At 38.0% G+C, this 288,358-nt stretch overlaps 2 protein-coding genes and 1 long non-coding RNA gene across 4 annotated transcripts; 1 reads left to right on the top strand and 2 right to left on the bottom strand.

Annotated features, from left to right (window-relative positions):
- Window positions 1-160,278: 160,278 nt before the first annotated feature.
- LOC130684959 (uncharacterized) lies at window positions 160,279-162,742 on the bottom strand. The gene is made up of 3 exons (XR_008999389.1): window positions 162,356-162,742; window positions 162,032-162,207; window positions 160,279-160,605 (listed from the first exon to the last, which is right to left on the bottom strand). It is a non-coding gene; the product is annotated as an uncharacterized LOC130684959 (long non-coding RNA).
- KCNK2 (potassium two pore domain channel subfamily K member 2) lies at window positions 161,981-281,575 on the top strand. Of its 2 annotated transcripts, none has more exons than XM_036912540.2 (7): window positions 161,981-162,102; window positions 165,169-165,479; window positions 202,399-202,516; window positions 238,220-238,380; window positions 239,043-239,229; window positions 250,315-250,454; window positions 277,970-281,575. In XM_036912540.2, coding segments are annotated over exons 1-7 (1,236 nt in total). In that variant the 5' UTR covers window positions 161,981-162,101; the 3' UTR covers window positions 278,288-281,575. The 2 variants fall into 2 exon arrangements, with proteins under 2 accessions (XP_036768435.1, XP_036768434.1); XM_036912539.2 differs by having other exon boundaries at window positions 162,082-162,221.
- On the bottom strand, window positions 221,878-222,433 carry LOC118926054 (U6 snRNA-associated Sm-like protein LSm3). Its single transcript, XM_036912541.2, has one exon. It carries the CDS (start codon window positions 222,396-222,398, stop codon window positions 222,090-222,092), a length of 309 nt encoding a protein of 102 aa, XP_036768436.1. The 5' UTR covers window positions 222,399-222,433; the 3' UTR covers window positions 221,878-222,089.
- Window positions 281,576-288,358: the final 6,783 nt, after the last annotated feature.

Genomic DNA, 288,358 nt, shown 5'->3' with positions numbered 1-288,358 from the left:
AACTAAAGGGACAAAACAGCAGCAGACTCACAAACTCCAAGAAGGGACTAGCAGTTACCAAAGGGGAGGGATGGGGGAGTGCAGTTGGGTTAGAAGGTAGGAAGGATTGAGGGTTATTATGATTAGTACACATGGTTTTGGGGGATCATGGGGAAGACAGTGTAGCACAGGAGACAAGTAGTGACTGTGGCATCTTATTACACTGATGGGCAGTGACTGTATTGGGGTATGGAGGGGACTCAATAATATGGGTGATTGTAGTGACCACATTGTTTTTCATGTGAAACCTTCATAAGAGTGTTTATCAATGAGACCTTAATAAAAAAAAAAAGAAAATGGAGATTTGCTGAACAATTATGTAAATTGTGAGGGTTTGCATTACAAAAGTGTGACCTCATTTTGCAAAATTATTGCTTTCTTTGATGCATTTAAGTCTTGGTTTACAAGTCATTAACTGCTTTCCAAAAGGAAGAATGAGGAAAGGCAGAAATCCTGAAAAGCTATACCTTTAGGAGCTGCTGCTAAGCAAAATAATTCAGAAATGGAGCTAAAGTATGGCTAAAACTATAAAGCAATAAAATATGTTTTTAGTAACAAAAAAGATTTCACACAGCATCTTCAGAAACATATCTTTCAATAAATCTTTTTTTAGTCATTCCTATTCTGTTGAATTCTGTTTTAAGGGTCTTTCTCTCTCTTTCTCCCCTCTCGTTTGTGTAGTTACATAACACTACTGAGAAAAACCTCTACTTGGGTCTCTACCTGGGGCTTAAGATCCATTTTCCTTCTCATGAGAAGCCAATTAACAAATGGTTGGTGATTATAGCGTATTTTTCTTTTTTAAAAATATTTTAAGTAATTTTAATGACATGGGGAAATACTCAAGAAATGTTGAATTTTTTTTAAGTATCATTGACTGGCAATCTCATGAAGGTTTCACATGAACAACATTGTGGTTTCAACATTCACCCAAATTATCAAGTCTTCACCCCCCATTGCAGTCTATAGTGTATTTTTCTTAGAAAAGGCATCATAGGAAGGAGACCACATAGTATCTGATAATCTGTTAGGTGTTCTCTTTGGAGACAATTCGTATTTTCTTTTTATATTTTATGAAATATATGAAAAAACTTGCTCATCAATGTCCTAAATAAGGTGATGTTGAACAGGTGAATCATAGAATATGACAAAGGGGAAAGCAACAGTACATCTCTGCCCCATACATTAGTCACCCGGGCTAACTGCTCAGAGCTTTGAGGCATTCCCGTGGTTGGTCGTCTGACCTGGCTATTCAGAGAAACACCCTGCTCTGGGCTCTAAGACTTCTTAAACAGCTGATGCGATCCTCCTCCCAACAGAGGGCAGGAGTGGCGTGGATTTTAATGATCTGGGTACCACTTGTACAGTACTTAGGAAGAAGGAAGTGGAGAATAAAGGCTTCTGGCCCTTTTTGCCTTTTGGTGTTGGGAAATTTTCCTCTGATTGTAATTAAAATACTCAAAGTGCTCTCTTGCCCAGTTTTAGGAGGTACTTTAAATATGGTAGTTCACATTGAGTTCTTATCTAGTAAATAATAATACAAACGTAGTATGTCACAAGCAAATAAAGCAATCTGAAAGTGCAATTGTATTTTATATTTAATGTGCAATGTTTTTTTCCCAATTTCTGTAAATGGTAAAATAACACAAAAATTCTTGGAAAAGATGTTTGAAGGGAGAAACTATCTAACCAGAATCATTGTCAGATTCTGCCTATGAGGCTCTACATCTTATGTACAATGCTGATAGGAAAACAATGAAAGTATTGGATGCACTTTCCCTGCAAGAGACTACTGTTTACATTTTTATTATCATTATTTTACATTATCTAGCTTACAATCTTCCATATTTCAAAATGGTAATTTTTTCCTAGGAACAGCTAATGGATGTCTTTGAGTACTTGTTGGGAGGGAGAAAAAAGAAAAAATAAATATTTACTTTGAAAGGTGCAACTTTGAAAGTTGCTTCATTAGTATGCTTTGTACTCTTAATATATACTCTTTCTTAGGAAGAAATGGTCATTATTTTAAGACTGGAAATACATTGTTAAGTGAAAGCAAAAAAAAAAAAATTTCTCTATGAGAAAAGTAAAATTACCTTGTAGTTTTCTATAAGGCAGAGATAGATGTCTACTCTAATGTACAGGCTTACAAAATAAGTTGGCAATGAAAACACTTGTCATAGCAAAATTTGAAAATATGTATATGTAATTTTCCTAGACATGTAAAATATTCCACTATTTATCATGTTAATAGCTTTTCTGCTTCTTGCATCTTAAAAGACTTCATCTATTAGCTATGTCAGGTCACAGAGACAAATTCTCATCCTGACACCCAGAATCATTATATCTTAGAAAATATATGCAAAATATGTGAAGCAAGACAACCTGATTTGAGAAATCAACTCTTATTTTCCAGACTGAAGGCTGATTGTAGGTTCATCAAGAAAGGTCTTAAGGCATTTTTCCATTCCTGTCCCTCCTAAAAAATCAGCCAAGCATTTGCATTGTAGGGTCTAGGTCAGTATTTCTCCAAGGGTGGTCCTAGAACCACCTGTTTCTGATTTATCCAGGGCCCTTCCTGCAAGTTTGCTGGCTGGTTAAGATGTATGTGGAAAAGGCACTTGAAGTGATCTCATGCCCAGTGTGTTTCGAGAATGATGGATCAAGGGCATGCTCTCTCCCTTTTGGCGTCATTCCCAGGTTTAGCCATGTACCCTTTGTTGGGGGAAGTCAGGCTCAACAAATGATGGAGTGAAGTTGCCTAGAAGAGAGGAGAATGAGAGGAGAGAGGCTGATGCTTGGAAAGAAGGGAGTGGCCTGAGGAGGGATTCACTGAGCCAGGCTGAGTTGATGGGGATGATTCTGTGCATGACAGAAATGAACATAGCCCCTTAGGAGGTAGTCCCTGGCTGATGGGAGTGGCTTTTGGATCCTGGAAGACCAATTCTTGTGGCTGAGCTAGCAGTCTGTGTGGACAAACTCTAGGATGGGCATCCCTCTGTCTATAGAGCTATATCTCTGTGTCTATACTTGCCCTGGGAAGTAGTATGTAATGGATACCTGGGAGTGGCATCAGGTCAATCTTCAATTTCCTGACATTGGACAGGTATTCAGAGTTTTGTATAATCCAAAGGATGAATATGTGGGGTGAGAAAATGGGAGTGAATGTTTAATATTCAAATACACTCTCAAATAAAAATGCTCTAAAGACACAGGAAGACCAACTAACAACTCTCCATAGACAAGATAGATTGACTCTATCTCCATACCCATATCCATATCTATAGCATCTATAGATCTATGACATCTCAAGGTCAAGGACAGACCTTTCTCATAGAATAACTTGCATCAGTTCCCCAAGCCCCGTAAAGACACTTTCACAGAAAGATATGACTTGGAAACCTGCTAAACATTTTGTTATAAAGAACGGCGTGGCAAGAGAATATGTAGTGGAGAGTTGATTATATGTTCAATTTGGATGAGCACAAGAAGCATATTGGCCATAATCCAAATTCTGGAGACAAGAGCAAATATATTTTCAATCATGAGAGAAGGTAGTTTTAATTTTAACATCAATTTAGGAGAGACAGGACTAGAATCTATAAACCTTAGTTGAAGTTCATCATGTGTCACCTAGACTAGTGTAATAGTCTATTTTTTTCCTCCCAACTGCTAATCACTTCTTATAATTTATTCTAGGCATTGCTGTCAGAATGATCTTAGAAAAAACAAAACCCAAACAAAAAAACTCCCCAAGAATCTGATTATTGCTTAAAGGTATTCATTACCTATAGAATACAGCAAAAATGCTTCAATGTGACATTGGTAATTTCAGGCATACTTCAGCCTGTCTCTCCAAATGCATCTCCCAGCCCCCTCGATTATAGAAAATTCAGTCTACTACCAGTGTTCTCACCCCACATGACAGAGTTACTGGGAACTCTGATAATGTATCGGTCCTGGATGCCTCTTGCAGGCTGAACACCATCCAGCACCAGATTTCTGGTCTCCATGTTACCTATGGGCTACTGACTAGTCCACTCAAGAACCCTTTCTATGATCTCCAAAATAGTTTTATTTAGATTACAACTGATGTTAAGTCTAAAACTGTCAAAAGGCTGAAATGTTATGCTATTTGCAAGCTAACAAGTTAACCTGCCATCATTTTATGTTTCTCTCTATCTCCATACTCATATCCACGTTTACATCATCTTTCTCTGTATCTATGACATCTGCATATCTATGATATCTCAGGGTCAGGGAGCACACCTTTCTCACAGAACAGCTTGTGTCAGTTCCCCAAGCCCCAATTCTCCAAGGGGTGGCAGGTGAATGCACTCGCAAGGGTTTGCACCACAGGGGAGGAACGCCTAAATTATGAAACTTGGGGTTTATATAGGAGTTGTTAGGTCATCTGCCCATCCTCCCATCTGGGAACTTGGAGGAAAGACTGAGGGAGGAAATGAGAGAGAGAAAGAGCATGTGTTTGTTTTGGATTGTAAACAAACCCTCTCTGGGGAAAGGAGGGGAAGGTCTCTGCTTCACCACTTTGTAACTTAAACAAATAGTTCCAGGGAGATAAATCTCTATCTCTCCAGATGTCTCTATTTTTAGGATTGCTCTTCAGTTATCCCTTCAAACAGGTGCCAGGGCTCTTGACTCAGAAAGCCTCGACTGCAGAAACATGAAAATATTTACGGAGCCCTGCCTCCCAACAGCTGCCCTTCCTTGTACTCTGTCATCTCATTACTGCCCTGTACCTTCTCTTACTTCCCTTGCTGAAAGATGAGACAAGGCTGTAAAACTGAGTGCGATTTCAATGGAGATTTGGGGCTAATGGAAAGGAAGCATGACACAGAGAGTAACTTGTAATTGGTTCTAGATGTGGTTGCTTTCAGAATCCACAGACCCTGAAACAGGCCCATCCTCTGGGGACGTCTTTCAGAGGATCTGCTGCCTAGTCATAGGAACTGAGTGCCTGAGCCATCTTACCATCAACCACCAACTGCCCTGGAGCAGCTTTCTGGGCCTGGAGCGCCCTGCACACACGCAGGCATAGTCACACAGTGCAGTGGGCACAAGAGAGAGCTATGTCTCCATTTTAACTTCCTTGTACATGAAGAAGGTCACCTTACAGATCGGTGGGGAAGGGATATACGACTTAATAAATGGTTCTGGAACAAATGTTCATATTGAAGGGAATGAAATCTATCTTACTTCCCCCAATAGGGAACATTTAATTTCAGGTAGGATAACTTAAGTGCAAAAGGTCAAACACATTCTACTTTTTTGTAATTGTTTATTAATAAATCTGTCTCAATACTAGACTCTGTTTTTTTTATCACATATTATGTGCTCATTATGTGATGTTTGAAAATATGTTTTGAGATTCAGGGGAGGTGTCTTCATGACCCTAGAGCTCTTTGCCAAAAAAACAAAATAAAAGCAATATTGTTTAATATTTCTCTGCTGCCCACATTTTAAAACTTAAATTGTAAATATAATTCCACAAGAATTTAAGGTGCAAAAATATCAGAGATGTGAAAATACTTGGAAAAGAATATAAATACAGAAAAATTCAGGGAGATAGGAGAATGGTGAAATTTTATTTTTTCTAAAATTGAAACATTTTAATGAGTAACAATGTTTAATAAAATATTTATTTATATAAGGTGTTCTACATTGCCATCCCAGATCTCATGATTCTAAATCATTACGATATACTACGAGACTTGCATTTAATAGGGATTTATTGAATGGATTGAATTAGTGAATTTAAAAGAATTTTGGATACCAGCAAATTTAAATTCCCACTCATCAGGGGATCATACCACTGTATCTCTTGGTTCCAAGGTAGAAAAGGAAAGTGATGGTAGTGAGAATGATTAACATTTGAGTGTACTATGAAACAAGACCATATTTAAAATGATGCTAGAATGTATAATGGGCGTTTGTCATTGCTTTGTCCATTCAAATTCTTCCCCATGCTTGTGGGGAGTGCAGGCATGCTGGCAAAAGACCTTCTCCCTGGAAAGGCTCTGTGCGTGCCCCCCACTGGCTTGCTTAGTCTCTGTTGCAGTTCAAGTACAGGCAGGTCAGCTGGGGTACACCACTCAGCAACCCTCATGTCAAATGCTGTCAGGTTCTAGTGGCATGAGGGGAAGGGCTGGGCAGCAATCTCTCCAGCCCCAGCAGAGGTAACAGAGGCTGACAGGTTGGGCTCCTGAACGTAGACGTGCATGAGCTGTGGAAGTGACTGCAGCCACAGGAAGAGGTTGCCAAATTAGTGCAGGTGGGACTGTCCCCTCCTGAGGGGACCCTCCCCTCACAACCTACCCTGTTACATCTTGTCCTGGAGCCTTCACAGGATAATTACATCCAAACAATGTTCAAAATAAATATATTTTCCAAACTCTGTATTATTCCCTTTTGAACAATACCATATGCCAAGCATTATATTTACAGTTTCTTTCTACAGTTTCTTGTCAGCTCACAGTAAATATCATATTTCTTCAGTTTCTAGAGTCTTTGCTCCCAAAATTCCTCTGAGAAAGTGCTTGCCTGTAAGTACACACGCACACACACACACCCTTCCACAAAAACAAATAATAATACAAAGACATAGGGCAGTTTCTATCCTTACAGAAAACAGAAAAGATCTTTCTCAGCACGTCAACTAAATCTTCAGAGACATAGCTCTACTAGAAGCATCTATATTCAGGATGGATGCTGTGTTGTTGAACAGAGGTGGGTTTTTTTCCCCCAGAAATGAAGCAGAAATTTGCCTCAGAGGTTAATTTGATTCTTCACCTGTCAGGAGACAAAAGTACTTGCAGTATTAAAGTGGCATTTCCCCCCCAGTTTCTAGCCATAAGATTAAAAGAAAAAAAGTCAGGCTAAGTATTCCTTATAAAAAAGGGAAATAGAAAAGTAAGATTAACAGGGCTAGGGTATACTAATAGCACAGCATGATGTTAATACAACGTGTATATGCTTCTTTTGGCCAGGCAGGCAACCCAATCCCCAAGCAGTGTGGTTTTTAAATGAGCTCCTTAGGTGGGCCTTGGTGGGAAGCAGATCCATGCCCTTCACTATGGAAATTGAAAAAACGCAGTTATTCACTCACCCTCTCCTTGGTAGCACATATTTCAGCTCCACCATTAGGCTACTGCTGCCTGGGAACTTGACCCCTGAGAAGGAGCTGTGGAGCTATGCGGTTTTAGCAATGGCTGTGGCGATGTGTGGTCCAGGGATTAGACCCTACTCCTGGCTTCCACAGCCCCCCTCGGCTCTGGCTCACATTTCAAACTTCTCTACTTGGTGAACACCCCTACGATCTCTTTAATCTTACCTGTACATAAGAGCCAGAGTTCCTTTCTACTGCTTGCAACCAAGAATGCAGATGGGAAAAAAGGATAATAACTTTTTTGAGTTATGAGATTGAAAATTCTATAGCAGTAATCACTGGGCTATGAGGGAATCAATAAATGGCATCTCCTATATTCCTTGCCCAAGTTCTTAGCCAATATAGTTCCAAATGACTTATATATGTCTCCCAACCCTAATGTTAGCACCAGAGCTCCATAAACATAGGATTCTTAAAATTCTGTTTTGTTCATGGTTGTTTCCTCAGCATTTTAGAGAGTACCTGACTTGATATAAGTACTCAATTAATTATTTGTTGAATGATGAATGAATGACTGGAAAAGACATATGAAAAACAAAAACACCAACTTTATTACAGATATGAGATTATATCCAAGAATGGAGCAAATGCCTACGCTCAGTTATGGGCATAGAATTATCACATGGCTCAACAATTCTACTCCAGGTCTATATCCCCTCAAAATGAAAACAGATACTCAAGCAAATACTTATACACTCATGTTCATAGCAACACTGTTTCCAATAGGTAAAAGGAAGAAACAGCCCAAATCACCATCAACCTCTGAATAGATACACGAATTATAATACATACATAAATGGAATAGTATTCAGCCATAGAAGTAATGAGGTGCTGATGCATGCTACCTTGTGGCATGTATCAGAAACATTCTGTGAAGCGTAGGAAGCCATGCACAAGATTTCATGTATTGTATACTTCCATTTATATGAAATATCCAAAATAGGTAAAGCCACAGAGGAAGAATACAGGTTGGTGAATGCCACGGCTGGGAGCAAGGGGGAATAGGAGGTGTCTCCTTAATGACTATGGGCTTTTCTTTAGGGGTGTTAAAAATATTTTGGAACTAAACAGAGGTGGTGGACGTATGACATTATAAGTATATCAATGCCACTGAATTGTTCACTTTAGAATGGATGATTTTATATCATATGGTTCTCATCCCAAAATGACAACAGTAACAAAAAAACCCACTATCTTTGATAGGAAACACAAAAGCCCATTGATCTCTTGGGAGCAGTCAGCCACGAAAGGAAGGTAGTACAAGGAACAGAGCACTCAGGTTAGAAAGAGCACTGCCAAAGCCATTCAGGCAACAGATATTTATTGAGCACCTACCATGTGCCAAGCTCTATTTTATGTGCTTGGGGTATATCATTGAAGATGCAAGCAAAGTCCCTCCTCTATGGCAATTTATGCCTTAATGGGGGGAAGAATACATAATAAATAAGAGACAATTCATATAGGATAGCCAAAAGTGCTAAGTGCTATAAAAAAAGGAAAAAACCAAGAGTAGGACAGATGAGATCAGGAGTACCTAGAGGCACTTTTCAATCTTAAATAGGATGATCAGGGTACAGCTCAATGACCACTGGGCAGGTGTGCTTGAGCAAAACTTTGAAAGTGGGGAGGGAGTTAGTTATATGGATGTCTGGGGAAGGAGTGTATCAGAGAGAAAGAATATACTTGGCATCTTCTAAAAATAGCAGGGAAGTTAGAATGGAGTGAAAGGGAGGGATTGCACAGCAGGAAGGGTGGTCGGAAAGGGAACAGGGAGATCAAACTCTGTCGTATCCTATTGACCACTACCTTTTACTACATATTGTGTGAGAAGTTGTAGCGTTTTGAGCATAGGATTGGATAACCTGACTTTACGTTTTATAAAGATTACTTTAGCTGCTGAGTAGAGAACAGACTACAAAGAGGCAAAGATGGAAACGGGCAGGGAAGTTAGGTGTCTCTTGTAGTTGCCCCAGTGAGGGAGGAGGGTGGATGGGACGTTATGGTAGCAGTGTAGGTGGGGAGAAGCAGGCAGAGTCAGGGTATATGATGAAGGTGGTGCTGAACTGCTGGACTGACTATTCCTTGGGAGAGAATGAAAAAAATTCAAGGATAATAACTCTAAAGTGTTCACCTGGAAACAGGAAAGAATGACCATGGATTAATGTGGGAAGACCACGAAGGAGCACTGGACTTGGTTTGGCCCTCCAGGCTTATCCAGAATCAAGGCAAGAGCCAACGCACGGGGTCTGGCTTTCTGCTCACGTGGGCCGCCGTGGGCTGTGGACTGCCCTTGTGAATGGGGCACAAACTCGGGTGAGGGGCTTCCTCTGGCTCAGGGAGAGTCTCTGCTGCTGAGTCAGATAGAATGAGCGGCTCAAGCCTGACAGGGGTTCCTGGCTGGCATGCCACTGCACCCACATCCATTTATTTATGAAATATGTTCTCTTAGGTGGGAGAACACTTCTTGATGTGACCCTTTTTTCCCTAAAGAATAATATCTGTTAACATTAGGCAGCCAGGCAGATTGTGCTGAAGATCTTGTTATAGCTTTCTGAGAATAGTGTATAGAGGAAGAAAATAAGATTAAGAGAAAATCAAATTACCGCTGTCCTAGGGTATATTCTCCTAATAGATATGTTTCTGGACATCTAGTAACCTGTATTTATTCCCTTATACCATTTACTATAATGTCTGACCCCAGTGACCTGAAAGATTTAATGCAGCTACTGAATGTGCCTAATTTGTACTAGGCAATGGCTTATGCTTGATAATGGCTTTGTTACTGTCTGATTGGTTTTCTTGGGATTCTCAGCTTCACCAATTAAAATAGAGGTAATTTATGGCCCCTTGGTCACACCTATGTTTATCATTATACCATAGCTGTGAAAATAAAGTCATATTCCAGAGCATTTGGAATACATTTTCCTGTTGGTGATAAGAATTGGGTAAAAACAATTAAATTATCAGGGTGAAGAAAAAATCAGAACTGCTGTTTAATTCAAATCTGCCAGATCTCACACTGGTTTTCTTCCCTCGACAAAACAGCAGAAAATCCAGTGGAGGACTGTGGTCCCACACTCCAGGGTTTCTGCACAGCACTGACGCTGTGACCAGCCTCTCTCCCTCTGGGGATTTCCTTCCCTAGCTCTCAAGGCATTAGTTCCTCCATGATCATCACATCATCCATTCTGGTAGCTCCTGGCTCTAGGAAGGCTTCCCTTTCTCTCTCTGGGACTTAGATGTAGTGTCTCCTCAGTTTTATTGTCACCTCTTTTCTTCATTCCTGCTACGCTGGCCCAGGGTGATGTGATCTATTGCATGGCCTCAAATCTACTGACATTCTGGTGATGTTTAAGTATCTTTCTCCAGAGTTGCAGACCAGAAAATCCGATGGTTTGCTGGACCACTTTGTTGCGTGTTCCACAGACAACTCAGCTCAACACCTGAAAGGGAGAATACCAACTAAGACTGCCCCTCTAGTGTTCTGTACGTTGCTTCATATCATGATCATGTATGGTAGTCTCAGCTACCCAAGAAAGAAAACAAAATCATTCTTGGTCCCATCTCGCCCCCCCAGAAGACAATATCTGATCCATCTTCAAGTATTGTTGATTCTGTTTCCTTAGTATCTCTTAAAACAATCTTCTTTTTCTCTGCACTGCTGTTGTTTCAGGCTTTTTATCATTTTTCTCAACAACTTCTTCTTTCCTTTGCAACTTTCCGTCTTTCAATTATTCTTAACAATGATGGAAAAGATCTAATTCTCCTAGCAGTTGTTGTAAGAGTTTCTTCTAAGGAAGAAATAGTCATTATGGGAATGTGTCTTGATATATCTACTTGGGGGGCAGCTCAAACACCTCAGGACAGAGATGTCTCCAGGCATCAGACATCAAAGCAGAGGGCACACTGGTCAAACAGAGGGGGGGTCATTCCTAGCTCCTGGGGATACCCTAAACAGTGTGGAAATCACAGTGGTACAATGGGGTAAGGGAGAGAAAGAAATGGGTGCCCAGGGAAACACAGTTAACCTCCAGGGCAGTGGATGGCCAAGGGCATTTTAAGAATAATGCCTCCTATTCCCATCAATTTGTATCATTGACATGCAAAGCTTTCTGTGTCTTGCCTAAGACATCTTTGGTGTAGTGTTCAAAACAAACAAACAAAAATAAACAACAAAAAATCAAAGACTTTGTGTAAATGAAAAAAAACCATTTCATGATTGTGAAACTGAAGAAGAGAACTTGTTTCCTGTTAGGATTGAAAGCAAACAGTGGCCTGGGTGCCTGGGAAGGCCCAGAAAGAAAAACTCCCTGGGAACTAGCAGAGATCTATGGGAGGAACATGGAACTGGGGGGATCCAGGGGCATTTCCTTTGTGTCCCCGGGCAGACTCAATACTGTTGACATCTGGGTTGCACATTGGTCACGCTGTAGTCAGAGCCATTGTGCTTTCTAAAGCATAAATACATCTTTTCCAAAATTCTTCAGTGACTCCTTGTAGCTTCCAGATAGAATCTAAAGTCATCAATATATTACCTGCAACCTTGTTGCTCTGGGAGGAGGGGGTTGCCTGCTCTCGGCAAGTTCAGTATGAATTCAGTGAGACGGAATAATGACAGTGGAACTCTGCAGGTACAAAAGGGCTCATACCAGGCTTTATTCTCACAGCGGTCACCTGGCTATGCACAAGGGGCGAGCCTATTTCCATCTCTGGCCCCAGCAGCTGCAACCCAGGCGCTGCCTCTGCTGGGGACTCCATCCCCTGCTCCCCAGAACTAGGCTCCAAGCCTTCTCTCTCTGCTTCCTAGCACAGGGCTCCATGGCTTCCCTCTGCCAGCCTCTGCTCCCTCCTGCTCCCCAGCAAGGGGCTCTGCTACGTCCTGCTCCCCTCTGCCCTTCCCCCCAACTGATACTTCCATTACTCCGCGTCCTCTCCTCACTGCTCTGTCAGCAGGTAAACAGCCCACTGCCAAAGGGGCGTGGAAGCAGGCTAAGTATGTGTACAGTGCGTGATATTAGAATCAGGGGAGATAAGAATCCTGGCCATAAAATTTCCATTTTCCCTACAAACCCGCATCATCATTTCTTGCCATTTCCTCCTAAATCTCCAAACTCTAGTTAGGTGCACCTAATGACACGTCCTTGACTTGATTCTCTCCTCTGTGCACGGGTGTTCCTCTTTTCTTCTGTGCCTGGCTAAGCTCATAGCTTGATACATTGAAGTGTTTTCCCTACCTTTTCCCTTTTCCTGGACCCTTCCTCCTTTTTCATTCCCTTGACATATGAATCTCCTGCTTCAGAATCTTCATCAAGTTGGGATTTTCACTTCTTTGAATGTCTATGTGCCGTACAGCCGGTCTTTGTCTCTCCCAGAGTGGAGGTAGTTCGTCTTTTACGTTTGGTTCACTCCTGAGTGGATGTGTAACAAAATAGGGGCCACATGAGATGGAGAAAATAACATTCCTTGGAATTCTCTTTGGGGAAAGTGCAGATTTGGAAGAAACTCAGTAGGTTTGCTTCTGTAATTAAGGATAGTACCGAAGTAATCACAAGTGAGTGATGTTAAGTATAAAAAAAAATTACAATGCAATGTGCAGAATGTGCTGGATTACCTAGAAAGGCCACCTGACCCAGTTTCAAGGCTGAGGGAACTCAATTGCTTCTGAACCCTAGGTGCCTGGATCTATACAACAACTGGGAGCTATTTTTAGTATTTGCAAAAAGCCAGTAGAAATGACTCACTGATTATAGCAAAGCTGCCCACACTAATTAAAATGTCAACTTTCTTTACTTTAGCCTGGAATTATAATTAGCACACTATGGAAATATTAGTTATTCTAGGCTGACTAGAAGCTTTGATGGGCAGTTACATCTTTGATGGATAAAACTCAGCAAGTAAATTAATTTACTTAGTAAATGAGGTTCGGTAGATAAAATTTTTCAAAACATGGTGTTTCAGAGCAAATATAAGAAAAAACCTCATTGATGGTGGAGAAACTGGCAAAAATTGTACCCTATTTTGTACCTTAAAAGCCAGAAGAACGGCGTTGGTTGATATAATAGTGATTTGCACACATCAGCTGGCCTTTGCCTCTCCCAGAGTGGACGTGGTTCTTCTTTAACATTTAGCTCACTCCTGAGCAGTCGCATGAAGCTGCACAAGCAAATCCCCCACCCACCACCTAAATGTCAACTATCCTGATCCTAACCCACGGCTTGACCTTGTTTGCACCCTGCTGAGCAGCAGCTCCGGGGGGACCTGTCCTGTTGCCAGGTATTTTGCAGCTGAGCAACTTGACAGAATGGTCAAGCTGTAAGAAAATGCAAAAAGAGACTTATCTGCTGGCTTGGTACAATTGATGTTACTACTATTAAGACACACAGACGTCAACTTTCTCTGGGTCTTGGTGCCTTCTGCACCTGACCCAGGGGCGATGGCTCCATGACACTATCTATGTAAACACTCATTTGGGTGCAGAACAAGACACTTTTGTCCCCGATCCTCTCAATGCTATCAAAACAGAGACGTCAGTGATAAGAGAAATATAGAGGAGGATCTGAGGAATCTGAGTGTTTTTAGGGTAGCATTGAGGAGTCTGCCTCACTTTACTACTTACGTTACTTGAGCCATTCATTTCTCCCAGGCTTTGCTTTCTTTTGCTGGGTTGTTTTAAATCAATGTAGGTAAAGTCCCTTATAGATAGCTGGACTTTTTCTTAACATTATATCATGTTAGTCTGCCTCACTATGCTCATCTGCTAGTTTATCCTTTATAATTTATACCCTTTATAATTTATACCATTTATATCCTTTATAAATGTCCATTCCTTCTTTCTCCTGGCCCCGTTCTATCCTTAGATTTTTTTTCTTGTACACAAATTCTACTCATTCCTCTTAGGACAATGCCTACTTCCTAGACTTCTATTTTAACTGCTCTGATAAAGTATAGTTTCAAACATATTTATCTATTTCCCAGTTCTCTGATTTAAGCAAAGCCTCTTTCATTATCCTCCTGGCAAGTTCTATTTGCCTCTGTATGAATCACAGGTGCATTTGTGACAATGGGAGTTCTTCCTGTGAAATCAATTCAAAGGCACCCCAGCTGAGCAAGAAGAGTCTCTCCAGCAAAAAACAAAAGCAGAGACATTTGCTGTTTAGGATGTTCTGGGCCTTTTGATTCTTCCTTGGAGTCTGATTTGTGTGGCAGTGGCCTTCAGAGGGGACCGAAGTGGAAAATCACCTGGATCCTTCATTCTTAGGACTTTTGGAACTGTTTTATTATGCTTTTCTATATGATACATTTCCAAAGTGTGTGGTCAAATGTTTTAAAGTGGCTTCACATCTACTATCTTATTTGATTCCCCCCAAAGTCCTTTGCAAGAGCCCTTAAATTCTGGAGCTGAGAGGTAGGTCAAGGTCATTTAGGTTAATGTGTTCCTCTTGCACAAGGGAAGCTCACTCTAGAGACATTAAGTGGTGGGGATCTGGGACCAGAGCCGGCCCTGCCAGCTCTGGACCTGTGCTCTTTATCGAACAATATCAGCCTCAGATCCCTCCCTCCCTCCTTCCTACTTCCTGTCACAGAAGAGCATGCTCTAGGTTCTAGGTTAGTTCTAGATTTCTTAAAGGCAAGGAACCTAAAGGCTTTAAATTCCCTCTACTAAAAAGAGGTTTTGATTAAATAGTTCTTGCTCCAGGGCATGTGTTCAGGCTCCTCTGCTCTTTAACCATGTGCCGGTGGTACCTTACCAGACCCAGCAGCACCTTACTTCCCTCATTTGATTCCCAGAGATGAGCAAATCATTTACTGTTAGGCTAGTCTGTTTGCTGTTAGTGGAGTTGGAGAGGGTAGATTTGGTAATCTGCCATGCATTTCAATTCCTGTGGGAGTTTCCAATCAAGACGTTTATATGATAAGGAAAATAACCAAAATGGGAACTAAGGAGCCATTTATAAACATCTGGACAAGTTCCCAGTAACCCACCATCCAGGATGCTGGTAAAAGGGCAGTTGAGAATGTGGCCTGGTCCAGCAAGCATATGACCAACCCCCCCAATTCCTTTTTGTGAATCTGAGTTTCCTGGGCTGGCAGAGCTGACTTTGACTGACTGGACACCCCATCTCATCAAGGAGGGGGTGAAGGGGGAAAGAGTGGCCCAAGGCCAGACACAGGAGACAGACTGTGCCCAGGCTGACTGTAAATAAGAAGTCTCAAGTGAGTCCTGAGTTACCTTTAAGGAGTGTAACCTTTTCTACTGTAAACAAGGCCCTGTGCCTCCAGCTCTGAACTCTGATCAGTAACTCCTCCTGCAAAAGCCGGGGGGTAGTTAGAAGAGTGGGAGGCGGCGGGAAGCAGAGGGCTGGGCAAAGAAGCTCCCTCCCCAACCAAGACTGACCTCCGAGAGCAGTTGTGAAGCTTGAAAGCTTTAATGCAAGCAAACCTCTTAGGACCTAATAAGGGCCCGCCATGGTTTAGCTCTTATTTTTCCTGGGAGCTGCTCATCCTCCAGGGAACTGTGCTAACACTCCAAGATTAATCCCATCCTGCGGGAAGTACAAACAGTTGGACTGCGCGGGGTAAGTGAGCCCATAGATAAGATGAAATCTTTACGTTTTCAACGAGCTGAGGGTCCAGTCTTGGTGGGCACCGAGGAAATGAAGACGCAGGGATCTTTTTAAAATTGCATGAACGTTAGGAGAAATCATCTCTCGACTTGTACGGCTTTAGGAGGTTTTTGTTCGGTTACAGTTTACATGTTTCGCTCCAGAAACCCCTTTAAAGGGCTCTCTCATGTTCTTCTCAATGTGTTTGTACTAAAACATCTATTTTGTATGTGCCTAATGAAATCATGCTAGGCTGATAGAAAACTCTTAATGCCCCTGTAGACTCCCTCCTATTAATGCTTCCCTCTGAGCTATTAATGTCCCTGGCTTTCGGGTTGTCAAGTATTTTATTAAGTTGCCATGGAACAGCGTAGAGGGAAGTCCCTAAGAGCACATACTTAGAGCCAGACAGCTCGGATTCAGTCCAACCTCTTCTACTACTTGTTCTGGAGCCCTGGGCTACTTACTTGGTCTATGTTTGCATTAGTTTCCTTATCTACAAAAAGGTGGTAAGAATAGTACAACCTAGCAAGATTAAAGGAGTCACTACACATAAAGGACTTAGAGGTGTGCCAAATGCTTATAATAAACACCATCACTACTGTTTTGCCATTACTATTATTCTATAACTAGAAACAATATTAAGGTCCTTCTTCATAATTCCTTGCGGGGACCATGTAATTTATGAAATACAGTGTGACCTTACTTCCCTACTCTTTAGCAACATCTATGGTAGGTTTTGGTTACTTCGTTGTTGAAAAGATGCCAAAACACTATGAGGAAATAACAAGCAGTTTTGGAAGTGCACAATACAAAGAATAAGAATGAGAAAAATGACACAGTCACAGAGACAAGGAAGGCCGGAGACGCAGAACTTTATTCATTTCTGTCCTCATGTGGCTTCCCACGTGTGCAGGGTAAGAGAAGCCTGATGTGCCAGGACTGGATGCTGAGACTAGAAATAGCCTTGAGAGCGTGGGCACCATACCCAATGTTGCATACTTAAACCTTGCAGCTCAGAGTCAAATCTATTCCCTTTCCAGAGCCATAATCTATGTATCCCTGTGGCATGTAAGGTTTGACTAACTGCTAGTGGGTTTCCATGAAATGGTTTCTTAAAAGAGTCTTGTTGGTTTAATCCTACTTGTTCCTTGAGCCATCCTCCATGAAAATAGAGTCCTTGGTCAGCACCATCTGGACATCTTTCTGTATATTTGAGTTCTAATTACTTCACTCATTTTTGGCATCTTTTGGCTAAGAATTCTTATTCTAGAACTATCTCAGCTGGAAACTCACACTGTCATTAGCTCTCAAGAGGTTATCAAATTTAGTTTGGATCCCAGTCTGTCTTGAGAAATGGGAAAAATCACATGCTGAAAATACAGTGGTGTGAAATGTATCACTGATTAGGCCATTCAGTAATTGTTGGAGCCAGGCCTGGTGGTAAGTACTTGGTCTTGGGAGTCAGATGGGTGGATTTCAAACCCATCAGCTAAGTGACGCTAAATAAATGACTTTTTGTGGCTTTGTTTTCCATGTCACAGTAGTGATAAGCCCTCCCAACAGGGTGAGAAGGAGACATCTCAGTACACTGTTCCACACAAACGGAGCATTGCTCACTGGCAAGCATGCTACTCCCGAACCAGACCCTGCTCCTCCCCTGATGAACCCACCTTCAAGTGGCTCCCATTGGTCTTGGAATTACACTCAAGCTCCTTACTGTAGCCTGCCAGTCCCCGTGTTATCTGGCCCCTGCCTACCCCTCTACTTTTACCCTATTCCACCGTCTACTCCAATGGATGGCTTTCTGTTGCTCCAACAGTCACATTATTTCCTGCCTTAGAAATTTGCCACTTTCTGTATTTGGCAAGCCTTTATCGCTGCTCTCAAGATAATGGGCGCTTTCTCACCATCAGGTATAAGTTCAGTCATCTTCTTTGGGAAGGTTTCTTTGACTTCGCTAGGTATTTTTTCTCCCCTGTCCTCTCATCACCCCATCACTCATGCTATTACCTGTCACGTCTCCCGGTCTGTTTCCTTGAATGCACACATTATGATCTGTTATTCATATTCATTGTTTATTTTGCTTACTTGATTACTGTTTGTTTCCTGCTTTAAAGGAGGTGATGAAGCTAGAGATCTTGTCTGACTTGTTCATTGCTGCATCTTCAGTAATGAGAAGTACCTGAAATGTAAAAGGGGCTCAATAAATAATCTTAATATTTTTAGAGCCTTCAGTCTTAAGGAAATTACATTATCAATGGCTAAATATTACATTACAACTTCTTAGATTAAAATGTCATCCTTTGTAATAATATTATATGAGTATCTAAATAACAATTGAAAAGTGATAAAATGCCTTTATACTGCTATAACAATTAACAGACTTATTTCCAGGGCTGTTAAGGTAACCCTTGGCCAGGAGTTGAGTTACATTTAAGTAATTGTCATTGCCAAAGCATGTGAGTAAATCTCATCAGATATGGCATGCATAGATAAAACCATTAGCTAAATATTTGATAGGCTGATTTCATGCCTATTTTTAACAAGTATCTTAAACTAAGGAGGCAAGTGAATTTCTATATTGTATTTAAGGTTTAATTATGATGCCTATATATTAGATTATCTTTTAAGGTATGATATAGAGGCAAGAGAAAGACAAGGCCCTAGATTCAAAACAGCAGTAATTTACATCCAGTATTGTCATTCACAAGCTGCATGAACTAACGTAAATCGCTTCATCTCTTGAAGTCTGAGTTTTCTTATCTATAAAAGTAGGATAAATATCATAGAACTATTATATGAATTAAATCAGATGATGGATAGGAATTATCTTGGCACATACAGTTTTCTTCTAATGAGTGGTGTGTTTGACTTTTTATAAGTTTTTGAAATAACTATGCATTTCTTATTGATGATTTTCCTTCTTTTATCATAATATTCTGCATGCTGTTGTTTTCTATTTGATCACAAAGTACTTCTTGAACAAGAAAACACAAAACAAAGCTCAAATACCATATAAACACAAAATGAATTACATCAACAACTATTACCTGTGGAAACTGAATATAGTTCATTTAACTTAAGAACTGATGTACTTCTTACAACAACAAACAAACCTAATGAATATTAATGCTACAGGGATTTTCTACTAAAAGAAAATGGTGTAAGCGCTGTACATGAGTTGGAACATTCTAGAATTCTCCACTGGGCTTTCATTCACCCAGAGAATTCAATGTTGTTTTAAAAGCTAAATGATATGAATGCCCTGGTATTTGCCCATAGAGTTTTCTTTTAATCCAATTGTGCGTTTCTCTATTTTAGTGCATAAAATCGCTGTACAGAATTTCATGTATACTATGCTTTGGGTATATGTAAGGGATTTTTCAAAAGTGGTTTTGATTTTGTTCAATCATGACTTTACCTGCAGAGAGGTAAGGATTAACCTGACTAACACTGATTGCCCACAAGCTGGCCTTTCAGTGATGGAATTGGATTTCCCGGAAGCATCATGCAAACTAGCTTTGGGTCGGTACTTGAGATGATCAATTCCAGTCAACTCCAAGTTTGGACAGCAACTTCCTATTCCCATACCATCATGGCAGGGAGGTGTCAGCATTACCCTCCACAGTGAAAGCTTAAGATGGGAAGATAGGATTGGAGGCAAGGTTCTGTCAGCTAATACTGCTGCTTTGTCTTCTTACCTGATCAACTAGGGGAGGGGCCGTGCTTCCCTAACCATGCAACGTAAGAGCCCTAGAGCTCAAAGGTTGGGGTCCCTCTTTTAGAATCTGCAATATAGGCCTGCTAGATTTCTATACTCCATCCTAGCAGGTCTGATACATGGGGTGATTAAGTATTTGCATTGAATTGTGTGATAGCCAGCAACTTAGGGTCTAACTTTCTTTATAAGATACTACTCTACTGTATTAACTTCTCATCAAGAATCTACTTTCATCCCATTAAAATCATAAGAGATGGAGTAGTAAGTGTAAATGAATTTTATATATTTATAAACATCACTTTTTACATTTTGAAGATGAGAAACTATCCAATTGTTCTCTTTTCTGACAGGGTTAGCAAGTAATTAAGGAAGATTTAAAACTAAAACCCTAAACCTCAGTTTTTCAGCATCAAGCACTCTTCTATGCTAGAAGAAGTTTAGAAAAATATTTTGTCCATTTTATGGCTGTTATATAATTAGATTCTATGGAATCAGAACAGCATTAACAAAAACAGTACTAATAATTTCAACATCATTTTCCAAACACTTGTGATAAGCATTTCAAAATATCGTATTTAGTATTCAGAAGTGCCCTCTGAAAAGCTATTAATATTTGTGTCTTATAAGGGAATAAATTGATGTTCAGAAAGTATAAGGAACTTGAGAGATATATATATATATATAAAGGATATGTAACAAAAAGGTGAAGTGTTCAAATCAAACCCAAATCTGTCTGGCTCCGAATCCCAAGCTCTAAAGCATGATTTTCTGCCACCTCTACACCAGGGAAGTGACAGAGATCCAGATCTGCCATGTCACCCCAATTCTACTTAGGTCTCTGTCCTCAACCTTTTGTGAAGCCTACTTCACATAAAGAAGCTTATGTTTTATTTTTCTTTAAATATTTCAGGCATCACCTATGTAGTTACTGACCAAGTGTTTTTTCTTAGAAATGTTACTTCTTAATATTTAGTCATACAACAAAACCATTTACCAATAATAAATTCATGTAAAAGTTCACTTACAAAGAGACAATTCTTAGATGCATTAATTGAACATACTTAATACCTTTCTAATAGGATGGGTTATCTGATATCTAAGTTCCCTGGATTTCTGAAGCATCAAAGAAGACGGCAGAGGACATTGATGGAGGCTAGCAGTGGAGGGTGACCACTTTTATCTTACTCAAAATATAATTACATTTTAGTTTTTATATTGTCCTGACAAGTGAGGGAAATGACAGAAAAATAACAAAAGCTGATAGGAAAACTTAAATTGGAGCTATGAGTAAATAGTTTTTCTAATCTCAGGAGACCCTAGAGTATAATTATGTGGTAATACATTATAATGGCTGATGTTTAAGTTGATAATTTTGAGCCATTACATTCCACATAAATGCTCTCTTAAAAATGGTATGAACACTTTAAATATATTTTAGAATGCTTTGATTACAAGATGTTTGAGTAATAATTTCATGATGATAAGAGTAAACTCTAAATTAGAAAGTCATCTTTTAGAGACACATTTACCAGGGATCTCCACTTCAAATGCCATTAACAACTGAATCTACCATTTAATTTACTCCGAAAATATTTTGGAGCTGTTTGGTGGATATAATGTCACTCTTCTCTTGCTAGATTGGCTATATGTCTCTCTCGTTTTCTCTAGGTGGGATTTATAGTCAGCCCAGGTGAGAATGAACCCCAGTACTGTGGCCTTGGGCAAGAGAATGTGATAACTACACCTCCCTGTTTAAGAATGTGGTAACTACAGAACTTTTTGCCAAGCACATTTTCCTTTTCCCATTTCATGTGGTCACTAAATTCTTTTTTTCTGTGGGGAACTTCTTCACATGGTTTGTCTGAGTCTGGTCACATGCTTCATCAAAACCGTGGACAAGGCTCAGGCCTGGCCAGAGCATCCTATTCAAGTATGTTCCGAAACAGGGATATGAACCAAGCCAAAACAATCAGAGTTTTCCTCAGACTGTTTTTCCAGAGCTGCCAGGAAAAAGGCACTTTCCTTCCCTGCTGGGATTGTAGCTAGAAGGATGACGTCAGGCCGGGTCTTTGGTGGTCTTCTTTGATTCACATGAAGAAAGCCTATCTGAAAATGTGGCCAGCACACAGGGAACCTTTGCTGAGACATGAAGATGAAGCGCCAGAAATCTGACCATAACCTTTCAACCTGTGAACTCAGCCAGGCCTGAAGGCAATACTGGAGACTTAAGCAGTTATTTATGCCGACTAAATTCTTTTACTTCAAATAGTTTCAAGTGGATTTCTTAATAATTTAATAACTTACTAGCTTGAGTTAAGTTGGCAATTTCACCCATACAATCCTCATCACAGATTCTCTAAGCCTTGGTTTTCTAATTTGTAAAATGGGGATGAGATTCACTACGGCGAAAAGTGGCATCAAAACGAAATGCTGTATGTCAGTGACGCAGCACACATTACATGCTCGATAAATCAGCTCGGAATTCAACAGCAGACAAGCTCTTAGATTTTCTCTGGAACAGGCCCTCTGGCTGGGGCCCCCCTCGGCCTGACTCCCAGCTAATAGCTGTTCTGTCTCCTAGATGGGCCACTTGACCGAAATGGTCAGGCAGCCGCATCCTGGTGGGCAGACGTCCCTGAGGAGGAAGGGCCTCTGTCCTGCTGCACACTGGAACTGGGGAAGAGCTCACCTAGGGAAGACAGCGTCTCCCACCAGAATTCTCAAGAGACCACATGTAAAGCACAGATGGGTGATTTCGGTCCCCATTCAGGAGCATCTGGAGGAGCAGCTGTGGATGACAGGACCGTATTTATCACTTTGGAAAAGAAAGGTAGTGAAAAGGCAGGGAGTGTGGCGAGACAAGATAGAGATGTGTTCTCTCATCCAAACCTGGGATGGAAAATAATAGAATAAAAACACAGCTTGTTTTTAAGTCAAACAGCTTAAAGCATAGTGAGTTGAGAGGGTAGAAAGAGCTAAAGTCTTCATGCCAATAGCCTTTGTGCCTCCCGCTGCCCACTATGTTAGTTGTGAGGATCTAGGAAACGTATCAGATCTCAATACGCTAGGAAGTATCTGTTCTTGAAATTTTCTCCAGTGACAAAATGTAAACTTATTACTGGAAGGTTAACTCTTGTTTTATCTTGGAGGCGGTATTAGTGATGTTCTGAAAAAGTCCCTAAAATTTACTATACTTTCACAAATCAGTATTTTTTTCTTTCTTTCGACAAGATTGAAAAGACTGTACTTTTTCATGAATGAATTCATTTGGTCAGGCTTCAACCTTACAAATTTATGATCATGGCTTTTAAAAGAATTTTGTTTTTTAAAACAGTGTCTACCTCATATTTCCCAAAACTAGGAAAAAGAAAATTAAGCATTTGGTGTACTTGGGGAAAAGGAGGCTAGATGCAATGCTATGGTCTAAACTCTGATGATAAAACCAGGTATTTTTTTCCTTTTCCTCATAAGCAGATGAAGCTTCAAGAAACTGAGGAAGAATTAGAACTTGACAATAAACTGTGGTGGCATGTTAGATTGGTTATTGTTATTTATTTTCTAATTCTCTTTTGTGGGGAGACTTTATAGAAAATCAATTCTAGAATACTCATCAATGGTAACGGAAAGGAGGAATTCAGGCTTACTTTTGAGAGGAAAGAAAAAGCAAAACATATGAGTTGAGCTTTATAGGAAACAGTTTCTAAAAAAACATAGATGAGCTTTTAACAGCAGCAGGGCACCCATTTATGTAAACACTGAACTGTGGGACTCAAAAAAACAAATTCAAAGAAAAACATTATTAATCAGCTTGAGTCCCCCAACCCCCAACATTCTAAAAGAACAAACACACCAACATGAAGGAATGCTTTCAATGAGAACAAGAGAAGCATGGTTTAGTGTTGCCCATGATGAAATTTTTCATAGTTCTTTAGAGACTTTCTTTTAGCTCTTGTTCATTTTGATGCATCGTATATGAGAAAAGAGTCAAAGATCAAAATATTATAATGTCCTATTTCCTTTAAAATACTGCCTTTTCAACTTCTAGCTGACCCAGCGAATATGCTTCATCCCTTTATTAGATGAAAGTAGGAAATATACATACCTGACTTCGAGAATAGCTTACCTACTAATATTCAAAGTGTCCTTTTATGTGGAAAGACATAAATAAAAAGTCTTAGCTGGGGATCTTATATTAACTAAGGATGCAAAGTAAAGTAGACATTTAAAATACTCTTCAGAGTAATCTAGGTCTGAAACATTTTCACTTAAAATAATCAGAAAAGGGATAGGGAATCATTTTTGTTTCTGGATTTATCACTAATTTTCTTCACTGCTAAATGTGGACAAAATCTGTACAAATGTAGCTTTTTGAAGTGTCACGTGACAGACTGTAGGCACCTGTTAGATAAATATTTAGCAACTCACACTTTTTCAAGCGAAAGACAGGGTCATTGGCTCAGTTTCTCTGCAGCCAATCATATTCATACTCTTCTTTAAATAGTTTTGCTTACATGCAAAGTTCATTGCAGTGTTGGAGTGGACGGCAACTTTTAGATATTAAAAACAAACTACATAGTCCTAAATGGCATTATTGAACTCAGTGCCTTTAGATTATTGTGTGGCTGATGTGACTGATATGATGTGACTATCATTTTAGTGTCTATATTAGAGATCTATCAGATAGATCTAATTTTTTAGATTAAAGGCTTATCTAACTTAGTGTTACTAAAGACTGATCATCTTAAATGTGTGTGTGTATGTATTGTAGACCCAACTTTAGATAAAATAAGCATTTTAATTAGCTTAGTTTTATATTATTCATGAGTACTTTTATATTGAAACTTTATAACATTTAATAAGCATTCATTAATCTTTTATAGATTCTTATAATGAGAATTTTCAGCTCTTTGAGAATTTGTTAACTCTTGGGATTTTGTTAACTATTAGAAGAGTAATCTTTTGGTGAATAAGATTAATTATCTATTTGTTGTTTGTGGAACAAAAACAATTCACAACTTTCTTCAGTCAAATAGCTAGTTTTTTAAAAAGTGTTTTAGTAGCTATGGTTATGTGTACAGTTTAAAATATCATGTAAACAACATTACAACAGTGAAAATTAAAAAAGAAATCACTTTATCTTCTCTCTTCAAGAAACCAGGCATTTTTTGTTTTCTCTGAACATTCTTTTTATCCTCATCTACATGACTAAAACATTTTAGATAGTTTTAATTATAGATCACACATTTGTAAGGAATGTGTATTGGCTATAAGTTATATTTAAAGTACTCCTGTTGTTATCTATACCACTGACCATTGTGTTCTAGCTTTGTTTTCTATGAAGTGCTTCAGTCCTGCTATTTGGATATTTACCTTCATAACCATGGAAAGTAAATGTGGGTCTTGGGATATTAACAGGATTTTATTTAAAAAAATTTGAAACCAGATAATCCCTTTTTGTTGCTTAACCTTAAACACTATATTTTCTAATTGTAAAGATGAAATGTAGTATGACAAACAGAAAGTTGAACCAGAGCCAGGACTGTAATTTTTGTTCTTATGAACTTCTAATAGCTATTAAATCTAACTTGAATATGAAATTATGCTGATACTATTTTTCTCTGGCTTCTCTGAACTCTGAAGTATACATCATGTCAGTTGCCTGCTTCTTGAATTTCCATCCTATGGGAAATCAAACAAAGGAGAGAACACTAAACAGAGACATGTTCTGCTCCTAACTTTATTTATCCACGGAACCCAGTCATATGCAATTATTAGCTCTCTCTTTGTTTCTACTAATAACTTTTTTGAATGATTGTTATGTAGTAAGCACCGTACTGAATAGTTTACCTATGTTTTCTCCTTTAATTCTACAAACTAAGTCTCATTTTGCAGATAAAGAAACTATGACTTCCAGAGATTGAGAACTTGCCCAGAGTTGCCTCTTTATGGAGCAAAACAGTAGAGCCAGGGTTGGGGCCTAGGTAAGCCTGACTTTATATCGGCTACCTGTAGTGACTAAAATGCATGGAAAGTTTGAGAAACTCTCACCTGTTGAAAGAAAATCTTATTGCTGTCATTGTTCAGGGATTTAAATGTCAATATCAAGACCATTAGTTTGGTGATAGCATTCCTAAGCCATCTCAGGGCATCTTAGAGGGTCTCCTTTCTCATAATATTGCAGATTTGTGGATTTTATGACAATATACTGTGGGACCACCTTGCATATAGGATCATGACATGATCCCTCGGTATCTGCTCAAGAGATTGAATTTTTCTTCCCTGGAGGGCCCAGATATATTTGGGGGAAAATAGATCCAAATATGATTTACTTTACTCAAGAGAGATGACCTAAAGATTTATGAGACAGAAGAAAAGATAGCATAATGCTGCTCTTTTCAAATTACTGTTCAACCACTACTGTTGCATTAGCCTTTCTTACAGATGGTGGAGCTCAATACAGTGGAGGTCTAAGTGAGTGTTATATGACATATCTAGAACCAAGAGTCCAGAGTGGCAGAGAAGGACACATAGACCATTCCTCCCAGGGTGAGTTGTCAGCACTCAAATCATTACATATAGCTTCTCTAGGGTCTAGAGCCATTTAAAGAAACATTTTCAGCTCAGTCTCTTATGAAGTCAGTGAAGAAGAGAACAACGATTCATTTCCGACCAATGAGAAAGCTAGAGTATGCTAAAACCTATGCCAATGGAGGGACATGACAGTGGAGTGTACTTTCCATGGATAAAGTTCTCTTTAGTTCAACCCTAGAACTGGCAAGATGTAGTAGTATTGCCTGCAAATGGTACATTTTGTTGTCTATATTACGTTCCTTCTATGAGATATTGTTCTGGTAAGTTTGTCTTTGTAGCTGAAAGACAGGTGCCATCCAATTCTGTTGAGGCTGTTGAACTCTCTATAGAGAACAAAATCTATTGGAAAAGCTATCAGAACTATGAGTCAGCTGCCCCTCTCAGAGTGCAAGTCCTTCAAGTAATAACTAGTGAAAGCTAGTTGAAGATGTGTTCACTAGATAAAAGTGAAATAAACTAGAAGTGAAAGCACACATTTCTTAAAAAATCTTCATGATATTTCAAACTTATATATTGTTAATTTCTGCTTTGATTAATTGCTCTGCTTGGCTCTGTTTATATAACTTAAAAATGTATCTAAGTTAAGGGATCATAGTAATTACTCCAGGACCATCTGCCCCTTTGTGTCTCCAGCAGTAGAGAATAGCATGCTTTAGCATTTTAAGTTATTTAATTACTAATGAGAGAATTATAGAATATAGATTTTATAGAACATTTTGTAGTCTAAATTACACTATACTTCATCATGGAACATATTTCTCAATAAGTTTCCAAAAATATGAACACCCTGAGTAAAAGGAAATCACTTTAAGATATTAATTTCTTATGGAGAGACTTTAATAGGAAACTATATAAGACTTTATTACATGATTCACCAAGGATTTATTCAATTTTTGCAATGACTTGTCAATTTGATTAACTATCTAGAGGGAACATGGCCCTGGGGTACATGATGGAATGTTAGGAACCAATGAAAGTTAAGATTATAAGAAATATTGTACTTGCTCTCAAATAGTTATCATTTTAGATCAGTGATTGTAATATTGGCAAAACACAATGATATGTTGTTTTATATAAAGGGCTGATATCACAAACTATTAGTGTGGCACGTGTTCACAATAGTTTTAAATTAACTTGTCAACAATCTCTTCAGTATCTCCAATGACTGGTGTCAGGAATGTGTGAAACCTTATAGAGGGAAGATAATAAGATGTCTCCCTAAAGTCTTCAACTTAGAAGTTTCTTGAACTGAGTTAGGTTGAGGAGGAAGTAATCAAATAGGTAAAGAAGGAGTTAAATTTACTGGATATTCTGACTGAGAAACAAGGGCTATATTCCTCTCTCTCCCTTTCCTTTTCCCCCAATCATTGTCATTGAATCATCCATATTTTGATATAGGGGAAGATAATGTGGCTCTATCTTTATGGATTCAATACAGACATATTCACTGTCAGCAACTTGTTTCTCTATTCTTTCTAATTTAGACCTAAAACTTTGGCTTAGCTGCAGGAAGCTGTGTTTGCCTATAAGAGAAAAAATTTTCCTCTTCCCTCTATGTGTATGTTTGAAAATCAATCTACTGTATAATGTAGTAAAAAAATCAATTAGACTGGGAATTGATGGTATAGATTTTAGTTTTAGGTCTCCTTGTAAGCAGCCAATGACTAGCAGGGTGACTATGCTCAAATTATTTAACCACTCTTGGTCTGAATTTCCTTGTTCGTTGAATTAGGTTGGATGAGGTAACTTCTAAGACTTCAATCACTGCTATGATTCTATGACTCCAAGCATTCATTGAGTTAGCCTTCGGGTAAGCATTGCAGGCAAGACAGAATAGTATTAGACATTACCTTTGTCCTCAAGACCTTTGTGATCTAATCATGATAGGAAGATAAGATTAATATCACTAACTTGCTAGAACCTAATAGATACATCCCTATTCCCCTCTGATTTATCTCCTATGAGTTTTATAAAGAACTACCTCTCTCTCATTTCTGAAGCACTTCTTATGGCTTCCAGAACACCACACTCCTGGTTTTGTTCCTATCTCACTAATGGCTCCTTCTCACTCTTTTTACAGAGAGCTTTTTTCTCATTTAATATTTCTGTTGCCTTGTCTGGGTCCTCTTCTGTCTTTGCATATTTTCTCCATGTATGATCTGATTGATACTCATACCTTTAAATGGTATCAATATTCTGTGGACTCTCACATTTACATGTTTAATGTAGATTTTTCCTTAGACCTTCTGACTTATATTTTTAACTATCTACTTGATTTTCTCATTCAGATGTTTCATAGAAACTTTATTTTAACACACCTTAGACTGAACTCTTGATATCTTTATTGTTCACTCTCAGTCCTCTTAGCAAATAGTTAAGTGCACCTGACTTACTTAGAAATCTTAGATCCATTCTTGATTTCTTCCCTTCTTTCATTCTTTCATAGTCGAGCTAGCCACATCTCTTGTTAATTCTTCCTCTGAGGTTTATTGTGACCCCACTCACTTCTCTTCACCACCCTTCTGCAGTCCTTGTCCAGATATTCACTCTCTCTCATCTGCACCATCAAAATGCTCACTGGTCTCTCATTTTCACTCTTGTCCTCTACAAATCTTTTTCCATATAGCAGCTGGAGTAATCTTAATATGTAAGTCAGATTATGCAAGATGGAACATCAAAGTTTCCCATTAGTCTTGAAAATCAAAGCATGTCACCCTGGCCAGTAAGACCCTGAACAATCAAGACTGTGACCAGCTCCACGGCTTCATTTGGTGGCTCTTATCCCTGGCCCTCTCCTCTGCATTCATGGTTCTACTAGTCTTTTTTAGTTTCATGAATAACCCAAGTTCTTTCCTTCCTGCCTTTCCTAGTGTGTCTTCCTTCTTCCTGAATCACTTTTCCTTCCATTGTTTGCAAGACTAATTCCTTCTCATCCTTCCCATCATATTTTGTTACTTCTTTCAGGGGCCTTTCTGGAGCATTGTACCTAAAATAGTTTCATTCCCTATTAGTCTTTTTTTTAAAATTAATATATCATTGCTATGTACAATCTTATGAAGGTTTCACATGAACATTGTAGTTTCAACATTCACCTATATTATCAAGTCTCCCACCAACCCCATTACAGTCACTGTCTATCAGTGTAGTAAGATATTATAGTCATTACTTGTCTTCTCTGTGCAGTGCTGCCTTCCCAGGACCTACCTATATTGTGATTGCAAATTGTAGTGCCCCTTAATTACCCTCTCCCTCCCTTCCCACTTACCCTCTCCAACCTCTTCCCTTTGGTAACCGCTGGTTCCTTCTTCAAATCTGTTGAGTCTGCTGCTGTTTTGTTCCTTCAGTTTTGCTTTGTTGTTATACTCCACAAATGAGTGAAATAATTTGGTAATTGTCTTTCTCTGCCTGGCTTATTTCGCTGAGCATAAGACCTCTGGCTTGATCCATGTTGTAGCAAATGGTAGGATTTCTTTTCTTTTTATGGCTGAGTAATATTCCATTGTGTATATGTACCACATCTTCTTTATCCTCTCATCTGCTGATGGACACTTAGGTTGCTTCCATATCTTGGCTATTGTAAATAGTGCTGTGATAAACTTGAATCAAGGATCTTATTGTCTTTGGGTAAATTCCTAGCAGTGGAATTCCTGGGTCAAATGGTACTTCTATTTCTAGTTTTTAGAGGAAACTCCATATTGCTTTCCAGATGGTTGAACTAATTTACATTCCCACAAACACTGTAGGAGGGTTCCCCTTTCTCCACATCCTCACCAGCATTTGTTGTTTTTTGTCTTTTGGATGTTGGCAATCCTAACTGGTGTGAGTTGATATCTCATTGTGGTTTTAATTTGTATTTCCTGATAATTAGCAATGTGGAGCATCTTTTCATGTGCCTATTGGCCATTCGAACTTCTTCTTTGGAGAATGTTTGTTTAGATCCTCCACCCATTTTTTAATCAGGTTATTTGTTTTTTGGGTGTTGAGGCATTTGACTTCTTTAAATATTTTGGATGTTAACCCATTATTGGATAAGTCATTTACAAATATACTCTCTCATATTATAGGATGCCTTTTTGTTCTGCTGATGGTGTCCTTTGCTTTACAGAAGCTTTTTAGTTTGAGGTAATTCTATTTGTTCATTTTTGTTTTTGTTTCCCTTGCCTGAGGAGATGCATTCAGGAAAAAGTTGTTTATGTTTATATACAAGAGATTTTTGCCTATATTTTCTTCTAAGAGTTTTATGGTTTCATGACTTACATTCAGGTCTTTGATCCTTTTCAAGTTTACTTTTGTGTATGGGGTTAGACAATGGTCCAGTTTCATTCTCTTACATGTAGCTGTCCAGTTTTGCCAACACAAGCTGTTGAAGAGGCTGTCATTTTCCCATTGTATATCCATGGCTCCTTTATCATATATTAATTGACCACATATGCTTGAGTTTATATCTGGGCTCTCTATTCTGTTCCATTGATCAATGGGTCTGTTCTTGTGACACTACCAAATTGTCTTGATTACTGTGGCTTTGTAGTAGAGCTTAAAATTGGGGAGTGTAATCCCCCCAGCTTTATTCTTCCTTCTCAGGATTGCTTTGGCTATTTGGGGTCTTTTGTAGTTTCATATGAATTTTAGAACTATTTTCTCTAGTTCATTAAAGAATGCTGTTTGTATTTGATAGGGATTGCATTGAATTTGTAGATTGCTTTAGGCAGGATGGTCATTTTGACAATATTAATTCTTCCTAGCCATGAGCATGGGATGTATTTTCATTTATTGGTGTCTTCTTTAATTTCTCTCATGAGTGTCTTGTAGTTTTCAGGGTATAGGTCTTTCACTTCCTTCATTAGGTTTATTTCTATGTATTTTATTCTTTTTGATGCAATTGTAAATGGGGTTGTTTTCCTGATTTCTCTTTCTGCTAGTTCATCATTAGTATATAGGAATACAACATATTTCTTTGTATTAATTTTGTATCCTGAAACTTTGCTGAATCCAGTTATTAGTTCCAGTTGTGTTGGGGTGGACTTTTAAGGGTTTTTAATGTACAATATCATGTCATCTGCAAACGGTGACAGTTTAACTTCTTCCTTGGCAATCTGGATGCTTTTTATTTCTTTGTGTTGTCTGATTGCCATGGCTGGGCCCTCCAGAACTATATTGAATAAAAGTGGTGCAAGTGGGCGTCCTTGTCTTACTTCCAGTCTTAGAGTATGTTAAGTATGATGCTGGCTATGGGTTTGTCATATATGGCCTTTATTATGTTGAGGTACTTGCCCTCTATAACCATTTTGTTGAAATATTTTATCATGAATGGATGTTGAATTTTGTCAAATGCTTTTCCCACATCTGTGGAAATGATCATGTGATTTTTGTCCTTCCTTTTGTTGATGTGGTATGTGATGTTGATGGATTGTGGAATACTGAACCATCCTTACATCCCTGGAATAAATTCCACTTCATCTTGATGGATAATCTTGTTGATGTGTTTTTGAATGCAGTTTTCTAATATTTTGTTGAGTATTTTTGAATCTATGTTCATGAGGGACATAGGTCTGTAATTTTTTCTTCTTTTGTGGTGTCTTTGCCTGGTTTTGGTATTAGAGTGATGTTGGCCTCTTAGAATGAGTTTGGAAGTATTCCCTTCTGTTCTACTTTTTGGAAAACATTAAGAAGGATGGGTATTAAGACCTTACTAAATGTTTTATAAAATTCAGCAGTGAAGCCATCTGGTCCATGGATTTTGTTTTTAGGTAGTTTTTTTGATAACCAATTCAATTTCATTGCTGCTAATTGGTCTGTTCCGATTTTCTGTTTCTCCCTGGATCATTCTTGGGATGTTGTATTTTTCTAGAAAGTTGTCCATTTCTTCTAGGTTATCCAGTTTGTTAGCATGTAATTTTTCATAGTATTCCTTAATATTTCTTAATACTTCTGTGGTGCCCATATTAATTTTTCCTTTCTCATTTCTGATTCTGTTTATGTGTACATGGTCTCTTTTTTTCTCAGTAAGTCTGGTTAAGGGTTTATCTAGTTTGCTTATTTACTCAGAGAAGCAGCTCCTGGTTTCATTGATTCTTTCTGTTGTTTTATTCTTCTCAATTTTATTTATTTATGCTCTGATATTTATTATGTCCCTCCTTCTACAGACTTTGGGCCTCATTTGTTCTTCTTTTTCTAGTTTCATTAGTTGTGAATTTAGACTGCTCATTTGGGATTGTTCTTCTTTCTTGAGGTATGCCTGTACTGCTATATACTTTCCTCTTAGGCCTGCCTTTTCTGTATCCCACAGGTTTTGGGATATTGAGTTACTGTTTTCATTTGTCCACATATATTACTTGATCTCTGTTTTAATTTGGTCATTGTTGCATTGATTACTTAGGAGCATGTTATTAAGCCTCCATGTATTTGTGGGCTTTTTTTTGTTCTCTTTGCATAATTTATTTCTTCTTTCATACCTTTGTAGTCTGAGAGCTGGCTGGCACAATTCCAAGCTTTTCAGATTTACTGAGGCTGTTTTTGTGCCCTAATACATGATCTATTCTGGAAAATATTCAATGTACACTTGAGAAGAATATGTATCCTGCTGCTTTTGGGTGGAGTGTTATGTAAATGTCTCTTAGGTCTATCTGTTCTGATGTGTTTTTCAGGGCCTCTGTCTCCTTACTTATTTTTTGTCTGGTTGGTCTGTCTTTTGGAGTGAGTTGTGTGTTGAAGTCTTAGTAATTAATTGGTCTACTTTCTTTACTCTTGTTTTATTTCCTCTGGTGACAGCTCTTTAGTCTTATGAGCACTTCCATCTAGAGCAGTCCCTTTTAAATACACTGTAGAGATGGTTTATGGGAGGTAAATTCCCTCAACTTTTGCTTATCTGGAAATTGCTTAATCCCTTCTTCAAATTTAAGTGATAATATTGCTGAGTAGAGTATTCTTGGTTGGAGGCTCTTCTGTTTCACTGCATTAAATATATTATGCCACTCCCTTCTAGTCTGTAAAATTTCTACTGAGAAGTCTGTTGATAGCCTGCTGTGCTTTCCTTTGCATGTGATCTTTTTTCTATCTCTGCCTGCTTTCAATACTCTCTCTTTGCCATTTTAAATTTATTTCTTTGTGTTGTCTTTCTAGGGTCCCTTGTGTTGGGATGTCTGTGCACTTCCATATTCTGAGAGACTATTTCCATCCCCAAGTTGGGGAAATTTTCAGCAATTATTTCCTCAAAGACACTTTCTATACCTTTGTCTCTCTCTTCTTCTTCTGGTCCCCTTACAATGCAAATATTGTTCTGATTGGATTGGTCACACAGTTCTCTTAATATTCTTAAATTTCTAGAGATCCTTTTTTCTCTCTTTGCCTCAGTTTATTTGTTTTTCTGTTCTCTAATTTGTATTTAATCTTCCATTTCCTCTACCTCAAGTAATGTACTTTAAATCTCTCCATTGTATGTTTCATTTCAGATACTGGATTTTCCAAAGTTTCTATCTCTTTCTTGAATTCCTCCCTGAGAGAGTAAATATTTTTCTTTATCTCTGTGAGCATGTTTATGATTTTTATTTTGAAATCTTTATCAAGAATATTGGTGATTTCAGTTTCACTTAGCCCTCTTTCCAGCATCTTTTCCTATAGTTTTGTTTGGACAAAATTCTCTGGCTGTTTCATTTTTTTTACTAATTCCTATGGAATAATATCTTTGTATAGGTGGTGATCTGTAGTGCCCTGAAGCTCTCCTCTCTGGAGTTGCCACAGGCACCTGTAGCAATGGTGGGGGTTGCAGGTGAGTGGAACCGGCACTTGCTGGAGGAAAGAGCTCTTACCTGCCTTCCCAGTTGTAACACCTGCCTCCACTTTCAGGTACAGTGGGCCAAGCACATAGGGAGGAGTCTCTGTGCTATGTCCCTATAGCTACCATAGGTGGAACCCCCCTCTAGTTGACCTGGAGTGATGGTGGGGACAGCAGGTGTGTGGGATCAGTGCCTGCCAGGAGGAAGGAGCTGCAGGCTGCCTGTTGCATTTCCACCTGCTGGGCTGAGTGTGTCGGGATGATTTTGTCTACCTACCCTTTCTCCTGAGCAGTGAACTCTGTGTAATCTTTGCCCCTTTAGCACCCCTCTTGATGTTGGGATGACTTTCAAAGTGCCTGCCTTTCTTTTTTCCTGGGAGGCCAGTTGTGTGTACCTGTTCCCACAAGTGTCTGGAATCTCAATCTCTCCTAGTATTCTTCCTACCCCATTAATCTGCAGAGAACCATGTAATGTGAGTTTGTGGTCCTGGAGTAGGCTGGTGTTTAGCAATCCTGGGCTTCTACTCCCTCCCTGCTTCCTTTCTCTTCCTCTCACCTGTGGGCTGGGATCGGGGGAGGGCTTGGGTCCTGCCAGATTGCGGCTTTGCTACTTTACCCTTTTCTGTGAGGTCTTCTCTTTTTCCCAGATGTAGGCAGTCTGTTCTGCAGTTTTTGGGTTGCTCCTTCAGGATTAGTTGTATTTGCTTTATTTTTTGTGATTTATGTGATTTTGGGAGGAGGTTTCAGCCTCACTTCTCACATCACCATCTTTTTCCCTCCCCTATTAGTCTTTATGGAGCATTCATTACCTTTTTATTGCATTCATTACAACTTACAATTATTTTAGTTTTTTTGTAGATAGTCTTCCTGAGATAGACATTGTTAGTTACCTACCTAATCTCCATTTCTACTTCCTTATTAAGAAACCCTTAATATTCTTCAGAGCACCATTATATCCAGATAAATAAAAATACTCACTTCTCAAGTTCTCTTGCCACTAGGAGTGGTGATGTGATACTGGTCTGGTCAACAAGCCATAAGCTTATGGTTTCTGGGGAAGCTCTTGTTTACCTGATACAGATATCCTCCTGTTGCTGGAACTCCTCTGTGATAACTACATGAAATGTAGACATTATATCTGGAGATTCAATAGCAATTTTGAGATCTTGAGTATGAAAGTCATAAATTAAGTTGATGAACTAACAAGAGAGAAGAGTCTGGGTCCTTGATAACAGCAGCCCAAGACATCTTAGCTGTGCCAGGCCTGACTAACTAACTTTGAATCTTTTGTTAAACTTAAATCCCATATACTTAAGCCTTTGATTTCTGGTTTTCTGTTAACTGGCCATCTAATGCACTCTTCCCTGTTATGTTTCCTTCTTGGATGCACCTATATGAGAATGGCAACCGTGTCTATCTTGCAGCCTCAGCATCTTGTAAAATGTCTGACACGTAGTAACCTCTTAATTATTTGTTAACTTAAGCCTAGAATTTGAAGTACACAGACAACTACAAAAAAAATCCACAGTACATGTTGGGGAAGAATATTTTCAGCATATATGACAGAAGTAATACTAATACCTTTAAAATATGAAGTTTTATATAAAGTGATAGAAAAGCCATTAGGATTGTAACAGATAAATGGGCTAAACATACAAAACACATTCATTTGAGGTAATAAGATTGACTAGGTTAAAGAGAAAGTATATTATTAATAATCAAAGGAACAATCATAATTAATGTAATTAATTATATTATTTACATATATTAAAAATTAATAAATACTAAAAATAGTAAATCACCATATTTTAGCAAAATATTTCAAAGAATCCAATGTTGTAGAAGGCAAAGTGAACTGATACTTTTAATTCATACTGTTTGTAGTGTAAAGTGGCTTAACACTTTTGGAAAGAATTTTAGTGTTATGCATCAAGAACTTTAAAAATTACTCTCTTCAATTCAGTAATCTTTTTCCTGAGAAGGAAATTTTTGAAAAAGGACAATGTTTGACACAGGAAAATCATGACTGCATCCTTATTTACCATATGAGAAGAGAGTTAGCAGTTTAAAAGTCTAACCATAGAGGAGGGATTGCTCCTCAGCTTCTATGCACTGTTATGTGGCCGTTACATCTAATTATGAAGCCTTTGTAGAAATATAGAAATGATTAATCCAGGTGGTGGCACAATCACAATGAAAACGCAAGTATTGGAGTCCTGTCTTTTGAGGATCATGGATGACTGTGGTGGGAACTTCTCTTACGGGTACCATAGCGGTTGGTATCTTTCAAGCAATCAAAGGTTTTCAGAATTGTCCAGGTTCAGGAAGCCACAGAATATGGGAAATTTGATATCTATTAAAACCAGGGTACCACAGTTGGGAGGGAGCTTTGAAGTTTGAGAAGGCCTGTTTTCCATGCTTGGTTGCAATGTGGTCAGTATCTTAACAGTTGTCTACTGGCTGCAACATACAGAGCTGGTTGTGGTTGGATCGGCAGTGGTGGATGACACTCTCTAGGTGTTATAGAAGGAGCTGGAATGATACCTACCTCTGCACAGTATTCCAGCTTGTGTTCAACTTGCTGAAGATCATCCCCCTTTGCCTTTAGCCCAGTTATGCTTTCATCGTTGAGATATTTCTGGCAGTCTAATAACCTGAGTCTCCACAGTTGACGATGCATAATTTCAATATAAGATGCTGTCAGGGTCTGGGGGTTGCCGCTGAGGTCTTGGGATGATGCAAAGAGCAAAGAAGGAGGTGGGAGTCATTGTGGAGGGTGCTCGAAAGAAACCACTTTATTCTGCATAAAGCTGTACTTTTTATACTGCTATAGTGCTAATTCATGGTTACATAAATTTTGCTGATGTGCATGCGTGTGACCTTCATGGTGAGGTGTCCCGCCTTCAAGGCTCTTATCTAGCTCCTTACTCGTGGTACAACACACTGTGTTTTCAAGTTTCTCAAGGCCAGACATGTCTGGGGTGAAGCAGCAGAGAGCTGTCCTTACAGAACAGTAGGGAAAGTATGTGTGTGGGGGGGGGCTTCCCTACAGATGTCTTCTAAATAAATAATACAGGTGGATTGGAGATTCCCATCTGTTTTCTCTGTCATAAAGAGTTTTGCAATCAGTTAGGAAGTAGCTATTTCCTGAGTAAGCATCTGAGCAAGTATTTTGGGATTGGCTTAGATAGGTGTTGCAAGCAGGCAAGCAAGATAGCTCAGAATAAAGATCTCACTTCAAAACGCCTGTACTCAAAATCACTTACCTAACATCAGAAAATGTTTCCTATGATGTTGACTGAGTTCAATGTAAACATACTTATGAAGTTGGAAAATACAGGAAGGGAAAGAAGAAAAGAAAATATCTAAGTGGAGAAGCTGGATTGCTGATTTTATATATATGAATGAAACAAATAATTATCCAAATGACTCCCTGTAGGATTCAATTGAGAGTATAATCAGCTCAACTTTCTGTTTCCTTCCTCTGAACAGTTCCTTCCTGTTTTGTGTGAGATCTGGTTCAGCCAAGACTGAGGTTATTTTATTTTATTTTTGTCACAAGCTCCTATTTTTGTATACACAAGTCCAATTAAATGGCCTCAGTGGAACTGATGAATTCTGTCCATGAAAAAATTTAATAAAAACAGCTGCCATTTATTGAATGCCTATTAGGTACCCATCTTCTACTGTGGCTTATGCCAATTAATCGTTACAGTAGTCTGGAAGCTAGATATTATTATTTTATATTATTATTTTGCACCACATAAGTAAAGAGTCAGAGGCTCGAAGAGTTAAGCTATGCCTTCTGATGGGTCTATCTGGTTCCAAAAACCATGTTGTTCACATTACACATGCAGCTTTTAACTCTTTTTTTCTCCTTTTGAGACTTAGCTTTGGCTATGCAGGTGTGATTTTGACTTTTATTAGAGACAAGGATAAAGAAGAGTTATTACACATGTATGGCATTTGCAGATTTTAGTATCTCGGCTTTAGGAAAGACTTGTAATGATGCCACTCAATATTCCACCTACCTCAGGTAAAGGGAAGATTAGAAGGTTGGAAAATTTGACATGACTTTGATGTGTCAAATGCTAAATAGTGCTGCACGGGATGAAAATTCTCTGGAAAAGACCATGAGTATAACTATTTTTGTAGGTGTTTTAAAGCAAAAATCTGTTTACTCAGTGATTCCGCATTTTTGGGAAGGATGTAACTAGGAAAAATTTTGGTGTTTTTTTTTTTTCCCTCCAAGGAAGGCACATGAAAATGCCAGAAATACAGAGGAATTATTTTGATCAAGCATTTATGTTTCTCCTAATTCGAATTTCCGAAGGATGATTTTCTTCCTTTGAAATGATGGCAAAATCAGTTTGTACTTCATAGAATCATTTGTCAGAAAGCTTGGAACTATGGTACGTCAGTAACTGCAGCAAAAGCAATTACATTTGGTTTCTTCATTAAGAAGAAAATGAGTATTACCCATTAATTAACACAATTACTAAGAGCCTCAATTTCAATAGACATTTATTTTCTTGATGAATACAAGGTGATTTGACATTCGTAAAATCTCTTTGCAGTTTGGGCAGGGCAGTCCAGCCTTTCTCAAAGTCAAGGGAAGGTAAATTTAAGCTTTGTTGTTAACTCACTCAATGAAATGCATAGGAGAAAAAAAAGGATTTTCTGGAAGGAAAATGTTGATCTATGATGACACATGAAACTGCTTGGGAGAAGGGATCGACATTAGAAATCTTGGACATAGTTTTGCAATATAGCTTTGTATTTGGCTATAATCCAAATTACAAATCTGTGTTTAACCAGATGACAACTGAGGTCAAGGTCTGAATTGTCCAACAGCTTGATCCAGACCTTTTGTGAGGCTCTGCTAGCTTGGAGACTTCCCTCAAAGCTAGTTGACACAGAAAAGCATTACACCCTGGGACTGCACGGGGGCGTCTGCTCCCCAAATAAGGCTCATTTCTTTTTAAACCATGGATTAATTTCCATTAAGCATGTGAGATTTTTAGAAACTTTTTTTGCGTGGGCTGTACTTCATTTTCATTACTGTGTTTTTTTTTTCCCCACCACTTAGGCCAATTTATTAGAAAATCCACTAAATTAATTTGAAGTAAGCAATTCATCCTTTGAGATGCAACAATTAATATGCAAATTATACTACATTAAGCATCTCAGGATGGATGAATTAAGTTGAAAATATATAGCCCTTAAGAAATTAAAAAAGATACTGTTTTACTGTCACAGATTTCCAAAACCTATATGTTTTTCTTTCCTGTTCATTTTATTATCTCCTTGCTTCAAGTACCAAAATAAATGACCATGACTGTCTAAAATGCATTATATCAGGATACTAATAGAAGGATAGCAAACATGATAGTTATATTGACAAAAGACCTGATGAGGCAAATAACAATATACATAAATATGAATTCAGAACAGACTAATTACATCAGAAAGTAAACAATTATCATTGCCATTTCCTTCTCAGAAACGCTCACAGGGAAATAAAGGACTAAGACTTCATTTTGAGAACATTACCAAACAAGCAACATCTTTACTCATGCACACAAATTCCGTGGTACAATTAGGTTTTAAATGCTTTTTCCTGACGACTGGACAATGTTAGGACAATATGAATATTGTCAATAAAACACCTTTAAAATAGTATTCCATAATCGCTGAGGGCTTTCTGTAATTTACCGATCTCAGGGTTCAGCATGTCGTTTAAACCTCACAAAGCCTCTAGGAAGTAGGAACTGTCTTTACTATTTCATAAGAGAAGAGCCACAGAGCAGAGTAATTGACCCGAGACTGTCCACATAGCAGGGTCCACAGAGTCACAGCCCTAAAGACCACACTGTGCTGTCTCTGAGGAAGGTGGAAACTGAGGGTGATGGGTGGTGGGGGGTAAGTAGTGGGGTGAGGGAGATTTTGTAGAAGCATAAGAAAGCAAAGAGAATTAAATGTGTAATTCAACTGGCATCTAACTTTTTCATATCCAGATATGCAGGGTCAAAATAATGATCAAATTAGAGCCCACTGAAACTATCTTTCAATAATGAAAGCAAAATACAGTGTTACTTAAACAAAAATTGGCAGTTTGTCTCTAGCTGACTCTCAGACTCTCACTAAATCAAGTACTTTGGGAAAAAGAAAAATGTTCCTAAAGATCTGAAATGCAAGAAGGAATGGAGAGCAGAGAAATTGGTAAACTAATGGATAACTCTAAGAGAATATTGACAGTATAAAACAATAGCAATACTGTTTAATTTCTTGGGTTAGAAAGAGATAATCCTGAAGTTGGGGACAGTAAAAAAATAATCCAAGGATTCTTAGGGTCTGTATTTTGTTAAAATAAGCACTGAATCAAATTGTGGGATAATACAAAAGGAATAGATATACAGTGTATGGATTCCAAGATAGAAAGAGAGGAAAAGGAATATAAAAATCTCACTTAATTGCAAAAAAGTAAAGAAAGGAGAGAGAGAAAAACAAATAGTTCAAATGTAAGCACAACATAATATTATAGGAGCAAGGCTACATATGTCAGTCATCATAATAAATATAAATGGACTAACTTTCCATTTAGGAGATAAAAATTGTCAGGATCTATTAAAAAAAAACTCATGTATTTATAAGAGTTACACTAAATTTCAGGACATAGAAAAGTTGAAAGATGATAAAAAGATCCACAAGGCAAATATTGAGACTTTCTCCAAGAAGTATAGTAACTAAAAAGGTTTGGTAATGATTCAGACAAATAGAGTATGTCACCCAGGCTTGGCCTCTCAGTGGCACTCATGCCAGGCTTGAATTCTGTAGCTAGTCATAAGGACAATGTTGGTATGGCAGTGGTTGAAGAAACATGAAGTTCAAGAGTAGAAAATTTACTGCACGGTGGTGGCAGCAGTAATTTCCTCATCCAACCAGGTCTGCAATGTGATTTTGGGTGTTTTTCCTGAAAGATTACCTGGAGCTAGGAATTCTGTGAGCTACCCTCTATCCTTAAGCAAACACCTTCCCACTGTGCTTTTCCACTAGAGTCAGCTTCTATGACTTGCAACTAAGAATCCTGACTGATAAAAAAAAAAACACAGACTTTCCTAAGAGGAAGAAGAGAAAATCTCTTTAAGGTGCTTGGTCCAGGATTGCTAATTGAGACCCTGTCACTTGAATTTTTCCTGCAAAATGGGGGCACGTTTCTGAATTTTCCTACTTTGCAATGATTTCAGCTCCTTCATTTTCCAGCAAAATGTGAAAGAAAAGGACCTACATTTGGGAATCTGTCAAATTTAGAAATAAACTAAGGCAAGAAATGCTTGTTGAATCTAAGGCACACCAGTTTTCAGAAGTTCTTGAAGATGATTTAAAAAAGAACTGCAGCTCAGGAGGGTTGGTAAACGAGATGGATTACTTTTATATTTTAAAAGTGATATTCAATTTGGAGGTTTTTTTCTTTCTTTTCTACCGGGTTTTTTTTTTTCTGAAATTGAGTCCTTTCTAAGGCATGTTAACCCAGTGCTAATTCTCCCACATGATAATTAATGTAACTTTTTGTCTAAAGCCTGTTTCCCTGAGCAACTGTAAGCAGGAATAAGGCAGTGAAGTGCCTTGTTTACTCTGTTATTTCTGCTGCCAAGCATGTAAGTGATTGATAAAATTATTCTAAGTTAAATGAAAAACAATGAATTAATGGGACATGGTAGAACACAAAAAATAAATAATTCTTACCATGCTATTGACAACTTCTGTCCTCAATTTATTCTGTGTTTCATCAAATGGAAAAGTAGAAGAACTAAATCTTTGGAGCACAGAAATTTGTAGTACTAGTTTCTATCAGTGTGAAAAATACTTGCTAAATCAGTTATTAAAGTCAGTATCATAAAAAAACCACTTAAAAATATCCCATATCTGACACGATTGATGAGGAGTGAAGATGCACATATTTTATTTTCATATCTTCATCCCCACAAAATGACTTTTGATTTATAGACAGGTTTAAAATTCTCATTCATAATTCAACTGTTTTCACATTTTTGAAAAACGCAATGGCCTTAAAATGTCTTGAGATTTTTTTTTTTTTATCACAAATAGGACCTCTGCCTGGATTTTCTTTCAGGAAGTCCATTAGATCTTCCATGTTTGAGCAGCAGATTGAGCTCCAGCGTTTTCCTCTATGCATCTATCAGCATCTACTCTAATGAGCTTGCTTTTCCTTAGGAATTTTTTTTTTTTGAAAAGAAATTTCCACTTCTTTCTAGTACCTTCTTAATGAAACCATCCATCTGCTTAAACAGGGCCTATGTCTCTCTCTTCTAGACTAATAGTAACTTGGAATTTTTACTGAAAAATCTCCTTTGATATTTATGAAAAAAATGAACAATATGAAGTCAAATCTGCAGTGGTCTTGCATGACTGACACTGAGCTTTGCTGGCAGTGAAATGAATGTCTGTGATGGTGGAGGGGAGGGGAGGGGCGATGGGCTGAGCTTTGTTGAAGTCCTGTAGAGGGACTGCCTTCCATGTGGCCCCGCTAGATCCGCCCTCCTCATTCTGGGTTCCTTCTCCTGTTCTCTCATCTGCTCCCTCCTACCTTCAGCCTCTGCCTGAATGAATGACCCTCAGCCTGTCCCCTGCAGAGCTAGAGGTACCTGGGGCTTTCTCCATTCTTCTTGATCTATTTTTATGGCATAACCTCTATGTATATAGTTTGCTAGGGCTGCTCTAACAAAGTACCATGGGCTGAGTGTCTTAAACAACACATTTATTGTCTAACAATTTTGGAGGCTGGAAGTCTGAAATCAAGGTATTGGCAGGGTGGATTTCTTCTGAGGCCTCCCTCCTTGGCTTGTAGGTTGCTACCTTCTCTCTGTTTCTTCGCATACCTTTTCCTCTGTGCTTGTCCATGTCCTAGTCTCCTCTTCTTATAAGTCACATAGGATTAAGGTCCCCTCTTGGGACCTTGTTTAGCCTTTATTACCTCTGTAAAGACCCCATCTCCAAATATAGTTACATTCTGAGGTACTGCGGGTTAGGACTTCAACATACAGATTTTGGGGTGAATCAACTCAGCCCTTAACATTCTAACTATATACTGCTTCTTTGGGCTTCAAGGGCCACTTCATGATTCGTGAAAAAAAAAACAACCAAAAACAGAACATTTCTTATTTCTCCTTCTTTGTGTTCATCCTAGAACAATCCTAATTTTCCTTGAGGTAATGATTGGGCAGTAAGATTATGTATAATGAAAAGCAAATGGGTTACTATTATAAGACAGCATTTCGTAGCTCCTACCCTTTGATAGGAACTGTGCTGGGTACGTCCTAAAATGATCTCAGTCACACAGGCACTGATGATGTCAGTTCATGCAAGAGGATGCATAACTGCAGAGGGTTTAGGTCAGTGAGGTTAGTGGCAGGACTGCCAGGAAGGAATGTGTCTCTAAAACCCAAGCTCTCATTGTAACGGTGACATTCTCAAATTTAAATTGGGCAAAAAATGTTTCACGTATTTACATGCTATTAAAGACATACTATTTATAGTTAATGGAAGAACAATATTGAGAGAATAAAATTGTGGCCTGCTCTGAAATTGGCATAGTAATAATTCATGGAGTCCATTGTCGGGTCCTCTTATTGCCATAGGGTACTCCATGAAGAATTAATAAAACTCATGTTTCTGCTCGAAGGTTCTAAGGGGTTTGATAAGGTAGGGTAGACAAGACAGTCCCTCCTCTACATTGACTGCACCAGAGCCCAGGCCACTCAAGTCTCCAAGTTTTAGTCCACTCTGGGGAGAGATGTACTAGGTATTTGCACCTTAATATCCCTTGCCACATTTTCATACTCCTTACAAAACCATAACAAGAAATGACAGAGGCAGTAGGCATATAAACTACTGAGATAGGAAAGAATTCCAATGGGTGTAGAATATTTTTCCACATTTAAGGAATGTTTTTCTCAGCAGAAAGGAAAATACCAATCTAATAATTTTGATGATGATAATCATAATGACAATGAAATGGTGGAAATTATTACCATGTGCTATATTTTGGGTTGTGCATATAATTCTATTAGTGAGTGAAAAAGAGATCTTGTCAGACCCATCAAAATGGAATCAATCACAAAATTAAATCTATTTGCTATTATTCCTGGTAGATTTTATTTTCAGGCTTCATTTGTAACAAAATAAATAAGTTTATTTCCAACAAAGTCAATTATTTATGAGTACTGCAAGTCACATAAATTACATTGTCTTTCTTTAGGAACAATGAAGAAAGTTATTTGTATCCCTTTATTTGTATGCCACTTTATTATTATCATGCTAATAATCAAATTTTAACCAAGAGGTTGGAAAGAACACATTAGTGCCGTGAAAATAAGTCAGCAAATAAGAATCTAGCAAATAAAGCTTGATCAAATGCTACAGGGCGAGGACCTTAAAATGAGAATGAAGAAAATCACGTAGGGCAAAATGGGGAGAATATGGGAATAATTTGAGCCTGAAGATTCTGGACCAAGATCTCAAGGTTCCAAGACTAGTAGGGAGGGGTCGAATGGTTGGGCTTACTTGCATAACAGTAGGAAAGGAGAGGGTTGTATGTAAAGAATAGTATGGAAGAATAAGACATGTTCACTATCTCCAAAATAGATGAATCAGAGATGGGTTAAAATTGCAGTTTTTAATTAGTTTCAAATAATTTTTCCAACTTGAAAGTTGCAATATCCACATAAGGGTTAATAAAAGAAGATCATTTGTTAATTCATTTAAATGCTGAGTGTCTTTAACGCATAAGCCGTACATCGGGCAGGTATCAGTAGATAAGAGAGACAGTCATTGGCCTAATTTTATATTATAGTCTTGCAGAAACTTTATAATCTTCCTGGATATCCTAATATAAGGTAGAGTCTTCAATGAAGTTATTACTCTTGAATCATCACCTTTGAATTAAATCAAGAGAGGAAATTTCACTGTTCTCTGAGCTTTGCTGCGGTTTTAGAGGTATAGAACAGGACAATCATTCTCTCTAATCCTACCAAGGACTGTGGGCAACATTCCCACTCACACCACCTCAAAATACAGGAAGTTTTTAAAAAGAGCTCACTTGGAGTACAGAACATCAGAGTTAGGACAAATTCCTTGCTCTCCGTAGTGGTTGGAGACAGCATACATGTCTCATGTACCTGAGGGTCAGAAAGCTGAAGGAAAGGAGCCGAGGACTGAGCAAGGGAAGAGCTGAGGAAAAGAGGTGCCAAATCAGGAGAGAGGTAGAGGCTCAGGGAGAGAGAGAGGCTCTGTGCTGAGGCCTGGGGGCTGTCGGGGAGCATTTGCAAACTGATGGGTGCATGTTCTCCGTCTGCCTGTGTTTGACCCTCTGAGATGGTGATGCTCATTTTGAGTGACTTTCCAAATTTCTGGTTTTAAGGAGGTGTCTTTTGGCACCTGGTGCACCTGCTGTTCCTCCCACTGTAATGCCTGGGAGGCTGCGGTGCCTGTCTCTGCAGGAACTGTTACAGCCGCTGCCGGGCCTTCTGAATACTGCTCACTTGCAGATGGAGTCCAACCCAGATCCCACAAGCAAGGCTCCTCATAACCTTCTTAGGGAGAACTTGTGTCTTTTTCATTAAATGGGTTCCTTCCTTGCCTCTTGTGACCAAACCCTTACTTGTCCCCGTCCTAGTACTTGGCTAGGGTCTCAGTTCCTTGGAGCCTAATGTGGTGCTGGGACTCTTTCATCCTCTCCATTTAGAACCATAGTTCTCATGTTTGGGTATTATCTCCTCCTACAAGGTCCCCCCAAATGCTCACTCCATCTTGGCTGGGAGTTTATTGCCTGTGGGAGCAGCCCCCTGACCTCCTTCTCAGGGTGATACACAGTACTCTCCATATTTCTGCCCTTGTTTGGTAAAGAGGGACTTGGGAATAATCTTCAACTCATCAGAGCCCTTCCTCTTTCTTTACCACACTAATTCTGGTTCAGTGGGGTTGTGGAAATACCATGATTAGTGATTAACTGTGTGTGTAAACTAGAAAGTGGGAAACTATTTGTATATTATTATTGAATAATATATTCAATAAGTTTACCTTTTAGAACTGTATAACATCATGGAAGGGAAGAATGCTAGTTCAAAATGCTGAGTATAAATTGGGCGTTGACAAAGTATCTTTAATAGTAAGAAGCACCTTCAAGGTGGGTCATCTGAAAAGATGGGTACCCCTGGGCACATGGTCAATGATGGGCATGTGATGCTCACCCTGAACACAGGGTATGACTGCTGGATTCACAGGCTGGTTTGTGTCTCTCAGAAGAATGAATAAATATTTTGAGAAAACCTCTTTGGAAAGGAGCAGCTCCCTGGTCTACTCACTCTGAGAATTCTGTCAAGAGTGAGTCTTTTATTCCTGTCTGCCTGGAGCGCAGAAACTGCATTGCTGGGACCTTTTCTGCTGTCGTTGGCGGTCTCTACTCCAGCCTTTTACAATTCTGAAGTCTGAGCTTTATTTTGTGCTCCGGTAATTAGAGGTGGAAGAAAGAAGGCAATTTGGAAAGAGCTTTTTCTTCTCTGCTTCCCTAAATAGCTCTGGAGCTGAACTCTCCCTTTTGGAAGAAAGCGAAAGGAACTTTAATTAGTTTTGAAATGTAAATCCAACTCCCTTTGCTGCTGCAATATGGCCTTAATACTTGAGTTTTCTGTTCCAACACTGCCATGGCCTCCTGGTGGCAGTGTGCCTGCTTGTATTTTGGATTCTAAATTATCAGATTAATGATTATATTTTATTTATTGAGTCATTCAATTTAAAAGTAAAAACCTTTATTAAACAACTGTGTTATTTGAATAGTTAAATAAATACAGACCCTGATTTTAAGGAAAGAACCCAACCAATCAACCAGTAAATAATGTGATACCCTGGTCATGATAAAAAAAATACATATGGGATAAAAATGGAGGCAAAAGGAAGACAGGTCAGATGCCATAGTTAAAATGACCTTTGGGTGAGTTTTGAAGCCCCCTTAGTCAACACCAATGGGCACAGAGTCCTGGCTCCTGCACTAGGACCAGACCTTGCCACACTTGCTCCCTGTAACAAAGTCCCTTTGCCTCTTGGATTAATTGTTCTTGTTCACAAAATAGCAAAGAAACATCACTCCAAAGCATTTGGTTATCTTCAGCTTGAGGCTTTAATTAATCGGGTTTTTGCTGGTTTATCATACTCTCAAGTGAGTGCCAAAAAAACTTCAGAGTTTAACGGAAAGACAAATTTCTTTGCTCAGAATACATGGAAGATTGAAAGCTATAATGAGGCAGCTTAGAATGGGGCTTTGCTGTGTACTTAAGCTTCATCAGTTGGAGAATGAGGATTCCTCACGGCCATTTAAAAGCAGAAACAAAACCCTCACCTGCTACTTTTATTTTAAGAAACTGGCATTCAATGTGTTTTTGGGAATCGACATATGGCTTTATTTTCAGCATTCAGCATCTGTGCTCTGAGGGTTATCTGGAAATGACAGCAATGGTGGCTTGACTGCAATAGTTGTTCAAGCATTTGACTACCAGTATTACAGGATATGTGATGTTATTGGTTGTGGGAAAGAAAATCAACATCCTCTGAGATTGGGGAGCAGGTTATATTTTCAAATATCCCATGCATTTGGCCTCACTATTTTCCCTGTGTTTGGAAAAGGTTTTGGAAAGACAGAACTAAGATATTGTCACAAATAGACATATAGATTCCAGTGACCCAACCATAAAAAGGTTTAGGTCAAGAGCAAATTCATCTTGAAGATTTTCTCAGTGCTCCTCAACAGTTAAGTTTCCCAAAGAGAGACACTGCTGGGTGATTTTTAAGAGTAGTCTGGTAGAGAAACTCATTACTGTTATTCAAATATTACCATCTCATTTCACCCTCATGTGTTGTATTATCTCTGTTTAGTGAATGATGAATTCAAGAGCAAAGGAAATCAGGTGGCCTGTACAGTCTCTGACAGGTGGCATGGGGCAGAACGGGGTCTTGAACATATAAATCCACATGAGAAATGTGAGGTCCATGGAGAATTGTCTCCCAGGACATAACTCCTCTATATATCAAGGGGGTTCTGCATCCAGTTCCAATATGTGGGGTGGGGGCTCCCCATACAATCCAAGATGCAAGTTCAGACACCAGCTGGGTGTCCTACAATTCAACTCTGACACTAAGTACCTGGATATGGCACTCAGATTCCGAAAGTTAAGGGCTAGTCCCACAAAACTGCTCCTTACCACTTCAGATGCCAATCTGAAGCTCAGGTTGTCACTTGTCCTTCTGCATGAGAGGTTCGTATGACTCCTCCCTGGGTTTGATTAGTGCACTAGAGTGGTTCACAGGACTCAGAAAACTCATTTACTCACCAGATTACCAGTCTATTGCCAAGGGTATTAAAGGATAGGAATCCACAGCCAGATGGAGAGATATAGGGCATGCAAGGAATATGGGAAGAGGGGCTGAGCTTCACGCTCTTTGCAGGTGCACCACTCTCCTAACACCTCCACATGTTCATGAACCTGGAAGCTCTCTGGAAACCCTCCTTTTGGGTTTTTATGGAGACTTTGTTACATAGTCATGATTGATTAAATCACTGGCCATTGACAATTGACTTAACCCCCAGTGCCTTCCCCTCCCTGGAGGTCAAGGGTGGGATTGATATGTCCAACCCTCTAATCACGACTAGTTCTCCTGGGGCAACTAGACCCCACTTTTAGATAAGATCCCAAAGTTGCCTCATGAACATAACCAAAGACACTTTTGTAGGTTTCTTGCTCAGAGCTCTCCAAGGATTTTAGGAGTTCCTTTCCAGAAACTGGTGAAGACCATATGTATGTATTTCTTATCATAAATCACAGTATCATGTATGTTTATCTGATCAGCCTCACCTAGAGGTTGCTTCCCACTTCACTTGCTGTGCTCCAGGCACTGCAGTCCTTTTTCAGCTCCCAAGTCTTGCCATGCTGCTCTCCTTCAGAGTCCTCGACCTCAAAATGACCAATCCCCACTATCAACACCTTGTTTTCAGGTCTCAATTTAAACATTCCTTCTTCAAGGGGACCTCTGACTTCCTACCACTCCCCCCAATGTCTTGAATGGTCTGAGACTCCATCTTATGTGTAATCTACATGATTCCCAGCTACAGTTTCATAGATGCTAGAAGAACACATGAGACTCCTGGGTCAGAGACAAAGGTCTTTATTTCTCGCAGCACAGCAGGCAGCAGGGCTGTGCATTCTTATCAGTTCCCCTTGTCCCTGAAGTCTCCTACGGGTGATGCAGGATGATACACACACGACAGGTTTGCCTCGTGGCTCAGGAACCTTGAGCTGAAGAAACCTCATCTTCTAAAGGGGACTGCAACAAACCTGCCATCTTTTGATCTGGAGGGAGACCTTGTTTGATTGTACTGGTAGGAAGCAAATATGCCCTCTGCTTCAGAGGGAAGAACTTCTGTGGCTGCTTACTATACATACAACTATGAAAAAAGTATAGAACAAAAGCTGAAACAAGATGCACATAAACAAGAGAGACACATAGAGAATGGTTTCTCATCACGTCCTCTACCTCATCTAGATTGTGATAGATTTCTCTTGCCATCAACTCTTATGAAATTGTTTTTTTCTGGATAGCACTTTTTCTAGTTACATTTAATAAAGTGTTAGTGTAATTATTAGTTTAATTTATGTCTTTCTCACTAGGTTCTAAGTTCCATGGGGGTAGAGACTGCGTTTATTTTGTATCCTAAGCCCGTCACTCATAGAAAAGCTTATACGAGGAGTTCCAAAGACATTTATAGAAATGATGAACGAATACGGTTGGGGCTTCCGTAATAGCTTGGAATCACCTATGAGAAGCCTTTCCAGATTCCCTGGAGATTGGTTTGGTGTCCTGTGGGTTTCTGTCATATCTTCTATGTGGTCACTGCAAAACTGAAACAATATCTTTATTTCTCTAACTCATTTACTAGGCTTTGAGCTTCTCCACAGCAGTCATCATGCTTCTGTAGTGCCTAGAACAACGCCTTGCACATGTGTAACAACTTAATGAATCTGTACTTTGATCTAAACAGAGCTTAAGCTTCACATTAAGACAATCTTATATAGAAAACTGCTTTTGTAGGTTATTTCCTCATGTCCTGTAAGAAAAACCATGTGACTTATGAATATAAAATTACACCATTTTGATTCAATGCTTGATCATACTTAACACAAAGAGGAAAAAATTAGGCTGCTTATTTGCACAGCAGCAACTATTTGGTTTGGGATTATCAAACCTTAATCATACATGATTACCAGTTTAAGATGTTTTACTTTTCTTACACATCTGGCATTTTTAGTTGACAATTGTCACTGTGTTGTTTAGGACATTGAATCAGAACTACACTTATTTCACTGAAATAAGGTCACAGAATAGCTTAGTTGAATGTGCACGGGCTTTTGAATCCAAGAAACCAAGGATCCAATTCTGGCTTGGTCACAATGAATTTAGGCAAGTTACTGTACCTCTTTGGTTTTTGTAATTAAAAAATTGGAACTGTTATGTCTATTTTATTATGCTAAGAAATTGACATACATTTGTCATTTATTTTGTAAGCACATTTATGCTTCCTCTCATTTAACATTAAGGAATCTGTTACCTTGTGAGTTTTGTTGGGTAGCAAAGACCGCCTTCCTCTAAAGCTGGGGATGACCTTTATACCAGGGTACAGGCATGTGACAAAGTGTCTGCCAGGCAGATTCACTGCTCCAATTTTTGACTCTGTAGCTATAGAGGTGCTTATTTTCTATCCCTCTTTCTGTCAACATGGACAGTAACCATGATTACGAGGCTGTTTTTGGTATAGAAATGACAATGTAGCGTCCAATGCCTGATAGTGGTGGCAAACTTTTCTTCATCCCATCAGTTCTGGGGCACAATTTTGGGCATTATTCTTGGAAGCTCAGCTTCAAGCCTGCTTCCCTAGCACTCCCAGTAATTCTGGGAACTAGTGATATCTTTAATCTCATTCTCTGCCTACTCAGTCAGAGTCAGCTTCTGTCGCTTGAATCTAAAAAGTTCAAGTGATGCAGTACTCAGCAGCGGTTATGGCCCCAGCCTACGTAAGGTCAGTGGGTTTGGCAAGGAGAGTCAGGCTCAAAAGCTCAAGGCTGGGTTGAGAGGCTTCCAATGAGGCCAGAATCTGGGGCCTTAAATGCCTGATGCCCCATGCATTGCGCACAAGTATTCAGGTTCAGAAAGGTGTAAATGAGGTGATGGTTGATGACTCAAGCAAACACATGTGTTCTTTCCTTTGACTGTTTCAGGTATTTGGTCTGACTTACTGCTCAGAATTGACCCTTTTTCGTTCACACACTTGCCGGGGGAGTGTGGGTCAAGGGTGTTCAGTAGTAAGAAAAGCTGTTTCTCTAAAAAGTAAAGGGCAACCAGTTTGGGAGGCACACCAGCCCCTGGATTGAAATGGAAATTTTACATAAATCCCCAGATTTCCAAAACATTGGCACCAAACTAGGGCATTATTTCATCATCATGCATTTTTTTTTTTTTTTGATGGAAGTGTTTAGGTTCTCTGATCCTAAGTATTCAAACGTTTTGTGTGCAGTTAGTTTTTAATTTTGCTTTAAAGACTTTCTAAATTCTCAACAACTACAATGAATAACAAATGATTGCAAAAAAATCCCATACAACTTAGTTTTAGAGAAAAAGAGGGAAAATGTATCTTTTAGGAGTCCTGGGCTTAGAGTCATGAAGCTCTGATTTCTGTTCCTCCAAATCACCCACTTCCCACCCATATGACAGATAGCTGGGTCCTTATACCCTCCTTTGTGAGAGTGGGTGAGAAGACCTGCTTCACCGGGCCGTTCTGAGGACGGAATGTTCGCGATCGGGTATAGCAGGGCCCCTACCTAGAGACTGACCCGGGAGACTCCCAACGCGGGTGAACTGATTTTGACTCTGAAATTATTCTGATGTAATTAAAGATGAACTATAGGCCAAAAATTTTGTCTGGTGAAAGGGAGAAATGCCAGGTTCTTCTGTATTGCAATTAATGTAGATTTTCAGGAAATTGCTCCTTTTGTTATTGGTATTTTCTCATAATTTTAAAAAGTGAATCAAAAAAAACAATTGTTCCAAATACTTATTTAGGGAGAGGAACCCCCCTTTTTTTTCATTGGAGTAGCCAGATTGGGATTAAAGGGAGAGAAGATTCAGATATTCAGATGGTGATAAATTGGGGCTACACGGGTGTTCGTTTGTTTCTTTGGGGTGGGAGCGAAGGCAGCGTGGGGACTGCAGGGCACCCTGGAAAGAGGAGCAGTGCCTTATTTATGTCTGTGATCCCGGGCCCCCACACTACAAAGGCAACACGTATCAGCAGGCTTGCCAGCTTGCCTCCCACGTGCTGCGCAGGAACAATTTGCTACTGTCCTAGGACTTGCAGGCACTGAGAGGCCAGCCTGCACACACACAGCGAAGGAATATCGTTACAAGTTGAGAGTAGGCATCCAAGAGCTGATAGCTTCTCAAAGAACTCTCTCCTTTGAGTTTGAAGGCTTAAGAGCCGTGTTCCCCAGAATGTCTGGGAGAGGGGATTTCTTTGTGCTTTGGTGCGTGGCCAGAGCCCTAAGTAGAGCTTAGCATTGTGTGATGTTGGCTGGAGGCCTTTCCTGACAAGGGCCAGTCCCAGCTCCTCCTGCCCGCTGCTGCTCTGGGGGGTCGTGAGTCCTGCCTCCCGCGTTGGCACAGCCGCCCGTCAGTGCTCCCGTAAACCGTTCCTGTTGCCTGCCACGTGTTTGTCAGGCTGTTTCAACTTTCCTGACAATCTCTTGTCAGAACAGTTCTGTTGGGAAATGAGTTTTTCCTCCCCTGCCTGGAATCCTAATAAAAGCAAAATTCATTAAAGAACACCCAGGGAAGTATTGATCTACAGAATCTCGTAGCAACCTTCAGGTAAAGAGTTAGTCCCTTAGGTTGAAGGGTTACAAAAGGATGTTTGCCATTCACTGTGCCCCCGTTTGAATAGCTTGTGGACCTGTTTGTGAAGGAGATGGCTTTCTGGGAGTCCTTAGCCAACATCAGTCCCTCTCAGGAGGGCTTCTGGTTTGCGTGTCCCTACTGGTTTGGTTCAGTTACTTCTAACTATGTGGATGTTCAGTTGTGGCCAAGGCAGCTACTTGAAGATCCCATTCAAGGCAGAGAGATACTCCTTTTTATGGCTATCACATTGAACCCACTGTCTCTGCCCCTCCTGCACAGCTTGTATTTAATGAATTCTGTTGAGCCTCAGTTTTCTCATCTCAAAAAATGGGGGTAATATTTTCTCTTCCCAGGATTGTTTTGAGGATTAAAAGAAATCATGACATAATGGTTGGAAATCACTTGACATGTCATGGGCATTGAGTTTCTCTCTCTTCCTGTTCATACCGATTGCCACAGTTTGTCATGTGCAGAGGATCCCACCATGTGTTTACTATACGTGTCATGCCAAAGAAAATGGTGCTGTTATACACAGGACAAGGACAACACAGCAGTGCTGTCCAGTAAAAAGCCAGAGAGAACTGTTGATCGACTAATGTTTTCTCAACCTGGTGCCTTTGCAGAACAAGACAAAAAACAGAAATTAGGACGTGACTGCCTGCCGAAACGGGAAGGGACTCTCACAGCAGGCACTGAGGAGGTAAGTGTAGACTGACCTCAATCACCTGTGCATCACTGTCCTGGGGTCCCCACTGAACGTTTTGTGTATTGACTCTGAATGCGCTTAGACCCTCAATCATCAAAGAAGATTCTGATGGTCAGAAGATTCCAAATTCTTGAACCTCCAGTTCAATAATCAAAATTTTGTTAAATAAATATCCAGTCAGCAGCAGTAACCACTGCTTCACTTAGAACATGGTGATCAGTTGCCAGAGGTGGTTCTTGACTCTTTGATAAGTAGTTTCAAGACCACAATAGAAAACATCCAGAAGCTTCTAATTAGAGAGCATCTACTAATTACACCCAAGATTAGAAATTTTAGCCTCAATTATACCTCCAACTATGTATCTTTCTGATGGAAATAACAATGTTAAATATTTGCTTATAATTTGTAGTCATTTAGGGTTAAAATATAAGGAAGAGAAAGGTAGTTGATGACAAAATTATCTGTATGATCACTGATGCATTGGTACATTATCATTTCTGATTCAGAAGAGAGTGAACTTGTTCACAAACTATCTTCACAAGTTTTGTATTTTTGTAGATGGCAGGATTGGGGTGCATCCATGGTGCTTTCCAGTGGATTGGCAAGTTCATTAATAAGTGATCAAAGTCCTGCTTCAAGATTGAGCATATTTTGTAATAATTAGATTTATATATGGAATCTCAGTGGAAAACATCCATTCCTAATCCACAGGGATTCTTTCATTAGGCTGGTTCTCAGAGATGTTACTTATTTCTCTATCCCACCACTTTTAGCTAGTTCATCTTGGTAAAAGTGATTCACTTACAAATTATTCCTGGTGGTCCAAAGCCAAGCTGTGTAATACTAACTTTAGTAAATAAAATAAATCTACAGGTGACATCGAGCCATGTTTTGGTTAGTTGCCACTTAGCAAGTTCTCTTTATGCTCTTCACTGTGCCTTGTACTAGATCTAGGAACAGGGAGAGGTGGCTTGCACATTTGAAGACCAGGGCTGGTAACAAAGAATACTGATCTGATGGACTCGGAAGCATAGTAGATACTCAATGAAGAGTGTTTCCTGTTCTACTACTCTTCATATTTCACCTCCATCCTCTGACAGAGACAAGAGTGTCTATGTGTCAGGCCAAAGGTAGAAGGAAAGGAAGGAGACAATGACCAGGGTTGTATGTTTATTGAACAATCTGTGTTAAATAGAGGAGGATTAACTAGAGGTATATACATCTGGGTTCCCCAAGCCAAATTTTGCAAGGAGGTTCTATCACCCTTTCACATAAAAATATTTCTGTCACTAACTCTCAAATACTCTAAAAGCCATTTGGTCCTATGGTGTCCCTGAAATGTTTGAGACAGAGACCATGACTGTACACAGATGTTGAATTAGTGCAGCCTGAAAACAATCTTGTGACTTCTTGATAGATTTATATAAAAGCCAGGGACTGAAAGTTCTAGACTCATTGCTCTTGGTATTGAGATGGACTCTAGTGAATTAGTTTAAATATTTCAGATTTCCAGCCCTTTTTGGCTTACATTCTCAGCTAGTCTTATTTTAGTAAAGGTCTCATCCCATGTTAAAGCAAGTATTGAGTAACAGAAACTGATTCTTAGTGAAGAAGCCAAATCTGAAAAGCCACCGTCTTGAAAAGTAGTAAAATAAATCTGAGTTGAGCAGCAGAAAGCAAAAAAATGTTCATGTCAATTTAACTTTACTTTGAGGAGCATAATGTCATGATTTGGAAAGTGAAGTATCCCTTTTTGTAGAATTTGTAACAATGGGAAGTTTCAAGCATCTCAGATAACTTAGAAAGAACTTGGACATGAGTCATAAAAATGATGAAGGAGCAGAAAGAAATGATTTATGGGGGAAGATGAAAAGAATTTAATACGGATAGTCTGGCTAAGTGAAGAACAGGTCCTTTGATTAATGACTGTACATTCTTGAAGTGCATAAGCACTAAGAAAAAATCAGTGAGTTTTGGGGTGTGGAAAACATGAATAATGGAACCAATTAAGTATAGGAAAATAGGCTGAATGTAAAATGTAAAATATCTATTTCGGGGTTTTTCAAATGTGCCTCTCAAGGTACTTTCAATGTTAAATATTTCCTAGTAAAATGGTTAAGTTCTTAATATTTCAATCTCTCTCTTTTTTTTTTTTAAATGAAAGAAGCAAAAAATCTCCCTAGGGTTTTGAAAGGGCACATTTTATTCACAGGTGCATAGTGGTTAGATTCCAGGGGGTCTGTGACCTTCACGACGAAGTCTCTTCATCTAATATAATTGGTCCTAAAGCTGCAGAAGAGACTCTAGTTTTTCTCTGGGGTATTTGTCTCAGGCCTCTGAGGGCGGCAGAGAGAAACAGCTGCCCGGGCTCTGGCACCCACTGGTGCAGGATGACCTGAATGCATGCTGCTACCTTGTATGAAGTGTCTGGTTCCATTCAGTTCAGAAATTGGAAAAGTCTAGAGCTAAAAAAATTAATGAAATATGTCATCACGGTTCTGCTAGGGTTTGGGTGCCAAGAAAGCAGCTACAGATATACTTGAGCTGGGGGAGGAAAGGGTCTGGGCATTCCAGGCAAGCTGGCATAGTGGTGCAGCAGACATGCTTGGGTATCTGTCAACCTAGTACATCTTGAAACCTAGGGTGGCCCCTTACTGTTTCATCTCAGGCAAATGCCTAATCTTTCTAAGTCTCTGTTTCCTCTTCTATGAAAAGGGGCCCATCCAGAGGTGGCCATGAGGATTATCTCAATGGCTGTATTGATAGAGCTCAGCACAGTATCTGATTCATAGTAAATGTTCAGTCAGTCTTGGTAGTCATTCTTGTTACTAGCCCTACCCTTTACCCTGACTATATCCTCCACTACAGAGATCACCCCTCTCCTTCCAAAGGTGAGGGCCGGTGATGGCCTTTTCTAGGGGGACATACATGGTAGAAGGATTGTAATTACTCCATGAGAGTAATTACATCTATATATATGACAGTAAACCCTCCATGGTTTAAACTAAAATCTGGATAGTGGAACGTGTCTAAATTACAATATTCTAACAGGAATTCAATTTTATCCTATTTCATTGTGAATAATAATCACTTTGCATATTTCTTTTCCTTTTCCCAGATTTTAATTTGCTAGTTTTATTTGCATTCTTTCTGTTACTAATTTTTTTTACATTCTAAATTATATTTTACTATGAATTTATGGTTCCCGGTTTCATTATAAACCACCCCAAATCCTTTGTGTAAGAGATAAGGGTATCAACAAACAAATGAAACATGCATAGTTGAAATAATATAGTTTAAGTTAAACAAAATTATAAATACATATAGAAATGACAAAATTTTGTGATATTTATATATGTGTGTGTATGAAGAATATATATATGCTCATGGCATTCAAGAAAAGAGAAATTTGTGCAATGAAAATAGCAAATGAAGAATGCTGATTTCTCTTTGGGAGTTTGCCAGTTTGCATGGAAGGGAGCTTAGGAAAGAGATTTCAGAGAACTTTAGCTGTCCTGGGAATGTGTGGAATGGCTGGAGGGACATCACTGGGGTATAGGCTTCTGTACAATGACATTATTTTCACCCCGAGCAATCCTGGGACTAAGAAAAAGGTGACAGATCCGAAGGTGATGACTGTGTTGCTTATGACTGAGTTCTCTGGGCTTTAGCTTATACCTCCTGAGAGTATGAATGTTCTTCACTGGTATGAACATTTTCTGTCATTATTTTATTTTCTGGGAACTCCTTGTACACACAAGAATTCTATCAACAGCTTTGACATCTCAAGTTTTTAACACCAAATGCTTTACAAGCACCACCTGATCCAATCACTGCTTAAATTTCTTGATTCTCTTCTGCTAAAATCTTTGATGCTACACCCAGAAGCAGAGCAGAATCAGTGAAATTGCAAGCTCACCCCCTCCAGGAAGGCCACTCTGACAGCAATACCAGAGGCGGGGTTTTCAGGCACACGGCACGGCTGTGCCGACCTGCCTGGGTAGATGGTTGTGAGGACATGACTCTGGGTTAGGAAGGCCAGAACCATTGGAAATTAGAGTCTGAAACTGGAAAATAAGGATCTTGGGCGGACAGATCTAGAGCAGGAGAAGAGATCAGGAACACGAGATGGGATTTGCCAGGCCCAGGTGGACACATGGGCAGGGAATTAAGTTTGGCAAATGAATAGACATCAAAACTCTGAGTCTGTCAGATGAGGAAACTGAGGCTTAGAAAGCACATATTACATACAACCCTATAGCTGATAATTGGCAAAACTGGCTTTAAATCTGTCTGACATACCCTTGAGCTCCTGACCTTGACCTCTATGCTACGAACTTACAAATTTCAGTTATTTTCACTCAAGTGAGTTACTTTTACTCAAATGTATAAATTCCTTTACTTGTCCACAGAAACTTAATTTCTAGCTCAAGCCCCCATTGTTTCTGATGCAAACATTTTAATTTAGTCATTCCCAGGGACACTCAGTCATGTTTAGGTGTGCTGTCTGTCACTTGAGGTTTGAGGGTATTCAATGACACCTGTCTTTTCTCTGGAGTTAGTGCTGTACTCAGAAGGCAATGCAGAGGATGGGAGATGTTTATTCCATGACAGGGACTTGTCCTGGTGGCCTGCTGCTGTCCATTCACAGGCTCTCTAGCTTGTTTCTACCATAATGCCTCTCTCAGCTAAAGCCGACAGGACAGGCCACTTTGCAGTCTCTCCATTTGCACCCCTGCTGTCATTTCTCTGCAACCACCCACATTCTGGGCAGCCGCTGCATAGGGCCTGAGGGGCCATGACACCCTTTGACTATGTTTTAATTCCAGGGCTGAAGGAATCTCGGGGTTGTCCCACGCCCTCTCCTTTCGACTCTGTGGTGGCCACACCACACTGGCCCAGTTAACTGCTTTCCAAAGACTTCATCAAAAAGCAGGCCCATGTTCTCCCAGCTTTAAGTCAGATGCTTTAAATGGGGGCTGAAGGTATTCCTGGCTCCCCCTGGAGGCTGAGCCTGAAGAAGTGAGGGGTTAGCTCACAGCCTCCCCACCCGCCTCATTAACGATGAACTCTCATGGTGTTGTGTCTCGTCTGTCTCTGATACCTGTTCCTCCTCACTCCATAGCATTCTCTGTCCAGACTGATGGCGGGGAGGAGGGGTGTGGAGAACTTAGTCAGCTTGACAGCATCTACGTCCTAATCCTTCAGCCTTATTCATGGATATGAATTGTTTGAGCTCACTTCTTCACTTGTTCCTTTTGAAACTCTTGCCTAGAGCAAAACGGCCTCAGGACTTCCAGCCTAAATGGGGTGGCGGTCATTTCTGTGGGTGGCTAAGATGGAACAACACTCCCGTTCTGGCTTGCTCATCTGTTTCCAACTTCAGTGAAATCATTATACCTTGTTAGAGGCACCCATTTTGGGGGAGATTGCAAGGGTTCGTAATATTTTTTGGAGAAGTTGCTGATGTTGAAACCTTGCCTACATACTTAGGACATCCTAAGTTCAGTAGAACTTACTTAATTTGCTCCTCTACTGTTGCTTCAGGAACCTTGACATTTAAGACACATGAAAGGGAATAATTATATAAGTTACAAAATTAACACGAACTCTGGCGGTTTATGAAATACCTGAGCCAAGTCTATCTTAGTGCAGATGTTGGAAATTCAAGGGTAAGAAAGGTTTGGCATTGACAAGAGATGCTGATTATGTGGGCTCGTGCAGCTTACCATCAATCATCTCCTATGCACAAGAGAAAACTCTGTTGCAATAATCTTTAAGGAATTGCCTAGATTCTTTTGTTCTCATAAAAATGGTTTTAACCTGGATTCTTCCTTCCTCTCCATATCTAAGCAGAAAGCAAACTCTGTCTGGCAAATATTTGTCCTGGCATCTGCATCTTCATCATTACTGCCTCAACTCAGATCTGGGTCTTCTTTTTCTTGTCTAGTATAACAGCCTCCAGACTTTTCCCACCTCACCCAGCCCTTACTCTGCTTACACCCAGGTATTCTTTATGAGATACAAACCTGATCTTGACTCCCTTTGGAAACTGTGATGGCTCTCTACTGCTCCCAGAATAAAGTGCCACCCCTTGAGCCAGGTGTACGAGGCACTTCCCCACCTGCATGCAGCCCATGTCAGTGTGCATGCATTCATTCACTCATTGGATATGTATACAATTATAAATGGACACAATTTCTGAGTGGGTGTATGAACGAGGAGTAGGTAGAAAGATGAAAAATAAGGAGAGATACCATTATACAGGCTGTCATGGGAATACGGGAAAGATACACAGGAAGTACCAGCCAAATCCTTCCAGGCAAGTCAGGGAAGGTTCATCCTTCAAGACTGCTTCCTTCTCTTCTCTCACGTACATTCAATGCAGCTGTTCCACAAGCGTGATCTTTCAGTCTGCTAGATTATGAGTTTTTTGATAAGCGAATTCCTCTTTTTTATCTCTGAGTTCCCAGGGTGGCCAAATACAGGATTTGGCACATTGTTTTACCCACAAACCCATGGTTAAATTAGGACATCATACTGAATTTTGCCTGTAATCAACTGAATTTTGAACTTTTTCTATTTTCTATTGAGGGATGTTCATTTTAATGACAATTATTTATGAAAAATAATATATATATTATTTCTCCTTAGTATGCTCTTAAATGTTTGCCTTTGTATCCTTTTTCTTTTTGAACCATGGGTAAAAGAAAGCTGTGTGTATAATTTCCTCATTTACACTCAACACATAGACTTTGTAGCATTTCAAAAGGTGGGATTCTTTTTTTTTTTTGAGAGGGCATCTCTCATATTTATTGATCATATGGTTGTTAACAACAATAAAATTCTGTATAGGGGACTCAATGCACAATCATTAATCAACCCCAACCCTAATTCTCAACAGTCTCCAATCTTCTGTAGCATAACGAACAAGTTCTTACATGGTGAACAAGTTCTTACATAGTGAATAAGTTCTTACATGGTGAACAGTGCAAGGGCAGTCATATCACAGAAACTTTTGGTTTTGATCATGCATCATGAACTATAAACAATCAGGTCTAATATGATTATTCATTTGATTTTTATACTTGATTTATATGTGAATCCCACATTTCTCCCTTATTATTATTATTATTTTTAATAAAATGCTGAAGTGGTAGGTAGATGCAAGATAAAGGTAGAAAACATAGTTTAGTGCTGTAAGAAGGCTAATGTAGATGATCAGGTGTGTGCCTATAGACTAAGTATTAATCCAAGCTAGACAAGGGCAACAAAACATCCACGGATGCAGAAGATTTCTCTCAAAACAGGGGGGGTGAGGTTCTAAGCCTCACCTCTGTTGATCCCTGATTTCTCACCTGATGGCCCCCCTGTGACTGTGCCTGTCTTAGGTTGTTCCTCCCTTGAGGAATCTTACCCGTCTCTGGCTAACCAGTCATCTTCCGGGGCCATACAGGGAAATGTAAAGTTGGTAAGTGAGAGAGAAGCAATATTGTTTGAAAAGGTTAGCTTTTTACTTCTTTGCAGATTTATGCCCTGTGGCTTCTATGCCCAGCATTTGTCTTGAGGTATCTTTACCACTTGGAAGAATTATGATACTCGGTAATTTCAATATGAGGCACGAATTCTACTTAAGGGTTGTGATTAGGAAGGAAGAAGAAAAGCTATAGAAGTAGCAGACGGAAGAAAACATGGGAAGATTGATTATTTCTTTGACATATCTTCTTGTAGTGTAACATAAGCATATATAGGTTTTAAACTACTAATTAAATTGCGTGCACACATTTACATAATAGGAATACAGCTACTTAACCAAAGAAGACCTACAAATACCAGCCATATCCAGTGAAACCAAGAAAACCAGTTATGCACCCTAGGCATTTGTGAAAACTTATCAATGATATGATGGATATTGTCTAACTGAATTTGAATAGTTTGAGAAAAATCAGACATATTAAAACAACACATTCCTGGGAAGTGTTCACATCCCATATGTTCTTTTAATAGTAGATAGTCTATAGTTGCAAGATTTTGGAGCGCTGCAACTTGCACTTCTCCTAATTCTTGGTTGAGTTCCGACAGTATAGATCCAGTCAAATTTGTTGTCTTACTGTATGCACAGGCCAGCTTAGATATCTCCTTCTTCATTCCAATGGCAAGTCCAGGAACCGGTGGGATGAATGCAGCTACAACTGCAACAGTGCCAGGATCTTTGTTGAAGTTTTTTGATGATCATCTTCTGGAATGACTCTTCCAGAGAATGTTGTTGTTGGAAGTTCTTCTTCATATCGTATCTTAATTCGTTTTCTGGGTAGCCAAATTAGGCTTTGATCCTCTGTATAATCACAAACAAACCCTTTGCCCACCCTTTGATATGCCCTTTATACCATTGTGAAGAACTTATTGGAAATCACCACACAGGAACTGCCTTTTTTTTTTTAAGAGAAAGGAATATTATCAGAAGAATGTACTTCCATAGCTGATCATCTGACACCCTTTAAATGATCAAAATTAAGGATATTTAAAGCATGCATTAATTGGTGATTTGCAGTTAGTTTTATCCTATCAGGGAGTAATCCCATTTTCTTTCTTTTTTTTTTTGTTATCATTAATCTACAATTACATGAATAACATTATGTTTACTAGGCTCTCCCCTATACCAGGTCCCCCCAACAAACCCCCTTACAGTCACTGTCCATCAGCATAGCAAAATGTTGTATAATCACTACTTGTCTTCTCTGTGTTGTACAGCCCTTCCCTTTCTCCCACCCCCCCCATTATGCATGCTAATCATACTACCCCCTTTCTTCTTCCCCTACCCTCCCATTCTCCCCAGTCTCTTTCCCTTTGGTAACTCTTAGTCCATTCTTGGGTTCTGTGATTCTGCTGCTGTTTTGTTCCTTCAGTTTTTCCTTTGTTCTTATATTCCACAGATGAGTGAAATCATTTGGTATTTCTCTTTCTCCCCTTGGCTTATTTCACTGAGCATAATATCCTCTAGCTCCATCCATGTTGTTGCAAATGGTAGGATCTGTTTTCTTCTTATGGCTGAGTAATATTCTATTGTGTATATGTACCACATATTCTTTATCCATTCATCTACTGATGGACACTTAGGTTGCTTCCAATTCTTGGCTATTGTAAATAGTGCTGCGATAAACATAGGGGTGCATCTGTCTTTTTCAAACTTGAGTGCTGCATTTCTAGGGTAAATTCCTAGGAGTGGAATTCCTGGGTCAAATGGTAAGTCTATTTTGAGCGTTTTGAGGAACCTCCATGCTGCTTTCCACAATGGATGAACTAAGTTACATTCCCACCAGCAGTGTAGGAGGGTTCCCCTTTCTCCACAACCTCACCAACATTTGTTGTTGTTTGTCTTTTGGATGGCAGCCAACCTTACTGGTGTGAGGTGATACCTCATTGTGGTTTTAATTTGCATTTCTCTGATAACTAGTGATGTGGAGCATCTTTTCATGTGTCTGTTAGCCATCTGTATTTCTTTTTTGGAGAACTGTCTGTTCAGTTCCTCTGCCCATTTTTTAATTGGATTATTTGTTTTTTGTTTGTTGAGGTGGGTGAGCTCTTTATATATTTTGGACGTCAAGCCTTTATCGGATCTGTCATTTACAAATATATTCTCCCATACTGTAGGGATCCTTTTTGTTCTATTGATGGTGTCTTTTGCTGTACAGAAGCTTTTCAGCTTAATATAGTCCCACTTGTTCATTTTTGCTATTGTTTTCCTTGCCCGGGGAGATATGTATGTTCAAGAAGAGGTCACTCATGTTTATGTCTAAGAGGTTTTTGACTATGTATTTTTCTAAGTGTTTTATGGTTTCATGACTTACATTCAGGTCTTTGATCCATTTTGAATTTACTTTTGTATATGGGGTTAGACAATGGTCCAGTTTCATTCTCCTACTTGTAGCTGTCCAGTTTTGACAGCACCATCTGTTGAAGAGACTGTCATTTCGCCATTGTATGTCCATGGCTCCTTTATCAAATATTAATTGACCATATATGTTTGGGTTAATGTCTGGAGTCTCTAATCTGTTCCACTGGTCTGTGGCTCTGTTCTTGTGTCAGTACCAAATTGTCTTGATTACTATGGCTTTGTAGTAGAGCTTGAAGTTTGGGAGTGAGATTCCCCCTACTTTATTCTTCTTTCTCAGGATTGCTTTGGCTATTCGGGGTCTTTGGTGTTTCCATATGAATTTTTGAACTATTTGTTCCAGTTCGTTGAAGAATGTTGCTGGTAGTTTCATAGGGATTGCATCAAATCTGTATATTGCTTTGGGCAGGATGGCCATTTTGACGATATTAATTCTTCCTAGCCATGAGCATGGGATGAGTTTCCATTTGTTAGTGTCCCCTTTAATTTCTCTTAAGAGTGACTTGTAGTTTTCAGGGTATAGGTCTTTCACTTCTTTGGTTAGGTTTATTCCTAGGTATTTTATTCTTTTTGATGCAATTGTGAATGGAGTTGTTTTCCTGATTTCTCTTTCTATTGGTTCATTGTTAGTGTATAGGAAAGCCACAGATTTCTGTGTGTTAATTTTGTATCCTACAACTTTACTGTATTCCAATATCAGTTCTAGTAGTTTTGGAGTGGAGTCTTTAGGATTTTTTATGTACAATATCATGTCATCGGCAAATAGTGACAGTTTAACTTCTTCTTTACCAATCTGGATTCCTTGTATTTCTTTGTTTTGTCTGATTGCCGTGTCTAGGACCTCCAGTACTGTGTTAAATAACAGTGGAGAGAGTGGGCATCCCTGTCTAGTTCCCGATCTCAGCGGAAATTCTTTCAGCTTCTCGCTGTTCAATATAATGTTGGCTGTGGGTTTATCATAGATGGCCTTTATTATGTTGAGGTACTTGCCCTCTATACCCATTTTGCTGAGAGTTTTTATCATGAATGGATGTTGAATTTTGTTGAATGCTTTTTCAGCATCTATGGAGATGATCATGTGGTTTTTGTCTTTCTTTTTGTTTATGTGGTGGATGATGTTGATGGATTTTCGAATGTTGTACCATCCTTGCATCCTTGGGATGAGTCCCACTTGGTCATGGTGTATGAACCTTTTGGTATATTTTTGAATTTGGTTTGCTAATATTTTATTGAGTATTTTTGCATCTACATTCATCAGGGATATTGGTCTGTAATTTTCTTTTTTGGTGGGGTTTTTGCCTGGTTTTGGTATTAGCGTGATGTTGACTTCTTAGAATGAGTTTGGAAGTATTCCCTCCTGTTCTATTTTTTGGAAAACTTTAAGGAGAATGGGTATTATGTCTTCTCTGTGTGTCTGATAAAATTCCGAGGTAAATCCGTCTGGCCCGGGGGTTTTGTTCTTGGGTAGTTTTTTGATTACCGTTTCAATTTCTTTGCTTGTAATTGGTTTGTTTAACTTTTGTGTTTCTTCCTTGGTCAGTCTTGGAAGGTTGTATTTTTCTAGGAAGTTGTCCATTTCTTCTAGGTTTTTCAGCTTGTTGGCATATAGGTTTTCATAGTAGTCTTTAATAATCCTTTGTATTTCTGTGGAGTCTGTTGTGATTTTTCCGTTCTCATTTCTGATTCTGCTGATTTGTGTTGATTCTCTTTTTCTCTTAATAAGTCTGGCTAGAGGCTTATCTATTTTGTTTCTTTTCTCAAAGAACCAGCTCTTGGTTTCATTGATTTTTGCTATTGTTTTATTCTTCTCAATTTTGTTTATTTCTTCTCTGATTTTTATTATGTCCCTCCTTCTGCTGACTTTAGGCCTCATTTGTTCTTCTTTTTCCAGTTTCGATAATTGTGATGTTAGACTATTCATTTGGGATTTTTCTTCCTTCTTCAAGTGTGCCTGGATCGCTATATACTTTCCTCTTAAGACTGCTTTTGCTGTGTCCCACAGAAGTTGGGGCTTTGTGTTGTTGTTGTCATTTGTTTCCATATATTCCTTGATCTCTATTTAAATTTGTTCGTTGATCCATTGATTATTTAGGAGCATGTTGTTAAGCCTCCATGTGTTTGTGAGCCTTTTTGTTTTCTTTGTAGAATTTATTTCTAGTTTTATACCTTTGTGGTCTGAAAAGTTGGTTGGTAGAATTTCAATATTTTGGAATTTACTGAGGCTCTTTTTGTGAGCTAGTATGTGGTCTATTTTGGAGAATGTTCCATGTGCACTTGAGAAGAATGTGTATCCTGTTGCTTTTGGATGTAGAGTTCTGTAGATGTCTATTAGGTCCATCTGTTCTAGTGTGTTGTTCAGTGCCTCCATGTCCTTACTTATTTTCTGTCTGGTGGATCTGTCCTTTGGGGTGAGTGGCATGTTGAAGTCTCCTAAAATGAATGCATTGCAGTCTATTTCCCCCTTCATTCCTGTTAGTATTTGTTTCACATATGCTGGTGCTCCTGTGTTGGGTGCATATATATTTAGAATGGTTATATCCTCTTGTTGGACTGAGCCCTTTATCATTATGTAGTGTCCTTCTTTATCTCTTGTTACTTTCTTTGTTTTGAAGTCTATTTTGTCTGATACTAGTACTGCAACCCCTGCTTTCTTCTCTCTGTTGTTTGCCTGAAATATGTTTTTCCATCCCTTGACTTTTAGTCTGTGCATGTCTTTGTGTTTGAGGTGAGTTTCTTGTAAGCAGCATATAGATGGGTCTTGCTTTTTTATCCATTCTATGACTCTGTGTCTTTTGATTGGTGCATTCAGTCCATTTACATTTAGGATGACTATTGAAAGATATGTACTTATTGCCATTGCAGGCTTTAGATTCGTGGTTACCAAAGGTTCAAGGTTAGCCTCTTTAGTATCTTACTGCCTAACTTAGCTCGCTTATTGAGCTGTTATATACACTGTCTGGAGATTCTTTTCTTCTCTCCCTTCTTATTCCTCCTCCTCCATTCTTTTTATGTTGGTTGTTTAATTCTATGCTCTTTCATGTTTCCTTTACCTGCTTTTAGTGGGTAGTTGATTTTATTTTTTTGCCTTTAGTTAGTATTTGGTTGGTCTGCTTTCTTTGCTGTGATTTTATTTTCTCTGGTGACGTCTGTTTTGTTTTAGGAGTGCTTCCGTCTAGAACAGTCCCTCTTAAATACCCTGTAGAGGTGGTTTTTGGGAGGCAAATTCCCTCAACTTTTGCTTGTCTGGGAATTATTTAATCCCTCCATCATATTTAAATGATAATCGTGCTGGATACAGTATCCTTGGTTCAAGGCCTTTCTGTTTCATTGCATTAAATGTATCATGTCATTCTCTTCTGACCTGTAAGGTTTCTGTTGAGAAGTCTGATGATAGCCTGATGGGTTTTCCTTTATAGGTGACCTTTTTCTCTCTAGCTGCCTTTAAATCTCTTTCCTTGTCCTTGATCTTTGCCATTTTAATTATTATGTGTCTTGGTGTTGTCCTCCTTGGTTCCTTTCTGTTGGGAGTTCTGTGTATTTCCGTGGTCTGTTTGATTATTTCCTCCCCCAGTTTGGGGAAGTTTTCAGCAATTATTTCTTTTAAGATACTTTCCATCTCTTTTCCTCTCTCTTTTTCTTCTGGAACCCCTATAATATGGATATTGTTCCTTTTGGATTGGTCACACAGTTCTCTTAGTATTGTTTCATTCCTGGAGATCCTTTTATCTCTCTGTGTGTCAGCTTCTATGCATTCCTGTTCTCTGGTTTCTATTCCATCAATGGCCTCTTGCATCTTATCCATTCTGCTCATAAATCCTTCCAGAGTTTGTTTCACTTCTGTAATCTCCTTCCTGGCATCTGTGATCTCCCTCCAGACTTCATCCCATATCTCTTGCATATTTCTCTGCATCTCTGTCAGCATGTTTATGGTTCTTATTTTGAATTCTTTGTCAGGAAGACTGGTTAGGTCTGTCTCCTTCTCTGGTGTTGTCTCTGTGATCTTTGTCTGCCTGTAGCTTTGCCTTTTCATGGTGATAGGAATAGTCTGCAGAGCTGGGACGAGTGACGGCTGGAAGAACTTCCCTTCTTGTTGGTTTGTGGCCCTCCTCTCCTGGGAGAACAGCGACCTCTAGTGGCTTGTGCTGGGCAGCTGCGCGCAGACAGGGTTTCTGCTTCCTGCCTGGCTGCTATGGAGTTAATCTCCGCTGTTGCTGTGGGCGTGGCTTGCCTGGGGCCGCTGCTCCTATATGGTGGAGCCGCATTGGAGGGTGAGTGGCCGGGAGGCTATTTATCTCTGTGAGGGGCCTCCCTGCTCCCTGCAGCCCAGGGGTTAGGGTGCCCAGAGATTCCCAGATTCCCTGCTGCTGGACTAAGTGTCCCAGGACCCTTCCATTCAGTTTTGCGGTCCCTGTCCCTTTAAGACTTCCAGAAAGCACTTGCAAAAAAAAAAAAGCCACTCGCTTTTCTTTGTCCCTGGGCGCCAGCCTCAGGGACCTGCTCACAGGTCTTACTGTCCTGCTTCCCTAGTTTCCAGCACCCCATGCATGCACTGTGTCTGCACTCTGGCCCGGATGGCTGGGGTTGGGTGTTCAGCAGTCCTGGGCTCCCTCTTCCTCCCGCTCTGACTCCTCTCCTCCCGCTGGGAGCTGGGGGAAGGGGCGCTTGGGTCCCACGGGGCCGGGGCTTGTATCTTACCCCCTTCATGAGGCGCTGGGTTCTCGCAGGTGTGGATGTGGTCTGGATGTTGTCCTGTGTCCTCTGGTCTTTATTCTAGGAAGAGTTGTCTTTGTTATATTTTCATAGATATATGTGGTTTTGGGAGGAGATTTCTTCTGCTCTACTCACACCGCCATCTTGGCTCCACCCCCAAAAGGTGGGATTCTGATAGTGATAGAAGGAAAATCTTCCTGATTATAAGAACAAACTTGAGATAATAATACAAACTCTGTTACAAAAGCACTGAGTAGCTGAGTCAGGATGTCAGACTGGTCATGGAATCTTCATGGAGAAGTGAGCTTCTAGCCTGATTTTGAAAGAAGGGACAGGTGAAAATGGATAGAAGCAAGGAGAAAGTACATTTCAGAGAAAGCAGTCTATATTACACTATGAACTATGTATAGGGCGTGAGGTATGGATCGGTTAGTTTGTAGGGAGAAGAACCTTTAGCATTAAAATATGTGCTTAATGTGTTTGCCTATTTACTTAATTTTTGCAGATTCTCTTTTGTGCTTATAAGGCATTTAACAATTTCTTGATTGCCTGGATTAATAGCAGAAGGGTTAAAAAAAAGGTAAGAAAATTGAAATCCAAATAGAATCTTCTGGACAGTACATAATATAATTTTAAATTAATTAACATTCCTTATTTGAATCAGAGTTTTGGAATACATTGGTACAGTGACCCATTAGTAAAAGCCGTCCAACTGCCTTCCCCACTTCTGGAATAGTATCTGCCTTCCTTTTGGAAATGTCTCCAGTTTCTGCATGTATCATGTGTTCCTGGTGGAAGTTACTACCTCGTAGTAACCCCCTGTCTGGGCATAAGGGTAGGGACAGAACCCAAGCTCAGCCAGTCCCTTTCAGGCTCTCCTCAAACTGGACTAAGGGAAGAGGGGTGATCCCTTTTGGCAATGAGTGGAGCTGTGACAGATGAAGTGAGAAGTGAACAAGCTTTGACTTTATAAACTAAGGCAGTTTGAAAGAAGGAAGTTGGAACTTAAGACAGAAGCTGACCTGAGAAAATGGAGTGTTCTAGGTAATGTTCTAGGCCCAGCTCCAGTTTTCTCTAAGTCCAGCTGCAGCCTAAAGCTATTTCACAGCTGACGCCTTGGCCAAAAAGTACTCCGCCTGTGCCAAGCAAAGTTAAGTGACTGTTACTTTTCTATCACCTGTGACAGAAGCTGATTTGGTGAGTTTAATGAATTCAGACCCAGAGAAACATAAAAGGGTTTTGATGTTGTTATGAAGAGGCCCTCACTAGGGCTAACAATTTTCACTTTCCACTATCACCAATACTCTGATTCAAAAGAATACCCACTTATTTTTAGGATAGTCTAGATTAGAACACCACTGCCTCAACTTCTAGGAGAGTCACTAAGAGTCACCTTCTGCCATCTGGGTCTGAATATCGTGATTTCAGCTTTTTCAGCGTGGTGAGAAGGCACGAGAGAGTAGAAAAGAGGCTGTGTTTCCAGGCAACTCAGGGTCCAATAGACTCTTGTTGCTTTAGGTGCTTCGAACATTCTACTGAGGGACCAGTGGGCCCCTGCAGTGGCCAGATTGTTTTAATGTTTTGTCTGTTTTCTTCTGGAAAAGGTTGAGCTCTCTGCTCTGTTATATGATGTCTTGGCGCACTGTGCTTATGTGGTTTTTGGCAAGTTTGCTCGACCCTGGATTCCTTAGTGTTGTTCTCTGAGGCAACACAATGTGGGCTGAAGACTCTTGTAAAAATACAAAAGGCTTTTTGCTGGGAGTCTTCCATTGGTTACAATATAATTATTTGCCAGAATGAATTTACTACTACTGGAACATTTTGGAGCGATAATAACTCCAATAATGAGCATAATAAAATAATCAGAAAATCCAGCAATAAGAACAACATGTAAGAAAATGAAGGGATTTTTTTAGTGCTCTCTTTAAGATTCCTATCATCACTATCATCTTTGCACCAAATGTTTATTTAGTAGGATCTAATGGAGAACATCTTGCCAGGACTTGTGTTTACCAAAAAGGGTATGATGTATTTCTCAACTTCTAAGGCATTGCAATCTTGTACAAGAGTCAGGGTACATATTGGTTTGACCAGAGTGTGCCCAGGCTACACAGAAAAAGAAAACTCACAGTAATAGTAACAAACACCAAAGCTAGCAATATTTCTCTGGCTCATCTACCATGTGTAGTTCGGCCCACCATTCCCACCTTAGTTCCTCTCAGCTCACGCAGGAGGCTCTGAGGGAGCCGTTTTCATTTGTGCTCACCAGTGAAGATGTCTTGTCTATCAGGTAGAGTCCAGGAGGGGTTCATCATGCCGCCTGGGGCAGGTCTCTCGGCTGCCCTGAGCAGCTACCGTGTTCTCTGTCCTGCTTCTGGTTTCTCAGGGATGTCTCTTGCCAGCACTGATCTGTAATGTTGTCGTCTCATTTGCTCTCTCTGTCTAGGTTGGTCTGGCTCTTAATCAGGCTTCTGGGGTCTTGTCCCTTCTCACATCTCATGGATCTCTGCCTCTTGGCTGACTGCCTTGCTTAAGAGAGGAAAAAGCTTTTGCTTTCCATGCCCACTGTGGTCTAGTGCCTGGGCTAAGAGGAAGCACTTTGTGTGATCTGAGCCTTACAGAGATCTTCACGAAGTCACATTTTTGTTTGTTTAATTTATAAACTCTAAGTCCCATGGATTTCAGCTAAGTTCTGCTAACATTATTGAGTAGGGTAGTGATTGATGACAACAGGGGCAGCGTACTTTGGGGGGCACTTAAACTATCTTTCCTCTCCCACACTGACCCCCTGGGTTTGGGTTACTCTCTGATGCCAATAAATTACTTTCACGAGATGCTTTTGCTTTTTAGGCATATAGATCGCAGGCTTTCTCTACCTCAATTCTTCTCTATATGTATTTATTTGATGAAAATATACTGAGTACCTACTATGTGTTAATTACTCTGGTAGGGCTTGGGGATAGAGTGGTTGATGAAATAGCCCCAGTTTCTGTCATTGTGCATCTTACAGGAAGGATTATAGCCCCAAACTGTCAGTAGGTAAACAGCTTATGTAGGCTTCTAACCCCTGCTGCAGTACAGATGAACAACAGAAGGGTGCATTTGTTAAATGCCAAGGAAAAAAGCACCATAGGGTTTTAGAGAAGCAATTGGTTACTGGAAAGGCTGGGCTAAGCTCTGTGAATGAGATGGTTAAATTGAGACTCGAGAAACTAGGAGGACTGGATGCATGGGAATGGGCAGGAATAGAATTCCGAGGAATGCATACGGAGGGCCCAAGGAGAGAGGCAGGGCAGATATGTACCCAGGCATGCCAGGGGACTGCTCAGGACAGTATGCAGTCACACTGACCTTGATTCACATCACAGTTTGATCACTTAGTATGCATGTGTGTGACCTTGGGTTAGTTAATTAAATTCTCTGAGCCTCCATTTCTTAATCTGTGAAATGACTATGTCCAGGTCTACTTCATGAGTTTTCCTATGGATTATAAGAGTATAAAGTAAATAAATGTAGATGAAGCTCTAAGAATCACGTCTGACACATAGGAAGTGATCAAACACTGAGGGTTCATGCCAGTTTGTTTGGAGCAGCTGATGCATGTCGGGTGAAGGAAGGACGCATTTTGAGAATTCTTTTTCAGAGTTTACCCTTTGCTGTTGAGTGGGTAAAAATGACTGAAGAATATACTCTCTGCTTTGTTATCCATAAGGGGACAGAAAAAAAATCAAATGGAAAGTAAATGAGGGCAATGGACTGTTCCCTTGAACTTTTCCAACCTCTTATCAAATGTGGTGAGCACCTAAATTACTCAGTCTGATTCTGTACCCAAGACACGTGCACAGTTAGGGGGCAGGGAAGGACACTCCTTTTTGGCCCAGTGTTCTTTCCTCGCTGGACAAAGCCTGGGGAAGCCTCATGTGAAAGACGATCTGACCATATTATTGTTTTGTCACAACATCAATTTGAGTCACTTGAATTTAAAATGCTATTAATAAACAGAATGCATATGTTTCTCCTTCCCTTCATAAAATACCAGCTTACAAACACTTAGCTTCATTTTCTCCTATTTAGACTTGCTCTTTAGTTGTGGCAAAATAAAACTTCGCTGACTGATTCAGCTTGCTCAGCCTACTCTTGGCTTCTAATCTGGTTCCTTTACAATCAATTTAAACTCAAAATCAATTGTGGTTCTGTAGAAACTATGGCTTCAAAGTGAAGATGTCATTTTGCATTGAAATGACAGAAGAGAGCAATATTTGTTCTCTTTAATTTAGATTCCACATACACCAAGGTTATAAACATGTCCTTCTTGAAATCTCACCTGAGTCACTATTGCAGCCTCAATAAGGTAAAATTAGCAGAATCAGAAATAATATGTCTGGCTCTATTTACTTCTCAGTGTCTCTTTGCTGAAAGAATGCAAACTCATCCCAGGAAATTTGAGAGAAAAGCAGAGAATGAACAGTGGGAATGGGACATTTGATAGCTGCAATAAAAACAACTAAAACCAGGAAGAAAGTGAGAGCATTTGGTAAACACAAAGGAATACAACCAAAGAAGTGGGAAAAACAGCTATTCGGGATAGGTTAGCAGTTTGCAAATAAGACAAATCACGAATTGTTGAAAGAAGATTGGGAAACAAATCCTGGGTGGTGAGTTGAACAGTTGCATGGATTGAATGAGACGGAAGCAGTGGGGCCCCAAGGAGGGCTGATTACAGGAGGAAGACTCCAAGGAGAGTGTAATTCCATTCCAATGGGCTTCTTTCATTCTGAAGTACCAGTGAATAGAACAGCTTGCATAATGGTTCAATTGAGCAAGGCATCACTATATTTGCATTCCCTGTCTGTTTTGTTCCTAATATGACTCCTTAGTCTTTCTTCTGGTGTTGAACACCTGAGCACCATTGTATTACAGTTTTGTGATTAAGTGTTTGTCTCCTCGCATCTGGCCATGGAGCATGTTGTGTCTACCTGAGTTTCCCGTGTCAGGCCCACCTGGGCACACCTTTGGTGTTCTGTGAGAGTGGTGACATGAAAGAATAAATGAGTACCCTTTTGGCTTGGCCACACAGCTCTCAGTCCACTTCTTGGTGTATTCTTTAGACAGATTATTTATTCTTTTACTTCCTCTGAAGCTATGAATTACCTCTGACATCCAAGAAACACTTAAAAAAGAAAAAGAAAAAATATGAAGCATGAAACCACAGATCTTTGATTCCCAAAAGGGTTTCTCTGCTAACACAAAGTATTCATGTGTATGATCAAAGAACTGAAATCAGTCTGGCACCATCGTGACAGCAACTGACAGGTTGACAAGCTGTGCTTTGCCTGATAAATCGCAGAGGGCTGGGTGTGTTTTTCATACCCCGCCAGTTCTGAGCGTCTACCTGACATGTATCTGTCAGGCTGAAGCAAGAGTGTGCTGCGTGCACATGCGGCTGGGTGTGAAAATTGGCCCTGCTTTCACAATGACACAATCCCTCTCTGGGCCTGGAACCTGACATAGTTGCATTATCCCAATCCTGGAAATGAGAGGTGTGTTCAGTTAGAGGAACTGGGTTCTCCTAATGTGCTAGTGGCTCAGGAACAGCCAAGTAAAAAGACACCATCAAAAGAATCTGGTTTGAGAATCAGACAGACATTCTTTCAGTTTGTGAAAATGAGAAATTATCAAGGGTCGGTGATTCTTAACCAAGAATTGTGTATGATACTTGTGTCATGGACTTGTTGTGAGAACAGAGGCTATGTGCCTGGAGTTAACGATATGCACCCTGCTAAAGACTGAATGTTTATGTTCCCTTCCGCAAATTCATATGTTGAAACTCAGTCCCCAGGGTGATGGTGTTAGGAGGTGGGGCCTTCGGGAGGTGCTGGGACGGGGAAGGTGCAGCCCTCATAAATGGGATCAATGCCCTCATCAAAGAGACCCCGCAGAGCTCCCTCCCCCTTCCGCCAAGTGAGGCAGCAGCATTGAGATGGGCTGTCTGTGCCCAGGAGGCAGGCCTCTCCAGACACCCAATCTGCTGGGACCTTGATCTGGGGCTTCCCGGCTTCTCAGTCTGTGAGAAATAAATGTTTAAGAAATTAATAATGGTATTTCTTATAGCAGCCTAGAAGGATTAAGACAGAACCTATGGAGCAGTGGTTCTTACCTGGAATAATTACGCATTCCCCTCCCTTGGGGATTTTTTGGCCATGTCTAGAGACATTTTGAGTTGTCACAACTGGGGGCAGGTGCCACTGGCATCTAGTGGGTAGAGGCTGGGCTACCACCAACATCGCATAATGCACAGGGGAGCCCCCACCTCCCTGACCCAAGGAATTATCCTGCTCAAAATGCAGCAGTGCTGAGGTGAGATGCCCTGCAGGACAGTACGAATGCCTTAGCCCTGCACAGATGTAGAGGCTTAGTTCCTAGAAAGTTTTCTGCCTTATTCGAGATGAGGAACCCCCCCATGAAGAGGCCCACCTGCTGACCCCGGCTCCTGACTTGAAAAGCATGTGGGCTTTAACCTGTTAAAATTGGGTTAAGCTAATATGTTCTGTAGCACGTATATTATGGCAACTTAAAGGATCACCATATCCTTCAGATGTGAAGCCGGAACCATCCTCCCTCCGTCTCACAGGGTCCTCTGCCACCTTCCGTCCTTCGGCACCTCCCTGGGGTGATGTGGGGGTGTCTGCTGGTGAACGCCATCTGCTTTCTGGCCCCTGGCTTGCTGCGATTTCGATGTCACGGCGTGCAGTTTGCTCCTCGCTGTCAGTGGACTGGCTGCTGTGGGCTGAACTGTGGTCCACCCCAAACCCCAAACTCCTATGTTGAAGTCCTACCTCTCAGTACTTCAGACTATGGCTACATTTGAAGTTGGGGTCTTTAAGGAGATAATTCAGTTAAAATTCAGTGATTAGAGTGAGCCTTCATCCCATATGACTGGTCTCCATACATGAGGAGATCAGGACCCAGGTAAGTACCTGGAGGACCAGCTGAATCAGCATCCCCTTGCAACTTGTTAGAAATGTAAATTCTCCAGCCTCACCCCAGACCTGCTGGATCAGAGACTCTGGGGTGAGGCACAGCAATCTGTGTTTTTAACAGTGTTTCCAGGGGATTCTGGTGTACCCTCAAGTTTGAGGCTCTAGTCATAGTGTTTTGATTCTCTGAGAATTCTCTTTTCTGTTCTCAGTGCAGTCCCTTCTGCCTACAAGGATCCCCTGGTATCTGACTCTTCAAGTCCCTCCCAGAATGTCATGGACATTTTCATTAAAACATCCTCCAACTGCTTTCCTGTGGGGAAATCAACAGTAGGGTCACAGATTCAGTGATAGAAAAGTCAATTCTCTCATCCTCCTTCCTTCTAAACAAGAACATTGATTATTTCTTCCCCTGGAAATCATTTTTTCCCAGACCAGGGATGTAATATATTTATCCCCAGTTGCAATGTTCTATGTCCTTTTATGTTCTGATCAGGCAGGGAGTTCCAAATTTATATAGTTGGAGAGGACAGGAGGTAGGGAGAGCATCTTCTCAGTAATTTTAGATAAATATTATTATTACTAACATAATTTTGAAACATACTTTTCCATGTCAATCACTTTTTACATCCTGAGATGTTAGTTTGCTCATCTGTAGAATAAGGATAACTTTACGTAGCTAATGGGGTTTTTAAAAGAAGCCCTACTTCCCAGATGGGAAAATGGGATTCAGAGAAGTCACATGACACAAGTAATTAGTCCTATAAAGAGATAAGTGATACCATCATTTAAAAAACTAAGAAAAAACCATTTGCTTCCCTAGTGTAATTTCTAGTATTGCACGGGAATGATCCAGCCGTTCAGGGCTTTCGCTGATTTATGCTTGGGAAACACATTACGCTTCTTTCCTCTGGCTGCGGATCCACGGACTTACTATAAATAACTAAACTGTGCAGTCTGGGAGCCTGGCTCTTAATTCTCTTCAGTAAATTTACAGAGGGGAAAAGATAGAATTCCTGCGCTGGCCACTTAGGGTTATTGCTGATATTAAAAAAAACCCTGAGTTGTGACAAAAGCAAACTGTGAGTGGCAGGGGACTGTCAGCACTGGGAGGCCTTGGAAGGCCTGTGACCTTAGGCTGCAGAATGTCCTGGAGAGGCAGGTGATTCTTCTTGTGACAGGGAGCCTGGGACCATCAGGAAAGACAGGCTCTGTCCCCAAGTTGGACAACTCTTTCTATATTTGAATGTTGAACATTGCCTGATGTGAAACCTCTGGGTGATGCTACAGGTAACTGACACCTAATGATCAAAAAACACCAACACAGATTCATGGAAAAGATTTTGAAAGAAACTGGAAAACTGCTGAAACCTTGATGGAGCAGAGAATGACAAAGGATGTACTTGAGCATGTACGTGTATGTTTATGCACGTGTGTGCATGTGAGTGCATGCACATGTCTGTGTGTGTTTAGTGTTGCTTTTTTGTGCCCTTTAAAATCCCCACACATGTTTGGGGGAGAGGATTTTGAATGATGTGTTAGGCATGTTTGGTTTAGATTGTCTCTGAGAGAATATAAATTTCTGGGAGCCATGGATATTGAGATAGAATTTTCTTAGATTCTTTTCAGGAGAAATGAGTGCCAAGATTTGTGGTGTAACTAGAACTTGTTGAAGTGTATTCTTGGCAACCACCTGTGTAATAGGTGTTTTATGTATTTCTTCCCCCCACTTTCGAGGGGGAGAGTCAGTCGTTTACCGTCTAACATAGCTGTGCTAATTAGCGTGTTAAAATAGTTTTGCTCTGACCCTTGACAACTGCTTCCTGCGCCCAGTTGTTTTTGGTTCTAAATGCATACATTTTTGATACTTTTGCAGTATGATGATATAACAAAAGCTCCAAGTAGATCACCATAATAATAATATAAGAGTTAATGAGTATTGTTTACTATGCACTGGATATTATTCTGAGATTTCATTGGTAATAGCAAATTTAACTCATATGATTTGGAGGCAGACTAAATACCTTGTTCTCCTTTGTTTCTATGAGCTCATTATAATGAAAGCAGAGACATAATATATTTTTAAAAGGTATAAATCAGAAATTTAAAATCAGCAAACCAAGGGGTGGATCTTGCCAGTGAACATATTTTGATTGCCCTCAAAGTATTTAGGAAAATGTTATTTTCCAAAATTTAAACTCTGGTTATTTCTCATAACAGTTCATGGTTCTGGCCACTTTTGAAATATCAAAAATTTGACAACACTTGTGTTTCTGTTTCACAGATCAACAACAATTGGCTGGTATAGGTAATAGTTGCCATTTTAGATGAATTATAAACCTTCCACATTCTGCTACACAAAGTTCTTCTGTTTTCTGGCCCTGGCTGTCATGTGACAGTGTAATTCCTTTTTTGAAAAAATCTGTAACAGCAAAGGGAGCAGGAGAGGGCATCAATGAGTGTGACATTTCAGCACATTTCTAGAAGATTCAAAGTGGAAAGAAGGCTTTGATTCGGCAGACACAGCCTAAAATACTCTCAGACAGAACTAACGGAAGCCTGGGCAGGCTATGAAGGCTGGATCAGTAAGTAAGTAGAATGGAAGGGAGACATGGGGCTGAACACGATGGTTGCCTCTGCTGATCTGGTGTGGGGTGTCCACCTCTCTCCCCAAAGCTATTACATGTGGATGTCTTCATTTAGGTAAAATATTGGCTTTCTCTTTTTTTTTTCTATTTCTTGGGTTATTTTCCCTTTTTTCAGCTTTATTGAGCTATAACTGACAAAACTGTAAAATATTCAAAGACACTGCAGTGATTTGATATACATACATGTTGTGAAAGGATTCCCCCCATCTAGTTAATTGGCACATCCATCATCTCACACATAGGTATTTTATTTTATTTATTTTTTTGGTCAGAACATTTAAGTTGTACTCTCTAATTAATTTCAATTATATAGTACAGTACTACCAACTGTAGTTGCCATGTTTTACATTAGATCCTCAGACTTTATTGATCTTTATCGCTGAAAGTCTACACTCTTTCACCAACCTCTCCTGATTTTCTCCCTCAGCCCCTGGTAACCACTCTTCTACTCTGTTTCTATGATTTTGATTTTTTTTTTTTTTAAGATTCCACATATAAGTGATGACATGTAGTATTTGTCTTTCTCTGTCTGGTTTATATCACTTAGCATAATGCCCTATAGATGTTCTTACAACTAGCAGAATTTCCTTTTTTCTCATGGTTGAATCATATTCCATTGTGTCTTTCTCTATATTTCTATATCTGTATCTCACTACTTTATCCATTCATCCAATGATGGACACTTAGTTTGTTTCCATATGTTGGCTATTGTGAATAATGCTGCCGTGAACATGGGAGAGCAGCTATCTCTTTCATATCCTCTTTTCATCCTTTGGACATATACCCAGAAGTGGGATTGCCGGAGCATCTGGCAGCTCTAACTTATCTTTTGAGGAAACTTTGTACTGTCGCCCATTGTGCCAGCACCAGTTTATATTCCCACCAACAGTGCACAAGGATTCCCTTTTCTCCACATGCTCACCAACACTTATTATCTCTTATCATTTTATGATAGGCATTCTAACAGGTAGGAGACGGTATTTCACTTGCATTTCCCTGATGATTACTAATGTTGAGCACCAATTCATGTACCAATTAGCCATTTGCATGTCTTCTTGGAAAAATGTTTATTTTCCCTTTCTTTGGACTTTTCAAATTGGATTGTTTGGTTTTTGCTATTGATTTGTAGAAGTTCTTTTTTGGATGTTAACCTCTTAGCAGAAATATGGCTTGCAAATATTTACTCCCATTCAGTAGGTTGCCTTAGCATTTTGTAAATGGTTTTCTTTGTCACACCAAAGCTTGTTAGTTTGATTTGGTCTCACTTGTTTATTTTTGCTTTCGTTGCCTCTGCATTTGGTGTGAAATCCAAAAAATCATTGCCAAGACTGATGTCAAGGAGATTGGTCCTTTATGTTTTCTTCTAGGAATTTTATGGTTTCAGGTTTTTTTTTTCCTTAAAAAAAAGAATAAACTATTTTAGAGATAATTTTTTAGTGCTCCAGAGCAAAGCTCTCCTCATTCTGGCATATGGAGCCAGAGTGCTTGGCTTAAGAACCAGCAAGTAGAAAGTTTCACCTAGAAAGTAAAAAGTACAGAGATGTAGAAAATAGAGTAAAAAAAAAAAAGATTCGAAGTATAGAGTATCAGTTTTGAGCTTCAATACCCAATTCTTAGGAATTCCAGAAAAAAGTGAAACAGAGAAAAGTAAAGGTATACAATTATCAAAGAAATAATAGAAGACAATTTCTCAGGACTCGAGGATTCCATGAGTTTTTAAATTGGAAGAGGACCACTGAAGGCTATTGTAGTGACAGAAGATACGTCGACACATCAATAAGGAGAAGAGAAGCAACAAAAACTCTCAGAGAGGAAAACAAAATATACATGAAAACAACAAAAAATCCTTCTCACAAGGTGCAATAGGCCTCTGGGTTCTGGAGAATGGTTTGAAATTTAGGATTTGGTTACCTATGAAAATGAGAAATCAGTTTTGACAAATTCATAACCAGATGTCCTTTTCAAACATGTACGTACTCAGAAAGTTTACCTCTGAGGAAGTTCTCCAGGAAAAGCAAACAGAAACCTAACTAAGAAAACTGAAAAGGTAGGGACATGAATTAGTGGAATTAACCTAGGGATCCAATAAACAAAGTATAATCCCATGATAATAAAGATTGGAGATTGGCTCTCAGACCCCTAAATAAATGCAGGCAGTGTATTTCTTCTCTTCATGTGGGGAACTGGAGAAGTTAGGAAGTGAGTGCCTCTTGGTCTTTAAGGTTTTCTGTTTTGTGTTTTGTCACTTTTGAACCATGTAAATTATCCTACCTTAACTCCTGTTTTGTGAAAGTATATACTAATTAATTCTGATTCTTTTTTAATCTACCATGCAATAATGTGGTCCTGCATGTTTTTTTTTTCTGGACCTTAGTCATTGTGCTATGATGTGTTTTACTGTGCATCCCTGAAAAAGTATATATGCAATATGCCTAGAAAGCAAACAGTCCAAATTAGTACAGACAGCCTGTTATTCCCAATCCTCTCGAGAGCTTTTTATTTTGCTTCGAGAGCACCTTGATCTCCTGATACTCCTCCCATCTCTGGGCCACTCCTGCTTAGTCTCATTTGTTGGTTCCTTCTTATTCCATACCTTACAATGCTGGGGGAATACCCAGGCTCAGTCATTAGAGTGCTGGTTTTCCCTATACTCATTCCCTGGGTGATTTAATCTAATCTCATGGTTTCAGTACCATCTCAAATACCATCTCAATACAGATCAATTGAAAATTAATATTTTCATTCCAGAATACTCTGCTTTTTAGTTAATGGCAGCCCCAGGAAGCAAGCCTATACAATTTACAGTCATCCTTTACTCTTTCTTCACAACCCACATCTATTCCCTCTGCAAATCTTGGTTCTACCTTCAAAAGATCTCCAGGATCTGACCTTTTCTTAACATCTCCACTACTATCCCCCTTCAAGCTGCTATCATCTCCTGCCTTCATTATCACAACGGCCTCCTCCTCAGGGTCACCCTCCTGCTCTTGATCCGGGATCCTTTTTTAAATGCAAGACAAATCATGTCTCTCCATTGCATAAAGTCAGGGAAGACTCTCCATTTCAACAGAGAAGGGCCCAAACTCTCTCAAGGGCCTGCAAGACCTTACATGATCCCTTTGCCAATCTTCCACATTGATTCTCTGATGTCATTTACCCCTCACCATTTCCCTTGTCCACATGACTGCAGTGGACTCCCTGCTTTTCTTTAAATATGCTCAGTACACTCTAGTCTTACAGCCTTTTTATTTCCTGTCTGAAATATTCTTCCCCTGGGTATCTCACTTCCCTACCTCCTTCATGTCCTTGCTGAAATTTCACTTTCTTGGTGAGGTCTTCCCTGACCACCCATCCTATTTTTCATTTTTCATTTTTCATTTTGCATCCCTATTCCCCCTCCCTGCTTTATTTTTGTCCTTTGTACAAGTCATCACCACCTGAGTTACTCTGTGTGTTTGTTTATTTTCTCAGTGTCTCTCTCTCGGTGTTCGGTTCATTGCTATATCCCAAGTGCTACCATGCTACCTCATACTTAGCAGGTGCTGTGTTGAATAAATGAATAGGAAGGCTTCAAATAAAATGTTTTCAAGATGAATGGAATAGATTCAGGAATAGATAAGACAAACAAGGGGCTGAAAAATATTAGAAACATGATTCAGAAGGCATACACTTCTTGTTTCAACCTGAAATAACATATCATTATATCTGCACTACTGGAAATGAACATATGTATAGATAGTGTAAAGGAACATGGAAAAACAGAATTGTGTTTTGTGATGAATTTTTAAACATTGTTTTAAAAATCAGTGAAAATTTGAGCTAATTTTACATGGACCAGGCTTTGTTGGCTTCAAATTTTAAATAGCCTCTTCTGTGAAAAAAATTACTTTCACTTTCTTGCACTAATTGGGTAGAGATTAGGTCTCCCAGGAAGAGCAGTCAGCATTGTCTGGGACCTGTTAGAAATGCAAATTCTCAGACTCCACCCACATCTGCTGAATCAGAACGTCCTGGGGTGAGTGCAGAAATTCATACTTTCACAAGTCCTCCAGGTGACTGAGATGCACGCTCGGGTTCAAGAACCACAGCCCTGACCACATCTGGTTCTCCAGAGGACCCTGCAGGCTGCCCTCCCACCTGGAAGCTGTTTTCCAGTTGCGTTCCTTGGACCACTGGCTTTGGGTATTGTTCTTCTTATTCCTCCTTCCATCTCTGGCCATTTCTGTTCCTTCCGCTCACGACACACAACACACACACACACACACACACACACACACACACACACACACCATCAGACTAGACTTACTACCTATTTGCCAATATCCTTTGTCTTCTGCCTGTGTACAAGCAAGGTAGTATTTTCCCCATTTTAAGTCACAGAACAAACATTTTGAAACTCTCTAACTTCCTTTCCCTTCTAGTCATGGCTTGATTTCTCACTTTACTTTTACAGCAGAACTCAAAATAATTCTCTAAAAATTCTCCCTTGTTTTTCTTTTGAACTCACTAAATCAGGATTTTACTGACACTGTTCTGTTAAAATTTCTCTCATTGAGGTCAGTTCACTTTGCTAAATCCAACGAGCAATATTTAGTCCTTATCTTACTTGACCTATTAGAGGCATCTGCAGTTTCTCATGTCTACCTCCTCAGAATACTTGCTTCACTTGACTTCAAGTCACTACACTCCCTTGATTTTCTCCAACTCAGTCTCCTTTACTAGTCCCTTTTGTATCTTAGTACTAAATACTTCCCCACTCTATCTATGCCCATTCCTGCATAATTTTATCCAATACCGTTATCTTAAATATCATTTACATGCTGATGACTCCCAAATTTTTGTCTCTATATCCAACTGGTATACCCTGAATTCTGGAGTTCAAATCTACTCAACATACATGTTTTGTTGATTATTGCCATCTTAAAATTAACATGGCCAAACTTAGCTCCTATGTATTCTGTCCCAGACACACCTCTTTGTAGTCTTTACTGTTTTAGCTGATAGTAACCCCATTCTTCCATTTTATGAGGTCAAAAACCTTGAGTTACCCTTGACGCCTCTTTTTCTCTCTTATGCTGCATCCACATCAACAGAAAAACCTACTGGCTTTGCTTTCAAAACACATCCTGAATCTGACCGCTCGGCGGCATCCTCTGCTCCTACCTTGGTCCAAGCTGCCATCACATCTCGCCTGGGTTGGGTAGCAGGCTCCTCACTGGCTCTGCTTCTTTTCTTGTTCCCAAGAGCCCTTCCTCAGCATAGCCCTGGACTGATCTTGATAAACCTGTCAGATCTCATCATTCTGTTCAAAGTCTTTCAGGTATTTCCTCTCTAACTCTGAGTGCAAAACAAAGCACTTATAATAATGATTTAAAAGGTCCCCCATGATCAGCCCCCAATACCTTTCTGATCTAAGTGCCTGCTTACTGTCTCCTTACCACACTGGCCTCTTTACTATTTTCTCAAACACTTCAGGCACATTTTCACGCCAGGGTCTCTGCCCTGCACTAGCTGCTGTCTTCGTCTGGACTGTTTCCTCCAGGCACCTGGTCACCCTGTCTCTCTCTCACTTCCCCAGGTCATCTCGGCAAGGTCACAACTCCTGTGGTCCCTACCTTACACTTACATTTTCTCCCCAACAGTTTTTCTCTCCCTTTCATTTATTGTTTCTCTCTTTTTATAATTTAGCATTATATAACAAATGGTCCAGTTTATTTATTTGCATTGTTCATTGACTCTCTTTCACACTATAAAATAAACTATGAAAGTAGAAGTAGAAAGTTGTGTCTCAGTCCTAGAACAGTGCCTGGCATGTGGCAGATGTTTCACACCTATTTATTGAAAAAAGAAGAAATTAAAGTTTGAGCTCAACTTCTAAAAAGAGTTAACTTATCCCAAGATTTAATGAGTAATATAAAACTTGCATTTTTAACGGAAATAATTAACATGTTTTTGTGATAATGTTGGGAAGGTCTATCCCTTGTCTCTCTTAATTATTAACACCATGAGGACTAGAACTGAGTCTGTTTTAATTACAACTGTCCAGGGCCAAGACTCGGTGAGGCAAGTGAGGCATGTGCTTGGGAATAAAATTGGGAGGGCACACAAGGTAATCAATATAAATAATATTTTAATGCACTATTAAAAAAAAGTCAAACCTAATGCAAAAAGCTATGATGAATAACATATCAAAATTTTAACTAAAGATGGGATTTGTGCTACTGACTCTCCTTAGCCTCAGTCTCCAGTGTGGCTCCACTTGGTGCTGAGTTTTATCTTTTGGCACCTGATAACTGTTTGCAGACTGAGAGGATAAATGAAGGCCAGTAAAGGTGTGGTATAGTCAGAGCAACCTATCGGAGAACTCTCTTCGAGAACCTTCTTTGTGTCTTGGCTTTAATAACTAAAGCAACTAACACTATCAGTGCCACACCGATCAAAGTGCTTCATATATATAGTGTAATTAATATAAATAACTCATTCATGGTACATATAACTTATTTAAGGCTTCCCCAAATCCTACAAATTGTTGTTACTGTTGCATCCCCATTTTACAGATGTGAAAATTGAGGTCCAGAGGGATGAAACCAATTGTGTGAATTCATGTGCTTGTAAGTGGCCTTTTGGCTTTACGGTGACTGCGTCAGAGCCTGTGTGGATTAGAAGGCTGATGGGTCTTCAAGGCACCAGGAGACATTCCAGGAAAAGAGAATCTAAGCAAATTCCTTTCACTGTTACAGAGCAAGTTCGCACGGACACCAAAATAAATCATGAAAACATAGGAAAAAACAGATGTCATGATCCAAATGCTAGGCTAGGGAAACTAATGTGGAATTATTTTATCAAGCATGTTAAACATATGGAATAAGTTACGAAGCAGGGCCATTATAGTTTCGTTTTTTTTTTTTTAAGTGTCATGGGCTTCAGGAACTAGGGTGTACTATGAAAGAAAGGAAAATGAAGGAAAGAGGGAAATCATCCTCTCCTCTGCAGGAGCAGAGACAGGTGGCTCTGATACTTTTTTCTTATTATAAACCTTTACAAAGTAATCTTTGCCAATGAGAAATAACTCATGGTCTCCTTATGGGAATGCAGGCAATCCACTCAACTCTAAATGGTTTTGTATATAAAGGCTGGGATCACAGGTAGGGAGCTCTTGCCAGTGACTATATGCAAGCCTATTAATAGCAAAAGCCATTGAGGTGAACCATGCTAATTTGGAATTTATGCTATGAGGGTTCTGTTGAAGTTTATCACTGGAAAGAATAGTTGCCCTTTAAAGTGTCTGCGCATTTTCAGGGAATAACATGAACACATTTAATCAAATATAATCTCTAGACCTTTTACAGAAGCATGACCTTCCCTTGCCTTGTGCAGAGTAGTGAACTTTCATTGCATTTGTGAATGTTGGCAATAACACGTGTCAAAGTCTTTGGGAAGTACATGAAGGGTGAACAAATGTGAGAGGGCTTTCATATTTGAAGTTTTTATTTTAAAGCAGATTGCATGGTTTGCAGATAATGATGTAGGTTTGAATTCCAGGCCCTCAGACAATAACTTCCCATTTCCCTTTCTCCTTCCCAAACTGTACCTGCAGAAGCAGACTCCACGTGGACCCGGGAGCTCCCCTGTGCTCCTAAGCTATCCATCCTGTTAGCTCCATCTACATACTTAGATTAGAAAAATAAGAAAATAAGTGTATCCATCCTCAGGCTCCAAGGGGAACTTTATAACCAAATCTGACTTCTTGGAGATGTGTCAAAATAAAGGTAGGGTATTTTTTACTCCCCTTTTACATTTCCATGAATTTCTGGGGCTCTTTGAGGTCCCAGAGAGACTGACAGCTCTACTTTGTTCCTGTTGTGCCACCTGCCACGTTTTGTTGTGTGTGTTCTTGAGAAATAGAAACCGAACACTTGGTGGTTTGGGGTTGATGCGAGGCATGACCCACCTGTACTAAGTCACGAAAAGTTCCTGTGGAAATACAGAGGTATTTTAAAGTAGTGATTTCAAAGAAGTGTGTGTGTGTGTGTGTGTGTGTGTGTGTGTGTGTGTGTGTGTGTGTGGCAGAGGGGGGACTGTTGGGGGGTGCTCATAGGCTCAAAGTTTGATTTTTAAGGTAAGATATAAATGAATTGGGTGCCTCTCAACAGGAAAATAAGTTAGGAAATGCTGAGATCAGCTTCTTTGCTATTTCTTTAGTCAAGCATGTAAATTTGAGAGAAACACTGGATATATAATGTTGCTTCTCTTAGGCAATATCACAATGTATTAGAGTCTACAGTTAAAAGAGGGCCAAGGGATGAGCAACTTCACTTTTCCAGGTCTTCAGTTTTAGTTTTTCTCTGTAATAGTTTCCTTCCACCTGTGCAAGAGGAAATTATTAAGTTCACTCATGTAATTTCATTCATTCATTCATTCATTGAACAACTATATCTCTCACCTACCTCTGTGCCAGACTCATTATCAGGTGCTGATGATTAGTGCTAAGCAAGACTGGACTTGGTTGCTACATTCTTGGAGTTTATATTCTAGTGGGAAGAGATGTACTCTAATCAAAAATCATAAAAATAAAGGGAAAAATACAAATGTAATGACTTCAAAAGGGGAAAAATGCTTTGAGCTATGCAAGCATTTAAAAGGGGGATTTAAGCCAGTCCACCATGGGTATTATATTTTGTGCAAAGGATAGATGAAGAGAAATAAATTGTTTATAACCGCTTTTTTTTTCTGCCCAAATATAGTATTATTGAGTCACATAGAGGAAACTTTATGTACTTATTTCATGATAGGAAGAAAAAATATTAGTAGCTTAAATGAGAACTCCATGTAGGGTGAAAGCCCATTTTGTTAGAAAATGTGAAGCTCCTAAGAACTAATTATACAGGGATCTCTTCTGTGTGAGACAGAAAATAGGGTTTTAAGCAGGCTTGAAGGTGCAGGATAAGGAAAGGGATTGTGTGGAATAGTTTGGGTGACATGGCAGATTGTGAGGTAACGTGAGGTGTACCCCATGATGATCCCTTAAGTCTTTTTTTGTAAACTCAGGTATAGTTGATATACAATTTTATATTGGCTTCAAGTATACAACAAATTGGTTCAGCAGTTACCCACATTATTAAATCCTCACCCCAACTAATGCGGTTACTATCTGTCAACATAGGAAGATACTATAGGATCATTGGTTATACTCTCCATGCTGTACAACCATCCTCATGACCAACTCATATTATGATTGACAATCTTTGTGTCCCTTTATCCTCCTCCCTTCTTCCACACCCTCCCCCATGGTAACCACCAGTCATTTCTCAGTGTCTATAAGTCCACTGCTATTTTGTTCATTTTGTTTTGTTTTGTTTTTATATTCCACAAATAAGTGAAATCATACAGTATTTGTCTTTCTCCACCTGGTTTATTTCACTGAGCATCATATCCTCTAGGTCCATCCATGTTGTCACAAATGGCAGTCTTTCTTTCTTTTTTATGGCTGAATAATATTATGTATATGTACCACTTCTTCTTTATCCATTCATCTATTGAGGGGCACTTAGGTTTCTTCCGCATCTTGGCTATTATAAATAATGTGGCAGTAAACATAGGGGTGCGTATCTCTTTTCTAATCAGGGATTCTGTTTTCTTTGGTGAAATTCCTAGAAGTGGGGTAACTGGATCTTATATTATTTCTATTTTTAGTTCTTGGAGGAGCTCCATTCTGCTTTCCACAGTGGCCGCACCAATTTGCATTCCTACCAACAGGGTAGGAGGGCTCCCTTTTCTCCACACCCTTGCCAACATTTGTTGTTTCTTGTCTTTTGAATAGTGGCCATTCTGATGGTTGTGAGGTGATATCTTGTGGTGCTTATGATTTATATTTCCCTGATGATTAGCAATGTGGAGCATCTTTTCATGTGCCTGTTGGCCATCTGTATTTCTTCATTGGAAAAATGTCTGTTCAGGTCTTCTGCCGAATTTTTAATTGTGTTATTTGTTTATTTGGTGTTGAGTCATATGAGTTCTTTATATATTTTGGATGTTAACCCCTTATCAGATAAATCATTTATCATCTCCCACACTGTAGGTCAGCTTTTTGTTCTGTTGGTGGTGTTCTTTGCTATACAGAAGCTTTTTAGTTTGATGTAGTCCCACTTGTTCATTTTTTATTTTGTTTCTCTTGTCCAAGGAGATGTGTCCAGGAAAAACTTGCTCATGTTTATGTTTAAGAAATTTTTTTCCTGTTTTCTTCTAAGAGTTTAATGGTTTCAGGACTTACATTTGGGTCTTTAATTGATTTCAAGTTTACTTTTGTGTATGGAGTTAGCCAGTAATCCAATTTCATTCTCTTGCATGTCGCTGTCTAGTTTTCCCAATACCAGTCATTGAAGAGACTTTTTCCCATTGTATATTTATGGCTCCTTTAGCAAATGTTAATTGACCATACATATGTGGGTTTATATCTGGGCTCTGTATTCTGTTCCATTGATGATCCCCCGTAAGTCTTAAGCTACACAACTCCCATAGCGCTTCAGTGGAAATTGATAGAGGGCAGGCTTTGTAATTCTAGGCTGCAGGCCAAGAAACAGAGATGCTTAAGGATGTAAACTGTCAGGATTCTGCAGGAAGCAAGGCTGGGGTTCTTTGGGATCTCACGAAGGTATAGCACCGGATTTAATGTTAAGTTCAGTAAGATTACTGTGGGGCAGATGGGTCCTGTGAATATCAACTTATATTACAATTTAAATCATATGTCATATTAAATAGAAGAGTGCCAAAGAGAAAATTTGCCCTTTAGTTTAGCTACTAAAATGGTATCTGATGTCTTGGATGCCTACACTCAAACCTTCTGAGCTTCACATCCATGCAGGCTTCACCGCTCCTCATGACAACAGCATCTTCTCTTATGTGCACATTTCTGGTGGAAACCTGCTCTTGCCAACTATTTGTGTGTACTTGGAAGTGAGGCTACTAATACTTCTGGGGGTTTCCTTTATGGACTGTGGGGACAGATAGGCAAATTTATCCCCAGTGATCCTCAGGTGAACGGTTCTAAGAGGCATTAAATACACTCTTCACATGTCCTCCTGGAAGCCCCAGTTGCCCATTGAAAAAGACCTAAAAAATTAGCTATTCCTTCTGCCTTAATGTTTTCTCCTCCTTCTCTCCTGCTTCTTGGAATTATGCTCAACTAGACTACCAGCATCCAAGTCCTAGTTTCAGGATCTGCTTTTGGGGGGTAACCCAAAAGATGGTAAATGGTGAAATCTCTGGATATTTAAAAAGAAGCAATGCGGATGCCAGCTATCTATCTTTCCACTCCTGTATTTACTGCTTTGGAATTCACAATGTCATATTATCATTGCATGTCATCTTTGAAATCATCTGAGAGTAAGAATTATTATTATCTTCCCTGTATAGATGGAGAAAGAGAGGCTTAAAGTGAAAAAATAAAATGTAACTTGTTCAATGTCATGGAAGTTGCCCACAAGGCGCTAAAACTGGTTATCCCAGTGAATACAACCATCACAAACGTCTGCTGCGCCTCAGGCCCTGGGCTTAGCCATGGGAACACGCTGTTCTTCCCCTGGGTCATCTCTGCCTCTTGTAGGATCTTTTTTGTACTTGGGCTGCTCGAGGCCTGATCCAGAACAGAGGGGGCGCTCCAGGCCCCCGGAAGGACTGGCAGTTGGATACCAGTTGCTTTTTTTCTTGGAGCTCTTCTTGTCCCAGGAGGTCAGAGGCCCCATCCCTCACCCCACACCTCAGGAGTGGCTTCACCTCAGCCTTCATTCCACTCTTCACCTTAGGGTTCCCTCAGCCGAATGGCCCAGGACCAACATTGTAAAAGTACTCTTTCAAAAAGATTGTTTTGGTGGTTTTGCTTCCCTGATCTCTTTGTGTGGTAAGTGGTAGAAATTTGTGATTGAAATTGGATTACAGGATTCATCTCAAGGCTCTAGAGACCATGGGTCGCACCTCACTGTTTCAAAGGGTATTGACTCTTACGTGGGTTACGGGTAAACATTAAATTCTTCTTCACGCACAGGCAGCAGCTAATTAAGTACAAAGCACTGATTTCTGAAATGGCCCATAAATCTGACATAAAATCTAAGCATATGATACTGATCTGGACCAACAATACTGGACTCTCAGCCCACGAATTAATATGCATGCTTTTATTTAGAGTTGAGCACTAAGAAGGATAGAAACAAAACCAAGTAAAAAATCTGTATTGTTTTATTACCTATTTGAGAATATACTACAAATGCCCTTAGAAGTTCACCCTATCATTTCCCCAATATGACATAAAATAGCACACATATAAGGAACTGTCAAGTGGACATTTATTTTAAAATATGCCTCTGCTATTAGCAGGGCAACTGAAGCACAGCTTTATTTTTGGGTCCCACACCATTTAAGAGAAAAATATTTTAAGCTAAAAAATATTTTTAAGCTATAAGCATTCAAGGTGCTTGTCTCAATTACTTATAATTTTGAGAGTCTGAAAGCCTAGTTTTCTAAAAGACTAGTGTTCTTACTGATCATTTCCCAAAGTTTATGGCCAATATTTTACAGAGTTCATATTTACTGCTTTGTAAAGTTTTTTTTCCACTAGCAAAGAACAAAACAAAACCATAAAAAGAAAGCAAAACTCTGGGGTTTGTAAATTCTCTATATTAATATCTTGTGTCACAATGTCACCATACAGAAGTTGAGGATTTTATCTGGCATCGCATTTTGTATGGAACAGTAAGGGGAAATAAATAATTATGCATATAATATATCATATATATCATATATGTAATTATATATAAGTATATATTTATACATAAAAATTATATTTGTGTAACTGTATACATATGTGTGTGTGCATACATAATTATACCAACACATATACATATACAGATGTATTAACCTATATCCTTTGAAAATTGAGCTTGACACAAGGCTGAAGTACTAATGTTTTATTGGGAAGAGAATCCTAGGGTAACTAGAATGAAGCAAGTGTGGCAGAGAACAGTGGGAAGCAAATGCAAGATAATGTGTACCATGCCGACCACTGCTTCACAAACAGCCACAAGGAGACATAGCCATTCCCTCAGCTGTGCACCTGCTTGGCCATATGTGGCATTGTTCAGGCAGATAGCATAGCAAAGTCCTGAATCTAAACAGCCCCCTCCGGGAAGAAGTTAGATAACATTTATCTGCCAGCTTTCTTCCATCTTCTGCCTCCTATTGACCACAGTTTGTTTTATGAGAGTTGACTCAACCAAGAAGTTTATCACCTGGTACCTTTGACAGCTTTGGAGTCAGCCAGATCCCACTCCATGTGATGTGTGCTTCTAGAATCTAAGTCTGGAAATAGGGGGAGGAATCAACGACTCTTGACATGTTGCTTGTTTGGTCTCAGATATAAAAACATAGAAACATCAGACCCATAAGTAGATCTCGGGGTCAGCAGCTAAGATAGAGGAAGTTGCTGAGGGTTTGGGAAACAGGTGAGGTCAAGAGAATATAGATAGGAGCATAAGGTATGTAAAATAGAATACAAATATGTGTACCCAGATGCAGCAATAGTATCAACATAGTATATAATGCATTCTCAAATTTCTGCATTAAAGGAAGAAAAAGAGATTTGTGTAAGAGATGTGGGTGAATCTGAAAAACAGAGTAAATGAGGATTATATAGGAGACCTCATTTAGGAAGCTAAAACACACCATCTTTTCCTGCTTTCCTTTCTCTTGCCCTTGGGTTAACCACTTGCAGTAAAACCATATTTTTCTGGAAATAGGCAAGGTAGTCTCCCCCAAAATGCCAAGAATCTAATGTCTAGGAAGAGATGTCTTCCCAGAATGGAAGAAATAATTAGGCCTTTGGATTTCAAAGAGCATCCTTCAGGCTGCATATACAGTAAGCAAAAGGTGAGAAGCCAAACGTACAAGTGGAGAAGCTGAATCAATAAACTTGAAATCCAGAAGACTGCAGTGAGGATAAGATAAACAAGGCTGAGGATTATAGATACATTTTAATTATAACTATAATGATATTTTATAAATTATAAAGATATTTTTCTAGATGCTATAGGAAAAGGTTGATATAGAAAGAGGTATGTTCTAGAAATTTGCAATGTGAGGGATTGAAATAAAATTGTTAGACCAATATACTTGGAAACAGAAAGTTATTATGTAATAAAGTGTCATGAATAAACTGACTTTAAGAATAGGGGCAATTAACTTTGGGGTGGGATTCTAGCAGCACCCATTAGACTTCTATATAGAGAATGGGAGAATGTGAACTCTTGAAACATGAAAGTTTTAGGGAGGCAAAAACATCTGTGTATTTGGTACTCTCGAATGATCCAATCATTTGTGTATCAATTAATGATATTCTAATTTCAAATCATTTGTAGGCCCTAAATACATGAGTTTGGAAAGACTGTTTGAGATAGCTAGAAATCACTCCATTGAAATGAAGGTTTTGTATCCGCAGCTGCGGACTAGTGGCCTATGGGGTAAATCATGCTTGCAAATATTTTTCAAAGTGTCTTATTTATTTATTTATCTATCTACCCATCTATTTATTTATTTATTCAATGTTTTTTAAAAATCAGAAAATATTACATGAAATTTTAATATATGGCCATACTAGGTACTCCGTCTTTTAAGACAGTGGTTGGCTGGAGGTGAGCAGAAGTGTACCCTTGACACTGCGCCTCCTGTTTCCTTGTTCTCACCACCCTACTGGGTTCAATCAAATCCAGTTCCATCATTCTTCTCTCCTGTGGGCAACTGCATTTGTCACTTCTCCCCTACTCCATCACCTTGATGAAAATTACTCCACAGAGATTATCACCCAACTATTCACCTTTTAACTTATTATTGCTTTACTGACTCTTGTTTCACCACACTTGTGGTTTTATGTGGCACATATTATGTGTGGCACATTGCCATCTCTGGCCACACCTCCACCTCTTCCTCTGGCACAGGTGCCATTTCGGTGCATCATCTGTGCTTTCTTGGGGGCACTTTGCACCTATTCCGGCTTGGAGTTTGGCTTCCCTCTTCTGCTTTGGTACTGGAAGCTACTTCTAGTCTCATCGGTTGAGGCACCTTTATACTGTCATAGGTCCATCCATGTGGCTGAATACGACTGACTTCTTACCTTCCGTGTGCCTGTGGCAGATAGATCGCATGAATGGCCCCTGTTTTTCTTGCCTCTCAGTATTCACATCCTTTGGTGGTGGATGTTGCCTCACACTGACTTGCCTTGTATCTTGCTTTGGCCTGTGAGATCTTAACAAGCTGATGCACTGAGGCTTTAAAATGCGTTTGTACATTTCTACTTCCTCTCTTGCCTCTGATTGCCTAGAAAGCGTACTCAAGCTGGCCTGGGACCATACCTGAAAGACATGAGCAAGTGAGAATACAAGGGGGAGAGCTCAGCTGTCGCAGCTGAGGCTATCCCATAGCAGGCTACAGTTAGTTGAGCCCCAGACACATTAAAGAGGCCACCCAAGAAAACAGCATCACCTACCCGATACGCAGCTGATGCATGAATAAGCCCAGATGAGACTAGAATTGTTATACTGGCCTGTAGAATGGTCAGCAGTAATAAATGCCTATTGTTTTAAGCCACCAAGTCGTTATGTTACATAGCAACGGCTGAAACAGTATCTCAATTAGTGAGTGAGACTTTGGTTGAATTTATGAGATAGTCTTTTCATGAGAAATGAGCCTATGGGAAGGGCGTGAGTGGTTGCACTTAACATTATACCAATAAAATTTTCTTTTTTTTTTTGTAGATAATTATTTTTTATTGAAGGGTCGTTGACGCACAGTATTACATTACATTAGTTTCAGGTGTACAACACAGTGATAAAACATTTATATACATAATTCTAGGTTCCAGCTATCACCCTACCAAGCTGTTACAATATCTTGACTATATTCCTTATGTTATACATTACATCCCGGTTACTTATTTATTTTACCATTGGAAGTCTGTCCTTTTTCTTTTTTTTCTTTTTTTTTTTTTTGTGAGGGCATCTCTCATATTTATTGATCAAATGCTTGTTAACAACAATAAAATTCTGTATAGGGGAGTCAATGCTCAATGCACAATCATTAATCCACCCCAAGCCTAATTTTCGTCTGTCTCCAATCTTCTGAGGCATAACAAACAAGTTCTTACATGGAGAACAAATTCTTACATGGTGAATAAGTTACATAGTGAACAGTGCAAGTGCAGTCATCACAGAAACTTTCGGTTTTGCTCATGCATTATGAACTATAAACAGTCAGTTCAAATATGAATACTCATTTGATTTTTATACTTGATTTATATGTGGATACCACATTTCTCTCTTTATTATTATTATTTTTAATAAAATGCTGAAGTGGTAGGTAGATACAAGATAAAGGTAGAAAACATAGTTTAGTGTTGTAAGAGAGCAAATGTAGATGATCAGGTGTGTGCCTGTAGACTATGTGTTAATCCAAGCTAGACAAGGGCAATAAAACATCCACGTATGCAGAAGATTTCTCTCAGAACGGGGGGCTGAGGTTCTAAGCCTCACCTCTGTTGATCCCCAATTTCTCACCTGATGGCCCCCCTGCGACTGTGCCTGTCTTAGGTTGTTCCTCCCTTGAGGAATCTTACCCGTCTCTGGCTAACCAGTCATCTTCCGGGGCCATACAGGGAAATGTAGAGTTGGTAAGTGAGAGAGAAGCCTTATTGTTTGAAATGGTTAGCTTTTTACTTCTTTGCCTATTTATGCCCTGTAGCTTCTATGCCCAGCATTTGTCTTGAGGTATCTTTACCACTTGGAAGAATTATGATACTCGGTAAATTTGATATGAGGCATGAATTCTATTTAAGGGTTGTAATTAGGAAGGAAGAAGAAAAGCTATAGAAGTAGCAGGCGGAAGAAAACATGGGAAGATTGATTACTTCTTTGACATATCTTCTTGTAGAGTAACTTCAGCATGTATAGGTTTTAAGCTACTACTTAAATTGCGCACACACATTAACATAATAGGAGTATAGTTACATAACCAAAGCATATCTGTAATTACCAGCCATCTCCAGTGAAACCAAGAAAACCAGTTAGGCACCTTAGGCATTTGTGAAAACTTATCTATGATATGGTGGATATTGTCCAACTGAACTTGAACAGTCTGAGGGAAATCAGACAAATTAAAACAACCCATTCCTGGGGAATGTTCACATCCCTTATGTTCTTTTAACAGTAAATAGTCTGTAGTTGTAAGATTTTGGAGCGCTACAATTTGCACTTCTCCTAATTCTTGGTTGTGTTCCAACAGTATAGATCCAGACAAATTTATTGTTTTACTGTATGCACAGGCCAGCTTAGATATCTCCTTCATTCCCATGGCAAGTCCAGGGGCCGGTGGGATGAGTGCATCTACAGCTGTAGCAGTGCGTGGATCTTTGTTGGGGTTTTTTGATGATCATCTTCTGGCATGAGTCTTCCAGAGAGTGCTGATGTTGGAAGCTCTTTTTCATATTGTATCTTAGTTCATTTTCGGGGTAGCCCAATTAGGCTTTGATCTTCTGTATAAACACAAACAGACCCTTTGCCTACACTTTTATATGCCCTTTATACCCTTGTGTAGAACTCATTGGAGGTTACCACACAGGAACTGCCCTTTTTGTTTTGTTTTGTTTTGTTTTGTTTTGTTTTTGGTATCACTAATCTACACTTACATGACGAATATTATGTTTACTAGGCTCTCCCCTATACCAGGTCTCCCCTATAAACCCCTTTACAGTCACTGTCCATCAGCATAGCAAAATGTTGTAGAATCACTACTTGCCTTCTCTGTGTTGTACAGCCCTCCCCTTTCTCCCACCCCGCTATGGATGCTAATCTTAATACCCCCCTTTTTCTCCCCCCCTTTATCCCTCCCTACCCACCCATCCTCCCCAGTCCCTTTCCCTTTGGTACCTGTTAGTCCATTCTTGAGTTCTGTGATTCTGCTGCTGTTTTGTTCCTTCAGTTTTTCCTTTGTTCTTATATTCCACAGATCAGTGAAATCATTTGGTATTTCTCTTTCTCCACTTGGCTTGTTTCACTGAGCATAATACCCTCCAGCTCCATCCATCTTGCTGCAAATGGTTGGGTTTGCCCTAAAATATTCTTATATTTTGGAGTTGCTCAAGGAACAAAAGTATATAGAAAATAATTGAAGGGTTGCTTTGGGGCAGGTTATTTTGATTTGGGATAATGTAAACACATCTCATCTAAAAATTGAACATGTTCTGGGGATATTCAAACCCAATGTTTGAGTTGTAAATGGCATTCCAAACCCATTTCCACATAGGTAAGGGAATCTTGGGCTGACATACAGAAAAATTTCCCAACAAGTCATTACATTTACTGCTACTTTGAGGTCTCAATGCAGAACTGTGCATGGAAATAGTGCATTTGGCAGTGCATTTTAGATGCTTATCTGAGCCACACAAGTTAGGAATCTGGGATGGAAATCTCCTAAGAATAACCATTCTCATGAAATTTCCAATTCCTCTTGTTCTTGGCAGAATTTAAAATTCCGTGGAAATGGCTCATGTTTTAAGATGTCTGTGTGGTGCTGGCCAGCACCAGGAAGAAGAGTGGCTCAGGCAAGGAAAACCAAACCAATGTGGCTGCATGTTTTCATGCCTTTGAAACGTTTGGGTTTGGCTCAAATCAAGAAAGAGCACTTGAGGTTTTTATTCTGTGGCAGCTCCTTCAAATACCATCCACCTGACTCATGAAGCTTTGAACATGAGGAGGAAACAGGGAGTGAATGCATTTTCAATATGCCTCATGTTCAAACATATTTTGAATTACTTCTTACTTGGAGAGGGAACAGAATACGGAAATCCATTGGGGGAAGATTTACTCATGCAATCCTTGCTGAGGGGTGGAGTGGCCATGCAACTTATTAACCAGTCCACCCAGTATGTACCAGGAATACAGGTGATACCAAGGGGTGTCAGACTTAGTTTCTCTCTTTAGATAGCTCACATGCTTGAGGAAGGGGGGCAGACCTAGACCACATTATCCTGCCCATTCTGAGATTCCCCTGGAATTTGAAAAATCCAGTAATGCATATTATTTGTGTTCTTGAGAATAATTTGGCCATCTTACTCATCTCACTATTGCACATGCTGATTCTGCTACTTGGAATGTCCCACCACCTGTTGTCTGCTTAGCAAATTCCAATTTCTCTCCCAACCCCAGCTCAGACATAAACCTTTATTTTGCCAAACATAAGGAATAAGTTTCTCTTCTTTGCTACCACTCTATTTTGTACATGTTTATATTATTGCAATTAACATACAAAATTGTATTCTTACCACAATGCCTGGGGCATAGTAGATGTTTGATAAGTGGAAATGGATTGCACAATACATCACTAGGAAAACCTCCCCTTCTGAAACACTTGAGCCAATCAACATTAGCTTCTTCCTTGTCTCTCAACCCCCGTACCAGTCAACCACGAGCATTCCCTGCGTGACTTTCATCTAGACAGCTTCCATTCACCTTCTCCTTCTCCAGGTCACTTGTCAGCTTCTCATGTGCAATTATAAAAGGTCAGCAGATGCTCGTGTGTTAGTCTTTTTCCATCAACTGGCCTAATTCAAAGGTGCTAATTTGAAAGGATCTTGACTTCTGGACTCTAGCACCATTTATAAAACTGAATTACTTGACCTCTAAGAATATGGGAATATTTGGATTTGAAATGTAGAAACTCTTTCCCACGAAGTTAGAACAGGATAATCTGATTTAAGAGATCTTTCAAGTTGTCCGTGGCTGGGTGCTTCATCAGATTATAGTATGAGGTGGTACTAATGAAGCAAAGGTCAGAGGTTCACATCTCTGTCTGGTTCAGTTAGCATTGTTATTTTTCACACTTGCCTTCCATCCCCCTCAATCTCAGCTAAGTCTGCAAATTAGTGCAATTGTGCAACAGGGTGTCCAGAAAAGAGAGCACAGGAAGTGTTCTGTGAAGACCAACTCTTATTTCTGGAAAGATGACGGACAGTGTATGTTGTATTGGTGTATGTGTGTGTGTGTGTGTGTGTACATGGGAGGCTCATTTTTGACATATGCACAGATGTGTCTATCTAATCTTCCTCTCTCAAATGATTTGAAAAGCAGTCATTGTTTTAGTCAGATCGAAGGATTAGGTTACTTGAATACTGGTATTTAATGTACATTATCACATTTATTATCATATCAATAGCAGATGTCCAAAATTTGGGCTAGAAATTCCATTATATGGATTGGATTACCTCAGGGTCACCCGATCACCTAATGCTGCCTGCTCAGCTGTATTTTGTTATGGGTTTAATAGAGCAGTGATGTGTTTCCACAAGTCTTAGTCTGTATTAGATGACATGTGGGCTAATTTTGGTGGGTTGAGTAGACTGGTAGGGGGTTATACAAACCAGAGCAATTTGCTTTCCCAACAGTAAGAAAATATGTGAAGAATTATTGCTAATGGTCAAGGCATCTTTCTCTCTCCTTCCCTCCCTCCTTCTCTCTCTCACTCTCTCCTTCAGTTTTGGCTCCTTTATTTAAAGTTTGTGTCATTTTTGCTGCCCCCAAATGTCCTTCAACCTTCTTCCACACAGAATCTGCCTCTAATTACCAACTTTCTTATCTCAGCCAAAGCTATTTGAAACCTTCCTTTTATTTGCCTTCCTGACATTGCTGCTATACCGATAAAATTAAAACAACTAAGCCCAGAAAACTGAGAGCATTCTCAATTTAGAAAATTACCATCAGTGTAATTTAGATACAGTTCAAAAAGAAAGAAAGGAAGAAAAGCCTATGTGGAACCAAGCCAACGATTCATCTGTTTGCATTAATAGGTTCCAGCCGTGGTACCACAGGCGCGGCAAGCCTGTTCACCCTGCACTTAGCAAGCACATGAGCTTAAAAATAAACTTTGACAATGTAGATCTCTTTGTCCTTTCTGGAATGGAAAACATTATGTACTTCAAAGCATACTAAGCCCGATTTTAAAATATAGTTGGGATGTTGTTACTGTGGCAATTGGGAGGGTTATTTAGCTACATGGTGTATAGATGCTTCCTGTGCCATACTACTTGAGCCATCAACGAGTGACAATAAATGATGCTGGAAACTCTGATACGCTCATTCATAAGGAAGACGTTTCTGTCTTTTAAGTTCTCTGGAACAACTGGGATATAGTTCCTCATTTCAATCAGAGAATTTCTTCCTGAACCAGGCTGCAAAAATGGTATTTGAGTAATACATTTCACTTGCATACAGCAGCATTTGCTCATTTTTGAGTGTTTTTGGACAGGAAATCGATCGATCGACAGAGTAACATTCACACGCACAAGAAGAAACGGTATGGGACGATGGCTTGTTAGAACAAGTGACTCTGTTTTGGAAATGAAGGGCAAGAAACCTTGGAGGAAGCATGGCATTAAAGATGAAAAGCATGGTGACTCCTGATGAAAACGTCTCCAAATGATGAACCCACGAGCAAAAAGGAACTTCTACTGTAAGTATCTGAGCAATAAGCAAGTATCTTACTTGTTTTCAAAACCTCTGGAGTATGAGGAGTAGGTTTCCAAGCATGCATTTGATGTAGGGAGACTTCGTTATGGACAAGTCTATAATTAAACTCACTGGGTGGCTCCAACAGAGGATTAGTTACTGGAATTTTTTTCCATGACGTTGCAACACTGAAAATAAATTGCATGTTAATGTGGGCATGTTTTATATAATAGGCATGTTATATCAGGCTTTTATTGTGTGATGTATTACTCTGACAAGGCAAAATTGATCAACATAAGTATAAATTCTATGATTTTTGGGTCTTGTCATTTAAACTATGTTTACTTTTGTTTCCTGTTATTGTTAATCTGTAATCAATTTTTTCATATACAGGTTGACATGTATTATTTACAATTTACTTAGAGGGCATATTAGTTATTTCCTTGGAAAATCTTATTTCTATAACAGGGAAGAGAGGGCTTAGAATCTTGGAAATGGGGAAGAAAGTGTATGATAATTTAAAACTTGGAAACTAAGACCCTTTATAAATTTTTGTATTCCCATATTTATTTGATCAGTAGTTTTGTTTGAAAATTATTTAGATGTCTCTCTATAAGACTTCTCACTCCATAGGAATATTGTTGTGGGCTTGAAAATATGAATCAATTTCATCAACAGTATAATCTATGTAAATATTAAGTAGAGCTAAGTCTATCTTTAGTTCCTGGGCAGAGTACATACTTAATAGATAGTGTTTGAATGTTGAAAATATGTTGGTATTGGGTAGTAGGACAAATATTTTAATTGTACAGTTATCATTTCACATCAGGATTTTCCTTTACGAACTTATCCATGAGCATGATTGAATTATGACAATGAGCTGTGTAATAATGGCATTACATTGTATCGATGCTTTCAATAAAGAATTTCTTTAGAAACCGAGTTTCTAATTGATTTCTATTCCTGGTTGTTTTTCTTTTGAGTGCAAGAGTATGTGCACTTTAACTGTTTATTTGAAGGGATATCATAATCGTTTTGGAGCAACTCATTATCTAAAATGTCAGCTAATTTCCAACTGATATGTAATTCTCAGGTGCTAATTTGTGGCATTGGGACTTGGAGTTAGCTATTTTGGAGCCCCCTCTGCTGAGGATTGTGGGTAAACCAAGACACCGGCCAAGCCCTTAAATGGGAGAGATCATGTTTTAAATGTAAGGGACATGAAAATGAACTGAGAGGAGAGTGGATGAGGAGTCCCGTCAAGTCAAACTGAGTGTTTCCAGAGTGACAGGAGAGAAGCAGAAAATACGGGGAAGGGCAGCAAGTTGGAGAGAGCTAGAGAGGTAAGGTCAATTTATTAGAGGTGCTGTCTCATCTCCTAGGAACCCAGATAACGCTGTTCTAGTACTTTCATTTTTTTCCAGATCACTTGCTATCAGTACTTGTTCAATCGAACAGATGACCTTCTGCTACCATAAATAGGAAACAAAAACGGTGTGCATGTCATTTTATCACATCTTATTAAAAATGGTGGTGGGATTCTTTGAGTAGGAACTGACAGAAGCTGTAACTAAGCAACAATTATCGTCAAGGTTAATTACCTTTGGATTATCATATATAACATCAGCAGAGGCTTAAATTATCCCGTTAACAGTTCAGTTCTGTCTCCTACTTAAAGATGTATTTTATAGGTAATTTATCCAGGCAGATCCATCAGAATATAATTCTGATTAGAATTATATATATCCTACAGGAATCATTTGGAACTTCTTTTAAGAATTATAAGGTTTGTTGATGTCATCTGCTTGAACACTTTTTTAGGCTAAAATCATCTGAATTTATTATGCACAACTCTGGGATCTCAAAAAATGATGCAACATTAGAAAAGTCCGAAGGCTTTCTTTTTAAGGAAAGAGAAGGCATTTGATTATAACATGAAAGCCAAGGAAGTAATGTATGATAGAATAAGTAAGATCTTGAGGAGTATCTTCAAAAGGGAAATGCAGGTTTAGAACCCTGCCCCCCACAGGCTCAGGATGTAGTTACTGATGACAAGTGATAACTTGAATCCTTATGGCACATTATAATTTTTTCTAATTAGCTGTTTTATATCAGAAAGATCTATAGCTAGAACTGTCCAAAGAGAAATGAGCTCCCCCTGCCATATGGATGAGGCAGTTCAACATGGAGGGAAAAACAAGTAGAATGAGTCAGACAAATGTGTTGAGATTCTAGATCCCCCACTTAAACTGTGTGACCTTGAGTAAATCACTTAAATTCTGTGTCTGGGTCCTCAAATATAAAATGGGATTAATAATCCTTCCCTCTTAGAATTATTGTAAGGATTAAATGAGATAATTTATGTCAATAGCTTGGCCTAATGTAAGTGTGTAATAAGATGGCTAAACCAAATGAGCTTTAGGGACCTTCCTAAGCTTTGTGATTCTAGTAATTCTAGCTGTTTAAAATACACTAAATTCCTTAATTATGTGGAATGCTATCCAAAGATGCAACTCAATAGAAATACCTATTCTTCACCTAGTGGGCTCCTAATATAAGAAAATTATAAAACAAAACTATTGCAAGATCAGCAAAAGAATGACTAATGCAATCAGAATGTATTAATTGAAAATAATGAAGTTTTTTTTTAGGTGTTTTAGATGGATTAGTAATGAAATCAATTTGATTGACTGCTCTATAATCCTCAATGACTAAGACAGTGGAAACACTGCGTTGGCTATCACGAATTAATATCCCCTTTCATCCTGAGTCTAGTCATCTTAGGAAACCCACTGTAATGAGCAAAGCAATTCTCAACAGAAATGGTTTCCTGAGAGTTTAAGAACTGAAAATGTCCATCTTCAAAATATTTCCTATGACACCATTCTATGCTCATTGCAAAAGCTAAAATTTCATGGTGGGTGGTGTATTTTGATGATTTATTTTGTCCATTTGTTTAAGTGCGAAGCATTTGGTAGAACCATCATTCTTATACTTGACTTCAGCAGTGTTTAAGCAGTAACTTCACAGATATGAAATGACAATCTTGCCTTAGATTTACTTATGGAAAGCTGCTGTGTATTTGGGAGAGTATGGGAAGTGGCTACTAATCAAAATATTATGTTGCATCTATCTAGTGCCATTTTCTTTTTGAAAGATTTTCACATGTAGTGTTTCATTTGTTCTCACCCTTGAAGCAGAGAGGATTGCTACATTTACTTCATTTGTTGCATAACATGAATAACAAAACAGAATCAGGCAGAATTGTCTAGGGAGAAGGTCGAATATGAAGTAATGAAATTTGTGTTAGCATAATTTCTCTAATGGTTTATGACCATCTCTGGTTTTCTATCCATATGTGTGTAAGTTACCTGCTTCTTTCATGATTTAACAGGAGCCTTAAACTTGAGCATGAATTAACAGTTACCTTATATTGTACCTTCCCCAGAGGTGCGACCAATTAGACGCATGCCACAAAAAGATATAGTGCCACTATGTTCAATCTCAGGTGTGCAGAATGACCTGCAAGTCTGGAATTCTCTCTTTTCTCTACTATCAATATATCCCACACACTTTAAGAGAGTAAAGGTGTTCATGTTTGCTTGTTTAAGGGTTTTGTTTCATGAAAGAGTCAAGGCCATAGTTACGCTCTTGGCCACCTTCTTTGGCTGAAATGGCATGGATCTTGAAAATTGTATTTTTTATATACATACACAATATGTATTTTATATTTAATATTATATATGTAAAGTATCTTTTATTTATATAAAAGATGTGCATCTTTCTATATAGCTGTATATGTGTCTATCTATCTATCTATATATATACAATTAACAAAGTGATAACATCAGGTAAAAGTCTGCTCCATAGCTCCTCATAGGCTGATAAACTACATCTTCTAGCCATAGATTTTGAGATCAGGTTATGATTATATCTATTGATTTCAGCATAGAAATCAGAAGTCTTCCTTGGTGTGACTGAAGATTTTAGCCAGTAGGAACCACAATTTACAGGTACAAGAGAAAAACAGAAAACCATATAGCAGCAAGGTCCAAATATCTCACACAAGTTATCCACTAGGTGATTTTGAAATGCAATGTGTAGATTTTTTTCATATCAACAGCTTTGTTTGTGCAATATTCTTTTAGCTCCATTACTAATTTTCTTTTCTTTTCATTTAAAAGCTTAACATCCCCACATGACCTGTACAATATCTTCAGTTGGTGGCATTTCAGAAAATGTAGGCTTATGGAGAAAATCATGGACTAGGGGGCTTTGTCACATTTTGAATTGAATAGAATGAAACTCAGAGTAGACCTTGTTCTGCATGAGACTGCTCAGACAGTATTTATTCCTCTTTTTATTTATAATAATTCCTTATTATTCCTCTTACTATTCCTTATTATAGAGAAACAGCCTCTAAGATTAGACTAAATGCAGCAGAGTAAATGGAGGTGTGATTACAGATCATTAAATAGTAGGATGCCAACGTGTTTTGTTTACATTATGCTGTTTTTGTCTTCTGAAACCCAAGATAAGAAATCAAGATGAATTAAACAGTCATATGTAAAAGCAACCAATAATTTTTCACACCTTGACATTTTGGAGTTCTGAGTAGTGTGATCCTGAAAAAATTCTTATTTCTTTTTCTTAATGCTCTTAATGTGTGTTTTATTTTTGAGAAAGATACAGATTCCCCCTCTTTCAGTGTGAGATATCTGTTCACAAAGCAAAGATTTTTGTTATGTCTTTTATCCATATAATTGCCTTTGCACTTACATTAAAAATTAGTTGACTATATTTTTTGTAGGTTTCTTTCTGGACTCTTAATTTTGTCCCATTCATTTATGTGTGTATACTTTCACTGATACCGTCTTGTCTTGATTAGTATAGCTTTAGAGTAAGTCAAGAAAGTAGGCAGTGTGAGCCCTGTAAATTTGTTCTTTCTCAAAGTTTTTTTCTACATCCTTTGCCTTTCCATATAAAATTTTAAATCACCTTGACATTATGTAGGCACACAAATCCTGCTAGGACTTTGACTGGGATAAGTATTAAGCCTACAGTTAAATTTGGGGAGAGTTGGCATCTAAATGGTATTTGAGTTATCTAATCCATGTATTTAGCTCTTTGATTTCTTTCATCAGTATTTTGTAGTTTTCATCATATAGACTCTGCACATTTTTTTATTAAATGTATACCTAGGTATTTCATTTTTGGAGCTATTGTAAGTGGTATTTTGAAATCTTTTTCTAATTTTTGAGAAAATTTTTTAAAATTAGAGAAAATTCTTTCAAGTTTCTTGTTTTCATTGCTAGTATACAGATATATGTCAGATTATTTTCGTGTATTGCCATCTATCTTGCAAAGTTGCTAAGCTCATTTCTGTGTTCTAAGAGCTTCTTCTGGAAATAATGTAGGTTTTCTATGCAGATCATGTAGTCTGTGCATCGAGACAGTTTTTTTTTTTTTTTTTGCTTTCCAGTATGTGTGCCCTTTATGTCTTTCACTTGCCTTATTGAACTGTCTGGAGCTTTCAAAATTGTGTTGAATAGGAGTGGTGAGCAATCTTCTTTGATGTGAAAAGGGTTTAATCTTCAACATTAAATATGGTGTTAGCTATAGGGATTTTTGTGTATACCCTTCATCAGGTTAAGTTCCCTTTTATTGTAATTATTATAATTATATGATGCAGTTTGCTAAGGATTTTTATTGTGAGTGGATTTTAATTTGTTCAAATCCCTTTTCTGCATTTATGAACATGATCATATGGTTTTGGTCCCGACATCTGTTAATGTGGATTATATTGATTGAATTTTCAATGTTGAGCCAATCATGCTTTTCCAGCATTAGCCTCACTTGGTTGTGGGTATTTTCTTTTTCATGTATTGTTGGATTCAATTTGCCAATATTTTGTTGAGGATTTTTCATGTATGTTCAGGAAAGGTCTCGCTCTGTAAGTTTTCTTTTCTTGTACTGCCTTTCTATTGCTTTGGTGTCAGGGTAATGCTGGCCTCATAATTTCAAAAGGTTTCTTTTCTGACTTTCAGAATGTACAGATGAATGACAAAGTGTTATTTTTAAATTGCCGAAAATTAGCAATCAGCTATGCCATAATGCTGTTCCATCTAAAGAATAGTAATCTAGAAAATGAATAATAAATAAAAGCAAGTGAAACACATAATGATATAATTCAATGAACCTGTTTCAGAAAATTATTTTAGTCCAAATATGTTGTAAGTTATGAAATCACATCCATTCCCTCCTTCCTGTCATGTGGTTACATGTATATAAGAGTCTATCTGATAATTTTTCCATAAACTTGTGAGTATGTTTTGGTGTTTCCATGTTCATCCTGAACAGTATAATAGTTAAGTTCCATGAATAGATGAATTTTCCAAAGTTAGGAGAAACCCACATTTACCTTCCTGTCACTTGATGATAAAATTGTAGGTGGTTTTGGTGGCATTTTGCTGCCAAATATGAGTATCTGCTTAAGGAAGAGAGTTCTGAACTCCGAAATGAGAGCAACATACGCTAGTATGGTTGATGTCAGTCCTTTTAGTTCAGACATGACGTGAGAAGTCAGTATATCATCATATAGTGGTTAGGAAGATGAAAGCCTGGTTAGATTGCCTGTTTGAACTTGCCAGGTGGGTAACCTTAGGTAAGTTACTAAACCTCTCATTGGTCACTTTAAACATAACTAAATTTTTTTTTTTTCCAATTTCCCCCATACCTCTAGTTTCCCTGGTACAAATTCATTTTTGTTGGCATCTAAGTCTTTGGCATATCCTCTGTATATTGGACTTCTAATGTTACATTCTCAAATTATTCACTTTGCCAGGATGAATTTCCTGTAGTAGTCCTTTGTGTGAACTGGGCTATGTTTGACTCCCTATGCGGTGATTTGTGGTGGCCTCGGATCATATCCTGTAGGATCCACTTGTCCTGAATCACTTTTCATATCATTTCAGCTTAAGATTTCTAAGCCATATAGAATTCAGGCTTATACACAAACCATAGGGTTTTGGAGTCTTAGGCAGGTAACTCTTCATCCATTCATGACCATGCATGGATAGTTCATTTCTGGATGAGCCCATGGTTAGTAGGGGAAGATTTTCTCTTCTCTGTTAAAAATCCCAGTGATGGAGGCTTTTATTCCCAGCATGATTCTGACCTTGACTCTTTGACTCTCACTACCATGGGTTTTCTCTTAATAGATAGCATTTGGAGAGTTATCTTTGCTAGTTTAGAATTAAATAAATTAAAATAAAGATATGGGATATACTGCTGAATTAGCAGTACAGTAGGTGAGATCGAAGGGAGGAAGGAAAAGAAGAGAAAAAAGAACTCTCTTATCTAAGAAATAAGAAACCAGAATACTGAATAAATATAAGTCCCAGTCCCAGTTCAGGATTATCAAACGGGTCCCCCTCTCAACTGGAAACTCCTCCATTAAGCAGAAGCCTTGAAAGGGAGCTAAAGTGGTTTCAGGTCAGTAGTCCTTTGGCTTCTCTGGAGGAAAACATTCCCAGGTGAGGCCTCCAGGGTCAAGGGAAACCCAATGTTGAGTGTGCAATCAAAATTTAATAAATGACCAAGGAAATAAGCCACACAATTGAAAGTCAATGGAAACAACAAGCAACAAATTAGACACTGAAGAACTCTTTCTGGTATGGAATTCCGTGATGCAAAAATGCTTCACATAATTCCATGAAATTCTACATGAAATGCTTAAAAATATAAAATGAAATAAAATGAGGATTAAAAGTCTTTAGAAAATGAATGGACATATTTGCTAAAGAACCAAAACATAGTTTAGCAGTGAAATAAATATACTATAATTGAAACACAAAACTCAATTAGGAGGCTCAGGTAAACTTTGGAAAAGGTTAATGAATTGGAAAGTAAGTCTAAAGAAATTATTCAGAGCGTGGAATATAAGGAGACAAACACATGAAAAATACAAAATAGTTAAAAGATATGGAGATACAATAAGAACACATAATAAGTATTCAATGAAGTTTCATTTTGAAAGAATGAAGGAAAGGCAATATCCAAATAAACAATAGCTGAGAATTTTCCAAAACAATAGGTGTCAGGTAATCACAGATACATAAAATAACAAGCAGGTTAATAAACAGGAAACCATGCCTTCATGTATAACAGTAAAACTGTGAAGTATCAAAGGCAGATAGAAGATTTTAAAAGCAGCTAGAGGGAAAAAACAGATTATCTACAAAGGAATGATAATTAGATTGATACTAATTTCTATGTAAATAAATTTGAGAACTTTGGTGATGGATGTCATGTTTCTGAAATTAACCAACAAAGGAAATAAAATCTAAATATAATTGCCATCAAATAATAGAAACCATTAGTCTCTGGTTCTGCAGGTAAATGCCACCAAAACCTTAAGAAAGAGAAATTATTCCAAAGAAATATAAAATTCTCCTAATTCTTTTTATAAAATGAGAGTACCATGAAATGATACCACCACACAAATTTAAAAACAAAAACAACTCACAGGAAAATGTTACTTACAAATACAGACTTGCCAATCCTAAATAACACCAAAAAACAAACAGAATGTAACAGCAAAGGCAGAGAATAAGTGGATATTCCAAGAATGTGAGATTTATTCAATATTAGGAAGCTATTAAATAATCTCCCATATTGACACATCAAAAAGAAAATGAATACGGTTACATCAAAAAGTTTAAAAGGCATTTGATAATGGTCACATCCACTCAATTCATAAAACATAAACCCTTAATAAAATGAGGGGATCAGTACTTACTGAGAATTTAAAAATATATCTCAAAACATGTCAACATCGTGCTTAAATGGGAAACACTAGAAGCATTGCTATTAATGTGAGGAACAAGACAAAAATGTTATAGTCATCACTGTAAGTTGACATCGATCTGGATGTACCAGTACATTTGATATTGGCCTGGCTCAACCAGATGGTATAACTAGACAAAGGAAAGTAGGAAATTAAAGTATTGTTTTATTTGAGGATCATATTACTATTTAGAGAGAAACTCTGAGAGAATAAACTAACTGTAACAAATTAAGAAATCCTACCAAAGTAACTTGACACAAAATTAATAGATAGTAATCAGTAGCCTTCACATTATATTATGTAACCTCCAATATATCATGGAGGAAAAAAATCTCTTTATATAATAGCAACTAAAGGGATAAAATCTTTAGGGAAAATGTGTAACAATAAATGTGCAGAATCTATATAAAGAAAAATGTACAGAATAACCAAGGAACACAAAAGAAGAATTGAACAAATAGAAAACTCATTTTCTTGAGTGTGTATCAAGTCTTTGTAAGTTAACTTATAAATTTAACATGCTCTCAATAAAAATAGCAACAAATTTTTTTAAACTAGAAACACTGACTCTAAAATTCTTAAAGAAAAACAAGCAGAAAAGAATAGTCAGGGAATTACTTTTTAAAAATATGAAAAACAGTATATTAATACATTACAAAGCTGTAGTAATTAAAACAAAGGTATAAATATCTGAATAGACAGGTAAGTGATACAGACTGTAAGGTCCAAAAAGAAATCTAAATATAGTTAAGAATGTAGTTTATGATAAAAATGTCATTTCAAATCAGCAAGAAGGAAAGGAGAAATGAATTTAATCAATGTATCATGTTGACTGTGTAGCAACTTTAAAAAAAGTAGACTTTCCTTCAACCACATAAACTAAATTATCTACTAAATATTTAAATTAAAAAAAAACAATTTTGGAAGTGTTTCTAAGTATGAATTAAATGCCACATACTGAAAAAAAAGGGCTGATTAATCTGATCACCTGAAAAACATCTGCAAGATAATTAATGCCATAAAACTTCAAAAGATATTTGGAAATTTTATCATGGACAAAGAGATTTACATATATACACTATATATATACAGTATATATGTGTGTGTTGTGTCATACAAACCAACATGAACATGCCTAATAATCAAGTAGGAAAAGGGCAAATACACACACGCATACACACACACACATACAGACAGGAAAGTATAAAGTAAATATGATGGCTTTTAAACATAAAATGAAGTTCAATTTCATACACAGTAAGAGAAAAGAAAAACATTTGGGAAATCATAAGGGAGAATATTTTGATATCTATGTTATCAAAGGTATGGGAAAACAGATGTTCTCATAAAGTACTGGTGGCATTTAAAATTGATATCTTTATGGAAAACAATTTTGAATGTATATAAATATTACAGATGTACACAATCCCAGGCCCAACAATTCTACTTCAAGTTCATTCTACAGATATGTAGATGAATAATGTCCTAGGTCTAAGAGTATTTACTGCAATGTTTTTAATTAGCAAAATATTGGAAATAATGTAGATGTCCATTACCATTAGTACAGTGAAAAAAAATTATTGTGCTCCTATTGCTGTGTAATTAGGAAAAGGAATAAAGTAACTCAGTATGTAATGCTAGAGAATGTCTAGGTGCTACTGTAATGCAAACTCCTCACCAGAATATAATCTTCCTAACAAAACTGAATATTGCACAGGTGCAGGAATTTTTAATTTTTTTGTCAATTAAATTCACTGTTGTGCCTAGAACAATTTCAATACATAGCAGAGCTCAATGCATACTTATTAAAAGAGTTAAATGGTTATACTGAGAAGCAGCAGCAAGAGGCAGAATACACTGAGCTTTGAGGAGTCGAACGGATAGCGGGGTGAGGATGTTCATCAGGTCATTGGAAATAAGACTCAAGAGCTGGAGGTAAATATTCAGAATTATCAGCTAAGTCTGTTGAGGAAGCTGAAACATGTGTTAAGTGCATTGAGAAGGGGCTGGGCAGTTATTATTGGATGACAGCAACTTGTAATGGGCGGATGGAGAAAGAAGAGACAATAAGGAAGCTGAGAATGAACAGAGCATTGGTAATAATCTAGGAGAAACTGGTGGTTAGAGCCAAAAAAGGGACTTTTAAGCAAATGGGCAACTGTACCAATTACCATACTGATGTAAAGAAAAAGACAGAAAAAGGCTAAAAAGTGTTCTTTGGATTTGGTAGGCAAGAGAGTAATCTCAGTGGTGTATTGGCAGCAGAAAGCTGGTCGTGATGTTGACAGTAGTGGTAAGGAATTGGAGGTGAAGTGAAAAGAAAGTGAAAAAATTAAAGTTATACACTACTAGTATTTTGGATGTTTGGCCATAGTAGAAATGAAAAGAGAGACAGAGGGAAGGAGGGAGGGAGAGAGGGTAAGTATCTAATAAGAAAGTTTATGTTTAGTTGCCAGAAAACATAGCTCAGTGTTTATACTGATAGTGGAGAGCTGGAACGAGAGAGATCAAATTGATAAGACAATGGAAGGATTGAGGTTTTCGTTCTGTGGAGACAATGCCGTCTAACTTTCTGAAACAAATCGCTTGATTAAAGCATTGGCCAATAGCAAGAGGTAGGAATAAGGCTGTTTACTCATGGTAGAACAAGATTTGTGTGTATGCGGAGTGGTGTTCCAGGTCCTGGAATAACAGATGGTCAACTGAGCACCTAGGACTCATGGGATGCAGTCATGAAGGCAATTTCATTTTTGTGGCCCCCAGTCTTTTCAGAAATGTCCAGGGAGGGTGGTCCTTGCTCTCAGATGCTCACTCAAGCAGACCTCTCCTCCTTCTCAGGTAATAAATGCACCTAGGTTACCAGGAAGCAGAGGAAATGGGCTTGATCATCTGCTATTAAGAGTTATGTTTGAAGAAAACAAATCCTACCATTTGCAACAGCATGGATGGAGCTAGAGGGTATTATGCTCAGTGAAATAAGCCAGGTGGACAAAGACAAGTACCAAATGATTTCACTTATCTGTGGAGCATAAGAACAAAGCAAAAACTGAAGGAACAAAACAGCAGCAGAAACACAGAACCCAAGAATGAACTAACAGTTGTCAAAGGGAAAGGGACTAGGCGGGGTGGTGGGTGGGAAGGGAGGGAGAAGGAAATTAAGGGGCATCAGGATTTGCAATCACAACATAGGTAGGTCATGGGGAAGGCAGTACAGCACAGAGAGGACAAGTAGTGACTCTATAGCATCTTACTTCGCTGATGGACAGTGACTGTAATGGGTGTGTGGCGGGGACTTGATAATGCGGAGAATCTAGTAACCACAGTGTTGTTCATGTAATTGTATATTAATGATACCAAAATTAAAAAAATTAAAAAAAGAGTTGTGTTGATGACGCTGAAGTTGAGGGTAGGTAGGAAAGGGCTCCTGAGGACAATGGGGTGACTGCAGGTGCACAGCCAGAGAGGGGGAAGAACTCAGTCCTGCTGGGCAGGAAGACAGGCAATGAAAGGGAGAGAGTTTCAAAATGAGGTTGGAGAGATACACAGGGCCAATCATTTAGGACCACTGTAGTCACGCTAAGGACTTGACCTTTCATTCGAAGTGCAATAGAAACTTCTTCAAAAGTTTTATGCAGGAAGGGACAAGATCAGACTTAAAGTTTTAAAAGATATTCTGGCTGTGACATGGCCCATGGATTGGAGGAGTCAAGAGCAAAATCAGAGAGTTAGGAGACCCTAATGAGAGATGGAGCTGGCATGATCTGGGAAGCACAGGTGGAAAGCGATGCTCTTTTAACAGAAAAAATGCAATCTAAAAAAGGCAGGTTGCCTTCCAGAGTAACTTTATAATCATCTATGTCCCGAGTATCTGATGAAACTAGCTCTTTTGTCTTATTCCACTCTTATCAATAACCAGATATAGCATGGTTTCCTCTGACAAAACTTAGACATGTAATTTTTATATTTATAATAAAAAGTTAGGAGGCCCTTTTCTATCTAGTAGAGTGATATCACTCTGTTTTTAAATTCTTCTGAACAGATAAAATGACTTACTTTTGCAGTTTGTCTTTACCTTTCAAAGTACAGACCTCCCCCAAAGTGGGCTGCAATTAGAGACTTGGTGTTTCTTACCAGGTTCATATAAAGAAAAAAAAATTATTTCTAAGTAAAAAGGAGCTGTTTCACTTCTCGAGAAATGCCCATGAGTGGCTGATGCTCGGTATGACATCAGTTGCTGTTGGCTAGTGCCCATTAGTTGTGGAGGTCTTTTTTGATTGGTCAGTGCTGATGCATTCATGTTTGTTAAGTATTAAAAACTCACTCTGCTCATGAGTGTTAAAATTGTATCACCAATGTTCATTTGGAACACATTTCAATGAATTCACCTTCTATATGGTTGGGACTAGAGGTTGAGGATGGGCAACATTCAGACATACCTCGTGCAGTCCTTTGTGGGGACAGGAAAGTAACATTGTTAAAGATTTATTTTACACATGGTATAGGTCAGATGTTCTCACATTCTCTAATTTTCAGAATACTTGATTATTCTCCATGGAGAACACTCCAGTTGGTTTGTCTCTCTTATGAGCTTTTCTTCCTTTCATTGATACAATATTATTGTTCTGTTTTTAAAAAGGAGACCACAATTTCTTGCCATATTTTGTTAAGGAAAAAAAAAAAGAAGGATTTACTTCGATGTGAGTCATCGCAGATCTGCTGGTCAAAGTTCACAGTACTGTCTTCTGTCCCCTGCTGAATGAGTGTGCATTTTCTATCATTTCTGCCAGTGCTCTGGTGCTTTGTTATGTACCCTTTGGAAGTGTGATGTTTTAGATGTTTTCAATGGTGGTATTTTCTAAAACTGGTTTTGTTTTATGAACTTTGTTAATAATGTTTGCGACCAGATCTATTGAATAAGTGTGTCAAGCTTGGAGGAATATTATTAATCATCAAAGATAGTCTGACTAATCATCAAAGACAGTCTGACTTTTAGAACGCTTTCCTTGAATGGCTTGTAAATTGATTAAAACCTAGTGATAATACATTCTTGTGGGGCTTATATATCATCTCAGAAGCCAACTTCAAAAGAAGGATTCCAAAAATAATTTTAAGCATCAATACCTTTAGATCTCAATGGTTTTCCAGTGTGATTATTTCTGGATTATTTCACATCTCTTTGGATGTGTGAATTCTAGAAAGTCTGTTTTATACTTTCTTCTTTGTTCCTACCGTATACACTCAAATAGTTGGGATTAAAGAATCTCCAGTTAAAATGTCATACATAGGATATTACCTCAAAAATTCCATTTTATAAGTTTCCTATTCTGCCTACCTCTAATCTTCTAGTATAATCAAACACATTTCAATAGTAATGAAAATAATGAATCACTTCAATAGTTTTAAATGATCCAAGTTTTTTAAAAATCACAGAATGTATATATTTTCATTAGTAGAAGACAGATACTCAGAACATATTTTTTCACTTTATAGCAATTGTCATCTGTCTTTGGACAGTGAACATTATGCTTAAGGTAGTCATGTGAAATGCTTAAGATTCTCAGCCTATAAACCTGAATGTTTGAGAAATAGGACTTGATTATCCTATAAAGTGAATTTAGCTTTTATTTCAAGTTCCCTATTTTACTTGGCAGTAAAGTAATGGTAGGTCAATTTGGAATTTCTTCCGAAATTTCAGGGTCTTTTCGGTCCACTTAGGATCTTCCCAAGTCCTGGGTTTGCTCCTAGGTTCTGGGGCTCTCAGGGATCCACGTCTTGGGCATGGATATTTGACGCCCGCCTTGGTAGCACTTGCTGGGCCGTGTTTGGATATTGAGTCCTTGCCCATTGTGTCTTCCTTGTCCTAAGCATCAGGCTTAATGAGGTGTGTTTGGCAATCTCTGATCCCCTCTCAGGAAACACTATAAATGCGTGACTGTTCCCTTGTACCGCTCCGCATCCACAGGGGCCTCTGACGTTGTACTAGTCCCCTTTTGGCTGGACACCTTATGCAGCCATTGCTGTTCAAATGCTACCATGCAGAGCAGGACACAGTGAATTTTAAAGAAATGCACCTCCTTACTGAGATCTGCTGAAGCAGGTTGCAGGTTGCAGGCTCTCTGGGATCCCAAACCTGCCTAATTTGGCCTAGTGTCCCGGGAGGGTACCGGGCCCCTTCCCAAGGATTCAGAAACATCTCATCTCGCTTCCTCTCTTCTGATTGGTCTCTCCTTTTTCAGCCCAGATAATTCTTACGTTCTCTGAAACAGAAAGAAAAAACAAACAAACAAAAAAACCCTTAGATTTCATACCTCACAATTTTTCCAACTTTGGTGTTCATACCATGACTTCGGCTTTTGAAACTTAAAAGTCGGTGATTTACTTCTTTGTTCTTCCTTCCTTTCCAGGGGCTGTAAGTCTAGAAGTGGTTGTATCAATGGGGGTAGAGTCACATGAGTGCAAAGAATGACTAGGAATGGAGAGAAACGGCTCAGGTATATAATAGCCAAGTATAAACAGTATGGTTGCTTATACATGGCTTTCTATAGCCCACAGATTTTTAAATTGAAGGAAGTGACCCTAAAATGGGAGACTTCCATTTAATAGAGCCATTGCTACTATGAAAGAGCGGTGTAAATCCCTTTCAGTATTTTAGGAACTTTCTCTAAGGCTTAGTTTGCTTTTTGCTGCTGCATTTTCCTCCCTGTACAGTTAAATTAAGAAAGAAATTTATTCTTGGAAATAAGCTTTTTGGCCTCCAGTCAGCCCTCTATTACAAAGACATCTTTCTTTGTGTCCCTACAAGACAAAGAAAGTTCTCACTGTTATCCAGCTGCGCATAACTGAACATGTCAGTTCAGTGACCCTTTTATGAATCACCTTTTAGTATCTGCCCCCTGGTTATAAGTCTGTCACTTCAATATTATTTTATTGTTTGAATTGAGTTATATTGAAGCATTTTGAGAATGGAAGACACGACAGTATTTTAATTTCTATGCCTCCAAGGCAATTACATAGTCAATAGTCAAATGTCCCCATTAGTGAGCCTGGGCTTGTTATAAACATGTTTAGCATCTAAAGATGTATATTAGAGTTAAAATCCATCAATCAGCAAATGTTTATAAACACCAAATTCCTAGATTTGTTTTGACATCTGTTTTTACAAAAAATGGGAGTGGGGATGCAAAACAATTATACATTAAAAATTAGTTTTTAGTACAAGACCCTCATCTCCAGGTGAGAAAATTTGGATGGGAGAAGTTGACGAAAGCTAGGTTGACCTATTGCATCGGTTACATCTGATCCCAGATAATGGACCCTAAATTTTACATTCTGCTCTGCTCTGTTTTGTTTAGACTCCGACACCCTACTGCCCTCAGTGTTCTTGTCATTAGGACACAGAGGAGAAGGGTCAAATCGGCATACCCAGCTCTGGGGATTTTCCTAGGAAAATCCACCTTGGGGCATAAACAAAGCTGCTGCCAAGAAGCAGTCAGGAGAAGGGAAACGTGGTCGCTCTGTGGATGGGGACATTTATTTTGCTTCTGGCAAAGCAGCAGTGGTGTGAGGTTCCTGAGGCAGATGTAGGGATCTGATGGGTGAGTGTTTCTGCCAGGCACAGCCCTGCCCATACACCCTGTAGATGCACTCTACGGATCTGCGGTGACAAAGCTGAAACAGCCCCTGGACAGAGCCAGTGTTTGCTTGAGGGCCTCCAGGCTGGAGCCAAGGCTGGAGCTGTGTCAGGTGTCCACACAGCATCCATGTCAGCTTCTCACAGCCTTAGTTTACAGTTTTAAGAGGCCCAGTTTGCAGGTGCCCAGCCCACCTGCACAGAGAACCATATGTTCCTAATCATGGCATTTGAGGCTGTTTAAACTTGTGTAGTCTTCTGGATTTATTTATACTGCTTTCTTAGAAAAATGCTTGTGCTAGCCTAATTTCCTAAAGCAGTATATGTTTTGAAGATGACTTGAAGTTTTGGGCCTTTTTCTTATAATATTCCTCTGACTTCTCAAAATCTTACCTAGGCACTAAATACCACCTCCTTCACAAAGCTTTTCAAGTCAAAAATTCCTACTGAACAAATGTTACTTAAATATCAAAGAGCCTTAAAATAGAAAAAAAAAAACCCCAGATATTCACTAATTTTTTTCACTATGTAGGATTCTATCTGGTTGCTTATCAGACATGTTCCAGTGATATATAAAAGCAATGCTAATTCCTCCATTTTATACCCATCCCCATCTATCAGACCTAAATGTTAGCAGCCTACAGATCAGTTTTTCATGACTTTCTTCTTGCTCAAACAAACATATCTCTCTGTAGCAGTGTGTTATATTTTCACTGAAATAAAATCATATTGTATGTATTGCATTATAATTGTGCATTCAGCTTAATGATATGTCCTGGACATAAATTAGTTAAGAGCCAACATGTCGGGTGAAGAGGCAGGCTTAAGGCACATTGCCTGGGTTCAAATCCAAGTCCAGGAATTAAATTATCATGCAACTTTGGGAAAGTTCTTTAAGAACATCTTACTTTTCTCATTTGTGAAAATGAGAAATGAGGAAATCAGGAGGAAATTAATAATTGGAATCTTGGGGTTGTTGTGAAGTTTAAATAAGTTAGGACACGTAAAGTGCTTAGAAGAGCAGTGCATGTAGTTACATGTTGCCCAGGTGGGTCTGAAAATATGCATATACACACAAACTTATACTTGTAGGTAAATGAGATTCTCGTAATGCTTTCTTTTTTGGTATATTTTGCTTTCTGTGTTTCTGTTTTTGGTCCTTACTCTTTCTCCTTCCTTCCATATTTGCCTCTCCAACTTCAACCACCTAATATAAAAATGTTAGCAAGCATAAACCCAGTAACTAGTATAGTCTTATCTGTATATTTCCATACTGTTGCTGAGAATTATCCAACCAGACCTCATATATATATATGTATATATATATACACACACACACATATAATATATACATGTGTACATATATACACATATGTGTATTTGTTTTTGTCATTGCTGTACAAAAGTGAAACCATATTAATATTAATTTTTTTGGCATCTTACTTCTCTCATGCAGTACTTGCTTTTGGAAATCCTTCCAGGTGAACAGATATGAAAATAATATTGTGTTTTGTGGATTACCTGAATTTTTTGAATTATGAATAATATGTTCTTTGGATTGCCATAATTTATCTATTTTTGTACACATTTTTGCCATTACAAAGAATTCTGTGATAAACATCTGGGCTTACATATCTTTACACTCTGGTGGATCTATTACTATGGGTTGTATACCCAGGAGAGAGATTTCTGGGTCAAAAGATTTATGCATTTTTCATGTTAATAAATATTGCCAGATTGCTTTCTAAAGGAGCTGTACCCATTTACTTTTCCACTAGCAATGTAGAAAATACTTTTTCCACATATCTCCACTGTCAATGTTATCACTATTTAAAATTTTTACCAGCTGATAGGTTTAAAGTGATGACCTGTTGTTAACTCATTCCCATTTCCCTATTAGTAAATTTAAAAAATGTTCACGTATATTTGTTGCCCATTTGGATTTGCTCTTCTGTGAATTGTCTATTTATACATGTTGCTCATTTTTCTTAGTCTGTTCCCTGTTTCTTGTCAACTTTTGAAGCTCTCTTCACATAATTATAGCTTTCAAACCCTTAGCTGTTCATCTGCATGGCAAACTTGTTTTCTAAATCTATAATTTGTTTACTGTCTTTATTTATAGTATCTTCTGCCATACAAAAGTTCTTTATTAGCTTCTGTCTAGATCTTCCCTAGGAGTCCTAACAAAATTTTAAAATTGTATTGTATTTATATTTATCACCTTGATCTACATTATTTTTAGTGTATGACATCAAGTAGGATTAATACTTTAATTTTTTCATGATGGATACCCAGTGCAGGGAGAAATTTTGTTAAATAGATATTTTTTTCTCCCTGAAATTGAATTACACCCTGGTCAAATATTAAGATGATTAAGTTCATACATTTCATAGGTCTTATGCCTTTCTTCATCAATTCAGTTTATATTGTTATTTTAAAGGGAATATACTCTCCTCTTTTTTTTTTCTAAGGATATATGTTACTAAAGAAGAGAAAACCTATTGATTTTAGTCTGCTTACCTGGTATCCAGCCATTCCATAAGTTCTCTTATCAATGCTCATAGTTTTTCTCTTTTTAAGTCTCTTGGATTTCTAAGTACAAAATCACATGATCAGCAAAATAGAAATTGTTTTATATCTTTATTTTCAATATTTATACCAATGATATAATTTTCCTAGGTCATTGTTTTCACTAGACTTTTCAAACTGATATCGAATAAATATAGTGCGAATAAGACCCCTGCTTGATTCCTGAGTTTTATTGGATTCTTTCTGTTATTTTGACATGGAGAATAGTTTTGACTCTTGGTTTTAGTAAATGTTCCAATGGTTACCTTTTTTTATCTTATCTAAAGGTTTTTCTTAATATTGGCTATTAAATATTATCAAACACCATTTCAGCACCTATTAATGTCACAATGTTTGTTTTTTTTCAGCTTGCCAAAACACTAAATGATAATGATAGATTTTTCTAATTCAAACCTCTTCTTGTTCCCCTGTAATAAACCAGTCAGTTTGGAGTTTTTGTTGATATGTAACTGGATTCTATATGTTAATATTTTATTTAGAATACTTGCATTTTACTTTCCTAAGTAAAATTAATCTATTTCAATGAAGTTTGTATATTTAATTTATGTTAGCTTTATTTAAAAATTGGCAAGCTTTCAATTTTCCTATAGACTGGAATAACATAAATTATATTCTTTAAGGTTTTGTTAGACCTTAGCTATGAAAATATCTGATGGATCTTACTTGCCCTCAATTCACTTCTATAGAAATTAGCCAATAAGTTTCCTTCCTCTTTTTTGGTTAATGTTAATAACTTGCATATTTCACTAAAAGTGATCCTTTCTCATTGGCTTTTTGAATTGTCATAGATTAATCGCCTATATCTTAAGGTGGACTATCAGTGTAATCATTTTCACCTGCAGCAGAGAATGCACTCACATCTTTTGGTGTTGCCATGGAAACAGTTATGCTATCAAAAGAAGAGAATTAAGGTTTCGATTAGGGTAGAAGACAAACGTTTTCCAGTATCCACCACAGGGCTCATCAGTGTTACCCTGTAAGCTTCAGTGAGGCTCCAGATGGAGCAGATTCACAACTCTCTTCTTCATGCCCTCCAGGTATATTTTGCTTGCAAGTACCAAGAGCTGCTCGTCCCTCCGGAGATGGATGGTTGCTTAAGAGTTGAAAGTGAATGGAGTTGGTGTGCCTTAAGGTGATAGCTTCCATTTCAGGGTCCAAACTTGATTCTTTAAATATAAGTTTGTGAACATTTTCTAGAAAGCTCTACATAAAGATTTCTAATACTGAAGACAAGCTCCAGAATCACTTCTGATTTTTATCTTCATATAGCTCACTTTGTCCCCAAGGAACTTGACCCAGGGACACAGAAACTGCATCAATTGAGTGGACCCCTGGAATAGGGAGCTCGTTCCCTTTGTTTCTCAGTAAGTTTTAAAGAAATACTTTTTAGTTACCGTATTTAATCAAGAGGCATAGTTATCCAATATTCTCTCTCAATTTAACCCTTCCTTAACGTCGCTAAAACCACTGACAAACATTTTATTCCAAGCACTTCTGTTTTCTGAATGCCACTTTATTTGCTTCCATTTCTCTTTTCTCTTCCCAGTATAAGGTCATTTACATGAAAATGGTATTTTAAGGTGGTTTATCAATATGTATGATTATTTTCACCTGCAGCAGAGAATACGCTCACATCTTTTGTTGTTGCCATGGGAACAGCTGCACTATCAAAAGAAGAGAATTAAGATTTCAGTTAGGGTAGAAGTTAGGTTGGACAGATAAAGCTGTTGTAATGAAAGGCGCCTACTATTTGTATCTGAAGAAAACCAGGATGTAATAGTGTGGATAAAATTGTAGTATTTCCAGAATATCTCACCTGGCTTTAGTACACTTGCATATCAACAGGTGTTCATCAGGGGTGGATAAAAGTAGTTCATCTCCCTATCAATAGGTAATTACCTGGGTGACCCTAGGCTTATCTGAACCTGAGAGGTTGCGGGGGAGGTCTTGTTTGCTTCTGCTGGAGCAGGAGAGAGCAACGGCCCTCAGACTGCAGTTTGTAAGCAATAAACAGTTTTTAAACTTTATTTCTCCTTTCGACTGATTTCGGTTTTAGAGGTATTTTGCCCAAGGATTTCCTTTCCCTGGAGTTAAAAATAGTATAATAGATTAGTTAGTAATTAGTCACTTTGTTTTAAGACTACAAGAATGTAAAATCAAATTTGGAGCCATTTGTGGGAATTTTATCCAAACAGTCAATCTAAAAAGAGTGTCATTCATTCCTGTTTTAACAAGCTAATGCATAATTTAGACTGGAATTCTTCCAGCAAGGCAGAGACAATCCCATCTGTTCATAAAACTTCACATTTAAAAACAAAATTAATCTTGAAAGATGGAGGGTAGTTTGATCACCTATTTATCACAGAGTTATACAGGAATTATATAGTACCACTGAATTATATAGTAATTTCCTTAAAGTCTCACTCGGGAGACTCTTTTTCCCAGTTTTCCAATAAAACCCATCTATGGCTGTTATGTTTCCATTATCTTCCAAACAAGAAGTAAATAATTGTCAAATAATGTAGTATTGGATATTGAAGAGAAGTAAACTGAATGTAATCTATTTTGTAAACTGATAGAAGAACTCAATTTAGAAGGAAAGGCAAATCATAAAATTTAACCAGAAGTTAAGGCAAAGTAGGGAAAATTTATGACTTTAAGATATTTTTAATATTATTACCAGAAACCAAATACAATTCTATTTAATGGATGATTTGGGTCTGGTTTTTTTTTTCCTGTAAGTTCTCTTTCTATAAGTGTTTTTCTCCTTTTAGGCTATGGGTAGTTCAGTACATGGATCATTGCCATCACATACAATTTGCTTTCTAATAATTTTTAATTATCCTCTGGAGAACTCATCTAGACCTCCTGAGATTGGGGTGTTTTGGATAGAGGAGGAATGAATGAAGGCTTTTCCTCTCATTGCTTAATGCCTTCCAGGAGGTTTGATTTTCTGTAAGGCATTGCAATTACCTGGGAACTGAGCAATCTGTCTGTGCCACTTTGCAGAGCAAGTTGGAATGTCGTTCTTTAGGCATTTTTGGAAATAGGGAAGGGTAAGCATGGTATAGTAGAAGGAGCTCTGAGTTGAGTGTTTAATATATTCCAGTCCCTATGCTAAGTACTCTACACTATATCAGAGTAAGGAAGTGGTCACAAGCCCTTGAGTCAGATAGTCTAGGGTTGGATCTCTACTCTGCACTTTCTGTTATGGGCTGTGGGACTAGTTACTTAACCTATCTTTACCTTTTGCTCTTATCTGTTATGCAACTAGTATTTTATCCACCGTAAAACCTTGTTATAAGGCACATAACCATGCTACATAGTATTTGCAATTACCTTTCAATCTTAAAATAAACCTATTTTAAAAATACTGTTATTACTTTCATTTTACAGATGACAAAGCAGATGGTTAGGGGTTACCTAGCTTTCCCAAGGTCACAATCCTAGTTCAATGGCAAGATCAGAATCTGAACCTGGGCCTGTTTTGACTTTAAAGACATTATTCTTTGTGATTATATCAGATGTGACTCTGCTTCTAAGTAACTGTGTGATACTAGAATAGTTAACCCTTCAGAGCCTCCATTTACACAATGTAGGACTAACGGGGATCCTGGGGTTTAATATAAGCAGAAGACCAACCCACTTGCTGGAAGTCTCTGCTTATGAAGTGGGGAAGTCACCGTCACTAGACGTGAACTGTATGGTATGTAGGAAGCTGTTTGGGGTTTTAGATAGAGCATGGCCTGCTTGCTATCTGCGAGGTCTTGGGCAAACCAGTTTTCTTATGTCTAATTGGGATTCAGACAGCTCTCAATTTTCAAAGCTTTCCAGAGCTATACCAGGTGAGGATATTATCCACCAGACAAGTCAACCTTGAAAGGCTGTTAGAGAATCAAATAAAGCATTTGACATGAAACTGCTGATCGCACAGCACATGTGCTCTGCGGGCAGGAAGGGACTGTGTTCTGTGTGGACTGCTCTGCAGTCTCTCCTGACTCAAAGCTGACCCAGCAAACAGTCCTGACAAGGCCAAGACCTCTGACCTAGGGCTTGTCTTCCTTTTAAACTTTTGTTTCCCTCCTCCCTCCCCTCCTCATCTACCATCCTGTTTCTGGCCAAAATTAAGAAAAACCATTCAATGTTCAGCATCAGTGGTCAACGTCTTGGGAACCAAAATACTCAGAAGGTCATGCTTCATTCCATTTTTCTATTTTGTTATATTTTTGGAGTTGAGTAAATGGTCCTACCACTTCTTAGGGATTTATTTTGAGTGAGTCATTATCCTTACTAAGTCTTGGTTTTCTCATCTGTAAACTGCAGATAATAAAAGTCACTTTGCAGCGTTATATAGAATAGTATACAGAAAGTGCTTAATAGAGCAGCTGTCTCAGTGTGTGTTCTGTTAGCTGTGAGAAGAGCTCAGAGGATAGGAAATGAGATGAAACCTGGGTATATAAATTTTGTGTCTTGTGAGTAACTCTGATCCAATAATAGGAAAGGCCAACTTTTTAGAAATGCGATTTAGAAATTTTCTGTGATTCATGTTGTTTCTATCTACCATTAATATAGACACTCAGAATCATATAGTCAAATTTGGATATTATTATCTTGCTGGACATGTTGGGTTTTAAACTCAGATATTTATCATCAAAACTGCTGGAATTTCTTAGTTTATATGTGCTTGGGGAGATGCAGAGAGTTAACATATCATTCCCACTATTAATGATTTTCTGATGAATCATGGCATTACAAGTCTATTCTGAGGTGTGAAACTTAATCAGGAAGGGGCACAGCATGCTAAACAGGGTTTTATGTAGAGTATCAGGTTTGGGGCTTTTCAGAAGCACACTAAGAAAGTGGTCCTTTTCTGTAGGAGTTCATAGTTTCACAAACAAAGAAAGTCAAAGAGAGGACATAAGGACAAAGGAATAAGTACTGAAGAAATCATTTAATTGCATTTATGGGCATGGCTTGTTTTACTGGAAGTACTGGTGTAGAAAACAATGCATAGGAAAGGGAACTTGAGGTTCGTGTAGAAGCTAGAGTTTTGTAAGATGGGTCAGTGATGAGACGAAAGGGCCTGATGATTTGTGGACGCAAAGAAGAGCGCGTTCTCATCCAAAATACAACCTTGGGAAAGGTCATCAGCAGAAGTAGAATGGATGGACTAATTTGCCTAATAATAATAGGGGGAGACTGTAAAGTATAAACATATTGTCTTCACATTCAATTTAAAATTTTTTGTCTTTGGCCCTGTTTCTTGACAGTTACTCCAGATGCTACATTTAGAGTCATCTTTTGCTTCTCTTTTATCAGATTCTGACTTTTATTTTACAAACCATCTTGGGTTGATTTTACTCTACTCTAATTGCTCATGAACTCATGACTGGTCTTGCCATTTCCCATATAGACTCACCTCCAGAAACATTTTCCCCAAACAATTACCGTTTCTCACCTTATTTACTTTGTCTAAATTCAGAATGGCTCCCACTTCAGCAGTGGATGAAATACAGACTCACCTGGAGCTTTCCCCTTGAATCTGACCTCACCTCTTGCTATAAAATAAATGTTTACTAAGCATCCAGTATGCACATCATACTCTTCTAGGGACCCATGATCATTCCATAAACTAGTGAGTGGCCTCACGGGGCTAACACAATCACTATTGAATCTCTTTTTAAAACATATGTCACTTCATACCCATTAAGGTGACTATTATAAACAAACAAACACACACACAAAAAGTAACCAGTTTTGAAGAGAATGTAGAGCATTTGGAATCCTTGGGCACTGTTGGTAGGAATGTAAAATATTGCAGCTCCTGTGAAAAACAGTATGACAGTTCCTCAAAAATTTAAACATAGAATTATCAAATGATCTAGCTACTCCACTTCTGGGTATAAACCCCAAAGAATCAAAAGCGGGAACTCAAACAGTTATTTGTACATCCATGTTCATAGCAGCATTATTCACAATAGCCAAAAGGAGAGCAAACTAAATATACATTGATGGGTGAATGGTAAACAAACTGTGGTGCATACATACAATGAAATATCATTCAGCCTTAAAAGGGAAGGAAATTCTTACACAGGCTACAACACGAATGGACCTTGAAGGCATTACGCCAAGTGAAATAACCAGTCACAAAAGGACAAAAACTCTGTGATCCTAGTTATAGAGGTACCTAGAGCAGTTATACTCACAGAGGTATAGATTGGTGGTTTCCAGGGTGTAGGGTAAGAAGGGAATGAGAGTTGTTGTTTAATGGGTACAGACATTCGGTTTGGGGAGATAAAAAACTTCTGAAAATGAATGTTGGGGGTGGTTGTATATTCTTGTGAGTGTACTTATGCTCCAGATCTGTACACTTAAATGGTTAATATAGTAAATGTTGTTACATATATTTCACCATAATGAAACATAAAATAAGAGAGATAAAAAATAGATATACAATTAGAATTCCAAAAATATGTAGAAAATGGATAAGACAAAGGCAAGAAATAAAAGAAGAAAATTTTGCAGAGTTGAGGAAGAACACAGTTTGCAAACTGTACAGTCTCTTTAAGCACAATAAATTAATGAATAGAGAGAAACACATTAGTTTTAATGCCATTTTTCCCAAAATGAACTAAGAAAAATACTAGTTCTGTGTGATAGTCTGAGTGGGGAGAAAGGATGACTACATATCAATAAATTTTGGAAACAGTATAAACACTACTATCCTCTTAGTGATTTATAAAACTCATTATTAGCTCTGGGAATTCCTGTGGTGAAGAAACTGTTAATTTTCATTTAATCCAGTATTTCCCTAATTTATTTTAATAAAACACCTATTTCTATCCTAAAGCACACTTCCTACAGGACGGTATAATTGAAAGTATCTGGGATTTTTTAGCTGGGAGACCTGGGTTTGAGTGCCAGCTTTCTGTGTCTCAGTTTTCTTAATTATAAAGGAAACATAATAAAACAATATTTAATTCACAAGGCTGAATACTAGAAGTATGGGTGCTTGCCAAAGTAACCCATTAATTGATTTAACTAACTGATTAATGAACTACCACCTATTATCACACCCATATAGTTAAAAGTTGTATACCAAAAGCCTACACAAGGGCCCAATTTGATGGGAAAATATTAAAATTGGGCCATATTTGGGAATCTTGGTTGGCCATAGAAGTGTTCTATACCTGGGAGTTTATGTGTGTGATGATAGTGAGTTGGCAAGAATTTCTTGAAATATGAACAGAGTTAAAAATAAATATGGGATTAGCTAAACTATAAAATAGTAACTATTCCTACCAATAAAATAAATTTTGGAGTAACGCATGAAAACCAATACCGACTTGGGAAGTAATTTCTCTGGGTCTTTGCATCATTAATTATGTCCCTGCATAAACTACTTGAGGGATGTAATCTCTTCTCTGAATGTGACAATTTTCCTTTGCAAACAACAATTCGGAGACCTGTAATCTTGCTTGTTGCTGTTCATCAAAGGATGACCTTGTGAGTAATACTTGAAATAAGGGATTTTTTAAGGATAATGGTTATCTTGGGTTTTTCCTAAATGCATATAAAATAACTCAAAATATGCATATAATCTTTGCTTAATTTGATAGGCAGCATCTGCAATTCCATCCTTGAATTATTCTCTAAATGTCCTTTTCAATTGATGTGTAGTTTGGCCTTGAATAATTTTTTTTAAATAAAAAATGTCCTTCAATAGTGAGCCAAGGTGGTCTATGTATTCCTGTTAGGTTTTCCTGGGCTCTCACCTATAAATAAAAAATTTCCATTCTCTTGTCCCTGGTTTTACCTTGTTAACAAATGCATGACTTCTGTAAGAGGGTTGATGTGCGTTCTATGACTGTGTCCCTTGGTGCTGATACTGGTATAGTCAATTTGTAGTAATTGCCCTGTTGAAGGATTCACCATAGACAAAGCACAAACATCCATTATATTGTAAAAACAGCTCCAAAATGTAACAAGTGGAATTCTACAGCTTTCTGTGTGATGGATTACACATATTAATAGTTCCAGTAATCATGGAAAAATATAGTAGAGCAAGAATTGGTTATAAGACAGGGGTGATTCACAAATCTTTAGATCTTAAGCTGTCCTGAGACTTGTAAATTCTAGGTCATAGCCAGGAAAATAGAGCCTAATGGACTTGTCCCCTGGGGTGAATTGAAATTCTTGTTAACAAATGGTTTTGATTTGGAAAATATGGCTTGAGAAATAAACAGCCCTACATTTTATAGAGATAGCCCTTGGCATTAAACAAAAAAGAATACATCTAAGAAAAACCCTTAAAGGATGGAATATGTCCATATTCATGCATTTTAATTTTCAATGCTATGTCAGTTTAATCGTTTCCAGGTGAACTATATTTGGCTAAGGTCAAATTTGATCTTAGCACTGAGTTTAGGGAGATGGCATTTTCTGATAAAGAATACTCATTCTGATGCCTTTATTTTCAACTTTGAAAGATCCAAATAACTACATACAGCATAGTTAGAATAAACAGATACAGATTTTGTTGAATTATTACCATATTCATAGGCTCAGATCAGTTTTCTCAGCCTTTTTAAACCTGTACTCCTTAATATAATCAACATTCTATGTCCTCCTTCATACGAAGTTTTAAATCTATAAATGACATGGCTTAAAAATTAAGGTAATGGTAAAAAAGTTTACATCAAAAGATCTATTTCCTGAATTTACCATGTGATATAAGTTTGAGCCCTGACTTTGCTTGTTTGTCACAAGCTTTTCTATCCAAAGAGGTATTGAAGTTTGAGCCAAATACAGGTCGATTTCAATGTTAAACCTGGGAGAACGAGAAACTGGTATCTATCTGTATGGTGGTTTTTCTAGCAGTCATCTAAGATGATCAAGTCAAACTTGATTTCAAACTTCTTGGAACCTGGAAAAGATTGAAAATGATTAAGAATATGGTTCCTTATAAAATTTAAAATGGGACATTTCAGCATGATGACATGAAAATTTTGCCTGGGTTCAATTTGCCCCCAAATTAAATATCATTTAATGTTCTCCTTAAAAGATTTTTTCATGGACTATGAACAAATATATCAGCACTGATACCTACAGGAATAGTTGGCTTGCACAATATTCATAAAATATAATACCTTACTGAACATTTACATGTGGCCATTGTGCTAAGCATTTTGCATTAACTTTGAAAGACATAACTTTGGCTTTTTTGGGATTTCCCAGCTTAATTCTCAAAACAGCTGGGCGAAGTAGTTAGGATTTTAGAGATGAGGTTTGGTGAGGTATAGGAACTGACACATATGGAGATTAACTAAATTGCCCAAGATCACATATCTAGCAAATGACAGAATGTGGATTTGAACCTGGAGCCCTTTGATTCCTAAATTCCTGATCTTGATTATAATCTCACAATAGACATTATCAATACTATCAAGCAATGATATGGTGTTTGTTCCCTCCATTAATGCATGGAAATGTTCCTGGAAATATTTAATTGGCTAACTTCTTCTGAAAATTATTTTTTACACTTTGGAGTAATTAAACTTTTCTCCTTTCTTTAATAATACAGAACTATAGCTTACATGTCTCAGATCAGATCAAGCATATTTTCATTTAACCTCTGCACAGTTAAATATCTTAATTTAGATATATTCTTTATCTGTATTAATGGGAAGATTTTGTGAACAGTGGTCAGATCTGCATCAAGGAAGGCAGATAAACTGATATTCAGACACTGTGCAGAGTTTGGAGGCCAAAGCTTGCAGATGAAAATGCAGAGAATTCTCTGCAACACTAAATTTTTTTCATTGTATTTCACCAAGAATATTATCCTAAACACAGACTTTCTGGAGTACTGTCAGTGAGCATTCCAATAATCTTTTTTCCAATTTACTTTATGGACTTTAAATTATTTTGACAAACCTTAAAAGATATGGTTGGGTTTCCATAACGATCTCCCTGATTTAAGAAACAGTATTTATTTTTCCATAGGAACAAACAAAGGGCTGAGCACAATTATTCTTCAACAGATACATCACTTCTAGATGCAAAAAGGGTGATAAATGGGCCACTAGTGTTTTAGGCAGATAATACCCAAAGTAAATTATATCCCCTTCTTTGCTAGGGCTGTGAGTTACCACTGAGCACTCAAGGCAATAAGGGAAAGAAATCTACTTTGCTGGTTCACCAAACCCCATGCTTTGGTCAAGCCTGGAAGAATTCCTCCAAGCCTGGAGATGCATCCAAGTGTTGTGTACATCAACAGTTTCTACCTTTTTATTGCTGAGTAGTATTCCACGGCCTGAAGTACCACAGTTTGTTTAACCACTAATTCATTGAGAGCATCTGGGTTGTTTCCGCTGTTTGGCTATTACAAATAAAGCTGCAATGAACATGATGTATATATTTGGTGGGCACACCTGTTCTCATTTCTCTGATGCTGAAGAGCACAATTGCCAGGTCATATGAAAATTATGTGTTTCCTTCCATAAGAAACTGTGAAATGTTTTCCAGAGCAGCTGTAACATTTTACATTCCCATCTGTAATATATTGAGTGATCTAATCTCTCTGCATGCTTGCCAGCATTTGATGTTGTCACTAATTTTTATTTTAGCTGTTCTGATAGGTATATGGTGATATTTCAATGTGTTATTGTGTTTTTATTTTGCATTTTCCCAGAAGCTAACAAGGTTAATCATATATTTATGTGCTTACTGGCCATTGGAACATCCTCATCAGGGAAAGTTTCTTCATGTCTTTTGCCTATTTTTGAATTGGATTTTTAAAAAATTGTTTCAAGAGGACTTTATGTATCTGGATATAGTCCATTGTTCAATATGTGGTTTAATATATTCCTTCACATTCCATAGCTGGTCTTTTCATCCTCCAAATGGGTCTTTCACAGAACAAACATTTCTATTTTTAACAAGTGTGAGTTGTCCATTTTTCCTTTATGGACTGTGCTTTTGATGTTAAGCCTAAGAACTCATTGCATAGCCCTGGATACCAAAGGTTTTCGTTTAGTTTTTCTAAACGCTGTACAGCTTTACATTTTACGTGGAGATCTTTGTTTAACTTTGAGTTAAGTTTTGAATAAAGTGGGAGGTTTAGGTTTAGGTTCTTGCTTTTGCTCTTAGTGTCATTTGATGAAAAAGCCATCTTCTTTGCAGAGAATTGCTTTTACCCCTTTGTGAAAAATCAGTTGGGCATATTTGTGTGAAATTTTTTTTCTCAATTCTCTATCTTGTTCCATGGATCTGTGTGTTTATCCCTCCATTAATACCACATGGTCTTCATTACTGTAGCTGTGCAGTAGACTTTAACAGCAGAGAAATTCCTTTTATTTTATTCTTACTGGTCAATATTGTTTTAACTACTCTAGAGCCTGTCCCCTCCTATGTAAATTTTAGAATAAGCTTCTCTGTATCTATACAAACCTTTCTGAGATTTTGATAGAACTTTATTAAGCCTACCACTCAATCTGGGAAGAACTGACATCCTTACTATGTTGAGTTTTCCAATTCATGAACTTCCATTTCTTAGGTCTTCATTGATTTATTTCATCAGCATTTTGTAATTTTTAGTATACAGATCCTGAACATATTTTGTTAAGTGTAAATTTAGGCATTTCATTTTCTTCAGAGCAAGTATAAATGGTATTATATTTTAATTTCAGCTTCTGCATGTGAGTACATAAAAATGTGACTTGTTTTTGTGTTTGGGGATGATTTGTAGAAAGTTGTTCATAGTTCACAAATCTCTTGTAATATTACATTATAACTGTTCATTAGTTTATTCATTCAACAGATATTTCCTGGGAGACTTCTGTGTGCCAATAACTGTTCTAGGTGATGGGGATAGAACAATAAAAAATCAGATAAAGCTCCTGTACTATGGCACTTACATTATAGTAGGGGGATATGAGGGGAGAGAGAACAAATAACAAATAAATGTAGAATGTTACAAATGGTGATAAGTGCTATTGTGAAATATAGTGCAGATTGTATAAAGACCACATAATTTATCTCCTAAACTAGGACACTTTTGGAAGTGAAAGATGGCACTACACAAATCACAGACATACCCAAGAGGTGTAAACTTGGATTCTCTTAGTAAAGAGGCATGTATGGTCATTTTACTTAAAGTCATGAAGAGTCCTCATAGGGGGCTATTGTTGATGCCTTCCAGACAAAATCCACCATAAATACATCTGTAGTTGAACAAAGTTGGGTGTATGAACTTGTTGCCATGAGGGAGACTGCACATAATGGAGCGCTTTGGAGTATCTCAGTGAGTGGTTGTTGAGAGGGGCTTATTTTTTATTTGAGTTTGCATTAAGTGACTGATTTGGGGGAAGTTTCAAGCAAGTATGATTTGGTCTTATTGGGTACTGTCAGAAAGACAACCCATTTTTATGATTGTCTTAATAATTTTAATGATTTTTGTACATAAGGACAAGGGAACAGAGAGACTGAATAAGGAAAAAGCAGTGACTCGTGTTAGCAGGAGAACAAGGAGAATATTCTCTCACTGTGTCTCTCTGTTTTTGGGGGTGCCTCTGCTCACACACAGTTACAGAGTGTTCTCTTTGTCTTGATCCATCACATCACAGAGTAGCTTTGTCTGATGTTGGTGTTCTGTAAAACTGTTCATATGCAAAAGAGGAATGCCTTTGCCAGGCTGCAAGAGCTAGGAGAGCACCGAGAGGAGAGGACGGTTGACAAAGACTGCTTTTTCTTGCTGTTTTACATGAAGTAGCCAGGACCAGCCTTCCTATCAAGAGGACCCTTGATCAGAAGCCTGAGAGTGTGAGAGCATGAGACCTGGGACATCTGGGACACAGCATTCAGGCTGGGGAAACAGCAGGTGCAAAGGCTGTGACATGGTCATCTGGTTGGCATATTTGGGAAGAGAAGGAAGCCCAGTATGTAGAAAGTGCTGAGAGGCAAGTGTTAGGAAATTCATTTCCTGTCAGGAAGGTGGTCGTGGTCGAGATCATACAGGGTCTTGCAGGTAATTGGAAGAGCATTTGCTTTAACTCTGGGTAAGATAAGAAACCTTCGGATTGCTTTCAGTAGATTTAACAATACAAAAGTCATACATTATTTTAAAATAAAGAATACGCTCACCCTCAAACAGAAAGCACTTAGAATTAATGCATTTAGTTATTTATTATTTCAATAAGTATCTGTTAAGTACCTACCATGTTCCAGAAGACTGCACTAGGCCATAGGTGACACAGCTGTAAATAAGATGGACAAAGTCTCTCTCATAATAGAGCTTACATTACAGCAGGTGAGGTGAGTACCAATGAAAAGTGAGGTAATTACAAATAGAGATGATAGATGTAACTACAATGAAAATTCATCCAGGGTAATGGCATACAGTGCTGGAGGGAGAGGGGAGTTATCTAGATAGGATAGTCCAGGAGAACTTCCTGAGAAATGATATCTGAGCAAACCCTTGAATACGACAGAAAAGTCAGCATTCCAAGGAGAATGTGCGTAAATGCCCCGAAGCTGGAAAACCTGGCATGATTGAAAAAAGGTAGAAAACCTAGTGCAATTGGAGAACCATAAAAATGGGGGGAGTGCTGGGAGGTGACATGATGAGCAGTTCCCAGAGTAGCATGGAGCCATTGGAAGGTTTTAAGAGAAATAATAGAATTGGATTAAAGTTTTCAAAAAGATCATGCTGACTAGCGAGCAGAAAATGGACTGGAGGGGATGCCGTGAAAGGCGGCTGCAGCCGTCCATGGGGGTGGTGAGGGCTTTGGGCTGGGTCAGATGGTGGATTTTGTGTGAGACATTGATATTCAGGATAAAGTTTGGAATTTTATCTTTCAGGACTCAGCTGAGAGTGATTTTCACCCCCCGGGGGTATGAACATCAGGAGACAGTTTTGGTTGTCATAACTAGGGAGGTGCTACTAACACGCAGAGGCCACGATGCTGCTAAACATGTGGCAGTGAACAGGGCAGCCACACCAACGGGAACCGTCCGGCCCCAAACACCAATGGTGTTGAGGCTCCGAGACCCTGGATTAGGTGTTGGAGGAGAAGAATTCATGATAATTCCTAGGTTTGGGCCATCGGCAATGAATGGTGTTCATAGGTACTTATTTTGTGATGACAAGGGAGGAAGGAGGGACAATTTTGCATCATGTACAATGAACGAGCATCCTGTAGGCTATTGTAAGTATTTCACAGTTTTGGCCATGGTACTCGATTCCTCTTCTTTTCTCTAGAAGTGGTAGTTATAGTAAAGTTGGTCGGGTAGATGCAGGACATGAGCAATACGTTTCTTGTGTCTCCCAAAACCCTGAGTGATTCGAACTCCTGCTTTTGTTTACAGGGTTTTTGGTGTTTGTATTTCTGGGTTCAGCCATTTGATGGTGGGCTTGAGGCTTCCGTCTATAAAAATGGAGGCAAGAAGAACAAATCCATGGAGAGACATGGCAAACTTCACTCCTCTCGGGCAGGAGGATGTGACTTGTTTTCTGGAAATTCTCCTGGGATAACAGTGCAATGACTGGTATCTTTCCTGAGTATTCTGGATGATCGGTGGGGAGATATCAGAAATTAATTAATCAACAGACAAATGTTTTAGACCAATGTACCTAGTGACCACAAGGATGTGAGGTCAGACATTGGAAAGCTTTGTGAACGAGCAAGTGAATACATTATACACAAGTAAGTGTGAGAGAAAATGCACAAGGCAGATGGTAATAGCTTGTGGAAAATGTTAAATGTACTTTTTTTTTTAATGGAAAATTCACCTGAAAAAGTAACATTACCATACTTGAACTCAAATCACAATTGTAACTCGGAAATTCTAGAAAGTGGAAAATGGAAAAATAAATGAATACTTTCTTCTGCATTGTGTTTCTAGCTTACAAAGTAGAAAAAAAAGCTTTAGATAAATATTTGTGAATTAAGTACAGCCCTGGCTGCTGTGTTTTGATTTTCTGTATTGTGACTTTTCTGTTCAAAAACTATCTTTTGTCAGTAAATCAAATGGCCCTCCACTTTAAATAAATGATAGCATAGACACCATAAAGTCTATAAGTTTTTAGCTGTAACTCTACTTTATGAGTTTTGCTATTTCAGTTAGTATTAATTCCATGATTAAATAAATCTATCTTTAATTTACTTGTAATTTCCCTTAATATGGAGTTGTCATTATCACCTTCCTTGGTGGAAAGGAATTGGATAGTTAGGAGATGGTTGAAGGGAATTTTGAGTCCTTCTGCTTGCAGTCAGAAAGGCTTATACACAGCTCCTTTTAAATGTTAGCTCCGACTGCTAAAGCCCCCAGGCCAATTTGAAAAACTTTTGAGAGGTCTCAAAGATTGCTTTGTTTTTAGCAGTATCCCTCCACCAGGAATACATGATTCATAACATGAGGATAAAAGGTGCTATAGTCTGCTCAATATAACTTAGCTTCCCCAGGCATGTACAAGTGCGCTTTTGAAATGGTTGATTCTCCCATAAGCTGCATTGTATACTAGCCAATGTTCTGAGATTTGCCAGGGACAGGAAGGCACCAACCATGAGTTACTGTGCATGAGGAAAAGTCTGCAAGGTCTGTGTCAAGTTCTCTAGTGTGTCTTTCTATAAATAGCAAGTGATAAAGCAAACCACAAAAATATTGGGAAGGAAGGGAACTATTACCAAACTGGGGACATTTTTTGAGTTATAAGAGAGGGCTTTTTGTCCTTTTTCCACATAAGTCAATCAAGGCTCTTTCAGAAAGACTATTGTCTATGCATGGGTACTTTAAACTGTTTTTCATTTCTTCCTAGTGTGTTTTTTCCACTAGGTTTGTTTTACTTGTCCTTACCAAAATATTATGGATGTTCATGAAATTATATCTTTAAATCACTAATTTAACCAAACATTCAAAGAAGAATGAATACCAATCCTTCTCAAACTCTTCAAAAAATAGAAGAGGGGGCAACAGTTCCAAACTCATTTTAGAAGCCAGCATGACCTTGGTACCAAAACCAGACAAGGACACCATAAGAAAGGAAAATTATGGGCCAATATCTCTGACAAACATAGATACAAAAATCCTCAACAAAATACAAGCAAATAAAACTCAACAATATATTAAAAAGATCACACACCATGATCAAGTGGGATTTACTCCAGGTTGCAAGGATGATTCAATATCTGCAAATCCATCATCATACACCACATTAACACCATGAAAGTAAAAGTCACATGATCATCTCAAGAGGTGCAGAAGAAGCATTTGACCAAATTCAACATCCATTTATGATTAAAAACTCAGCAAAGTGGGCATTTAGGGAATGTACCTCAACGGAATGAAGGTCATATATGAAAAACTCACAGCTAACATCACATTCAGTGATGAAATGCTGTGAAAGCCTTTCCTCTGTGATCAGGAAAAAGACCAGGAAGCCCACTCTCACCACTGTTATTAAATATGGTACTGCAAGTCCTAGTCTGAGCAATTAGGCAAGAAAAAGAAATGAAAGTCATCCAACATGGAAAGGAGAACATAAAACTGTCACTATTTGCAGAAATGCATAGGTGGTAAACTCCCTGACATCAGTCCGGGTGATGATCTTTTTGGAATTGACACCAAAAGCACAGGCAACAAAAGCAAAAATAAACAAATGGAACCACGTCACACTAAATGCTTCTGCACAGCAAAGGAAGCCATCAATACAATGAAAAGGCAACCTATGGAATGGAAGGAAATATTTGCAAATCATATATCATATGAGGAGTACATATCCTAAATATATAAGAACTCATACAACCCAAAACACTAAACAATACAATTTAAAAAGAGCAGAGGATCTGAATAGACATCTTTCCGAAGAAGACATACAGAGGGCCAACAGGTACATGAAAAGATGCTTGCTCTAAACATCAGTGAAATGCAAATCAGAACCACCCTGCAGTATTAATCTCACACCAGTCAGAATGGCACCACCAGACAAAAAATAATAAGCGTTGGTGAGGATGTGGAGAAGAGGGAACCCTTGTTGTACTGATGGTGGGAATGTAAACTGGTGTAGCCACAATGGAAAACAGTATGGAGGTTCTTCATAAAATTAAAAATAGAACTACCATATTATCCAGTCATTCCACTTCTGGATATTTATTTTTCTGAAGAAAATGAAAACACTAACTCAAAAAATATATGCACCCCCATGTTCCCTCCAGTGTTATTTAAGATAGCCAAGATATGGAAACAACCTAAGTGCCCATGGATGAATGAATGAATTTTTAAAATGCAATGTATATATGTATATTGCCAAAGGTTGCCAAAGGCAGGGTGTTGGGGAGGAGGGCAAAATTAGTGAAGGGGGTCAAAAGGTACAAAACTTCCAGTGGTAAAATAAATAAGTTATGTAGATGTGGTGCACAGCACGGCTACTATAGCTAATAATACTGTATTGCATATTTGAAAGTTACTAAGAGTAAATCTTAAAACTTTTCATTGCAAGAATAAAAAATTCTGTAACTATGTATGGTGACCAATGTAAACTAGACTTACTGTGGTGATCATTTTGCAATACATACAAATAGCAAATGATTCTGTTGTACAATCTGAAACTCATATAATGTTGCATGTCAATTGCACCTCAGTAGAAAAGAAAGAGAGAGAAGAAATCATGGGAGAAACAAAGGAATCAAGATTGTGTAAATGGTAGCTGAGAATGAGAAAGAAAATGAATGAATGAACAATTGAAATACTGCAGGCTCTTCTGATTCTATTCCATTTAATGAGTAATATTTCTCAGCATGTGAGAAGCTGGATAGGAATTTCTTGTTCCCTTAGTTAGGAACATTACTCTATACAGAGACCTATTCTAAGATTTAAAATACTTAAAAAACTTTGTCCCAGATGCAAGCCACCTACTTAATCTAGTGTTCAATCAGAAGGGAAAAAAAAGCAGTATGTCTCAGTAAGAGAGAAAAATTTGGCTATATTACATATTTTGAAATATGTTATATTGGGTTTCCCATATGGAGCTTGCCTAAGGGCAATTTTGAGTTGATATCTTTTAATTTATGTAATATACTTACGACACATCCCTCTTGAAAGACATGTTTCTACTGTAGGTCACAAATTTGACATCTTCTAGCAAGCCCAAGGTAGCCAAAACATTACAAAGTGAACTTTAATTATCTTAGTATCCTCACCCACAAGGTGCCAGTGATGGAAGACAATGTCAAATGATTAGGAATAGACACTGTATTGTCATATTTGGGAGCAATAGAATCAATATATCCTATTTCTTTGAAGTCCCAGAATGACTTTCCAAAATGGTATCTTCACTCATTCTTTCTTCTTCTTCTTAGGCTTTGATATCTGGAGTTTAGGAATAGTCAGCAGGCACAGGGTATTCTTTATAGAAAAAAAAGATCACAAATTTGAATGTTGAGCACACAATCCAAGTGTTAGATCACTAATCTGAATAATGAACATAGAATTAAAACTCCAAGGTAATTAGATAGAATGAACTGCTTATTAAGCATAATGTATGAATATCATCCTTTATCAGTAAATCTGAAATACATCAGAACTCTGAAAGTTTGACCTTGCATAATCAGTTCATATTATGTTAAGAAATGTCTATGACACTTCATCTCTTAAGATATATTACCATTATTCCTGAGTGAAGAGCAGAACAAGATTTAAGGTTTATCAGAGTCTGGATGTCTTTACACTACATTCAGACAAGTATTTTATATTTTCCAGTCACTGTCTGTGACTAGAAATCCTCGTTACATGCTCAGAATGTCTTCCCATTTCAGAGAGAATAAGACACAGATCCGTTCCTCAAGCTATGGAAAAGGACTAACAAATGAATGTTGTACTGCTCCTTGGTTTTAAACAATATACAATAAGGTGTGTCCAAAGAGTTGTTTCCATAGTTACAGGTATATTCTCAAGAGCTTGGATGGTGGAGCAGAGGAAAGGGACTTACTCTTCCAATTACTGTTCGAAGAGCTTTAATTTTATTATGTGGAAGTAAAATAGGCCCCAGAATGCCCTTTAGCTCCTATCTTCTTTTCTCCCAACTTCCCTCCCATCCTCCATTACCTAAAGTGTAAACCCTTTACCTTCTGCCTGGATTTCTGGGTCTGGTAGGAGTGCTCATTGGGCCTATCCTAGGAACTTTTGCCACTAGCCTTGGTCTTCTGATCTACCTGAGAAATGGCTATAACCAATTCACATGGAAATCTAAACTCATTGCACTGTCATTGAAAGATTGCTGTCTGGCGGCATAGCAATTACTGGAAATTTCTTTTATACAACGGCTTGCAGATCACAAATCTTAAAGCATACATTTAAAGCCTAAGGCTACCTCAAAGATCTATAACTCTGTGTTTAAATTCTTACAATGTGTCACATTACCTCAAGGAATGGCTCATCACAATAGGATATATGGAAATCTAGGAGCATAAGAATATCTAGAATAGCTTGTTTCATAGCAGTTTTTTAAATTTATTTTATCTATTATTTATTGCTAGTGTTTATCAAAAGTGCTGACTGAAGATGAAGTTTTGACGTAATGACTTTCTGGAAGTTTGTTTAGAAAAAGAGAGGTTAAGACAATAATACCATAGTTATTTAAGTGCTTTAATGTATAAACCATTTGTAAAACAGTACTATCCAGGGGATAGGCCTTAAAAGCTCACTCAGACTGTGGAGACAGCAGACCCAGATCCGATACCTGGAAACTTACATACTATTCCAGAGACTCATCAGTTGGATAGGAATAATATTAGTAATTATCTAATCTGTTATTTTAAGAACTAAATATAAATGGCTTATCACTTAGCCATTCTCCAGCTCTCTTCATGATGGAGTTGGATTGCCCAATACTAGTCAGATTAAGCCTGTGCTTGGGGTATTAGCAAATCAGAGGTACACATGTTCTTTTAGAATGAACTTGAGCTTTGCATATTTAAGCATAGCAGTATTATAGAATAATTGTAATTTTTGAACATTCCTGTCCTTTTGGGCTCAATGTTATTTTCATTTTGAATCATACATGAGGGGTGAGGTGGGAAGATGAAAAAAATGATCTTTCAAGTGCTTCTAACCTTGGCTAGGCCTATGATCAAGGTCCCGCAAGTGCAGAGGGAATGGACTGGAGGTCCAGGCAGAAAGAGTCATCTCCACAAATGGCGTGGCTCTGGGTAGGAGAACGGAAGTAGGGCCCATGCAGGTGACAGTAAATAAAGATACTTCCTGCTTGGTCTGTATTTATACTTTAGGAGGAGTGATTTGGTGAGGTAGAAGCTATATTGACCTATTTTAAGGCTTGGCTCTGATGCTGAAGTTTTGCATGGATAGTCTCTGACTTCTATTTTCTATTTGTGTTCTTACCAAATTTTAGCTGAGTTACAGCAAGACAGGAGAGAGGAACCAGGCAGGCAGTCTGACTAACATAGAGGAAGGACAAAGGAAGGAGTGGAAACATAAGAAAGGAGGACTGGCAGGCCAGGAGGAGGCCAGGGGTTGACCAGAGGAAGGCAAGAAAGAGACAGAGAGAGAGGGACCGAACAGAAAGGGGGCAGTGAGCCTGAAGGAAAGAGAGGAGCCGCGGGGTGACAGACAACGGGCTGAGCACACAGGCTTCACAGGCTGACACCCCTGTTTGCCCCTTGGCTGCTTCCTGACCTGGCCAGCTTGGGCTGCCTGCTTCATCCCGTCAAGCCAAAGGGCATCTTTCAAGGAAGCTCATTATAGCTCCCCAAAAGGTTTACAAGAAGTAATTTGGACCAAAGAAATATGTGCTGCTGTAACACTCAACAATTAATGGCGGCAGTGATGATGGTGATGATTATGAAATGACGATGATGGTGGTGATAGAGGACAAAATTAACTTTAGGAAGTAAGAAAAATAAAGAGATGGAGAAGAAGCCTGGGGAATGAGAAAGGAGAACATGAGAAGTGAAAAGGGATAAAGTGATCATGAAAGAGACTGATTTTTTTTGAATGGCAGGTGGACATAACTGGGACTTTGCCCCCAACCCTCATCAAAGAATATCACTTCTTTCTCTTCCCCAGGGCCATGCCCTGCCGCCAGATAAATATTTTTCACTCACCTCTTTGCTGCGTGACAGAGGTGCTCACTCTTCACATTTGTGAATTTGCCACCTTCTTTTCTTTCTAGGAGGGACAGAATTGCATCTTACACTTGTGCTTTTTAATACCAAGAGCTGAAACTTAATTGAAAACAGAATCCAAGACCTTCAGTTTTGCAGACTAGGAAGAGATATATGCTCATTCTGGCGCCATGTATCTTTTCAGAAAATGCCAAAAGTGTAGAAAGCATTCTTGATTGCTCTATCCCTCCCTCATCAGTAAGTCCTGTTAACTTCACCTGCAACACATGCACTAAATAAAACCCACTTTCTTTATACAACTATTTCATTTGCCCAAACCACCGTTGGCGATCGCTAGGATTTCCAAACTAAAATTTGCTTCCTTCAGTGTTTCTCCAAAGGTAAAATCATTCTCCCCACTAAAGCTGCCCAATAGCTTCCCTCTGCACTGTATATAAAACCCAAACCCTTTTTCCTTGTTTACAAAGCGCTACATAATCGCCCCCATTGACCTTTCCCATTTCATTCTACTTTTCTCCTTGCCATGTACTCCCAAGTCATCTTGAAGATATTTTTCTTCCTGTTTCCTCAACTTGACAAATTATTTTTTATCCCCATAGTGCCTTTTCAATGGCTATTTCTTTTCTTTCTTATCTTCATATGCCAGACTTCTTGTCATTAGGATTTAGCTTAAAAGTCACTCTCTGAGTAGCATTGGATTGACACTCCATGTCTCTTAGATCACATTACGCTATTTTATTTCTTTGCACAGGCACATTCTCATTTCTGTTCTTCTGGCTTGTATGTGTGTATGTGTAAGTGTATGTAGGTGTGTATGTATGTCTTCTTGTCCCCAGAATTTCAGCTTCAAGAGAGCAGAGACCCTGCCTATCTTGTTCATACAATCCTTCCCTAGTGCCAAGAGTTGTGTCCAGTGTATAACAGGAACTCATTAAATAATCTGTTAATGACTGAGCCTCTCAATATAGAATCCTTGGCAGGATTTAAAATTCTTTTCAGGTAATCAGCATTTCATTCAAGCCATTAACTCAGAAAAACCTTCTTTTGCCTCTCCTAAGCTGAGACGTTAATAATGAGTAAAATTGACTAAGTCAGTAGTGATAAAAGTAACATGAAATACTATTTAAAAAAAAAATAATATGATTTTTTTTTTTTACTTTCAGTGGACAAACAGCTCAAGGTATCCACCTGCCTTGGGGTAAAGTAAGGATTAGGTTTGTTATGAAAAGAAAAAATATATCATTTACACTATGACTTTCAAAACAGAATCTTGCAACAGATCGGTGGCTTTAAAAGGCAGAGACATGAATGATTTTCTAAATACCTATAGCTTGCATTTAACTGTTCAAAATGCTACCCCTTGCCAAGCTAGATCACAGAATTTTATAAATATATATCTGTGATAGACAAAAGGAGGAAATGAAGGAAAAATCTAATCTAGCCTTAGAGAAGGGAAAGGAAAATAGGAAGATATGGGAGTTAGAGAGTCAGAAATGCCTCGTTGTCCTCCCTTCGGTCTGAACCTCACGGCTGCTGAGGGGTATGTCACAGAAGCCAAGGAAATGCCCAGGCCAGACGTGTTCTGAGTCTGCTCTTCTTCTGGGAGGAGATCTCACTCAAGGAGGTGCTGAGGCCACATACAGAGGCGGGCTTGGGGCCTCTGATACACATGGCAGGGCAAGCCAACATGCTCACCATACCTTGGAAGACAATCTAGACACATTCAGGGTGCGCGTCTGCTTCAGCTCCCCTGTGGCATGGGTCTGAGGTGAGAGCCAGAGGGCGGCTGGCTCTGAGACCCGCACACTTGGAGAAAAGCCTCAGAGGATCTGCAGGGCCAGCCGGTGAGAGCTGAGGTGAGGCTAACTAGGCAGGTGGAGCCTGGACCCCACTGTACCGAGAAAAAAATGCCTCTAGGTGCAGTGGCCGGAAGGGGCAAGAGTTGATACTGGTGATCCTTCTGTGGGGTCAGCTAAACCATAGCAAAGGAGTAGCATGACCACCTGAATGGCCTCCTTCCTCCCAATATAACAAGAGATGATGTAAACATTTTCTTGTGCCTGAGGCACCATCTCTGAAAGGAGCAAGAAGAGTCTGAAGGGCAGAGCAAATATTTCCAAAGGACCAGGTCACATTTAGGCGCCTGGTATAAATGATTGGCTCACACGGACTTTAAAACTGACTTGGACTTAATTCCTTTCCTTCCTTCTTCCTTGCTTACCTCCTTTTCTCTCTCAATGTCTCTCTCTTTCTTTCTTTCTTCCTTTCATTCTCTCATGCAAGGTAGCAGATAAGGGATGTGAAGAAGATCAGAGTAGTTCTAGACAAAATTATGAATCTGTATTTTCTTTGCATACCTGTGTATAGTGTGAGTTACTTCTATAACCCATTCTACAATGTTGAATTCCTCTTTCTGATACCATGGGTATTAATTGAATACAAATTGCCTTCTTTAAAAAATGGAGACTGTTATTAGCTTAGAATATGATTTCTTAATTTTATCATTATTTGTGTAGATATAAAAATATGAAAATAAGTTTAGGAAGACATTTAGCTATTTAAGCTAAATATTCAGATTAAGAATATGTAATTATACAACTTGAAGGCTGTATCTGCTAATTTCTAAATAGGTCTTCTGAAGACAGAAGATGTGAATGTTAGGAAAATTGAATCATACAAACATATATTAATAGAAATAGATCTAGCACAAAATTGTTAGCATGTCATATATTAATTTTTACCTTCTTTATAAATTTTAACATTATGGTAACTAATTTGTATATCATACTATAATACTGTGCTTAATTTCTAAGCTCTTTAAGTATTCATTTAGTCATGTTCACATTTTCCTATATCATTAAAATATCTTCAAAAACAGTTTTTAAGGTGTATGTAATATTGAACAATGCATAGCTATCATGATTTATTTGACTGTAGTTTTAACGATGGACAATAAACTTAGAACAGTTTTTCTGTTAGAAATATTCTGTTTATACAAACAACTTTGTATATATTACCCTATCAGTAAAGATATGGTAACACATTAAAAAGCTTATATGAGACTGCAAGTTTAGTACTAATGGATTAATCTGTTGCCATCTATTGCCACCTTCACATAAGATGGCTTTTGATTTTGTCCAAAATGTTTTGAAGCATCTGCTTTGTTTCCATCTAAAAGAAATGAAATTTGACATACTTCAAATTTTGAAATTAGTTATAAATGTGTTTCCAGTATTTATATAGTTTGTTTTTCAAATTAAGCATCAATGTCTTTGTTTAAAGATTTTCTTTTTTGTTTTTATGTTTTTGATTCAGAAATACGACATCATATATTTCTATGTTTAAAAGTTAAAAGAAAAAATATCCAAGAAATGAGTTTTTTCATTGCTTTCTAGGTGTATGGGATTTTTGTGATTCAAAAATCATTCAGCTTTAAAAAAAAATTTTATGATAATCTGTCAAATATGCAAATAAATCTTGTGGATTAAAAGTTAATTCTCTAGCCCTAACCCTTGGGCCCTCTGTAACAATATTTTAAGAATTAGTTTGGAAAACTGAATGGATTTAAAAAAGGAAGTGAATTTTGTTTAAAATATCCCAGAAGCACTCTTTTTTCTCTAATAAAAAGTGGTTGTTCCTTGTCATTAGTTTTAACTTTTGAGGTTAAACCTGAGACACTGTAGCTTAGGCTCAGATTATTTAGGAACTAGTTGCAGGTGGGTGGGATAAAGAAGAAATTATGAGTATTTGTTTTATTTTTAAAAGGAAATAATCAAAGTTCTAGAAGATTTAATTTAATTGACTTTAAACTCTAAAAATTATTAATAAATTAGAAGACAGTTTGAAGTAATTTTACATTGTAATAATAAATGCTGACAATCTTCAATACAATGTTATGATTTTAATGGTAATATGCTTCTTTTCTAGCCAATACATGGCTTTCATTAAATACTACACGGGTCTCTGACAGAGTTAATTGTCTAAGCCTGTTTAAAAGGCCAGAAATTACTCCCAGGGAATTAAAACATTATGCTGGAAACCACAGACACAGATAAGAGTGTGGACTTCAATTTAAAGAGAAGAAATGAGTCCTGGGCAATAAACAAAGGCAGTTGGCATTGGTTTAAATAGCTACAACCTTTGTTATTATTATTATTGCAAGTACCACTTCAGATCAGTTTAAATCTCTTGAGATATAAACAAGACATGTGATCAGCTCATGAGCCAAACTTGTTGAATTGTGTGGCTAATACCTTAGTCATTCTACAACACTGACTATTTAAATGTAAGTGGCCCACACTGGGAAAATAAATATGGTGTCAAACCTCAAAAAGGACAATTCTAAGGAAGAAGGTAGGACAAACAGAATCTGCAAAAGCCCTGAGCTAGGAGCACATAATAAAATCTTTAAGCCAGTATTCATGATAATTAGATGTGGGATGCGCTGAAGTTTAATTTAGCACTATTATGGGGTAGTTAGTTAGGCAGTTGTGTTAAGACTGAAGAAGGATTGTTTAAACCAAAGGCCCGCTGTTAAAATCTTTTGGTATTTTTAAGCAAATACTGAAAATCTCAAACTCATTTATTTCAGTCTTCAAACATTCATGACAACATTTCCTAGATGTTGGGCACTGGTCAGAAATTTGGGGATACAGGAAGTGAAAGATATAGACACTGATTTCAACGGAGGATGAACACACCAGAAAAGCAACAGGTTCTGTGCAGTGGGATAATATTCTAAAAGGTGAGCCAACAATTGGACAACCTAGAAGAAATGGATACATTCCTAGAAACATACCACACCTACCGAGACTGGCTCATGAAGAAACAGAAAATCTGAACAGACTGATTGCTAGTAAGGAGATTGAATCAGTAATCAAAAACTTCCCAACAAGCAAAAGGATGAACTTGGTATTAGACGGAGTCCCTGCAAGATTCCTGTGAGAAAAAAAAGAGAGAAGGTAATGCTAAATTTTGGAAGGAATTTAGAAAAAAATGAGTAGAAGTTAGCCAGATGGATTTGGGTCAAGGAGGGAGAAGATCTTATGCAAATGGATGGAACCGTTGGAGAAGTTTGGGGAAACATGGCAGTAATAAGGCTGGTAACTGGGTTCATAATGCATGGCAGCCAGGTAGGACATGAACCTCAAGAAACGTTCAATTGAAGAGCCTTCTATTTCTTGCCAGTAGCTTGAATTTTATCCTGAAGGCTGTGGAAAACCAGCGAAAGGTGTTCAGCAGTATTGTAATCTGACCGCGGCACAGAGAAAAGATTAGAAAGAAATATGGTGGAGGCGAGGGTACCAACGTGGAGACCTCTGCAGTGATCCAGGGGAAGATGACGAGGCAATGTGTCCATCTGGCTTAACCAGTCCCCATCCACATCTCCATGCATGCTTGCATTTAGGATTTTCTATTCAACATGTCATGAGCACTTGAAAGCTACTTATCTTGCCTCTTCAGAGAGTAACTGTGCTGATCATATAATATCTATTGAGTTCTTGCCATATGCCAGACACAGTTCTAAACCTTTACATCTCACAAATTATGTAATTCTCATAACAGTGCTGTGAGGAAAGTACTATTATTATCTCAATTTCAGAGAGAAAAAAAAAGAAAGGAACAAAGTGGTCACAAAGAAGGCAAGTGACAGAAACTTGATTCAGATGCTGTTCTTAATCAGTTTACCATACTGTCCCTTTGCTTCCATTATTGTCTATAATAACACAATTCTTGGGATAATTTCTTTCTTTTTCTTGATTACCCACCCCAACTTTATTTTGATTTTGTTTTGGTTTAGTGAGATTTCAGTCACCCACACTCAACAGTGCTAAGTTTCTGTCCCTGGGCTGGACCTTGACAGGACCACAAGCTGATCCCTCAGCTGGAGTCACCTGCCTCTGCTTAAGTCTTGACAGTCTAAGTAGTGGAATAGAGAAGAAAGGGTGACTTTTAACAATATGTATTATTAGAATTTGTGAGATTGGTGGACTAAATGCATGTATTGAGTCAGGGAAAGAAAAGGTATAAGGATGTCATTCCATAATTATTGGTTAAGTCAATATTCACTGTTTGCATTATTATGACTAAAAATAATATTCACTGTGACCCATATAGGGACATGTGACTATATTTCCTTTCTAGTATTAATTGTCTTTTCTCTAGTATTAATAATAGCCTTATTTTTTATTTGCTTACTTTCCCATGTACCTAGCACTATGTTCTGCTTAAACTTCTCTGCAATTTATTATTTCTGCTTCCAAAATGTTGATTTCCAAGAGTTTCCTTTTGTTCTCTGTATGTTCCTTTTATAACCACCTGTTCTTATTTGTGAATTTGTATCTTCTCTTTTTTAATGATTAATTTTATTGCATTTTCATTTTAAAAGATTTATATTTTATTTTGCAGCTTCACTTAAGTATAAATGACAAAAATTGTATGTGTTTGGAGTGTACAATGTGATGATTTTATATACATGTATATCTTGAAGTGATTACCATAATCAAGCTAATTAATGTGTCCATTACTTCATCTAGTTACTTCTCCACATTATCTGAATAATAATTGTGGTTAATCTAAAATCTTCTTTTAGTTTCTGGATTATCTCTGTCTGAGATTTTTGTTTCTCTGTTGTTTTTCTATTTTCTGTGTTACAGGCTTTCCTCTTGTGTTTGATGATTCCTGGTGGTCCATTTATATTTATAAGAACCAATAATGAGGTGTGCATATGATGTGTATGGTGGAGAGAGATTATGGTCAATTTCTGAGTGGCAGCCTCACTACAGGGATCAGGCAGACAGAGAACTACAGACCTTTCTCCTGGGCTTGTCAACTTCTCCATAGAAGAATTACCTAATCCTTAGTCTTGGGTGGTGACTTAACCTGCTGTTGATACTCTGGGAGCCAAGAAAGGGAAAGGAGTATTTCTTCAAACTACCTTAAAAATAGGACTCTTTATGACTCTTCGTTAATCTGCATCTTCTTCCAACGTGTTGGGATTAGTGAAATTTTTCTTCATGAGCAATTACTAACCTGTTGGACCAGTCCCATAAACTATGGCTATCACCATAGACTTGAAAATTCATGACTCTAAAAATCATTGTTGCCGCTGATTAAATGACTTTATTAACTTACCATAATGAGAGAAATTTTTACCATTGAACTCTGTGAAGGAAGTTTCCTTTAAATGCATCTGCGTTGCCTGAAAGAAGCACCCATCATCAGTTAATATACCATGTGAGCTATCTCTTACTCGGGGTCCTCTGAAAGAATGGCATTCAGAACAGTTCACTTCTGGTTGGGAGAATAGAGTAAACACACAATATATAATATTCTACCCTTCCTTTCCATAATGGAGTATCATAACTGAGGGTCCTGGGATGCATTACAAACCTGGGAAATAAAATGCCAAATGTAAATGGAGAAAAAACACAAAGAAACTGAGCCACTAGAAAACTTCTTCCTTTACAATATTTTCAAAGGAAAACCAAAATTAACAGTTGGTTAGATCTGTAAAGGTAAAAGCTTACAGGTGACCCACATGTCAAGGGGGCCATAGAATGTACCTAGGAAAGTCTTAGAGGTGAATCTGCTTGAGTAGAGTTCTCAAATATAAAAAGTAATGATTTTGGGGGGATGGTGACATGACTGAGGAAAGAAATCATTGTTATTTATCAAGTTATTAGCAGTTTTTGTTGTAATATAAGAAAGCTGTGTAAATTCACATGTGCTAATACAAAGAGAATTAGAGAAATGAGATTCTACACGAAAGATTCAAGCTAAAACACCTTTACCTGAAATATTGGAAATATCCTGATAATTGAGACAAAAGCATATCACTTTTACATTTTAGAAAGCTTTTGTGCTATGTGTCATTGTCTCAGTTTGTGTGTGTGTGTGTGTGTGTGTGTGTGTGTGTGTGTGTGTGTGTGTGCATGTATTTAATATGGATCCAACCAAAGAAAGTAAATAACTGGATTTCACATAATTCAGAAAATTCAGAAATTGCCCAAATGCTAGGACACAGGATGTTTGGCTGCATCACCTTGGAGTTCTGGCTGCAGAGTTCAGTGTCTAAAATGGTGTTTGCTTCCCTGGGAGATACCAGCAGGTTTGGACTTGCTCAGTATTGTCTGGGGAGCTCACTGATTGGACACCAAGCTACTCCGTAAAAGCAATGCAGGTAACTGGGAAAGCCATGGCTTGCTACAGGTACAACTGGAGCCTGTGTCAGGGCAGAAGAGGGCCAAACGACGGCTGAATCTGGTCTTCCAGGAGCTGGGAAACAGAGGCCACTTTTTTTTATTTTAAATCAAAGCCAAGTTTCCTTGAGGACAGTGTTGTTTAATGTTCAAGTGTCCAGGCTGAAGTTCATCTCTGGTAACAGGATTACTTATACTTAAATTCCTTTGCAGTTTCAAATAGAAAAGGTCTAATTTCCTCCTGCGAATGCTCTCCCTCCATACCCTCTTTGTTTCTTGTGTTTGTGGGTTATGTAACATTGTGGTGCTGTGTTTTCAACATTAGCTGTGTTTTATCAAACAGATGAGGTTGTTATTTGATTTGGGGAAACTTTGGAGATGAAAGGTGATAAAGGATTACAAATTTGCAAGTATTGCAATATACCATTTAGTTAAAGTAGTTTTAAATTGGGGAATTGGACATTAATGTTATCAAGGCTTTGTTTTTTACCCATAGAAATTTATTTAAATACTTTAAGCAGGTATTTTAAAAATATTGTGTAAATTGAACTTTGAAAATGGAACAAGATTTTTAGAAATGCTCCTAATTTGTAGAAGTCCTGAGATAAATCCTCTAACAAAGCTAGGGGCTGCCATCTATTTTATTTATTTTCAAAGTCTGGATTTGTACGGGGGTATCTTTAAGTACACCTAGCTGTGAACCAGAAGTTGCAAAAAAAATGCGTATGTTCTTTATATTTCTCAAAAAGACTTTTTATTGATCCTTAGCCTTCACCAGATCTTCAGGCAAAAAAAAGAAAAAAGGAATGGAAAGCAATAACTAGACTTAAGCATTAAATTCATGAATTGAGAAATATGTGCCTTATTTATTGGAACATTTAGCGTCTCCGTATCAAAGTTCTTTCCTTAGCAGTAGTCATCTGGTTGCTGACTGCAGGTAAATTACGACTTCCTGATGTTTCAGTTTCATATTAAATGAGAATTAGGTACCCAGGATCTAAATGATAAAAAGGACTTTTTTTAGGCAAATGCTTTCAGGAAATGGTGCATGTAGTTAACTGGCAAGCTCTCTTCTAAGCCACTGCCTAGTTTTCATTCATACTACATAACCTTATCTGATGGAAAAATTTGGACAACTTGTGCTAGTAACTCCTGTACTGAGTTAGTTTTACTATGACAAATTATACATCTTTGGAAGGAAAGTTGGGAGGAAAAGATGGAAAGATTTCTGAAATCTCAAAAGAGAAATTTCCACCTTCTTTCCTTGCCAGCGCTCTAAACTGGGTGTGAATTTGGTGACTGCTAGACTGTGTTTTGGCGTGGACCTCTGGGCCAGTGTGCCCTGTTCATGCCCTGCCTGCCATTTCTAATCCCCAGCTCTTAATTTGGGATTTTTTGCTTTGATATGGTAATCGGTAGAGAGAGTTGGCCAAGGTAGTCTGACAGGGTGAAAAGGAGTGAAAGACTCTTTGCCTTTCTCTCTGCCTCTTGATCTGTAGGAACTTCGGTCATTTTTATAACTTAAGGCCAAGTATTAGATTTTAGCTGATGAAAAATTTTTACTCTAAATTAGATTAAGGAAAATGGATGTTTTGGAAAAGCTTTGCATATTCAACATGGATAAATCTTGACAGCATAAATGTTGAATGAAAGAAAAGCCACTTTGATAATAATTCATATAATATGGTGACATTTGTATAAATTTTAAATTACTTTGTATTTTTATGGCTACATACATACATTGGAAAGATATATTTACATTCACAAGAAGGATGAACATTGACTCCAGGAAAGCAGTTACTTTGAGGGAGACAGAAAGAAGAAAGGAATGGGGTGGGTTGGGGAGAATTGGGACAGGTTGTAAATCTGCATTTCTTTAAAAAAAAAGGGGAAAGTATATCTGAAGCAAATATGGCAAAATGTTAATACTTCTAAAAGTCAGGTTTATTCTATTTTCTGCTTATTTGAAATATTTCTTAGTTAAAATTTTACATATTTTTATATACATTTTTAAAAAGTCCTGAGGTTGCTGAAATACTTGAGTTCATTTCAACAAGCCGTTACTGACACTACTGTGTATTAGGCGCTAAGGACACAAACATGGGGGTGACACGGTCTTTACCCCAAGCGACTCACTAGCAAGAGGGAAGGAAAGATATAATAATAACCACAATAAAATGTCATAATCACAATCACGTTTACATAATGGTGTTTAAATAGAATGATTGACTCTAGGATGACTTCACTAGACAAAAGTTGAAATTGAAACCAGATTAATAACAAAAAAATCATCATGAATTGAATTACAAAGAAACTTACTTTCACATATAATATTGCAAATGAATTGCTAACAAAGTTTTCTCAAAGACAGGCCCTCAAAATATAACTGGTAAATGCTCCCATGTAACTTATTTAAATAAATATTTGATTATGTACCTTAGCAGATGTTTCTTTTGTGGCTCCTTCCAAGTCTGTCTTTATGATTCATTTTGATTTTTTTCAAGAAATGTTATCATCCTAGCTTGATAATCAAATTTTTACAGAGAGAACTGTCTGGTTTTCATATTTTTATCACTCAATCTTTGGATTGTTGGTGTAGTCCTATATAAGTAATAACGATGGTTCCTTTTTTATTGAATGCCTGCTTATCTGTTATAGGATTATAATAAAAGGGCTCTTAATCCCAGACTTGGAATTCAGGCCAAGGGCAGCAGGATAGACACCTAGAGTTAAAATCTATACTGTCCCAAATATACAGGTATAATATATCAAGAATATAATGCCACATATGAAAATGGTGCTAATGAGACCCATCACTTCAGGCAAAGGAAACATTACAGTTAATTACAAAGACTGACTGTGCATTTTGGCATCTTGACAATGCACTATCGGCTACCCTTCTTGAGAAAATACTAATGAAAAACACTGAAATTTCTTCCCACCCAACTTTCATGCAGAGAAAAATCACCACAAAATTTAGCTTGCCACTGTTGGCATAGATATAAAAACACAGGGAAAAGGCAGTTTATTCTATTTATAGCTGTACTTGGTGGCTAGCAGGTTTTCATCAGCAACTGTTAAAAATAGAACAGTAAATATTTGACATCTCAGTTTTAATTAAACCGGGCATTATGTGATACTGGGATGAGAGGAATAAGAAAAATCCCTGCTAACTAGGCAGAGGGAACAGACACAGAGTCTGAGTCACAGTAGGAAACAAACATTACACCTGTTGGCTCATTAGAAAACTCCAGTTTCTCAGAGCCCTTATTGTGTCTATACATATTTGCATCCATTTGGTCCCCTTAGCAACCAACAACTTGGGGTTACAAAAGTTTTTCTTTGACCAGTACCCCGTTTGTGGAAAAGGAGAGTTTTATCTGTGTCCAGAAAACAACACTGGTAACAAGCAAATCCAAAAGCATTTTAAATAATTGTGGTTGCTGAGGAGATAGAAAGTAAGGTCAACGCAATTTAAGGAACAGTTTCAGATAGCAACAGTCCAAAACGTTAGCGCCACAAAGGCAGATCTGAGTACGTGCATGGTGGGGAAAGTGGGAACGACACATCTTGATCAGTGAGGATAGAACTTTAGGTCTGTGTCTGGTCTCCCAAGCAGCCTCATGGGCCCACCTACTGTCTGCCTTGCTAACCTAACTCAATCCCACTTAGGTGTCTTGTTGGCTGCGTCATAGTAAGGACCTCCCCCACCAGGGAGAGTGGGAAAGGCTCCTGCCCTAGGAAGAAGCTGCCTGAGTGGCAGAGTCCTCTTCTTTCTAGAACAGAAGGGCTGGAATTTGACTCGTCTTTTGTAGCTTAGGCTACCTGATTAATTCCTGAACCCCAGTTGCTCATTTGGTTTCTAAAAGTCAGCTTCCAGGTGTTTGCTGCACCAAACCCCAGAAGATGACTGACCTCTCCTTGTTGTTTCTCTTCTTATCTCAGATCCACCTTCTTTCCCGCTCTCTGCGTTTCAAGTCTATCAGTGGAAATAAGCGTATTAATAGTGACTAATGTTGATGGAGCTCTTGCTACACTGCAGGCACTGTTTCAAACACGTTCCCAATACTCTTTTAGGTCTCATCAAAGTTGAGGTCAATAAACTTTTCATCCCCATTGCACAGTTGAGGGGGAGAAAGCTCCTAAGTGGCTTGGACTGGACTTGAATGTAGGCAGCCCATAATCTTACCAGTGGACTCTGCTGATTTTTACAAGAATCTGTGTGATAATAGAACTGCATGGGATAATGAAGGACACAGAAGAAATCAAAAGGACATAGTGCCTTTCAAAGTACCAAAAATACCTTGATGCAAATTCAATGCTTTCTGATGATGGATATCACTGTTACATGTCATCCCTCTTTGAAGGTTGTAAGAGCATTCCCACCAATTCAACAAACATTTAAATACCTGCTTTGTGTTCTAAGAAGTCAAAAAGAATTCAGATGGCATTTTAGTCTACTAGAAGAAGCCAGACATATAGATAAATACCCACAAATATAAAAGGTCTCACACAGAAGAACAGTCAGAATCTATAATCAGGCAACTGTCCTGATCAAATTGAAGTAATTGTGCAATTATAGTCTTTTCATCTTCCAATGTCTAAAGAAGCAGATTTCACAGGAACTTGAGGCCAAGCTTTAATTTCCTCATCATATCTTCTTCTTGTTCAAATTACAGTTACAGGGATTATGTAGTATTGAAGTTACTATGCTGGTTCCAATTGTTTTACCAAGGGGGCTTCGGTGATTCATAAATCCATTTGCGTAACTGGCTGTGTTAGTCCTAGTGTGGTGTTGACATGTCTTGTGACCGTTAAGGTCTGAGAGAAGCTTGTAGAGATTGTGATAACCCTGAATTAATATTTTGCCGGCAGTTGTTACCTAATCATGCAGTGAATTATCTCATAGAGTGTTTGTGGTGATGATGGATGATAAGGTCTCTCTTCTGAGTGGCTGATTAGGAAAGGTGTTCTCTGTAGTCTCTAGCCTTCAGATGTGATTTCCAAGCTGAAAGCTGAACAAGCATAAGAGCATTCCGTGGTGACTAACCTGCATCTGTTGGGCCCCAGTAGCAAGCTGTTGCATGGCTAGAGCCAGATCTCCATCTGCAGCGTCTAGCAGTGTGGCAGAAGTAAGCAGGTATTAAACTGGTGCCTGGGAGAAAAGTATAATGAAGAGAATTGCACCCGAAGTGAATAGCACCACCTTAGAGGAGCTTTCCAGATGCATTCTTTCAAAGGAGGTTGATGAACTGGAGAATTCACGGGAAGTATAAATTCCTTCATCAAATTTGCAGTGCAATGTAAGTTTAAACACAGAATTTGGGGAGGGCGAGAGGTTGCTTTTTCTGTGATATAGTGCTTCAGGAAAGGGGGGTTTGTGCAAGAGAAGAGAGTTCCCAAATGTGATATGTCAGGGAGGGTAAGTATCAGTGAAACCCGGCAGCAAGAGTAGGAACATGGGGAGGCATGTCAGGCCAACTTATCCAAATGTGGGGGAAGAGCCTGTTTTTATTTAAAATTTTGAACTTTTGTTCATCACAGATTTTTTACGATCATATTGATTTTTTTAAATACTGTATTAAAATATTATTTATGTTGATCACTCTGCTTTGACACCCCTTTAAATGTTGTGCCCAAGGGGAGTGCCCCCCTCACCTTATCCTAGTTCTATCCTTACACAACTGCAGTTGAAGGAAGATGTCTCAACACTTACCTAGAAAACAGAATCATTACGTTTTATTGCAGAGGTGACCTCACAGGGTACCTGATGTTACCTTAACCAAAGGACTGAAATCAGAGGGCCTCAGGACCTGTGCAGCCTATAGATGTGTTTGATTTGCCATTAGCATGGTTAATTTTGAAAATTGATTGTCTGTCCCCATTTTGAAATTGAAAGGTTTCTTCTACAACAAATTGGATATCTGACTTTTCTTGAAAAAATTAGAAGATCTAACACACTAGATCTATGTTCTTTCATGGCAGTAATTAACTAACGCTGATAGAATCTCCCCTCCAGTTCACTGGACCCGCTTCATAAGTGTGTGTTACTGCCCAGCACTAACAGGCATTGCGACTCTGAGCTCTGAGTAACTGCAGGATTCTTTTAGTAATGCTCTTAAAAATGGGCTATCATTCATTTAATAAATGTTGATTTTTGTGCCTAGTCTGTGTAAGATATTGTGCTGAGGAACACAATGACCTGTTTCTTGGAACTTGTTTTAGTTTCATAGGCAATGTTGTGGGTAGGACTGCATTCCCCCCAAAAAAGGTATATTGAAGTTCCAACCGCAGTACCTCAGAATGTGATTTTATTGGGAATCAGGGTCCTTCAAGAGGCAATTAAATTAAAATGAACTATTTCGGGTGGGCCCTAATCCAATATGACAGATGTCTTTTAAAAAGGGGAAAATTGGGACACAGAGAGAGACACAAACAGAAGGAAAACATTTTTGTTTTCCATACAAGGAGAAGGTGGCCGTGGGACTGGAGGGATGCAAGATCACTGAAATACCAAACACCAAAGCCAGAAGCAGCAAAGGAAGGATTCTCCCTTCGAGCTGCCGGAGGGAGCATGCCCTGCTGACACCTTGGCTTCTGACTCCCAGTCTCCAGAACAGAGCCCCACATTTCTGGTGTTTTTAGCCACTTGAGTGTTTGGTATGCTGTTGCAGCAGCCCCAGGGAACTAATATATGCAGTTCCTAAATAATGGTTTAAACAGGTTGTTTAATAAACATTTGTGACCAGAACAACAGTGGGAGTGTCTGGTGTGTTGTGAGAGTGTAGTTTGGGGTGGTGGGCTGATCTTGTTTGGCGGTGATGAGGCCTTCTAAGGAAGGTGTGTTTTAAGTGAGGTCTGAAGGATGAGTAGGCATTATTTTCTAGTAGTGAGAGAACCAGGCACAGGCTGTGCTGGAAGGACTGGCATGTGTGAGGCTCTAAGGAAAGAAGGAGTAAGGGAGAGTCAAGAAACTGGGAACACATTGGTCTCTGAACTACAGAGAGGAAATTGTGGAGCCAGGTGAGGTAGACCCTATATATTATGGGGTATTGACTTACTAGCTATGTTACTTTGTAAAGTTATTTGAACTTCTCTGAGGATAATAACAGTAGTCCTTACTTATATGGTTGTTATGAAGGTTAAATGAGATAGTAAATGAAATGGTCTTAAAAGAATCGCTGGCCCACAGGCCTTTATAGATGCACCTATTGTTATGACTTCCATGTTTCCATTTTAATTGACAGGGCGAGGACAGTCAAGGCCTAGGATGCCCTTAGCCTGTTGGTCTCTGTCCTGAAGGCAACGGGAAGCTAGGATATGCTTTTAGTCAGGGTTTCAACTTAACCAGATTTCATTTTTAAAAGATCCCTCTGGCTGGAGTATGGAGAATGGATCAGACATCAGTGGAGATGAGGCCACTGGAAAAAGGTCCTGGTGGCAGGTGGTGGTGGGGGGCAGTGTCACCTCGATCACTTTGTAGAATTTGGAGAGATCACACAACCATCTTGACAAATTTTTAAATTGCACCAAAAACTACCTTCTTCTTCTTTGTTTTAGGGTTTTCTGATAGAACAAACATACCCTGGCTATGTGTGGGTTTTTTATCTCAATTCTTACATACACTTAGTAAATGGCCTTGAGCAAGCCTGTATGTGCTCATTTAATCACAGACCCCAAAAAGCATAAGGGTGAGCTAGATTCTATATATCTGGTAAAATGAAGACCTTTCATTACTGAACACATTAAAGAATATCTTGAGGAGATTGCAAATACAATTCTCTATTAGCTTTTTTTATTGCCTGTAGGTCTTTGTGACTTCATTTTAGAAGAGAAATCAAATTGATTTGTTGTTCACACACACAAAAATTAATTTGTTCTTCATTGCTATCAAAATTTGTGATCTCAGGTGAAGGCAAAATGCTGAGCTGGCAAATATTCACAACAAATACAAGTTTTAAGTAAAGAACTGGATGTGCTCAAAATTCATTCGGTAATGAAAGCCATCAAGAAAAATTAAAAATACTTCTCTCTGGATTTATGGCTGATTCTAACAAAAACATTAACATTTAATGTAATTAGTTTGCCTAATATTGGCAGGTCTAAAAAAAATAATCTAATGAGTTCGTTTTAGTGGAGGATTCACCTATGATGACAAAGTTGGAAAATGTTAAATCTAGATAATTAGCAGTTAAATGTTCATTTCCTAGTGATAGGTTCTGATATTCAGCTTTGAAAGGGCAAAGAAAATCTGGATTAGAATTTCTCCTCTGCAAACAAAGTGAATTCTAATGTTTCCTGAATTTATTCTATTCTAACCAAATATTATTTTATAAGGGTTTCTTTACACCTTTATTCTATTACACCTTATATATATAAATAAATAAATATATATATATATTTATATATATAAGGGTTCTATACACCAATACTTTATTCCTTATTGAACAAAATTACATATGAATATTAGCTTATTTTTAATAACATATATATATATATATACACTGATTAAAGCACTAATATTTATGTGCAAAAGATGGTGTTTTGACTTACAAAATTTTTTAAAGTTTTAAAAAGAAATCACATGGGACTAAGAATTATAAATGAGATTCTTGTTTACAATTTAAATATTGTCTTCATATATTTGTTCATATGTGTTTATTTTAAAGTAAGCAGAACACAAAGCCATTAGAAAGGATATTACTAAAGGTTATATATTTTAGTGACTTTTATTATCACAAAATGAACTTTCTCATTTTGAAGAATTTTGCAGTTTTATGGCAAAATGGCATTTTTTCATTTTTCAGCGTAAGACACTTCATTCTGAAACCCTCTCAGCAGCTCTTAATGATGTTTTACTGAATAGACATGACATGGTTTTCTTATTTTAACTCCATGATTACAAAGATTTGGTTTATCTTTTTTGCTATTGTATCTTCAAATGCTAGATAAATGCTTTCCTACTACACAGAAAGTGCTTAACAAATGAGTGAATGAGTGAATAAATATATCTTTTGTCCCATAGTGACATAAAACATGTAGGGAGTGTTGCTAATGGAAAGAACTTTTGAGGTATGCACCTTTGACAGTGAGAATGGGGACGTGGGCCAATGCCTGCCATAATTGGCCAACCGTGCTGACAGAGGCCCTGACTTGTCATTTAGCCCAAATTCTCACCTCTGCAGAAACAGCCTCTGTGACTGTGACAGATCAGAGAAGAGTGAACCCAAATCCTATGTTTGGTCCAGGATTCTCAAAGTGGGCTCCCTGGACTACCAACATGAGCATCACTTATTCATGCCAACTCTCAGGGCCTACCCCAGGCACAATGCATCAGAAGCTCTGGGTGGAGTCAGCAATCTGAGTCCTCCAAGCACACCAGGCGATTCTGACGCACATCCATGTCTGAGACCCACGGCTCGAGACAATGCTTGTGTAGGTACTGCTAACGTCTATCTCTTTGCTTCCTTGCTATTCTTCCAAGGATGTCCAGCTTCCCTTCTGAGTAACACATTCTAATTCTAGGGTTATGAATAGTTCAAAATGAATACATGTTGTCCTTTGAGGAACTGCCTTTTTAGAGTAATCTGCATAGTTTACATCTGACTGACACTTTATAAGCTTATTTGGAATGTAACTCTTACACGTTATATTATTATGCTATTGCTCCATAGTGAATGACCCCAAAATTTAACAGCTGAAGACAAGAAATGTGATTTCACAGTTTTTGAGGCTCAAGAATCTCAGGAACTTACTTGAGTGGTTCTCACTGAGAGTCTGTCAAGAGGCTGTATTCAGGGTGTTGTCTAGGACTAACCCCATCTCTTGGCTCTACTGGGGAAGGATCTGCTTCCAAATTCATTTATATGGCTGTTAAAAGACTTCAGGAGATCCACTTCCAGGCTCACATGGGCCTGTCCTCTGGACCGCCTTGTGACATGGCGACTAGCTTCCACCAGCAGGAGGGATCCAAGGGAAAGTGAGAGGGGACACACAGTGGGGAAGCCAGGTCTTTTCATAATCTAATCTTGGAAGGAACATCTCATTCCTCGGGCTGCATTCTATTCATTAAATAGAATTTTAAATTAATAATTCATTAGACTAATCCATTAAATAGAATAATAATCATTCATAGAAGATTAAATAAATGGCAGTAGAGTTGGAATTTGTTGGTAGTTTTGCTTGGCAGAAGCCCTGTGGCTCATGGGGTAGGTCAAGCACAGGAGAGAATCAAATTCTTTTGAAGACCTCCAATGTTAAAACACATATGCTGTCTCACTTTCATTCTTATAACAATGTCTTGTGAGTTCAGGGTAGCTTCCCTAGTTCGCAGATGAGGAAGCTCATAGTCAGAGAGATAAAGGGACCCCCTCAAACTCACATGGTTCACAAATGTTAGAGTGAGGATACCCACAGATGTCACTTTGACTCAAATTCCAGGTATCGTTCGAATTATGGGAAAGACAGAAGTAGGCTTTTGGCTTTTACCTGAGTAGGCCAAGGTCGAAAAGCAAAATAAACATAAAAGTGAAGTCCTGTAAATTTTGTGCTGCTGGTTAGAGTGGAACCACAGCTTGGAAAGCATTAGAATGTGTGGAGCCTAGAATTTTGGGGAGCTAAGTCTTTTTGTTACATAATTCAAGTTTTCTTATCCACTAAAATAAGCTAAGGGCTATTGAGTAGCCTTGGCATATGAAAGAAATAAAGTCCACCTAGTCTTTCTATTATTCTTTGATGGGATTTAAGTGTATTGAGAAATACAGGTGTAAAATTAAACAGGATAAACCACTCTATTTCCTTGTTTCTCCAGTTGCATGATATACAAACTAGTCTACTTCCTTTTTTCCTCTACTTCAAACACAGTGGCAGGAGAAGGCTCTTCAAGGGTTAAGAGGGTGTGATGGAGGGGCCAGTGGGCCTACAGAGATGGGGCCGGTGTTGGGGACTGTTTTCTTGGTTCTTTCAGATTAGTTGTGAGGCTGAGGCTGGCTTGTTGGAGTGATTTTTGCTAAGGTTACAATTTGGAATTTTTGTTTTTGTTTTTTAAAACAAACATCCCATTTTAACATCTGGGTAAAGTCGATCTGTGTGTCCTCACCCCCAACATTCTACATATATGTGTGCCTAATCTGAGCATAATGCCAAGGGAACACGGAGAACACCTGTTACATATGAACTGATAAGGAAAAGGAGGGGAAATGGTAATTCAGCACTTGGGATTGGTGCTGAATCCTTTAGTCCAGGAATCTGGGAAAGGGAAGTACTATAGTGGCGTATGTAAACTGAGTTAACCTCCTGTTGCAGTAAGCATTAGCCAGTTTAACAGAGGACTGGTGGTTGGCAAGGTGTGATTAAATTTGCAGAAGACACAGAACAAAAAGAATCACCAAGTTGTTGTAGAAAAGGGGGAAAGTGAAAACAAAGAGAGAGCCCCCAAAGTATCTGGGATCATGTCAGCTGGAGACCAAAAAGGCTGTGGTATGTAGGAAATGATTCTGAAGGGGATGTACTCATCTCATTTCCTGTACACGCAGAACATCCTGGTTCCAGATGCCTGGAGGGAGGACAGGTGAATGATGTCCCCAGTCACACTCCCATTCAGGTGCTTATCTAACACCCACTTAACACCAGTCACTGGATAGTGTGGATACTCTGGGGAATGGAGGGGCCTAGTTTATGTCCTCATTGAGCTTACAATCTACTTTAAACACAGCACAATGAGACAAGTGTGAAGAGAGAAACACAGGTTGCCCTGGGAAGCAAATGGTAAGACACCTGATTCCCTGGGATTCAGGAGGAACTTCTGGACAAGAGATGGTTAATTTTATGCATTAACTTGGCGAGGCTGTAGCACCCAGTTACTGATTCAAACGCTTATCTAGGTGCTGCTGTGAAGGTATTTTGTGGATGTGGTTAGCCTCTACCATCAGCTGACTTTAAGGAAAGATTACCCTTGAGAATGTAGGTAGGCCTTATATGATCAGTTGAAGGTTTTATGAGCAAAAACTGAGGTTTCCCAGAAAAGAAGAAATTCAAGACTGAAGCATTGAATTTGCCTGAGTTTCTAGTCTGCCAGAACCACCTTAGGGATTTCAGATGGACTTGCCAGCCCTCATAATAAGTGTGAGCCAGTTCCTTAAAATAAATCTTTTACACACACACACACACACACACACACACACACACACACACACACACTATTGGTTACGTTTCTCTGGAGAACCCTACTAATACAGTGTCTTAGTCATGTCAGGACTTAGGACTGGGGTAGGTGTGTGAGGAAAGATGATAGTATCCCGGAAGACCTGGCATGAAAAGGAGAAGCCAGATCAGGAAGCACACATTATATGTGCCCTAGAGATTTTGAAAGGATTTTAAATGCTGACTGGAGTGAGGGGATCAGGTTCACATTTGAGAAAGGACATCTGATTTTATTATTCTTGAGAATCAAGAGAAACGTTTCAATTCCAGCAGGAAGGAATTCCTAATAAGGAAGACATTTTTAATAGGGGAAAGAGATGCTGAATCTGTTCTGGAATCTTAAAAACAAGTTGTCATTTTAAATCACTGAGGGCCACAGTCTTGCAGAAAGTTTCCAACGCTCTCGTCAAAATCAGATCTTCCTGCTCGACCTAACGTCCTCCACGTCTATAGCTTTCACTAGTTTCACATGTTTAACTGCTTTAACTTGGAAGTTCTCCTTGTAACTGGGAAAATATTCCCCTCTGGCCCAGGAGCCTTCAGGAAGATAAACTCTCACCCAGCGTGCAGGTGGGAGGGTGGAGGTCAGCGGGGGATTCCGGCTGCGAAAGTAACAAGAAAGAGAGTTTACAAACGCACTGAAGTTCTGCTACTTCCCGCGTGTGGTGAGAGGGTTCGCCTAGTACAGCCTCTCCCGGGCACGCTTTCTTCCCCTCCTCTGAGGGTTTGGTTCCCGCACCCTGGTGCCAGCGAGCTCCGCTGCCCCTGCGCGGCGCTCTGCGAGACTGGACGGGATCTGGCACCTGCCAATCCAGGATCTTGATGCGGAGGTGCGCGGGGAGCACCGAGTTCAGACTGAGGTCCGAGGTCCTACCCTGTTGCTTTACCGAAAACACTAGCCCCCGCTGTCCCCAGCAAAGAGGTCTTGCCCCGAATCTAAAGGATTTTTCTTCAGTTCCCTCTGAATCCCTACTTGCCCTCACCTTGCCCGGTGCCTTCCTAATCTTCCTAATACTTTTTGGTTTGGAACATTCTGCTGATCAGAGCTAGCTGCCCTGGTCAAGCATCCTTGGGGATGGGGTGCGGGTTGCTGGTGACTCAGTAACGCTTCCCCAGGCATAGACTGGAAGAGGCCAGCACCCTAATTACTGCCCCCACTCCAGGGGTCCCAGGGAGCCAATGGGGACACTTCTCTGTACAACCCTGGGGGGCCCAAGGGCAGGCGTTCGGGACCCGCGCCCCAGAGCTCGGTCCCCACTCTGTACCCCGACCTGGAAGGAGATGGGTTGAGGCCCTGTGTGCCAGACAGTGGAAGTGAAGACGCAGGGCGGTGGCGGGGCCAGTGGAGGGCCGAGAGGAGGAGAGGCAGCAGGTGAGCCCCAGGGCTGTGCCCCGGGGCGGGGAGGCGGGCCGACGGGGACTTGGGAAGGGAGCACCGGGCTGGGGCGACGCCGGGGAGGGTTGGGCTGGGAGGGGTGCGGAGAGGCGAGCCCAGGCGGTGAAACAGGGTAGGGAGAGGAGGCAGGGGAGGCAGTTCCGACAGGAGCCTGCGAGCGGGGAGAGCAGCGAGGCTGGAAGGAAGACCCGAGGAGGGCGCACCGAGACCGTGCCGCCTCCACGCCCTCGGGGCACGGAGGGCTTCGCCGGGGGAAACGCACAAAGACATGCGAAGAGAGGCTGAGCCAGGCTCGCGCACAAAGACGCCGGGGCGCACGGCCGCTCGGGCTGCACCGACCGCCCCCGCGCCGCGCCCCGCCGGGGCCGGGCCAGCGCCGAGCCTGGGGCGGAGCGCACGGCGGCGGCGGCGGCGGCGGCTGCGGGCCGGCGCGGGACCCGGGGCGCCCGCGCTCTCGGGGTGACCCGGGCCCGGCCGCAGGCGCGCGCGGGGGCGGCGGCGCCCGAGCCCAAGTTGGCCTCGGCCTCGGCCTCGCCCTCTGCCCAGCCCGCCGGTGTCCCCTCCTTCCCGCGATCTCGTTTCTTCTCACGCTCCCCCCCACCCCCTCCCGCGTCCAGCCCCGCTCTCCCCACCTTGTAAAACAAAGCCGGGGAAAATGCCTGCCCGTGCAGCTCGGAGCGCGCAGCCGGTCTCTGAATAAGAAGTGAGTACAATGGCGTGTTTGTAACAGCTTCAAGTCCGTCTTTTTCAAAAACATTTTGAATGCTGCATGCCTCATGCTTCCCAGCGCTTCGCGGGAGAGACCTGGCTATAGAGCAGGAGGTGAGACCCCCGGGTGACCCCCCCACCCCCACCCCCCAGCCACCTCCCGCCCCCTGCTTTCCTGCCGCGGTCTGTCCTGGGAGGGCTGCAGATGCCCTGCTGGCGGCCGGCAGACGTTTTCCACCTTCGTTTACCGTCCAAGGTGTTGGGTCAGGATCTGGGGTTGGAGGCAAAGCTGTCCTCGGATCCTCTCTTGGCTGCTGCTTCTCCCCTCTCTCCCGCTGGTGCCCGGGGATTTTGCATCTGCCCTGGGTAGGGGTTTGGGACAGCTGGGGGGAGTTTCCGAAGGAGGAGGGGGGTCAGTCCTTGAGAGTAGCCGGCAGGCAGGACGCATGCTGACCCTGGTCCCACTTGTTGCCCGTGGTGTGGTGGGACAGGCAGTGGTGCTGAAAAAGCTCGTTGCTCTTGGTATTGAGTCGTCAGCTGCCGCCAGGAGCAGAGAAGACATACCTGGGTGAGGATGCGAGACCAGGATTAAGAGGCGACTGTGATGTGCTGGAGGCAGAGCAGGACGTAGTGGTGGTGCTGAGACTTCGTGGAAGGGGCAAATCTTTGATTCCTTGTTCTAAGCGTCTCTTCCTGATTATACATCAAACGATGTGGAGATGGAAACCCAGAGGTTCCTCATGTTCCACCGAGAAGAAAGGCTGTTGTGTTTTATTTTGGTATTTGACTAATTTCTGTCCATTCTGTCTGCCAAATGTGCCTTAGATACATTTCTGTTAATTAAAAAAAATAACGCACTAGCTTAAAATAATTAAACTTCATCAGAAAATGTATTACCTTAAAACACACACACACACACACATATCTTTAAAGAAAAAAAAAATCTGTCCCCTGTCCCCAAAAGCATATAATGAAAATGTCTTAGTTTGGCACTGGATTTAGGACTGGGATTTGGGAGCATCAAGGTAAACAGTCATGGTGTTTTCCAGTTCTACAGACTAGGAGCCACTGACGTGAAAAATCAGAAATCTGAGAGCACAGGAACCTGAAGAGGAAAGGCTTGGAAAGCTTCCTTCAGAGAGAGAATGTGGAGCTTCTGTGTGCTTTTCTGTTATTTTTATTCCAAAAATGGCTTAATTTTAGATTATGACCTTTATTTTGCACTCAAACTCACTAAGCAGCTTGGAGGTGGGGTGCTCTGGCTAGATAGCAGATGACAGTGATTTTAGCTGTTATTAGCATTTCTATTAAAAAAGTTTTTTTTTAATTAAAGCATTACATACATATCCAATACTAATTTGAGTGAAGATGGCTTTGTAAATATTGCATATTAAAGGTGGCTGCTAGTTTGTGGCTGTTTTCAGAGCAGGTGTCTGTATCAGTGGGGAAATGTGTACATCCCTGTATATAGCAGGTTGCCCCATAGGAAACTGCTGTGATGAGCTGCACATATGTGAAGTCCCCACTTGGGTACAGTTACCTCATCAGAGCTTCATCTCTGCATCTCTTTAAAGTCGGAACCATTCAGAGCTTGGCTGGTTGAGAAGCCCTGTGTTATCTGCCATCATTGAACAACATGACTTATGTCTAATGCTTCAAGTAGCTTTGTTTGCAAAGCTTCTTTCTGCTGGGCAGCTGAAGATTTATTTTATGAACCCAAACTCTGGTCATCCTACATTTAACTCACAGTGGTGGTCAAGAGGGGAGGATAACTAACTGGTCATGTGAAAATTGATACTTTTCATTCCCCTCTTCCTCAAGTAATTTCAGGTTCCTGTAGGGTATTTGGGTATGATTCCATAGGGATTTATTCTATATTTAACCAAAAATGTCTTTTAGATTAGATTATCATTTTATCAAACCCATATTATATACACTAGGTCTGAAACAACTAGGGACCTAAGTTGATTGCTCTGGTTGAGTTGGTGGTTTAAGTCTTCCTATTGTTCGGCCATTCCACTAACCCTTTTTAGTTCACTGTTGCCTTTCCAATCAAATATTCTGTAGTAGATGGCTTATTTTCCTCTTAGCAAGTAAAAGTCTGGTGTCAGATTTTCTGAAAAGAAATCCATTAATGATATTTTTGAACAGCTGGGATGAATAATAAATGGATTTAGAGTCACCTCGGAGTATATGGGAATTTGTAAGAGAGCACATAAATCTACTCTAATGGGGCAATTAGCTTTGGGCAGAGCATGTAGGGTCTAAGGTGTGAGATAAGGCTCCATATTTTTTTTCTTGATGATGTTTGCTTTTGAAATAGAAGAAACCTGTCATGTACTGGCGTATCTAGAATTGTGCCAGAATGGATAGCAAAAATTTTGTTTTTTAAAGATGTCAGAGATTGAGTAACAAAATATACAGAGTGCTTAATCATGAGCCCAGTTTGGAGGATAAACAAAAATAAATGATCAGGCTATTGAGTGGTTTATTGACCACCATGTTTTAGGAGAAAATCACTAATGTTCTACTTTGAGCAACAATGTTTGTATCACAAATTCACTTATGACACTAGTCTTTTATTATATTGAATTTTTAAATAAAAAGAGAGAATGTTCTTCACAGTGATTGTGGTACAGAATGTTAAGTCCTTGACAACCAGAATAATTTATGAGTGTTCATCATGAGTATTCAAGTATCTAGTCTAGTACCGTCGACTCAGGAGTTCAGTAAGTCTATGTACTTGTGTGGTGGACAGATAGAAATTTAGAAATTAATTAGGAAAACCTCAGGCATTCTTTTATTTTTTTCTTGTTCCACCTCCTTTTCTCCCCTCCCATCAAGAACCCCAATGGCAACACAGAGCCGAGACCCAGCCCCTTTTCCTTGAACCTGTATATGTGATCCTGGATGCACCCTCATGGGAGCATTTCTGGTGTAGGTTCCTGAGCTCCCACCAGGACAGCAAACAGAGCTCAGTCAACCTTTGCAGATCCTTTAAAGAAGTCCACCCATTACCACTCTCACCATCTCCATCCTAACCTTCATTCTCTCTTGTCAGTGGCGGCACCTGACTTGCTGGATCCTAAATCTGCTGCTCAGAACTCCAAACCGAGGCTTTCGTTTTCCACAAAACCCACAGTGCTTGCTTCCCGGGTGGAGAGTGACACGGCCATTAATGTTATGAAATGGAAGACGGTCTCCACGATTTTCCTGGTGGTTGTCCTCTACCTGATCATCGGAGCCACTGTATTCAAGGCGTTGGAGCAGCCTCATGAGATTTCACAGAGGACCACCATTGTGATCCAGAAGCAAACATTCATTTCTCAACACTCCTGTGTCAATTCGACTGAGCTGGACGAACTCATCCAGGTAATGGCACAGAGTCGTTGCTCTGTTTCCTTTATGGGGGAAGAGGAAGAGTCTGGAGACAACTCAGCAGCCCAGTGAGGTCCTGATATGCCTGTGGGGCCCTGTACCCCTTTGCGCCTTAGCATACATTTTCCGCAGTTAGTGTGTCTCCTTTCTCCACGTTTGCCCTCTTTTCTTCTCCTTCTTTGTTTCTCCCTCCCGCTGCTGTTCCTCCTTATCCTCTTCTGCTCCTGCTCTTGTATATTTCTGTGCTGTTGTCTCCCTGATTTCTTTTCCTTTGCCCCGTCTTAGAGCTGCCAGTAAACACCCATGGACATGCGGCTACCTTGCCAGAAGCGCTCACTGTTAGATGTTCGCTGCAGGGTGAGAAACACTGCTGTGCAAAGAGAGGAAAACACAAGGCAGAAAAATGCTTTAATCATGGCAGTGGCCATCATAAGGTAGAAAAGATGAGTTTGTGGGGTGACCCTCTTAAGATGGGTACCCTACATGGTTAACATATTGCAGCTCACTTCTTTAATCTAGCCAAAGTATATAATAACTCTTATAACTGCCATTTTTAAGTGTCTAAGAGGAAGTAATTATTCCTTCTCTAAATCCCAACTAAAAGCAATTTACTACTACCTAGAAAAATGGAGTTTTTGAATGCAAACTCATTTAGTGTTAATTTACTCTGTAATAGCAGAACAGTATTCTAGTGGAAAAACATTTTGTTTTAAAAGTCAATCACAAAATGATTGAAAAGTTTCTGTTAGGCTCCTTGGAGTTGGCTGTATTTTTGTGGCACTTTTTTTTGTGTGTGTGCATATGAAATAACCCAGTGGTCAAACTAGAATCTTATCAAGAAGAAAGCTGTAGAATTTTCTTTCACCAAGAGATCTGATTGGTTGTTGAAAACATTTTAATTGTGCATATATTCGTTTCCCATATTCATTTGCACACGTAATACTTTTCTTATTTGGGGTCAGTCAAATTGGGCTGATAATGATTAATCATCATCTGACCATGTTCTTCCTTATCTTATATTTGGTTTTACATCATTTGAAAGAGTTGGAATAGTAAAGGAGGGAAGAAATTATTACCGGTTTTAATCCAGTTCCTTATCCTAAGAACTTCGTATTCTTTCGTCTCCTATTTCCTCTTGCCACGAATCCCCAAACGCTATCTCTGCCCCTCATAGCCCTCTCTATTTATGTAATACACATGCAAGTTCTCATTCACATTCTATTGAATGCTATCAAAACCCTCTGACCCTCTGGCTCCTACCACAGAAAGCACTTTTGCATCTCCCTATTTAACTTAAATTTTGAAAAGACTCCTCAGATATTTAGATATTGAATTCTCTACAATTTTTAGATGATCATGACATTTTCTGTATTCATGGTGAACCTGCCAACTCATATTGTCCCTGCCACCCCATTGCTTCTCCCTATGTAAGGTCACTTCCATTCCACTCTCTCTTTGTGTCGCATAATCCTAAGAGATACTAAAAACCTTTGATGAATATCCCCTGTTCCCCTGGGTTTTAGGAGAAGAGCTCTAGGTTGTGTTTTAAACTCCAGTTGAGTACTTTACTAAAGGTGTCATTCTGAACAAATAACTTTCTTCTCTAAGCCTTAAATGATCTGTTTGGAATGAGGAAAGATTACCGATCAACTAGGGTTGCTGTGAAGAGGAAAGAGATAATCCATGTAAAAAGTTTAGGTGCTTGACAAGTGTTAGGCTGTTTGCTATTGTAATTATTCTCCCACACTTCATACCCCCATCCCTTTATTGGGTTGAAGCATCTAATTCAGGTACTTGGCAGTCTTATCATGTGAAGTGAGGTGGTTCGTCTTGGGTAGGAAAAAAAAAGTGCCTGGAATCTCAGGACAATGCTGGAGGAGGCCCTGTGTGACCTTGAAGATAGTCCCATTCTTCAGGATGGTTTCAGATTTATTCAGAACTGTGAAAATAACCTGAAGGTCATGGCAGGTGGGGATAATCTGGAAGTGGGGACTGATTGTTTTTGCTATATTGTTTCTGCAATGGGTACAAACAGAGCTTAATAGATGACCTATTTTTTTTTCTTCTTTCTGCCCCACACAGACAATCCATTTTAGCTTTATTAATATTTGCTGCTGGTTGATTACTTTTACTTCTTAAAAATCAGATATTTTTGTGATTATTCAGTATTTTTCAATATAGAAGTGGCCTATTGTATAGTGTCGTATCACTCATCTGTATAACCCTATGGTTTTAATAAATTATTTTTTTCTCTTTGAAATAATTAATTCAGATAAGAGGAATCTTTATAATGGCATAGCTTCAAGGATCAAGATCAGTGTTTAAATAGAGAGGAAGGCCACTGAGCCAGCAATCATATATTAGAGTTACATTTCATTCATACAATTCTCATAAATTTCCAAGTGTTTTTCCCACATTTATTTTGCCATTTAAGTATACCTTAAAACGTCATGAGTTGGTATATTAAGCAGTAATATCCCAGTGTTAAGGATGAGGAAGCCAAGACACAGAAGTCCCAGTGACTTATCCCGGATAGGGTTATCTGGATGAGAGTTTAGGTCTTCAGAATGGTGATCTGCCATTCTTCCTGGGAGTCTTTGCTCTTTCAGGACTTAGCTTCTTTCAGTGCTGAGAGGGGGAAACGGTTCAAGTTAGACATTCAGTCCTATCACCGAAGGAGAAGGAATTCCTGATTCCTCTTAGGAGGGGTAGGGAAGGAAGAGGAATTGGGTAGTCAGTAACGCCAATGTCGGATACAGTTAATCTAATCTGGCCCTAGGCCCCAGGTTATTAATTACACCTCTGGATGGTTTGGGGTAACCTAATTCCGGGCTGTGATTGCATCACAGGGTGGGGGTGGTGAGGGGAGAGGCAGGGAAATGGGGCATTAAGGTGTGTGAGAGCAACTGCTTCTCCTGTTACATAGTCCCAGTGTGTGAGTTCCCTGTAAGTGCTGTTTTTGACATCAGCCCTGCAAGGTGAGATTGAGGAGGGGGCAGAGATGTCAACACAACGAGATCTTTTCTGGGCTGAAGCATTATGAACACTTTGATTTTCAACTTCCATTAGATTTAAGTTAGTGTGATGTCAGTACAGAAAATGTATGGGAACACTCTTAACTTTCAGGAGTTATGAATGCCATAACAATAGCCAAAATTTAATGAGCACTTACTATGTGGGAGGCCCTGTTCTAACCTCTTACATGTGTTACTTAATTCTCTTAAACAACTGTATGAGGCCAGTGCCTTATTATCTGTATTTAACTTCTGTGGAAACTGAGGCATAGGGTGCTGCATTTTCCAGGAGTGCACAGTGGTGGCGCGCGCTGTTATTGAAACCTAAGGAGACAGATCCAGAGCTTATATTCTTAGCTTCTTTATTCACTGCACTACAAAAATGTAATAAGCATTAAGTTTTCTGTAAAGTTCCCTGTTATTCTACGTATTAGAATGTAATGATTGTCAAATTGTAATCTTCTATAGTGACGTAGATTATATAGTGTCTCACCCTTTCTATATTTGCATGGGAGTATACAGCATGGATTTTAATATTCTGGACAACACTTCTTGGTTTCTCCTGTTTGAATGTGGAAAACTAGTAGAAGCATGGTTCCATTAGATATACCTGGTTTGCAGTCTAGTTATTTCCATGTTTGCTAAATCAATTTTGGGATTAAAAAGGTAGGGTAAAATCTATGATCTATACATTGATAATGAAAATACCTCATTGGGAGATTTGAATTTTGTTTTCTCATTTGAGCCTCACCCCCTTGTGGAATAGGTAGGGAAGGTATTCTATCTATTTTTGCGTGAAGAAACTGACACATTTGCACATGGCTGGTGGTGGTCTCAGGAATCTCTGGAGCTTCCTGCTGAGGGGATTATATTCTCTTTGCACTGTTCCTTCTTCGCAATTTGGTTTTTACCTCTTCATTCAGTGGTGTTTATTGAGTACATCCAGATGTTTTAGGTAGAAGGGGCATGGTGTGCTCCAATAACGAAATTACCTGGATGTGAGGGGCAGGAGTATGGCCTATGGTCTCACACCAGAGAGGCAGTCTTTCTCCTAGGCCTGTTTTCCACGTGGAGTAGATGTGCCGTTGAGGCTGTTTGGTTGTGTACCAGGGGATACCTGGAACCACATGCCTTCCTAGAATGCCAAGGAACTAGACTTTAAAAAGTTGTTGTCTATTAGTTCTATAATTATTCAGTCACTCAATACTATTTCTTGAATTCCTACTGTATGCATTGTCCAAGGCTCTGAATACAGTGGAGATTAAAACAGATAAAAATTCTTGCCCTTGGTGAGTTTTACATTCTACTGGGGGAAGATAGTATGTTAAATAGTGGTAAGTCTCCGGAGAAAAAATAAAACAGTGAAGGGGACTAGGAAATGTTGGAAGATGTTGGTGATTAATTTTATGTAAGGTCCCTGGGGCAGTTTCACTCATGAAGTGCCTTTGAAGTAAAAGGAGTGAGGGAACTAGCCAAGTGGCTGGCTGGCTGGGGAATCACACAGGCAGTCAGTCCATCAGCCCTCACCTCCCTGAGGTGAAAGCTTTCCTGGCATGTTGAGGAACAGCCGAGATGCGGGGAGGGAGTGTAAGAGGATGATGTCAGGCAGATAAGGAGGGCCAAGTCCTGGAGGGCGCTGTAGGTTATAATAAGGACTCTGGCTTCTTGGTGCAGATGAGTGTCCTGCTCGGTCTTCTGTTTCGCCAGGGTCACTTCCAGCTGCCAAGCGGAGCCTAGCCTGCAGGAGGCCACGGGCAGAAACAGGGAGCAGTTATGAGGCTGTCGTGCTCATCCTGGTGATATAAGGCGGTGGTGGTGGGGATTGGGACATATGGTCAGATTCTGGATTTATTTTGGAAGGAGAGCCATGGGACTTTCTGAGGGTCAAGTAACTAAAAGAGAACAGTTTCTGCATTCCTAAGATCGAGGTGGGGAGTGTGGGAGGACTGGTCTGTGGATGGCATCAAGAGCTTAGGTTTAGACATTGTGCTAACAGCATCCATTAGACAGGGTTCAATTACCGAAAAAGATTCAAGGACCCAAAATAACTGGGTGTACAGATCTACAGGATGCAATATAACAACGGCACCCAAATAAAGACACGCACCTCAGACAAAGCTGCATCACAGCCAGGGCTCAGGACAGGCCCCAGTCAGCTTCGCTTGTCCTCCCTCTGCAAGACATGCCAGGACACCCTTCTCTCTTAGATCAAAAACCACCAAGGTGTGCGTGGAACACCTCAGAATGAGGGAGCCCAAAATGGAATGATGAGTGGAGTCTCTGATATCCCGCTGGTCACACAGGTGTTTTCTTAAAACCCAGCCTCAGTGGCAGAGCTTTCCAGAAGTCTCACCAAGACCAGGTGCAAATTGTCCATCACACTGTTATCAAACAATAGTGCTGACCAGTTGGTACTAACCTCCTTGAAAGTCTTCAGGACATGGTGATAAAAGAGTGCTCTTTTTCAGCATGTCTCATGCCTTTACCTGGAGATAGTGCTGTGCAGGTACGTCAGCAAAACAGCTCAGGCCAGTGCAGCCATGTTAAATTTGAGATGCCATTGAGGACATCCAAGCGCGAGGTTGTGCAGGAAATGTGATGTTTAGGAAAAATGATGCTGGAAATATGAATTTGGAGTTCAGGAATGGAGTCAGGCTGGAGATATATCATTTGGAAGTCATTATAGAGAAGGCATTTATTTAAAGTCAAGACATTGGATGAAATCACTTGGAGAATGAGTGAAGGTTGAGATGAGCAGCGATTCTAATATGATCCCAGGAGCACTTCAATATATAGAAGATTGCAAAGGAGAAAAATCCAAATTCACGTGAATTTCTGCTTTACGACCTAAGATTTCAAGAACACTTCTCTCGTTTTAGGGAGCTGTATCATGCTATGCCTTCAGACTTCTTAGGATTTTATTTTCATTGCCTTCAGGGACCCTTTAAATTAAAGAAACACTTGAGAAGTTATGTTCTGTAGACCAGAAGCCATTGGAGGTGTTTAAATAGGGGAGCTCATTCATATTTTAGATAGTGGTTTTCTTAATGGCAAATAGGGTGGTTTGGTATATGAATAGCAGGCTTAGAGATGATCGCATGTGGTAGTGAGTGCTGGTAAATGATTCTCTATACAGTGGTTTGGTAGTTGTCTTTCCAGTTTGAATAAGCACCTAGGTATATTAAATATTTGGCTTCAGTTTTGGAAAGTGTACATTCATCTTTTATCATTTTATTTATGGACACAATAATGTTATCCAGAAAGCATCTAAAGAGGCTTCTTTTCTCCTTAATCAATGATTTTATTCATCTTGTTCAACTTTTTGGACATAAATTTAGATTTTAGGAACACAACCATAACAAAAAAAAAATAGCCTGAAAAATGCCTAACCATCCCATAAATACTTGATGTCCTCTGGGTTAATTTCTGGAAAAAGCACTTTTAGACACCATAATGTATAACCTTCTTGGATGTATATTAGCCTAGGAGTTTTGGATTACTGACCAGATTATCTGGAAGCCATTTAAAGAACTGGGCTTCCAATGTCAAAAATTACCCAGGAATGCTGTGAGTTATAAAGGGAAATTAGGTACCAAGGGAGATGTAGAAGTCTTAAAGAAAACCTTGCCAATTTCCAGTTTTCCTAGGACTCTCCCATGTGCTACTTTCTTAGTGGAATAACTTAGGTTTGCCTGCTATCCCTGTCCATGTGTTCGTGCTGTCTTCAGTTTGGGAACAAAGTGATTGAAATGCAAGTACTTTTTCACATGTAAGTACATCGAGTAACAATCGAGGCATTTTCATACTCTGTGTGGTACCAAGGGACATTTAAAAGCAGTGTCATAGTTCCCTTTATAAAACCAGCTTTAAAAGGGATGACTTTACCCTGAGCATCATGACATTATGAAAAAATCTGGCATGGATCTAATATTCATAAACTTAATTTATCTAAACTGCTTAAGTTTAACTAGATTTCAGTTTGTACTTTCTCTTGAGATAAGAGTCTTATATTCTACTCAAGGAAGGTTTTCTTTTCATTTGATTTTTTGTAAAATTACATCCCTTAAGTTTTAAGCCATTTGCCTTTTGTGAAGTTTGTGAACTATGTCTTGTAATTCCTTCTAAAGAGAGGCGCATTGTCTTTTTTTATCTTTATCCCCTACTGCATCTAGAATTCATTCTTGCTCGACTCTTTATGCTTTTATAATTCATGATAATGTGTGTCTGGGGTCTTTGCCTTTCTACTAGTCTTATTTTTTAATCTCTTCTTTAGCACCTAGAAGGTCCCCTTAGTTATTTTACTTATCCTTTTTTTTGAACTGCCTTCTGCTCAGCTAAAACTTTGATAAGTGTTGATTAGAGCTGTGGGCGGTATTCCAGAACAGGAGGAATCATAATTTAACACAAGCGTGGCTTTCTGTTTTAATTCTTTCTTTGGCCTTTTTTTCTTTTCTTTCTGTTCCCTCCCTGGCAATGCTGAGTATTTTGTATGTGACATTGTTGAATGATGTCCTCAGGCAAAAAGTCACAGTTGAATTCTTGAGGCTTCTTCTAGGTTCTTGAAAACACTATTTGAAAAGGATAGGCTGGGTTATTTTCTCCCAAATCCGTTAGTGTTTACTTCATCAGGATGAGCCTCGACCCTCATTTGTACACCTCTTGACCCAAGCTAGTAAGATTTTAAAAATTGAGTTGAATAGTGGGTATTTCACAATCTTAAAGATCATGGCGGTATTTCCATACCTCAATATTTCCCTTTTTAGTGTTTAATTAGAACATTGCAGAATGGATACCTAGACTTACATTTATCTCTTCAAATATATATTTATTATATCTATATTTTTAGACACTTAAAACCTGTTTCTTTTAGGTCTATAACCAAACATAGCCATTTTCATAAGGAATCAACTTCTGTTAGTGTTTAGTAGATCATCTTCTTTTCTTGACTGTGTTCATTTTGTGACCTGACCTTTCTCTGTGTCCTTAACTTACTGCATTGCAATAACTGATTGGCGAAGCCTGCTTTCTGTTTGCAGAACTGCTTTATTTTCACCCATGAATAGTTAGCTTGCCCATGTGTTCAGAAATAGTCTTTATGTGCTTTCACTTTGCTTTGCTTTTGATTTCTGATTTTCATTTATTTTCCATTATTTTTCTCTATCCTATTGATTTCCACGGTGGTCTTTATCATTTCGTTACTGCCTACTTTAGATTTTGTTTGTTCTTCTTTCTAATTTCTTAAGATGGAAGCTAAGTTAATTGATTTGAGGACTTTTTTCCTTAATAATACAGATATTTAAGGCTATAAATTTATCCCTAATTGTGCTTTAGCAGTGTTAGGACATGTACATTTTTTTTTATTTTGTTATCATTAATCTACAATTACATGAAGAACATTATGTTTACTAGGCTCTCCCCTACCCCAAGTCCCCCCCACAAACCCCATTACAGTCACTGTCCATCAGCATAGCAAGATGTTGTAGAATCACTACTTGTCTTCTCTGTGTTGCACAGCCCTTCCCTTTCCCCCACCACCCACATTATACATGCTAATCATAATACTCCCTTTCTTCTTCCCCTACCCTCCCATTCTCCCCAGTCTCTTTCCCTTTGGTAACTCTTAGTCCATTCTTGGGTTCTGTGATTCTGCTGCTGTTTTGTTCCTTCAGTTTTTCTTTTGTTCTTATACTCCACAGATGAGTGAAATCATTTGGTATTTGTCTTTCTCTGCTTGGCTTATTTCACTGAGCATAATACCCTCTAGCTCCGTCCATGTTGTTGCAAATGGTAGGATTTGTTTTCTTCTTATGGCTGAATAATATTCCATTGTGTACATGTACCACATCTTCTTTATCCATTCATCTACTGATGGACACTTAGGTTGCTTCCATTTCTTGGCTATTGTAAATAGTGCAGCGATAAACATAGGGGTGCATCTGTCTTTTTCAAACTGGGCTGCTGCATCCTTAGGGTAAATTCCTAGAAGTGGAATACCTGGGTCTAATGGTAAGTCTATTTTGAGCATTTTGAGGAACCTCCATATTGCTTTCCACAATGATTGAACTACTTTACATTCCCACCAGCAGTGTAGGAGGGTTCCCATTTCTCCACAACTTCACCAACATTAGTTGTTGTTTGTCTTTTGGATGGTAGCCATCCTTACTGGTGTGAGGTGATATCTCATTGTGGTTTTAATTTGCATTTCTCTGATAACTAGTGATGTGGAGCATCTTTTCATGTGTCTGTTGGCCATCTGAATTTCTTCTTTGGAGAACTGTGTGTTCAGCTCCTCTGCCTATTTTTTAATTGGATTATTTGCTTTTAGTTTGTTGAGGTGCATGAGCTCTTTTTGTATGTCAAGCCTTTATTGGATCTGTCATTTATGAATATATTCTCCCATACAGTAGGATACCTTTTTGTTCTATTTATGGTGTCCTTTGCTGTACAGAAGCTTTTCAGCTTAATATAGTCCCACTTGTTCATTTTTGCTTTTGTTTCCCTTGCCCGGGGAGATATATTCATGAAGAAGTCACTCATGTTTATGTCCAAGAGATTTTTGCCTATGTTTTTTTCTAAGAGTTTTATGGTTTCATGACTTACATTCAGGTCTTTGATCCATTTTGAATTTACTTTTGTGCATGGGGTTAGACAGTGATCCAGTTTCATTCTCTTACATGTAGCTGTCCAGTTTTGCCAGCACCATCTGTTGAAGAGACTGTCATTTCCCCATTGTATGTCCACGGCTCCTTTATCGAATATTAATTGATGATATATGTTTGGGTTAATGTCTGGAGTCTCTAATCTGTTCCACTGGTCTGTGGCTCTGTTCTTGTGCCAGTACCAAATTGTCTTGATTACTGTGGCTTTGTAGTAGAGCTTGAAGGTGGGGAGTGAGATCTCCACCACTTTATTCTTCTTTCTCAGGATTGTTTTGGCTATTTGGGGTCTTTGGTGTTTCCATATGAATTTTTGAACTATTTGTTCCAGTTCGTTGAAGAATGTTGCTGGTAATTTGATAGGGATTGCATCAAATCCGTATATTGCTTTGGGCAGGATGGCCATTTTGACAATATTAATTCTTCCTAGCCACGAGCATGGGATGAGTTTCCATTTGTTAGTGTCCCCTTTAATTTCTCTTAAGAGTGACTTGTAGTTTTCAGGGTATAGGTCTTTCACTTCTTTGGTTAGGTTTATTCCTCGGTATTTTATTCTTTTTGATGCAATTGTGAATGGAGTTGTTTTCCTGATTTCTCTTTCTATTGGCTCGTTAGTGTATAGGAAAGCCACAGATTTCTTTGTGTTAATTTTGTATCCTGCAACTTTACTGTATTCCAATATCAGTTCTAGTAGTTTTGGAGTGGAGTCTTTAGGGTTTTTTATGTACAATATCATGTCATCTGCAAATAGTGACAGTTTAACTTCTTCTTTACCAATCTGGATTCCTTGTATTTCTTTATTTTGTCTGATTGCCGTGGCTAGGACCTCCAGTACTATGTTAAATAACTGGGGAGAGTGGGCATCCCTGTCTTGTTCCCGATTGCAGAGGAAAAGCTTTCAGCTTCTTGCTGTTCAGTATGATGTTGGCTGTGGGTTTATCGTATATGGCCTTTATTATGTTGAGGTACTTGCCCTCTATACCCATTTTGCTGAGAGTTTTTATCATGAATGGATGTTGAATTTTGTTGAATGCTTTTTCAGCATCTATGGAGATGATCATGTGGTTTTTGTCTTTCTTTTCGTTGATGTGGTGGATGATGTTGATGGATTTTCGAATGTTGTACCACCCTTGCATCCCTGGGATGAATCCCACTTGGTCATGGTGTATGATCCTTTTGATGTATTTTTGAATTCGGTTTGCTAATATTTTGTTGAGTATTTTTGCATCTATGTTCATCAGGGATATTGGTCTGTAATTTTCTTTTTTGGTGGGGTCTTTGCCTGGTTTTGGTATTAGGGTGATGTTGGCTTCATAGAATGAGTTTGGGAGTATTCCCTCCTCTTCTATTTTTTGGAAAACTTTAAGGAGAATGGGAATTATGTCTTCTCTGTATGTCTGATAAAATTCCAAGGTAAATCCATCTGATCCGGTGTTTTTTTCTCGGGTAGTTTTTTTGATTACCGCTTCAATTTCTTTGCTGGTAATTGGTTTGTTTAGATTTTGTGTTTCTTCCTTGGTCAGTTTTGGAAGTTTGTATTTTTCTAGGAAGTTGTCCATTTTTTCTAGGTTTTCCAACTTCTTAGCATATAGGATTTCATAGTAGTCTCTAATAATTCTTTGTATTTCTGTTGGGTCCGTCGTGATGTTTCCTTTCTCATTTCTGATTCTGTTGATGTGTGTTGATTCTCTTTTTCTCTTATTAAGTCTGGCTAGAGGTTTATCTATTTTGTTTATTTTCTCAAAGAACCAGCTCTTGGTTTCATTGATTTTTTCTATTGTTTTATTCTTCTCAACTTTGTTTATTTCTTCTCTGATCTTTATTATGTCCCTCCTTCTACTGACTTTAGGCCTCATTTGTTCTTCTTTATCCAATTTTGATAATTGTGACATTAGACTATTAATTTGGATTGTTCTTCCTTCTTTAAATATGCCTGGATTGCTATATACTTTCCTCTTAAGACTGCTTTTGCTGCGTCCCACAGAAGTTGGGGCTTTGTGTTGTTGTTGTCATTTATTTCCATATATTGCTGGATCTACATTTTAATTTGGTCGTTGATCCATTGACTATTTAGAAGAGTGTTGTTAAGCCTTCATGTGTTTGTGAGCCTTTTTGCTTTCTTGGTAAAACTTATTTCTAGTTTTATACCTTTTGGTCTGAAAAGTTGGTTGGTAGGATTTCAATCTCTTTGAGTTTACTGAGGCTCTTTTTGTGGCCTAGTATGTGGTCTATTCTGGAGAATGTTCCATGTGCACTTGAGAAGAATGTGTATCCTGTTGCTTTTGGGTGTAGAGTTCTGTAGATGTCTATTAGGTCCATCTGTACTAGTGTGTTGTTCAGTGCCTCTGTGTCCTTACTTATTTTCTGTCTGGTGGATCTGTCCTTTGGAGTGAATTGTGTGTTGAAGTCTCCTAAAATGAATGCATTGCAATCTATTTCCTCCTTTAGCTCTGTTAGTATTTGTTTCACATATGCTGGTGCTCCTGTGTTGGGTGCATATATATTTAGAATGGTTATATCCTCTTGTTGGACTGAGCCCTTTATCATTATGTAGTGTCCTTCTTTATCTCTTGTTACTTTCTTTGTTTTGATGTCTATTTTGTCTGATACTAGTACTGCAACACCTGCTTTTTTCTCCGTATTGTTTGCATGAAATATCTTTTTCCATCTCTTGACTTTTAGTCTGTGCATGTCTTTGGGTTTGAGGTGAGTCTCTTGTAAGCAGCATATAGATGGGTCTTGTTTTTACCCATTCAGTGACTCTATGTCTTTTGTTTGGTGCATTCAGTCCATTTACCTTTAGGGTGATTATCTATAGGTATGTACTTATTGCCATTTCAGGCTTTAGATTCACGGTTACCAAAGGTTCCAGATTACTTTCCTTACTATTTAAGAGTATAACTTAACTCACTTAGTATGCTGTTACAAACACAATCTAAAGGCTCTTTTCTATTTCTCCTCCTTTTTCTTCCTCCTTCATTCTTTATATATTAGGTATCAAATTCTGTACTTTTTGTCTATCCCTTGATTGACTTTGGGGATAGTCAATTTAATTTTGCATTTGTCTTGCATTCAGCTGCTCCACCCTCCCTACCGTGATTTTACTACCTCTGGTGACAGCTATCCAACCCTAGGAACACTTCCTTCTATAGAAGTCCCTCCAAAATAGACTGCAGAGATGGTTTGTGGGAGGTAAACTCTCTCAGCTTTTGCTTATCTGGAAATTGTTTCATCCCTCCTTCAAATTTAAATGATAATTTTGCTGGATAAAGTAATCTTGGTTCCAGGCCCTTCTGCTTCATGGCATTAAATACATCATGCCACTCCCTTCTTGCCTGTAAGGTTTCTGCTGAGAAGTCTGATGTTAGCTTGATGGGCTTTCCTTTGTATGTGATCTTATTTCTTCCTCTGGCTGCTTTTAACAGTCTGTCCTTATTCTTGATCTTTCCCATTTTAATTACTATGTGTCTTGCTGTTGTCTTCCTTGGGTCCCTTGTGTTGGGAGATCTGTGGATCTCCATGGCCTGAGAGACTGTCCTTCCCCAGATTGGGGAAGTTTTCAGCAACTACCTCCTCAAAGACACTTTCTATCCCTTTCTCTCTCTCTTCTTCTTCTGGTATCCCTATAATGCGAATATTGTTCCGCTTGGATTGGTCTCACAGTTCTCTCAATATTCTTTCATTTTTAGAGATCCTTTTTTCTCTCTATGCCTCAGCTTTTTTGTATTCCTCTTCTCTAGTTTCTATTTCATTTATTGTCTCCTCCACCATATCCAACCTGCTTTTAATACCGTCCATCGTGTTCTTTAACGATTGGATCTCCAACCTGAATTTATTCCTGAGTTCTTGGATGTCTTTCCATACCTCCATTAGAATGTTGATTTTTATTTTGAACTCCCTTTCAGGAAGAGTCACCAGGTCCGTATCATTTAAATCTTTCTCGGGAGTTGTATTAACAATTTTACTCTGGACAAGGTTCCTTTGGCGTTTCATGTTTGTATATGGCGCCCTCTAGTGTCGAGAAGCTCTATTCTGGAGCTGCTGAGCCCCTGAAGCAATGTCGGGGGTCGTAGGGGAGCGGTACTGGTGCCTGGTGGTAGGAAAGAGCTGTTCCCTGCCTCCTGGCTGCTGTGCCTGTCTCCACTGCCTGAGCCAGTGGGCTGGTCACACAGGTATAAGTTTTTGTCCCAGAGCAGCCGGATATGGACCCTGCTTTCCACAAGCAGCCAGAATCCCAGTCTCCCCAGGAACTGTGCCTGTATTAACTTTCCAACCCGGTAGTCATGCGAGTCTCATGAAAGCACCATGAAATGTAGGTTTGTGCTCCCAGCACAGATCTCCGGAGCTAGGTATTCAGCAGTCCCAAGCCTTCCACTCCCTCCCTGCTCCATTTCTCTTCCTCCCGCCGGTGAGCTGGGGTGGGGGAGGGGCTCGGGTCCTGCGGAGCCACAGCTCTGGTGCGTTACCCCATTCACTGAGGTCTGCTCTTTTCTCCAGGTGTGTGCAGTCTGACCCCGTCCTCTTTCCTGTTGCTCTCTCAGGATTAGTTGCACCAATTAAATTTTCTAATTGTATCCAGTTTTAGGAGGAAGCCCCCCTCTCTCCTCTCATGCCGCCATCTTTAATCTTTGCTTTGCTTTTAAGTTTTCTCAGAAAACTCATTTATTTAGAAGTTATCATTGTACGTAAGTGAGAAAGCTGTAATTAGTGTATCCTCAGCGTGTAATGTAATGGGTAAGAATGCCAATATTTGCAGGCTGCTAAGTTAAAAAGCATACACTCTTTTTAGGGGTACCTAAGGAATCAACATTCACCAGAAGCTTATAGAAATATAATGTGTTCTCTGTTGATGTAGCAGTGAAGGGAGCTTTGGGAAATAAGTAAAGTAATGGATGTCAGGACTGTGGAAAAGGAGAAGCTCAGTAGATACCATCATATTACCACATGGCTTATATTGATGCACACTGAAGGAAAGAATCTTTAATTCTTTAACTTTCCATTTTTAGTGTCCCAACATAGTTTCTTGATTATTGTAAAGTTCCTTTTCTATAGTCATGCATCTGTTCTTATTTTGCTAAAACTCAGAGGAATATGAGGATTCATCAAAAACTCATAGTTATTACAACAGGACATGTTCCTTTTGAGCAAATGAAAAATTCTCCTTTCTCATATCTATTATTCATATATTATAAAGGGTGATTTGAAAACATTTCGTTTAAGTGACAGATGAAGTAAAATGAACCCTTTCCTTGGATGTCATGTGCTTTTAGCACCAGTGTGATTCTAATGGTACCAGGGAAGCAGATTCTGAGGTTCATTGGTGAAGAGGCAATGGTTTGTGTCCACTGAAGCATTTTGGTATCAATCTGAGAGCAGAGGTATCTCATTTGTTCTCCTCCAGGGGAGTCCTTAGGGAGGTTTTGTTAACCTAAGCATCACTACACCATGGGTCTGTGGTTCCCAGCACAGGGACAGTGTGGTCTGGGTTCACTGACAGGTTTCCAACCTAGGCAAACCCAAATGGACTGAGAAAAAGTGCAGTTATTAGCTGGATTTAGAGTTCTTACATCTTATTTTGCCCAGGAAATGTTTACCAATTAACTGAATATTTATTGAATGCCTACTATGTACCTGGCACAGTATGGGACTATGAGATTTTTTTTCTTTTCAAAATTATACTTTATAATACATATTATTTTATATCTTTCTTGTCCCACTTTGCAATATATTATGAATATATATATTTAATTATGGAATTCTTTTAATGAATTTGCAGTATGCCATTTTGTGGACTGCACCATAGTCTTTTAAAACCATTCTCCTATGTCAGGGACTTAATCTGTTTTTATTTTTTTTATTTTGGTAAAAAACACATAACATGAAATCAACCCTATTAATTTTTTTGAGAGTACAGAACAGTATTGTTAATTATAAGCATACTATTATATAGCAGATCTCTGAAACTTTTTCAGTTTATATAGCTGAAACTCTATACTCATTAAACAACAACTCCTTATTTCCCTCCCCACTGTCCTCTGGCAACCACTGTTCTAATTTCTGCTTCTGTGAATTTGACTACTTTAGATACCTCATATAAGTGGAATCATGAAGTATTTGTCCTTCTGTGACTGGCTTATTTCACTTGGTGTGATGTTCTCATAGTTTCATCCATGTTTTAGCATGTGATGGATTTCCTTCTTTTATAAGGCTTAATAATATTCCATTGTTTATATATCCCACATTTTCTTTATCCATTCATCCGTTGATGTCTACTTGGATTGTTTCTACTTCTTGACTGTTGTAAATAATGCTACAGTGAACACTGGAGGGCAAATATTTCTTTGAGATACTGCTCTCAATAATTTTGGATAAATATTGGAAATGGGATTGGTAGATCATAAGCTAGTTCTATTTTCACTTTTTGGGGAACATCCATACTGTTTGCTATAGCAGCTGCACTATTTTACATTCCTACCAATAGTGCTTAAGGGCTCCAGTTTCTCTAAATCGTTCCTAACACTTGTCCTGTTTTGTTTTGTTCTTATAATGGCCATCCTGACAGGTGTGAGGTGATACCTCATTGTGATTTTGATTTGTATTTCCCTGATGATCAGTGATGTTGAGCATTTTTTCATATACCTGTTGGCAATTTATATATCTTCTTTAGATAAATATCTATTCAAGTCCTTTGCTCATTAAAAAAATTAATTTTGTTTTCTGTTGAGTTGTAGGAGTTTCTTACATATTTGGAAATTATTAAATATATGGCATGCAAATATTTTCTCTCATTCTGTAGGTTGCCTTTTCACTCTGTTGATTGTTTCCTTTGCTGTGTGGAAGCTTTTTAGGCTGATGAAGTCCTGTTTGTCCATGTTTAAGTCATTAACCCATGTTGAGTTGATTTTTGTGTATCATGTAAGGTAAAGGTCCAATATCATTCTTTTGCATGTGGATAACCGGTTTTCCCGGGATCATTTGTTGAAGAGACTATCCTTTACCCATTTGTTGTCTTGCCACCCTTGCTGAAGATCATTTGACCATATATGAAAGGGTTTATTTCTGGGCTGTTGATCTGTTCATTGGTCTATATGTTTCTTTATTCTAGTACCATGCACTTTTGATTAATGTAGTTTTGTAATGTGTTTTGAAGTCAAGTAGTGTGAGGACTTCAGCTTTGTTCTTCTTTCTTAAAATTGTTTTGGCTATATGAGGTCCTTTGTAGTTCCATATGAGTTTTAAGATTGTTTTTTATTTCTGCAAAAAAATACCATGCAGATTTTGATGGGGATTGTATTGAGTATGTAGATCATTTGGGGGTAATATGGACATTTTAACAATATTATCTTCTAATACATGAACACAGGATGTCTTGCCATTTATTTGTCTTCTTTAATTTTTTTCAGCAAATTTTGTAGTTTTCATTTTGTGACTTCCTTGGTTAAGTTTATTCTTAAGTAGTTCATTCTTTTTGATGCTATTGTAAATGGGCATGTTTTCCTAATTCCCTTTTTGTTCACTGTTAGTATAGAAACACAGTAATTCTTTTGTTGATTTTGTATCTTGCAGCTTTGCCTAATTCATTTCTTGGAAAAATGAAGTTTTTCATAGAATCTTTAGGGTTTTCTATATATGAGATCATGTAATATTAACAGAGATGTTTTTACTTTTTACTTCTTCCTTTTCAATTCAGGTACTATGTTGAATAGAAATAGTGCGAGTAAGCATCCTTGTATTTTTCGTGATCTTACTGTAAAAGGTTTCAGTTTTCCTTTGCGGAGTATGATGTTGGCAGTGCACTTTTCATATATATGGCCCTTATTATGTTGAGGTAATTTTCTTCTATTTCTAGTTTGCTGAGAATTTTTATCATGAAAGGTTATTGAATTTTGTCAAATGCCTCTTCTCTACCTATTGAGGGGATCGTGTGATTTTTAATATTTGTTGTGTTCATACAGTGTATCATTTTGATTAATTTTCATGTATTGAACCATCCTTGCATCCCAGGAGATCCCACTTGGTCATGGTATATGATCCTTCTAATGTGCTGCTGAATTCAGTTTACTAGTACTTTGTTGGTGATTTTTACATCTATATACATCAGGAGTATCAGCCTGTGGTCCTCTTTTCTTGTGATATTTTTCTCTGGCTTTGGAATCAGGGTAATGCTGGCACTTGAAAATGAGTTTTGAAATGTTCCCTCCTTTTCAGTTTTTTGGAAGAGCTTGAGAAGGATTGGTGTTAATTCTTTAAATGTTTGGTAGGATCCATCAGTGAATCCTTTAGTCCTGGGATTTTCTTCATCAGGAGGCTTTTGATGATTTCTGATTCAGTCTCCTTACTAGTTTAGATATGTTCAGGTTTTCTGTTTTTTTCATGACTCAGTCTTGGTAGATTGTATGTTTCTAGGAATTTATCCATTTCTTCTAGGTTATGTAATTTGTTCAGTATTATCGTTCATAGTGGTCTCTTATAACCCTTTTTGTTTTTGTGGCATTGGTTGTAATGTCTCCTTTTTCATTTCTGACTTTGTTTGAGGCTTCTTACATTTTTTTCTTAGTCTAGCTAAAGCTTTATCAATTCCATTTCTTTTAAAAAACCAACTCATTTTTGCTGACTTTTTTGTTTTTCCTGTCTTTATTTCATTTATTTCTGCTCTAACTTTCATTCTTTCTTTCTTTCTGCTAACTTTCAGCTTAGTTTGTTCCTTTTCTAGTTCCCTCAGGTATGAAGTTAGGTTCTTTATTTGAAATTTTTCTTCTTTAATGACCGTATCTCCCAGGCATCTAGGGTGTGCTGGGTCCCATCAGTAGTCTGAGATAGGTAAGACAGAAACCAGACCCTTGGGCAGCCCCCCCAAAACCCAGAACTTTATATGTATGCTCCAGTTCTTTCCCTCCACAGGGATAAGCTGGGGGATGGGTGCTGCACTGTTCTGGGAGGAGAACTACAGTGAATGGGTGCCATGGTTTTTCTTACCACCTTTGATGTGGCTGCTTTCATGTTCACATGGCATTCAGGAGCCTCTTAACTGGTTTCTGGATTTCTCACTAAGAATTGTTCTGTGCTTTGTTAAATTGGTATCTCTGTCAGGGCAGTAAGGTCTGGGGCTTCTTATTTCACCATCTCGCCAATGTCACTGCACTTGAGGATATGCGTTTTAAAGCAATGAGCAACTCAAGTAAAGTTCTTACAATTATAGAAACAATAAAGAAGCAAACTAATAAATATGAAGTAATTTCAAGCAATTCTAAGTGTTTTGAGAAAATAATATAGGTTGTGTCATAGAGAATCACTGCCTTGGTTAATTAAATTGGCACATTAGAGAATCCAGATATTTTAGCATGAATCTGAAATATAATAAATAGGTATGCATAGACATAGGAATAATTGGAGGGAGGCATTCCAGGTAGAGAGGAGAGCAAGTGCAAAGGCCAGAGGCAGGGACATTTTTGGTAGACAGGCCGTATGACTAGAAGGAATGAATAAAGGAGGAATTTATATGAAAAATAAGTATAAAGATGTAACAGGGGCTCAGATCCTGCAGAGCCTTGTAAATCTGTGTCAGGGATCTTGGATTCCACACAGTGTGAGTTGCAAAACCATGAAAGGACTTTGAGTGGAGCAGGGACGTGACCTGGCTTATGACTTAAATGATCACTGTGCTTGCCCCATGAGGAATAGAATACAGGCAGACAAAGGTGGGGACCTACTTCAAGAACCCGGTGGGGAGACGGTGGTGCCCTGGATAAGGACTAAAGCAGTGTATGGAATGTGACGTGATCAAATTGGGGTATTTCAAAGGTAAAGTTAACAAGATTTGGTGTGAGGTGTGAAAGAAAGCAGTCAAGGATAGTTCTTAGATTTGGGGCCTGAAGAACTGGAAAAATAAAGTTCCCGATCAATAAGATGGGAAAAATTTGGGTGGAACAGGTTTTAGGGAGTTGCTTAGGAGTTTGATTTAGTATATGACTGGTTTGAGTTGCCTTTCAGATTTCCAAGCAGTGGGGTGGTCCAGGATGAAGAATACATTTGGGAGTTATCAGAATATTGATGATATTTAAAACCTTATGCTTAAAGAAATTACCCAGGAGTATTGATGGATGGAGAAGGACAGAACCATGGGCTCAAAGGTGAAGGAGATGAGACAGCAGTCAGCGAAATTGGAAGAAAGGTAGAGACTTTGGTGTTCTATGAGCCAAGTGAAGACATGTTGCAAAGTGGGAGAGATTAGCTGTGTCAAATGCTGTTGCAAAGCTTACAGCCGTCATCATGACCTGTTACATGCACTCTATTTATATTCTATAATATATTCTATGATACACTATAATATACTCTATTCTATAAGTTCATGACAGTGATTTTGTGTATACTTAGAAATCGGTAAGCACAGAGTATGCTATAATTAATTCTTGTGCAGTTAGAACTACATTAGACACACAGGTTGTAGGGGACACAAACAGGTAAGACAAGGCCTGATGACCATTTGGGATTGTCATACACATGTGGATAAAATAAATAGGATGTTCACCCAGCTTCAAAGTTATGAATGGATTATTTTTTTAAAAATTCATTTATAAATATATTTATTGTTTGGAACTTTTAGAGTGTTTTTTACATAGGATACTATTATAAATGATAACTATGTCTAAAGCTAGGCAACTAAAGTTTTAATATAGCTAAACTGTACCACCAAGACCTGAGACCGATTTGCCTGGTCAATTTATCACCGTTTTTAGTCATTTTGAACTAGTGATTCATTTAGCCTCTCTGCCTCTGCTTTTATGGAAGATAAATAATAATGTATCTGATTTCTGTTCAGTGATACCATATTGATAACAATCAAAAGGTGAATTTTTTATGAGATGGTGAAGAACCTTAGGTTTTGTGCTGCTGGTTCTAAACAGTTACTTGAGGGGAGGTGGTCATCTAGGGGACACCCAAAGGTTCAGAATAGGTAATTAAAAATGAAAAAGTCAGCGACGTTCAAGTGTATTCGGTCATCTCCTGATGCCAGCACTCTTTCCCTCCATGCCTCCTCTGTATTCTCAGGAAGTTTCTTGAATTTTGCCCTTCCTCTCTCCCTGCCTAGTTTAAACATAGACCGCTCTTTCCACCAGGATAAACATTTTCTTGATTTGGGGGGTTTGAGGGCAGAAGTAGGATCGCTAAGGATGTTTGGCCTATCTTGATACTTCTCTGGGCATTAGATCCATCCTGCACTAACGACTTTCCTGGGAATGGCATCTTCATTTTCTGGGTCTCTGAGCAGAGAAGACCCACCAGTCTCATGTTTATTATGTGAATTTTAGAGCATCTCCTTTTTCATAGGCGTCTGTGCTCCGAAATGCTCTTGGGATTGGTATCCTTGTGCGAAGGAAGATGAACAATACAATGTATGTGGGTGGCTAATGTAGAAAGCATGAAGAAAGATGCCAGGCTCACTTTCAGTGCTGATGGCTATGGTGTGACACTCTGAGGTCAGTCTGAGAGGTGCCTGAAGGAAGCATTTAATTGGATTTTTGTGCAATAACTACTGGACAGGTGTCAAAGGGTAGCTCCATCATTCCTGTTGGCCTGAAAAAGTGTAAGAAATGCTATCAGGGTCCTATTTCTCAACAAAATGGATTTCAACCAACTCAGTATTTGCTAATACTAGTGAGTGTATGGGTGTGTCATTGAAAAAGATGGGGAAATTTTCAGAAAAGCTAAGAAGCTAAGACAGGTTGAATATGAATCACTACCTTTTGGGAAGTCATTCATGTATTATTATTACTGTCTTGATTTGGTAACACTGAGCAAAGAAACATAAACATACTAAGCAGTTTTGCCCGACTTCCTTTTTCTGCATAAAATGTTAGCAAATCATTAATTAACTTATTTTGCAGTATATTAAGAAATTTTGTCTGGAACCTGAAAGCACAGAAATTTCTTGTAGGCATATTAATGACAATGAGTCAACTCAGTTGAAGTGAGAAATACATAAATTTTACAAGTGTTGGGGTGTGCTGAAACACAAAACTATTAGAATATTATTGGAATGTTTTAGTGTTGTGATATTTTGCCTTTACTGATGACTAATTTAGGTTGTGGGAAGTTTGATTTATTTAAATAGAAATTATGTTAACCAGTCACTTGCATGGGTGTACATGTGTGTACAGAGAGCCTGAGATTTTCAATCCTTACTATGATCTTTTAGTTACATATTCTAGAAGGACAAGACAAAATTCATTTGTTTTTTTAAACTTATAATAAAATAAATTGCCTTTCTGTGGAATAATTTCCCTATTTTCCCTGTGCTTACTTTTCTGTAGGTATAAAACATTTTTTTCTCTAAGCTTGTATCTGTTATGGAAATATAGGCTTTAATGTACTAGAAAATCATATGAGCAGAGGTCAGTGACATTCTACTGAAAACGCCAACAGAATCTCCAAACTTGGGAATTCTATGGATGTATGTAATTAATAGAGTAAAACTCTCTTTGTTCCATTTTGAGATTATTTTTTTCATCAGTTTGGAACTTTAAGTCTTAAAAACAGTGCATAAATAAATGTTGGTTAGTGTGGTATGCCTTCAGCAAAATGGTTTAAGAATATTGTCTTAGATGCTGTGTCTCCTTGATCGAAATCTTCTTCCTACTCCAATCCTATTTTTTTAAATTTTATTTTGATATCATTGATCTACAATTACATGAAGGACATTATGTTTACTAAGCTCCCCTCTTCACCAAATCCCCCCCACATACCCGTTCACAGTCACTGTCCATCAACATAGTAAGATGCTGTAAAATCACTACTTGTCTTCTCTGTGTTGCACAGCCCTCCCCGTGCCCCACCCCGCACACTATACATGTTAATCGTAAGGCCCCCTTTCTTTATTCCCGCCCTTATCCCTCCCGTCCCACCCATCCTCCCCAGTCCCTCTCCATTTGGTAACTGTTAGTCCATTCTTAGGTTCTGTGCTTCTGCTGCTGTTTTGTTCCTTCAGTTTTCTTTTGTTCTTATACTCCACAGATGAGTGAAATCATTTGGTACTTGTCTTTCTCCGCCTGGCTTATTTCACTGAGCATAATACCCTCTAGCTCCATCCATGTTGTTGCAAATGGTAGGATCTGTTTTTTTCTTATAGCTGAGTAATATTCCATTGTGTATATGTACCACATCTTCTTTATCCATTCATCTACTAATGGACATTTAGGTTGCTTCCCTATCTTGGCTATTGTAAATAGTGCAGTGATAAACATAGGGGTGCATCTGTCTTTTTCAGACTGGAGTGCTGCATTCTTAGGGTAAATTCCTAGAAGTGGAATTCCTGGGTCAAATGGTATTTCTATTTTGAGCATTTTGAGGAACTTCCATACTGCTTTCCACAATGGTTGAACTAATTTACATTCCCACCAGCAGTGTAGGAGGGTTACCCTTTCTCCACAACCTTGCCAACATTTGTTGTTGTTTGTCTTTCGGATGGTAGCCCTCCTTACTGGTGTGAGGTGATATCTCATTGTGGTTTTAATTTGCATTTCTCTGATGATTAGCGATGTGGAGCATCTTTTCATGTGTCTGTTGGCCATCTGTATTTCTTCTTTGGAGAACTGTTTGTTCAGCTCCTCTGCCTATTTTTTAATTGGATTATTTGCTTTTAGTTTGTTGAGGTGCATGAGCTCTTTATATATTTTGGATGTCAATCCTTTATCGGATCTGTCATTTATGAATATATTCTCCCATACTGTGGGATACCTTTTTGTTCTATGGATGGTGTCCTTTGCTGTACAGAAGCTTTTCAGCTTTATATAGTCCCATTTGTTCATTTTTGCTTTTGTTTCCCTTGTCCGGGGAGATATGTTCAAGAAGAGGTCACTCATGTTTACGTCTAAGAGATTTTTGCCTATGTCTTTTTCTAAGAGTTTTATGGTTTCATGACTTACATTCAGGTCTTTGATCCATTTTGAATTTACTTTTGTGCATGGGGTTAGACAGTGATCCAGTTTCACTCTCTTACATGTAGCTGTCCAGTTTTGCCAGCACCATCTGTTGAAGAGACTGTCATTAACCCATTGTATGTCCATGGCCCCTTTATCGAATATTAGTTGACCATATATGTTTGGGTTAATGTTTGGAGTCTCTATTCTGTTCCATTGGTCTATGGATCTGTTCTTGTGCCAGTACCAAATTGTCTTGATTACTGTGGCTTTGTAGTAGAGCTTGAAGTTGGGGAGTGAGATCCCCCCCACTTTATTCTTCTTTCTCAGGATTGCTTTAGCTATTCAGGGTCTTCAGTGTTTCCATATGAATTTTTGAACTATTTGTTCCAGTTCATTGAAGAATGCTGTTGGTAATTTGATAGGGATTGCATGGAATCTGTATATTGCATTGGGCAGGATGGCCATTTTGACGATATTAATTCTTCCTAGCCAAGAGCATGGGATGAGTTTCCATTTGTTAGTGACCTCTTTAATTTCTCTTAAGAGTGTCTTATAGTTTTCAGAGTAGAGGTCTTTAACTTCCTTGGTTAGGTTTATTCCTATGTATTTTATTCTTTTTGATGCTGTTGTGAATGGAATTGTCTTCCTGATTTATCTTTCTATTAGTTTATTGTTAGTGTACAGGAAAGCCACAGATTTCTTTGTGTTAATTTTGTATCCTGCAACTTTGCTGTATTCCGATATCAGTTCTAGTAGTTTTGGAGTGGAGTCTTTAGGGTTTTTTATGTACAATATCATGTCTTCTGTAAATAGTGACAGTTTAACTTCTTCTTTACCAATCTGGATTCCTTGTATTTCTTTGTTTTGTCTAATTGCCATGGCTAGGACCTGCAGTACTATGTTGAATAACAGTGGGGATAGTGGGCATCCCTGTCTTGTTCCCGATCGCAGTGGAAAATCTTTCAGCTTCTCGCTGTTCAATATAATGTTGGCTGTGGGTTTATCATAGATGGCCTTTATTATGTTGAGGTACTTGCCCTTTATACCCTTTTTGTTGAGAGTTTTTATCATGAATGGATGTTGAATTTTGTCGAATGCTTTTTCAGCATCTATGGAGATGATCATGTGGTTTTTGTCTTTCTTTTTGTTTATGTGGTGGATGATGTTGATGGATTTTCGAATGTTGTACCATCCTTGCATCCCTGGGATGAATCCCTCTTGGTCATGGTGTATGATCCTTTTGGTATATTTTTTAATTCGGTTTGCTAATATTTTATTGAGTATTTTGGCGTCTACTTTCATCAGGGATATTGGTCTGTAGTTTTCTTTTTGGTGGGGTCTTTGCCTGGTTTTGGTATTAGGGTGATGTTGGCTTCATAGAAAGAGTTTGGGAGTATCCCCTCCTCCTCTATTTTTTGGAAAACTTTAAGGAGAATGGGTATTATATCTTCTCTGTATGTCTGATAAAATTCCGAGGTAAATCCATCTGGCCCGGGGGTTTTGTTCTTTGGCAGTTTTTTGATTACCGCTTCAATTTCACTGCTGGTAATTGGTCTGTTTATATTTTCTGTTTCTTTCTGGGTCAGTCTTGGAAGGTTGTATTTTTCTAGGAAGTTGTCCATTTCTCCTAGGTTTCCCAGCTTGTTAGCATATAGGTTTTCATAGTACTCTCTAATAATTCTTTGTATTTCTGTTGGGTCCGTCGTGATTTTTCCTTTTTTGTTTCTGATTCTGTTGATGTGTGTTGACTCTCTTTTCCTCTTAATAAGTCTGGCTAGTGGCTTATCTATTTTGTTAATTTTCTTGAAGAACCAGCTCTTGGTTTCATTGATTTTTGCTATTGTTTTACTCTTCCCATTTTATTTATTTCTTCTCTGATCTTTATTATGTCCCTCCTTCTGCTGACCTTAGGCCTCATTTGTTCTTCTTTTTCCAATTTCGATAATTGTGCCATTAGACCATTCATTTGGGATTGTTCTTCCTTCTTTAAATATGCCTGGATTGCAATATACTTTCCTCTTAAGACTGCTTTCACTGCATCCCACAGTAGTTGGGGCTTTGTGTTGTTGTTGTCATTTGTTTCCATATATTGCTGGATCTCCATTTTGATTTGGTCATTGATCCATTGATTATTTAGGAGCGTGTTGTTAAGCGTCCATGTGTTTGTGAGCCTTTTTGCTTTCTTTGTACAGTTTATTTCTAGTTTTATGCCTTTGTGGTCTGAAAAGTTGGTTGGTAGGATTTCAATCTTTTGGAATTTACTGAGGCTCTTTTTGTGGCCTAGTATGTGGTCTATTCTGGAGAATGTTCCATGTGCACTTGAGAAGAATGTGTATCCTGTTGCTTTTGGATGTAGAGTTCTGTAGATGTCTATTAGGTCCATCTGTTCTAGTGTGTTGTTCAGTGCCTCTGTGTCCTTACTTATTTTCTGTCTGGTGGATCTGTCCTTTGGAGTGAGTGGTGTGTTGAAGTCTCCCAAAATTAATACATTGCATTCTATTTCCTCCTTTAATTCTGTTAGTATTTGTTTCACTTATGCTGCTGCTCCTGTATTGGGTGCATATATATGTATAATGGTTATATCCTCTTGTTGGACTGAGCCCTTTATCATTATGTAATGTCCTTCTTTATCTCTTGTTGCTTTCTTTATTTTGAAGTCTATTTTGTCTTATACTAGTATTGCAACACCTGCGTTTTTCTCTCTGTTGTTTGCATGAAATATCTTTTTCCATCCCTTGACTTTAAGTCTGTGCATGTCTTTGGGTTTGAGGTGAGTCTCTTGTAAGCAGCATATGGATGGCTCTTGCTTTTTTATCCATTCTATTACTCTGTGTCTTTTGATTGGTGCATTCAGTCCATTTACATTTTGGGTGATTATTGAAATGTATGTACTTACTGCCATTGGAGGCTTTAAGTTTGTTGTTACCAAAGGTTCAAGGTTAGCTTCTTTACTATCTTACTGTCTAACTTAAGTCACTTATTGAGCTATTATAAACACGGTCTAATGATTCTTTATTTCTCTCCCTTCTTATTCCTCCTCCTCCATTCTTCATATGTTGGGTGTTTTGTTCTGTGCTCTTTTTAGGAGTGCTCCCATCTAGAGCAGTCCCTGTAGGATGCCCTGTAGAGGTGGTTTGTGGGAGGCAAATTCCCTCAACTTTTGCTTCTCTGGGAATTGTTTAATCCCTCCTTCATATTTAAATGATAATCGTGCTGGATACAGTATTCTTGGTTCGAGGCCCTTCTGTTTCATTGCATTAAGTATATCATGCCATTCTCTTCTGGCCTGTAAGGTTTCTGTTGAGACGTCTGATGATAGCCTCATGGGTTTTCCTTTGTAGGTGACCTTTTTTTTCTCTCTGACTGCCTTTAATACTCTGTCCTTGTCTTTGATCTTTGCCATTTTAATTATTATGTGTCTTGGTGTTGCCCTCCTTGGATCCCTTGTCATGGGAGTTCTGTGCACCTCTGTGGTCTGAGAGGCCATTTCCTTCCCTAGTTTGGGGAAGTTTTCAGCAATTATTTCTTCAAAGACACTTTCTATCCCTTTTTCTCTCTTCTTCTTCTTCTGGTACCCCTATAATGCAGATATTGTTCCATTTCGATTGGTCACACAGTTCTCTTAAAATTCTTTCCTTCCTGGAGATCCTTTTATCTCTCTCTGCATCAGCTTCTCTGCGTTCCTGTTCTCTGTTTTCTAGTCCATTAATGGTCTCTTGCATCTCGTCCATTCTGTTTTGAAGTCCTTCCAGAGCTTGTTTTATTTCTGTATTCTCCCTCCTTAGTTCTTGCATATTTCTCTGCAAGTCCATCAGCATGGTTATGACTTTTGTTTTGAATTCTTTTTCAGGAAGATTGGTTAAATCTATCTCCCCAGGTTCTTTCTCAGGGGAAGATGTAGAAGATGTCAAAGATGTCTGGGTTAGTCTTGTCTGGATCATATTTTTTTGCCTTTTCATGTTGATAGGTGCACTGGTGTGCTATTGACGCATCTATCAGCTGGGAGAGCCAAGACTTTTTCCACTTGCTCCTGGCCTTTCTTTACTGGGACAACTGCGACCCCTAGTGGCTTGTGTTGGGCAATTGCGTGTAGACTGGGTCTCTGTATCTTGCCCGGCCTGTATGGAGGAAGCTCCATTGCTGTGGGCGTGGCCAGCCTTAGGCTGCTGCTCTGCTATGGCGGGGCTGGAGGGGTAATGGACGGGGGGCTGTTTGGCTGTTCACTTCTGTGAGGGGTCTCAGATCTGTTGCCCAGCGGGTTAGTGCGCCCGGAGTTCCCTGGAATATCCAGCTGCTGGACTGTGAGCTGGGATGCTTCCGTCCAGCTGTGGGTTCCCTGTCCCTTTAAGACTTTCAAAAAGCACTCACTTTTCTTTGCCCCAGGGGCACTGGCTTCGGGACTTCTCAGAGGTCTTGCTGTCCTGTTTCCCTAGTTTCCAGCCCTCCACGCATGCACTGTGTCTGCACTCTGGCCCGGATGGCTGGGGCTGGGTGTTCAGCAGTCCTGGGCTCCGTCTCCCTCCCTGTTCTGCCTATTCTTCTCCCGCCGGGAGCTGGGGGGAGGGGCACTCGGGTCCCGCCGGGCCGGGGCTTGTATTTTACCCCTTTCACCAGGCGCTGGTTTCTCGCAGGTGTAGATGTGGTCTGGCTGTTGTCCTGTGTCTTCTGGTCTCTCTTTTAGGGATAGTTGTATTTGTTGTATTTTCAAAAATATATATGTTTTTGGGAGGGGATTCCCACTGTTGCCATCTTGGCTCTGCCTCTCTATTCCAATCCTATTTTAAGGGCAACCTCTTTTAAAAGAACTTCCTACATAGAATGACTGTAACTTGTATTAAGTTTGTAACTTATTCTTTTAGAACTGTCTCTGCTTTGTTATCTAAACAACCTTATCTTTTTCCCCCCCCTTCTACTTGCCCTTCTGTTCTTTTCTGGCTTGTTCTACCTCCTTCTCTTTCCATAGTTTCCTGTTCTTTTATTAATCTCTTCCTGCCACCAGTTACGCTGAGATGAGGTGGAAGAGAGCCAGGAACACAGGCAGAAATAAATATTCTGATAGAATATTAACATACCATACAATAATATGGAATGTAGGAAAACTTCCGGAAAAATGCACAGCTGGGGAAGTGCAGGTTTCAGCATGTTTCCTTCACAATGTACTTTTCTGGCTCCTTCCGAGTTGCAAGGACTCAAGGGTCTTGAGCATGTCTTATCTGTTCTGCACCACAGTGACATTTCAGGCAGAGTTCGAAGCATAACAGAATTCCGTGTTCCAAATGCATTCCTTTTCTGATGTATGAATCATCTCTATAAAAGCTTGAACTTGGTCGCTTGAACTTGGATACCATTATACAAATTCATTGATTGATAAAGGAATGGTTATATAAACTATGTTACATGTAGCTATTGATGATTATGAAGTGAGATATTGATGACTTCAAAATGCCTTGGAAAAGCTTATGCTATATGTAAATAGTTGAAGGCACATTTAATAATTATACTACTAAAAAAACTGAAAGCTGAATCTATGCATGTTGCAAAAAACCGTTTTAGAGATTGTGACTGACTTTTTTAATTCTTATTTGTCCAAATGTCTAATAGTTGGGATATTACTTTTATGATTAAAAAAATATTCCAAAGTGGATATAATCAGGGGAGATAACCCTAGTACCCAAAAGTATACCTCTTATTTCTGGCCCTGTTGATGACCTGCATGTGGAGCTCTCTGTGGTTCCCTACTTTGGATGTTAAGCTTTTGTTTCTACGAATAGGAAATGAATTTACACTTTAAAAAGAGCAAGAAAAAAAGCTGCACACTTCTTTAGTCTGTATAAAAATAGCTTTGAGATGCAATGGCATAATCCCTAAGTAGAAGGAAAGACATGGGAAGGAGGGTAAATGAGATGTTTACTTTTCGAGGTGTTTTCTAAAGTCTGGTGTGCAGAAACTGTTTCTTGTAGGAAAATATTACTCTTTTTAAATTATAAGAATTAAGCTTTTTTTTTTTTTAAAGGATGCTTCCTATAAGAGGTTTCTAGTTAATCTGTGGTTAAACTTAGGTCATGCATTACTTGGAAACACATTCGAGGACTTTGAAAGTCTTTTTAACAAAACACAAAATATATTTTGATTCAGTTTTTTCTAACTAAAGCAATATATTAAAAACATTATTTTAGATTACCTTTCTCTCTTAAAAGATGTATTCTGGGGAAACCTTGAAAACTTGCTTCTTTACCACACTCTAAATATAGACTGAGTTAATCATCTGTGTTCTGTATAAATCATGCAAATGTACTGTATCTTTTTCTCCACCGGAAATCAGAAATACATTTCTTAAAAAGAGGAAGATTATTGATGTTAGATTTAGAAAATCTTACTTTTGTCAATACTTATAATAATCCATTTTATCGTGGAATGTAATTTGGGGATTTCTTTTTCTTTGTTGGATTTATGTAGATGCCTCTATTCTTCCGAGGTGTGCATGCGCGCGCGCACACACACACACACACACACACACACACACACACACACACACACACAAAGTGCCATCTCCATATAACTAAAGAACTTCTGAAAAACTAAATCACATGCAATGTGTCTCAAGTTCATTTCCCAAATTGGAGCCTCTAATGTATATTAGCATGGAATATTTGATATCAAAAAATGAATATACAAATATATACAAAATGAGTATACAAATTTATTTCTACAAATATTAGATAATACCCCTTGATTATTCAGTTATGTGCACAGGTTGGTCACATCTTGAATTCCCAAAAAGGTTTCAACAATTAGCCCATGTTTTTTCAGAACAGCATTCTCAGCCATATAGGGTTTTATTTAAACTAGTAAGTATATATCCTTGACAGTAGAACCATAAGCAAGACCATAATAGATTGATTTGTTATTAACAGTTTCCTACTATGAGAGTTAGCTTTAATGCTGCAGTAATAAATATCACACTGCAGCGCAATTTGGCATGTTATTACATACTGCTCATAAAAACGTATCATTCTTTTGTATGCTAAATATGAAATTGTCATTTTGTAGCCCAAAAAGTGCTTGGATATTGGCAATTATATATATGGTTCAACCTAGTATGATCATTAGCTGAGAGCTGCTACTGGAATATTCTTGTGAAGCAATATGCTGGTATGGTATGGTTTTCAAGAACTTGTTCTCTCCCTCGTTGGACTGGCGTGGGTACTCTGATAGAAATATTATCTCATGCAAGGAAGATAATGGCATAGCTTTAGTTTTTACAATACCATGAAAGGACAAAAAGGTAAAGAAGATGGGTTTGGTTTCTAGGGATTTTTCCCAGTGGTACAAAGGATGTGCCATGGGAGGCCTCTTATAAAAGTTTACAGTATAGCCTTGTAATGCTACTTCTTGGCTGAACCTAATTTGATATGTGGATAATCCAAGAAACAGCCACAGCAATTAAGATTACTACATGTCACTGACCTTACAGAAGCTCCTTGTGTAACAAAGATATCTATAAATAACATTTCAGATAGATATGGCCAATAAAGTTAAAACAACACCTAGCAAGTGGATAAACAAATGTGACTCCTCATTGATTCAGATATGCCAGTTGAAGTTGCCTAAGCTCAACCAGTGCTGTATGGGAATCCAGCGCTTGTTAAGAGTAAAGGCCATCTTGAAATACTTTCTGATTTTATTAGCAGGACTTTTCATACAGTTGACATAACATTTGGCATTAGGTAGTCGTGGTGTTGACACATTAACCAGAAGGTTAAGAATGAGATACGTAAGTATCCAACAGCCTTTGGCAATAGTACTCATACATTACTGCACATTTTTAATGGATGATGATTATTTTTATGGTATAATAAACAATAAATAGTAATGATACCTACTGTTATACCATCTCACAAAGTCTTTTGGCATCATTTATTATTTTACTTTTGACATTACACATTCTTCAAGCCTTTCATAATAATATTGCTTATATGGTTGTAAGTGGTCAGATGCAGTGTTGTGAATGTCTGATTTGATTCTTTCCCTAAAGATTAGCCTTTTCACAGGATGAAACTAGTTTTCCCCACAAAGAAATAGTGGCAAAACAGGGTATGTAATTGTGCCCTACAGAAATTTGGCAAGAGAATACTTACGGTACTCTTTGAGGAACTGTAATTATACAGATGTCAGTATAATTATACCAATTTATTGAAACAATGTCCTTTTTCAATGGAGAAAAATGAGATCAATGTTAAGTACCCAGTTAAAAGGACTTGTCATTGAACCAGTTATACATACATCATTACTGTACATAATGAGGTGCTAACACCATGTACCTACAGTTAATAACTTAAAATGTTCAATTTATTAATGTGACTCTACTTTTAGGATTATAGGTATGATAACATTTTAGTGAAATCCTGATTATGATGTTAACAGAAGAGGAATGTGTGGAAGGCATTCAGAACATTCTGTACTGTTTTGATGAACATGAACATCTGAGCATCTGAGGAAAGGGAAAACAAAGTGAAATCAGGGATCCTGGTATCTCTTATATTTTAAGATCTGCAATATAACCGAGTCTGAAAATAATATGATCTGCAGTCTTCCCAAAGGGTTGCTTAGTTTCTAATATTATTTCTTTCAATGAAAAATAGCTTGGTGAGTACTTTATAGTACAAGAGAAAGTTGGGCCTAGGCATTGAACTCATGGGAACATTCTCATGATGGTCAGTAATTGCCTTGAGTTCCAAGTCTGTGCTAGTCTCAGATGATTAACAAATAAGTGTGTCTTATCCATGTTTGGTGCGAAAGCTGAATATAGTTCCAAAACACCAGATAGCATTAAAACTTCTTACAGAGACTTCTTAAAATCCAAGAATGCACACATTCACAGTAAAACTCTGAGTTTTGATTCTAAAGCCATCATTGTGATGGAAACTAAGATTTTTTTCATAATTACTTTTATGCTAATTACCTTTATCATCTCTATGAATATCAGCCTCTTAGAGCTCTATTTTTGTTAACTTCGTACTCTTGACTAGGACCGTTGTATTCAGCTTCCTTTCCTTAATGCAATTACATGGTTTTTCTATAAACTAAAGAACAAAACTGAATGGGAATCCAAGCAATATTATCCTGTACTTTTTCTATTGTAGATTTTAAGTTTGGAAGCCCTTTTTAAATCAATACTTTATGCAATCATATATTAGGACTAAACACATAGGATTCCACATTTCCTTTACCCTAACCTTGTAAGTAACTCAACTTATTCATCAGTTGTTAACATAACTTGATTGTCCACAAAAGTTATTTTTAATAGAAAGCTTAATTTTTATTACTGAGGAAATGATTGTTACTTAAGTCACAATAATATGGCCCATATAGAAACAGCTTTCATGAAGGCATTTTGTTAAGTGTTCTGATGGCCTAATTGGTTTTGAAATTGCAGAGACTCTTAGATCTATGTCAGTGCACTTGCCAAGGACATCCAATTTCCTGTGAATGTTGACCAAGAAACTTTGTACAAAAATGTAAAATAAATTTACAGGAATGTTCCAGAGAAAGGAACTCGTAATAGACTAATTCTTATAATGATTTGACATATTCCCAGTTCCACCTCAAGCATGTGTTGCAAAATCACAGCTCTGTGATAACTATTTCCAACCCACACATTTCCAGACATTACTGTTTCTAAGTCTATATTTGCTTCTTCTGCAGTTAGAAAATTTGTGGACATTATCCAATTGTCTGGATAATGTCATACCTCATCACTGATAAGCAAAAGAATAGGCTAAAATGATGGTACTGGCCATCATTGATGAAGGCTGTATTAATCAATTGTTGGAGGAATTAGTTACTTCTAGTCAATAAAATAACTTTACTTATTGGGGTAGAGTCTAAAGATGTGCCTTATCTTTTCTCATTTATAACTATATCACCCATGTTTATAATTCTGTGATGCTTCTCCATTGCCTAGAACCATACCCAATTGATGAACATTTTTTAAATAGATGACTGTATTGAAGAAATATCTGTAAAATATAAAAATATTTGCATGCATTTATAATCTGATGAAATCCCCCTTGTCCTTGAACTTTACTGGAAGTATTAGTTTTTCCTGGGAGTTATATAGCTACAGATCACTGAGTTTGTGCTTACAATATTTGTGTGAACATTCTGTGAATCTTTGTTACTATTTTAAAATATTTCCAAAAGCATTTTTAGACTTTTAAGTTTTATTTGTCCTTTTTTGTTTGCTTGCTTTCATAATTAATTAAATACCATTTTCTTGCCACGAGTCAATATATTTAATGATGAAACACTAAAACCACTGAGGATTTTACATGATAAAAAAACCAAGAAAACAAAAGGAGTCTGCTCTCATTACCTTAACTTTGCTAATTTAAATTAAATTAATGCTTAATTTAATTTAACATACTGGCCAAAGTAATAAGAGATGAAAAGTTATAGAACATAGATATTGGAAGATGCAGAAATAAAATGCCATTACCTGTAAGATAGAACCTTGCTTACTTTGGTTTTCAAAGTAGAAAACAAAATCAAAACAAGGGAAATAATAAGAGTTCAGTATTGAGCAGTAGTTCTCAAAATGTGGTCTGAAGACCCTCACAGAATTTTGATGAGGTCAAAGCTATTTTGTTAATCATACTAAGATGTTTTTGCTTTTTCTACTCTCATTGTCTCATGAAGACACAGTGGAGTTTTCTAGAGGCTATGTGATGTGCTTCTATCAGATTGAATGTAGAAACATATGTTAGAATCTGTTTTCTATTAAGCTGGGCACTTAAGATATTTATAAAATTATAAAACAATGCCTCTCTTCTCACTAAATATATTTGTTTTGGAAAACATATTTATTTTTCATAGACATAGGTTACTTATGTTAACATTTAAGGGACCTGTTATTTTACATGGACCCAAATGTTTTGAAAATTAGAAATTCAGACAAATAAAATAAATTTCAATAGTTACAGCAGACATATGCAGAAGTTCCTTGATGTCTTCAATAATTTTTGAGATTATAAAGTGGTTTTGAGAAAAAATACTTGAGAAATTGCTGGTGCAGATAATAGGCAAAATGTACATATGTATACAACAGTAGTAATCAGTTACAATTTAAAATTGAAAAAAGCAAAATACCTAAGAATAAAGTTACAGACTTAAGTAAAGTATATAAAAATATTTTATCTTAGCATATTAATTGGGACTCAATAAATAGATCTGTACCATACCGTATTCTTTGGTGGCAAATTTCACTGTTATAAAGGTGTTCATTTTCTTTAATTAATTTATAGGTTTCATATATACCCAAACAATAGAAATATGTTAAACCTGTGGAAATGAAAATTTCTATAAAATTTAACTACATAAGTCTAAAGTTTATGCAAGAATAATAATCAGTTAAATGCAAAATAGGTTAGGTAAAGGCAACAAATATTTTAAAAGAAGCATAATTATAGACCTGCTTTACCTGATATTAAAGCTATAATACAAAATCAGATAAAGAGAATTATCTCAAAACTAGCTTCACTGTGTGCTAAGCACATATATTATATGTGTATATTTGTGTGCATTTAACAGATGATAAGGGAAACAGTGTTCAACTTCTCTCACAATAAAGAATATATAAATGTAAACAATTTTCATCAGTTCAGTAAAGATAAAATATTAATAATAGGTGTAAAAGTATTGCTAAACATTTATAAATTTTGGAGGGACAATTATAGATTGTAATAACCTTCTTGGATAGCTACTTGTTATTACATATCAAGTGATCTAAAAAAATTCATAAATCTTAGTGTGGCAAATTTATTTCTAGTGATCTCTCCCTAGGAAATATTTAGAAATGAAAAAATATTTTTGCACAAATATCTTCACAGCAGCATTTTTTATAATAAGACACATTTTAGAATAGTACATACATGCACATATTGGGCAATGATTAAGTAAATATGGTAATGACAAGGATAAACTATGTACAGAATAATATTGACAAAGGATGAATTTCATGTATTTTATAAATCTAACTATGTAAATAGTATAGCAAAACATCAGGAATAGATAGCTTAATACATTAACATTGGCTATTTCTGGATTCTGGAATTATGAAAAATTTTTATTTTCCCCTTTATGCCTTTCTTTATTTTCTCAGTTTCTTTTACAATGAACATTTATATCATGTTAATGTAAATGAAAGTGTTACAATTCAACTAACTATACACACAACCATTGAAGTTTTAATTTATGGATTAAAACAAATCAGATAAATGAGATTTTATATTGCATTTCCACTCTGGTTTCTTTTCCATTTGGTAGTAACTTCATTGGGTGCTGCCTCCATTACCACAGTGTAGTTTTCATCCATTTGCCAGGAAACTGTGTTATCTTAAACAGGTCATTTTTTCCTCTCTTGGTCTTTAACTTGTCTATAAACAAAGTTCCTTCCAATGTTAAAATCTGGAAATTAAGTGATCAAGATTTCTAAAACTTATTTCCAACAGAAACATCTTATCCTGTAGTCTGTATGCCTGTCTTTTACTACACGTTTTCTCCTAACATATTCTCCTCTGGTTTTTGTTTTTCTGGATCTTCCCCACCCTCTCCAACATCTGATGATTGAAAAAGGGGCTACCATGTCATCTTCCTGTCTCTCAGTACTAGTCAAGGCAGCATTCAGATCCTAGTGTCCCTATATGAAAACTGTTGACTTATCATCATCTACAGATCTTTGGTGATATTCATTGCCACAGACTCTGTCAAGATTTTAAGAATCTAGATATAAATGGACTGACTCATGTTTGATAGTGAATTGTGTTGCCTTTTCCTTCTTTTCTTAGCCTTTTTTGTTGGATCTTATTGACACAAACTCCCTACAGTTGTGTACAACCCAGCTTGACTGGACTGTTTAACATTCAAAATGATTAGCACTTTGGAAATACTTGTTCTTTTATGAAGCTATTATATATTATTTAAGTTATAGTTTGTAATCTGATATTTTAACTCTGTGCTGGTTACTAAAAAACTTTGCTACATGTACGTGTTAATTCTAATAAGTCACTAAATATGTTACTGGATGATATGAATGCATATTAGTAAGAATATGATAAGCTTCATACAGATCTATTCACTTGATATCAAATATAATTTTCTTATAAAATTCTTTAATGTAAAGTTTTAATATATATTGTACATTAAATAGAAAGCACACCTTAGAATTGATTCCCTTTGTCAAATTAGTCATCTGGGGTGGAATTTATGCTGTTTGATGCTTCCATGTGATTCATGTGTACTGATAAATTTCTTTTTAAACTTGCAGCAAATAGTGGCAGCAATAAATGCAGGGATTATACCTTTAGGAAACACCTCCAATCAAATCAGTCACTGGGATTTGGGAAGTTCCTTCTTCTTTGCTGGCACTGTTATTACAACCATAGGTAGGAGACAACTTACTTTGCTTTTTAATTGGTACAGCTTGTGAGCTAAAATTCATTTGTTTGAATTATTTTTTTACAGTTGTTCAAAATGGTCTGCTTAATTTAGAAAACTAGTATATTTAGATTTTATATAAGGTATGTTATACTTTATATAAAATCGATCTTATTTTATATATGGTAGATTTTTATATATGGATTTTGAAAAGAGGGTTAAAGGTTTGAATAAAGGAATAATGGAAGTGGATTTGTTATTGTCTCAGAATACTGAGTTAAGTTTGAGATACATATGAAAACCAAGAGCAGTACAGTCGAGTCTTTTGACTAATGGGTAGGAACGTGAAGAAATAGCTGACATGATTATTTTTTAGGAGGCAAGGAGTTTGAAATTTTCCTGCATCTTTTATTCTTTAATGTAGAAAGAAAAGATCTCTGAGTACAATTTTAACATCTGTCTCATGAACTTCTTAATTACTATCACCTTCTTCAATTTGAAAATTTTGACTCTACATTCTGAAAGGATTGTGCCTGTTCTTATGTGCTTGTCTGTTCTGATTATCTCAGGGCTTCTGTTTATACATGATGTTTTTCCAATAGCACAAATGTATAAAAAACTAACACTGAAATGTGAGGATTACAAAAAGGAATTAAAGTTTGCACTCTTGTTGTTTTTCCTTCTAATCAAGTTGTTTGTTATAGGGTTAAAAAAGATCACATAGTGAGTGGAACATGGTCTTAACTGGGCCTCCACTCAGCACCTTCTAGGCCACAGAACAGGTACATGCAGATGACTTCTCTTCTGTAAGCTAGTTGTTCAGTGCCCAGGACGCATCCAGAGGATAGAAATGCAGACCCCAAGGTGAAAGCTCTCCTTGCCATGCTGTGGAAATTCAGAGGGTTACAGCTGTCTTCAGGGAGGGAGGTGGGATTAAAGAATAATCTTCAAGAGGATAGGGAAGGAAATTGACTCATCACAGTTATGAAGGAATTTGATGTGGAAGAAAATATATGTGCAAAAGGAAATCCTTCCCTTCCACATGTGCTTGTGATGACATTTCCTCTCACGGGCCTGATATCTGATCTGGGGGTGTGTATGGAGATTGTAAAAGTTTTAGTTTCATTCTTTGACGTCATTGATAAATTATGAGTGTATAAGGCTTTCAAATCGGTACTTTATATCAAAGTCTTGAAAAAGAGAACATGGATAATGTATGGATGAGCTCTTGCTTAAAATTTTCCTTTGAGAAGGAGTTTTTAGTGTCTTGTCATCGTATGAATCTACTGTCATACCTCTGTGCTGGATCACTGGCCAGTGGAATGAATACCTTAGCATGTTGACTTCTGCCTTTGTTAAGAGGTCAGAGAACTATGTGTACACTACCCTTTCCATCAGCTAGGTCAAAAGTTGTATGGGTGTGAAATCTGGAAGAATGGAAACCTTGATTTGTAACCATAATAACAGGGTAACTTTGTAGCTTAGACATCTTGGCCATTTCTACTATGGAAATAACTGCTTATTGTGCAAAGTACATAGAGTCTAGAAGGAAAAATAAAAGCTCATGTACTGAGTGAGAATGGTTTGTTTCTGCCCAGTGAAAACTCAAAGTCCAAGTTGTAACTCATCAAGACCAACGCTAAATTATTCTGCACGAAACCTAGTCATTATACAGATCGACTGTGGCATCATGTTTATAAACAGTCTCATTTCTTGAGTCCCAAATTCAGTAAGTTTTGCAATCATATATTTCAACACATGAAAACAAAATAAACTATTATTACCAGCCTTACCCCAAATTATAGCCATGAAGCACAGCAGCTGATTATTTAGGTGTTTAGTAGCTGCCTAACTGCCCAAACCTTGTGCTGTTCTATCTCAGGCTTTAGTCTCAGGTGGATTAAGTCATTCTAGGTCACTCACATTTCCCCCATGGTCTTTTACTCAAGGTCAAGGTCATCTGCTCTGACTTTGGATGAGATTTATGGTCTAGGGCAGGTGGAAAAGTTTGACCTCCTTCTTAAGTGTCCATTTGACATCCAAATCATTATTCAATAACATTCAAAGCATAATTATGCATATTGCTAATGATAATAGTTGTGTGGGCTTTGAAGTGGCTTTTAGCAATCATAGAAGTTGCAACCTCTAGCACTAGCTGTATTGCATTAGTCATTTAAAAATAGAATTTGAGACAGTTTTGGAGAATAAATTGTAATGGCTTTTCTAGGGTGCCTGGTACAGGCAATGCTTCGTGGGGCTGTCTTGGCTATAGTTACAGAATTTTCCTATTCATTGCTATCAGTTTGTCTAAGAAGCCAAAATGACCATTACTATTCATTTAGAAATATACCAAGGGAAGCTCACTTATACACAGCAGGACATTAAAATGGAAAGCCTAATGTTAGAGAATCTCTTCATATATATACACACTCTTTCAAAAATCGTACCCTACCAAGCCCTTCACAAATTCCATTCTACAGGTGCACAGAAGAAAATCCATTCTTGACTATTCTTTCTCTCAAACTTCACTTCCAGGCCATCTGTCAACTCTGTTGGCTCTGTCTTTAAAGTAGATCCATAATTTAACTACTGCTCACAATTCAAACTGCTGCCATTTTGGTTCAAGCCAACATCATCCCAATGTCAGCATCCTTGCAGAAAGAAACCCTCTGCTTAGAACTCTCCTGTGGTTTCCAATTCAGTCAGAGCAAAAGCCATACTGTTGTCTATCTCACCTAGTAAGGTGCAAGTTCTGTGGGGTTAGGGATTTTTATGTGTCTGAGTCCTTTCTGTATCCCCAGTGCCTAACAGATAGTGGATGATTAATAATTGTTTTTGGAATTAAAAATAGGCATTTTAAACAGTAGGAACTGTGGCTTACTGAAAACTACATAACACTAAGTTGATACCTATTATACAAATTCTTAGTTCTTTCAGCATATTTCATTATCAGCTTTTTGTTTGCTCATTTATTTATTCAACAAATAATAAAATGCTATCACTCTGCTACTGTAAAGATAAAAAATAAATTACTTGAACCTAAGCTGCACACAGATCAGTGAAGAAGTCCAATGGGCAAATTATCATTTAATGTGCCAGGTGTTATGGGTTAAGGGCATTTAATGGGAATATATAGAAGTAACACTTTATATAGATATTGGGGTAGGTGGGTGGGTAAGGAAGGAGCAAGGAATTCTTCCCTTTTTTTTAGTAAATTTTATCTTAGATGAGATTGAAAAGAGAATAAGGAATTTCTCAGCTAAATAAAGGTGAGAAGAGAACATTGTAGGCTTCAGGAGTTTGTATGGAAAAGATTAGGAGTAAGAGATGGTATGTTCTATTTGGGAATTGCAAGTTATCTATAATTGTTGTTTGTAGTTGAAGAAATTAATCTTCAGGACCATGTAAATCCTTAAGTCAATTTCAGTAGCTCCTTTTGGATGACTGTTATTTCTGCCACTGCCAGGAGTTAAAGGACACAGTCCCTGCTTGCAATTCAATTAGGTGATAAAATCAACACATGAAATAATTGAAGTATAACAGAAATAAATGATGTGTAAGCAAATGTTATATGGAACAACGTGTAAGTGTTATAAGAATGAGAAAAAGGAAAGAATATATGGGCTGGCACTGGAAGAAGTACTTAGTTAGAGAAGGTGGATTTGAACTATGCTTTGAAGAAAATGCATTGATTTGGACAGATAGCAGGAGAAGCCTCCAAGTCTGTGACATGGTTAAGCAGAAATAGAAAGAGAGGAATGAACTTGTTTTTTTTCGAGGATAGAAAAATAAGTATTTGAAGTAGACCAGAGAAATATTTTAAAGGAGTAGTGAGAAATACTATTGACTCATTCAGATGGGAAGAACAGATTTGAATGTAATTTGATATGTGAGAATTTTGGACCTACTATAATAAGATAGAACATGGATTTTCTTTTTTTTTAAAAGTAAAGTGGCAGGTTAAAAGTGACATTAGAAGATGCATCTGTGAGGAAGACAGTGCCTGGAGACTGCTAGCTGAGAGAGCAATTGGGAGGCCATTCCAGTGACCCATGGAAGGGGGTGAGAGTATTGACTGGGATGATTGGAGTTGGTGTTGAAAGGTGAGAGGAAGACAAGACGTTGAAATAATCAGATGCAAGAATCAACAGGCCTTGGTGAATAATACAGTGAGGAGAGAGGAGTCAAAACATGGCCTATTGAAACGAATATGTAGGCATTATGCTCGCCATTCAGAGACAGTGCTGGTCGATCCTGTGAAGAGGAGTAAAACAAAACGGCCAGCATTTTATATGTTGTGTTATATTAAGAAGTTTCAGTTTACTAGTTTTCCCCCTCAATTTTTATGTGTTTGTTCATTCTTTAATCCAGACGAACTAGGAATACAGGCAGACAGGCTCCTTCTGGAGCTCACAGTGGGGCTGAAGAAACCAGCGGTCAGCACACTGTGCGATGATAGAGAGTGGCCAGTGGAGCAGAGCGGGGAGTGGGAGGTGCTCTGAAGAGCACTGGTTCAAGAGCTTTTGGAGCAGGTGCCATGGAAGCTGAAACCTGAAGCATATAAGAAGAAATCAGCTAGGTAGAGGGAAGTGCAGAGCAGAGGCCCTGGCAGTACTAAGGACAGATTTTGGAAGATTCAAGGTTGATGGCCGAGTCCATGCGGCAAAGCCTGGAGGATGAAGCAGGGTCAGCAAGACCACCAGGAGCCAGAGCAGTTAGGTCTTAGGAGGTCATGGCAACATTCTGAATTCAGTGGGGAGCCTCTGAAAGATTTAAGCAAAAGAGAGGGATGATGAGACTTGGGCTGCCATTTGGAGGGCAAAGGAGGAAGCGGAAGACCTGTGAGAAGGCTGTGGCATTAATGCCACGAGAGAAGGTGCTGCCTTGTATTAACCAGGTGGCACTGAGGAAGGTGAAAAAGGGACAGATAGGTGATTGAAAAAGAAAGTTTACTGACGGCACTTACTTCTGAGAATAGTGCCACATTGTGGGGAGGGTAGCATTTTACATTTTAAGTTATTTTAAAACTCATAAGAAATCACTTATACTCTAAGAGAGGATGTTGGCAGAAGTGATGTTAATGGACAACTGTATTCTACTCTGAGGTCAATTTAAAGGTTAGAATAAAATGTAAGATGATTTTATTACCCAAAGGCATTAAAATATAATAAAACTTCCCCTAGTGGAAAGCAAATTGGAATGCCAGGATTTGCCCAAGCCTGTCACCCCCTCATCACGGTCTCTGGGTCAGAATGCAAGCAACAAGGGCATGTGGACGGTTTGCAGCAGCTTTGGGCTTCCAAAGCATCATATTAAGTCTGATGGAAAACATTTCCATGGAGTAGCTATTCTCATATTTACAAAGGACTCTTGTTTTCTACCACTTGAATGCAGAGACTGAATTCAGTTACTTGGTTTCTGGATTTAGTTTTTCTGTATGTTGAACCAGCCACTGGGACTTTCAGGTTGCTTAGACCTAGACTGAATTGAGAAAGCTGTTATCCCAATAGTCACGGATTTATTGCAAATACATATTTTGTCTGTTTGGCCTAATGCTTAATTGATTAGGAAAACACCAACCAACCAACCAAGCAACCAAAAAGCACCAGGAAAAAAAATTAAAGGTTACAGTCATTTTTACAAACACATAAAAGAAGAAGTCAATTTTGGAAAACTGTAAAGCCTTATTCATGTCTTCTGCAGGGGGCCTAGGACCTTTGTGTGGGATGTGGTAGAAAACTATAGCAAAATAGGAAGAGTATTTTCTTTTCAATTTTGTGATCTCATGAAGCCACCATCTGAACTTGGAAATGAATGAACTTGAAGCAGTGGTGTAGAATTTGACAGTCAGCATTTCCCCAGGGGGTGGTGTCACTGCAGTTTTGAGGGTTGGGTGTTATCTTATTAATTTCATGCACTCATACTTCTGTGGCATTTCACTAGTCCCTTGGCTGTTCTCAGAGAACTGCATACTGAATTTTGGAAGCCCATTTTAAAGGAAAGGTAAGGTTCTTCAGGCAGCTTGAAAGGCAAATAATCTCGCAAGGTGACTTCCAGCTTTGACTACAAACTTGCTGCATTTTCCTTTATGGCAGCTTGTTAAAGTGGATAAGTATTTTTCCAAAATACGTAATTTCTGGCACTGTGTGGTTGAAATACAGAAGTTGAAATTAAGGAATTGTTTTGGGTCTTTGATTCTCTGTTTCTCTTCCCATCCGCTTAAATGAATGAAAACAGAGCCTATCTCAGGATATTAACATATGTTCCTTGCCATTAAAAATCTTCATATAGGTTTATTTTCTAAGTTCAGATGTATTTCTCAAAGAAGATGTCTTATGAAAGGAACTTACATTTGCAGAACGTGAAATTATATTTGATAGGCAATAAAGCTGAAGTAGTACAAAAATAGTATTGTAGACTCCAAAGCAATAATGAAATAAAGTAGTTATCTCCTCTTCTCATTATATATGTATGTTACATGAGTCACGAAAAGGTTCAATTCAGAGCATCTAGTACTCAGAATCCTATGCTGATTGGGAGGGGATTTGGGAGCACTAGGGATATAATCTTCCTGGTAATGAGGCAACATTAGTTTTATTTATTTATTTAGGTACTAGAAGAACACAGGGCAAGATAGTATAGCTCTAACAGAAACTGGAAGTCCTAGTGAGAGGTCGGCTGGCTATGGTATCAGCACAGCAGTCATCTCTACCTTGTTCAAGTCAGGAATTGCTTGCATTCTGAAACAAAATATACTTACATATTTTTCTGCTTACTTGGGAACAATTTGCAATAACAAATTTTTAATCTCCTAGAAAGCAATCACCGTCAAGTGTTGTGACCAAGAAATTACCCAAAAATTGGAAGCCAAGAATTGTCAGGGAGTTCATGCCCTGCATGAATACAGAATCTCTTCTTTTTCATGTCTTTTCCCCTTCCCAACCGCTGACATGCAGCCCTGTTTGTCACGGAGTGTAGATTTAATAGAGCATCTGACTGACCACTAGATATGCAAGTATTACACTAACTGTGATTAAAACTAGGTGAGATGATTACCAGAAGAATACTTTTGGTCACTCCACTATTTAATTTGATAGGGAAGGAATATAATAACATTTGTCTAGGTCTATCTACTTTTAGCTAGCAATTATGCTACAAATTTGCTTTTATCCCAATCCTTGTTTTAAAAATGCTTTTTTAGATTTGTGCAGTCTTATTATTGGAAAATTGGCATTGCTATCGATGTGGTACTGTAAAAATAGCATGATGTTTACCAAATGAGGTTCATGTGTAAATCTTGTGGTTATGTGCACATAAAGTGCAATGCAGGTATGACTAATTGTAAATGGAAAGTAATGCCATGCAGCCAACTGTTGGTTCTAACATACTATCGGGGAAAATGTGATCATATGAAATAATATAATGAAAATATTAACAATGTGAATATTGATAATATATAGATACCTTGAAAGTCACACATCAAAACATGAACATTAGTTACTCATCTTAAACTTGTTTCCCTTTCAACTTTATTTTTAAAACAAAACAGCAATTACGTGGGCAAATTTATTTGAGGTGTTTCACCTCTCCTCTTAAAGCTTAGGTTTTCCATATTGAAGATGAAAATAAAGGGTGAAGTTCCTAAAGGGCAAAATAAAAAGGAGAGGAGGGGTCTGGAGTAAGTCATACTCTGCCTGCATAGGTTTTGTTTAAAGAATCCATGTTTTAATAGATTATTTCAGTGACACCTGTAGATAACGTAACAGAAACTATGTTTTAATTTGATACATGAAAGATACAGACATGACCTCATAATAAATATTACACTACAACTAAATAATGCTCTGTGCATATTCATGTAGAACTTAGCCTAGTTTTATTTACATAGTACAGCTTAGAATGAAAATAGTTCTCCCTGTTTTCATTAAAAGAGTGATACAGTAGAGGGATAATCACATTTCATTTCAAAAAAATCTAAATTCAGATTTTTGTCTTTGCCCTTAATTAGACTTGTATTTTGAGCAAACCACAGTGCTTTTATTATCCCTAATTTTCTCATTTGTCAAATGGAGCTAGTATTTCTCACAATCAGAGCTGCTGTGAAGGTCAAAAAGATTATGTATGTGAAAGTAGTTTCTACCCTGAATGGGAGTATACTAATTTAAACTGATTTTACTCTTAGAGTAATTTTTATTTTATTATTAAAATAAGCCAATGTTATTTTTTGCACATTTATTTATATTAGTAATGTCAACAAAGAAGGAAAATACATTCTTTCTTAAAGCTTTAATCCATACACTTTAATTCTTAACACATAATGTTTGCCTTCTCTTAACTTTTTAAGGTTTATTCAAACCAGCTATTCTCACTGTACTGTCATATTTGACTAGTTTATTCATCTAGTTAATTTGTATTTTGTTTAATGAAATGAGTTGATGATGTGTAGATAATAATGAAATATAGATTTATTAATCTATTAATCTTTTAATGATATGTAGATAATCCAAAATGTGATCATCAAAATAATATGTAATGTAACCTTGAGGTGTTACTATGAGTTGAGTATAATAAAATTAATACTGGTATCAATCTGTTTTCTATACGATATTTTTGATTCTTAAAAAATTGATGCCTCTATATTAAGATATGCTGTTATTTTCTATAACAATCCTCACATCTTAGTGGCTTTACACTAAAAATAAAAGTTTATTTTTTATTCATACTGTGTATCCAGTGTGGATTGACAGGAGGGTCCTGCTCATTGTCCTTGCCTGGAGACATCTGCTGATGGTGTTCGTGCTCCATGTTTTTCCATGATCATTAGGGCATAGGGAGGAAAGCATGGGAAATGGCACATGGGCTAACCAAGCTTCCCATACGTGCGCACATTGTTTCAACTCATATGACGTTGGCCAAACCAACTTCAAAAACATAGGTGGGGAAATGCAATCCTACCATGTGCTCAGAGGAACCAGGATATTTGATGATAGCCTAATAACCACCAGAAACAAATATGCTAACTGGATACCCTCCCTTAAGGTTTGATTTTCAAACTGCTTAAACATTATAAGAAAATATATATTGCATTTTAAGTTGCTTTTCCAAATTATGTCCCCTTCACACCATTACTGCAATATGATTTTTTATTTTTCACATGTAATATTGGCTCTTCTCGTATTATTGAAGGAGGTTGTGTTCCAAAACTTTCTCTATATACAGTGGTTTCATCAATGAAATTATCTCAAAATAAAAATTAATATGTAAAATCCTAATAATCTTAGTTTTTTGGCAGGGATTTTGATGTTATTGGTGATATTATTTAGGGATTCCATTAGCATTTAGAGTATTTTAGTAATGCTCATTTTAAAAGGTCAAATTCATGATGCTAGAATATTAAAATCATTTAGGAAAATAAATTAAAAGACTGAGTTGATTTCTGATGTAGAGGCAAAATAATGCAGGGGTCAGCAAACTATGGCCTGTGGGCCAAATCTGGCCTGCCACCTATTATGTAATTAATTATTAGAGCAACAGCCACACCCATTTATTTTGGTATTGTCTTGCCTTGGTATTGTCTTGCCTTTGTGCTATAATGGCAGAGTTGAATGGTTATGAGAGAGTCCATATGGCCTGCAAAGCTGAAAATATTTTTTCAGAACATGTTTGCAAAACATGGACTAAAAAAAAAGAGTGTAAAGCAAGGAAAAATAATACAGTATGTGAATAAAAGACCTGGATTTGAGTCCTATTCTAATATTTATTCAGTATGTGATTTTTGACTACATCATTGAAATTTTCTGAGTTGTTTCTATCATGTAAATAGTCTAAGTGACTTCCTAACTGGTAAATAATAATAAATGAGCTTACTGTCTCACAGGATTTTATGAAAATTCAAAGGATAATATATGCAATCATGTTTAGTTAACATCACATATACATAATATTGATCATGTTTTAGGAATATCTGCATTTCTTATTTTTTCCTCTTGTCCATTAAGGGTTGAAATAAACCTTGTGGCTCAATTTCTGTGAACCTTTGGGAAGCATATGGATAAGCTTCAAGGGTTTATAATCATGTTTTCTGAAGAGAGTGTCCACAGTGGTGTATCAGATTCCCAAAGGGTCCATAATCCTCAAAGGGATTTATAATTATTGGCTTGAAAAATTTTCACTTTAATTGTCAAACTATTGAAAAGTGGAATTATTTTGGCATCAAAAATTGAGAATACCATAATAGAAATACAGTAGCATATGCTCATGTAATGCTAGCAGACTAAATAATTGCTGAGAGAACTGTGTATTCTGCTCAGAAGACCATGCGAAACTACATTTCTAAAAATAAGAAAATCTTATTCTATTGCTGAACTCTGAGTGATATTTTAGTGTCAAACATTTCATTTCTCCTAAACCCCTGTAGATTCTGATTTGTTTTCCGTAAGCATGATAAGAAATGGTGTATTTTAGAAAACAAGAGTGCTACCTGTCCCAATCCATGACATTCTGGGTTTAAAAAATTCAGACTTTGGGAAAAAATTTCAAGAAAATGAAATTTAAGTGCTACCAAAAGGAGTCAATATATTATTTTGGTGACACATTAGGGGGTAGAAATCATAGATTTATAATAATAGAGTAGTGGTTATGATAAAGATACTCTTAACATTGATAATGATAGAAAGAAAAAAATGACATACACCAGATTGTAAATTACATTTCATAAATTCTTTGCCTTTCCAATGTTTCCTTTCATAAATGTTTTCTAGAGATATGCACTGCTAATTACCTTTCAAAATGTATGAAAACTCCAGGAAAGATACATACATCAAGGCAACTCATGCTTGTATCAGTATAGAAAAGAACTTACATTCTTTTATGAGGCAACATTGGACATAAAATAGTGAGGAATTAAGGGTGCACTCATTGAAAATGAAATGCTGTATACTTTAATTAAAAATTTAATGAAGAGTACACATGCATGATTAAATAAATGAGAGACAAAAAAAGCAATATAAAAAATTTGGAGTTACAGCTAAGTCTTCCTCTTACAGCTGAAACAATCTCATCCTCTACACAGAGTCACCTACTGTTACCATTTCTTGTTGCCATTCTAGAAATCATTTGGGTACATACGTATGTGTGTAAGAGTGTGTGTGTGTGTGTGGTATGCAATTACTATATACATATTCCTTTACAATACAAGTGAAAGCTGTTCCCTACCTTGCTGTCTCCACATAAAAATCAGTCTTGAAAATTCTTTCTTATGGGAAAAAAAGCTCCCTGAAGATGTGCTTTTTTGTTTTAGCAGCTGTGTAATATTCCATTTTAATGATCTGTCATATCCTCAACTCCTTTGATCATCATTAATTTTTGTCACTACAAATAGTACAGCATCAGATGTTATAAGACATATAACATATATATGTTAATAAAATTTCACATTTTCCTTTATCCAGTACCACTTTTGAACAGTCTTTTTCCTCAGAGTGTTTTTTATAAAATCATGATTGTGACTCTTATTTATCATATACACATATAGATTAGTCTTTTCTTATCTGTGGGAATACATAATTAATGTAAACATAGAAAAATGCAAAAATGTATAAAAAAGGAAAATAGGTGTGACCACATTTCCAATAGTAATTTTCCTGTGTATGCTTGATATAGTGGATATTGATAATATATCATAACCACAGGTTTTTAGAGATGTTTAACATGCTAATATCCATGCGTATGAATGTTATAAATTGGAGCTTGTTGGTATAAGATATCTGTCATTGAATGGCTCAGATACGTTAATATGAATTTCAAAGATACGGAAAGTCATTAGTTAATCTACTTCTGATTTATAATGGCTACTAGTTATACTGTTTTGCTTTATGTGGTAAGGGAAAAAAAAGTTTTGTTCACTATTCTCTAGGCAACGTGATTCATCATCTAGATTGTCACATAATCCAGTATAAGATCCAAAACATGTCACTTAAACTGTGAGAAAAAGAATGCAGCATGACCATGTAAATGCTTTGTTATTAGGAGAATTTATCTCACAATTATCTTATATAATCACCAATTTTTTTTCAGTGAAGGTACATGGGTGGAATAAATAATTGCATATTTGCAAATGGCTTTCTACTGTTTTAACACATGAACCATAACTTGGTCAGGTGTAAACTTCTGTAATCACAAATCTTCCCTAACTCTATGGCTGTTTTTCTCTATTTTTTCACATTGGCTCTTATACAGGAAAAGTTTGATACTGGCCTGATCTTCCTTCCTTTATTGGTAACCTATTATCCATAACTGCCTTTTCTTTTTATTGGAGATTTTCCATTACTTTTTACACTGGTTTCATTCATTTTGATTTTTTTTTAAAGAAAATCCTTTATTTAGTTATAGTTTTGGTTATTCTATTGTAATGATTTTGGTTTTCCATCTTCAGGGCCACTGACAATTTTTGTGTTGTTTACTGTTCTCTGTTTTTTTCTATACATCATTTGCTTCTTAAAGTTCTTTCTATGTTTATTTTTTTTGTAACTCTAAAAAATCTTTTGTATTCTGTAAAATTGCAGCATTGATTAGCATTTCTACTATTTCAATTCTGTTCCTTACAGTTTCCTTTCAATATTATATATCCTACCCACTTCTTTTTCTTTACTTTATTTTGTTTTTAGATCCCAGTGGATTCACTTTTGTTGTTGTTGTTGGCTTTAGGCTTTGTATTTGTAGATAACGGTGTTTTGTTCTCTCCTGCTGTGGCTTCCAAACATATTCTGAGACCTGCAGTATACCATTTTCAGAGAGATACTTTTCCTAATTATTCATTTACTTGGCTAATACTGAGCAACTAGTAGTTTCTAGATTGTTGGAGTACATCAAACAAATAGACAAAATCTAGTGAAAGACTTAATTGGAAAATTAATTAAATAGCATGTTGCATGTTAATGATATAGCTTTGGGGAAAAAACAGAACAGGAAAATAGACTGGGAGTGGGAGGCCCAGTTTTCAAGGAGCCTAAAAGATGGTATTTCTTTTCCGGTTGTTCATACTTCTTGTTTTCTTTGAGTTTGCTTTTCTAACTTGTGGACATAGAGTGGGAATCAACACCTCAAAAGCTCCTTCTACTTAATTAAGTGCGGGCAGGCCTAGTAGCAGGATAACATTAAGTATAGTTGCTACCGGTGAGTACATTTCTCTTCACCTCCCTCTGCTCAGTGGGAAAGCCTCCCATATTCTCCATCTATAGGCTCTGAATTGTTACGGAAACAAGGAAGTAGTATTTTTCTAACTATTGTTCTAAACTATCTTTGGGAATAGTCTTATTGATTTCTTGCTAAAATCCTGTGTTCCAGGATTAGGTTTTTTAATAGACTGAATTTAGGGTGAAAGACTTAAACCAAGGTAGTCTTCATAGCTGTAAAGAGATTACAGAAAAGGGGAAAACGTACTAAGAGTCCACGTTTAGGGAAACGTCAGACTTTCTCATAATTGTCTTTTTTTTGTGTGTTTCACACAAATGAGAGTGTGTAAGAAATCAAGGAACAAGGGTGCAGCCAGGTGTTTAACAGTGATTTTCATACTCCCTCCCCTCCTCCCACCTCTCCCAGAATCCTTCCTTAAAATTAAATTTACAAATTCCAAACACACACAACAGATAAATGGATCTATTTGTGCACGTGCATGTGGATGTCTGGTGAGACAGGGTGGTGTATTTCCGGGCAGGCAGCCTGCTTCCACAGTCTAGCGGGACTTTGGGGTCAGACAAATCGGTGTCTAAACACTGGCTGTACCACTTTCAGTTAGCCCTTCTGTGCTTCACTTAACATTTCTGAGCCTTGGTGTAAATAAGTTTTACAACACCATTTCCAGAATGTTCCTTTGGGAATTAACTGAGAAAAATATACCCAAAGTGCATAAGACACTATAATCCCTTGCTCATAATAGATTCACAGTCAGTGTTAAGTTCCTTCTACACATCTTTCTGGGTCAAATGTCCCCAGTCAGAGATTGGGGGATGGGTCTTTCCCCACCGTCTTCACCTAGTCTTAAGGCTTAAACATGCATTCTACTATGTGTGAGGAATTGTGGTAAATCAATTTTAGACAGCAAAGGAAATTGCCCATGTAATGCAAAAATCTCCACTAGGTAGGACAGAGCCAATAAAAAAGATTAATAACATATAATTGATGAATTACCAATGGATTATTTTGCTTTTTGATGGTTATTTGCTTGCCAGAAATAAACAAAAGGTGTGGATTGGTAAACTATAAAATCCAAGAGATATTGAGAGGTCAGAAAAATTATGGCATCAGACTGAAAGATTTGTGTTTTGTATGGTCTGTTGTGTAATAATAGTATAATAATAATAAACAAGTATAGCACTTGATATGTTCTAGGTACTGTTTTAAGTGCTTTATGTATTTCAAGACTTTTTTGTCCTTTACAACACTATAAGGTAGCTTCTGTCATGAGTCCCACTTTTGGGTTAGCAAACCAAGGCATTGCAAGATTAAATAACATGCCTAAATTGTGCAGTGAGGACATGGCATTAATGAGGTTTTAAACCCACAAAGCCTGGCTACAATGTTGGTGCTCATAACCTCTGACCTGTATTACATCATACATTGAAGAAGGTAGTGTATATACTTTTTACCATAAATTTTGAGTGAACCAATGCCATCTGTTGATCATCTTCCCTCCTAACGGTTAGGGACTTAGTTCTAAAACTCCACTTTTCTAGATGAATGCACTATACCACTTTACCTTTGGAAACTTTGCAAGTAATTTTCAGAAAACCGGCTTAAAAAGCACTGGACTCTGATGGATCTTTCAACACTCTTTTTATTTGTGAAAATCAAATCAAGCAAAATGTATCTGCCTTTGCCATGTGTGAGAAAACCTTGTCTGATACTTAGGCTAAATGGCCTGACTCCTTCAATGCTGAGGATATAGCTTTGAAACATGTAAATGTACACTTGGTTTTCTTCTATAGCATAACTTTTAGAAATAAGATACACAAGCTTGAAGGGATTTAATTTGTCAAAATTAAAGAATGCGTGGGAATCTAATCTCATGCCAGAGACAAATCATAAAGATGTGAATAGAAGTTGAATTTAAATGGAGTTTCATCGATGCCCTTTAAAAGTTTTGGTGACATATTCGCTCATCTGAATGACCCAACATCAGCTGTCATCATTCAATTCAGTATCCAGATAATTGGCGTTTTTCAGGTAGTTTACAGTCAGATTCTCTTCTCTTGTCTGACACTGACAGTAGTTGGTGAGTTTTGAACTACTGCCCCAAGGTAATTCCTAAGGCAGCTGTAGCTCCTTACACCTTAATTTCACATTAAATTATATTAAATATAGATACTCAAAACGTGCAAAATTTGCATTTCAACTCTTCAAGTTACACTACTTAATTACCACCAATATTTCAATTTTGTTTTGGTCTTTGTTTCCTATGTTTCTATAATGATGGGGTTAGAAATTCTATTGGTCCTTTCAACTGTTACATTTTACAATTTTGTCAAAAATATTCAGGTGCCCCTTTCCCCTCAATTCATGGCACTTTGTATTGTAAATGCAGAAAAAGATAGGCCATCTCAGACAAGGTATTGTCCTGCAACCCTATGAGAGATGTAAAAGTAATTCCTTCATAGTAACAGGCTTTGCTGTGATATAGTTAATATGTTGACCCCTTGCTGATGAAGGGTATAATATTCTGGGATCTGCTGATGCCCGCTTGGCTCTGACAGTGAACACTGAACTGCAGGAACTCAGAGCACTTCATTTCATGCATTATTTGATTGGTATCAAGAAACTGTTTTTGTTCCATTGTATCATCTGCCAAGTGAGGACCATATAGAAAAGACAATATGGGCTCCACTCCTCCTGATCCCTTTGTTTCAGGGGAAAATGTACCATTAGTATCAGCCTCACCATCATTACCATCATCACTTTATCAATAGCAGACACTTATTCCGAGCATCAGTGGCTGTATTGGAGCCACGAAAGTGACTTCAGCTGGCTAATACTCGGTGACTACTTCCTACCATCATATTAAGTACTTTCTGTGTATTAGATCACATAATCCTATTATTTTACAAATGGGGAAATTGAGGCACAACATGATTCAGTAACTTTCTCAGTGATAAGAATGCAAAACTGGTATTCAAACCCAGCTTTTGAGCTTTAGAGCCTGTGGTCTTAACTACTATGCTATACTGCCCTCAGTGGGCTTGAAAATAAATTTGAGTCTGTCTGCAGTTGAGGAAAATTGTTGCAAATCAAAGAAGGCATAACTTTCTTGGCGATTCAGATTATTAATATCCACTGAGATCCAACTTTCCAAAATGAAAGAAAATTAAATTTTTTGCATTTATTATGTTTATTATATTACTTTTAAGGCAGTTTGATGATAGATGAATTATATAGTCTTATCATTTCACTGCTTATAGTGTTAAAGAAGAATTTATTCGATGACGCTCGTTAAAGAATGGTAAGGCAGATTTTATTTAGGACTGCTGTAATGGGTGTAGGGACCACCTCAGTGGAGTTCAGTAGTAGCAGGGAGAGACTGGGCTAACTCTGAATACTACAAGACAAAGTGTGAATTTATAGCCAAGAAGTAGGGAGGGTGTCAGTGGATAGAAAATTATTAGAGGAAACATGAGGGGTAAGTGGAAATTTTGGCTAAAATGACTAAGAGGGTTATTGCTGAAGGCCCATCAAGGTGACCAGATATCACTTTGGTGATGGTGGACAATGAAAATCAGATAGTGAGGGTTAAAACTGGGGCTTGGGGATTCTGGCTGAACTGACTTAGCAAGACTCTTGCTAGAACTGGGCTTATGAGGAAGGACATGGTGGCCCAAGACTTAGTCAAAAAGAGCTCAGAAGAGCCTGACCAATGTTTGGTCAAGAAGATAGTTTGCCAATAGATAGTATAGCAATACTATAGGAATACAAATTATATGAAGTTCCTATAGGAAAATCATTTTAGTGATAACCTTTGAAGTGGAATGTCCAGAAAATGCATTACCATAGAAATTCAGATTCCTGATTTATAATTTCTCTTAATACTCTAAGTACTATAAGTGGGAAAACTTTATTCACATTTCTTGCTCAGAAATAGTAACCCATTTCCTTGATGCTACTGGATCATTTTTCTTCCCTCTTGGGGTAAGAGGAGAATCAGATAAATAGCACACGAATTTGCAGCTATTTATAGAAATAGCATTTCATTACACCTTGCACAATCTGTTCATTGGCTTTAGCTTCAGTTTTATCTAAAACATGCATCTTTAAGCACTTTCAGGATCAAATCCAAAACAGTTAGATGCTCTCCACTGTGAGGGGCATGTGGAGACCAAGAAGGACTTTGAGATGAGTGGGTTCACTTCTGCATGTCATGCTCACTTTAAAAGGCTGCTCTGACCAGGGAATCGTGGGCAAGGTTCTAGTGTTAGTTAAGTGAGCTCTCTTAAACGCTCTCTCTCCCACCTTCTGCCCCCTTAACAGGCATGTATTTGCATAGGTGCAAAGCAGACAGGATGCAGTTCTAATGTATTAAAGAAAAAGCAAGAGAAGTTAGGAAACAATAAGCAAATAGATTATTATTGTTCTTTGGCGAAATTCCTTTGCAAGGGAATTTCCCTTCTACCATTAGCTGTAGCTGTAGGTTATACAAATATATCACATCACCAAAAAAATGTTTGGTAGCAACCTAATCAGATATGTATGATTTAACAATGTTCCGAAAGCAACTTAAGAGACATTGTAACTTCCTATAGGTTTGCAATTTTACCACTGTGATATAGGACCTTTTTATGTAAGTTGCATCTGAAGATAGCAAGGGAGCCATCTTGTGAAATACTGTTTGAACTGCAGGCGCGTGGCTTCTGGGCCAAGAGGAAGTTTGATGATGCTTAAGTTAAAGCAAGATGTCAGAACAGCACTTTGATTTAGTTACTTTAATGGACACATTTTCTTTGATGCGCTCATGTATTCTTTCCCAGTCTAACTAGGTAAAGCAGCAAATATTGGCAGAATGGCATGCCCAGGTGTGGGTCCATTCTCAACAAAGGGTTTCTATACTTCGATCCCGAATGCTTGTGCTAGGCAACTGAGTTAATAGTCTAACTCTCAGCCTTAACTTTTAGTAACTGTTTAACCTTAAACATACGACTTCAATAAAACCTCAGTTTCCTCATTCAGAGAGTGGGAATAATTAGTTGTACTTAATCTCTTAATAAGGTTGTGAAAGGTTGTGTACCTTAATAAGGTTGTGAAAGTTAAAAATATATGCATAAGGGATTAGCACTCTATCTGGTACATAATGAGCAAGCCAAGTGTTAAATAACTAATAGTATTGGCCATTATTCTATGGCTAATGAAAATTTTACTACTTTTTATTGTTGGTAAATGAAAATATAGTAATACAGTAATACCATAGGTAGTCTAGAATAGGTACTCTTATCAAGGTCACCCTAAATACAAAGGGGAAGAGGCAAATTAGCCTTGTGGCTAATGAAGGTCCAATTTGAGAATTCCTCACTTGCATGAGATTGCTTCCTGCTTTTATATTCTTTTTTCCTAAAGGGCCCTTCTCCCCAAATTGTATAGCTTTAGACCCATAAACCCTGCCTCTGTCACAGGGGTATAAATCAGACTCACTTCTGTACACATTTAAAAATACACATGCACATTCCCCTCCCCTGCCAGTGGAAGACAATAACTTAGTTGTTCTAGAATGGATTTTTTTAAGTTTCATATGTGCTTCCGGTGTGTACTGTTGTCTTAAATACAGTGATCTAGAAGATCGATGCACAACTTTGTGGACGTTCTGAAAGAAATATATGTTTTTATCAAGCCACTGCTTAATTGTCTCAGAATCATTTTTCTGGAACCATATTCCTTCCTCAGGGTTTGGTTAGGTTCTTTGCTGTATAGCGTAACTGTAACTTTAACTTGCTTTTTCAAAAAGACCAGATATGATTATCTTACTTTGATTCCTGAAAGTCTTAGTCTTATTTTTAGGTTGCTAAGTAAGGACATCCTGATTTTATAGTTCTTTTTTTCACCCACCTCCAACATTTTACTCCTGTGCCCTACACTGTTAATGTTTTTCTGCATCTAAAGGAATTTAAATTACTTTGTATTAAATAATGCTTTACTTTTGAGGGTGACTTTTTAAAATATAATTTCCGTGGATCAAGAACTTTGCTTTTTCTTCTCAGTCCTGAATAAAATTAATAGCAGTAAAAAAAAAAAAGAAAGCACATATTTAGATCTGAGCATGTCTATTTAAAGTATGAAATATTAATAAAAACCCATAGGCGATTATTATTATTATTATTTTGCGTCTTGTTGATCACATTTATTGAAAGGGTTGGAGAAAAATAAAAATACCATTTATCTTAAGAATTTGTGAGATATATGCAAATCAACTCCTTTCAGAAGTGGAGGAATCCTTGGTCATTTCTTAATATCAAAATTTCTGAAGGTTTCTCTTTTTGAGTACCTTCTACATTTAAAGAGGCAGTCATACAAAGTGTCCTATATTCCACACAGGGCAAATTCTGTGTTTCAGCCAACTCTCAATGGAGGTGCAACTAGTACAATACCATGTCCCCGGACAAAGAGCATCGGAATATTCCGTTTTGTAGGTTTATCTATCTCTTCATATGTTTCTTCATCAATTTCTTTAGTAGTCACAATTTCTTCCACATCACCCAATATCATATTTAAATGTTGATCATAAGCATGTAATCTGTCTCGAAGCTCCCTGTCATTTCTCATTTTCACATAAATTCGTTCATCCAGGCTGAGCCTGATGAGATCCAGGGGCTCTTCTACAGTGTTGGTAGTTTGTTGCTGGTCTATGTCGTCTGCCATGTTTCAAACCCTCCGCTCTTTCCCATGTCTTGCGAGAGCACACCAAAGGCAATTGTTTTTAATTCAACTTGTTTTCTTGAACATCTGCTACATGCATAGTACTACCCAAGACATGTAAACGGAAGAAAAATGATTAAGACAGAGTCTCTGCTCTCAAGAAGTTTATCACCAAGAGGACAGACAAGAAAAGCATGCAACCAAATGACAAGAATTCATGTTAGAGTAAAACCTAATTCCTCTAAAGGAAGTAGCAAGTACTGCATATGTTGAAAGAAGGCTATACCATTAGCAGGTTAAAAGGAGAAGGAATGTGTTGGAAATAGTGTATGAGAGGCACAGAAAGGACAGATAGGATTTCTACATAATAATTAAAGGAACAAATTTGTGTCAGCTAGGAGGAGCACACAACATAAAGATGCAGGGCATCAGAAATGTCCAGCTTAGTTTTTTCAATAAATCATGATGACTCTGGTGTGAGTAGAAGGTAGAAATACTTGCCTAACAGGGCATATTGGGGGATGAGGAGTGGTGATTTATATGTAAAGACCTTTGTACGCTTAAGGGTTTTAAAGCTACCAAGACTGAAGCTCTGCTTTGGGTAGAGTGAACTATTCTGAGATGAATTTGAGTGCAAAAAGAGCACAGTCAGCCTGTTGTGATGCCTAGTGGTGGTGAAGGGTGCAGCTGCACTGCCTACAAAGCCAGTGACTTTTGGATCCAGACCTGTGGGAGATTTGAAAATTCTGGCCCCTGGCAATTGATTTAAACCTAACAGTGTGGTGGTAGTGAGGCCATGAATGTGGGTCACAGCACTGCCCAGACGACACAGAGTTCAGGGCCCTCCTTAGCACACCTGATGTGTGTGTGGGGGGGTGAGAAGGGGCGGACTTCTATGAAAACATGTTCCATGCAGAAAGGTTTTATGACAATTCATGCAGTATTAAGAGAAAAGTCACTAAAAGAGTGGCAGGACAAAGTGGCCACTATTGTTTTCTGCTAGTCCTTCACTAAGGACAAAGCTCTGAATTACTGTAGGGAGGGATACAAAACATGCTAGTTTGATCACTTTTAAAGGAAAAGTACTAGTATTCAGAAGACAAAATGGTAAATAAAAAATTGTAATTACAACTGCAACTCCCCGGGGAAGATAAGTTCCCAGCCTGGGGCAAATTACCTTTGAAGCCTAAATCAGACAAAGGGAGAAATAAAGTGGGAGAAACCCGTTTATTGCTTACAGGCAGTCGCCCACTTCTACTCACCTCTGTTGCAACTGGCTGCAAAAAGGGACCCTACCCTACCTCACAGGTCCAGATACACCGTCACTACTCCTTGTAATCACCTGCTTATACGGAGATGGTACCTCTCTCCACCCCTTAGAAACACCTGTTGATATGGAGATGCACTAAGGTCAGGTGAGAGATTCTGTAAATATAGCAATTCACCCACAACAACCTATGTGCAGAAGAGATTTCAGAGAAGCATCTTTTCATTACCCACCATTTCAGTGAAAGCCACAAAGAAACAGCTGCTTGAGAACATTTTAAGATCAAGCTCTGAAACTTTATCAGGTCCTCTTGAAAACCTCAACACTTAGGATAAGGGAATGCCAGGGTAGGATGGAGATAGGGCTTCGGTGAGGGATAGACATTAGGAAGGGAGCCCGTGGAAGCACTCATTTATTTAGGCATCCAATGGAAATGCACTAGGACCACAGTGATGACTAAGTAAGCCATGGTCCCTGACCTCACAGAACTTCTATTACAGTCTAGTGAGATACATCTTAGGATGGGGAAATGTGTGTGCCGACGGGGTCAAACCCAGTCTTGGGAGTATATAGTGGGGGCTCAAAGAAGACTTCTTGGAGAAATTAATATCTGACCTAAGTAATGATGGATTCCTAGGGGTGATCCAGGTGAAGAGTGGTGGGGATGAGAGTATGTGCATTTGAGGCACAGGAAGAAACATAATCAGCCGGGACCAATAGGGACGTAGTTTAGTTTGGTCAACTCATTACTATCTTTCATCTGCATGATACTTATTTTTAGATAGGGTGAAACTTTTTTTTCTCCAAAATAATAATCGATTTACTCATCCCTTTAATTGAATAATACTCAATTTCCAACTTATTTGTGATAAGTAAAAAAAAAAAAAAATAGGTGCTATTCCTGACCTTATTCTGTTCTTTTGTTCCATCCCATCTACACAATAGTTCCAGCTGTTCTGTAGAGTTTTTGCATGTGCCTTGATGAGATGACTTTTAGGTATTTCATGTTTCCCTTAATACTATAAATAAGATATTTTTCCATTTCACTTAGCATATTTAAGGAAGTGCTAAATTATTACAATGCTGTGGGTTTCTGCATATTTATCATGCACTCAGCTATTTTGCTAAACTCTCTATTTAACAATTTTCAATATTCTTCTGTATTTATGAGATATTTAATTCTACCCACAACTAATATATTTGCCTTTTTCCTTATAATAACTATTCCTGTTTATATTTACTGCCATTACACCTGCTAAAACTTTCAGAATAATAATGTGCAATAGTGATAAAATGGATATCCTTTTTCCCCTCTTGATTTTAAGGGAATTCCTTTGTTATGCTTTAATATAAAGTATGATACTAAACATTTTTGAGATAGAATTCTTTGTCATGATGAGACAATAGTTTTTTATTTCTAGCTTGAAATAACTATAAGAAATGGTACAGAATATTGTCCAATGTCTTTCTGATATATAATGTAATGCATTCTTAGTCTTTTCTTTTTTGTACTTATTGTGGAGTATTTTAATTAATAGAAATGTCTACAAAGAATAACATTACACACAACCATCTACCTATCCACTTTTATCATATCTTAACATTCTTTATGCCATTTTTGTTGTTATATTTGCTAAATAAAACACAATAAAAAAGTTGAAGGCCCTTTGTCATCCTTCCCAATCTCATTAGAAACCCACTCTCCATTCCCATGCACTGATGAATTGATTTTTTTTCTCCACTTTTGTCAGATACCCAGTTTCCAGATATGTTTGGCATGTTTCTGAGCTCCCTGCTCTGTTTGGTCCTTTTCCTGTCCAGTACCACATTGTCTTACAGTGTTTTCAAATAGCTAGAGTGGTTACTGATATCATGGATGAGTAGTCACACCTCATTTTCCCCCCCTATTTCTTAGCTATTATTGGTCCTTTACCTTCTTATGTGAACTTTATAAAAGTTCATCAAGGTCCACTGAAAACTCGTTCACAAAGAATTTAATCCTATTTTATTACACTGAACATAAATTTGGTAAGATTGATACCTGTATATCAATCTCATCAAATTTCTTCATTTCTTCAGGTTTTCTTTTATGTCACTTATTTTGTAACTTATTTTTATAATTTTATTCAAAAATATATATTATATATGGTATTTATTCTTAGCTATCTTTATTGCTATTGCTATTGAGCTCCTTTGTCTTTGAACTATATTTGCTGATTGGTTGTTTCTTTCAGGGAGTTTAGGAAATGTTGTGGGGTGGACATTAAAAGCCCAGACACTGGGCCTGAAATACCTGGGCTTCAATCCCAGCTCTCCCATTTTACTGGTTGTGTGACCTTGGAGAAATGATTTCAACCCTCTGTGCTTCAGTTTCCTCATTTAAAAAATGAGAATAGTAGTACCTACCTTATTATGGTTATTGTGAGAATTAAATTAGTAGGTTTAACTGGTAAGTATGCCTGGCACATAGTAAGCATATATAAACTTATATTACTGTTGTTTACTTCACATTGAATCCAAAAATGTTTTCTTGGTTTTATTAAATCGGTAAGTATATTATCCAAAAAACAGTAATAACTTCAACTTTTACTTTCTTGTTTTACATCTTTTGTTTTTTAAATTCTATAGCATTGACTCACAATACAATATAGTAGAGAAGACATGATAACAGTGGGTTTATCATGTATCTTATGTTAAAGTTCAACACTTGGAAGCTTCACTTTAGGTGTATGTTAGCTATTTGTTTTTTTTTTTTTCATTAAAACCAGGTTAATAAAATTTTCTTCCATTTCTAGTTTGCTAAAAGTTCTGTCTTCAAAGATTATTCAGTTTTATCAAATGCATCCTTTGTTTCAGCATCCTCATGCTTACAAGGTCTCACGGGTTGTATAGTCAGGCCCCTCAGCTCCTACTAGTCTCCCGTGTAATTTACCTGCTGGCCTCCTCAGTCTTCCTCACGTGCACTGGCCCACTTTGGCTTCAGGTCCTACACCCTGGCTCATCCCTCTCTTCCCCCCGATATTCCATGACTCACTCCCTCCCACATCGAAATCTTTGCTCAGATGTCACTTTCTCAGTGATGTCCACTCGGACCACACCACTTAAAATTATTACCATCTTTTCTGCCGTATTCTTAATGCCCCCTATCCTTCTCTTTTTATACCATGTAATGATTTCTAACAATTATATTTTATTTTCTTTACTGTCTATCACACTTTCCTAAAAAGGACCATTGGCTCCATCCATTCCTTTTTCACTTAATGTATCTGTAATGATTAACACATTGTAGGTGCTCAGTAAATATTTCCTGAATAAACCAAATGAAAGTTGAGGTAATCATATTGTTTTCCCTTTCAATCTATAAATGTGGTATATTGTATTAGCTGCTTTTCTGTTGTGAATGAATGTAGATTTGTTACTTTCTCATAATTTTGTCAGCTTTAGCTTTATGTTTTACAAAGTATGGTGCTTGGTACATACAAAATCATGATTACTGTAACATCCTTACTATTATAGTATTCAGTCATTCTCCTTATCCCTAGGAATACATTTAGCCTTTTAACTGATATTAATATTGTTATGTTGACTTTGGCTAACAATTTGGTGACAGATCTTTTTCCATCCCTTTATTTTCATCTGATCTGTGTTATTTTTATGAATTCTAACAATCTCCATCTTTAACCTATTTACATAAATTGTGATTGTTGATATATTTGGCTTCTTTCCTATCATGTTATTTCATGTCATGCTCCTTCTTTATTTCTTTTTTCTCTGCTTTCCTATTCTTTTGTTGGATTGATAGTGGTTACCATTACCTTGAACACATTTTTGGCTAATACTTCATATTTCTAGCATTTTAGCAAAAAAAAAAAAAAATGCCAAACTTCCTTATTGAGCATCCATGTCCTCCCATCATATTGTTACTATTGTCCATTGTTTACTTTTAGTGTGTGTGTGTGTGTGTGCATGTATGTTTTACAATTAATAGTTGATTACATTTTCTGACATTTTTTCCATTTTCGCCCACCTCTATTTCTCCTATGCCATGTTTTCCTTCACTGTTTTTATTCTATCTGAAGTATATAATATTTCAAGAACGCCCAGTTAGTTATTTTAGTAAGGGTTATTTTGTACATCTGAAAAATGTTAAAATAGGATTCTCATTCTTCTTTGAAAGTTTAAATAAAAAATTTCAGAATGATGGTTATGTTTTGTTAGCACTTTGAAGATACTACTCCATTATTTTCCAATGACTATTATTGCTCATATGTTGTTCCTTTGTAAGTTATCTTTTCCCTCTTTCTATCTGATAGCTGTTTAGATTTTATCTTTATTCCTATGTTCTTTGGCTTCTCTGATGTGTCTACATGTAGACTTTTGTTTAGTTATATTTAACACTAAGAGTATACTTTCAGTATGAATCCACACATCTTCAATTCTTGAAAATTCTTCTCAACAGCAATATAGTAAATATTATTTCTCTGCTAGATCTTTTTCTTCTTCTGGAACTCATCTGATTGTTGAGGTCTCTCACTCCTCCATGTCTCTGTTTCTTAAAAACTCCTTTATATTTTTATTTTAAATCTCTTTTCCTTTCTGCATTGTGTTCTATGTGAATTTCTCAGCATCACCTTCAAAATCACCAATTCTTTCTTCACCCACATCACTCTATTTCATTTCTTAAAAAAAAAAGCTAATATGTTTCATTTCCAAGATTTCTCCCTTTCCTTATGTGCCTGTTCATATTTTTATAACTTTTTTTGCATAATTTTAATAAAAAATATGTTCTTTTTCCTATCTCCAATATTCTCATATATCTCTGATCAAAATGTAATTCAGACTCTCTTATGAAACTATTTTCATTTGGAGTAAATTCCTACTCTAGGTGTTGATTGTCTTATGTTTCTTTACAAGCCATTTATTTATGGACTTTGTTTAGAGGCTCATGTTGAGTAGGATAGTTCATATTCTCCTCTCTTTTTCATTCTCTTTTTACTCCTCACTCTTCATTCATCCTTGGATCCTTGCTCAACTTCTCGTATAGGACATTAACAGTTTTTGTGCCAGTATGGAGTTATTTCAAAGCTCTGCTTGGGTCTATCCTATTATCAGATGCTGCATATTGAGAGCAGTTATGGCCTCGGAGTACACTTAGCATTTGAATAGGCCTAACTTAGCTACTTCCTAATTGGCTAGCTCTTGTAGTTCAGACATCAATGTACACATGGGACCAAAATCATTATAACCCAGCTTTTCAAGTACAGTGTTTTAATGGGAATATTTCTCACATATATACTGCCATCCTGGGTTTTCTGTGTAGTAAATCTTTGTCCATTTTCATGTATCTTCATTAGTATTTAAAGAAAAGCTGGTAGATGGCATATTTATTTGGTTTTATTAATAATTTGCAATTTTTGAAGTGTTTTCTTCATCTTTGTGCCCTGAGTATCTAGCACAGTGACTGGCTGTAGAGTTTATTGAATAATTTTCATGGAACAGGCTTAAATCATACTAATAGTTGTTGCAATATTTGATTTCTTCTTTTCTATGAATAGCTTAGTACTTTGTGATATAGAATTGGTCAGAGTAAAATAACAGTATGCATTTTTTTCTTACCTAGATTTTTGTCTCTGTGGAATTGGGGTAACAGAGTCCTACCTCCTAAATTTTTGGTCAGAATTACTTAGATATTTTTTAAAGTGTGTTTAATTCTAGAAGGGTCCATAGCAATCCAATTTCAAATTATTGTTGCTTTTGACATTGCTGCTGTTAATAAATCATAAACTACCATCTCCACATGGAAAGCTGGCTGAGAGTTTAAAGGTTTTCATGAATTGCCTATTAGTCAAACAGAACTCTTAAATCTAGAGTATATGCTGCTGCCAACATGTCCAAACAATTTAACTATGTTACTTAATTTCAGTAAGTCTCACACAGAGGGTAGAAAGGCTACTATTATCTCAAAGTGTTGCTTTTGACAAGTTTTGCTTGACTTGACAGGCTTTCAGTAAATAACCCAAACACACAGAACCAATATGTATTTGGGGTTTATCAGTTTATTATAACAGACACTTGATATTTCCCAGTAATACATATATTCTTAAGTAACAACCCAAGGTTTATGTAACTGTGGTGGAGTGCTAAATTGGGAGAACATCTCAGATCCCAAGTACAAGCATGATAGGTTTGAGCCAACTTAAGCCCTGAAAATGAAATGAAATTTGGCTCTTTGACCAAGGGGGGCCCTGATAGGACCTGCAACAGAGGTTTTTGGATCTTTCTTCACAGCTTTGTGAAAATGAGTAAAGGCAACCTCGGAGTTGGTAAGTCCAGAGTAGGGAGCTCACACTGATAACCACAGTTTGCAGCCTGCATACCCAGCAGGAAGAAGGGAGATCTTCCCAATATTTTGACAAGGAGGCAGGTATACTTTTCACATAGGAATTTCATGTCCTGTATTTAAAGAAAGAAGGAAGATACCTCCCTACCTCAGCAACAACACAGGAACCACAGCTTGCCACCAATGAGAAACTGCCACAGCCTCGAACTCTTCTCCAAGGAACTTTGGTTCAAAACAGCCCTCCTCAAAGTCCCTCCAGAAACCTAATACAAAGCTGACCTTCCCTTTGTCTCTTGGGACTGGCCTATCGTTTGCTGTAGTTTCCTTGTCCTGAATTGCAATGCATCTGATCTTCTCAAATAAACTCATCTGCTAGTAAAATAACTATTTTAATTTTTAGGGTTAATAGCCTTTTGGCAAAAATTGTTTGGCCTTTACATGGAGTTTATTATCTTCTTTAGACACACAGCAGCATTATATTTTTGTGAGTCATATTTATCCTTCATTTCTTTATGGTTCTTCCCTAGGAATTATGCTTAGAGAATTATTCTTCTGTCCTTTCTTTGTAATATTTTATGGTTATATTTTCTTTATACTTGATAATTTAATCAATCTGATAATATTTAGTGTATAATGTGAGATAAGGACATAATTTATTGCCAAGTAGCTTACTATTTATCATATCATTATTTACTGAATAATCAACTCTTAAATATATTTGATATATTTATCAAATATGAAATTCATTTATATGCTGGGGTCCTTTTTTATGCTTTGTACTACTTTTATTCACTAATTTGCCACATACTTTTCATTATGAAAATTAAAGATACTGTTTTTTAAATTTGGAAGTAAACTTTGCTTCACATTAGTCTTCCTTGTAAATATTTACTGATATTGTTAATTTTATTCAAGGTGAATTTTAGAATCATTTCATTACATTGTGTAGTTTTAAAAACTATGAGATTTTCATTGCAAAGATAGTAAATTTATCAATTAGTGGGGCAGCAATTTTATTTTTTATGCATTCCCACACAGAAATATTGTATATATTTCTCTGTATGCTTTTCTTTTTCTTTATCCTCTATCTAAAATATTGTGAGTTTTTATGTTTATGTGTCTGTCAGTCAGTAAGAAAATATTTATTGACTGTCACTTATTCACTAGTTAATAAGCCATTAAGTCTTTGGAATTATAGTTGTTAAATATATATGTAAATAAATCATAAATTAGTGTCTGTACTCATGAAACTCATAGTCAAGTGGGTTATAGACATTAAATAGATTGTTGCAAATAATTAAATAATTCCAAGTGTGCACAGTTCTTGAAGTGGGGGTAATATTTATTTGTAATATTAATAAATTTTGTCTGAAAAGTGACCTGCCCACTTGGGATTGTTCAGTTAGGGGTGGTATATGTGAGCTCCGGGCAGATGTTCTACCTACAATGGCCTCACAGTAGCTTTCCATGGAAGGCCCTTCCCTATGTTGGGGAGGAAGGAATTTTATCTGCCTCTCAAGGTTCTTGTAGCTGGTTTAAGAATCAAATGAATATGAGACAGATTAACAGGAGAAAAGAACAAAGTTTGATTACATACGAATGGGAACTGTACAGGATGTAGGTTCCAAAGCCAGTCAGGGACAGTGAGGTATGTCTGTCATCCTGAAAGGGGGAAATGGTCTAAGACTTAAAAGGAAAAGGGAAACAATTCACAGGAAGAGGAAAGAGTAAATGTTTGGTAAACAAGTGTAAACAAATGTTTGCTGGGCCACACAGAAACAATGGGACACAGAGGAATTTTAACAAAGAGGCTTTGCCATATCCCTCTCTATCCAACACCGCAGTTCATATTATAATGTAGTAATCTATGGTGATAGCTCTCTTCCCATAGCATAGCTTCTATCTAAGTTCTTTTTAGACCATGAGGACAGTCAAAGTTTTTTCTGAGTCTTTGGGACTTGACTGTTTTCAACTCTGAAATAATCTGCATGTCACAATGCATGGCACATCTTGGGGCAGCCTGCCCTTGGCCCCTGCGCTTGAAAGTGCTGTGAAGAGATGATAGCTGTTCTAGTGATGGACTCACATGCATGTCAAGGAGTGGCCTGCAGGCATTGGCCTGGCTTCCATCCAGATCTCTGGCACAGACTGTGTATGGTCTCTTAAACTTGACTCTATCTTATTCTGTAGCGTATTGGTAAATAGTAGGTGGCTGAGCGGGGAAAAGCCCTAAATTGTAGTGCTTGCTGATTTTTGTGGTATAAATATTACTACTATGGCTGATTTCAAGTTACCAATGTGAAGTCAACTGTCTTGAAAAATTCCTAAAAATACAGCAATTAACTCTTTACCTGAGAACCCCTCTCCTTCCCCAGGTCCTGCCCTCTGTTTTCTTCCCCAGCCTTCCTCCTCCAAGCTCATGCCCATCGTTCAATCTCTATTCCCTCAAACTCTTTGGAAGCTGGCTTGACTGCATTCTCTTTGTTAGGCATATGTTAGGCCATAAACTGACAGCTCCCTCAGGAGAAGCTTTTTGAGTGTGAACACCTTAATTTAGGAATTGAAAGAAAACAAAACTTAATATTGTTTTTTTCCCTTTTTTCTTCTTGCTATCCCCATCTTTTTCACCCTGAGGCAACAAAGACACTGTTGAGTGAGCAGGAGAAGGGTCAGAAAGTCCAGACAATCACAAAGATGATTTTAAAAGCTTAGCATACTGGATACCTTAGAGTCAATGGCTACCTTTCAAAATCCATGAATAGTATCAAGTATTTTAACCAGTGAATGTTCCTTGGTTAGATCATGCAGTAAATCTGTGCAGGGAAGTCTGCTTTTATCTTATGTAGAGAGAGGGCAGAAAACATGAGGAACCATCCCCTGAACACCCACATGATTCTCTTACTCAGGGAGATGTTTGGGGAGTGGTAGGCATGCCCCTTATGTCAGAAAATTGCTAGGTCACTTGTGTGTGTGTGTGTGTGTGTGTCTGTGTGTCCACTGGGGCGTGGTCACTATAAGAGATGCCACCTCTGAGGCATGGATTCAGCCAGAGAGCTCAGCAGAATGGCAGTGAAAGAAATATTTGGAAGATGAAGCAGAAGACAGAGAAAAATATCACGATCCATCCTTCCTACTCCCTTCAGATCACTTTTGCTAACTTTGTTATAGAAATAAAAAATGTGAAGTATAAGGATGCCAGAAGGAACTGGTCTCCTTTTTTATTTTTTGATCAGTGAAGTGTAGATTGGTGACATCTAGAATTCTCTTTGGATTTTGGGCCGTTTTATTGATCATGTAAATAGGCTTCCAGGGGAAATCCAGTCAAGTTTTTTGAAGCTGTGTTATGGCTGCCAGGCTGAACATGAGTCAGTGTTAGGTGAAAATGTGGAGCCTTGATTCTTATGCTCTTTTAACTTGCATGGGGCAGATCAAATTGAGCCCCCTGACAGTGAGGTTTTTATTGTTTAAGCAGAAAAATTTCTGTTTAAATTTATAGGGCCCATATCTAGTGATGCCTCAGTCAGATTTTTTTTTTAAGTTGCTTCTTTTATTTTCAATATCTGATCCTTCCTGGGGGTAGGTTACTTCTGATGGATGTAACTCTGAAGAACATTTGTTCTCTAATGCAAAAAGGGAAAATGGGATGGAATATGATAACGCAGATGCCTGTCCTTCCTCAGACCACATAGTTATTCATCTAAGGAGCAATAAAGAACAGTGTTGGATCTCAACAGGACTCCCCAGAATAACCAGAGAATCTGTGTCAAAACTGTCCACGCTGCTGATTTTCCAAGGCCTTCTTGTTTTTGATACTATGCTTACTGGTGTTAGAATAGAGGATAGGGCTGAGGTCGCTGAATTCCATTCTTGGATTAACATATAGAAATGGTGCACTATCCAAAATAGTTCTGTTTAAACATTCTTTTTCATCTTTGGGGTGGCCTCTTTCTTCTTCAGATTACCTTGATGCATATTTCTGGGCCTTTCTCACACTTGCCCTGGATGGGTCCTTTGCACATACTGCTCTGGTGTTTGGCTTTCCAAAGCATCAGTGGTAAGAGCAGGTGGAAGGTCAGGGAGTAAAATGTGCAGACGCCTTACACCAGAGCCCACAGTCCTGCCAGTTTTCCCTAGTCTGGGAGTCCAGTGTGGCAGGCTCTTCATTCTTGCCTCAAGGTTTCTTCCTTGTCTCCCCAGGGCTTTCAGCCTCTCCTCACCCTCAGAGCAGAGCATATATGTACTTCTGAGTCCTTTTCAACCCATGGAAGTTTCTGAAGCCATGTGGACAAGAACCTCCCTCACTTCTCTGATTCCTACTCCCCAACACTGGGATCCACTGGGGAAAGTTCTAGGCTTTTTTTTCTTCTACATAGAATGTAAAAGCACATTTATCTTTTAAAAGGATATCCTCAGTATATATACAACACACATTTGAGATGTTTTAAAATGACTATTATCTTATTTATTAGCTGATTGTTTCATCTGTCTTCATTTTCTTTTCTAGCACTTGTTCCAGATACTGTAACTAGTAGGTAAAAGTTTGAACAGAATATTTACATACTCTCAAAGTGTTTCTCCATAAATGAGGTATTGATTGCAAAGGACAAAATAGTAACTTTTAGTGGAGAAATCTAGTGGACCCAACTGAACTCAAAATCAAGATCACTATTATAGAACCAATTGACATCATGTGCCTTGGGTTGAAATGCATTGAGAAGGACCGAATACCATTAAGTGGTATTCCTGCAAAAACTGGATAACCTGAACCTCTTCGTGAGGAAGTACAAGATGAACTAAAATAACTGGCTTGTCTTGTTTAAAAAGCATCAAAGTCAAGAAAGACAAAGCAAGGTTTAGGAAGTATTCCACAAGATTAAAGGAGACTAAAGAGATTCCAGTGAAATGTAATGCACAATCTTGAATTGTATCCTAGAGGAGGAAAACAAAGGACATTGTAACTCCAAAAGGGAAAATATGTTCCCAGCCTGGGGCACATAGCCTTTGAAGCCAAAATCAGCCAAAGGGAGAAATAAAGTGGGAGAAACCATTTATTGCGTACAAGCAGTCATCTACTTCTCCTTGCCTGTGTGTCTCATGACCTGCCTGCAAGAAGGACCCCCAAAATACCTCTCTGGTCTGGGTGCCCGCTAGCTCTCCAACCCACTTTGTAATCACCTATTGATATGGAGATGGACGACTTGTCTCCACCCCTTGGAAACACCTACTGATACAGAGATGCACTAAGGCCAGGCGAGAGAGTCTGGAAATACTGAAATTTTACCCACAGACATTAATAGAACAATTGGCAACATTTGAAAGTAGATTGCAGATTAGATATTAGCCCTGTGTCAGTCCAAAATGTCAAAGGCTGCTTGTGAGGATCTGGGTTCTGCCTGCTTCTTACAGCCATTCACTGTACTTGGGCTGCAGTTACCCTAGCATGAGATCACCTTCTGTAGCTTGCATCCATTACTTTTGTTCTTTGCCTTGGGCATCAGAGTAGGTTTGTTGCCTTTTCTGTGTTTTATTCATTCAGATTATTGAAATCAGCTACCATTATATGTGAAAAGTTGACTTCCTCTATCCATGCTATTTGGCCAATGATCCTTCTAAAGGATGGCACCCATTATCTGACAGAACATTAGCAGAGAGCATTGTATAATAATGACTCCATTAATCTGGCTATTAGTGTGCAGACTGATGGGACTAAATGCACTGATTTACTAATCTTTGTTCCTACCAATAATATTGCTAATAGTAATTATAATAATTATTATTATAGTACCTAATTTATATTGAGCATACAGTGTGATAGAATTTCCTAAGCCTCTTCATGTAATACCTTACTTAGTTCTTGCAACTTGATAAAGTAGATAATAGTAACAATACAGTCTTTTACCAGATGAGAAAATGATTTGCCAAGGTAATATACCTAGTGAGTGATGGATCCTGGAATAGCTATAAAGATATTGCCAAATTTTTGCAGATTTTTTATTCTGGTATCTCTTTCAATCAGTTAATTTTAGACTTTAAAATGCTTTTAAAAGTCATGATGTTTGCATATCTTACTATAAATCTATGGACTTTTTATTTGATGATCAGTAATTAACATCTTAAGAAACATTGGTAAATTCATATATCTAATTCCCTGTCTGGTACAAACATGGATTTCTCTTACAAGCTGTTAGCTAGAAACATGCATTTACCTCACAAAACTAAACAGATGCATTAAGATGACAGAAAACATAAAAATAATGGGAAAAAAACCCATAGTGTGCTTAAAGACAGGGAAGGTGTTACAAGGGAGCCACACAGTGATGGATTTGGGGGATGAACATTCAGGTTGAAAATGACATCTTCTTGAATTAAGGAGCCCATGTCTCCCACAGAAGCAAGACAGAGGATTCCAAAAGGAAAATTTTCTAAGGGAACTTCATAAAGGTGCCAAAATTAGACACAGGAGTGAGCCAATGGGCAGTAGGCTGTAAACTAATCCAAGTGCTATGCAAACGCTAATCCAACTGCACTGTAGCTGTCTCCAGTCTTTGCCTCCAGAATGAAGCTGTGAATACAAGCTCTTCAGAGTTATAGTACAGATATTCCCAAAGCAGGCAGTGGGCCTGAGAGGCAGTGAGGCAGCTGTGAATTGGTAGCTGCCATGAGGAATTTGGAGACCCTGCTCTCAGAAGTCACGTGAGACGCACACATGCATGAAAGCCCATTCAGATGCCATTCCCCTTCTTCTGTCCAACACTGCCTCAACCAGAGGTTCCTTTCAAGAGAGTCTTACATACAGCACCAGATCAACCACAGTTCTCCCCGAGGCTGGGAAATACATTTCAGCCACAATCTAGTATTGTACTGTGCTTACAAGTATGACAATACCACCAGGAACTTTCAAACACTTGAAGAAATTCATGTAAAGGAAGCACAGAACTTCTCTAAAGGAATTGAGTTAATACATGATACAATGCTTAAAAACAAAGAATACAATTATTATTTTATGGTATAAGAACAGTGTAATGAAAAAAGGCAAAGTTCTTGAAAATCAAATACATTAAAAAAAAGAAAAACAAAGAACCCTTAAGAGATGAATTGGCTAACAATGAACACCAAACTGGCTGAGTAGAAGGAAGAGAAAGATAGAGATAATATGAGGGGAATAAATATGGGTTAAAATGACAAAATATTAGCCCATCTCCGCTCCCCAAGGGAAGGTTTTTTGAGGGAACCACAAGAACGGATTTGGGGTGATGATACGAAGCCTTTTGATGATATATGCCTTTTCTGTAGCCAACAAATAGAACATTCATATTATTTCCAGACAACAGTGAAACAAATACAAAAACTGTCCATTATAAAGCCAGAAAATATCAATAGATTCCAAAAGTAAAAATCATACAGACCATATTCTTTGACCATAATAATTATAAAACTGGAAAGTAACAAAAAGCCAGTCCTCAAATATCTGTCCACATTCTTGAGTAAAAGAGGAAATTAAAACTAAAATTCAAGATTAATGTAATATGAAGGACAATGAGAGGATTACATATCAAGAGTATCAAGAGGGCATACATTCTTTACTTCAAACAGGTGTATAGACATTGTTATTTAAAAAAAAAGAAACTTGAAATACATTTTAAAATAAAGATGAACTACACTTTAAAACAGTTTTTATCATGACAAGTAGACATCCTTACACAAAACTGAAAAGACTTCAAAATCCTCAGACCTTTAAAAAAGAATAATTTTAAGTTTTACTTATTCCTTTCTGGTAGGTATTTGAGTGAAAACAAAATTTTAAAAGTTGCTATGAAACTGTAATTTTTAAATACCTTATAAGCATATTTGAATTCTCTTAAATTAAGGCAATACACTTATCAATAAATGCCAATGAAAGCTTTATAGTGAACAGGTTTATCAGGATGAGAAATAGAAGTAAATTTAATGAAAATACAAGCATGTTGCCTTCTCAGTTTTCATCATCTAGTTTAATTGGAACATTCACCATACTTGGAACATTATTGAAATCTTTGCCTATAAGAATAGCTTATATTAGAATATATTAAACGTTTCTGTAATACAAAGGGATTCTTAACTAGTTGGAGTCTCAGATGATACCTTACAATATCTGGGAATTTCTGAATCAAGCTTGAGGTCATGTTTCAAACTAGTACTCATTTATAAACAACTAAATTCTTTTTCTTTTGCATTTAGGATTTGGAAACATCTCACCACGCACAGAAGGGGGGAAAATATTCTGTATCATCTATGCCTTACTGGGAATTCCCCTCTTTGGTTTTTTGTTGGCTGGAGTTGGAGATCAACTAGGGACCATATTTGGAAAAGGAATCGCAAAAGTGGAAGATACATTTATTGTAAGTATTGATGGCCTTTTAACTACGGATTGTTGTTTGATTTTTTAAAAATACTGTAACTTTTATATCTCCTCGGGCACAGTTAGACATTTAATTATGGGGTTGTCCAGAATAATTAATATGTACCTCTATTAGTATATAACCCGCTGTATAGTTATTTTTATACTTAAGTTTTTGGGGAGTCAAGAGTTGTACATGGATTTTCAACTATGCAGGGGTTAGTGCCCCTAACCCCCACGTTGTTCAAGGGTCAGCTGTATTTAATCCATGGTTCAGTTTTCTCCATTTTCATGTTTCCAGACTGTGTTTGGCCCACAATCCATTGTATGTCTATAGAACAGCAATATTTCAAAGGTAGTTCAAGTAAACAAAGAATGATGTAAATCTGAATCATATTCTCAGGTCAAATGTAATTTACCTTCAACAGTATTTTACCTGATATACAGCTATGTAAGGGCAAAGTATCACCATTATTAGCATTGACTTTTGAATTACTATGTTATACCCAATTTTTATAGGTAAAGACAATTGAAAATTAATTATAAAAGGGAATGAAAACAAATATTCTTGCTTCCAATTTGCTGATAACAACATATCTGGGTTGGCTTTGCAGGTAAGCCAGTAATCAGCCTATTCAATCAGTTTCTCTCTCTCATCTGCAGAAGTGGAATGTAAGTCAGACCAAGATTCGCATCATCTCAACAATCATATTTATACTGTTTGGCTGTGTACTCTTTGTTGCTCTGCCTGCGATCATATTCAAGCACATAGAAGGCTGGAGTGCTCTGGACGCCATTTATTTTGTGGTTATCACTTTAACAACCATAGGATTTGGTGACTATGTTGCCGGTAAGTTTTTCCTGGCACTGACACTGCTCTCCTAACCTGTGGTCTTTAGTTAGATTTTTCCCTTGAGTTTGCAGCACAACACAGTCGCTGTCTTAGCTTCCCAAGGTTTCCACAACAAAGCTTCACCAACTGGGTGGCTTTAAACAAAAGAAATTCATCATCTCAAGGAAGTTCAAAATCAAGGTGTCAGTGAGTCCGTGATCCCTCTGAGATTCTAGGTAGAAGCCTTCCTTGCCTCTTTCTAGCTCCTGGTGGAGGCCATCTGCCCTTGCCAATCCCTGTCATGCAACTGCATCCCTCCCATCTCTGCTTCCGTCATCACATGGCCTTCTCTGTGTCTCTGTTGCTGCGTCTACTTTTTCCTCTTTTTTAAAGACACCAGTCATACTAGATTAAAAGCGTACTCCATCCAGTAAGAGTTCATCTTAACCGCTTACATCTGCAAGGACCTTATTTCCAAATAGCCCCTTTGTGAGAGACTTGAGGGTTAGGACTTCAACATTCTTTTTGGAAAACACAGCTTAACCCATGATAGTGACAGAGCCCCCCAAGAAAGGTCATTCTGTGACAGTGGAGATAAGCAGAAGGGAGCAATTACAAATTCAGTTTTCAGTCTATGAAAGAAATTTAAATTGCTTGCTGTTCAGTATCTCATATACTTACCCTAATTTCAGAAACCAAATATCTCCTTCTTAATTATTTTTTAATAGTACAAGAATTTGAGTTTAACTTATCTTTGCTCTTTTTACTTACATCTTTTTCATGTGTTAGTTTTTAGCACCTGAAACCTTCAGATATTCTTAGTTGCTTCAAACCTTCTCTTCATGAAGATATTTACCTCATTCGACTTTCAGTACTCAGGACATTATTTCTGACCTTAGCTAAAGTCTTTCACATTCTTTATTCATGTCTCAAAATTTTTTCTTTTTCTATAAATGTTGTTTAAATTGCAATTTGCTTTATTATTGTATCTGTTAGGTCTTACCTTCCTATCATTTTAAAGTTCTTTCCCAGTTTTACTATCCAGTTATTATTGCTCTAATTCCATTTCTAAATAAATTATAATAATGGTGGTAAAATAAGTGTGGTGATGCTCTATCATGGATCATTTTGATGAACTACCCCAAAATCTAAGCCATTCTTGAAAAAGAATCCAGTTTGAAATACTAGAAAAACATCCTCAACATTGTATTAGGGATATGCTCATAAACTTCCCAGAATAAAATCACCAACTAATTTAGTTCTAGGAGAGTTTTTTTATATTTTCTAGTTATTTACTTGTTTCTTGATCTAAATTTCTTATTTAAATATTTTCAGAAAAGAAAATATGTTGTATAGTTCTATACAATCTCAGAGAAGGCTGATAGTTCATCTGTTAGTGCTGGTTTAAGCTGGTAAAGCCCTCCTTTCTGGGAAATGTTTAATGCCCTTGAAGTTGGGGATATTTTCATAAGTGAAGCTTTGCTTTTGGTCAAATACATACACACATCTCTGTCCTTGGGGGGAGGCCCTGGAAAGGAGGGCACTCACTCTGCTGGAGATCTTTTAGTTTTCTAATTAATAAAATGTGGAGAGAAGAATTTCAGACATTTGTAGCTCCATATAAGAAGCCAAGCTTCTGTCCTAAAATACCCTCTTTTCTGTTCTGTGATGAAGATACATAATTGAAATGTGTCATCTTAAGTAGAGATGAAAAGTGCATCAATATAGTAGAAAGTGAGATATAGTGATGATAAAATTGATACTTACAGTATGTTAATGTTTAGCTCTTGTACCACTATAAACGTAATTAGGAGGGTCTATAAAAACTCTGGAGTATATAGGTATTAGGTGATGAGTCTCTCATTTTTAGGTCAGCAGCCTTGATTGCATGTGCTATTTTATTATTTTTTTGTAGTAATGAATAGTAATAGGAATTCAGCTTTACCGCAATTTAACTAACACAATTATAAGACATTTAAAATGTACCTCATGGGGATTTGATGTAGGTCCACATTATGAAAGGATTTCCCCATCTACTTAATTATTATTAGATTCTGTATTTATCCCTTTTTCTTTTTCGGTGAGAACATTCAAGTTCTACTCTTTCAGCAAATTTCAGTGATATCAGACAGTACCTGTGTGTTATTTCAAACAATTAATTGACAGACTGTGTCAGCCCAGTATGTGGCCCTCTTAGTCTGTGGCCCTCTAAAATGCTAAAAATTATAAATAAAAAAAAGGTGGGTGGAATCCTAAAATAATGTTGTATTTGTGACCACAGTACACCAGTACTTCATTAAAATCTAAGAAATAATATTAATTACATGGAAATGAGTGACTCATTCAGGCTTCTCTTTACAACTTCTCTTCCAAGTCCATGATTTAAATAAACACATTTTTACTTTACAGTCTTGTAGAGGATGAAAAAAAATTTTTGTTTAACTAACCTTAGGAAATCAACACTCTGAAACTGTCTAGATCATGTGGGTCTCTGGGTAGCCACTCTATTAGGACAGAAGTTCAATGAAAGCACCTTGTGTGATTAATGGGGACCCTGAATCATGGATTCAGAATCGTGGTACATGGCCCATGGAGGTGAAACAAGGTAACAAAGTGCATTTGCCTGGCATGATCTGCACTCTAGTAAACATCCTTATTATTACTAGGATTTTACTATATTGTAGCCCTTTTAAAATCCATTACTTTCATATTGTTTTCATTTTGCCTAGGAAATAATAAAAAAAATGACAGGGACATACCTTGCTAATAATGAGCAAAGGAATTTGATGTGATGAAAGTGACAGATGCTGAGAAAGATAAATTAGAGAAGCGACAGATTGACATTGGCTTTGCTGACTCATCTCTCTGCCCTTAATTTGTGTATTTGGTGGCTGCTTTGGTCTTTGTGAAGCTGTAGAGTCCTGTTCCCGGTTACCGCAGTCCTTGCGTGCCAGATGCTTGCACCCAGGGAGCATTTTGGGAATGAGGATTCGGGTGAGGGGGTAGATGTTGCAAAGGCTGGGTGCTGTTCACAAGAGTCTTTGGAGAAACAAAAATTGTGAGATCTTTAAGGGTCTTTTAAAAGACTGCCTCAGATAGTTTCAGTAGAATGCACAAAAATAGCCTTTACGTCTGAGTACCTTGTGTGACTATAAAGTAAAAATTAGCCATTGAGCACAGGCATATATCCCATCTAGGTAGTATCGGCTGTTTACTTTCCAGTACCTTCCCTCTTGCTATTAGATGTCACTGCAGATAGTATTCTTACTTAATTTTGGTATTTTTTTCCAGGGAAAGGCAAGAGGCTTTGCTCTAACTTGAACCTTCTCATCTTTTATTGGGCTATAAATCTCAAAAGAAAACAGGGGTGTACTTCTTGCAGTGCACACTCACTGTCTAATGATGCCCTCTCAAGCCTGCTCTGAATAGGATTAGGGTTCAATTATATTGTTGTACTTAAACTGTTTTTGAAGATGCATTAATGAATATGTTCTTTAAATTGTGCTGTTATTAAAGAAAAAGTAGTAACTTTTAGAAAGTGATGTTAAATGGTTAGGATACAGGTTGAATGTAACCTTGGTGTAACTGTTAGGAGGATCTCAAGAGCAATAGTGATGAGGCGGTGTTTCAGACCAGAACAGAGTGCTGGCAATGGGCAAGAAAGAACATGCAAAATAAACTTTCTACCAAGGAAAGGAAACAGAACAAACTCCTGTGTTCATGTATTTTTAAGCTTCATTCCTTACTTTTTATTTTGTATATGTCATAGTGTTCATGATATACTATTTAGGGCATAACAGATTTCTAACTCATAAACAAACGTATTTTTAATTTGCATGCACAAAATCTTTTCACTGTTCATGATATTAAATCAAAAGCATTTAGGGACTACCAGTAAAGACAGACACAGTTCTCAGGTTTCTTTATGTATGTGACTGAACATAGAATTCAGCATTTAGTTATTCTTCCGCATGAAGAGATCTCCTGGCAAATTTTAATTTCATATTTACATTTATGCAAGGGAGGTGTTTTAGTGGCTGATCAGTTTCCTTGGTGATTGGTTTCTACTCCTTCCTGATGGCCCTTTATGCCCTTTCATTAGTACTCTAAAGTTCTAAAGCTAAAAAGGACCTGGGAAGCCACAGAGTCACCCCAACACTTATTTTGCATATGAATAAGCAAACCCCTGCTCCTCCAAACCCCCTCCCGCCATTACTAAGAGTAGTGCTTGCAGAATAACCCTTCCTAAAAGGTAAGAAGAAAGTAAATTATTTAGCAAAGTGTCATTTACTTGATTCTTGCAGTGCCTATAATAATGTACAGTCAAATTTAGAGGTAAGTTAAAGTTAATGGCAAAAATTATATTTAAGAATCAACTGTTGATTTCCTATTCTCAGTGTCTTAACCTTTGTCATTTTATTTTCCATTTGATGAGAAGTCTGGGGTGGTAAGTTGCTAAATCAGGTTTGCCTTATAGACTGAGAGCTACACCAGGACTTCATTAAAATCTAAGAAATAATATTAATTACAGGGAAATGAGTGACTCATTCAGGCTTGTCTTTACAACTTCTCTTCCAAGTCCATGATTGAAAAAAAAATTAGTTGTTGATTCTTCAGTATTGGAGAAAAGTCAAATCATTACCTAATTTAACACAATTTAGAACTGTTCTTCAAAACTAGTATCTACTTTAATAAATGTAAGGGTCATGCAAGCCAAGAAACAAATTTCCAACAGCTTGTTTTGAAGCTGCTAAGGAAGTCCTTAAAAATACACTTTTTTCATAAATGAGGTTAGTTTATAAGAGATAATATGAATGAGTGAAAGCCAAGTTTACAGGTGCACAGTGTCCTAACATTACCTCCTTTGCTAGTAAATATCGAACATTTTAGTCAAAAATTTAGTTATTCTAAGAAATCCTCATGGTTGCATTATGAAGACACATTTTCCATCTGGGCATTAATTTATTTAGCCATCCAAATATATCTTCTTGGAATTTTGGTCAGTGGAATTTAGTATATTTAGTTGAGTAATGAAGTTTTGTTCATCTCACATGTAGTTTTTGAATGCTTACTGGGTTAATCAGGCTTTAAGGTAAGTGCTTCATGCTCCTCTGTATTGAAAATATAATCTGGGACTTTGCCAGGTAAAAGTTCTACTTATGGTGCATTTACCTTTTCTAAAACTTTTACAAAATTTTTCAGTTGTAAAATCATTTTTCATTTTTTTTGACCGAGATAAATGTATTTGTATATTTCATATTTTGAATTCAGCTTTCTTGATATTACATTTTCAAAGTCATCATTGGAAATGCAGTTTAGTAACCACACTACTGCCTTCCTTTAACCAAAAACCATGACTCATTCAGTGGAGTTGCTCAGAGCTTGCTTAATGAAAGAGGATTTTATCATGAAAACATATACATCTCTGTCAAAAAACCTTGGCAAGCCTTTTTGTTCAAAACAGTTTGTTATCGTAGAGACCCTCTAGAAAATAGTTCCTGATGTTGCCTAAAAGTTTTGCAACTATGTCAGGGGCCTGTTATTAAAATTGCTGATATTGAACTGATCACTGAGTAAAAATCTGTCAGGAATTCAACAACACAAGTGTACCTGACACATAGTGGAATATCCGCTGAAGTACAGTCACTGCCACCAGGACCACAGTAATGACTCCGAGAAACTGCTTTGATCAGAAAGGGAGGGTTTACGTGACTACTAGGAAGTGTCTGTACTGATCATTCATTCATTTGTTCATTCAGAGAGTGAGCACATACTGGATATTAGACACTGTGCTTCACTTGTGATAATGATCGCTCTAGTTCCTGTTCCTGTGGGACAGAATGTTTGAAATCCAGGAGCAACAATTAAGTTAAACAGGGAACCTCCTTCTCTTTCTTGTAGTTGTTCTGTTTGATTATACAGGAAACTTCTGTGAAGGGCCTGGTCACCCCCCGATTCAGCCAGTGACTCTCAGAGAACTCACAAGAGAACAGAGAGCTGTGTGCATGATTAACTAAATGGAATTAGACCCATACAGTTCATAAGTTCTAGGGACTGTGGACAAACCAGGATGTTATTTGACTTAAGATCCAGAATGGCTATACAATGCATTATAGAAACGTGGAATAAAAAAAATGAAAAGGAAAACATTTGACTGACAGTTATTGCTTAGTGAGGCAGGCAGTAAATTGTACCAAGTTTAATGAAAAAGACTTCATATTGAGACCTAAAGGCAATTTCTGGGGATAACAATGTGTACATATTACATCTTTGTGAAGGATGAACGAGGGAGACAATGCATGCTTTCTTTGCAAGCTTATGTTCGTTCTTTCATTATGATCGTGAGACTGTGGTTCTTCCAATGGCAGTTTTACTAATTTTAGACCAAGGACTAGCAGGGAAAGGACAATTTCTTGAATGCTGAAATTGAAAACCCCAGAATACAGGGTCAAATGCTGGAGAGACTTAGTGACCTTTTTTGACCTTGTGTTTTTCTGACTCAATAGGATATAAGTTTGGTTTAGTAGGTGAATTTTTGTTTAAAACTAAAGTCATATTTCCATTTGTAAAACAAGTAAACAGAATTTACATTCTTAAAAACATAACTAAAAGCATTTTTAATGCTCTTAGTTCTCAGAGCACCGAGAACACTTCATTCAGTTAAATACCTTTACTATAAAAAAAATATTTAGAATAAGGCAACATGTAAGTTTTTCTCCCTTCTTATTAAGACAAGATAGCCTTAATTAATAAAAATAAAGTCAAACCAAAAAAATTGAAATCAATAATTGAGATCTAAATTAAAATACTTATAAACTGCTGCTTATATGTAAAATACTTATAGATTTATAGACCCCATTTTCTTTAGAACAAAGCCGTATGTTTATATGTATATTCTATAATACGTGTATCATTTTAGAAAACCAGAAGAGGGGCATGGAGTTGACAACCATCATCCAGAATGGCTAGATGATGGTTCAAATCCAGAGTATATCTTCCTTTTTTTTTTTCTTTACAAATATTCTGTGATTCAGGAGCATCCCAGGGAAAGAAAATTAAATATAAGGGGGAGAGAGCATTGTCTCCTCAAGTTCTATAGAACAGAACAGGGCCAGCATCTGGAAACTGTTGGAATGAGAGAAGCAAGGAAAGGAGGTCCTGTAAAACAGGACTTATCTGCAGAGCCACCTGGTTTCTAGGTTAGACTCTTGAGAGGAAGAGGCCCACCTTGTTTGACTTATGTTTCCACTAAGTCTGCCCGGCAGCATGGACAAGAAAGGCTGGGGAGGATAAATGATGGGGAGGACGGTAGCATAGGCGTCACACAGGTGACGTGAACAACTGGCCAGTGAAAAACAAGCCTGTTTTTTGGAGCCCGGCAGGCCTGGGTGTGAACTCTAGCTCTGCTGCCCCCTTTCCTGGGTAGCCTGACACATATTATTTTACCTACTGAGACTATGAATTCTCAGTTGTAAAGGGGGCTGCTTACTGTGGGGATTGACTGAAACCTGTCTTTCCCTCCTGAGTTCTGAACAGACTATGAGAGAAATGGTAATTTAACTATCAGTTTAATTACTGACGAAGGCAGCTGGATTCATGGCTTAACTCCAAGGTCGTACTAATAACCTTGTCTAAATCAGTGGACATGTGAGGAGTGGGAATATAACTGCCCTCAACATGTACCCACTGGGGCTGTAGGAAGGAATGATTGCATCTAGGTAGGCAATCGGTTAATCTTAGTTTTCACTCCTCTCAGAGGATTTTGAATATTTTGTAAATCAACCAAAATGAGCATAGGCACCTGATCATGCAGGACAATCAGAACCAATATGAAAGAACCTTCCAGGATGTGCTTGCTATGGCCTCATGGGCTGTGCTGACCCCCAACTAACAACTCTGTAGGGCCAGTGAGGAAAGGACTGTCTTAATGCTGGGTAGAGGATTGTTCCCAGCAAATGTTTAGGAAGACCACCGGGGGGAAAAAGTGGGTTCCTAGCAATAATGCCAGCCCGAACCTTTCCTGAGCGACATTGTTAGTAGTTTAATCCACTAGATTAGATTTCTTTAGTTAAACTCCAAGAAGTTCAGAGAAAAATGGCGCCATCTAAAAGAGGCTGTAACGTATCATGTGAGTCAGGAAGCCACAAGACACTTACTTTAACTACTTGTAAGAGTTTATAAGATTCCTGCAACCTTTGTACCTTCACCCCTCTTTGCTATTTTTATTACCATCTGTCTGTTTTCCTATAATGATTAGCCAGAAAGCTCTTAAAATGGAAAGGACTTGTGTGCATATTTTCAGAGGCAACAAAGGAAACAGCAGTGAGGTGACTGTTCCTGCCAAGTGGGAGAGGAACCCCAGGAGGGAAGAGTGACTTGTCACGTCCTGAAGGCTACATCTCAGGAGTCTGTGGAAGGAGAAGAAAATGATAGTAGTGGGGTGGAGATGGGGGTGTGGAATGTAGGGAGTGAATCCAAGCAGAGAAATTAACCTAGGTTCTTAATAAGCAAGACACCCATGTACAGGTTTCCTGAATGTGGCTAGACTAAATTTAGTGCTTGTAACAGCCCCCAATTTCTTTTAATGTTTCCTAACTTCAAAATAAAACCATCAGTTCCTTTTAAGCAAGAGATATCTTAACATAACAGATATTTTATTTTGGATAAGATTCTTGGATCAAGTGAATGGAATAATGTGGAAATTAATTCATAGATCTTAGATATCAGAAAGTGAGTAGGATTTCTGAGTTGTTTGGCAATATTCCAGGATACATTAGTTTTTCCTAGATCATTTATTTGGCTGCCAGTATTTCATCTGAAGAAGGGCAATTAAGAATGGGAAGATATTCCGCACCCCCTTCCCCAGGCTTAGAATCCAGTACAACTTATGGGATGAACATTTTACCCAAATATAGACTTCTTAGTGATTAAGCTAATTTACTCTTTTCAAACTGTGGCATCCTGTTTATAAGAAAGAAAACTTATAAAAAGCCATCTAAGAATGAACTAACTTCTAAAATCAACATCTTGGTGACCTTACATGTTAAGTGAGTCACAAGTATTTGGAAGAAGACTTTCTGGTTTTGAAAGAGAAAGTACTTGGAAAAAAATGTCATTTTGGATTCACTGAAATGGAAACATTTGAAAAATGAAATTCACTAGTGAGCCTATCATGTAACAAGTTTCCACACATACTTCTTAAGTCACTTCTGTGAATTTGTAGAGCAGCTTCTCCCACTGGCCAAGTCTTAATCCTCACAAGATGCATCTGGGTCCCATAATCCTTCCCAGAAATGATATTTTCAAACATTCTGCACAAACTGAATTTTTTACAGTATTTTGAAGGTAATATTATTTACTCTGTAAGCTGCACACTTAAAAATTATTATGTGTCCCAAAAGAAAGCAGAACTTGTATCTATTATTTTCCTACTAGAAAAATGTTCTCTTTTTACTCTCACCCTTTAATATTTGAAAAGGTCATGGTGAGCAACTCGAAGTCTAACTTACGGCGAGTTAGAATCGAGAGCATCTGTGATCCCGGTGTAAGCAGTCCCTAGTCTGTCTTGTGGAGCCTGAAATCCTTACCTCCCGCTCTCTCTGTTAAGCGTTGGATCTGGGTTTCAGGATCTTGCTGGGTAGCTCTGCCTGGAACCTCAAGCACTTCAAACCTACCATGGCCCAGTTTGAATTACTTTGCTTTTTTATAGTTACTCTTCTTCTCCCTGGGTTTCTGCTCCATTGCCGCACCATCTCTCAAGTCAGGGACTCTGGTCATCCTACAGCCCTGCCTGTCACCTACCACACCAACTAACTGATGATTCTGCCTCTGTGATGCACCTTCTTTTCATTCCAGCCTCAACTCAAGCACGATAAACTCTTGTCTAGTTCAGAACAAAAGTTTCTCACCCTGTCAATCCTTCCTTCTCTGCTGCTAGATTTTTCTAGGCATATAGTCAAACATGAATATAGTACTGCCTATAAACTCTACCTACTTCCCATTGCATTAGGAACAAGTCTTTACGACTGGACACAGCTCACTTTTTCTAGATTCCTCTCTTCTTCCCCTCTGTTCCCTGGCCCCTAACCATATGGAGCTTTAGTCACTATAAAAAGTTCTTTGTACCATATGTTTTCACACTGAACTTCTCTCTGTGATCCACTTTACTAAAGACTCACCTTTACTCTTCTCACCTTCCCCCTTCCAGAAGTAAAAATCCTTTCTTCTATGCCCTGTCATAGCACTTTTTAAGTTCTTTTTTGCTATCACTCAGTGTACCCATTATGGTTAATTGCCTATGTGAGGCTTTTTCAGGGTAAATAATGCATTTCTCAAGAGAGAGACTTGTTTCCCTCTTTGTGAAAAAATAACTATTTCAGTGATTGGGAATTAAAAAGTGCTCCATTAATATGTGCTGAAGTAGGGATTGTTGAAATGTGTTTAAATTCTCATGGGGCAGTTACTGTATCAAATGGAGAAGGAACAAAGATTAGAGTTAAGCAAAAGAGCTCCTTTAGCAATTTTTTTTCTTGAAAGCTAAAGATTGAAATGTATGATACATGGGAATTCCTCTGTAAAGTCAGGATAATGAATGGCGGTATCACCTGAAAATTACTCTTGGTTCAAATGAGACCCATCAAGGCATTGTCTCTGGTATTTTTTATCAATCCATTGTATCGATGATTTAAAAATAAGAATCACTTCCTGTCAAGGTTGACTTTGAATTGGTTGATTATAAGGTAAATACATGAAGCTAACATCATCTCTGTCTTCTGCTTATAACAGAGGTGGAAAGAGAAACTAGCACACATGGAATAATTAAGTGCTAGACTAGGTGAGACAGGTTATAATAAAGAAAAAAGAAACGTGGAGAAAAGGAAAAGCCACTATAACCTAGAAAAATAATGGAAGGTCTCTTAAGTGGAACATATTAAACGGGTTCTTGAAAAATAGATAAGGATTACATGAGCGAAGGCAAGGATGTCTACATAGATCATTGGCAGGAAGATTTCTAGATTTTGCAAGATAATTTTGGCAAATATATGTACTGTTTACTTTTATGAGTATGAAGTTATTTTGTCCCACTTTGTCTTTCTCTCCCAGGTGGATCAGATATTGAGTATCTAGACTTCTATAAGCCTGTTGTGTGGTTTTGGATCCTTGTAGGGCTTGCTTACTTCGCTGCTGTCCTAAGCATGATTGGAGACTGGCTCCGAGTGATATCGAAAAAGACCAAGGAAGAGGTGAGAATGAAGTGTGTAAAAACAATTCTATTTAGCTAATTCAGTAAAAGCTAGTTTTCATCTTTTTTTCCCTTACATTTACTTTTAAAATATTTAAATATTATTTAATATGGTTAACATTTATCTTTAGTGAGAATTTGACGTGTGAGGCTATCATATGAGTTAAAATAATTCACTTAACAAATACTTACTAATCACCTCTTTGTGTCAGATGCTATCTAGGTGCTGAGGCTAGTTTATAATGAAAATGATGTAATCAAAAGTACTTTTTTATTGTTTCTTTTTTCTTTTTCTCTTCTTTCTATTTTTCCTCAAATTGTATTAAGTAAATCTTATTCTGTAAAGAAAAATGGAATAGAAAATATTTGTGTCACAATATCAGTAGCATGAAAAAGTGAATATATAATGTTGGATTGTTTCTACTCTACTGAATTATTTCCCTTTTCCTTATGTCTCTACAAATGTGTGTGAGTGCACATGTACACACACATACATGTTCCAAAGCTGTATATATTATAGCCAATTTCCCTGTGTACAGATATCAGCTGTTCAAAAAGATACCCTTTTACCTATTTTATACAACTATAGATATCAAAATGAACATTAGAATTTTAACCCATGAAATTCTGAAAAATTTGAAATTTAAATCTTGATTTAAAAATTTTATAGATTGGAGGTTAAATTTTGATTTCATATTTACAGGTCCAGAATTACTATTAGTTTGAGTGTGACCCAATATTTTATGATGACTTCTGTATTTTTTGCTTTTAGGTCTTAGCCAGCTTTACTAATGTTTTCAGAGAACAATAAACCTGTAAAACCTGTAACTATAGTACCCATTGTCTGCGTTTAATTAATTATCCCTCCATTTCCCTGATGTTCATTGGTCAAGAAACTCATGTCAAGATCATTGATTGATTAAAAAAGAAACATAGTTCTTTCAACATATAACCAAAAGAAATAGAATAAGGTAGGAAATGATAAAATTAATTTCTCTCTCCACAGATTTTCTTTGAAACTCATCAAGTTATGTAACTCCTCATTAACACCCAAGGTGCCTGTGGTAATTAGATAGAGTATAAGTTGTCTAGCATTTCCCTTCATGCATACCATGTTTCTCAATTGAGAGTTCACACATCCTATCTGTATGCATTAATCATATCTTAGTTGTACCATAAAACCAAAATACATTATTATAAATAAGTCAGCAAGATAATATGCTTGACATTCTTGTTTAAATCATATGAAAAATTCTTCTTTGAGCACTGATTGATTTGCCTTAAACAGACTCATTGTTTGTGTGTGTGTGTGTGTGTGTGTGTGTGTGTGTGAGAGAGAGAGAGAGAGAGAAAGAGAGAGAGAGGGAGAGAGAGAGAGAAAGGAATTGAGAATATATTGTGCTTATTTTAATTTCAGTGTACTATCTTGAGATGATAAGGGAAAAAAGGAAATTATAACCAGGAAATATTTTGGATAATGTAGCTAAAAAGAGAATTTCTCAAATGTCTAGCCATAAATTGGCTTTCAAATGCATTTTTAAGACACACAAGTATTTATTTATTTTTACTATATTCCCTATGCTGTACTTTTCATTCCCATGACTTAATTTATTTTATAATTGGTAATCTGTATCTCTTTATTTACTTCATCTATTTCACCCTTCCCATTATCTCCCTCCCCTAAGGCAACCAGCTGTTTGTTCTCTGTGTTTATGAATCCATTTCTGTTTTATTTATATGCTTTACTTTTTAGATTCCACATATAAGTGAAATCATATAGTATTGTCCTGCTCTGACTTATTTCGCATAGCATAATGCCCTCTAGGTCCATCATGTCAAATGTCAAGTTTTCCTTCTTTTTTATGGCTGAGAAATACTCTACTGTATTTAGGTACCACATCTTCTTTATCCATTCATCTATTGACAGACACTTAGGTTGCTTCCATATCTTAGCTATCATAAATAATGCTGAAATATACATACGGGTGCATATATCTTTTGAATTCATGATTTTGTTTTCTTCGGGTAAATTCCTAGAAGGGGAATTACTGTATTGTATGGAATTTCTATTTTTAATTTCTTGAGGATCTTCCATACTGTTTTCCATAGTAACTGCACCATTTTACATTCCCAGCAACAGTGCACAAGGCTTCCCTTTTCTCCACATCCTCCCTCTCTAACCTTATTTCTTGTCTTTTTGATACTAGCCATTCTGACACATGAGATGATATCTCACTGTGGTTTTGATTTACATTTCCCCGATAATTTGTGATGTTGAGCATCTCTTCACTGTCTCTGTTGTCCATCTGATGTCTTCTTTGGAAAATTGTCCATGCAGGTCCTCCACCCATTTTTTAATTGGATTATTTGTGGTTTTAGTGTTGAGTTGTAGGAGTTCTTTATATACGTTGGATATCAATCCCTTATTGGATTATGACTTGCAAATATATTCTCCCGTTCAGTAGGATGCCTTTTCATTTTGATGATGGTTTCCTTTGCTGCACAAGCATTTGTTTTTTAAATAAAATACAATTGAAACAGAACATATAATCTATAGTTAGAAAAACTATTGTTTTATAAAATATATATACATATATATATACACACACAAACATACACATATATATTATAAACATGTTATATATTATATACATACATGCATATATACATACTAATATTGCAGATCACAGTCAAAAGTCTGAAGGCCAGGAAGGCACATACAGAAAAATGGGAAAATTTGTCCTTAAGGCACTGATATAGAATTAATATCTTAATTGGTATAGATTAATATTTTAAAATCCATATTAAAAACCAGTGCTTTTTATAATAGGACTAGCTGTTGCAAAGTCTTCCAGAGTCACGAGATAAGCATCTATATTAGTCTGCTCAGGCTGTCATAACAACTTACAACAGGCTGGGCAGCTTAATCAACAGAATTACTTTTCCTTACAATTCAGAAGGCTGGAAGTCCAAGATTAAGGTGCCAGCCAGGTTGGTTTCTGGTGAGATCTTTCTCCTTAGCTTGCAGATGGTACCTTCTCACTGTGCATGTGTGGAACGAGAGAGCTCTTCTTCTAAGAGCACCAGTCCTGTGGATTAGGGCTCCTCTCTCATGACCTGATTGACACTTCATTACCTCCTAGAAGTCTCTGCTTCCACACATAGTCACACTGGGGGTTCAGGCTTCAACATATGAAATTTTGGAGAATACAATTCAGCTTGCTTGTACCACTGTCTTTTGAAATAAATTTAAATCGCTACATTTACCAGCTTATATAGCATGAAAAACAAATCTGTTTGCCTTCTTATAAGTGATCTTCATGATTCTCAACTAAAAACGTGAAATGCACCATTGTGTTTTCATGCTATTTAACCCTGAAAAGTAGTAAACTATTCTTTTTCTTACCAGAAGTTTTATAGCTTCTACCTAACCTTTTGAGTAACATGTAATCCCTGCATCAGTGAAAAGCTCCTGTGAGTCAAGGCCCTGAGCAGAGGTGTACGTGAACCCTCCGGAGCTGAAGCTGCACCGCTCCCGACGGTTGAGCCTGTTGACATGAAACTGTCATTTTGAGCAGATGCATGTTTTCGAACTTAGTTATAATCCAATTTAGGAAAATGGCAAAATTGGGTCACAAATTCAAAAGAGAATGCGAAGAAAAGGAAAGACAATTTATAACTTACCTATAGATTGTCAGGGCCAGAATTTTTATACATGCAATACTACAAAAATGTCTGCAGCAAATGGCAAAAAGATTATTAGATAATTTTTGTTTTGAAATAGCTCACAAAAGGGCATAATTAAATAAGAACCTGCTAAATTCACTCTAGTTGTCATTGTTACAAAGATGAACGATGTCGGGTAACTTCACTAGGTAGCCCTTACCTTCTTTACCTAAACCATTCCTGATAGACCAACCTTTAAAAATGTCCTAAAGGTTCAGAAGCAACAGGTTATTTCTAGTTTTCAATTTTGATGAAGAAAAATGTGAAATATTTCAATAAGTTGAAATCCTCTCTATTAAAAAATGTAACTAGTACAAAATGTAAAAAATACACAATAATATGTAGTATTAGATTTTCCTGTGAATACCAAAACACACGCTTTACCTGAATGAAGGATTTTGGCTAAGAATAAGCCTCAGTCATATATTATTTTTTTTTAAAAACAGCTATTCTTAAGCCATATCAGTTAAGAATAAACATATAAATCTAATCATGTATGGCCTTATTTTTGTTTTTTTTATGTTAAAGTATATTTTGTTTCCAATTAATGCTAATTTTAATGAAAATATTGCACTTAGAAGTAAGGAAAAATAGTTTTTGAGGCATATGCTGAAATAAAACATGTTAGTATAACTAATCCATTTGAAATATTTGAAAAGGAAATGGTTAGTTGAAACAACACTGCATTGTTCCAGAAATGTCATGTATAATTATAGTTGATCTGCATTTCTCAAGGAAAATTATTATGACCTCAAAATTTTTCCATGGAGACATACAAATTTCTGGTAGTGTTTATTTGTTTCATTATTTTTTAAGCTTTAATGGAGAGCAGGATATGTTCAACTGTAAGAATTGGTAGACTGATGGTCTTTTTCTATGAAACCATGTACCCTCTTCTGAGGAAATGTTGCCATTTAGAAAAAAAGATTATTTAGGTATTCTGGATAATACAATAATACTGATATCTGAGGCAGGTATAATAAAAGATGTAATCACAAAAGCCAGAAGCTTAATTCCTAAGCAAGCAGGAAATAGTGCCTTATTATCCATAGATGTAGTTTGCTGCTACATATATTCTTAGAAAGGGCTGTGATTCATATATAGTTCTTGTATGGAGGTCCATGTGCCACAGTATCTGGAATGTTCCTGTCCTTATGTGAGACAGACACCACCACAACCCCTTCCAGAGCGTGCCAGTGTTGTCAGACCATGTGACACTACAGCCGGCCACAGTGAGTGGACAGCCAAACATTTTTATCAGTGTCACTTGTTTAGTCCTTGGAGCTGTTCAGGCAAGTGGAGACACTCCCTTTAGTAAATTGCCTTACATCCTATTAAGAAAACTCACTTTGACTGGTAAGTCCTACTGCCAAGAAGTCTTGGAAGATTGTCCCTGGAACTTATATTTGGCTTCAGCATTATGAAGGGACCTGAGACTATGGCGAGACATCGTTTTCTCCTGCTGGTCTTTAAACTTCACTTACGGTGGCGATGCGTCCCTTCAGTGAAAGAGCTGGGACTCCGCAGCGCTTGATCTCGTCTGGAGATGGGAGATTAAAGAGCATTTGTGGCCCGAGCTCTGGGCAGGTTGCACTGGAACACTTCTTCCTTATTTCCTATGGGGGAAGTGCTTTTAACATGAAAGGGTTTATATACTACTTAAAATAGGTTAAACTTTATTTTGAAAACCTGAGGGAGCCCCTGGAGAACTTTAAGTAAGTGGAATGAATGGTCTTGTCCACGTGGAGGAATGTGAGGAACAGGAGAAACCAGCTGGGTGCGGGGGCATCAGCTGGGAGAAATTACTGCAGGAATCCGGGTCAAACGGAAGGAAGGGTCTGTGGTGGCAGCGGGATACAGATGGAAGCGTGGAGTTCAAAATTACTTCGAGGACAGGAGGAATAGGATTTGGTAGCCCATTAGCTGTGGGCAGTAAAGAGAAAGGGAGATGATGGTACAGATCAGTGAAATTCTGAAACCTAAAGATTGGACATTCTTTTAAAGGAATGGAAATGACTCATCTGATTTCTAAAAAGTGTCTGGGCTAAAACTTAGATTTAATTCTATCTTGAGTGTTTGCTAGCTCTGCAAACCTCACCAAAATACCTAATCTATCCATTTTCTTATAAAGTGAGATTTAACCTCTTTTGTGAGGCTGCCGTAAAGGTTCAGTCAGTAGGGTGGGGGACATGGCTAAATGCTTACTAAGCTTACTTGTTCTTTTCCTCGTGGTTTTCTGAAGAAATTCATATCAAATTATTGCCCCAAATCAAATAATCCTGTAAAGTTCTTTGGCTGTCATCTAAATACCATCATATATTGTTCTATATAGAGTATAAAATGCTGTGAATGCTCATATGTCTAAATATCTGTTATCTGTTGCAATAATAAGTAAACACAAAAGCAAAGATAAGAAAACATTAAGGGCATGTATATTGCTAGAATTTAATCACAAACCCAGGGGCCAGAAGAGCCCCAGAAAAAAAGTAGGTACAGAAATTTCAAATATGTTGGATGTTCTATGGCCTGAAAACCAGTTTTTGCATTAAACATTCCTTAAATCTATCTCAAATTACTATTATCTTAATTATTTTCTTGAATTAAAGCCACAGATTTTTCTGGTGTCCTGATTTATGAACTGAGGTAGAATCCATTTAAATTTTTCCTTTTATAAACCGAGAGACAGTAGCACAATTGTTACTTAAAAAAATAAAAACATGTAGGAAGATTCCTTTTTTTTTTTAGATTTTAGATTGAGCCCTCACTATTTATAAATCATAACTTCTTTTTGCTTCAGATAACTTCATAGACTGTCACTCAGTAATGGAAATACAGAGTAATTTTTTTTCTATTAATTTGCACATAATAAGAAAATAAGTTAATAGTTTTTGCCTGAAGGCACTTTATAAGTAATTTCATTTTCTTTAGCGAGAGAGCACATTATAAGATCTAACACATCAAGATACAATGTTACTATTCCTCTTAACTGTTTTGGTATTGTAATCTGTTTTGAGAATTTGTGTTACAAAAGGTGGTCACCAGGAACCCTGCTTTCAAAACTGATTTTGGACTTTCTTCATCAAACCAAAGTTTTGTGCTCATGTGTTCAGAGCTAAAATCAATCACAGTTTACAAAACGTCAAACTTATGTTTGCTGAGAACACAACTGTGTTTTCAAGATGGACCAATAAAATTCATTTGTTTTTAGTTCCCCTTCAGATTTTTTTTTTTTTTTTGTAATATTAGTTTGTGGTTGGTTGGAGCTGAGTTGAGGGACACTTTGAGGTTTAATCAAGGATTATTTGACCATGTTTTGCAATGAAGTATGGTGATTTGTTTAGTGTTTAGTGGATGACACCCTAATTATAGTAAGGGAATTTAGTTCTTCTGCCTCAAACTTTATTTGAACTCAAAGAATGGCTTCCAGTTAATGTGTGTGTGTGTGTGTGTGTGTGTGTGTGTGTGTGTGTGTGTGTATGTGTGTGTGTGTGTGCTTATGCACGCATGTGTACAACGCTCCCACAGATACAGAAAGTCTATTTCTGAACAAAGAAGAGCCCATGTTCTTCCTCAAGTAAAAATGTCAGTCATCAGTGCTATTCATGAAATATTTTCATTTGTCCCTCTTTCAGACACACGTCAGGATTGCACTTCCTTTTCCCCTGGTGATTAGTGAGTCCTGTGAAAAGTTCTGGCCAATGAGGTGTGGACAGAACCCATGTGAGCAGAATGGGAGGATTTCATTGCACTTGAGCCCTTCAAGTGCTTACTTGCCCCTGGCATAGCGGCCATAGGAGATCGTGGTGCTGTGTCAGGCTGGGTCCCTGAGTAACCACAATGAGAGGAACCCATCGCTGACATCTCAAGGCCACTTAGCATACGGGGGAACTTAACCCTTGTTGCTTTAACACCTCTAAAATGTTTGTTCTAGATCATAACCTCCTCTAACCTGACAACCCAGCAAAACATACACATTGTTGCTCTAATTCAAGAGTTAAAATAATAATTATAATGATAATTCGGGAGATTTGAATTTATGTGCCATGCTCATATTTGGTGAATTTTGTATTAGTTCCCAAATCTCTGATGGGTTAAGATTCCTTATCTGAATTTATATTATTCAAGATATTATATTACCTGCATTTATCTTATTTAAGATTTGTTAATGGCTTTATTAAAATAGAGGCATTAAGGTAAGAATTGAAGTAAAACAGAGCAGCCTGATTTTTAAGGAAATTACAGATGGACTTTAAATTGTACTGGGACCAGATATTCCTGTTCCTGTAAAAAGAGCAGATTCTGCTCTCCTTCAGGATTATATACTCTTTTCAGGATGGGATCCAATGATATCAAATCTGTTTTATCTGTAAACCTTCCAGAATCTTGAACTGATGTTAAATTTCATAAAACCAATGCATAAAGCCACAGTAGCCACAGATATAAAAGCACAGGATATTCTTGTATAATATTATTTTTGAAATTTATTAGGTTGAACTCTGTGACACTGAGGACATTCAACTATTTTTTACTTAAGAATCACAACTTCATATGATTCAACCCAACATCCTAAGGAGCTATATTTACAAGCCAGTTTCTACAAATAGTATAATTATCATATTATAAACTATACATTAGATTATGACTATACATTAGGCGAAATCATATTATGCTAGACATATGTGGTGTACTTTCTTTATTCTGAACTTGGCCAAATCTTTCATCTCAACTCAAAGACAGACTAGTTTTTTGAACGTTCTGCAAATCCATCCCTAGTGCCCTTGGCACTTGTCACTCCGGACTGCAGCTCTGGAGTGCTTTTTTTTTTTTGCCTGGCCATATTAAGACTGTGAAGCTCTCTCTGGGACCCCTTTACTCCAATCACAGATATAGGTTCCTCACTTTATTCCCTTGAACACAGCTAATATGAGGCTGCAACAATTTATAACTCTGTCGGAGGCTTGAGGGTAACTTAAAGGAATTATAAAGCAGAAATGGAAAGCTTTATGCTGGGTAATCAAACCACATTGCTCCTAGAGTCCACTGGTCATCTTCTCAAAGGCCATCTCACTTGGCCGTCCTTGACCATCTCACTCCTTAACCCCTGGCTTGGCGGCATATCGCAGCGATCTTCTTACCACTCTAGATGAGTTTGTTCTATTAGGCACTGTCTTTCCTGAGTGCAGAGACCAAACCAGTAAAAGGGCAGCTGATACAGTAACACAATATATACTATATGCTACATATATGTTTGTACATAATGTTTTTACTTATGTATATTAGACACACATACACATGCACATATACACACAATAAATGCAAATATACTCTCCCCCAAATGGAGATAGCAGTTTTAATCATTAGACGTGTTACTGGATATCTTAGTCTGAAACAGCTCTGTTTGGATTGCTTCCTCAGGACAGATTGTCCCTAAGAACTGTGGATAGGTGCTTGACTTCAACATCTGTGATTAAACAAAACCAACCAACTAACAAACAAGCTGACTAAAGTAGTCACTTTTGTCATGAACAGGGTCCAACTCTAAGGATAAACTCTAGCTCCAGAATACCAGGCTGCTCCTAAAACTTGAAATGTCTGGGTTATTTTTTCACTATTTTTTTATCTAAGAAAAGAAAAAAAACAATAACAGAAAGCTTTCCAGATCTCATAAATGTTTATCCCTGCTACTCATAGTTGCTCATCCACTCTGGCTTTGCTATTTTCATAATCTGTCTGTATCAACGAGCACCTAGTTATCTTTTGAAAAAAGTGTTTATATGAAATACTACCCCAAAGCTATGTAAATAATCAATCATACTGGGAAATCTTACTACACAAAGGAGTTTCATTTCTGCAACTGAATGCAACACATATGATGATATTTTTCATGGTACTTTTCACAGATGCCAACGCTTGTAATATGTCGATGGCTCCTTCAGTTTCCTGGTGTATATTTGTGAGGAGTTGAGATACTTATTTTAGTGAGGGTTTTGTTATGCCATCTAGTGTTTTATTTGTATATATTTACTCCAATTTGGGTCATTTCTACCATGCTTTAAAGAGCCTGTTGGGCAGATTTAGCCTAAATATAAATTCGGTTCAAATGACCACTGTTTGGTGTCCGATACAGGTTCCTTAATGAGTAGTAAGGGCTAGAAGGACGTAGGTAAGCAGGGCGGGATAAAAAGTGTTTTCCTATTTTGAAGTCACAGAACTGCAACATGAAAACTTTGTCACAAATGTGGATTGACCAAAAAGCAGTATAGCCTACGTTTGAGCATGGGAGGAAGAGGGATCTCGCTGAGCAGTGTTTCTGATACGCAAGTCTGCCTGTCTGCCGCCCGCACATGCCATTCCACACGTGCTCATGGAGCTGTCTGTCAAGCATGTTTTGATTGCCCACGGTGTGTCAGGCATTTTGCTAGGTATTAGGAATAGAGGTATAAAGAAGTGACAGCATTTGCCTTCAAAGAGAAGTTTATAGTTTGGTGGGGGTATAAAGCATGTACTAATAATCACTACAGGGTAGGTACTGTGATAGAATTCTAAAGAAGATGCTTTGTGTGCCACGGAATGAAGAAAGAGAATTACTAAATCTCCTTGGGTGAATTGGAGTATAGAAAAGGTGACATCCCTGATTTCTCTTTTTCTTTCCGATTTTACATTCAGTCCTATGGCCTTGATCTGAAAATGTATCCAGAATCCAACCACATCTCACCTACTCATCACCTTTTCCGAGCCACCCCTGGCTCATGCCTGGATTATTCCAAAGCCTCCTAACTGGTCTCCCTGCTTTCACCTTCGCTCTATGTAAAGTCTGTCCTCAACCAAGATGACACAATAATCCTTTGAAACAAGTAATATCATATCATTTCTCTGCTTAGAAGTTTCCCAATGTCTCTCCATCATTCTGATAGTAAAAGTTAAAGTCTGTATAGTAGCATAGATGCTCTCTACAATTTCACTCCGGCTACCACAAACTCTTCTCTTACTATCCTCTTTCCCCTGGCTCCCTGAGCTCCAGCCACACTGCTCACTTGCTGCCCCTCCCCTCCCCTGGCAGAGCCCTGCCCCAGTGCCTTTGCACTGACTGTTCCCTCCATCAGAGTCAGAGTCATGCTGTTTTCTGAGACAGCTACCTGGCTCACTACCTAGTATCTTCAAGTTTTTTTTTTTGCTTAAAACAACATAAGTTTTTAGTGATAGGAACATTTTGCCATTCCAGAAACAACTTTATAGGATAAAAAATCTTCCCTATACAAATAAACTAATCAAAATTATAAATATTGTAACTTTTAACTTCTTCAATTTAAAATGCCCCCCTGTGTAGATGGTATTGTTCACAGTGGAAGGAATTTTTGTTATTTTACTTCATCAAAATCAGGTAAAACAGTGCTTAGCATATAAAAGGCATTTAATAAATACTTGTTGAGTTGAATGAATAAAAAGTGTACCAATAAAATGATTCTGAACTCAGAGGTAAGAGTAGAATTCAGAATTCAGAAAAATCTGGAGAGATCTAAAATAGCACAGTGAGTTTCTTTTTCATACCTATTTTCAATATTAGCATATCTTATACTTACTTCTTCAGTGATAAAAGAGAAAGGAGTTAGTTTTTTTCTCCCGTCAAATCAGAAATAAGATTTTAGTTTTGTTCCACATTTTTACATTTTCAGAACCAAATTATATTTAACATTGCTGACTTGTATTCATTCTATAGCTTCCAGATACAAAAGAAATTATAATATTCAAGAGATGATTAATTTCCTAATTAAATAGCTTGACATATAAGCTACTTAGAATTTTCAATAGGCTAAAGCTATTCATGTTTCCATAAAAAAACCTTGAGCAATAACTGTAAGATGCAGTACAGGGTTTGATACTATCAAGTTAGAAACTAGTTCAAAAGTTTAGTCTCTGGCTAGAAAAAAATGTCAGGAAAATTTCATTTTTATTCCTGGTGGGATGGTTTTAGGACAGGAATCTTCTTGGCAATTTTAATTAATTCATATTTTAAAATATTTAATTTTATTAAATACTTTGTATTAATACCTTTTTGTGTTGAATTAATACTTTAATGTTTTAAATTAACATTTAACTTTTTAATAATACCTTTTATATTAATACTTTGTAGTAATACTTTTTGTATTATTTTGTTGGTTGCTTTTTCTTTGAAAATAATTGGTTTTTATTTATTCCTCCTGTTATGTTAAAGAGAACCCCCAACCCCACCCCATGTGAAATACTGCCCAGGGCAGTTGATTCTATTTTAAGCATTTGAACATGTTCCATACGATTTTAATATTTATAAAATTTCCAAACTATGTAACATTGCAAATTTGCCAACTTGAAGGGCACTTACTTGATTTCAAAAGTAAAATATGTGCATAAGTGAAGACAAATTCAGGCAGACAGGGTGACTTGAATACAACTGACCGTATCTAGAGAACAGTACACATCACAATAATGTTGGGTGAGGTGATGAGGGAGCTTAGAGAAATTTTCTTAACATGAAATTCATTCAACATGGAGTTCTAAAAGAGGAATCGGTATGTTTTCCAAGATCTCTCATTAGAAAATGTAGTTACCTCCAATGTATCATGCTAGATAATCTACTGTTTGTTTTTCTAATTAGAAAACATTTGATCAGAATTGCTGGCTTCAAAACAGTAGTTAATTTCAAATAGCACGGTTTTCTTTTCCCACTGGAACTTAGCAGGAGTGTTTTTTATTGGAAATGGCATGTCTGCAATTTGGTTTGACCCACATGAGAATTCTGAATGAGCAGCTTTGAGAAAGAAGTAGTACTTCTCCCATCCCTTCCACAATTTTACATGGTAAAAGGTTCTCAAAACACTGATTCCATTATTGGCACTCAAATGCTAAATTACATACTTTTATATTGGTGCTTCATTAATATGATTACATGTAAAGTAAAGTCTGTATCATTTTTTTCTAATTTGAGAGGGAAATACTTGGGAATACTTATGCTTGATCAGAAGTGTGTCTGGCTTTGAGGTACCATGTACTAAAGCCTATCAAAAATGAAAATGTTTTATATAGTTTTATATCCAATATAGTGGAAATTTGTTTTTTTATCCTGCTTCTGACCAGTGGGAAAGCTCATATGCTTCATGCAGTTGTTTCCATGCAGTGGGAGGTGATGCCATCATTCTGTGGCTTTTTTGAAGGAGGACGAATGGAAAATGACCAAGTTAGTGCACTGTTCTAACTTAAATAAGCAGATTCAACTTTACAAAAAAGGTTATCCCAATTTTACAAGTGTTGTAAGCTACGGAATTATTATAAATGGTGGTTATGGTTGCATAGTAATATGCTAAAGCTGGACCTCATAAAATAATACTTCCTTCAAATAGAAGTGTTAGAAATATAAATGTGAAGCTGCATCTAGAATCCCTACCTTGCCAAATAAACCCTAGTTCTTTTGACCAAAAGTCTAGGTTCTGTCAGTTGAAAGCTCATAACTCAAAAGCATTATTTCAAAAGCTGTTGGGAAATGTCAAAGTTCTAGAATTTAATATTTGATCAATATTCTATGTGTAACACAGTTCTCCTGTTGTCTGTTTGTGGGTCTTTGTAGGCATCCCTAATTTGACACTACCAGCTGAGGCAGAAACATCTTCAAAGGTCTGGTCTACTTCACGGGACTTACTCTTCCAGATACATTTCATTTGTCCACACATGGCATCCATGAGTAGCACAATATCCTTGTCTATGCCAAAGCTCTCAGGTATCTGGTTATTTCGTCAAACAAAACAATCATATGTATAGCTTGTCCCCTGTTGGACAGTCTGGCAGTTTAAAAAGACTTTTAAACTAGAGCAAAGTGAATTGGTTAATTCCTTCTTCTTTTTTCTTTCCATGTAAATTTCTATCTTTCACTATTCAAAATGCAGAGGCAACTAGCTTTTACATTTGAAGGAAAAGAAGATAAGATGGCTAGTGAAAGGGGAACTTGGGAATAGTTAAATATTTTGAGAGCTTTGTTATAAGCCTGGAAAATGTTCAGATCTGACCCCAGCAAAAGTTCATCTCACTCTCCGTCTCTGAGCATTTGTTTGGTGTTAATGATAATGAAGCTGGGCTTACTTTTCAGTCAATATCAGATCAGAAACAGTAAGTACCTCTTGGAGATGCTTGCTTTTCCCCTGCCTTTTCTCACCTTCCTGACTTTTCTTTGCCCTTTTAGTGCTTGATATAATGCAGGCTTCCTAAAACAACCAGACCAAGGTATAATAGAAACCCATAATAACACAGCCTTCTGTTAAATAGATACAAAAATAGGTCAAATCGTGTTCTCTAAAGCATAAGATGATACAATAAGTGCTGTATATGAAAATCAGCCTGCCCAAGGAGGTTAACAGTGGAAGAGAAAGGGTTCTACTTCATTTTCTCTCTTGATAAAGTTCCTACATTTTAAGTGTGTGAGTAGATGCCTTGGATGCTCTGGCTGCCGCAGGCTAGGGGGTTTGTGCCATCTTGCTGCCTTTCCAGATACTGTATAGAAGCATTTGCAGAAGGAATAGTGAAGTATAGCTCTTGGCTTTCCTTTCACAATGGATGCGTTCATTGTCCGCTATTCTTGCATTCAGTGGTTTTTCCCTAAACTCTAAATCCATAAGCCATCCATCAGTGAACACGGCTGGGGGGACAGGTTTGCAGCATTTCTGATCTGTATGAAGGAACAAAGCTAAGCATGAGCCCCTGCACTCTGCTGGGGTACGTCTTTATTATTTTCACTGCCCCTTCTTTTATTTTCTGTCATTTCTTCCTGTTTCTTAGGCAGCCTCGTTATGGTTTAGCCAAGTTAGTTGAAATACAGTGGACTGTTTGTGAGATAGATCATGTCCCACAGCGTGAACAGCGTTTCTGTAGAACTAACCTGGCAGTGCTATAGCGGGCTTGGGAAAGGCATCTACTTGCTTTGCAGTGAGCTCTGCATGGTTAAAGCCCCTCTCCATGATTAGACCCCCTCTGCTACTTTTAGTTATTGATAGGGAGCAGGGGGATTTGCATTATTTTCTGGATTTGCATTATTTTCAAAAAATATATGACCCCTTTTCCTGAAAATGTGTTTTTTACATATTCATTAAAGAATAAAAGTGGTTCTTTGTAATCCAGTTTAAAGATAGCAATGAAAGGGCACTCTATGAGCAAGGCTGTCCTGCAGAAATAGAATGCAAAGCACAAATGCAAACCACATATATAACGTTCAAATTTTCTAATAGCCTCATGAAAAGACTAAAAGAAAACTGATGAAATTAATTATATATTCGTTTAACCCAATATATCTAAACTACTCTCATTTTGATATGTAAATACCAAATAATGTAAAACTTAAGACAGATATAATTTTTGTAGCAGAATTTCAGTATCTAGTGTGTATTTGACACTTACAGCACATCGCAGATCAGACTGGCCATATTTGAAGTGTCCAATAGCCAAAATGACAGAGGCCACTGCAGTGGACAGTGCAGCTATAGACTTAGTTCAGAATATAGATCAGAGACTGTATTATAGAATATAGACTAAGAATCTCTGGCAGTAACCCACTTTAAAACAAACCTGCTGCTTCTGTGCTAATGATACAGATTGTGTTTTACCTCCTGGCAATTATATTATCCTTAATTGTTATCATTTCAAGGAGCTAGGGAAAAAAAGAGTAAAAGGCAAATTGCAAAGGCACTGAAATAAATGTGTAAAATCACATTACTTATTCTTTCCCCTATTTGGAGCAATTCTTGGAGAATATCTTTGAGCTTCATATTACTATTACTACGTCTGCATTTCACCTAATATGTCAAAGTGAATAGCTATCTATAGATCCTCAATTAGTTCAGAGGATTTCTATAAATGTCGACCCCCCACACCCATGCAACTGGACATGGGAGCATTTATCTGTGAGAAATTTCTGGAAACAATTTGCCCTTTGAAAAAGAGTTGGAAATACAATTTTCCTGGATCTACATAGACCATATTAAATATTTTCTTGCACTGTCCATTATGCAGAGTTTAAATATGATATTTTTTAACTGATGGAGCATATTTTCAGAGATAAATACATTAACCTCTGAAAGCGCAGCAACAAAGAGCAACAAAATGAAGACTTGTTCTTTTCTCACTCCTTTATTACTGGCTTCTCATCTTCCATTTTGCACTCTAAATCTCTCCAGCTACTTCTCTGTGACTTGCACTGACAGCTATTCTGGTGATGCACCTGATCAGAGACGGATTTAATTAGCCCTGGAAGCTATAAACATTTTCCCTTGATTTTCATAGAAAATGATAACCTGCCCACCATCAACCTGCTCTTCCTTCGTGGACCATAGGGACTAAGTAAGGGCATAGTGTCGTTCCACATAGTCAATACTCATAGCAGCTTGATAAAGACCAATGCAAGTAGAAGTCCTGTTCTTTTCTCTGTATTCCCAGGATTTCTTATCAACACATGTGGTACATGCTCAGGAACCAAAACCCAAGCCTGGTCATTTTATTCTCTGCTTAAATTCTTCAGTTGTCTCCGAACTTTGTTCTCAGACTGAGAATTTATTAGAACTGTGCCACAGGGGCCTTCTTCTGTTCTCTGATGGCACCAAGCTCTTTTTCACGTGGGCCCCTTCGCCTCCCCTGGGCTATGCCCTGGCCTTGACTGCTTTTCTCCATCACTATCACTTTGCTAAGTACAGAGAGCACCTGGATCTCAGATCAAATGTCACCTCTCTCCAGACCTCCTATATGACCCCTCCCATCTAAATTATTCCTCTTCCTTATATGCTGTTATCACATCCCTTAATTTGGCATCACTGCACTTAGTCCTGATTTGTCATTATGCATTTATTTGTGAAATTATTTGTCCATCTCACCCAGGAAGCACCATTAGAGGGGCAGCTTTCCTCCCAACCCATTCCAGTGGGCCTTTGTGTCATAACATGCCTTGTTTGAATTTTAGGGCACTCTCCCACACTACTTTCTACCGTCCTCTTCTCTGTTACCTGCCTGTGACACCCAAAAATTCACTTGGCTCCTGGAACATTTATTTGACAAAGGTTTATCAAATGCCTGGAATGTGTCCATACTATGCTTTGAATGGCCTTCCACTGTTAGAAATGGAGAATCACCTATAAGCAGTAGTGTTGAATTTACTTCACCAGCAGGGATTCACATCCTTTATTGGGTCACACACACTGAAAGTTTAAGAATTCTGATTCCCTTTCCCAGTAAAAAAACTGCACACATCCTCATAATATATATCAAGTTGTAAGAGCTTCACATAGTCCCCGAAGAGATTCATATACCCCTGGTTGGGTAATGCTTCCTAAATCAATCACGTTACAGGGTACAAAATATTGACATTCTCTCCTTAGAACTCTGGGATAGAGGAAGACAAAGGATGAGATGGAGAATAAAGAAGTGTGCCACAACTTCTGTTTCTGCAGGAGGAGGGAGTGAATGGGGAGAAAAAACCTTTTGTCACTGCTGCCCAGGACCACAGTTACAAACCACAGGGCCAGAATGGTGGGCTTCAAACATTTTGCGTGTGAACTTCCTGAAAGTATTTTGAGAAGTGAGGTCTGTCCATGTATACTTCTAAGTTAAGTTTAAAATTCTTCATTTTAGGTTGAAAATTGCAAAGGACACCATTATCAGTGAACTTCAATGCTGACTTTTAACCATGACTATTACATGTTTCTTTAAATGGGCCAGTGATAGACACCCAACAGAAATCTAAACACACAAGAAAGCTCTTCTCATCGCGTCCTCTTAGACAGCACACAATTTTGATTGGTCCCATTACTTGTGGGACATAAAATAGTGGCTGCCAGACTTCTCCCTGTGCAATTAATATATATTGTGGGGAGGTACTTTGGGATTTTATGATTGTCCCTTTCATCATCACATCTCAATTATCTATTTATTAATGTCCCTACAGACTCGTGGGTTTCTGCTGTAATCAGTGAATTGTACTCTGTTATGATTATCATTTGTTTTGATCCTCAATTTGTCCCAGTCTTAGCTGTTCACTGGGAGCCCCTTCAAGCTGTCTTCTGTGCTTTTTGGCATATCCTCATCATTCTTTGAGCAATTCTTTACTTTCTGCAAATAAGATGTTTCAGGGTCAATTTATAATTTCTCAGCACTAGCCCAAGAATAATGGTATGTAGAAACAAAGATGTGGTCGCTCTTTGCTAATGGGATTGTCAGTGCTCCCAGACCCTCTGAGTGGACAGAGCTCAAGGAATGTATTTCGTATTCATGCATATGCTTAAGATTGTATTTAATTCATATCTACCTATATATCTTGCAACCTGTGAGGATGTTAACTTCTTATAGTGATTTCATATTCATGCATATGCCTAAGACTGTATTTAATTCATATCTACCTATATATCTTGCAACCTGTGAGGACGTTAACTTCTTGTAGTGATCATTTTGCAGTATATGTAAATATAAAATCATGTGCACCTGAAACTAATATGTGAATTTACCTCAATTTTAAGTAATACAGAAAAAAAGACATGAGTTCATACTAATACCTTCAGTGACAACCAAACACAGGAATCCCTTCTAATTTTTTGCTTTTTAACATCTGTAATTCCTCTCTCTTACAGTGAGATCCCTGATTCCTGTTATTCTTACTCTATGATTTGATCAAGCTCCTTGTATGGAGCCAGTCTTGGACAGCCACTGCTGCCACTCGGTGCAACCCTGTAGAGATGCCCTCCCCCCGCCCTGCTTGGTCCCCAGCTCTACACGCTAGGGCTCCCTGTGTGTGCTGCCTCCTCCCCCTCTAAGGCTCCGACACCCCACACTGGGCTACCTCTTGTGCGGGTGCCCCCCTCATGCTGGTCCGTCTCTGGCACCCCACGCCGGCACCACGGCGCCTTCCCCAAACCTGCCATACTGATGTGTCCCTAGTTACGCTCCGCCTAAGAGCTCTGGGGCTGACTTGCTTAGGAGGGAAAGGGAAAGACAAGGAAAGGCAGCCAAACCATTTTTTAGTGGATAGGTGTTGTATTCCTGCAGGACTATGAATGCCCTTTTGTTCTAGGTGAACAACTATTTGAAATATCATTAAATGTTTTGATTTTATTAAATATACAATCAGCATACTTTGTGGAGAATGCTTTTAAAGTTTCAGCCCATCCCTTCACTCAGTTCTTATTTTTGACTTGGCGTTTTTCACAGAGCCATACACATTTAATATCTAAGCAATAAATCGATGGTCAGCCACCATTACAGAGTTCCCACATGGTACTGCCAAACACATATCTACTAGTTATTATAACTCAATCATGTAAGAGGGTGTGGAATTTTATAAGTACATCTATTATTTTATATTGTTTTATAAATTTTAATACTCCCATCTCTAAAATACAATAAAATGTTGTATAAGTTGGATGAGCTCCATATTATGGATTGTTGAAGTAACTCCAGTGCCAGACGAGTGGGGAGAATTTGAAGGGTGTTCAATGACACAAACGCAAAAAGAAGCTGAGTTTATTCTACAGTCAGTGAATGTTTGATTTTGCAGCCCCACCTCCTCATTAAGGTAGTAGTTAACATTGTATATACTACTTTAACATTTTGGAAGAAAGATATTTAAAATCATGGTATTAATTATAGTGTTATTTTTCTTGACATTGTTTTTATTAAAACTATTCATCTTTACACAATTATGTTAATATATGTGGTATTAAGAAGCTGAGAAATTGCTAACTAAACAAAATAGTTTAGATTAAAGAGACCTTATGAATATTACATATACTTTTCTGAAAACCAGAGAAAAACATCATGTACTATTCTGTCAAGATAATGTGACACTTAGTAACCCTTTCAGTTATTTTTTTTTTAACCTGGTCCATAAAGAGAATAATTTGAATTGTTCTTTTTAAAAGTACAGTTCAACAATACAAAGAAATGTCAATACTCAGAAGGTGAATTAATAATAATTGTCAGGAATTATAGTCTAGGCAACCTTTGGAATGCAAAGTAGGCTTCAAATTATTTTTACAAATTTAACCAAAGGGATCTTTTCAACTCAGCTACCTGCTTTTAATATTTAACTTTCTTCAAGTCATTAAGTCATAAGAGCATCTGAGCACTGAGAAAAATAAATTAAAATCCCACTGTCAAAAGGGACAGACAGAAGCATTGGTCAAAGACAAGGAAAATCTCTTTAGTTGTATTCCTGGTAGAGAAAATTACTTAATGGACATTAAATCCTCAGTGCTTAGCTTTGCTTTAGATTCTTTGGAAGACATCACTTAATGATAAAGTCTATCCATGTCACTGCCCACATCAAGGGTTAGATCTGCACCTACGTTTAAAAAGAAAATCTGAAGCTTTTCCAAGTATTATCCAATACTTGAGTTGGCTGTTGTAATTGGGAAAGTCCTTACAGAGTTTCAGATAGAAATTCCTCATCAGTTATCACTCTGTGAATGGGACTGGCTTGTTTGTAAGGAGTGATCATTATTCATAGTTGAGTGTACATGAGAACAGAAAGTAAAGCCAATTAGAACAGAAAATGAGAGAAGGCAGGATAAGATGTGTAGGGAGAAAATGACCAGCAAAGATTGTAGGACTGCAAAAAAATGGCCTTGCACATGTAATAAGAATGGGGAAGTAGAAACCCAAGGGAGATGATTGGGGGAAAGGCCTTTGAGAGAAAGAAAATTTGAATTCCTTTATGCTTTTTCTTTAATACCTGGGTACAAAAGACTTTCAGTGGCAATTGCTATCTGATTCTGATACATATATTGGACAAATAAATAGCATTCCATTAAGAACTCCGCCCTCACAAAGTTTATCATCAATGTCACTTACAAGGTTTATTAAGGGCTGGGTATGCTATGCACTGAATCTGTACAGGTACTATTATAAGATTTTAAAAATATGTTTCAGAGAATATCTACTTACTTAATTTTTCCTTTAGTGGAAATTCTTGCCCAGAATAAATTTCTATGAATGATTGACATTTATCAAAGAATATGTACATTTTTGTGATTACTAAAGCTGGTTTATAAATTGTTTTCTCTTCAGGCTATACTCACACTAATATAGAACATATGAAAATAACAGCTTCCTGTGAGGGTCCTGGAATGTGTGCTGGAAGATGGCTATGCCAGTCAACAGTGACAGATTTCTCACTAGGCAGTCAGAAAGTATGCAGGCATTTCGTTTATTCAAATTACCATGTTGGGTACTTTTATGCAGAGAAGAAACAAATAGAATGCATAGTCTCTGCCATTAAACTTACCGTCTAGTGGGGAAGACTAAACTTACTGTATTGCTGAAAGCACTGTCAAAGATGCTAGAATGTGGAGTGAGTGGGAAGGATAGGTGAGCTTGATAAGAAATAGGGCAGTGATCTTTACCCTCAAGGAATCTCCAGTCTTGGTTAATTGGGGTCAATGAATGATAACTACTCCTTATGGTTATAAATGAGCTTCCTGTAAACTTCATAAATTGCAAGTTTGTAGATTAGTACATTTTCATGTCTCTTAGGCCAGCGTATCAATCTTATGCAATTTAGGAAGATTGCCCTAAAAGGGTTAGAATGTAGCAAGTGATTGTTTTTAAAGTATGTTGCAATACCATTCCAAGGGCCTTCTTGGTATTATTTGAGATACCTTGGAGAACTTTAGGACTATAGGGTTTGGAACCACTTGGGAAGGCAAATACTGGGCCTCTATAATCTTGAGACTTTGCTGTCTTGAAAAGCTATTAGAAGCTTAATAAATGTTCATAGTTGCTGATGAACATGTTAGCGATTCCTCTAAAGTGCAAGTGATAATCTTTCTTCAACTTAAAGTTACCTTCCATAAGGATGATGAAGCCCAGGTTCTGGGTGAAGCCCTGGCTCTGGGATAAGCCTAGGCAGACATTGTCATGCAAAGTACTGAGAATAATGAAAAAGGTTAGGGGCTGGTAAGGAGAAGAGAAAGAAAAGGAATTTTGACCTAAAGGATACAACAGGTGTGATGTTTTTCACTTTTGAGGATGAGACCTGAGGAGCATCATAGACTTCCTAGAATTATGAGGAAGTTCTACAAAGACTTAAGAGGTTTGATGAAACACACTTTGAACCTTTACTATGAAAAGACCTTCTTGCCTCTTCCTCCTGAGAGGAACAGGGTTAACTGATCAGCATCAACCAGGAAGCAGACTTTTTACTGAAGCTTGTATCCAAAACATGATTGATTTATCTGCCATTCATTCGTTCATTCATTCATTCATCCATTCATCCAACAAACACTTATTGAATTCCCACTGTGGACAGTCTACTAGGTTCTGGGAATATTGACTAGGATATGGAAGATAATTCTCTCTACTGTCATGCAGCCAGGAGAGCAATTAAACTAGCAGTTGTAATAAATTGTGATGAGGGAAGTACAGACTGCTGTAGATGCCAATAGCAAATGGCCCTGATGTAGTCTAGGGGACAGGGAATGGCTCTGTGAGGATGTTTAGGAAATATACCAGGGAAGGACTGGGAAACAGTATTGTGGGCATAGAGAATAATAACTAATGAATAAATGAAGGCAAAACAGTGGCTGTTCTAGGAAAAAGAGATGTTCAGGATGGCCCCCAGGGTAGGCTTTGAGAGGGATAGTGATTAAAATACAGGATGAAACAGTAGTAGAGTCTAGAACTTTGGACTTTATCCTAGGTGAAACAGAAATCAATTGAGTGGTTTTGTGCAAGGGACAGTCCTTGATCATTTTGTGTTTATTAGGGGACACTCTGGCTACTGTGTGGAGAAGGCATTTGAGGGGGAAGGTCTTAAGTCAGCAAGCGTGGTCAGGAGGCTGCTGAGGGAACCCAGAGGAGACAGTGGTAGACAAGACTGCAGTTTTGACAATGGGAATGGAAAGAAGTGAAAGGAATTGACCAAAAAAGAGGTAAACTCGGGGTTGATTTGATGTAAAATAGAGTGAGAGGAAGAATAAAAGATTATAATTAAGTTCAACTTGGGAAACTGAGTGGTTAATGGTGCTATTCACTGCAATAATCAATTAAATAAGAACAGATTTGAGAAGTTACATTATTTCACTTGAAGATATGCTGTGTTTGAGATGCCTGGGAGTCATCTAAAGTGAAGATGTTTAATAAGCAGTAAGTTATATAAACAACAGAATTCAGTAGATAGATTAGACCTAGAAATGTGGATTGGGAGTTTCATCAAATAGATGGTAATTGAAACGGTGGGAACAACATGATCATCTAGGGAGCATGAGAGAAACAGGACTCTGAGGAACAATGGTAGTTAAGGAGAAAGTAAAAGAAAATAAGCCTGCAAAATTGATAGAGAATTTGCCTGAGTGGTAAGACAACACTGTGCAAGTGTGCTGATTTGAAAACAAAGAGCAGACTAGGAGGGAAAAAGTGGTCAGCAAAGCCATTTGCAGCTGTGACGATCAGGCAAGATAAGGACGGAGAATTGGTCCATTAAATTTAGTGACACGGATAACAACAGTTCCAGCAGTTTAGAGGGCAAGTGACTGTAGCACTCCGTTTTCTGCCTTTTCTTGTAAATCAGATCACCTGGGCTGTGAGAACTTGGGGAAAGTGAAGAATACATGGAATCCAAAGGAAGATCTCTTCTTTGAGTCAAGTGCATGAGCTGCAGGAACATTCACTGTGATGCTTTAGGGTTATTTTTGGCTTGTTTTGGGTCCTCGGCTTTGTTACTAAGTGGTGCAGATTGCTTAGTTTTAGGGAGATGAGATACTATTTGACTAAACTACTGAAAGATCTTTATAAAAGTCCAATGAAACAAGAATATTTTAATGTATAGGGATTTCTTTAAATGCACAAGGATTAACTTTAATTATCCAGAATGTCACAGCACTAACATTTCATTCAAGAAAATTTTTATTTATATAAATGTGATATTGTCAGGATCTTATCTTTTAATTTCTTTGAAAACAGAAAAGCATTGTCAGAGTTTGAATATATAATTTCATCTGCGTTAAAAGGTAGGAGTCTGTTCTTTAGGACCCGTGTTATTTGATTAGTAATGAATATATCACTGTAGACAATAATATAAGGTCAGGATTTTTTTTTAACAGATGGGAATAAGTAATTTTTCTTTATTTTGGTGGACTTGGTTTGAATGCTGAGAGACTGTCCTTTATTTTTCTCTCTTTATTTTTTCCTTTTCTTTTCAAACTGAGTTTGAACAGCTCTTTTCCTTTAGTCCAGTATCATGAAGGATGAAAGAAAGATAAACGCACAATTCAGAGGGAACAGACACCATTATTGGCTTAGATAAGTAGTCCTAGTTCATTAATTTTCATTTTTTTCCAGTGTCTTTAGGAAATTATGGCAGTCTGCCCTCACCCTCATATAACCTGCTATAGGATGGATTTCCATATCATGTGAATTTGCCTTGCACTCTTCCAAAAGATGATTAGTCCTCAGAATTAATAATTCACTGGCGAATCACAGTGAATAGAATTCACTGGCGAGGCATAAAAATATGCTGGAAACAGAGCTCCATATTTGAATCCTGGCTCCAATATGTACTTGCTGTTGTCTTAAGTTTTTTGACCTGTCTAGCTTTGGTTTCTTTTTTTATGAAATTGGGGAAATAACAGAATCTTCCCCATAGAGTTGTTATAATGAAATGGAATACAGTAGCTAATTCTTATACTTTTCACAGACACTTATTTAAACAAAAATGTAGATTCTTTAATGTTTATTTTATTAACATGACTGCTTGGAAAACCTCATCATAGAAAGAAATATATTAGTATTTGCACTTTTTTATGTTTAGAAAATTATGACTTCACCAATGGAACAGGTTAGTCCCTTTTTCATAAAATCATTGCTAAGGCAGGAGTAAAGGTCAGATGGAATTTTTTGTTTTTCATTAATCATTATTGTTTATTTTAAACTGCAACTTTCATCCTGTTCAGGATTATCTGCTTGCAGTGTAAGCCAGGAGAATTTAACTGGAAAATATTTTGTCCAAAGCCATATTAAGCAGGTTTTCTTTTTGAATTTGAGTGCAATCTTTAAGCATGCTTCAAATATAAGTCTTTAAAAATAAATTGAAACTGCTGGAGAGACAACAGAATCTTAACTTTTTATATTGAAAATATTATTTCAAAATTTTACAGATAGTGTCCATGTATTAATTCAATGCAATTTAATAACTGTCTACTGAGTACCTTCTCTGTACCAGATACTAGATGTTTTAGATACACCAATGAGTACAATATGGACTCTGAACTCAGGAACTCTTAGTCTAGAGAGATTCTTAGTCTATTAGTCTAGAAAGACAACTGGGTAAACGGAAAAATAACATGAACTGTTGGGGGTGTTTATTTCTATCTGCATATGGAGTGCATCAGCATTTCCCACCACCCATCAATGCTGTCTATGCTTTTCTAACCAGAAGCCCTAAAAGCAGAATTAAACATTCAACAATCTCTTCTACATCTAAGTACAGTTGGACAGGGCCCTTTATGGGAACAGTAAGTATCTTCAGGCTAAATTGCTCTAAATTTTAGCACCTCTTTCTCTGCAAGTTCCCTCTAAATTGCCTCAGTGATTAAGGAATGGTTGACCTTGCCAATTATGTGTGCCACACCACTCATTTTTCCAGTTTTGCTTTTTTCAGAACCAGATCCAGATAACAAGCAATTACTTCTTGTTAGGACAATGCAAGTAGGAAATTAGAGGCCTTTTTAAAATAAAAAGTAGATCATCAAATGTGTGTGTACATATGGTTACGAATGATGAGGCGGAGTTTATCTGCCATGTGCCACCCCTTGAGGATATTTGCATGGTTTCCATTCTGTTTTTTGTACACACATCTGTGACTACCCCAGTAAATGTATACATCATACTGAAATATATATACATATATAGCCCCTCTTATAATTCATATCTTTAGTACCTATATTAAGAAACTGATTTAGCCTGTACAGGCTGCTATAACAAAACACCACAGAGTGGGTAGCTTATAAATGGCAAATGTTTATTTCTCACAGTTCTGGGGGCCGGAAGTCCAGGACCATGCACTAGCGTGGGTGGGTGAAAGCTCTCTTCCTAGTTCACAGCCAGAACGCCTGCTGTGTCCTCACACGCTGGAAGGGGCCAGGGGCCTTGGAGCCTCTTCTGTAAGGCACTAGTCCCATTCATGGGGGTGCTACCCTTATGACTTAAGCATTTCCCAAAGGCCCCACCTCCTAATACCATTACCTTTGCTATTGGTAAAGGTATTGGCCTCTTAAAACCTGGGTTTACACCCCAAGCAAACAGCATCGCTCTTTCAGAACCAACCAGCTCATCTGGCCTCATGTTCCAGGCTTTTACTCCATCTTGAGGCTGCGTTTATGTCTTACTGTCTTTTCTACCTTCAAATACTTACTGAAATTACAGATGGGGGAAGAAAAAAATCACAAAATCTTAAAAAGCTAGAGACTGTCTTTTTGTAGCATTGGAAGCTAAGATGACAGGACTGATGTGCCAAACATACGAATTTGGCAGGGGGGTGGGGGGACGGGGCGGGCACAAACATTCAGACCATAGCTGAAAACATCATTTACACATCCCATATCAAAGTTTAAAACAAAAATCAAAGACTTAACAAAACAAAACAAAACCCAGAGCTGCAGTTATTTGCATGTGAGGTAAAGAGCCCATGTCATGTCCGAAAAGCGGGTCTCCCTCGGCTGGAAGCAGAAGCACTAGCCATAGAAGGAAAAGGGAATTATTCTACATTTGGAGATTATTAGAGGACACAGTCCAGATTATTAAATCCTTGCTGGTTAAGAAGAGGATTATAAACTTTCTCACGGGACTGGTCCTTGTTCTATTTTAAGTCACAGAAGTGCAGATGTGATTTCAAAGAGCTCAGAGAACACATTATGCACCAACTGAGGACTTTGAAAATTTTTTTCTTTAGCCTTCAAAAGACAAGGACGCAGTGAGAAATACATCAGCTCTTGCAGTTGGCAGAGCACACGAGCCGGCCGGCCTGTGAGGTGCGCACTGTGAAAATGCCTGTTCTGCAGCTGAGGGAACGGCAGCTCGAACAGCTTGAGCAGTTTCACTCATGCTACAAACATTCACTGAGAAACTACTCCTTGGACTTAAATCGTTCTCCAAATGGGCCTCAAAATGCACTTGCCAGTTTCCATTCCTTTGCTTTCCCTGAAAGCGGAAACAAAATATTGTATTGCTTATTTGGTAAAGAGAGAATTCCTAAAAGACCAACATGCAGATGGATACAAAGTTCTTGCACATACCATTTCTGGTCTCTTAAAACCTGGGTTTACACCCCAAGCAAACAGCACCCCTCTTTCAGAACCAACCGGCTCACCTGGGCTCATGTTCCAGGCTTTTACTCTCTCTTGCTGCTGAGTTTATGTCTTACTGCCTTTTCTACATTCAAATCCTTCCTGAAATTACAGATGGGGAAGAAAAAAATCACAGTCTTAAAAAGCTAGAGATGGCCTTTTTAGAGCATTGCAAGTTGAGATGACAGGTCCGATGTATAAAAAAACAACCCCATCTAGTATCTCTAATATAATTAGGTTTAGAGTGTTCGAATTTATCATTTTTAGAGCCATATCTATCTAAGGGGACTCTTGCTCTGCACAACTTGTATACTTGTCGATTCTCAGACCTCCAGTATTACAAGGGCTATGATCTTCATTTTGAAACACGAAAATGCAGTGCTCAGAAGACAAAGCACGCAAAATGCTAACTGTCACGTGGTTCTCTCTCTGCCTTTTCCCTGCGCGCCTGCTCCAGGTGGGAGAGTTCAGAGCCCATGCTGCTGAGTGGACAGCCAACGTCACAGCCGAATTCAAGGAAACCAGGAGGCGGTTGAGCGTGGAGATTTATGACAAGTTCCAGCGCGCCACCTCCATTAAGCGGAAGCTCTCTGCAGAACTGGCTGGGAACCACAACCAGGAGCTGACTCCATGCAGGAGGACCCTGTCAGTGAACCACCTAGCCAGCGAGAGGGATGTCTTGCCTCCCTTACTGAAAACTGAAAGTATCTATTTGAACGGATTGACGCCACACTGTGCAGGGGAGGAAATTGCTGTCATTGAGAACATTAAATAGCCCTCTCTCTTTGAAGAGCCTTAGGCATAGCCATAGGTGAGGACTTCTATATGCTTTTTATGACTGTTGCTGGTAGCATTTAAAAATTTGTGCATGAGCTCCAAAGGGGGAAAATAATAGACACACCCATCATGGCCATCTACATCAAGAGAATTTGGAATTCTAAGCCAGCACTATCTTCTTGATGATGCTTGTTGAATGGTCCACTTTCTTTGATGAGTGGAATCAACCAAGCAATGTCTGATGCCTTTTTGTGCCCAGACTGTTTTCCTTCCCCTTTTCCCAATGTGCCATAAGGCCTCAGAATGAATTACAGTGGTTTCTGGTAATAATGTAGCTTCGAAGGATCAGTCCTTAACTTTTCAGGGTCTACCTAACTGAGCCTAGATATGGACCATATATGGATGACAACATTTCTTTTTGTAAATGGCAAGAAATTCTTATGCAGCCTTTTACCTAAGAAATTTTCTGTCAGTGCCTTATCTTATGAGGATATCTTATGAAGAACCTCTCTAGCTAATGTGCGGTTTCTCCTTCCCCACCCCACCCCTAGGCTCACCTCTGCAGCCCTTTACCCCACAACTCCTGTTTGAATACCATACCTTGCTGGAAACAGTGTGTAAAATGGCTGAAGTGATGATACTCGAAGAAGGAATAGATGCCAAATTAGATGGACATTGAAGCAACACTCAGAAACCCTAGCGTTAAAGGCACTGCAGAGAAATGAGGTGCAAACATGGCCCCTCTGAGTACTTATTTGACTCAGGTACCAATGGTACATATTTACAGTGTAATTATTTGCCAGGCCAATAAAATTGGTGGCTCCCAAACAGTCCCTTTTGTCCTGGCAGTATTTGGAATTTACCATTTATTAATAATAAACATTTTTTCAAGGTGGGAGAAGGAAATTCATATATATATGAATATCATATACATATATTCTATCAATGATCTGACAGAAGAAAATGTTAAAAATGGACATTAATGAAGGTAACTTCAGACAATTAGTGTGAATTACCGTTCTGACGAAAAGAAGATAGAAAACAATGTGTCACAAGCACTCGCTAAGAAACATTATACTGCCAGCACCTATTTGCTTTTTGATACATGAAAGGCTTATATGATTTTCTTTCCCTGGATGACTTTTGCCCAACGAGAGGAGGTGATACACAGTCAGAGATGGGCATTGTCCTAGCCTTCCGTGGGTGTACCTTTGGAGTTATGACTGTGAGAGCAGTTGAAACTGGGATCACTGTGATTTTGCACATGGAAAAATGCAGATTGCAGATATAATTCATCTTTCATATTAGAGAAAAAGCTGTTATAGCACAATTTAAATCTTGAGGTTTTTTTTTTTGGAAGATAGAAAAGGCTGGTGATCCTTCTTAGTTTAATTTCATATCCTGTAACTCTCTGGATGTTTCCAAGATTCAGAAGTTCAGTGAAGGCACCTAGTAGATTGCTACTCTTTCTTTTGTTTTCATACTTAGATCTGCTGTACATTGTATATACAATTTTTAAAATGCAGAAAGAAAATGATTTCCCTAAATATAATTGTAAAACATTTCTTTTACTGTTGGGTTGGGTGGGTAGGTGTGGTATCTGAATAAATGACATTCAGATTAGGGTCTTAAAAAATAAACCCAGGATCTTAAGGAAAAAAAAAATAAACAATAGATGCTTATTTTCCAAAGTTTAAATTTAAGCTAGAAATTTAAATATTCAGCTAACTTGTTGAAGGTACTTTTATAAACAAAAAATTCTAACCAAAATTTTAGGAAGTCAGGCTCTTTTAGAAAGAAAGCTACACCCATTTTCCTCAACTGTTCTGAAAGGTCATATGGTGGAATGCACCATGTATAAACTGTGAATTGTATTGATAAATAAAATTTGTAATTAAAGTCAGCATTTTCTGAGTCTCCTGCTTGCTGCTGAGAATTTAGATCTGATTCTGGCTAAGTAGAACTCCAGAGGTCACTTTTCATGGTGAGTTTTTGTGGCTCCTTTATTCACAATATTCAAGAAATATTTTTGAGGCAGCATTCCTACCATTGTTAAATACAGGCAGAATGTTCTTCTTGGTGAATGTAACAAAAGTAAATATCCTGAATATTTGAAATATGATGTTTTAAATAGTGTGTAAACTCAAGATTGTTCCTACTAAGTTGTGATATATCAGTATCTTTATTTTATCATTGTTAGACCTTGCCTTGACACTATGTAATATGCCAAACACAGGCACCTGTCTGTAAGAAAAAAACAGTCAAACATCCTGGCAGTGTTGGAGACTAAAAGAGGTAGTTGCCAGCAATTGTCTAGACCTCACACCCCAAATATTTGGACTGCATACCTTGTCAGAATCTTACATAAACTTATTTATTCATTTTCCAGCTCCTAAATATTCAGTAAATATCCTAAAAACTGGTCAACAATGTTATCCTTAGGCTAGGGAAAATCTAAAAAGGCATGCATATTATATCAATTTTGTTTTCTCAAGCTTTATTTTATTTCTTGTGGACAGACATGGATAAAGGTTTTGACAAAGTCTAGAATTTTCTCATGCATTTGTTTTTTCACTGGACCAGTTTAGAAGTGAGTAGTTTTGCCTCGCTTGTACTAGATTACTGGAACCAGCAAGCATTAGGAACTCTGATCTGAAATCTTTGACATGGATTCTACACAAGGCTTCCTATCCACCTTGGCTATTAAATATAAAAGTAATTATTGTGGAGTTCTTTCAATTTCCTACATAAATCTATATACCTTGCTACATAGTTCATGTCACATACCCCTTTATCAGCAATATTCATTCTTGCAATACAGGAAAAAGCGAAACTTCTAAAACCAAGAGGAATTTCATAATTTGTGTCTTGGTCTTCAAAGAAATGGGAGCGTTGTACAGGGCTTTGTTTCTTTCTCAACTTCTAAGTGACATTTGACATATAAGCAAGACCAAACTGCAACTCACTTGGAAACTAGTCTGTAGCATTCTTTGATTCTTAAGGCTGTTAAGTTCAAACAGACTAAAGGAGATTCTAGAATACCAAAAAACAAAAACAAATTTAGACATTCTGAAAACTTGAGTAGCTATTTACACCTAAGAACTGGAGGCCTAGATCACCTTTTAATTCTGTTTTCCTTTAAAAAAAAATGTTTGCTGTTCTACTAAAATCATAATTTATTTGTGGTTTGCACTCCTTCTTAAAATGTGAGTATAAATTTGCTTTTGTATAAAGTAAAAGATGTCTCTATTTGATTATTCATAACTCCATTAAAATTAATATATGACTTTTGCTTCAGCATGAGTTTACTTAAATGTCCCTTTACAGTAAAACTCACCGACTTGCACATGCCCATGCGTCAGTTCTGAGGTGGTGTGGAGTAACCCGATAGGGACTTCTGACAGTAACTTAGTGTGGTTGTCTTAATAAGGGGAAAAGTTCAGAAGCTATATGTGCTTCCTTCATCCCACCTCGTCTCAAAGGTTTAGCCAGCTTCGCTTCCCCACCCAGATCTCAACTACCCCTTCCTAAAAGATAGGGATTAGGTCCAATGACTAGTTTTGACTCTGCTTTTCTGTTTGACTTCACACTATTTATTCACTTAACCCCAATTTTTACCATTTCTAATAGTCATAAAAACCATTTCTTATTCTCCTAGTATTAGAATTCTATAATATTTCTATTGTTATGCTTGTCTCAGTTTACAGGTATTTTTTCTTTCATCTGTCATTCCTTTCCAAAATATTTTTGTACATTTTCCAAAAACTCACTGCCCAGTCTTCACTGTCTTTTGTACTCTTAGCCTTGATTTCTCTCTGAGCTCCAGATCCAGCTAATTATTTCCCTTTGGATATCTCCACTTCTCAAGAGCACTTCACTGTATCTAAGACTCTCAGAAGTTTTCCCCACATCTGGCCCTCTTTGGGTGTCACCTATCTTAATAGGACCACTGTTCTTTTGGTTGCGATTACCCTTGATGACTTCTTCTCTCCTTCCACTTCATTCCCTCATATTGCCAAGCCAGCTAACTTGCATCCTTAATATGTCTTCAGTTTGTACACAGCCATTACCTTAATTCAAACCACCACCATATATCTTCAGATCTGCTAACTGCTTTTGCATCATTCTCTGCACCTGTCATTGAAGGTAGAGTGGTCTTTAATATGCAAATCTGACCGTGTTACTCTCCAATAGAAACCCACTAATAGTGTTTCGGTTTTTTAGAACAGAATCCTTCAAATGGCCTACAAAGCCTTCTTTTGGTCTACCTTATGCCATCATCTCCAGACTCATCTTTATAACCTTCTACCTCTCTGTATACCACCACCACTGGATTTCTCTCTTTTATCACAAGGTATGCTGACGTTGTTCCCTTTGCCTGGAACGCTTGCTTTCCTTTTGCACCTCAACCTTTTTCACCTAACAAACTCCTACCCATCCTTCAGGACCCAACACAAGTATCACTTCCTCCAATAAGCTCTCCCTGACACCAGTGTAGACACCTTTATAATATACTCTATAAAATCCTATTCCTTTCCCTCAGTTTATAGATACATTCATCACTCTTATTTGATTATCATCTGTCTTTTCCACTAGAATGCAATTCATTTTAGCTTATTATTTTATTTCCAAATACTAGCAAAGTACATATAGTACATGCTCCAAAAATACATGATAAACAAATAATGAAGATGAAAACAGGATTTAATTGTTGTAACCATCCAAAGTATCCTTGGGTATAAGTATCCCAAATTTTCTCAGCTCCACAAACATTTATCTGCCATCTTCTAATGCTTAGTAGCAAATGGGATATAGACAGCAGTTATTTCTCCTATTAACTGACAAGCTGGTACTAGTTATTGCAGAGTAAAAAAAAAATCAAAATCTTCAACTAGACTTTCAGTTTGTCATTATACACTCTTACTCCTTATAAGCAAGGGTTTCATTATTTTCATTTAAAAATTTTGGCTCACAATAGATACTACCAAAGCTTTTCAATTATAATTTAATCTTGAAAATTTGTTTAGAAGTTAATTGTGAAACATATTTAATAATACTAGTAAATGGATGCCTTTTATTAGTAGAAAGCTAATACACATATTTATTATCCTTGCCAAATAAAATACAGCTTTTTCATGCTTAAACGAATTTTATAAGCATTCTGGGAAGAAATCCATTATTTGGCATATTTTAAACTGTTTACAGTAAAGCGTATTTGTCACTTACATAGTATAATTTTTAAATTAACTCATAGGATAAACATTGGGTTTCCTTCAGTTGATGCAACTTTGTAGGTGGTATCCCTTCTTCATTATACAATTAATAGAGAGTAGTCTGTAGACAATTTTTATCATTACTTTACTTAAAAAACATTTTAGACATTTTAGTATTATTGACACTAGATTGTATGTTTCATGACTTTTATTAAAAATGTTAAATTGTACGTGCAAACAAAATATTACCCTGCTCATGGTTTACCAAGTAAAGCATCAGTAAGTGGCAATATCTGGTCCAGATTCAAATATTAACATCAACCAAGTATCACAGAGTTGGAAGGATATAGCATCAAGATACTGCCAAGACATCTAACTAGCCCAGGTTATTTCTTAGTCAGGTGCAACAATTCAGAATTTACACATGCACTGAGCCAGTTTACTCTAACATTATCAAGGTCTAGATCTAGACAAGTAGATTAGCCAAGTGTATGAATCTCTTCAACAGTTACATTGTATGTGCAAACAAAATATTACCCTGCTCATGGTTTACCAAGTCAGCATTTCCCAAGAACCTTTACTGGCTAATTGCTGGAAATACTAAAGCCAAATAAATGTCTGCTGTCTGAGAAATGGCAGGCCAGGGAAAGCCAGTGACATGCAGCCCCAATGGAGGGAATCATCTCAGTGGAACTGAGCCCTGAACAAAAGGCTCTTGCATTTTATGGATCTGGGAGGCTGAGGCAGAAGAAAAGGGAGAGGGTCAGCGGTGGGAAGTTACTGAGTCAGGGGGGAGAAAAGTGCCCCAACACAGGCCTCCATGAGGAAGCCTCCAGATGGTGGCACCTATGTCTGAGTCCTTGACTGCAACTCCCTCCAGAAAATTACAGCTCTGGCTGTGGGAAGGGCAGCTTCTTCCTCCAGGATGCCTGCCAGGCCAAACCTTGAAATTGCCAATGGTTGGACCTGAAAGATCACACAGTGGATTCTGGCTTGGAGCTGTCATGCCTATCTGAGAATTTTAGATTGGCACTACGAAGTCACTTCAAGCTTTAAAGTGCTTTGAATAGATCTGTACTTTTCGGATGATTGCCCTGAGAGTGATGGGGAGTAGATGCTGAATGATGGGCTATTAGAGCAGCCACCCTGTCATGGTCCCTGGAGGAGGGATTTGGGTCTGAGCCATACAAGGGGCAGTGGGTGGATGGGTGCCTTTAGCTAGAATTAGGAACATGAGACCAAGGAGAAGGTTTGAGGAGGAGACAGGTATTTTGAATTTAAAGTGCCTATAGGGTCACCAAACTGAGAACACTCAATGTGCCATTAGAATATTCATTCGAGCTCAAATCAGGGCTCCCAGGAAGAGATATGAATGTGGGAATCACTGACATTAGAAGTGCTTCACATTAATAATGAGAAGTTAAAGTCACCATAGTATCTATTGTTTAATAAAATGTCCCTTCTTAATGTTAACCCAGTTTTGAACGACACACAATTGGGTGCATTTCATTGTAAGTCAAGAATCCCATAATAAAATATGAATTAAACAAGAAGGTCCTAGAACATTTTCATATTCATGTTAATTATTAATAATTAATAATAATTTTCTCCACTCCAAATATTAATCAAGCATTACTTGTGAGCTGGCACTATAGTAATAACTTGGACATTTTCCTCCTTCCTTTTTCTTCAACAAAGCATACATATTTGTACTTCATTTTAGCCCTACCTATACTACTTTATCTGATTCTGTTAATTTTAGGACATCCTCTCTTCTTGAAAAGGAGAGCTATAACTAATTAAATTAGAAAAATACAAGTGAAAACATACATGTCAATTCTAGTGGACAGCTGGTGTCTGAACTGGATCCCCAGTTTCCTGGGCCAATGGCCCCACCCCCAGTGCTCTGAGTGTTTGTTGGATGCCAATAGTTCACAGGTGCCCCCTTTTCTGGAGAACAACGTTCTGTAGATCAGAAGCCACCCTACTGGGAGGTTACCCAGTCCCTGCCCCACCACAGTGTGGGCAGCCCACAGCCAGTAACTGTCACGGGCATACGAAAGGCAGACATCCTACCTTTGGTGGTGAGATCAAGCAGAGAAATGGGACAAGGGTCACGCCACTGTAAAATCTACTTGGCCCACAAAAGGTCCAGCTCATACCTTAAATTAATCTATATGCTGCTCTTCCCCTTCTTCCACCCCTTTAATCAATTAAGTAACTTTATAACCAGGCAGGAGATGGACCTCTGAAGCATAAATGAAGCTATGCGGATAAAGAATGCAGAGAGCAGATCAACAGTCACCTAAATAACCTTAAGACAAAACTTCAAAGGAATTATGAATCACCTGGATATATCATGCCTTATGCTGATCCCTACAAAAAAGGCCCTATGAAACCCCAAGCCCTATACCCTGAAGCGTGCCTCTTCTCTGAGGTCGCCTGCACTCCAGTCTGAGTGTGCATTGTCTTACATTAAATAAACCTTCCTGTTGCATAAGCCGATTGCACTTGTCTCTGTACTCTACTCCATGATAAAGACAAGAACTCTCCAGCCTTAGTCACTTTGCTGTTTCATTCAGCCTTCTAGTCTTAGCACAATCCTTTTCCCTCTCCCTGTTCTATTTCAGACCACTAGGGAAGTGGAAGTTCTCAGAACATAAACTCACTCCATCCAGTGCTCCACAGCTCCCCCCAAATCCTGGGGTGGTTGGAGCTCAGCTTATTCATACCACACAGATTCAAGTAGACACTGGACGTCAGGTGACCCTGGCTTTAGGAGTTGGCAAAGGATTTGCCCTGTGCTCAGCAGGAGTTCAATGAACTTCCCTTTTCTTCTTTCTCTTCTTCCTTGCTCTCTACTGCTTGCACAGCTCTGACATTTGCTTCTTCTCTTGCTTTAATGAATTCCTTCCTTATCTACACTCATCTGACCTGGTTGAGAATTCTTTCATGATCAGAGTCAAGAATTCTTTCCTGTCTGGGATCAGGTTTCGCCTAGTGCACCGGGAGAGACCTGCTCAGACTCACCTGCCTGACAACAGGGGCACTAACTCTGCTGCTGCTTACACTCCAGAGCTCCCTGTGGGAACAGGCTGAGACTAGACTCCAGCGGAAACCACATCCTCACTCTGCACTTGCTCTGTCCTCTCCTGCTTTGCCTCTTCGTTTTCTCCTGAGTGCATGTCCCCAAATATCAATGCACCCAAATCCCTGTATCAGGCTCTGTTTTGAAGACAGCTGTAGAAATTATATATTGGAATAAAAGCTCAGGTCCAAGTAGGGAGAAATGAAACAAAAAATTTTTTTCTGATAGGTGATGATTCTGAGCCTCTTCTATGACTCCCAGTTTCCAGGCAGCCAAAGTGAAAGGTGAAATATTTATCAGTGACTTGGTTCTCATTGCCCATGGTGAGAAAGTTTATCTATATCTCATGAAAACAGAGCCTTTCTAGGGCTGAATTCTAAAAAATAAAGATTTTATATCAGGCTTCATATAGGTAACAGAGAGAGATATAGGGTAGACATCACAGTATTCTTACAAAAGCACTCTAGTGGATTCCATGACTGTTACTATATTGTATCTGTTCTAGATATAAGATAATGGTATAACACCAATTTGGTTTAGTGGAAGATTTCTTCCACATGGGTCAAAAAAAATATTATTCAAATGCATATCTATCTGGTATCTGCCTTGGTAATGTTTTTAATTTCTATAGCAGTGTTTTACAAACTCCAGTGTCTCCACAAATAGCTAGAAAGTTGAATTAAAGAACAAATTTCTGAGTCCCATCACTAGAGAAACTTGTAAAGTAGATCTTGAGTGAAGCTCAGAAACTGCTCTTTCATACATAGCCCATCTGCCAGTTGTTCATGATCCTCACTTTGAGAAACTAATGTAGAAGTCTAAATAGAAACGGTTCCCCAAGTTCATTTATACCAGCATAGTTTTTAATAGGAGCCGGATGACAGAAATTTCATGGTGTTATTCTCTGATATTTGACCAAAGTACTAGCATGTGTCACTGTAAATTGAATATGGATCAACAAACCTTACAGATTGAAATATGCAGATGACAGGTATGGAATTTCTGTGTGAACACTGAGGTCAGTCAAGTTCGACGTGGCCCACAGGGAAGCTGGCCTGGAGATGATCCTCTGTGGAGATGTGGTTAGGAACAAGAATTGAGTAAATTTATAATTCATGTAGGAGTTTACAGAATCTTCCTTATTGATAGTTTATAATTAAAAACAAAGTTTTCCCTAGAGCCAGTTGCACCTTCATATTTGATTACTTTTCTGCAACCATTTGGGATATTTTCTCAGATAAGATTCTGAAAACAATAAGATTTGAAATGGCAACGGAAGACCCAAAAAGATATTAGATGCATCGCAACAATTTGGCTGTGGCAGAAGGTGGAGACACTCAAAGTTTTCCCGTTAGGTTGCAAATGAAGCTGGGTAAACCAATCACAAAATAGGTACATTAGTGAAGTTCAACCACACATTAACCGTGACTGAGGAAGAGTGATTAACAGCTAAATACAACATATAACCTGGAAAAATATAACAATGTGTCTTCTAACTAGATCAGTTCCTCAACCTCTGTGCTGTTGATATTTTGGGCTGGATAATTCTTTTTTGTAGGGACTGCTCTGTATAACATAAGATATTTGGCAGCATTAGTGGCCCACTAAATGCTGGTAGCATCCCCCAAATTGGGGCAACCAAAAGTATCTCCAGCCAATTCCGTATGTCCCCCCAGATGCAAAATTGCCCCAGCTGAGAACCACTGAACTAAACAGTTATATATGTTGCAGTAAGGAGTTCAGTCATGTCAACCAAGAGGAAATTCTC

The sequence above is a fragment of the Manis pentadactyla genome, chromosome 9 (assembly GCF_030020395.1).
Source record: "Manis pentadactyla isolate mManPen7 chromosome 9, mManPen7.hap1, whole genome shotgun sequence".
NCBI classification, from domain to species: Eukaryota; Metazoa; Chordata; class Mammalia; order Pholidota; family Manidae; genus Manis; species Manis pentadactyla.
Note: the sequence above shows the minus strand (reverse complement) of the source record. Positions and strands in the feature narration are given on the sequence as shown.

Coding starts and splice junctions, on each gene's coding strand:
- KCNK2 (XM_036912539.2), top strand. CDS start 162,176: ATGCTTCCCAGCGCTTCGCGGGAGAGACCTGGCTATAGAGCAGGAG. Junction 202,517..238,219: donor CACTGTTATTACAACCATAG/GTAGGAGACAAC, acceptor TTTTGCATTTAG/GATTTGGAAACATCTCACCA. Junction 238,381..239,042: donor AAGTGGAAGATACATTTATT/GTAAGTATTGAT, acceptor TCTCATCTGCAG/AAGTGGAATGTAAGTCAGAC.
- LOC118926054 (XM_036912541.2), bottom strand. CDS start 222,398: ATGGCAGACGACATAGACCAGCAACAAACTACCAACACTGTAGAAGAG.